Consider the following 272,178-nt stretch of genomic DNA (forward strand, 5'->3'; position numbering starts at 1 on the left):
TCCAGTCGGCCATCACGGCCCCTGCGCCAGGCGCCACCGTCCCACCCAGGGAGCTGACGGTCAAGGGCTACGCCTGGAGCGGGGGCGGGCGCGGCGTGGTCCGCGTGGACGTCTCGCTGGATGGCGGCCGGACGTGGCACGTGGCCGAGCTGATGGGCGAGGAGCAGCGGCCAGGCCGGGCCTGGGCATGGCGCCTGTGGCGGCTCACGGCCCCCGTCCCCCCCGACCGCACGGAGCTGGACATCGTCTGCAAGGCCGTGGACACCAGCTACAACGTGCAGCCCGACACGGTGGAGCCCATCTGGAACCTGCGGGGAGTGCTGAGCAACGCCTGGCACCACGTCCGCGTCACCGTGGCTGAGGATTAACGGGGGGGAGAAGCAGAGGGGAGACATGCAGCCCCCCCCTCCCCCCCGCAGCGCCCTCTCTCTCCGGATGGATAGAGATGGGTGGCCGAGTCAGGGAGGGAGTCCCTGAAACGGATCCACCCAGCCCCAGGGGGAGCTTGGAGAGGCCGATTCAGGGGCAGCTCTCCCCTGCCCCCCCCGCTTCTCCAGGGCTCCCTTCCCGTGGGGCCTGGCCTAGGAACGATCCTCTCTCTGGAGGGGTCTGATGGGCAGGCAGAGCTGAGCAGTGACCCTCAGGGAGGAGGCGGGGGGACAGAGTGGGCTAGTAAGCCAGGGGCTGCGGCCCTTTGTGAGATGAGTTTGGTGGGTCTCAGCCTACTTCCCACAAGGAAAGGGGAGTGGGTCCTTGGCACTGAAATACCATTCCAGCTGGCCCCACACGGCCCCTCTGCTGGCAGCCCTGACGGGGAGCCCCAGCCTGGACCGGGCTGCGGGGATGGTGGTTATCCCTGGAGGCAGGTGGCCCCCGGAGCGGGCTGGGGCAGGCTGGCAGGGGCACGGGGAGAAAGCTGTTCCAGGCCCGGGCCAGGACGGCAGCGCCCAGTTCTGCCGCTAGTGCTGTTATTCCTGCTCACGTCCCCCCATTAACCCAGCGTAAAATCCACCCCCCGCCCTTTCCCCGCTGGCTGCCGTCCCCTTCTCCTCACCTGCTCTTAGTGCTCTGGGCCCCCTCCGCGCCAGCCTGTGCCTTCTGGTTCAGAGCCTCTTCATCCTCTGCCCCCTGGCGCTGCCCCAGCATGGCCCAGCGCCCTCCTGCCACGTCGCTGGCCTGTTCGCCGACCTATCCACTGCGTCTCAGCCTGGGCCCTTCCTCGTTGCTGGGCTCCCCCCGCGGTGCGGGGCGAACACCTCGGCTCTTCCTGTCCCATCCCTGGCGCTGTTACAGGCCTTGCCAAAGTGTGATGACTCTACAGCCATGGGAAGTGTCAGATGCAGGTGGCCATAAAGATTGTGCTGGGTTATGGACTCGTCTTGTTAATTTACAGGCCAGCTGGCTGCCCACCAAGGCTTTCCAGGGTTAACCATTGCCTGGGGTCAGGCTGAGGTTAAAAGTCCGGGGGTGGAAGTCTGGGGCACCTGCTCTGTGTTCTCCTCGCAGCAGGAGCTGAGCATGAGTCTGATGAGCTCATGTCCTGGGCCAGGGAATGATCCAATTTCTAAACAGATCAAACCACCACAGCCAATCTGCCCAGCCTGGCTCTGCTGGTGCCATCTTCCTCAGGGGCTGGGATCGAGAGGCGGGTGAGGGGACTTTCCTCTGATCCCCCACTAGGAAGATGCTACATAAATGTCCCCCTGTGCTGTGGTCAGTGGCTCCCTTGGCTGGTCAGTCTGCAGGTACGTTAAAAGCCATAAGCTGTATGCTGGCCAGGAATTCTCCACCAGGATGTGTGGCTTCCCCCAAAGTGAAACTTTTCCCCAGGAAAATTTCAGGTTTTTTTTCTGTTGAGAAAATGTTTAAATAAAATCTTTACTCTGAGGCAGACCTGACTGTGACCTGTCTGGTTTGTCGAGCTCTACTGAAATGGTTCGTTGCAGGTTAGTTCCGCATTAATCCCACCCACGTGCCTCCTGGGGGTTGTGATTTTGGTGCCTCGTCCCCCATTCTCTGTGGCCCAGCTGCCTCAGAACTACTAACCAGGGTATGTGATCGATCGCTGAAGTCAGCCTCTGGACCAGACGCCTGGAGGGGAGCTAATGTGATGCGGATCTTTTTAAAAAGGCTCCAGCAGTGATCCTGGCAATTACAGGCCGGTAAGTCGAACATCAGTACCTGGCAAATTGGTTGAAACTATCGTAAAGAACAGAATGACCAGAGAGCAAGATGAACGTGGTTTGGTAAAGGGAAATCATGCCTCGCCAATCTACTAGAATTCTTTGAGCGGGTCAACAAATGTGTTGATCCAGCATACTTGAACTTTCAGAAGGCCTTTGCCAAAGTCCCTCACTACTGGGTCTTAAGCAAAGTAAGGAGTCACGGGATAAGAGGGAAGGTCCTCTCGCAGGTCAGAAACAGGTTAAACAATAGGAAACAAAGGGTAGGGATAAATGGTCAGTTTTGACAGCTATCATCATCGTGTTCCTATTACTCCTCTGGCATTTAGGGCAGCGACGAACCTCCTCCGCTCCTGTCTGCTTCTGGCAAGTCTCTCAGTGGTTCCCCAGCTCTGCCCCAGATTTTCAGCTCGGCTTCCACAGCTCTTCGCCAGGTTGTTTTCGGGCGGCCTTGTTTTCACTTGCCTTCAGGTGTCCGTCTCATTGCTGCTCTGGGGATGGAATCACGTGACGGATCCATCTGCAACGCCTCCTGGCAGTAATGGGGCTCAGATCCTCTTGGCTGCACAGTGTCAATAGATCTTGGTGTGAAATTGTTCTAGGCCAAAAGATACAGAGGATTTTTCTGTGGCCGGTTGTGTGGAATGAAGACAGTGTCCGACTTTCTCATTCCCAGCTTTCTGCACTATTGAGTAGCGTTGAGAGTACGCAGCTCTGATAAATCTTGAGTTTGGTTTTGCTGTTGTATTTTGATAATTTCCAGACTGTATTTAAGCTCCTGAAGGTGTTCCTGGCTTTATTGATTTTTGTTCCAGATGTCCTGGCTTGTTCCACCGTCCGGGCTGATGGTGCTGCCAAGTATGTGAATATTTCTACATTGGTGAGAACATGACCCTTGATCTGCACTGGGGATGGTGAGGCAATATTAAAGGTCATGATCTCTCTTATTGCGGTTGATTTTCAGTCCAATCTGCTGGCTGAATGCCTTGAGTCGAGTTGTTTTTTCTTGTGTATATGGTGTTGGGTATGTGATAGGAGAGCGAGATCATCTGCGAAGTCCAGGTCTTCAAGGGATGAGAACAGTGTCCATTTAATGCCTCTTGGCATGACTTCTTCTGTACACCGCATCAGTCGATGGCAATGCTGAAGAGGATTGCAGACATGACACGCCCGGACGTACTCCTGTTTCAACTTCAAAACTGAGCTCACCTGTGATCAACACTGCATGTAAAATTGGAATAGAAGCTTCTGATGACGTTGATTATAGGGAGAGGAATTCCATGCGCCCGCAGACTGCGCCAGAGGCTGGCCCTGTGAAGGCTGTCAAAAGCCTTCTCAAAGTCTGTGAAATGTATGTTGAGTTGCCGTTGCCATGCTAAGCACCATTCTGCTCTGTTTCGTAGAGTGAAGCTCTGGTCTGTGCAGCCACGCCCTTTCCGAAACCCAGCCTGCTCTTTTCTGAGAACGCCATCAACTGCCTCTGATACACGCTGGGCTATGATCTTACACAATACTTTGCTTGCCACAGAGAGAAGTGTGATACCACACCAGTTATCACAATCGCCGAGAGTTCCTTTCTTTGGTATCTTCACTATAACCCCATCGGTCCACTCATCTGGCACCTTTTCCCTTTCCCAGACTGATGGAAATAGAGGGGCCAGGATAGATCCTGCTAATTTAGGATTTACCTTGAACAATTCTGCATTCAAGTTATCCGTGCCAGGAGCTTTCCCATTTCTTAAGGATTTGATGGTGTGAATGATCTCTTCGTTAGTGGGGTGTCGTCTGTGTTGATATCCAGATCTTCTTCTGCCTCCTGGATGTTTGCTTCCTCTTTAGGTGGCTCCCTGTTCAGCAATTCTTTGAAATGCTCTGTCCAGCACATTTCTTGTTCTTTTTCAGCTGTCAGTATGTGTCCTTGTTTGTTCCTGATGAGTGTTTGTTGGTGTCTGCCGTTTACCACCGATAAGCTGCGTGATTTTGTAGACTGTTCCTTGTTCACCACGAGCAGCTGCATCCTCTGCTTGTGTTGCCAGATCATCAATATCATGCCGTTTGTCCGCTCTCACAAGGTGTTTTGACCTTCCAGTGGGCCTTGCTGTACGGCTCACGGTATTTGTCCTTTAGCTTCGAGGATTTTTTGTCTAAAACTTTTCTTCAGGGCTCGTCTGGTTTCTATGGCATTCCACATGCTGGGTGTAACCCACTCTTCTGCCTGTAGCCTAGACAGGCTTCACTGCTCTGTTTATAAATTGTTGTTACTTTGTCCCACTTGTTGATCTCCTCATCTGCATTCCCCTTCTCTTCATCAAGGTCTGCAAGTGCTTGAAACCTGTTCTTTAACTGCAGAGCGAAGGCTTTCTGTATTTCAGGGGACTTTAGCTTGTCAACATCATAACGTCTATGGCCCTTGTTTGGTGGCCCCACACATCTCGGTTTTAGCTTGATGGAGGCTGTCACAAGGTGACATTTCTACCCACCTTGCACTACAAGGTGGGTAGAAAGCTGGCTAGATTGTCGGGCTCAACGGGTAGTGATCAATGGCTCCATGTCTAGTTGGCAGCCGGTATCAAGTGGTGTGCCCCAAGGGTCGGTCCTGGGGCCGGTTTTGTTCAATATCTTCATAAATGATCTGGAGGATGGTGTGGATTGCACTCTCAGCAAATTTGCGGATGATACTAAACTGGGAGGAGTGGTAGATACGCTGGAGGGGAGGGATAGGATACAGAAGGACCTAGACAAATTGGAGGATTGGGCCAAAAGAAATCTGATGAGGTTCAATAAGGATAAGTGCAGGGTCCTGCACTTAGGACGGAAGAACCCAATGCACAGCTACAGACTAGGGACCGAATGTCTAGGCAGCAGTTCTGCGGAAAAGGACCTAGGGGTGACAGTGGACGAGAAGCTGGATATGAGTCAGCAGTGTGCCCTTGTTGCCAAGAAGGCCAATGGCATTTTGGGATGTATAAGTAGGGGCATAGCGAGCAGATCGAGGGACGTGATCGTTCCCCTCTATTCGACATTGGTGAGGCCTCATCTGGAGTACTGTGTCCAGTTTTGGGCCCCACACTTCAAGAAGGATGTGGATAAATTGGAGAGAGTCCAGCGAAGGGCAACAAAAATGATTAGGGGTCTGGAACATATGAGTTATGAGGAGAGGCTGAGGGAGCTGGGATTGTTTAGCCTGCAGAAGAGAAGAATGAGGGGGGATTTGATAGCTGTTTTCAACTACCTGAAAGGGGGTTCCAAAGAGGATGGCTCTAGACTGTTCTCAATGGTATCAGATGACAGAACGAGGAGTAATGGTCTCAAGTTACAGTGGGGGAGGTTTAGATTGGATATTAGGAAAAACTTTTTCACTAAGAGGGTAGTGAAACACTGGAATGCGTTACCTAGGGAGGTGGTAGAATCTCCTTCCTTAGAGGTTTTTAAGGTCAGGCTTGACAAAGCCCTGGCTGGGATGATTTAACTGGGAATTGGTCCTGCTTTGAGCAGGGGGTTGGACTAGATGACCTTCTGGGGTCCCTTCCAACCCTTATATTCTATGATTCTATGATAAGGTGGTGGCTGCTGCCAACAGCTGCCCCCCTTCCACATCTGTCAGTGAGTGTCGTCATTTGCCATTTATCATGATATGGTCAATCTGGTTCTTACCTCTGCCATTTGGAGAACACCATGTCCGCTTGTGAAGTTCACAATGTTGAAATAGGGTTCCGCCGCTGACTAGGTCATTCATATTCCAGAAATCAACAAGCCTCCCTCTGTTTTCATTCATAGTGCCACACCCATGTCTTCCCATTGCTCTGTCTTTGTTTGTGTTGTCCTTACCGACCTTGACATTCACGTCTCCCATGACGATAGTTAGGTCGCGGCGTGGTACTCTCTCTAACTCCGCCTGGAGTGTAAGGTAGAATTTGTCCTTTACTTCTTCATCACAGTCATTTGTTGGAGTCTAGCACCGAATCAGGGTGATATTATTATGATTCCCTTTGTCTGGCTCTCATAAGGCTGCTGCTGATGGATTTCCACTCAAGCAAGGAATGCTCCACTCCCTTCTTCAAAAGGATGGCCACACCCTCATGGTGTTGTCTATCATCCCATCCAGGAAAACGGCCAAGTTTCTCCCAAGGCTGTTCATCTTCCTGATCCCGTCCATCTGCTCTCACTGACCCCCAGGAGCTGTAAGCTGTAGTGTCTCATCTCTGCTGGGACCTGAGCTAGCTTCCCTGCTTCGTACATTGTCCGTACATTCCAAAAAACAAGTTGAGCACTTCAGTCTTCATGCCAGTGGCTTCCTTGCGGCTTTCACCAGGGGCAGTCCTATGGGTCACTGACTCCTGAAGGCCTCACACACAGTAATGACAGTGGAGAGAGGTAACTAGCGGGGTCCCCCAAGGATCTGTACTAGAATCAGAGCAGTTCAACGTAATCATAAAATGATCTGGAAAAGGGCGTAAACAGTGAGGTGGCAAAGTTTGCAGATGATACACAATGACTTGAGAGTTAAGTCCAAAGCAGACGGCGAAGAGCTACAAAGAGATCTCGCAGAACTGGGTGACATGACCTAGGCAAGAAAATGGCAGATGAAATTCAATGCTGAGAAATGCAAAGTCATGCACACTGGAAAACGTCATCCTAACAACACATGTACAGTGACGGGTCTAAATTAGCTGTTACTGCTCAAGAAGGAGATCTTGGCGCCATTGTGGAGACTTCTCTGAAAACATCCACTCCGTGCGCAGCGGCCGTCAGAAAAGCGAACAGAATATTGGGAAGGGGCACAGGTAATGACAGAAAATATAATGCCAATATATAAAACCAGGGTAGGTCCCCACCTGGAATACTGTGTGCAGTTCTGGGTGCCCCATCTCAAAAACAGATGTATTAGAAAAAGCGCAGAGAAGGGCACCACAAGTGATTAGCAGGAGGGAACAGCTTCCAGCGGAGGAGAGATTAAGAAGACGGGGACCGTTCTGTTTAGACCGTGGAGGGATATGACAGGGCTATAAAATCATGCCTGGTGTGGTGAAAGGGCCTCAGGAAGTGTTCTTTACCCCTTCCCCTGACACAGGAACCAGAGTCACTTAATGAAATGAACAGGCAGCAAAAACAAACGTGAGGAAGCATTTCTTCACACACCGCACAGTCACCTGTGGAACTCCTTGCCAGGGGATGGGGTGAAGGCCAAAGTATAACTGGGTTCAAAAAAGAACTAGAGAAGTTCATGGAGGACAGGTCCATCACTGGCTATTAGCCAAGATGCTCAGGGATGCAACCCTGGGCTCTGGGTGTCCCTAAGTCTCTGACTGCCAGAAGTTGGGACTGGATGACCGGGGAAGGATCCCACACTAAGTGCCCTGCTCTGTTCATTCCCTGAGGCACCTGGCATTGGCCACAGTGGGAAGACAGGAGCCTGGGCTAGACGGACCATTGATCTGACCTAGTATGGCTGTTCTTATGGACACCTCCCAAGATATGCACCATGGTCAGCCCCTGGTTGAACCACCACGGTGCATCATGGGAGGTGTAGTCCATCTGGGGAGCTTGTCCCATAGAAGAGAATAGGGCACAAGGCACCCAGACTACCCCTCCCTTGAGGCCTTGGGGTGGGACGTGACGCAGTAGTGAAAGACGATGGCTTAATGTTTCCAAGTTGAGATGTTTCGGAACTTTCCATTCCACGATTTCTAATTTTTTTTATATTTCAACTTTTTGGTCCGAGTTGGGAGGGAAACACCTGTCAAAATCTCGGAATTTCCATGGGCTCGGGTCTAATCAAAGCGGAAAGTGGGGATCCCCCACCCATCCCCAGAACTGGCTCATCAGCTCTTGGGGCCGCTTGTCTCTCCTGTGCCCTGGCACGAGGCTGCAATGTCTGGACGGCCTCCAGGGAAAGCAGCCATCTTTAAACTCGTCTCCCTGGGAGATCAGACCTGGACGCTAGGCCCCTCTGCTTTCGGCCCGTTGCCCTCTCCCGTAAGTCAGGAGCGCTTTCGCTTGATGCAGCACCAGTCTCCTTTATTTACAGTGGTTTTCCCACCACCGCTTTCCACCTACGGGGGGGGTTTCACAGCCAACTTTGCCAGGTGCAGGCCTGGCCAGCAACAGGCCAGAAGGCTCCCAGCTCCCTCTGGGCCTGGCCTTTCTCTTCCCCACTCCCTCTGGCTTCCTCCCAGCCTTTCTAGCCCTGGCTAGTGCAGGGCTATCCAGCCAGCCCCAATCCATTCCCCTTAATTGGGGCTGGAGTGGCAGGGGCCTGATCAAGTGCTTCTCACTCAGCCCCCGTCACAGTCCCACTGGCATCATTGTGGGCATGGCTCCACCTGGCATCTGGCACCTGCCCCTGCCACAGCTTGCTCCCTGCTAAGGTGTAAGGGCTTGTGAGTTTGGCGCTGAAAGCTGCAGGGGGTTGAGACCCAGGGCCTCTCTGCTGCGTGGTGCGGGGACGCTGCCTCGGGGATTACAGGATCCAAGGGGACGGGAGCTTTGAAGGCTGGTTGTTACGTAGCATGGGAACTGCAGGTGGTTTGGGGGAGTGGGGCTCCTCCCCCCGGAATACCTGAAGGAAGCTGCTGGTGCAGGAGAAGTTTATGCTCTTCCCACTCCGCCCTGGAACCCCGGGCCCCTGGGGAGCCTGTCCCCCAGTGTCTGTCTCTAACTCGCTGCTGGTCTCTGAGCCGTGCCCAGATACCGCTGTGCTGGGCGCGTTGCTCGGGGCGGGTGGGACTGGCTGCGTCCCGCCCTGCGGGCCTGACTGTTAAGTACTCAGCAGCAGGAGCCACGTGCATTGCCATCAACCTCCCTGGCTCGTGGGCTGAGGCCGCGTGGAGCGTTGGCTTGTGGTGACGTGTGGTAGGGTGAGAAGCAGGGGCAGAGAGAGCACGGGGGGGAGGGAAGGGCGCTGGCGTGTCTGTGTGCCCACGGCTGTGTGTCTTTCGAAGATTCAGGCAATCTCAGCTTCTGAGCCAACGTCCTGGGTTTCTCACTGCTAGGCCCATGAACTCCCCCAGCTCGGTTCCTTCTGCACCTTGTACGATCCCCATCAAGAGCGGACCCCGGGGCAGAACGGAGTTGGCGCCTGTGCAGGGAAGGGAGAACAGAGCCCTGCCCACTCTCCCCAATCCCTCCTGGTGCAGCCGCCGGGGTGGCTGTTCAGATTCTGGATTTCACGTGGCTGGGACGGTCCGACCAGCATGTCTAGTGGGCAGCTGATGCAGAGCAATTACAGGGCCCCGAGCCGCAGTGGAGGTGGGGTGGGAATACACCGCGCTGGCTCGGCCCCCACAGAGGGAATAAGGGCACCGTCGGGGAAGCTGTGTCTGGCCTGCGATGGGAAGAGATGGGCCCACGTTAGCGCGTAGCGGCCCTTGGGGAGGGTAGTGGACACAGGGCCACTCGCAGACCAGTTGTGTTGAAAGGCAGGAGCGGTTAGTAGGCACCCACCCCCCCCCAGCTCCCTTTGGCTAAGCCACCCAACCAGCCCTGAGTCAGGTGGGAAGGAGCCCGCCGGGGGTGTGCTGTGGACTCGCCAGGAGCCCGCAGACATGGGGTCGGGGTGGGCCAAAGGAGTGGATGTGGGTTGGTTCTGGAACCTCACCCCTCCAGGATATGCACGCCCACCCAGGGAGGGGAAGGATATGAGGGCTAAGCTTGGCGGGCCTGGTTTAGAAGGGACGAGGTGGCAAAAGCCCAGGAGCTGCTTCTGGGAACTGCTCCCCCACCCCCAAACTGGAAACAGCCCCTGAAAGAGGCTGTGATGGGAGAGAATGTGGGGTCGGGGGGGGGGAGATTCCCCCTCCTCAAATTGGGGTGAGGCTCTGGGAGCTTGAAAACCCCGCCCTATGGGGATGGGGGGTGACACACATAGTGATGACGTGTCCTCTCAGCAGCCCCCTCCCCACCTCTAACCTCAAAGGGGGAGTGGAAGCCCTGGGGAGGGTCAGTCCCATCGCAAGGAGGCTCCGGGCCTGACTCCTTGAACTTTGGGGGAAAACCTATTCTTCTAGCTGAACTTCCCTAATAAAAGCTCCAGTTTGATTCTGATTTAACGGCCAGGTTGTTTTTTTCCCGCCAGGGCTGCAGATTTGCCCTGGGGCGAAGGCTGGCCGTGCCCTGCAGCTGTCTCTGCATCGCCCTCTCTCCAGGCACTGAGCATACAGCCCTGGTGTCCCTGCACCGAGTGGCCCCCCAAGAAAACACCCCAGATCTGCCTGGTCCTCAGCCCTCTTACACCCCAACCCCCACCCTTGGGCGAGTGCGTGGAGGGGGAGGGAATGCGGCACTCCTGCAGCTGGGGGCTTGTCCTCTCCCAGGCAGAGCAGAGTGTGTTGGCTCGGGGCAGGAGTGGGGTGAGGGGCTGACTGCTCAGTGGGACCCAGGAATGCTGAGGAGGGTGGGGGTGTGTATGTGTCTGGCCGTGCCACCAGCTGGCATTGCCCAGGTTTGACTGACTGGGGGGGAATTCTCCCCTCCACAGAGAGCATGTGATAGAGACTCTGGGAGGCAGCAGGGCCTAGTGGAGAGAGCCTGCCCCCATGTTTATGCAGCACCTGGCACAGCGAGGGCCAGTTGCAGCCGAGGCATCTAGATTCCCCTATAACACAAGTGGCAGGCATAGCGGATCTGAGCTAACCTCCCTTGGAGTCAGTGGAACTCACTTCCACAGGCTTTAGATCAGGCCTGTAAACAACCACCCAAGAAATGGGCTACTCAGCCTGGCCCTGAGCCAGTGACAGTGATTTGTGGCTAATGGATTCATTGGTATGTGCTGTGTGAGTGGGGGGTTCACAAGGCATTTAAATCAAAGGGCAGGGAGCTAGACCTGAGGCCACTGCCTATTTGAATAGTCACGGGAGGCCGGGAGCCGTGGAAACCTGCTCTGCAGTAGGAAGATGTGCCATCCCTGCAGCCTTTCCATGACCCTGTTAATAACAAATGTTACCTTACTTCTCTAACACTTTCCAGCCTCTCTACCTGCCATGGAAATGCAGCCACCTCTGGGGTGGAACATGGCAGCTGTAGAACAGCACGTGACAAGGCAGCAGTGATTCCAGGTGGGGAAATGAAGAGGAACATTGTACCCAATTGAAATGACAAAAGGAAACAGACTATAATGATCAGGGCCAGGGCACTGAGGTGGATACAGACTGTGTCATGGGGTCTTTGTCATCCATCTCTGGTGCATTGATTTGGACCCAGATCCTCAAAGTGCCTAACTCCCATTGACATCAGCCAGCGCTGACCATCTGCCCCCATTGGATTTCAATGGGAATTAGGTGCCTAAATGCCTGAGGATCCAGCCCTCAGTGCTGGCTCCAAGGGAAGACTGCCACCTACCGAGTCACCAACGCACTTCAAGTGATGAAGGGCCCCAGGTTGCTTAGGGAGAAATGCAGATAAGCCCGGCTACCTAGGAATCAAACCTGACTCCTGGGGTAACTGACACAGCATCATTCACCAAGAAAGCAGCGATCACTGTGTAAATAGCAGGGGCCGTGAAATAACATGATGTAGCCAACAGAGAGGCCCCTCACTTTATGGCACATTTAGCAAAACATCAGATTTCATGCAGCGAGCCAGCAAAGGTTTGAAGTGGCTCATGTCTGGATCAAAGGGAAGTTCTGGGAGCAAAAGGTCATTTGACTCTGAGTCAGCTCTGAGGCTCTGCGCCATTTGCATATTGGATAAAACAATTGAATTAGCTAATTTGGTCAAAAATTCCCAACTCCAAAGAGATCAGAATTAGCGTATGCAGGGAATTGATTGCATCCTTCAGACAATGCCTCAGGCTTCAAAGGGAACTTCAGACTTGGACTGACCAGACAGAGCCTGAAGAGGGGGAGAAGCAGCGAGAGGAAGCGGCCCAGGGAGAGTCGCCGTTTGAGCTTTGGTAAGAGTTCTGATGATGATCATTACGTATAACTTGTAGTGCAGTCAGAGCCCCAGTCATGGCCCCGCCGTGTGAGGTGCTGTACAAACACACAACAAAAGCCCTGACGGTCTATGCAGCGTAAGCAGGTGTAGCTCCCAAATGAAGCCTGAAATTGCACCTGCTCGTGGCAGGAGCGAATCTGGCCCATCATCCATATTTCTTGTCTTTAATTTCTGTAATGAAATTAATTCTGCTAAGCGCAGGTCAGTAATAACCCTACCTTCAGGATGGGATTTTGCAGCCAAACGTTCAAAATGGCCAGTGATTTTGGGAACCCAACTTGAGACCTGATTTCAGAGGTGCCCAGTGTCGACAGCTCCCGTTGACGTCAGGCAGTTTTGCTCTTTAAAAGGGCCAGGACCACAATGAAACCGACTCTGGTCCCCATCCTGCAGTGAGCTGTGTGTAAAAGCAGAGCTGGTTGCTGGAGCGGCAAGTCCTGCAGCTGTTTTGGGTCCTGCACTGGAAAGGCAGGCAGCCAGCAACTACTCCCAGAAACAGGTGGGAAGGAGAGGAAGCGCATGGTGGCGCTGGGAGGCCATGAGAGGCTGGGGGTTGATAGGCAGGGACACACACACACCGCACGTTCATTCGTAAGGAATGAGCTTAATCATCAGTTAGTTTGCTGGTCATTGGTGGGTAATGCCTTTAGGCAAATGAATCAATTGGGAAACAGTTCTGCACTAATGAGTCACGAATGTTACGTCTTCAGCAGGTTCTGCTGATTTTATAACTGTTCGCACTGGACTCTAATGGACGAGCTAGGTTTCTGGTGATCGATTATTGGCCAGTTATTTATGTGGCTGAATTGTGTTTAACACGTTATTGATGAATTGTGACTTACTGCCAAGCCGTTGTCCTGTTATTTACCCGAGGGTTAGGGTGGAGTGATTATCAGCTGATTATCGATCATTAATCAGACGATTATCGATTATCGATGGATATGATCAGCCGTCGCTTTGGAAAATCATTTGCTAATCCAAATAAATAATGACACTCCGTTGAGGGGGAGTTAATTCAGGATCGATTATCGATCGTTGCCAATACCGCTGATCGATCATTATTAATCGATTATCTCCCATGCCCTCCACCCCGCCCTGCCGCCAGCTGTAGCCCGCGGGGCCAGCCCTGCCCATCGATGCTCTCGACGCCGGCCTGCTCCCCCAATCGATGCTCTCGGCTGCTCCTGCGGCAACCTGGCTATCGACGCGCTTCGCCGCTGCCCGGGGCTTCTCCCTGGCTCGATGCTCTCGGCACTCGCCTGCTTCCCTGGCTCCCGAGGGCTCGGTGCCCAGTGGCTCCCTGCTCGCTCGATTCATTCGGCGCTCGGCTGCTGCCAACGCCCCCCCCCCGAACGATGCTTTCGGTTGCTCCCTGCCAGCTCGATGCGCTCGGCGCGCGGTTGCCCCCGCCTGTCTCCTGGCAGTGGGACCGGAAGTGGCTCGGGGCGGGGAGGGGGGCCCGGTCCCTCCTCAGGTGAAGCCGCCGCCGATGGAGCCGCCGCTGCGGAGCCGCTGAGCCCCCCAGTCCCCACCCCGCAGCGGCCGGGCCGGGGGGCCCCTCCCCGCAGCCCCCCCTCAGGTGAGAAGGGGGCGGGGCAGCCTGGCTGGGGGGCCTGGAGGAGGGGCAGTGGGAAAGGGCGGGGGTGGCTGTGCAGCGGTGGGGGGGGGGTCAGCGGGGAGGGGGGTTGGCGGGTCTGAGGAGGGGAGGGGGAGGGGTAGAGGGGGGTGGGCTGTGGCTATGGAGAGGTGATGGGTGGGGAGGGCATAGAGGAGGAGGGGCTGGGCCGTGGGGAGGGTCATTGGGAAGGGGAGGGGGTGGGCCGTGGGGAGGGGATACAGTGGGAGGGGCTGGGCCGTGGGGAGGGGGGCTGGGCTGTGGGGCGGGGATAGAGGAGGAGGGGTAGGCCATGGAGAGGGTCATTGGGAAGGGGTGGGGGGTAGGCTGTGGGGAGGGGGGCTGGGCTGTGGGGCGGGGATAGAGGAGGGGTAGGCCATGGAGAGGGTCATTGGGAAGGGGTGGGGGGTAGGCTGTGGGGAGGGGATACAGTGGGGAGGGGGGCTGGGCTGTGGGGCGGGGATAGAGGAGGAGGGGTAGGCCATGGAGAGGGTCATTGGGAAGGGGTGGGGGGTGGGCCGTGGGGAGGGGATACAGTGGGAGGGGCTGGGCCGTGGGGAGGGGGGCTGGGCTGTGCGGCGGGGATAGAGGAGGGGTAGGCCATGGAGAGGGTCATTGGGAAGGGGTGGGGGGTAGGCTGTGGGGAGGGGATACAGTGGGGAGGGGGGCTGGGCTGTGGGGTGGGGATAGAGGAGGAGGGGTAGGCCATGGAGAGGGTCATTGGGAAGGGGTGGGGGGTAGGCTGTGGGGAGGGGATACAGTGGGAGGGGCTGGGCCGTGGGGAGGGGGGCTGGGCTGTGCGGCGGGGATAGAGGAGGGGTAGGCCATGGAGAGGGTCATTGGGAAGGGGTGGGGGGTAGGCTGTGGGGAGGGGGTTGGCAGAAGGGTTGGGGGCAGGGGCAGCTGTCCAGGAGTGGAGGGGAGCTAAGGGAGGCATCTGGGGTGGGTGGGGGGAGGTGAGGTGGGTACAGAGGCATCACTCTGGGTGGGAGGGGATGGCTGAGAGGAGGCAGGTAGGGTAATGGGGTGCAGCTGGCTGAGGGTGGAGGGCTGATAGGGGAACTATTGGGACTGGGGAGGGGGAAGAATTGGGGAGTGTTTCTCTGTTGCACAGGAGACCCAGACTTCCCTTTTGAAGCCCCTTTTCTTCATGTTTTAAAGGGGGGAGCACTGGTGTAAGAGGGGATAGACCGGGGACATACCTGGGTCCGTCTACTTTCCCTTCTCTGTTCCTCTCCATATACTGCCTTGCAAGCTTGGTAGCTTTAGGGAACTGGGGAGGGGCGGGGGTTACACCCTACCCTCTACAGGGATCAGACTAAAGAATCCACAATAAATCGTTGCCTCCTAGGGTTTTACTTGTAGTTACTTTTAGAAAAGAGGAAAGAAATGCTCTCCGTTTCCCCCACCCCCACTTCCAGCCTTGTTACCCTTCTCCCTTTACGCTGGCCACTCCCAGCTCTCAAATGGTCCTGCAGTTTGAAATGATATTCCTCTAGAAGAAAAAATAAACTTAACTTGACTGTTTCGTTGGCGCATGGTGATACCAGGCACCCTGTGGGTGTGTGGGAAGAGTGAAGGGTTTCACGTTTTTAGAAATGCAACGAAAGTTGCTTATTTCTAGTCCTTCAGGGACAGTGAATCTTGTTGGATTTCCATAAAATTTCTTTGCTTCCCTGCTTCAGTCCAGTGTCTTGTAGGTTGATTTGTCTGATCATCTTACGTTCTTGGAGGAATTATTTTTTTGGTTGGGCAAAGTAACTTACCCTTTTCCTAGCCCAGCAGATGCAGCTGTGTGCACATTGTATTACGTACAGCCGGTGTGATGGTGAAATGGAATACTGTCTTGTAATGCACACGCACAAGATGGCGGAGTTAAGGTTAAGGCTGCTGTTGGATAATACTTAGCACTTTTCGTCTGAGAAGCGTGAAACTGTCAGGTTGGTGTCTGGCTTAGATGATGATTTCCTTGCTCAGCTTTATCTCTGCACTAACAGTTCCATTTGTTGGGGTATTTGGAAGATTTACTCATAATCTTGAATGTCTTTACCCACCTCAAACCCCCCTGAGGGGGGGAAGGGCTGCTATCCTCATTTTACAGATGGGGAGCTGAGCCACAAAGAGCCTAAGTGACTTGACCAAGGTCATTCAAGGAGTCAATGGTGGAGCAGGGAACTGAACACAGGTGTCCCACGCTAGCACCTGTGATTACTTTATTTGTATTACCATCATGCATAGGAGTCCTAGTCATGGACCAGGCTCCGTTGTGCTAGGCGCTGTTCAGGCCTAGCCAGTGGACCATCCTTTCTTTATCACCTGATGTTCGGTACCTCCGGAGGAGGATTTGTGCAGAGTGTCACCTGCTGAATGGCACCCGACCAATGATGTATGTTGTTTGCCTCATGACTGAAGACGACTTAGATCCAAGCAAAATCTAAGCGTCCTCCCTACATGAGGAGTATTGCCTCACTACAGCACACACAAACCCTCCACAAAAGCGTTCCTCGCTGGGACAAGGCATTGTCCACAGGTGCCTTTCAGAAAGTTGCGGGCCCGGTATGACACATTCAGTAGGGCCCCACCCACTCCCATTTCACTTTATTTATGCAGAGGTGACAGATGTTTTGGGGGGCAGCCCTGAGCTCAGGGTCCCAGTACAATTGCCCCTTATCAGCCCTGGTTGTCCATGCAGTCCGTGTGCATTTCCACAGAGGCTAGGCTTGGGTTCTCCAGCAATCGCAGGGGAGGGATGTATTAATTCTTTTCTATCCACATGCAGTACCTCAGCATAGGTAGGGGCCATGGAGGCTTAAGGAAGAAGGATCCAAATTTCCTAGTGTGGCAGGGGTAAGGCGCATGAAGAGGCAGCAGCAGCAGCTTTGCAGCGAGACGTTCTTGGACCACAAGCTGTTGTTGGCAGCTTGAGGATAAACGTAGCTGCCTCTTCTGTGTACTCCTCTGTCTGGTTGTGGGGCTTTTGAACTCTCGAGTGAGCTGACCAGGCTTAGAAGTGGGCTGTCCTGGAACCTGTGTGCTAGAAGCAATGATATTTCTTATCTGTGGTTCAGCTGCCCCCAGAGGGAGGGCTGGTCCTGTGACCAAAGCACAGGGCAGGAGTCCCTTGCTATGTTTCTAGCTCTGCCACTGACTCAATGTGTGCTTTTTGGCAAGTCAGATAATGTCTCCATGCCTCAGTTTCCCTATTAGTAAGGTGGGGGAATATCTTGAGGAAGGTTAAGAAAATGTAACGCTTTAATCATAATATTTGTAAAGTGTCTCAAGGTCCTCAGATAAGTGGTGCTGTGTTACTGGAGGAAGCAGTCTATTCCTCATGCCCTACGTCTGCTCCTCTGAAACAGTACGTTTGGCGTACAGAAGTGCCAAGTGCAACATTATCTAGGCAAAGCTTTGGAGTGTTTTCAGACTAGGATTCAAGGTGTGTTCTTACCACTAAAGACAAGGCAGTCTGTAGTTGTCATGTGTGTTAGCAGGTTGAGGTACACGCTAGGAAACTAGAATGTGAAAATGAGCATGCCTTGTCTTCCCTAGGATTTCACCTCATGTTATTTAGCGCGTGGTATGATCGCTCCCCTTCTTGCTTGGTGAAGACCAGGGCACGGTTATTGCTGAGTTGTTGATCAAGGCTGCAGAGGTATCGGGAGGAGAAGGGTAAGTATTGTCCTCACTTAGAACTTGTCTTGTGCATGTAGTGAGAGACCCAGTGCAGATGGGATAATGATTTTGGGCTTCGTCTTAACTTTCACTTTCAGGGACTCCATGAAACCTCAGAGACCTCAGTGAGTCATGTCCCCCAGCTTGCAAAGGCTGAGCTTGGAGACCTAGTGAAAGGTCGCTGTTTAGAGTGGGAGGCAGCTTGGCCTAGTAGTTAACTTGATTCCCCAAAAGCCTTAATTCCTTTGGGAAATTTATACAGCAGCAGTTTGTACTCTGGTAACGGAATTATAGGACCACAGATATTCGGTTTTGGTCTCCCATCCTGTGAGATGGAGATGGGGTTATGTGAGGTCACCAGAGGGGGAAGAGGTAGAAAGTGCCAATGCAGGGGTGAGAGAGCGTGTGAGGATTATTTATTCTGTTTGCAGTGGATCAATTCAGTTGAAAGCTTGTGTGTGTCTGGCATTGGTACAGTTAATGTTAGTCAAGTACTTTGTGTTTCTGTACTGCCTCATGTTGGATCTCAAAATATTGGTGTTCAAAAGTGCAGTACGCCTTTATTTGTACAGATCGCTGTCACTCTAGGGTGGTGGGTGGGAGTGGGACTGACTTTCCATTTGTCTGTGAATCCGTCTAGGCAAATGCCGAGGAGGTCGTGTTTTCCTTCATTCCCTTAGAAATAAAAGAAGCTTCTTGCATTTCATGTACCTCTTATAGTTTTGAGCAGAGCAGCCCATGATTATGGTGGTTGTTGATTCAAATTGTGGTAGTGTCCCGAGAACTCAGCAAGGACCTAGATGCTGTTCAAAACCACGGTAAGAGGCGGTCCTCCTTGTTATGCTTTGAATTCAAACTTTGCTTTACAAGTTTTTTAATCTGTGTTTAGGAGCAGTAGTTGAACTTGCTATTTTGTTATGCCTCTATCAATAAATAAAAAGTATATTGCTACGTGGGAAACGTACACATAGGCCTCCTATTAGCATTATTAGAAAGTTACATCTCTGAGAGACTCTTTCCAATAATATTATCCTAAAAAAAATAAAGCACATTTGCTTCAGTCAAATAGAGTTCTTGTAACAGGTCATATTTTATATAAAGCCACTAGGTCGGACCTAATTTTGGGTGTTGTCCAAAGGAAATGGATTTAGGTCTCTAAAGTAGTTTATCGTATCACTTGCGCGCACACACACCCCCCCACTCTGATTTTTCAAGCATTATCTTCATAGAAGGGACAGAATTTTGCTCATATTTACGCAGCCTTTAGACTAGGGGACTCTAACATGGGAGATTTTTTAAGAGCTGCTTGGTGTTAAGTGTGCTTGTCCACTGATGTTCTTAGAGGGGAAAATATCCAACTTATCCTTATAGCTTAGGATGCTGCGAAGTGTAAGAAAAAGGTGGTGATGAGTTGACCAGCGCAGTAAAGGGGATCTGTTTATTAGGATAAGTCCCTACGACAAAGGGATCTCACTAAACTGGGTGACTGGCCGAGGAAATTCAATGCTGATAAATGCAAATGCACGTTGGGGGGAAAAAATAATTCCAACTATACGTACAAAATGATGTAGTCAGAACTAGCTGTTGCCTCTAAGATCTCTTTTGGGAGTGTATTGTTGGTAGTTCCCTAAAAACATCTGTTTAATGTGCAGCCGTAGTCAAAAGAGCTCCTGACGTTAGGAACCACTAGGAACGGGATAGATAATAAGACAGAAAATATCGTGATGTCACTATTATAAATCCATGGTATGGCCACACCTAGAATACTGTGTGCAGTTCTGGTCACTTCATCTGCAAGATACATTAGAATTGGAAAAGGTGCAGAGAAGGGCATTGAAAATGATTAAGGGTATAGGACAGCTTCCATCTGAGGAAAGATTAAAAAGACGGGGACTGTTTTTCTTAGAAAAGGGATGACTAAAGGGGGGGGGATATGATAGAGATCTATAAAATCATGAATGGCACAGAAAAAGTGAATAGGGAAGTGTTATTTACCCCTTCACATCACACAAGAATTAGGGGTCACCAGATTAAATTAATAGGCAGCAGGTTTAAAACAAACAAAATAAAGTTCCGCTTCACACAGCGCACAACCAAACTGTGGAACTCGTTGCCAGAGGGTGTTGTGAGGGCCAAAAGTATAAGTGGGTCCAAAAAAACAATTAGGTAAGTTCCTGGAGGAAGGTCCATCAATGGCTATAAGCCAAGATGGCCAGGGACACATCCGCATCCTCCAGATATCCTTAAACCACTGCTGCTAGAAACTGGGACTGGATAAAGGAGGGGGTGGATCACTTGAAATTGACCTGTTCTCTTCATTCCCTCTGAAGCTTCTGGCAGTGGCCACTGTTGGAAGACAAGAGACTGGGCTAGATGGACCATTGGTCTGACCCAGAATGGCCGTTCTGATGTAGTAATCTTCTGTCAAGTGGATGAGTTAGATTTATTTCTAGATCACATTTCTTTCTCCCATTCTTAAAGCAATAACTTAAAAAGGCTGCAGCTTAACACCTTATTATTGCATTAAATTTGCCCAGTAACACCTCATTAGACAGCACGCTTCATAATAAGCGCCCAAGAGCATCAGTGGTCCCTTCCCAATTCAGAAACAATGCACAGGTAGACGCTGCCTTTTGGTCTAGTATTACATTGAATTCATTTTTCCAGTTATACTGCAGGCTGTTTACTAAGCTATTACAAAGCATTAATTTTATCCATTGCAGTTGAGTTTTCATTATTTAAGGGACAAAGACAACATCCCGATGGGCTAGCGCTCTGTTTTGATTTTGTCTATTTACTTGCTAATTTGTCCAAACCACTCGGCTGCGAAGGGTGTTCTCCAGTTCTGCTCTAGCAGATAATTGCAGCTAGCCGCGGCAGCGTGTGAGTACATACTCGGAGCTGGGAAAGCCGCTTCCTTGGCATTTAAATCATTGGCAGTTTGATTAAAAACAAACAGTTTTTTTAAATCCTTTGCGCTGAGCTTGTTTTTTGAAATGCTTCCAGTGACCCAAAAATAAAAAAAAAAAAAATGGTTCATCCGATGAGCGTCTGCCTGTAGCAAAGGTGGAAAAAAGTCCTCATGCTGGAAAATAAACTGCTGGTGATGGAAACAATGGGTTGGAAAAAGAAAATACAGGGGCGTTTATGGCTCTTATTAATTCTTACCCTAGCAGAGAAGCTAATTATGGCTGCGTCTGCCCTAGATCTATTTCTTCACATGTCCCACAGTTGCAGTTCAACTGGTGGTGTGATGCTTGTATAAATTCTACTACTACCCGCGCTTGTGTAGGGGCTTCTCATCCATAAGTCTCGAAGTGCTTTACCAAGGAGGTCAGTATCATTATCTGTAGGATGGGGAAACTGAGGCACGGAGTTAAGGTGATTTGCCCAGTGGTGGAGCTGGGAATAGGGTTCAGTGCTCTGTCCTCCTAGGCCATGCTGCCTCAGCACATAGTCCTCTTCTGGACTCTGTATACATTAGCACTCCCACCATTAGTACTTTGGTTGGAGCTGCCAATGTGCACAAACCTCTTGGGTAAGTTTATCCTCTGTCAATGACTCCATGGCTGACCAAGTCATTAGAAGAATGAAGATGTTCTGAAGAGTTTGCTTTTAGACATTTGCTTTCCCTTGTTTGAATGATTCACTTGTTGAACTGACACTGCAGTCAGCTTGTGAGGCCTCCCTGTGTTCTTCCTGGACAGCCCTATGTGGGAAGGAGAAAGGTAGCCTACGTTGCAGTGTTTGCTCTTGGCATGTTTTCAGGATTGGGAATGTCTCTGTCTGTTCCTGATTAGCTTCGGGTCAGGACTGAAACTATTTCAATTATATCCCGTCACCCTAGTAAAATAAATTGTCTTCAGTTTTCAAAGCATTCTTCTAATTGGTAAAACCAACATAGAAAAGTCCAAGCAGAGAGAGGTTCTGCAAATCTTTGAAGTGATGTCGCTTATTAAGCACTTGCTTGTCTACTGATCATTGTTATCTCAATTCCTGGCCTTTGGCTTTAGATCTCAAAGGGCTGTACAAACATTAGCTAATACTCACAACTGATGTTACAAGGATCTTCACCTGTATTTTACAGATGGGGAAACTGAAACACAGGAGATGAAATTTACTTGCCTGTGTCAGTGGTGGTTGGGGGTGGAATTCTGAAGTTCTTGATTGCCAAACCTGATGCTCGGACTGCTAGACTATGCCATCTCTCTGATGTCTTATGTTGTAGGAAGGCAGCAAGGATGTATTTCAAAGTTCTGACAATGCTTCCTTATGAAACCAAGTTCCTGAAGAAAGTTTAATAATATAAAGCTGACCCGCAAAGGAATAAAAAGTTTGTCTTTTTTTTTGTATTTTATTTACTTATTGCTTCCTTGTGATGATAAAATGTAAGGTTTTTGTTTGGTTTTTTAACTGTCAGCAATATCAAGTCTTGTCTGTCTTGTTTTTGATGGAAGGTTCCTGCAGGACTAGAAAATTGTTGTGGGAACTTTCTCAGCACTCAGTTGAAGTACCAGTTTGAATCTTTCACACACAGTTTTTGTCCCAAGAGTGCATCAGATGTTGGAGTTAAATAGATGCTTAGAAAAACAATGTTTGGAATAAGTCTGGCTGAAAAATAAACCAACAAATCTTCCTCTTCTTAATTGCTTAGCTTTCCGTTTTTATGGCTGATTCTTAATATAAAACATTTTTGGTGATGGAGAAAATAAACCAAATTCCTATTACAAAAGGAAAGTAAAATTAGAACAGGAGCATAAACTCTGGCAAATCAAGTGTAAAAGTATAATTAGGGAGACCAAAAAGGAATTTGAAGAGCAGCTAGCAAAAGACACAAAAACTAATATTTATTTTTTTTAAGTATGTCGGAAGCAGGAAGCCTTCCAAACAATCAGTGGGGTCGCTGGACGATCGAGGTGCTAAAGGAGCACTCAAGGAAGACAAGGCCATTGTGGAGAAACTAAATGAATTCTTTGCATCAGTCTTCACTGTGGAGGTTGTGAGGGAGATCCTCACATCCGAGCCATTATTTTTAGAATGACAAATCTGAGGACCTGTCCCAGATTGAGGTGTCAGTAGAGGAGGTTTTGGAACAAACTGATAAACAGTAATAGGTCACCAGGAGCAAACGGGATTCACCCAAGAGTTCTGAAGGAACTCGGATATGAAATTACAGAACTACTAACTCTGGTATGTAATTTATAGCTTAAATTGGCCTTTGTACCAGAGGATTGGAAGACGGCTAATATAACACCAATCTTTAAAAAAGGCTCCAGAGGCAATCTTGACAATTACACACCAGTAAGCCCATTTGTTGAGGAAGAGTCAGCATGGCTTTTGTGAAGGGAAATGTTGCCTCACCAATCTATTAGAATTCTTGTAGGGGGTCAACAAACATGGTAACTGAGTGGATGTAGTATACTTGGACTTTCAGAAAGCCTTTGCCAAGGTTCCTCACCAAAGGCTCTTAAACAAAGTGAGCAGTCGTGGGATAAGAGGGAAGGTCCTCTCATGGATCAGTAACTGGTTAAAAGCTAGAAAACAAAGGATAGGAATAAATTATCGGTATTCACAGCATAGAGAGGTAAATAGTGGGGTTCCCCAAAGATCTGTACTAGAACCAGTGCTGGTCAACATATTCATAAATGATTTGGAACAGTGGGTGAACAGTGAGGTGGCAAAGTTTGCAGATGGTACAAAACTACTCAAGATAGTTAAGTCTAAAGCTGACTACAAAGAGTTACAAAGGGATCTCACAAAACTCTGTAATTAGGCAAGAAAATGGCAGATGAAATTCAACGTTGATAAATGGAAAATAATGCACATTGGAAAACATAATCTCAACTATACATAAAAAATAATGGTGTCTTAATTAGCTGTTACCACTCAAGAAAGAGAGGTTGGAGTCATGGATAGTGCTCTGAAAACATCTGATCAGTGTGCAGTGGCATTTCAAAAAGCTAACAATGTTAGGAACAGGTAGGGTGACCAGATGAAACGGAGAAAATATTGGGACACATGGGGGAAGCGCAAAAAAAAAAAACACGCCACGGCCCCACGGCCAAAGCCAAAATATCGGGACATCGCTTGGGACGCTGGACAAAGACCTAAAAATCGGGACAGTCCCAATTTTATCGGGACGTCTGGTCACCATAGGAACAGGATAGATAATGAGACAGAAAACATCATAATGCCACTATATAAATCCATGGGATGCCCACAGCTTGAATACTGCCTGCAGTGCTGGCCGCTCCATCTCAAAAGGCATATTAGAATTGGAAAAAGTACAGAGAAGGACAACAAAAGTGATTAAGGGTCTGGAACAGCTTTTGTCTGAGGAGATATTAATAAGACTGGGACTGTTCAGGTTGGAAAGAGACTAGTAAGGTGGGAAATGAGAGGTCTGTAAAAGCATGGTGTGGTAAAAGTGACTAAGGAAGTGTTATTTACCCCACACACCTAACATAAAAACCACAGGTCACCTGCTGAAATTAATAAGTAGCAAGTTTAAAACAAATATAAGGAAGCACTTCTTCACACAACGCAGAGTCAACCTGTGGAACTCCTTGCCAGGGGTTGTTGTGAAGGCCAGAAGTGTGACTGGGTTCAAAAAAGAATTAGATAAGTTCATGGAGGGTAGGTCCATCAGCGGCTATTTCCCAAGATAGTCGGGGATGCAACCCATGGTCTGGGTCTCCCTATACCTCTGACTGCCAGAAGCTGGGACTGAACAACAGGAGATGGATCACTCAATAAATTGGCCTGTTCTGTTCATTCCCTCTAACACATCTGGCAGTAGCCGCTGTCAGAAGACAGGACACTGGGCTAGATGGGCCATTGGTCTGAACCAGTCTGGCCATTCTTACGTTCTTAATTCAGAAACCGTATTGGACAGTTATTAGCTACACGGATTTAAAAGCAGCTTGAAATCTCACTTCTGCCATGCAGTTTGGATTAATGGTAACATAAAAATTAAATTTTAAAATGTCCTTATTTGAAGAGGGCTTTGTCTAGGGAATGTTTATAACAGGAGAGGAGAAATGTCTTCAACCACAAAAAATGCAGCTTTCTATTTGATGAACACAGTTTGGCTTGAAGGTGTTTTGATTTGTATGTTTCCTTTTTCATGAACAAAAAGTGTTAAGTGTTAATGTCTTCCCTCTTGCCTGTGAAGGAAAATACATAAGTTCTCAAACATATTCCATCAGGTACAGACCCTACATGGGCTTGACTGAAAAATCAGAGTATTTTATCCAGTGTATGTTACCGGCTATTCTGTTGCTTTTTTAAAACATGGCCCTCCTGCCTCTTTTTGCATTACAACTTTATTTGATATTGTATTTCTTATACCAGCTATGTCCCAAAACAAAGTTCAATAACAGCTGAAGAGGGGGCAGAGAAATTCAGAGGTTACAGGCAGGAGAGAAAAGATGGATTTTGGCTGCAATTTGGGATCTTTCAGCATTAATAGGGCCATTTTAAGGTCACGTCCAACTCTGTAAATGATTGGAAGCTAAGTATACATCTTGCAATATCTTCTTAGCTCTCCACCCCCTGTGCAGAATGGGGGCCCTAAACTCACGCAATTATAACGTATTTCCCCAGCTCTTTCAGCATAATAAGCGGAGGCATGCTAACCCTAAAGGTCACTGAAAGATTCTCAATCTAGACAAGATCCGTCTCCTTGAAGGAGAGGATGAAGCGAGTACGTTTTAGCACCATCGACCCTGTGAGTATCTTGTTTTCTTTGCACCCTTAGTGGAGGGAAAAATAAATGCATAACACTCTGAAGCTGGTGCTGGCAAGTTTGCTTCTGAGTTGAAAAGCCCAAGCTGTTGCTTTTGCCTTGATTAGTGGATTCACTGAAGCTGGAAGTTTTCATCACTCCTTGCGATCTGTTGCGTTGCTTTTGTCGGTTAATTGTTTTCATGCCATTAAAATGTGAGGGTGTTCATTTCATCCGTTCCCTAGGGAGGCTCCTGTTTATCCCAGCGCACAGCTTGAACGGCACAAAGAGTCCAATTTGTGCATCTTAAACAGTGAATCATGGCGAGCACAAAAATAAAATGTACGTTCTCTCCAGGGAGACGATTCACATGCAGATCAACTTGGAGTGTTGGGCTCTCATGAGGACCTGAAGAATTTTAATCGTTGTGGCCAGGCTTTCCATAACCCTGCTGTAGGATCCAGACGGAGGAGATGGGGGGTGGTTCCGATCCTGGGCGCCCTCACGAACGAACCCTCCCTTATCTTCCACCGTCACGCGCGTGTGCCACCCGCTCCTCCTTCTCTCTCTCCCTGACTTTCTGTCGCCCACCACACGCTTCTTCCTGGCGAGTCTCGGCCTCCCACGCCCTGACCGCGCCCCGGTCCCGGGCACCGCCGTGACCCGGGAAAGGGGAGGGGACCGGGACCCCGCGGGCGGCTGTGCCGCCACAGACAGCCATGCAGGGCAGGCCCGTCTCCCCTTGGGACCCGGGAGCCGGCACTCCCACAGCCGACTTGCTTCCCCGACCCCAACGCAACATCCCCCGAAAACTCCACCCCACTTCCCGCGTTTCCCTCACCCAGGAGCCAGGTACCTAGCGCTCTCCGTGAGCCTCACGGCCCGGGGAAGGCGGTGGTTCAAAGACTTGTGCGGCCTGAGAGGCTTCTTCTCGTTAGGGGTTAATGTTCATTGTGATCCTACTTGTAATAATGCAGATGCCTCGGTATAATTTGGTTGGAATTTAGTGTTCTCGTTCTTGCAATTATGGCATCAGGAATCTGAAAAGTGTTCCACGGCTGACGTTGGGATATTTAAAATGCAGAGCACTATTTCACAGTACTTAGGGTATTATCAGAGTAATGGGATGAAATTAAGAGAAGAAAAATTTAGGTTGTCTTCCAGTGAGAACAATAGGACTGTAGAATTGTGTCTCAAGGGACTGATGGAATCCTCGTGGTTTGAGATGCTTGGAAGTAGACAGAAGTCTGGGGACAGATGGACTAGGTGTGACGTAACAGGACTTTTCTATCTCTAGAATTCTTTCATAATCCAAATAACTACTAAATACATTGTGATGCAGCCCTTTTCCCCCCTCCATAAGGCATTCCACGCCTAGCTTTTCTCAAAAGCCTCTCTCAGTGCAAAGGACATTTACAAACTGCATCACAGTGAGATTTGAGATTTTGCTTTTAATTGGGCTATTTCTAAGGTTTTTTCCCCTGAGTCTTGTCACTAGGGAAAAAGTCCTTATTTCAGAGGGGATGAGAACTTCAAGCAGTTCTAAAGCCACTCTGCTCTCATTTTAGTGCATTTAAGTTCCTAATGTTCAACCTGACGATCAAGTCTGAAAGCTAGGAGGACAGGGTAGGTATTGGCCTGCTCTCTGCCACAGTAGCAGCGTGAGATGGGATGACTCAATGGTCAAAGTGTGAAGTTTGACATGTTTCATGTCCCTGTTGCTGCAGGGTCAAATCTCCAGAAGCATGGACTATCTCCTTGGAAAGGGTAGAAACTGTTTTGTGCATTTTGCTCTGGATCTTTCACACACGACCTTATAAACCAAGGAGGGTCATGACTTTTCTGTGTGGACATCAAAGATCCCATGGGACACTGTTCTTAAGAATAGGGGATCCTCCAGTGATCTAAATAGCCCCTTCCCTTTCAATTGTGCAGACCATTCTGGAGGCAGCTGTATTTCATAGGGGCTGATCATTCAGCATTTGTAAAAGGCTTTGGGACAAAGGTAGTGTTGTAAATACAAGCGCACTCCTATCAAGCAATTGCTAACTGGCAATTGAGCGCAAACCTGAGAACGTAACCATTTGATCTTCCTTTAAAATCAGATTCCTTCCAGACCCAGCGCGTGTCACCAAAATGTAAAATTCATCCTTTGAAGCAATCAGTTCCTTTAAACCCGGGATTGTTTTCGATCACCGGGCATTGCTGACTTTGAGATCTAGGGTCTGATCAGTGCAGATGGGGTGTGTGTGTGTGTGTGTGTGTGTGTAAAAATGTGTCTCAGAAAAAAAAATCAACAAAACTCTTTGTTTAGCTGAGGGTCCTGAAGGCCAGTCATTGCTAGTGGGTTTAGATGAGTAATGCCTTATTCACCAGATGTAGCCAGTCTTCAAAAGTAAAAATCCCTGCTGCTCTGCACCTGGCTTGGCCAACTGCTGTAAGGAGTTCCCGGTTCTCTTCTCCTCTTTTAAAATACAGAGACGGCGTCTGAGCCTCGCTTCCTCGATGCTGGGCCCAGACTCATTGACTCGACTGGGGCTGCTGGTGTGAATAAGGAGTCATGGCTGCAGACCTGGGCCTCCAGCTCGGCAGCGCTCGCGGCATTACTTTCCGATTACTTCGCTTGTGTGAAATGAGTCGATCTCGGTCCTGTTCCTTGCCAGCCCCTGCGCACAGTTGAAAACAGAAATTGAAATTGTTCTTCGCGTTGGCCAAGATGCCAAGGATTGAATGGGGCCCAGAGTTTCCTCTAGGACGGGGCTGAGACATATTGAGGGGCGTACAGGGAAGCTTGCACTGGTTGTGTGTTCAAGTGATGGTGCTCTGCTGAGCACCAAGTCGGTGGAAAAGCAACGAACATGCTGGCTGCAAGAGTAAGTCCGGTTTGGCTTGTCCTGCATGTAGCGTTACAGAGCCAAAGCAAACTCTGCTTTGTCATTAAGGGTCTTATGGCAATAGATGGGGCCGTGTTAGTTCAAGTTGGCGTCAACAGAACATGATTTGAAATGGGCACCTGCTTTATTAAACAATAAAATCAATTGGGGAAATCTGAGAAATGGACCCAGTTCATACCAAATAATCCACTTTTAAACATCAATAAACACTCATCTTTCGAAAGATTTTAGGATAATCCCTTCGCATTTTGTTTTGGTGCTTTGTGTTTTGTTTTTTAATTGAGTGTTTTCAATGGCTTCTTCAGAGTACAGGGAAAGGGGAGGGAGTGCACTAAATAACCATTATTTTTATTAGCGTGTCGTGTGCCCTTTGTATGGAGCCAGGCAAATCCCCAAGTGTGTGTGTATAACATTAAACAGCAAAATTATGGATTCAACAAAAATAAAAATGCAGGAGGCAGTTACTGTATAACCTGGGGTTGAAATATATATTTCAACCTACATTATTTTCATCTCGTAAAGTTAATCGCCACTGTGGGTAGGAAGCTTTTCCTGTGTAATTCAGCCCTTGGAACTGAATAACTGGCAAATCCAGCGTTTTGAGTAGCAGGTAGAGTAAGGACCCGTTGTCTCCAGTTTTTTTAAAACTGGGATGACAGTAAAAGAAGAGAGCCTCTCTGCTTGATTTTTTTTTTTTTTTTTTGGTCAGTTTATTTAGCATGATTAACTGTGAAAATGTGAGTGACGCATCGGGGACCGAGTCCTCTTGTTTATCTACGAAATAGGAGCAAGCAGCCACATAAACTCCCCCACACTCCCACCATCAAGGTTTGTCTTTGCTTTGGAGATTCCATACCACCTTTAGGACTGAAAGGGCAGTTTCTTACCAGCAGCAGAGCCCATTTTAGTATTTGTAGTGGGGATACTTGCGTTACTGGAACTGAGCGGAGATCCACCAGCTCACAGGAGAAAGACAGACTGACAAATAGCTCTCCAACGGAAACCACCACCACTGCTGACCTGGCCTGACTTTAAACTGGTGACCCAGGAGCGAAAGGCTCTGTGTCGTCAAAGCCAGCTTGTTTTTATGGATGCTTTTCGACGCAGTGGGGGTTGGCAAGACCTAAACTTCATTTAAAAATGAGTAATTAGAGCTGGTGGCTTAATAGAAAGCGATTAGTAAATTAATGAAATAAATAAATGTCCTACTTTTCATCCAGGAATCTGAACATGCTTTACAAAGGTGGTCAGTAAACTTGTCCCTGCTTTGCAGATGAGATACAGAGTGACCTGGCCCAAGCTGGGACTAGACCCAAGCTTTCATGAGTCCCAGTCCATTGCTCAAGCCACTAAGCCATCCTGTCTCCCTGGTTGCCCTGTCTATTTCTGTAGTGATCTCCTCTACGCTGGTAGCAGTTTGGTTATAAAATTGGTAACATTAACACCATTTATTGTGTGGGGAGGGATAGCTCAGGGGTTTGAGCATTGGCCTGCTAAACCAACGGTTGTGAGTTCAATCCTTGAGGGGGCCATTTTGGGATCTGGGGCAAAAATTGGGGACTGGTCCTGCTTTGAGTAGGGGTTTGGACTAGATGACCTCCTGAGGTCCCTTCCAACCCTGATATTCAATGATTTGAGTTCCTTTGGTTTAAAAAAAAAAAAATCCTCTCTAAAATGGGAATGATCAGAAGGGGGTAACTCAGATTTTCTCTGACCTTTTTGAAAAAAAGGAAAAAAAAAAGGGGGGAAAAAAGCAGTTTGCACTGTCTTTAACATTTGATCATTAAAAAAGGGAGGAAAAAAGTTAATTCTATTGGTCTTTTCCCCTTTGTGTTCACATTCTGCAAATGATCACTTTTAATTGTTCTCTGCAGCAAATTCTCTTAGTTTCTGAACATACCAACTGCCAATTACAGCGTGAATTCTAAACAGCCAAACTTGTGTTTTTTGAGGCTGTCCTCATTTTGTTTTTTAAACAACCAATGTAATTGACAAAAAGCCATTTGGATGTATAAAATGTTCATTATCTCTGCAGGGCATCAAGAGGCAAAATAGAAGGCAGATTTTGCTTTTATTTGAGCGTGATCTTTGGAATGGCTGTTGCCAGGCTGCTCAGTGGCACGTTGTGTGCTAGTTTTCAGTCTCATTGCCCAAAGAAGCATCTTCTTTCATTGACAAAATGAAGCTGAATGCTTCAGTTAAACACTTCTCCCACTCCAGACTTCATGTACCTGCTGCCACCCCATTTATACCAGCATCGGTTTTCAATAGAGAAGTCCCCTGTTGAAATGGGGCATGGCAGCAAAGACTCAGGTGGATTAAATGAATTGTATGTACAACTGCTATCATATCTCACCACTTGAGGTTTCAAATTAATTAGCAGCGGCCTGCGGGCACTTGTCCTTCTGGACCAGTGAAGTTTGAATCAGGTCTTGCCTTGTCAGATGCTCCAGGAGAATTGACAGCTGCTTTTCCCTCCCGTCTTACACCACTTCCAGTGTTACAAGTCTGACTTTTAAGAACTAATGCCATTTGAAAAACAGATTCCCATGTAACTGCTGCAGAACTGTGATGGCAGAGAGCTGAAGGCAGAGGCTCGGATGAAAACACACTGTATTCGTTTTGTTTGTTGGGAATCATTGCTTGTTAGTTGGATGCTATGTACTGCAAACTGCCAACCCTTCATTGCATTGACCACTGTATAATAGCTACAGCTTAAAACCAGTTTTTGCTTTCCAATAGAAAGTTGTTTCTCGGTGCCTAGAAAGTAGCTCTTTAGTGGGCAATAAAAATTTAGTTCCAAAGCGGGGATCAAATCAAAGTTTTAGCTTGTTCCACTGTGTCAAAGTCAGTGCTGCAAGCTGGCATTTATAAATCAAGGCTGGGTGGGCTAGCACCAGCAGGAGAATGAATTTGTGTGGGGGGGTGGAGGGTGAGAAAACCTGGATTTGTGCTGGAAATGGCCCACCTGATGATCACTTTAGATAAGCTATTACCAGCAGGACAGTGGGGTGGGAGGAGGTATTGTTTCATATTCTCTGTGTATATATAAAGTCTGCTGCAGTTTCCACGGTATGCATCTGATGAAGTGAGCTGTAGCTCACGAAAGCTCATGCTCAAATAAATTGGTTAGTCTCTAAGGTGCCACAAGTACTCCTTTTCTTTTTGCGAATACAGACTAACACGGCTGTTACTCTGAAAGGCTGGGTAAGTAATTCATCCACTATCAGAGGTTGATGGCCCCTTTTACTAAAGAGGTTGTGTCTGGGAAGAGATTCCAGCCCTGCATTTCCAGAGACTTGCTGATAGACCCCTGCTTTCTCTTTCAGCAAAGTACCTTAAAGATGGATATAGAAGACTGCAATGGACGCTCCTACATATCTGGTATGTCACTTGTTTTGCTGTTGTCCGATATTTTGGATGCCTATATTTCAAAAGGCCATTTTCTGATGCTCAGCAGTTACCTGTATGGGAGTCTAATGCCGGTGTGTTGCTTTGCTCCACAGCTCTACCGTAAGGCACATAATTTATGGTGGTGATATGGATTGTTTTCAGATTATCTAGCGTATTTTGTTAATACTAATATCTGAAAAGTATTAACACAAGTTGTTGGCCTTCCCCTTCTCAGCAACAAATACGTCCACTGTCAATAAGGACAGTTTTAGAAACTGAGTTAGAATTTAGTTTGCCAGGATCAATTATAAATTGATTATACCAGATTTTAAAAACTTGGTTACTCGTGTGTGATGGTCCAGTCTGTTCAGGGTGCAAATCCAGGCCAGTGAGAGGTTGTCTCACTACTTGCTATGCAAACCTGGGTGCCTTACAAGGCCTTGATACTGTAGTTCTCGGCCTGCTGGAGATTAACGTCCAGCTCACAGTCAGCAAGAAGCATGCAGATCACATCCTGAGTGTCTGTGCTTAGACAGCCATGGTTCAACAGCCTGAATATAGCCCCATTCTGGCTTCCACCAGCCTGGGTTACAACCATTGAGATGACCCCAATGCACCCTCCTTCCCGAGTTTCCCCAAAACCGTATGCCTTGACGTGTCCAGCCCTCTCCTGGCCAGCTCGGGGAAATAATAAGGTTGATTTGCTCTTGTGAAGAGTCCCATCCCACCAGCTCATCACTTTAACTGGAGTTGATACTCACTTCCAGTTCAACACAGCACTCGCTTGGTCTATAGTAAAACATAAACTCTTTTATTAACAAAAGAGCATGCATTAAGTGAGTTCAAGGGAATAAAGGTAGAAAGGACTCCAAGTAACACACAACAAATCACGCTTCCAATGGCTAAGACTTCATTTACCAAGCTACTGTCTGGGTTCAAGGTAAAATCCTTACCGTGTGCTCCCAGCAAGATAACTCAAAATGGCTGATCATACCAAGGCTAAGACCTTGTCATAGAAGAGCAACAGGCTAGCTTCCCTTTTCTCCCCAGGTGAAAGATCTTCGGGGCTCTCTTCCCCTCTCTCTAGTCCAGTTCCCACAGACCTTCAACCCAAGGGGGTGGGGGTTGCTGAGCCTAGAGACTAGTACACAGCTGCCTCCCCTACCTCCCCGTCTTGGCGGGAGCTGTTCCTTCTCTTCTTAAGCCACACGTTTTAAAAGATACTACTAGTGAGTCTTCATAATTCCTCCTAGAGCGTTAGTACAGACATTTCCCAAGGACATTAATCTCCAGCATGTTCCAGGCATTCATAAATGACCTGTTGTTGTATTCAGTCAGTTGATTCAGTTGCATATGATTTGATGTTTAGACCCCGTGTCTCTATACCTCAAATAAAATTTCTCTTCCCTGCTGTGGTGTAACCATACTGTCTCCCCCTCTCTCTTCATGATCATGGTGATCATTAGTACCTCGGGTCCTCCAGACCACAGGTCAGATCTCGGCCCTCGCTGCAAACAGAAGGAAAAGTGTCTTTCCAGTGACATCTTGCTTGATCTGCAATACTAGATAGTCAAAGGTGTTTAGTACCCCGCTTATGTTTATAGGATGGATATTTTAGTCTCTCCTGTTAGACTCCGTTCTTCTGCACACGAATACACAATGGTAAACTTGCAATCACATGTGATGTTTAAGACCCCCATGGCGTCTCTGAAATATCTGTCCTGCCAGACAGCGTGCTATTGTTTGTTAGAGAGTGTTAAGATTAAATCTGGAGCCATGAAATATTGCGAGGTGTGTGCATGGGGTGAGTTCACCTCTTTGTTGTTGATTGATTGTAACAATCTGTTGGCAACATGAAGGCCCTTTTGGGTGTGGGTGGAGAGAGTGGGTCAGAATGATAGTGTCAGGCCATCAGTGACTTGTGAACACCTCGAGATATGGGCTCAGGAGTGCCAGTGAGTTTCAGAGACTAGAGGGTTGCTGCTGGAAACCTGGTGCCTAGTCTTTGTAGGTGAGAAGTGAATGCTAGCTTGGTGGGGCCCTGCAGTTCTCTAGTGGGTATGCATCCATATCATCTTTCAGTTTGAAATTCAGTCTCTGCTCAAGGAAAGCCTTGGATAAGGATAAGGTTTGGGGTAGATTTATCAATTATAAAACCAGAATGGAGCACTGAAGGCATCTGTCTGACCTCTTGCATAGCACAGGCCATAGAGCTTCCCTGAATTCAGATTGTAGATGAAGGTGATAAGCGGATGGAGCTGCATGGGCAGTGACCAAAAGACCTGGACTTCCAGGGGTGAAGGTGGGAAGTGAAGTGCATTAATATAGAGCTTTGGGGCAGAGCCGGGGCTGTTAAACAGGGGTACTGCCACCGGCCAGGATTGGGGTGCACTGACGGAGCTGGGCAAGGAAACTTGAACAGCGTCTGTTTGCATCAGAGTCCTGCCCTCCCTGACTGACAGAACCCAACGAGCTTGAGTCGGTCGTTGGTTTTTTGTTTTGTTTTTAAGAAAAGAAGCTTCCTCTGATCCCTGGAGGATGAGCGCTGGTGGCTGGATTGTTGTTTTTTGTCAGTGCTGTGCTTTGACTGGGTCTGGGTCGCCGTAAAGCCCTCGGTTCTGGCCGCCAGGATGCCCCCTTGTTAAGTCACAAAACGCTTCCGTGAGGAGAGGCCAGCGGCTCGTATGGAACGAGGGTGGGCGCTGGCTGGAAGTGGCTGCTTTGCTAGGTTAGTTCAGTTTCCCACTTGGCAGAGCTGCGTCTCCCTGCTTTGCAGCAGCCGAGTTTGACCATGCCTGGGTGCACTCTGCTCCAAGGTTTGCATTGTCTTGCAAGCTGTTGCTTTCCTTTTCTTTGGGAATTTTCTGGTGAGCCTGGCCCCTCCCCGCCGCCTTTGCAGCAGGTTGCCGTTTGCCCCTGAACTCCATGGAGATGCTGAAGTTCCATAAGAATGCTTGAAATGAAAAGAGAGCAGCTCCGTCGATGTAATTTGAATCCTGCGTGAGCTTAGGGTGCGGGAACTCTGAATTGCAAGCAGCTGCTGGCAGCTTGTCAAGGAATAAAGTAGCGAAGGGACTGATCAAGGAGGGGAGAAGAATTGGAGTCACACAATCAAATTCTCCTCTTCCCTGTGGGGTAGCAAAGCTGTCCAGGTCGGTGTTCGCTTTTTGTCAAGGATGCCCTACACATACTTGCCCTGTAGCCACCTGGTGCAAGAGGGAAGCGTGACCAGAAGGAATTCAGAAGCTGCTTATCGTCCCAGGCTGCGAAGGGATGTGGGCAAGGGACTAAACACACTGGCATACCTAGCAGGAAACCTTTCGCCAGGAAAATGGGAACTAATGATCCAGAGGATCGGGCTCCACCTTCCATTCTTACTGATGCTTTGATACCACATTAGTAGGGGGCGAAAGTCAGGCCCAGTGGAAGCCAGTGGAGTTGCACCTGCTTACACCACATCTAAATTTGGCCCAGAGTGCAAGCCCGCAACGTGGTGAGTGGTGCGTGGAGCGGTGGCTTCATCAGAAAGTGAGTTTAGTGCCAATGAGAAGTGCCTGATGGATTGTGCTGGAGACTGAAGTCCTCTAACCCCAAAACGAGAATATTGTGCTCAGCTACAGCATAGACCAAGCCCTGCCCTGAAGGCCCCGCTTTGGGGAGTGGGGGAATTTACTCTCCATGGCCCATTCGATCTTTGACCTCACAGTTTAGACAGTCTGCAAGGGGGATCCGTGTGATGTTCTCAGCGTTTACCTCTCTGCTAGGAACCAGACCACGAGCCACCCAATCATTTGATTCGGGTCTTGACTAGCCAAGGGTCAGGAATGACTAGAGTTGGTTCAAAAAGAAAAAAACAAAACTAAAACTTGTGCCAAAACTCTCTTCCACAAAAACCGGCTCTGTAATTAAAGGGAAACTTTCACTTGGGAATTTCTGATTTTGTCAGATTTTCAGGCTTTCCTTGGACAACTGAAAAGCTGAAAATGTTTTTTAAGAAAATGGGAACTTTTTGTGGGAAAATTAAAATACAGTTTTTGATCAGCTCTGGTAATGACTCAGTTACTACCAGTCACGGAGGCAGTAAACAACACATATGGCATCTGAGTTCCCTGAGGCAACAAATCCTTGGGTTGTGTAGGGAGAGAACACTATCTCCATGGTTTTTAAAAAGAAAGTAAGAGCCATTCTCTGTGATTAGGACTTTGCTGTCATGTTACCATCAAACACATGTGCTCTCTGACACTGGGACAGTGGGGTCCTTGCTACCTACTGACACCATCTGTTTGTCTCGCCTTTTGCCTGAGGTGTTTGCTGGAAGCAGAGAAGTGTGTGTGTGTGTGTGTGAGGCTGGGGGCATGGGAGCAAGGACTCCTGGGTTCTGTTCCCAAGTTTGCCGCTGATTGTCATCTGGGTGAAAGTAGTTGCTTTCGGTCTCTCTTTGCCTCAGTTTCCCCATCTGTGAAATGGGGATAATAGCATACAGCAGCTAAGTGAGGTTTAATTACTTTGGACAACAGGTGCTATAGACGAGCAAATTGTTATTTTGTGTTGTGTGCAAGACTTATGCACACATTTAGTTAAGTGTTGCTTTACTCTGCCTGAAGTCTTAAAGCTGGAGGAATTATTTGAGTCAAAAACTCTGAAGAGACGATCAGAAGCCATACACTAGTCCCTCCAAAAAGTAGGTCAAAGGAGTGGGACAAAGCTGCAGTTCTTCTTTGTGTGTGTATTGAAAGGAAACCTGCTAATTCCATTGTGAGTTCCTGGGCCGCTTTGATAGGTGCAGGTGACTTAACAGAGCAGTTTGCAGGAAGAAGGAAAGGGTTAAAGTCCTCTTGGAGGAGGGGGCACTTGGCTGTCTTGGAGCTCCCCAGGACCCCGGTCGCTTGCCAGGGTCTGGATTGTGTTAAATATTTCCCCACCCATCTTCAATCCATGACTAAGATTTAAAGACACCCTCCCCTCAAAACCCATTACAACAACTGACAGGGCTACCCCAATGTTCTGTCCTTAACTGAATGCTTGGAGGGTGGCTTGTTAGAGGCCTAGTCATGGGTTACGTGTACTAGGAAAACACTCCCTCCCGCCCCCCACCCGTTGTATTTCATGGTACTTTGCCCAGTTGCGTGGCGTGTCCGTGGATTGCAAGGTCCATGATGGCAGATCTGTAGCTTTGCAGTGTGAGGTGTATTCCCCCCTCTGCAGCATTCAGTCCCTCTTGTGTGGGTTTGGACAATGCTCTGTGCATGCTGGGTGCCTTGCAGCCATTTCCCATGGAGACAGGGCTCCAGGGTTAGCACCTTTTTCCCTTAACTGGCTTGTTAAGGGGATGGCCCAGCCTTGCCCTCTGACTGGCTGTGCTATTTTCGGACACGTGCGCCCACCCGCCGAGCAGCCGGGGGGGGCGGCGAGCGTGCATCTCTGCAAAAGGGGATGCCGCAGCCCTGAATTCCTGCTAACTATGCCGCTTGACTGTAAAATGACGGCCGTTTCTCTCACTTCCAGGAATCTGCTCTTCCTGGAAGGTGAGTGGCTGAGTTCACCCTACCACTGCCATGCAGACATGCACACACAGCCTGTATTCCAGTGCTGTTTCCAAGGAGTTGGCTGTGAGAACACTCCAGGGTATCTTCAGCAAGGTAGAATAATGTAAGTGAAATGGGAGGGCTGAGGGGATAACTCCGTGCCATTTCTGTCTCTCTCCACGTTTGGTGTCATTGGAGGTGGGGAGGAAAAAGGGGGTGCGGGTTCTTTAACATGCTGTGCAGAAGAAATATCTTTAGATGGAGATCAAGCGATGTGGGGGGGGGAGAGGGAAACACTTGACCATTTGAAATGCTACCGCGGGCGTCTGACCAAGGAAGAATGACAAAAAGGCAAATGCTGGCAGGGCTGTGGGAACAGAGCATGGTTCATAATCAGAGGTGCTAAGTGTCTTTAACAGAGATCAGGGTACCCCTGTTCCCCCTCCCCAAAGTGCCTTTTCGGAGAGGCTTTCCGGCTGTAGAATGTACGCTCCGTGCATCTAGTCCAACCGTAACACCTAACTCATGCTGGCAGGGACTGAGCCGATGCTGGGTCCAGCTCTTCGGGTCTGTTAAATTGCTCTGACTGAACCCTGCTGCATCACTGGGTTTCTTAGTGTTGTGTGTGTTTGTCTGAAATTGTCTCGTTAACCTGTCCTAATTCAGAGCTAATATCCATTATCCGTGGTGTGTGGCTTCTGCTGGTGATGCGTGTTGTCTTAGCATGACTCAAACTTTCCAGCAACATCTTATTGAGCCAGTCAAAGCATGGGGGAGAGGATCTGGGGGACCTCAAGCACTCCAACCCAGGGGAACAGAAAATCTCTCTTAAAATATTGCTCCAGGGTGGGGCTAGAGGGGGCAGAAAGCTGCCTGGGGAGTCCCAGCTCAGCGCGGTGGCTGAGTGGTGGTTTGCAGCCCACCACATCACTTCAGAGCATTTATGGTAAATGACTCCCCTTGCCGGCTTGGCCTCCTGATGCAGCATTCCCTCTGCGCCGTCAGACAATGGGGTGAGCTCAACGCTGCATGTGTTGGGACACGGGTTTATCCAGATGCAGCCATTGAAAACAGTTTTACCATCTGCATTAAAAGTTCACACTGCTACAGCCTTCTTCATCCCAAAGCTTCTCGCCAACCCTGTTCATGCCACACCACTGAGACGCAGCCACTTCTGGGGTGCAGAGCAGCAGCCAGCATGCAACAGCGGTGGGGAGGGGACATTCACTCGTGCGCCGCACGTGTGAGCTGCCCCAAAGGTTCTTGCGTGTCTGTTTGCAGCAGGTAGGCTGTTGGCCCGTAAGGGTTTGTCCAAGCAAGAAGCCGTGCTGTGCATCATTAATCACAGGAGGGTGAAGAGCTGAATCTACCCTGCTGGATTGAATTAACCCTGGCCTCCCAGGGCTGATTTTTTGACAGCCACCTTGTTGTGGGAAATGTCCACTCCCAGTTGGTGGTTGCAAACCAGCGTGAATCATGTGCTCCCTCACAGTCCCCGTTGGGCTACAGAAAACAGACCTCCACCTGGGGAGAGCTTCAGCCCGTCTGACTGCTGCCCTGTTGTACTGGCAAAGGGGATCCCGTGGGAGCAGTCCCAAATGCTTGCGTAGCCAGGGGGCCAATACACCTGTGATCCACCTTTCCGCTGCGGCCCGGTGGTCATCCTTGCACATAGATATGTGGATCCTTTCAAGTTTGCTGGGGTTGTTTGTCCACTAACCACTTCACTGCAAAGTAGAACCCAGTTTGCATGGCACCTGGAATGTACCTAGGTCCGTGGCCATCGTATTCTCCCCACACGCACACACCTACCTCCCGGTAAGGAAGGGTTTGTCTTGCTGTGAGCAGCACGCTGGTGTTTGTCTTCTGACAACGAAACGAGAGGTGCCTGAGAGCCAGCCGGAGCCTCTTTCCCGGGCTCCGGGGCTTTGGTTATGAGGGAGATGATTTCACTGACTGAAAGCGATCTTAAAGCTGGCAGGAGCAGCCACATCTCATCTGTGTTCCCTGCTTCTTATTCCCAAAGGTAGTGGGGATTCCTCTCTGGAGAAGGAGTTCAGCTCGGCGATCGTGGGACCCACGGTGAGCACCCCAAACAGCCAGCACTCCTCCCCGAGCCGCTCCCTGAGTGGTGAGTACAGCGTCCCCCTCGCCAGATGCAGCCGGCTCCTCCGGATTAAGGCTGGGCTCTCTGATAGGCCAACCAGGAAGTTTGGTGCAATGAGTTTCCTTTAGAATTTGACTCTTCAAACTGAAGAGGATAAATTCTGACTTCAGTTCTTGTGTTCATAGCCGCAATGGGGTTACTTACCTGAGCTACGGGCCTCTCTGCCTTGAGGTTTAAAGTCACCTGTGTGTAACCCTGCCCTGCTAAATTCCATACTCCCCAAATAAGTGTCATTTGTTTGTTTGTCCCAGAACCAAAACAGCTGCGTGCTCCCGCCTCTGTTAACAGGAGAGGAGTTTGCGCGGGGTGGGGGGAGAATAAACCCCAGGGGCTGCATAGTAACGAAGTGCTCATTGCAACCACCAGGTCGATGCATGGGAAATGGAACAGGGCCACCTCTCTGTTACCCTCTCAAAGGGAGTTGGGGCCGGCGTGGAGTTGGTGGTGATGAGGCTCTCTGCGTTCGCATCCAGCAGAGAGCGGGCACTGTGTGTCTAGAGCCGTGTTGCAGCTGGGAGCGTGTGTTAGCAGGAGCGGGATTGTTCTGGGGCGACGGTAGGGTTCTGAAAGCTGCTGAGCATGTTGAAATGGACCTCTCCAGCTCGAGACCGACGCATGCGCCCCTCTCCAGACAAGTGGTTAAAAGAGCTTGCACTGTCTGAGACCAGACCTCGGCATGAGAACATGACTGTGGACACAACTCCTGTGCATCTGGAGCCGTGCGTAGGGCTCCCTCGTAGCCCAGCTGGCTGAGCAAGGTATCTGGAAGTCCAGCAACATGCAGGGCCGGGTTGGTGAAGGGATGGGCAAAGCAGTAAGGTTAGGAAGGGCAGCTCTCAAGTGGCACTGACACATGCTGGTAGGGCTGGTGAACATTAAATCTTAACCTCGAGCCTAGGAGACGGAACGAGCCGGAAAATCGAAGGCGTATGCCGTCTTAACGCCAGCCATGACCGATGATTTGCAACCTCTGATCGCCTGAGATTGCAGGCGTCGTCAAGTCGATCCAGTTCCAGCACACTCTGGAAACGTTCTCCCCCTCCTTCGTGGAACTTCAACGTCACAGCTTGGAGTCGCATTGGCGTGGCCCGATAAAGGCTTGTCTGTGTCAAGCTGCTGCTTTGGTGGACTATCCCATGATGTGAGAGTGGCTAGGATGAGTGATGAGCCAGGCTGGGGTGGGAAGGAGCAATGGAGTTTGGACGCCCTTCCAATTGAAAGTTTGTAAGGTGAAACATTTCAGCTCCGTCTCTGCATTGCAACTGAAATCTTTCTCCACGGTCCAAAGATGAATTAAGCTGCTTTTTAAAATACATTTCAGAGCCCACATCAGTAAAATAGGCAGGTCTGATTTCAGAATTGCCCCCGAAATCCTCCATCTACTCGCCCACCCTTCACTGCAGTGATTGCTGAGAAATGTAATGTGTCACTTGCATGTCAAAAATGGCATGACCCTAGGACAAGTGGAACTTAGCAAAGCTGATGTAGGCTTCAATTGTAAACATGCTATTTACATCACAGGCTTCCGGGGCAGGGGCCGAGTCTCCCTACAGCTCGTACAGCACTGTTATCCCTTTAATAAAATAGCATTAAAGCAAGAGAACCGAGAACTGATTCCTGGTCTGCTTGCAAGCCCTGAGTTCAGTCCTCCCCCAAACTGAAACTGAACAGGTAACATCGTTCGCTCTGATCTCTCCTCTCTCTCCTGTAAGCTCAGAATTTCCTTTCCATAAAAGAGAAATTGCTGCATAGTTCACCCACTTTCAGCACGTGCTTCCATTAGCTCCCAGATGCTCGGATCTGGAGGCTGCCCTAAGGGTTCTAGGACAAGTTAGACCCAAAGCAGTAAGGTTGCACGAGGGTGAATTAGCCCTAGTCTGTTCCCTTTTCTCCGCTATTATTTCGCATGTGGCTCTTGTTCTGTAATAATGGTTAGAAGGCCCCCTCAAAGAATCAGATTTTAGGTCTCAGGCAGGAAAACCCAGAGAGACGCTCAACTTTTCACTTGGGCATATGCAGAGAGAATCCAACCCATGGACCGATCTAAAGAAAAAGAGAGCTCTCTTCCCCTTTAACAGAGGGATGCTGGTGATGGTATTGCTCCTGATCTGACTTGACTTCACAGCTGGTTCATCCAGCGAGCATTGTGCCCCAGAGGAGTGGGAATATTATATAACCTGCCGTGCCAGCAGAGAATCGCGCTCCAGCGATAACGGACCCTGCATTGGTTCTGAAAGGAGAATGGCAGAACAATAGTCAGCCTCCCTCTGCCCAGAAAGAAAATAAGTCCTCAGGGGGGGGATAGAAAAAATCAAAGTGCAGCAAACATCCGCGTATCCGGGCAGCTCCTGCCAAGGGAGAGGAGCTTTTCACTTCGTGTTTGTGCACAGAGGCGTCCGGTCGTGCTGTGTCTCCAGGATGCACCCAGTGGAATGTGGTGTTTTTTGAACTTTATGCTTTTCCCTCAAGAAAGCGTTTCAGCCTTAGAGTCGATCCCAGCCAACTTCCAGCAGCAGGCTTGACCGGTGGCATGCCAGGCAATCTGCTATTGCCCAAGTCCGAGCAGAAGCTTTGTTCCTCTCTCCAAGAAATTTTTGGGAAACAGCGTTGTCCGTTAGCTACAGCGGGGACTGGAAAGCCAGAGTCCAGCTCAGCCACTGACCTAAAGCAACCTCAAATGAGCCCCTTCTACTCTTCATTCCTCCATTTCCCGCATCTGTGAAAGCGGGCCTTCTATATCACTTGGAGATCCTTAGGTGAAAGGCACCAGAGATGTGCAGAGGGAATGTAGCATTCACCATCCTTCTCCAGACAGTCCAAGCAGCTGCCTTGCTTGCACTTGGGCCACAGAGTGCAGGCGACCGAGTCCTACAACGTGTCCTGTTGTGAGCCACCCGCTCACTGGGAAGGCAGTAGGGACCAGTCACTTCCAGACAGCAGTTTGGATTCACTTATCTCCAGCATGTGGGAAGCGAGGTTGCTGAAGAATGTCAGTGCTGAGCCTGTGGTCCCAGGAGGTCACCTAACAGCCATCTCACCTGCCACACTGAAGGGCCGTGAAAACCTGCAACATCCCAGCCAATGCACCCTGAAGGAACGTGCGTGCCCTGCCCCAAATCCAAAAATTGGTTCATTATTAAGGCTCTAATCCCATTGACCGGTTGATAGTCAAATCACTGTCCTCTTTTGTTGAATCACAGCACTAAATCCATGCCGAGCTCTTCAAAGTATGTTGCACACGTTAACTGAACCCCCTAGGCAATAGGTAAGAATTGTCCCTGTTGCACAAGGACATGGCTTGCATTGCTCCTTGGGGTGGTGTCCGCATCAAACCTGGGATCAGCCCTCTGGAGTTCATGGTGACTAGTCCCACATCCAGCCCTCACACCCATCTCCAGAAGGCAACACGGGCTCTGTGAGGGAATCCAAACGTCAGTTACCCTCCAAGCGGGAGAAAAGCCCCTCTGTTTGTTTGTAATCTGAAGTTCAGACCTGTCAATTTCCTGGCATGCTGAGAGGTCAGGAACAGCCACATCTGGTACATTTAAATGGAAGAAATAGGACTCTGATATCTGAAAGAAGGCAGTTAAGATTCTATGTGGCTTAGTGGTGGTCTTCCCTCCCATGGGGGTGACCTGTTCAGTTCCCCGTCTCTCACTGGCCCACCCCAGCCCTTGCAGGAGCGCTAGGAAAATGGCTTGGGGGGAGCTCCATTACAAAGAAGCAGCTCTTGCTGTCTAAAGAGCAGCATCAGGAATCCCCAGAGGGAATTCCCTCTAGTTCTTGGCTGATGGGGATGGCTTAAAACTGCAGGAAACTTCTAAACTGAGTCATTCACAGACCTTCCTCTCCAGGTGAAACACACTTCACGTGAGGCTAACGACACCCAGATGGAGACGCTGTGTCTTGTTAAGGGTGTGACTAGCGTTAATGAACTGAGGTGCTCTCTTCCGTCTCCTCAGGCACTCTGAAAACTACCTGTCCCAGGATGGGCTGAAAGCACCAAAGATCTGGAGAGAAATGCTCAGAAACTGTTCAGGAAGGAGCAGGCTGGGGACAGGGAGACCCAGGCCTTCCTCTGCCCACCAGGCTCTAGCTTGCTCTCAACAAAATAAGCAGGGAGCTATCGCTGTCCAGTTGCCTTGTGTCTTCTGAAGGACTGTTTGATCTGTGGCATTCCACAGATCATTAGAATAGCTGGGAATGTAGGTCACGGCTGGCACCGCCGTTCCGATTTCCAGTCTCGGCCTGTGATGCTGGAGAAGCGAAGAAAGGTAGCAACCAGGAGACGCGTGCACAGACGCAGCTTGCAACCGGGGGGGCTGGGAAATGCGCTGGAGATCAGGCACACTGTGCGGTGTCAGTTAGAAACCCCCCAAACCGTGCTGTATAGATTACCTTGGCAGCAACAAAGAGCCAGGCAGATCAGTACGGCTAACTGTCCCCATAAACCTCTGTGGCCAGCACTCTCCTCCTCATTCCCTCAGGGTGAGGGGCAGGGGTGTACAGTGTAGCCCCACTTCCAGAAGTGCTCTCATGCAGCAGGATCCCTTTCCATGGCCCCAGCCCTTCTCCCTCTTGGTTCTGAAAGTGTATTTCACTAGCCCCTGGCCAGTCTGGCCAGCCACCATTTGTAGACCTCTCCTCCATAATGGCCCGCACCATTCATGTGTCTTTCCCCGGCTTACCACAACGCGCCTTTTTTCCAGAGGCTCTGGATTGTTCCAAGACCTTTTTAGTAACCCAGGGCCCTATTGCAGAGCATCTACCATTGTAGCTACCTAGTACCCCCACTGGGTATGTCTGCATCCATGTTCCCTTTCGTTGTTCATGTTAGTGTCGTGTGGCTGCTCACACTCTTGTCAACTTTCAGGGAATTGCCACTTGAATTGCGGAGTTCCCTTGCGAGTGTGACATTGACGCAAAGCACTACATGAATGTCCTATGCTGGACACGTGCATTTCAAGGCCTGCTCTGACAGCTTGGCCGTCCCTAGTGGGAAAGTGGAGCGTTTGGCTTCAGGCGCTCGGTGCATGGCCTTGCTCCCTTTTCCTACTTTTAACTATGTGATGGATCGCATGCCATACAAGTTTAAATGACACAAGCCATCCCTTCATTCTCATGCAAATGTTCTGGGGTGATGTGATTTTGCTGGCTCTGCCATGCGGCTGCCCAGCAAAGCTCTCATTCCGCTGCCAGCGCGCAGACGTGGTGTCTTGCCCGGTGACTGCTCTCGGAACCCATAGTCTTCCGCTTCTTCTCGAGTGACCCTTCTCAACCCGGCAATGGTCTCTCGGCACTACTTGCCAGCCCTGACTATCGAAAACAGAGAAGTTTCTTGTTCCATCTGGCCACTTTCCTGTTGTGTTTCTACTTGTTGTCTCGTGATTCTTGGCTCCCATGAGCCATCGTTTCTTTAATGTCCTGCGATGGGAGGTTGCTGAGTTTTCCTGTGGAAATTGGAGCAATCTAGGCAGTACCATGGGGAGCGGTGTCCTTATGCACCCGTAACCAGTTGTGTTGCTGCCAAGCAACTCTTAACTTTCTTCCCTGTTTTCTTTGCCATGACTCACAATGTCAGTGATATTAGTTGTTTTAAATGGCCTATTGAGTGTGTTCCATTCACTGTATATTTATGTATTGTCCCTCCCATCCCCCTGCAGCAAACTCTATCAAGGTGGAAATGTACAGTGATGAAGAAGCCAGCAGGCTGCTGTCACAGGACGACCGCCTCATCGAGAAAGAGGACAGCGTGATTGTGGAGGACTCCCTCTCTGAGCCCCTGGGGTACTGTGATGGCACAGGGCAGGAGCCTCACTCTCCTGGCGGCATCCGGCTACCCAATGGCAAGCTGAAATGTGACATCTGCGGAATGGTGTGTATCGGCCCCAACGTGCTGATGGTGCACAAACGGAGCCACACGGGTAGGTGGTCGGGGCAGAGATGCTCAGGACTGAATGGGCTGTGGGCACTTAACAGTGCTCCCACCTAGAGGGGCTGGGGGGGGCGGGATGTGTTCCCTGCCGGGCTGTCAGTCTGACCCCCCTCACCCAGCATGACATTTCAGGGCAAACATAAAGGTTTTCGTAACCCGCCCTGCAGGGGCAGGTGTCTCACGAGCTGCTTGCGTTTCAGGAGAGAGACCGTTCCACTGCAACCAGTGTGGAGCCTCCTTCACCCAGAAGGGGAACCTCCTGCGGCACATCAAACTGCACTCTGGCGAGAAGCCCTTCAAATGTCCCTTCTGCAACTACGCCTGCCGCCGGAGAGACGCGCTCACCGGCCACCTCCGCACACACTCAGGTGGGTAGCTCGGGGGGCCGGACTCCTGGGTTCCATCTAGCCTAGTCTGCTCCCCCATCACCAGAGTGTCCGAGCACCTCCCAGTGATCAGTGTTTCTCTCCACACCACCTCCCTGCTGCGAGGGAGGGAAGTGCTGTTGTTCACAGAGGGGAACTGAGATCCAGAGAGAGTAAGAGCCTCGCCCATGATCACACAGGGACTTGAACCCGTGTCCCAGGCTGGCGCTTGAACCGCTGGCCCAGCCTTCCTCTTGTGTCGGCCTGTCTTCCCAACTGGCTCCATGGCTTTGAGTGAGTCACTTTGTGTCTCTGCCTCAGTCCGCTGAGCCGGTGAGTTTGGTGCAGTGGGAGCCCCGCTGGTGTCTTGCCAAGAGTCTGGGAACTTCCCTGAACGGACTGAAAACAAAATGGTTTCTGTCTGGGGGCCGCACCTCTAGATTGCAGAGGAGAGCCCCCGGGATTGCCTTCATGTTGTTCATGCTGGCGTCCTCGCTCTGGCTCCTACCAGCTGCAGGTGCTGGGCTGGCCCTATCCAGTGGAAACAAGCCGCTGGGGTTTTCTGTTGGTGTTTTGACAGTGTCCTTTTCAATGTGGCATTTGAGATGGGGCTTTTCCCCTTTGGTTCCATGATGTAACAGCTGGCTGAGAGGGCGTGGGGTGGGAGTGAAAGATACCAGTTCCCTCAGAGCTCTGCTCATTTTCCTTTGACTTGTGTGCAGGAGTGTCTGTGGGGTTTTAAAGTTCACACAGGTGTTTGAAGCCATCTGTGACTCTCTCCCATTTAACCTTTTGAGTGCCAAAGGGAAACAGGAGTCTTGTGTGCCAGCTTCCTTCTCTTTTCTCTTCAAGGGGGCTGCAAAAAGCAACCTCTGCAGGAACTTTTCTGATCGGGGTCTTGCCCGGGGTCCTTTACTGAGCTGCCACAGAACTCTTTCCATTCCATGGCATTGACGGAGAGCCCTGATTATCTTAACATCCCCACGCCAGGGGCCTCATGTTGCAGCCCCCAAGCTTTCCTTTCACTGGGGCTGGGGGCTTTGTCTCCCCATCTTTTGGGAACCTGTCAGGTTCCATTGGTGACTTGCCTGAAGATGCCAAAGGGGCATCTGAGAAACGTGAGGCACCAGCAACCCCAGAGCAGGAACCCCCGCCCAGGGACTGATCTCTGATTGACCCACGACTGGCTGCATTTCAGTGCTCTGTCTGCGGTGGGTTTTACAGCAAGTTAGTGGGTTTGAGCCTGTTGCATCTCTGGATGTTTCTGCAGGACAGGGAACAGACTCTGGTGTCTCTGCGTAAACCATAACTGAGCAAAACGAAGTCAACTTGCTGGTGAAACGCTGGACTGAATGTGGCGGACGTTTCTATTGTAACGATTCTTTTCTGACCATCTTGACGCTGTACTTGGTCGGTTTCACCCACCAGCATGAAGTGAGATTAGTGTCTTACGGCTGCAGGGATAACAGGGAGCCAGTAACAAGAAGATCCTTTCCCCCAGACCGTCCCTGCCAAAAAAATTAAATAAAAATAAAATAAGTCAATGGCTGGGAGCAGAAACCTTAATGAGCCTCATTCCAGAGGGAGCAAAGAGCCTGTCTGGTTTATCCAGGCTCATTTGGAGGTTGAGAAAAGCCAGGCAACAGCAAGAGCTCTCTTCTCTGCACCCAGACCGCTGTACAGTGCCAGGGCTGGCTGAGCTGCGGCCTGTTTGCCTTGATGCCTTCATCATCCTGAAGAGGCCTTCAGTCTACAGCAATCAACACCAGCTGTTGCCTTCCCTTCCAGCCCCAGCTTCTCCTGGTTGTTCATGGCGACAGCTAGTAATAACGGCTCCGCTCGATCTGCTAGGGAGCAGGCTGGGAGGTACCTGCCAAGCTCAGCACCAGCTGAGTTCCATCTTACCTGGTGCTGTTTGTTTCCGAACAGGGGAAGAGTTACAAAAATGGGACTTAAAAATAGCAGAACAAACTGCTTTGACACTTGCTCTGTGTGTGTGTCGCAGCCCGAGCAGGTCTCTCTGTTGTCCCTGAGGGGGGGCTGCTAACAAGCAGCTTCAGAAAGGGTCAGTAAGTGCAGTATTTTGGTGAGAGAGTGGAGCACAGGAATTGCCATACAGGACCAGACCTGTGGTCCTTGTTTAAACTGATACCCTGTCTCCAGCAGTAGCCAGGGCCACTTGGTTCAGGGAATCCACTAGTGGACAATTACAGAATAATTTTGCCCTTGAGGGAGGTTACTGCCTGAGTGGCTGGCATATGCCCTGAAGCATGAGGGTTCCTGTTTGTCTTATTTTCTCTGTTGTACCTGGAAGGTCTCATTATCTATATGAATGTTTTTGTTTTAGTTCTCTAAGCTCTTGGCCTTAGTGATACATTGGGGCAGTGAGTTCCATAGGTTGGTTTTTGCATTGTCACTCAGCCCCATTTTGGGAGCTGGGTGTGCATAAAGGTGAAAGGACCAGCCTTAACCAGTTGCATCTTGTAGCGTGTGGCTGTGAATTAGGCCCCTGGCAAGGGATCCAGCAGTTGGCTTGGCTCCGTGGGTCATGTTGGCTCTGAGCTTTGCACTGCGAGCACCAAGGGTCTCATCTGTTCTTCTTAACGTGAACATGACGCGTGTGAAAAGGAGCCGGTTGCCCTGGCTGTTCCCTGGCAACATGCAGGTAGAAGCAGGGCAAAGGGTCCATCCCTCTTCTAGGCCATGCCTCCTCTTAAGCAAAGACTCGCCAAACATCCCCAGTTAGATGCTAGACAGATCAGCCATTCAAGTCGGAGAGGGTGGCTACTTCACGTCTCCCCTGAGACTATCCATTGATGGTAGGGTTTTGTCCTGCCACTCATGCACTTTCCACGTCAAACAGATTGGCAGTAGCAGAGTCCCTCGTGACGTTCTTGTCGTGAAGGCAGGATTCAAACCCATGTCTCCTTCCTGTGCTTCAGAGGCCAGCTGGTGCAGTTGCAGGGCTGCACTCGTGGCACAGGAAGGGTCCCGTAGAGCCTTAGTTCTTCTTGTATCAGGCATGGAAATAGGACAGGCCCTGGTCTGGTTTAGAATAGCAAACATGAATCTTTAGAACACCTAATTATTAAGAAAAAGTCTCGTCAGTGTGTGGATTTCTCAGCCACAGAAAGGGGGCTGTCCTGCCTTCTTGGAAAGGAACTGGGGGCTGGTTTTCCTCCCACCCCCTTGGCTAAAGGCATGTGCGTTTCATGCTGTCCCCCTTGGGCATGCCCAGGCTGTAGTCTCTGAAGATAAGCTGTCCAAAAGAGTGAGGTTTTAAAATCTAGATCAAACGTGCCGCGTCGTTCTGAAACAGATCAGAAGCCGCATCCCACGCATGGGACAGCTGTGATGAGACTCCCATCCCTGGAGACCGCCTTCTGTTTTAGCGTTTGCTGCTCCTCGCGGAGCCTGTGTTCACATGAGAGCTTTTCCCTGCTTACTGTAGAGCCTTTCCTGAAGAAACCCCCCTGCCCCCCTCAGGATTTTGAGAGATTGGACAGTCAAAATAACCCCCTTACTTCCTTGAAATCATTACACTGCGTTCGCTTGCCACCAGCCGTGCGTTAGGTGCTTTACAGATGATTGAACAAGAGCTGGTCCCCGGCCAAAAGAGCATTCAGTCCATGACCGATGAAAGCAAGGGTGGCGGGAGGGAGGCTCTATGCCCAGCAGTCCTGTAAAGTAGGTAAGTGGTACTGAACCTGTTTTTCAGCTGCATAAACTGAGGAAGAGAAATGAAGTGACTTGTCACAAAGCCAATGAGTGGAAGACCTGGGAATAGAACCCAGAAATCCAGTTCTCTAACCATTACATCATTCTGCCTCTTTGTCACAAATTCCCCCCATGTGACCATAGAGTGATACTTATTCTCTACTCGGGTGAAGGCTGGTCCCAGGAGAGTAAGCGGCTGATACTGGACAGAGCCGAGGTACGTTAGCAAGGGTGTGTGAGCAGGCTCAGCCCAGGAAATAACAGGTTTGTGCTCCGAGACCTGTACCAGTGTTGTGGCAAATGAATGCTGAAACCCAGACTCCTTTGCAAACAGGAGCTGGTCTGGGTCATGTGTGTTCTGCCATCACTTTGTGAAGAACTGGGAGCGGTCTGTCCAGAGCACCCTGCAATACAGGCCAGGTCAGCAGAGAGAGGAAAGAGTTGGATCTAAGGGCAGATTCCCCCAGAAGGGAAAATTAACTGTGGGGCTTTTCATCCTGGAGCTTCAAAACTCTGGCCTAGAAAACCCAACTCAAGACCCCAGCCTGATTTTCAAAAGATTTTTGTGAAGCCAAAAATAAATGCAGATTAAAAACAAACAAACCAAGCCAGTCAGGGATCTATTTTACATAAGAGCTTTGAGAGCACTAGACTAATGAGAGGCAATGCAACTTTTAGTCAAGTCACTAGCATCTAAATAGCTAAAGATTTGGGAAATAAATTCATGTTTCTAACACAAAGTTGTCTGTCTGTGGTTGCAGACTACATTAGCCGGTCTCCCTCGCGGCTGGGTTAAACAGATTTTTAGTTGCTGTATGAAAATAATGCTGTTTAGTTGGGGAGGAAGGAAGGGGTTTACAGCTGCAATCAACTCCTCCGAAGTGATTTGTAAGTAGGTGTTTTCAGGCTGAAAATAACACTGACGTCTTAGTTCCAGTAGCCTGGACTGAGGTTTGATCCAGCACTGAAGCTGGGGAAATCAGAGAGGAAGCCAAGTGTGGAGATGACACTTGCTTTCTCATTGTGTAGGGCATTAACAAGTGGCCATCTGCTCCTGACATGCAGTATTGGTGAAGATCTTGGACTTAGTTGCACCACTTTGTCTGGGATGGGGCCAGTCCCCTGGAGATCCAGGTCCAAACCTATCCATCCTCTCCCTGTATAACCACAGCAATGGTGTAAACCTCGTGGGCTTTGTGAAGATGCCTCACCCTTTACCCCAAGGCTGAATTTGGTCCCTGGACTACAAGCCAGTTCCATGTTGGTCAGTTCCTACTCGCAGCTGTCAAACAATGGCTTTGCAAACTTACTCATTGTGGCTTTGCTGGGACAGAGGCTTCCTTGGGGTCTGGGTGTTGAATTACCAGGTGTCCAAATGTTGTGATGCTCAGGTTGTATTTGGCATCTTCCCAAGAGCCCGACAGTTGCACATAACTTCCCTCTATTAGAATCCAAAGCCAAACATTTCCTGCAGTGTCCTGTGTGTGACTCATACCTTTCTCCATTTCAAGTGTAGAATCATAGAAATGCGGGGCTGGCAGGGACCTAGAGTGGTCAGCAAGTCCAGCCTCTGCACTGTGGCAGGACCAGGTAAACCTAGACCAGCCCCGCCAGGTGTTTGTCCAACTTGCTTTTAAAAGCTTCCAACAATGGAAACCTATTCCAGAGTTTAACTCCCCTTAGAGTTAGAAAGGTTTTCCTGATGTCTCCCTTGCTGAAGATTAAGCCCATTGCTTGTCCTGCCTTCAGTGGACTTGCAGAACAATCGCTCCCCGTCCTTTTCGTAACAGCCATTCATGTATTGGAAGCTGTTCTCAGGTCCCCTTTCAGTCGTCTGTTCTCCAGACTAAACCTGCCCGGGATTTGTAACCTTTCCTCAGGGCAGGTTTTTGGTAGAAGTTTTTGTTGCTCTCCTCTCGACTCTTTCTAGTTTGTCAACATCTTTCCTAAAGTGCAGTGCCCAGGACTGGAGGCAGTTCTCCAGCTGGGACCTCACGAGTACTGAGTAGAGCGGGACAATTAGGTCCTGTGGCTTACATACAGCACTCCTGTTAAAACACCCCAGAATCATATTAGCCTCTTTTGCAAGTCCATTGCCTTGTTGACTCCTATTCAGTTCCTGGTCCACTAGAGCCCCCAGATCCTTTTCAGCAGTCCGACCACCTAGCTAGTCATTCCCCCATTTGTAGTTTGTGCATTTGATTTTTCCTTCCAAATTGAAGTCCTTGACACTTGTCTCTATTGAATTGCATCTTGTTGAATTCAGACCAATTCTCCAATCTGTCAAGGCCATTTTGAATTTTAAACCTGTCCTCCAAAATGCGTGCAACCCTCCCAGTGTGGTGTCATCTGCAAATTTTATAATTTAGTTACAATTACATTACATTGTAAACTGCTTTGCAGTCTTCTACTCTGAGATTGTGAAGTGGAGGTGTGAGTGGGCGGAGCTTGGGGTCCTGTGTTTTTCGCCAACGAACAGAGTAATACTCTGATTCTGGCCCCAGTTACTAGAATCTGAAACACTTTGCCAGAGTTCTCTGAACCATTCATAGGAAGTGCATGGGTGGAATGAACGTGTCGCTCATCAGATACAGTGGCGTCTGCGTCACGAACGCAGTTCGAATGTAGTTGACCTCCACAGCAATAAACTCCCACAAGGGGATCGGCTTTTCTATTCTGTCTAAATTTTGGTTCTTGCCCACCTGGACACCTTGGAACTAACATGCAACTGAAGGTGAGAAAGATTTGACTAGTAACTCACGTCCTGGGGCACTGTCTGCAGTGTGGAGTATTTCATAAGGAGTGGGGAAGGGCCTGAGATGAGCTCAGGTCTCTGGCTAGAATTTTTAAATTTACCAAGTGCTGACCTAGGATGTGGTTACTGACTGACTCTCTGACCTCACTTCCTAGCTCTGTGCTTCAGTTTCCACCTTCTGTAAGGTGGGGGTAACCATACTGGCCCTGGTCCCAGAAGCTTGAGGCTTACCTAAGGTTTGCGAAGTACCCTTGAGGTCCTCCGGTGAAAGAAGCTTTATACATAGGAAGTGATTTTTATGAGAGAGCAAAACTTGACATAGTAAAGCTGCGTGAGCGGATAGGGGGCAATCATTTTTTTTCTTGAAAAATCAGAGTAGTTAAAGGTTAAACCACACGTTGCAAAACAAATAACCGTTTTTTGTAACGTGACTCAATAAGTCTGGTTCGGGCAGGTCTGAGCATGGCGGTTTCAGCGAGGGAAAAACTCCACCAGAGCCTCAGACCCCAAGATGGTGCATTCGTGACGCAGGTGCCACCATATCTGATGAGTGACAGTTTCGTTCCACGCAGGCACTTCCTCTGAATGGTTCAGAGAACTCTGGCAAGGCGTTTGAGTCTCGCAAATGGGGCCGGTATCCGACTATTACTCTGGTAGTTGGCTAAAAACCTAGGAATCCCCCCGCCGCCCCCGCGCGCACTTCACAATTTCAGAGAAGTCGACTGCAAAGCAGAATACTACTCTAGCTCCAGTCTAAAAGGGAACCCAGGAATCCTGACTTGCAGTCCCTCGCTGTACCCATCAGACCACACTCTTCCCTGTGGTGCATCTCTCCATCGGCGGTAATGGCACGTTCCAGTTCCTTAGCGGTGCCCTGTTTGCGCCCCCTCATCTCGGGAACGGGCTTCCCTTTCCTGCCGAGCGTTCGGCAAAGGTCAAAGCGTGGCTTAGTGGTTAGAGCAGGAGGCCTGGGAGTCAGGCCTCCCAAGAACTGTTCCTAGCTCCGCTGCTGACTTGCTGCATAACCTCGGGGCCTTTGGTTTTTTTTCAGCTATGACACGGGGAGGCAGCTTGTCACTAACATGCTTAGTGGGCGTCTGGTCCAAAGTACTGTTAGCTGCCGTGGTGGTACGCTCAGCCCCTCTGCTTCAGAGCACAGGGCTTGTCAGGCGGCGTGTCGAGCATTGTGATGGTTACGGCTTACCTAGAACTCGTGTAAAAGGCCTTTGAAGGGTTTCAGGGAAGCTCCACGCTCCCTAGAACGTCTTCGTAGGAAAAGGCCTGCTCTTTGCGGAACTGCTCCCTCCTGGGCAGTAGGGGGCCAAAATCATCCTCTGGCGGGACTTAATAAATAGCTTCTGTGGCCACTACACCAGCAGTGCAGGATCTGGGCAGCTTCCAGACTCCTCTGACATCAAACACTTGCGATCTCTCGGCTGAGAGGAACGAGCAGCTAGGGGCCCGTGCCCCACGCGTATGGGGATAAAAGATTGTGAGCATTGCTGCTAAGAGGGAATGAGTCGCAGAAGGCGTATTACATTCACCTGCAGGATTCACATCCACAAACTCCACCTCTGGCCCATCTTCCCTTCTCCTCCCATGAGCTGCCCCCTTCTCCCTTCCCTTTTCGTTCCATTGAGCGTATTCCTGCCTGCCGAACCCCCCTCCCCAAATGGAGCTCATGTGACGTTTGCCGCCATCCCATGGATTGCTCTGCTTGGGTTTGTATCCCCCTTTGTGCTGCCTGTGTCGATGAAGTTCTTCCGGGCAAGAACCGTCCCCTGCTCTGTTTGTACAATGCCTAGCAAAATGCAGCTCCATCCTTGCCTGCTCCCCGACACCAGGATTCATCATAATACAGCCAATTGTCTTAAAACAATGCAAAAGTGCTTCCCCGTCCTCAGCACAGACTGCAACAGCTGCTCAGGGGTTGGGGTATCTAGGATGGCTGTCACGATTATATCTGCAAATCTGTCTGCCTCTTGAAGTACTCAGCTAAAAGTTCCATACTAATTCATCAGTGCAACCTGCTGTATGCCCGGCTAGTGTGGCCCAAAACGTTTAATGGCTCTGCTGTGTCTGTCGACCCTCATGGAGCAGAACCGAGTGGCCGAACCTGAGATAACCATCAGCCATCAATGGGAAAATTAGCAGAGGTGAGCGTGTTGCCCTGGACCCATCCCTAAGCACTTCTCTTACCAGTGCTTTCGGAGCCCACAGGCTCTCGGCAGCAATCAGTCACCAGTCAAAAACAGCCGACCGTTCTGCAGTGAGCTGCAACAGGCCCGGCGCGGGTGTGCTGAGAGATGTAACGAAGCATTGGGGATTTCCAGCAGGGCTCCAGCAGCATTTTTAAATATTGCCCTGGCTTCCAGGTCCAATCCTGCAGACCAGCCACACTTATGCGAGAGGGGCAGGACAGTGTGGCTGGCCAGCTGTTAGAGAACAAAGCGCGCACCGGTAAAGGACGGGTCAGAGGAGGCTGGTGTCCTGAATCAGCACTCCACAAGCTCAAACCTTCCCCTCCCCTTTCAAAATCCAGGAGCGTCTGACGCCTTGTTGCTGGGTGAAGACTGCTTGGGAGGAGAGAAACCTTCAACAAAAGGAAGTGAGAGCCACTGGAACATACTCAGTAACATTGTGTTTGGGATGATGTGAAGGAGCCTGGTTAGATCAGGAGCTTGGGGGGCAGGACTCCTGGGTTCTGATCCTGGCTCTGGAAAGGCCATTCGCCCAATGATTAGAGCCAGGTGAGTGGCCTGGGTGAGGTCCTGACTCTTCTTGGATTGCTGCAGTCTTCAGTGAGACATCTTAGCTGTGTTGGACCTGATCTGTAAAGAAGGGATCGAGCTTGCCTGCCTCCTACGAGGACTAGGCCAGGCATACTGGCGTGTTCGTTTATTTTGGAGGAAACATCTCATCAGCTCTTGGTTCAAAACAGCATCATTTTAAATCTGACACGTACGTGAGACACTAACTGGTGCATTGGATAAACTTAGTAGTTATTTTATAAAAGCTGTTACGGACTAAAATGTAGAGGAGGAGAAATATGTGAAGGGTCCGTTTGGAGTCTGCAAGAAGGGCCTGACCGATTTGGTGCCCAGCTCAGACGTGCTGTGGCATCAAACGCCAAGAGGTGCTTCGATTACTCAGTGACCTTGCACATCAGTATCCACTCCTTAGCAAATCCGCCTGCTCTGTGTCTGTCTGCTTCGGTCCCAGCCATGGTATGCCCTTAACCCAGCACGTGGCTGGCCCGCACGTAGCTGTGACAGCTTCCGGGTAATATCTGGGTTTCTGTGTAATGTCTGTTTTGATGGCCAGGATCTGTTTTTTCATTTTTTCCAGTCTCCTCCCCCACAGTCGGCAAGCCCTACAAATGCAACTACTGCGGCCGGAGCTACAAGCAGCAGAGCACGCTGGAGGAGCACAAGGAGCGCTGTCACAGCTATCTGCAGAGTCTGAACACTGAACCGCGGCCGCTGGCCGGCCAGCCAGGTCAGTACTTTGTCCAGTAACCGGCGAGTGACTAGCTAGTCCCAGGCACCCTCTGGGACATCTAGTGCTTAGAGCAGGGGAGAGAGTCAGGACTTCTAGCTTCTCTTCCTGGCTGCAGAAGGGCATGTGGCCTAGCGGTTAGAGTAGAAAATGGGGAGTGTGGACTCCGGGGTTCTGTTCCCAGCTCCACCACTGACTCTAGATTAGGAACCATTGGGACACGTCACCTCCCATTTCTTTAATGGGATAATGGCTCTTGGAAGCGGGAGGGCGTAATTAATTGAGGTTTATTTAAATCAAAATGCTCTAGGGACCCTGGGATGGACAGTGCTACGCGTGCACAAATTCTTAATATTGCGGCCCAAGTAAGTGCAAAGTATTCCCTCGTTATGAACATCCCCTTGCCCAGAGCCTGTCATTTGGTGAAGTTGATCGTTTGGAGCATAACCTTACATCCTTTTATAAATAATTCTATAAGGAGAAAACACCTTAAAGCATTTCCCAGTAACAAACAGAACTTTACTGTGCAGAACCATGCTCTAGCCTCTCTTTGCATCAGGGGATGGATCACTTGATGATTACCCTGGTCTGCTCATTCCCTCTGAGGCACCTGGCATTGGCCACTGTTGGAAGACAGGACACTGGGCTAGACAGACCATTGCTCTGACCCAGTGTGGCCCTTCCTGGGCTCTGTTACAGCAGATGCTCAGTAAGCAAAGAATTGAACCTTACAAAGCAGGAGTCTTGCGAACGACTGGAAAATCTCCAAACTGATCCACGCCAAACTAACTGTGCTCTGAAATCTAACAGCCTCCAGCAGTGTGTAAAGCACCTCCAGCTCCCAAAATGGCCCCTCTGTGGTCAGGAGATCATTCTGCATCCAGACCACGTTGGGCCAAAACGGAATCTGTGCACGTCTTCCTTTGCACACCAGTTCCCCGTACGCCAACCTGCCCCACGGGACAGGCCTGGCGTTGTGGGTGTGTGTCTCACACGCTTTTCTGTGCGTCTCCATCAGCTCTGTGGAACTGAAACTTGTGCTCAGCTCGTACGAGCGGGCTAGTTTCAACATCTGCACCTTGGTTCAAAGGAAAAGTCAACCCTAAAGATCATAAAGACCCGCCCTGCTAGCGAAGTCTAACCTGGCTGACGGGCTGTCGAAGGGGGGCAGCCAGCTTATGGTAAAGCTTTCTTTTTGCAGACCTCCAGGACCTGCTCCGTGGCTCTCCCCAGCCAGGGCAGGGTAATCCCCTGGAGAGAGGGCAGATCTGATGCTGCACTGAATGTTAGCTACAAGGCCAGTTTGTCTGAGATTCTATCAGCCTCTTTGTAGTTCCAATTTTCTGTACCATCGTTATTGTTCCTAGGCTGCCAGAGACATAGGTGGTACTTCACAGCCACAGGAAGGGCAGGGCTCTGCTGAGGCCTTTACAATCCAAATTAAACACAACACCAAGTGTCAGTCGGATGCCACATTGGGACCCGGCACTCTGGGGAGGCCAGGCAGGGAAGGCAAGTTGAGGAGCAGCACATGCCCTTTCTTCCCCAACAGCCTGCAGCCACCCGTGCTGTCGGAGCACTGTCCACGTACACTCGGGGGGCAGTAGCAGGGCTCTGGCTCTTTGCCCAGAAAGCCCTGCTTGGGAGTGGGTCTCCCTGCGGGGCAAGGGGGGAGTTGTAGAACCAAGTGCCATGCCAGTCCGGTGAGGGCATAGTCAGTAAGTAACGCTTTAACTGGCTCATCTCAGCCCCCGAGTAGCAAAGGTGAGAGAGACAGATTGCCGGCAGGGGTGGAGACGCCTCTCCTGCCACAAAGCCCTTCTCTAGCGCCGTTGCTGGGCAGAGAGTCCCTTCCCCAGAGCGGTTACGGTGCCGCACAGCCATGGCCAAGCGGGGCAGGCTGCTCAGGCAAAGGAGCGTGTGGTGGGTGGCTGGTGGTGCCGTCGGAGGACTGAGCCGTGAAAGAAGTGGGTAAGCATTTGGCTTGCAGACTGAGCCAGAGGCAGTGGATAAAAGGAGAGGTGTGACCATGTGCCCCACTCTTCACCTGCCCTGCCTTCAGCTTGGGGAGTGGAAGCGACCTCCCCGGTCCTGTTCACCCCTCCCGCATCGGGTATTGGCTGAGTGGGTTTCCCTTGTCTTGGCAGGCGATGAGATGCGAGACCTGGAGATGGTGCCGGATTCTCTGCTTCACCCCTCGTCCGATCGGCCGACGTTTATCGACCGGCTGGCGAACAGCCTCACCAAACGGAAACGCTCCACACCTCAGAAATTTGTGGGTAAGGGGCTCCCCTTTGCTTCCCGGGAAGAGCAGAGGGAGAGGTGAGGGTGGGTTGGCAGCAGTTCCTTGGCCCTACGTGTAGGAACTGACCGCTTCTACGGGGCCCCCTCTGAATGAGCTTACGGCCCTGTACATACAAATGCCACTGACCTTACCCAGCGCCTTTCATCCTGCAGGCCCCCAAAGTCCTGTATAGACAGGGATCCTTCCACCCCCCCTCCCCCCGAAATGCAGCCCCCTCGGGGGTGGGGCAACATGGCACCTGTTCTGCACTGGGACCACAGCGGTGTTCAGAAGGGGGCAGCGTAGAACTGTTCCTCCATTCGAAACCGCCGGAGGCGTTTGGGAGGAGGGGGTGTAATTCCAAGGGCTGACCAGGGACCTTCACTGGGAAGCCTGTGCCCCCCAGCAGCACTGGACCACGCTGAGACACTGCAGTCAGCGTGTGTGCACAGCAGGGCCCTGATCGTACTGTAAAAGCGGAGAGCACCCCCTGCTGAGCCACCCTTCCCTCCACACACAGCTCCCCCTGGCCCCATCCTGGGGCAGTAGGGTTGGTACTGATCCAGAGGGAGGAGTACTAGTCACTGCCAAGGCCCAGGCCCGTGTGGGTTGCAGTGTGAAGGGATCACAGGTTGAGCCGTGCAGAGCGGAGCTCGTCTCTAGACGAAGACCCTCTGCGGAGTGTGTGGGGCTTGCCCTGGGTTCTGACCCCTTGCTCCTTGCCCCCAGGGGAGAAGCAGATGCGGTTCAACCTCTCCGACCTCCCCTTCGATGTGAACTCCAGCTTCGAGAAGGATGTGGAGCTGGTGGCCGCCCACCACCCCATCGACCCCAGTTACGGCAGCTCGCTGTCGTTTGTGGGGGCCGAGCACCTACGCCCCCTCCGCCTCCCCTCCACAAACTGCATCTCGGAGATCACACCTGTAATCAGCTCCGTCTACACCCAGATCCAGCCCATCCCGGGCCGGCTGGAAATCCCGGGGAGCCGAGAAGCTGCTGAAGGCCACGAGGACATTCCTGAGGGGGCGCAGATTGTGTACCGGGGGCGCGATCAGGGCGTGTCACCCAGCAACGGCTGCCAGGATTCCACAGACACTGAGAGCAACCACGAAGAGAGGACCTTGCAGCTGCCGGTGGGGAACTGCACCAGCAGTCGGCAGAGCCCAGCCTATGCCAAAGAGGACCCCAAGCTGCAGGAGGGCACCCCCGCTGCCCGAGCAACACCCAGCTCAGCCAAAGACATCCTGCGTGTGGTGAACGAGGAGGGGGAGCAGGTGAAAGCCTTCAAGTGCGAGCACTGCCGGATCCTCTTCCTGGACCACGTGATGTTCACCATCCACATGGGCTGCCATGGCTTCAGAGACCCTTTCGAGTGCAACATCTGTGGCTACCACAGCCAGGATCGGTACGAATTCTCCTCCCATATAGTGCGGGGGGAGCACAAAGTGTAGGCTAACTCAATCCTGCCCCTTCGCCCTGATCTCCCCATGACTCCTCCCCCTGGCTCTAGCTCCGCCCCCTCCCATTGGGCATGGACCTGTTTTTCTTTTATACTCCTTTGCACTGACTTTGGCTACAAAATATTTAAAAAAAAAAAATCACGAGGGGAGCTCTTAACGATTTGCCTTTTTATAAACGGAGTTATTTAAATATTGTTAACGGATTTTTTACATTCTTTGTGCTTTTCCTGGTCCTCCCTTAGTTATTTATTAAGCTTTTTATTTCTTTATAACTCTCTCCCTAAAGCTCTTTGAATTTTTGTCAGAGACTTGATCTACTTCTCTCTCTGCCGAGAGGAGCACATAAACCTCAAGCACACGTCGACGTAACACGCACTCGCGTGCACACGCGTCTTACGGTTTAAGCCTCTCGCCCCTGCCCCTTCCTTCTAACTCTTTTCAGTTTCAGTCCTGGCCACCGTCGGGCGACGAGAATCTCGGAGTCAGTGCTAAAGTCAAGAGAACTCCCCTGGCCAGGAAAGCCACGAGCGAGCCACAGGGGTCCGTAGGGTGACCGTGCCCCAAGCTTTAATGGGTGATCTCTCTGTGGCATGAAACTGCCTGGAACGCAGAATGGTGCCCTCTGTCCCCAAGGCGGCTGTTCGACAGCTTCGTGGTGCAGGCTCCTGTAGGCAGCCCTCACAGTGCCACCTGTTTGAAGGAAGGTGGAGCTGAGCAGGACGTTTGCCAGGGCTGCGACGCTCGTGGCTTTTAAGTACAAACTCGGCCTCAGATCAGAGGTAGGAGGGTAAAGACTTGGACGGTCTGGGTGGGATCCAGCTGTGCCTGTGATGAGATGAAAGTACGTTAGCCGGGAGGATAGCAAGCGTCTTTGAGTGGCGGCTTTGTTCTCCCCTGCTGGGATCTACTGGCGTGTTCAGCCCACTCCGCTCCCAGAGAGCTGAGGAGAACCTGGCTGAATTACTTCTTCCTTGTCACACCTGTGTCTTGAATAGCCTTGTAAGTGTGAGTACGAAACAGGTGTAGGCCTCCGTCCTGGATTGGGCACCTGTCACTGACCCCCGCTCCCCCAAAGCACTTTGCTTCCTTTAGCAAGCATAGCAATGACCCCTCCGTCTGCTGAGCACTGGAGACCTGGACCTGATCCCAGGAGGACTTTGGTGGTGTCACCTAGTGAACTGTTGTCAGGGTCAGGCTGGGGACAGTATCCAGGGAAGGAAGGTCGGTCGCTAAACAGGTCAGCCCCTAGGAACCCTAATCCCGTCGCTTCATTCTGTGCTGCATGGTTGAAGTTTCTTCCTTTTCAGCAGCTTTCCCCAGGGGTCGCTGTTGGGCACTTTGCCATCTGATTCCGTAGCTTCCCCGGGAGTGCGTATCTGGCTCTTATTTGCACAGAGGAATTGGGTCAGTTGCATAGGCCCTAAAGAGCTGCACTTTCAATGTGAAAGCTTGTTGTTGAGTTGGTTTGGGGTCGTTTGGTCCCACAAATAGTTGTGACGCTGCGTGGCACAGCAGAGGGATGTGGAAATTGCGTCTCTAGCACGTCTGCGTAAGCAGAGTGTGTCTTTAGAGTGATGTTAAGTGTGGGGGGGGAGGGAGGGGATTTGCTGCATCAGAGAAGTGGCTTCTGTTGAGAGTTGCATCTGCTCCAGCAGGCTGCTAACTACTGGTACGTGCTCAAGCCTCCTGAGCGAGGGAATTGTCCAGGATCTTGCTCAGTTACTGTAGGGAAACATCCAAGAAATGGGGAAAGGTGACTGCTAGCTTCTGGGACGTGCAAAACCAGCAGGAGCTGTGGGGCTGTGGGTTCTGCTGTCGCTTCCCAGAGTAAGAGGATGAGCAGGAAATCATGGCAGTGGAAGGCCCCAAAATAATGAGGGGGAGGTCCCCAGAATCCTAGAACTAGCTGTGATCCCCGTGAGAGGGATTTGAAAACAGTCCGTTCAGTCCGCGGACAAAGAGTGGGAGGGATGCAATGATGGGCAGTTGGTAGCCAATGGCCGGGCTTTCACCTGCTCCAGAGAGGAGGCAGAGAAACATGCAGCACCCACGATTATTTTATTTTTATAGAGAAAAAAACCTCCACCTCCCCTGCAACTGGGATCCTGATGGTACTTGCACTTTGAAGGGGCGTGAGAGTTACACCAGGCCACAGTGCACAAAAGGGGTAGGAGACTGTGCATTCCCCTTCCCTGCCATAAATTGGTCAGTAGGCCACAGTGTCGATTAACCCCACTGCTCTGTCTTGGATAACGCTGCCCATCGGAAACAGATGAGTCGCGGGGTGGGGGAGGACCCCAGAGCCTGACTGTGTTCCAGTGGCCATAACTTAGGGGCGTGAGAGGAGGGAACCCTGCTTTATACCAAGGCCCACGATGCATAAAAATAATCACTCAACAGCAGCCCAACAAACTGCTCCCTTGAGGTTTAAACCAAAGGCTTGTTCTTTTTCTACTAAAACAAACAGAACCACCTCACAAGTTGCAACACTCGTTGCTCTTTATTTTCTTCTTCTTGCTTTTCTGTTGACGGTGTTTGTGTATCCAGATGTGAAACGAAACCGCAGAGCCGTTTTTCTTTGCAGAAGCCCGTTGACGGCACAGACCGGCTTGGGCAGAAGGGCCTGTCATGTCTGATGCGATGTTTCGAATTCATTCGAGGAGGTTAGGAAAGTTCCCTAGAAGACATTCTCCACACACCCCCTTTCCAGTTTATAAATATAACCGTTGTGGTGCAAACTCACTTATTCCTTTCTGGTCTCTTCTCCAGAGCCAGTGGTGGTGGCTCAGAAAGCATTTTGTACTAGTTTCCACCAAAGCATATTGAGCCCTGGCAGACCACAAGAAAACAGACCATAAAATCCTAGCATTCTGATTACCATCTTCCAGCTGAAGTGCGAAATAAAGCCTGATTGTATCAGTCATTCTGGAGCGTGGCCAAAGTTAGATTGAGACTAAAATTTTGCCTAAAATTGAGCACTGACCTCCACATTTGGACTGGGATTTTTCAAAAGGCACCCAACTCTCATTGACTTTCATTGGGAATTGGGCACTTCATTTCCTCAAGCATCTGTGAAAACCCCAATCCTTAAGCTTCTAAAATAAGTGGTCTGATTATTTTTGTATTTCTTTTATTTGGAATTGGAGAGCACCCACAGCTGCTGTTGAAGACCAAGAGATCTGTAAGTGCTAGCACCTTTGAGCATAAAGCTACTTATTCAGGGGCTGACGTGTAGATTTAGGAGCCTGATGTCATCCTTGTTTGAACATGTTGACCTCATACTTTATACCTCTCAAGAGGTGGGATTCCTGAGCTGCCGATGGGGGTTTTAAACTCTAGTGGTTCTTGGGCTAGCATCTGCTTTGAACAGAACTGAAGTGAGAAGCAAGATGTTAATCAGAATGACGTGATTCCGTTACTTCAGAGCATTCAGTTCTAGGCCTAGTGATTTGAGAGAGCCAACCTTTTCAAAGTCACTGCCTTAGCAGTTCTTTTTCAGCACTGGTCCAATCCTCAAAATACCAGGATCTGGAGTTCAATCCCTTTTCATAAATATGCTCAGAAATAATTTCTCTTGCCATATGATCTGACTGCAGAAATCTCCATCTAGGTACGGCATGAATACGAAAACCAGGCAGGCCCCTTGCGGCAATTTACACAGGGCTGTGCTATGCCTTTAAGACTTTCTGGATGTTAGGGATAGCACTTGTTAAATTGGCAAGGAACTGCTGGTTTTCCACAAGGTAGCAATAAAAGGCAAAATGGATTGATTGTGTGCAATTTTTGAGAAGTGTTCTCCAACGGAGCCCCAAACTGTCGGTTCTCACGCAGAAACGATGCACTTTCCCTGCTGCTTGTCTGCAGCTGAGCTGGCAGAGAGAGAAGGAAACAAGCATCATGTAAAGTGGTCTTCTCTGAGCAAAACTGGAAACGAAGCGGAGAGCGAGACGTGGGTCTCCTTTTCTGACTGTCATTTGGTAAACTCCGTCATGGAAAGCCAGTGCCCGGGTTGGCTGCCGTTTGGGGGATTTTTAAAGCACGGTTGTGGTCTGAAAAGCAGACTTGTAAAGGTGACATTATTGCTACTGTGTGTGCTCTCTCCGATTCACTTTGAAAAATCCACCTTTTGACTTGCAAAGGCAACTTCTGTGCCACCAACCATCTCCCACTCAGTCTGAAAAACCGGCTGGCTTAGTTCTACCTCCAGCCTCTAAAGTCCACAGGTGGACCAGCGCTGCTGACCGTTGATGCACACGGCAGGACATAATCACCCTTCGGGTGCTCAGTTGGCTCCTGCAGGGCTCACAGAAGTAAAAACTCCTTTGCCCAGATCAGATCTGCTCAGCTTCCCTGACAGCCAAGGAGCTAAATGAAAATGTCCGTTTTATAGTCACTTTCGGACCACAACCGCTGCACTGTCCTATTGTTGATTTAGTACGAAATTCAGTTAAGCTCAACCTGACTGTTATCCCCAGTAGACTGTGAATAAGTATGAAGAGCCCCACAACCACGGCCCCCATGCCTCCCATTCCCCTCTTCAAAAGGTAAAACCAACACACTATTGGGGGGGGGTGTTTTTTAAACAAAGGGAAAGGGAAGTTCTGAACTTTATAAACACCTTTTTTCCGCATCTTTTTTCTTTTACCTGTAAAAAGAGTCTAAAACAAATGTAGGAATTTTGTAAAACTCCAGGTTGCTTTACTTGTGTAAATATATATATATATATATATATATATATATATATTTTTAATCAGATGTATGAACAACAAAAAATATGATGTGCAATACCCCAACCCTCTTCCAGCACCAACAACTCCTCCTTCCTTTCTAATGACTTTTCATTTGTATATCGTTAATGGATTTGCTGTTGTCTTCGGGTTTTTTTCCCTTTTTTGTGAGGTTAGACTCGCTTTTCAACAGAACTCTTACCGCAAAAGCTTTTTGTATCTGTAATATATTGTAAGTAAATATTTGTGTAATGGAGATATACTACTGTAAGTTTTGTACTGTACTGGCTGAAGGTCTGTTATAAATAAACATGAGTAATTTAATGCCCCAGGCCTCTTCCTGCTCAAACGTCATGACTTCTGTAGCCCAAAGATCTCCCCATCCTCAGGAACACCTCACAAACATGGCACAATCCTCCCAACCCACTGTGCCAGAGGGAAACGGTTTCCCCCGTCTGTAACAGGGATAATGAGGCACAGAGAAACTCTGGCTTGCCCAAGGCTAGCAGAGTCCCCAGCACAGTGTCTTAGTTACAAGACTAAAGCTGGCTGGAGAATGACTATTCCAGTTTGTGAGAAGTTCCAAGGGTTTAATTTTTTTTCATTTTGTGTTGGAGCGAAACCAAAACCTTTCAAAAGTCCCTCCCTCCCCCCTTCCCCTGCTAAATGGAATTGTCTCAAAATACCCTTCTTTGGATCGAGACATTCGGGTTTTCAGTTCAGGGGTCTCTCTTTGGAAGCGACTGATGAGTGGACCTCAGAAGCCTTCCGATCAAAATGATCCAGCTCTGCAAATGTTTCAGCTTCGAAACAGCGTTTTTCCATGAGAAACCATTCCATGGACACTGTTCCAACCGGCTCCGCTAAGGACTTGTCCGCAGGGAAACTGACTAGTGGGCGGAATTATTTGGGAATCATTGTTCTGCTCTGGTTCTGTTGGTCAGTTCCCTGTATGACAAGCCCTGTGAGAGCAGAGAGGGAGCACGTCTGCATGCGCATGTGTATGCACATTGGAACAGAACAGTTGCCAAGTTGAAAAGCAAAGAATCCTTTGTCACTTCTTTCTCATTGTGCCTTGGTTATTGTTACCCCAGCCTTGCTGCTTGCCTGCCTAAGAGCTGCACCATAATAGCTCACAGATAGGGAGACGTCATGACAAACAATTAATGTGTTTGCCTTGAATGGCACTCGAGTAACCTTGCTCACAGCTGTATTTTTATTTTGTTGTTGATTTGAGGCTGCCAGGGAAAGACGGGGGCTGTGTCTGTTACAGCTACAATTTAAAAGGGGGAAGGGGAGAGGACCCTCTTTGGGGAAGGAAGGAAGGAATTGAAACAGCTGAACCTGAGAAAGGCAACATGCTGGGGAAGGATGCCAGATTGATGGCCTTGGACGTGAGTCCTGATAACCGGTACAGCCTGATTCACAGCAGCTGATTCTGTTACTTCATTCCTGAAGAGGAAAGAGGTTTGTGGGAGAGAGCCCTATAACTCCCTTATGAGCTTCTGGTATTGTGGGGTCCTGCAGAGTCCTAACTGGCACACAGTGTAAGTTACAGCAGCCTTGGGGCTGCTCTAACTAGTGCTCTACATCCCACTGATCCTTGTGGCCTCTGGGTATTCAAGAATAGCTGTAACTGCATTCTCCAACCATGCCCCAATCCACCCCCTCCGCTAGGAGCAGGGGCAGCTCCAGAACTCTCTCCACAAGCTGGAGGTCCTTTAAGGCAGGAGCAATTATCGGGGTGGTGGGCATTTCTGCCTATTTTAAGACCTCTTGACACTGTCAGAGCATCTTAAAGGGGCTGGAGAGTAAATGAGAACAGGGCCTAATTGCTTTACCGCTCAGCCCAGCCCAGCCATGCAGGGCCATCTCTAGGGCGAAGAGGGAAATTTGGCCACCACGGCCTCATCAGTCTTCAGCCTCTCTTCTCAGGTTGCCAGCAGGGGTCCAACTGCAAGGGGTATATCTGTAATATGGACACCAGTTCACCGGGGCCTGGATATTCAGACTAGAACCCGCCAGTCCTCTCAGCCTGGAGGGTCGCTGAGCCAGACTAGTGTGGATTCCATCCTCTTCCTTCCCCGCTCCTTTCCACAGCCGTGAAACAGGTCTCCATTCCCGGAGCGGCTCTGAATAGAGGCCAGACCAGACCAGGGTGCATCTCTGACCTCTGCTGAAAGCAGGGAGCTAGAATCGGAACAGGAGCCCCAGAGGGGAGGGAGGCTCTGGGAGATGAACCTCTCTTCCCGATGGAGTCCCCTGGGATTCCAGCTGAGGTCCTAGGAATGTCGTTCTGCAGTGTAGCTGAGCCAGAGGCAGGTGGTACCTGGAAAGGCCTCACCTCGCCTCCCCAGAGCGCTCTCCTTCGAGACGAGTTTCCGTGCTGTTACCAGGACCAATTCCGCATTCTAGACTCCAAACTCATACAACCCCCTTGACGTGAATGGAACAGCAACTTCCTCCCCACTTCTGAATTCGGCTCCATCTCTGGAAGGTCACTCTGGGTCACACACCTTGTGGGTGTGTCTATATGGCGGCTGGCCCTGCTCAACTGCCCCGGGCTCAGGCTGTGGGGATAAAGTAGTGCAGTGTAGATATTCAGGCTTGGACTGTGAGTCCCCGCAACGGGGAAGGGTCTCGGCCCGGGCCCCAGCCCGAATGTCTACGCTGCCATATTTAGCCCTGGAGCCTGACCCCTGAGAGTCCCAGTCAATTGACCTGGTCTTTGAGACTCGGAGCCGTGGGTTTTTCGTTGCAGTGTAGACGTGGAACCTGGGCTCCGCTCCCTGCTGTGCGCGTGTGATGGGGGCAGGTTATTTCCCCTCTCGGTGCTCGTTTCTTCATTGCTACTTCCCAGGCCACTTGTGAGGCCAGTACCTAGGAAGTTAATTCTGTCCGATGGGGAGTGCTTATAGCCGCCATTGTTCTAGGTGCTGTACAAACACCAGGACCTCCAGAGCTCACGGTCGAAAGAGACCAGACGAATGGCAGCCCAGACAGCAGACGCGACCTGTAGAGTCAAACAGCAGGTCAGTCGCAGAGTGTCAGAGGCCAGGTTTTCTGATTTCTGCTCGAGTGCCCCATTCACTAGCCTGCAGTACAGTGAGGGTGTGTTGGAAACCCACAGAGAGGGGCTAACAGGGCTGTGCCAGAGGTCTTCCACTCAGTCTAATCACAGATGGTTCTTATCTAGCCATTAGCATCGGTATCGGTGTAGGTGCAGTGCCCGGCCATCTGTATTATTTATATTCCTGGAAGGCCTAGTCCCAAGCCAAGCCTCCATTGTGCTAGGCGCTGGACAAACAGAACGAGAGCCCGATCCCTGGGAGCTCTCTGGGCCAATCGAAGTCTAAGACAAGAGAGACCAGCTGCCAACAGACAGAGAGGTGGGAACACGAGGACACAATGAGACAGCACTGGGCAGTGGTCCTAGCACGCTGCTTTGTACACGTGCTGGAAAACGTATTAAAGCTGCCCCCCTCCTTCACCACAGCTTGGAGTAGTGTCGTTTAACTCTGAGTGGGAAATGCTACTTGGAGAGGGATTATTTTTTTAACGGTTGCCCTCTGGGTAACTTACAGGCTTTTGCGGACAGCCTGTGATGTAGGGTGAGAGCACAAGGGATTTCACTCACGTGAGGGTCTGGGGCCTTTGGGATCTTCTCGTAGCAGCAGGAGGAAGCTTTGAGCTGCTGGGAGGGGGAAAGGGGTGAGACATGTTTATCCCCTGTGTGCTACCCGAGGTAGAAAAGTCAGAGCAGCCTTCCTGGGCAGATTAGGATCTCTGACCTTTTCGCACAAGAGCCGCTGATGCGGGGCCAGACTTTGCACTGAGCTTTTTCACTGTGAAACCCAAGCCCATGAATAACCTGTGAGCGGTTCTGCCCGACGGAAGGATAGCAAAAAGCGTTAGGGGGTTTTCAACGCGGTGGGGGCGTCTGGCGGTGACGGAGGCCTCCGCCGCGGGAGCCGTTCCCCAGGGCAAGCGCAGGGAGGTTTCGCTCTGTGTGCAGCTGGCGCAGGCCATGCCGGGGTCCGTTATTCTGCATCCCCGCGCCCCAGGTTTCACCCCAGTGGAGGCCACTGAATGCAGGGGTGGGGGGATGTGTCTTTTTCCTCCTGCTTTTGCGGCTACAGTAAACTCGTAACTTGATGCTTCTGAGGCCTGAGCTTGTTTTTTGTTTCTTTATCGTCACTGTGCTCGGGAAGGGCCAGGGCCGAGCGGCCGGGGGAAAACGCTGGGCAGCCAGGACTCCTGGGTTCCATCCTCAGGAGCAGGGCTGGGGGGATGGAGAGGGGACAAGTAGATGAGGGTGGGGCCAGGGTGGAAGGAGAGTGGGAGCAGGATTCCTGGGTTCTCTCCCGGGGAAGGGAGGGGAGGGGGGCTGGGAGCCAGGACCCCTGGGTCCCCCCTTCCCGCCCACGGCTCAGAGCCAGGGCCATGTGGCCCGCGCGGGGACTACAGCTCCCAGCATGCAATGGGCCCTACTGGGCAAAGAGGACTACAGCTCCCAGCATGCATCGCTCCCACGGGCCTGCGGGCGGCCTGGGCCTAGGCTCCTCCGTGGTGCATGCCGGGAACGTAAATTTATAACGCGTGACGTGTGATCCCTCCGCTCAGCGAGAAAAAATAGTCCCCTCCCGAGTCCCAGAGAGCCAGGACCGGCTTCCTCCGCGCCCGCAGCCAGCCGGGGCCCTTGCTCCGCAGGGCGAAAGGGACGTGAGTCCCGAGGGGGGGGTCTCGTGGCCTCCCCGGGCTCCCGCTCCCCTGGCGGAGGCACTTCCGGGACGGGCGGAGGACTATATAAACGTGCGGCGCGGCGGCCGGATCCTCTTTCGCCTCGTCTGTTCCAAGATGGTGAGTGGCGGCGGCGCGAGGCGGGGAGCCGGGCCGGGGGGGGGCGCGGGGCGCGAGGCGGGGAGCCGGGCCGGGGGGGGCCTGTCCCGGCGACCCCTGCGCGGGGCCCTGGGAGCTGGGGGGGGGGGGGCTGGTGCGTAGTCCCGGTTCTGCCCCCCCCCCCCCGCACCGGGAGCGCCTCTGACCCCCCCCCTCCCCCCCCCCCGCACCGGGAGCGCCTCTGATCCCCCCCGTCCCCTCCTCGCCCCCCCCCCGCACCGGAGCGCCTCTGACCCCCCCCCGTCCCCTCTGACTCCTCCCCCCCCGCACCGGAGCGCCTCTGACCCCTCCTCCTCCGCCCCCCCCCGCACCGGGAGCGCCTCTGACCCTCCCCCCCTCCTCCTTCTCCCCCCCGCACCGGGAGCGCCTCCTCCTCCCCCCCGACCCTCCCCCCTCCTCCTTCTCCCCCCTGCACCGGGAGCGCCTCTGACCCTCTCCGTCGCCTCTGACCCCTCCTCCTCCTCCCCCCCCCCCCACCGGGAGCCCCTCTGACCCCCCCCCCCACCGGGAGCCCCTCTGACCCCCCCCCCACCGGGAGCGCCTCTGACCCCCCCTCCCCCCCCCGCACCGGGAGCGCCTCTGACCCCCCCCCGCACCGGGAGCGCCTCTGACCCCCCCCCGCACCGGGAGCGCCTCTGACCCCCCCCCGCACCGGGAGCGCCTCTGACCCCCCCTCCCCCCCCCGCACCGGGAGCGCCTCTGACCCCCCCTCCCCCCCCCCGCACCGGGAGCGCCTCTGACCCCCCCTTCTCCCCGCCCCGGCAGACCAAGAAGAGGCGGAACAACGGGCGCGCCAAGAAGGGCCGTGGGCACGTCCAGCCCATCCGCTGCACCAACTGTGCCCGCTGCGTGCCCAAGGACAAGGCCATCAAGAAGTTCGTCATCCGGAACATTGTGGAGGCCGCCGCGGTCCGGGACATCTCCGAAGCCAGCGTCTTCGATTGTGAGCCCCAGGGGGTGTTGGGGCCTGTCACCAGCCTCGTCTCGCACAAGCGAGAGGAGGGGACAGTCCAGTAGTTCGGGCACCAGCTTGAGACCTGGGTGCCACTTCCTCAGTTTGCTTATCTGTACAAGGGGGACAGTAGCCGCGCCCTGTCTCCCCGGGGTGGTTGGGATGAAGGTGGTGAGGTGCTCGCACACTGCAGGGATGGAGGCCGGATGAACGCCATAGGGCGTGGGTGGAGAAGCGTTGTACCTCTTAATTCAGCCAAGCATTAAGTGTCAGTGAAGATTTGCCCGAGGGGGCGTGATCTGCTCCCCACCAGATGCTGCCGTGTCTCCCGGCTGATTTCGGCCCATGGCTGGCGCTACGCGCTGAGCTGGCGGAGCAGTGAAGTGCTCTGCATAGGAATGACACTCTGCCTTTGGGCGCGGGTCCCAGAGCACTTGGTTGCCCGTCTGGGTGGGTTACGTGGTCTCCTCCTGTTATGCTGGGGAGGAGGCGGAGACGGAGCTGAACGTGTTCGCCAAAGGCGGCACGGTGGGCAGCCAAGCTGGGTGTAGAACCCTGGTGTCCTGGCTGCTTGCTCTAACCATTAGGCCCCACTGCAGCAAAATGGTGCCTGGAGTTTCAGGTGGGGCTTCTGGCCCCGACAGGCGCCCATTGGGGTGGAAGTCCCGGACCTGGAGCCATCGGGAGGTCCAGCATTCCCACCAAAACCCAATTGCGGGGAAGCAGCAGGAATGTGACCTGTTTGTGCACCTGGGAGCAGACTGGCAGCGTTACCTTGACGAAGGAGCTGAGCCCACCCTAGCCGCGTGTCCCATCATGCAGCGCTCCGGCCTTGCTCTGAGCGTGGCTGTCCTGTGTGTAAGCCCTGGCTCAGCAGTGGGCTCTCCGGCACCCTAGCTCGCAGTTAGCCTCTCCTGGGGCTGGGGCGACACTAACCGATCCCTCCGCGGCTGGAGCGGGACTGGGGAAGCTGCGGCTTCAGACTCCTGGTTGACGCCTCTCCCATCTCTCCCCAGCGTACGTGCTGCCCAAGCTGTACGTGAAGCTGCATTACTGCGTCAGCTGCGCCATCCACAGCAAGGTGGTGAGGAACCGTTCCCGGGAGGCCCGGAAGGACCGTACCCCTCCACCCAGGTTCAGGCCGGCGGTACGTATTGTGCACAAATCCCTCCAGCCTGGCAGGCCAAGGGCAGGCGCCTCGGAGCTCACTGCACACGCCGGGAGCTCTTTGCATCCCTCTGTTCCTCTCCCTGTGGCTCAGGGACTCCTGCCAACCCCCCGCAAACCCTTCTGTGCCCGAGATTGTGGCGCCTCCCACACCAGAATCCCCCCTTCCCCCTCCATGCCTGTGGCTTGGTGTCCACCCCCATTGCTCTGTACAGCAGATCCTGATGTCGGCATGGCAATGTTCCAGGACTGACCTGATCAGAGCTGCCCAGTGAGGCACCCCAGCACAGAGCTAGCATGCCGTGACGAGCTGGAATTGACTCGCACCTGGGGTCTGAGATTCTCTGTGGAATAGTCTCTTCAGAGGAGAAGCCCCCCTGTGCTTGGGACACTAGTGAATGTGTGGTGAGGGGAGGTAGGTGGGTGGGTGAGCTGGGACCAAAGGGATTGGTCCATGTGGGTAAAGGGGATAGGTCGTTATCACGAGTGACACGTCCTGGTGGGATATTAAACCACTTGCATGTTTGCCCACTGCTGGGTTCTTCCACCTTCCTCTGGAGCATTTGGTTTTGGCCACTGTCAGAGACAGGATGGTGAGGTAGATGGATCTCGGGTCCGATCCAGTCTGGCGGTTCCTCTGAGCTGATGGGCCTTTCCCTGCCTGGATGTGTCCTAACGTTCTCCTTGCTCTTCCCCTCTAGGGCGCTGCCCCGAGACCTCCCCCCAAGCCCATGTAAGGAGATGGTGCTGGAAATGTGCACCTTGAGCCAGTGCCTCAATAAATGACTTTACATCTGGTCTGTGCGTGCGATTCTGTGTGTGGGGAGGGGGGCTGCACCAGGCCCTTGCACTCGCTGGGAGCTCGTGGGCAGGACAGTGACTCTTACTCTGGAACAAGCGGGTGAGGATTAGATGCTCTCTGGGGTGGCCAGGCTCCCTATGTTGACTGAGGGGGGCAGGATTTTGGCTTTACGGACAGATCCCAGCTCACAGGCTGGGATGGGGGGCTGCCAGAAGATGCCATGGGAGGGGCCTCTTGGTTGCCAGCAAAGGATCCCAATAACTGGCCGTGGCTTTGCAAATGGAGCTCTGGGGTCTCTGTGCTGGGGTTATGGCAAGTGGTTGACAGGAGCCCACAGCGTAAAATGAAACCTTAGGCTGGAAGTTTTTGCATGGAAGGCTGAAGGCCCGTCAGTACTGCGGGGAGGGGAAGGGAATATTCTGGACTGTGGCCGTTACCTGCTATTGTGGTAGGACTTTGGGGGATGTCAGTGCTGCCAAGAGCTCCGTAAAATCAACATCGTCCAAAAATGCAGGAAACAGAAAACCAGTGAAGCTGAACATGTGCATGAAGAAGCCGATCCTGTCCCTTAGCTGCTTGCAGATCCAATGCAGGGAGCGTCTCCTACCCCATCTCATTCCTCCCCTGGGCTGTTTGTGGGCAGCCAGCAGGGGGCGGGAGAGGCAATTCCTCCAGCTCGGCACTTCCCGCCCTGCCTGGAGAGGGGGCTCACCGTCTAGCACGCATCATCCGGGAGTACTGTCGGCTTCTCTGGGCTTGGCAGGGCCCTGAGCTGATGCCAGGTTAGGGGGGGAGGCTGCACTGAGCGGGTTCAAGTGGCGCAAGGCAGCCTGGGCAGGCCCCTCTTCTGCAAGTCTCTGTCCCCCCATGCCCAAGGCTGAGAGGAGCTCCCTTACCTCTGCCTGAGGGCAGCTGGGTGTCCATGGCTGGTGCCCTACTGCTCCTTCCTGCCTGGCCCCTCAGCCGTACAAGAGCCAGGTCCAGGCTTCAGTGCGGGGTGAAACGCTGGGTGTGTGAAGAACTTGGTGGGGTGCGGGGGGGACAGGGGCATACGGACTCTTAAGCCCCAGTTCATCCTTGTTTTGGGGGCTCCTTTGCACCAGCCCTGGGGGTGAAGATGTTGCTTATGCCCCCTGCTAGCTGGGTCCCGGGAGGGAACCGCAGGTTTGGGTGAGAAGATAACGAAGAGAAATCCTCGCGAGCTGTGGCCTTAGCACCAGCCCCAAGAGGGGCATTCCCAGAAATGGCCATGGGGGGGCACCCCAGGGCAGGAACAGGTGTAGGCTTGGCCTGTGCCCCCACCCGTCCCCGTTGCGGCTCTGATACGGAGGCTGATTACTTCAGGAGCAGGTTTGGGGCTCTGATTCAGCCCAGTCCCATCTGCAAGAGGCTCTGGCAGACGTGGGGAAAGGTCCGGACAAGGGGAGCAGCCCTTGAGGCCTGAAAGGGAGGAATAGAAAAGACTTGGGCCTGTTCAGTGCAGCCCTAAGAGGAGACAGGAGCAGACAAACAAAGGGTGACTGTTGCCACACAGCGTGTGACTGGCCTGTGGAACTCTCTGCCACAAGAACTCACTGCGGCCGAGAGTTCAGCGGGCACCAAAGATCCTGACTAAAGGTGATTAAAGTAGGGTAAAAATAACCTGGCGAGAGCCCAGAAGAGGGCTGCCCAGTAGCTCACGTGAAATTAGCAGGTTGGTCTGAGCCCAGTTATTTATTTGTTAGGTGCATAATGGTAACACCTTGGTGCCCTAGTCAGGGATCCCCCCGTGTTCGGTGCTGTACGTTACTGATTAGTGTATTGCCCTAGCACAGAGCAGCCACAGACTAGCACCTTGCTGGGTTGGGTGGTGTGTATTAATTATTAGGTGTATTACGGTCACCCCAAGGCTCCCCCCAGCCACAGGCCGGGGCTCTGCTGTGCTGGGTGCTGTAGGTTATTTATTAGGTGCATTACGGTAGTGCCCAGCAGCCCAGTCATGGCCCAGGCCCCCCTCGGTGACACTGAACACAAAGACGGGCCCTGCCCCCCGCCCCCAAGAGCTCCCAGAGGGTGCTCCCAGCCGCCCCCTCCCCCCGGGTCACGGCTGAGGCATGCTGGCAGCGGGGCAGGAGGGGGGGTTGCCAGAATCGCTCTGCCTGGCTGGCTCCGTTCCCACCGGGGGGCCGACGGCTACTGACGGTTGCAGTGCGGCGGGCGCCCACCCGGCACATGTCAGCTCCCCTCCCGCCTCCGTCGCTGAGCTCGTTTCCTCCCGGCCCCCTGCCTGACTGCGCCCATTGTTCCCCCCACCCACTCCTGAACCCGTAGCGGCCCCCCCCCGCCTGCTTGGCCCTGCCTTGCCATCTGCGGTGCCCAGGCTCCAGGAGGCTGCGCCGGCTTTTCCCACACCAGCTTCGGCTGGGCCAAGTGAGCAGGGCCTGGCGCAGAGCAGAGCCTGGGGGCGGTGCGTGCCAACGGTGGAAACCAAGCGCAGGTGGGAAGCCAGGCCTGGGGAGGAGAGGAGACGCTGGCCGGGGGGGGCAGGGGCGAGAGGGGGGTGTGGGCTCGCAGCTGGGGTTCCTGAGTGTGAATCCTGAGGTTGCCTTGCGGTGCCCATGGCCGCCCTCTGTGTCTTCCTCCCCAGGCCAAAGGGGCAGATGGTTATTTCCCGGCTTGGATGTCAGGGTTAATTTCCTCCCTCTGCCAAGACGGGGCCAGGCCCTGGGAGGTGTTCAGGGGATTTCAGTGTGCGGCAGGCCCCAAACTCCCTGGAGGAGCCGAGAGAGACAAGGCGGGCGAGGGAGCCTCTGCTTGGACCAACGTCCCTTGGAGAGAGGGGCAAGCGTCGGTGCCAGGCGCTTCTGCAGGGCACAAGAGCCAGCACCCCCCCCCCCCAGCCTGTCTCCCTGCTCCCCTGGGACTGGCCCGGCCCCTCTGGGCCTGCCACTCGCTCTGCAGCTGGAGCCAGCTCTACCCACGATGCCAGGGCCCCAGTGCCCCAGCCAGAGCTCCGGGCTCTGTTCCAGGGGCCGGTGGGCGAGCTGCAGGGGGGCAGACTGGGGGTCCCGTGAGCTCCCGCCCGTGCCCGTCTGGGCTCGGGGCACTGCAAGCTCCCTGGGGCAGAGACCCGCTGGGCAGTGCCTGGCCCAGTGGGGCCCTGCCCGGGTGCTGGGACGACCAACCATCAGGGAATGGCCCAGTCCTGGGGGCAACAATGGGCTCGCCGGGGGGGGGGGGCTCAGACCCGCAGCCCCAGCTGTGCCCCAACCTCAGCTGGGCCGTCTCTGATTGGCTGCCAGCCCCAGCCAATGGGCGGCCGGCGGAGCTACTCCTGAATGAAGTGTGTTGTGGAGTGACTCCGGGAGCGGCGGGTGTCCCGGACGCGGATCAAAGCGGCTGCCCCGGCGGGCGACCCGGGAGCTGGGCGGCCGAAGCGGATCCACCAGCCGGGGGCCCTGCCCGGCCCCAGCGGGGAGCAGGTGGCCCGAGCCAGCATGTCCTAGCCCGCCCGGCGCAATGCGGAGCGGCCGCCCCCCGGGACGTTTCCTGGGGCTCCTTCTCCTGCTCTGCCGCCCGGAGCTCGCCGCCCCCCAGGCAGGTAAGTAAAGGCACGAGCGAGCCCCGGCGGACCCGAGCCGGAGTCTGCTGAGCGCCCGGGGGGGGGTTGTTTGCACCCTGGGGTGTCACTGGCTGTGTCGGGGGAGGGGGGATGGTTTCGGATTGAGGCGCCCCTGAACCTGCTCTGCCCCCCCCCGCCCCCCTGCCGGGTTGTTTGCCCGGGCTGGGGAGCGGAGGCAGGTGGGTCTTAAAGCCACAGGGCGGGGGAGCTCCCCAGCGGGTTGGATCCGCCTCAGAGGTTACGGGGGGAGGGGCGCTGGAGTTCTCCCCCTTGGTAAACTGAGGTTCCTGTCGGCAAGTGCTTTGCAGAGGTCAGGGGCTGGAGGTTGCAGCCTAGTGGGTCAGGGAGCCCCGGGAGGGGGAGACCTGCTGGGCCTTGCTCCCCCCCCCCGGGGCTGGTGATCAGCCGGCTCGGGGCCCCCCCAGAGTCACTAGCCGCCTTTGCACGTTTCTAGCCCCTGCCCCTGCCTTGGCCTCTGCCCATTGCAGGGTCAGGGCCCGGACTCTCCAAAGCATTCAGGTACCTCATCCCATGGGAGTTAGGCGCGTAAATCCCCGGGTGGGGCTGGGGCAGCCCCCTTCGCCTGTTTGCGGCTTTGGAAGAGGCTTGTTGCCCTTTGGCTTGGGACCCTCCACCCTCTGCTGGTCCAGGGGCTCTTGGTCCTTCTGCAAGGCGTTGGTTTGTCTGAAGCGTGGCAAGGCAGCGGACGCGTCTGGGGGCGAGCCGACAGTCACGCCCGTGCGGGCAGGGCCCCGTCTCAGGATCAGGGCCTAGAGGATCCCCCCCCCCCCCCCCCCGGCGACATAGGCTCCAGCGCCCATGGGTTTTACCAGGAGAAATAAACGAGAAATCGGGCCGGGCAGGAAAGCAAATGGTGCAGGGTTTCCTGTCTCAAAATGTCGCGGGGGAATGTGCCTGGGTGGCGGGAAGCGAGATGCCTGAGGATAAGGCCGGGCAGAGAGGGCCAAGAGCAGGACTCCGGTATCTTGCATTACAAGTTCTAGGCCTCTCTGCGGGGCCTCGTCTCCTGAGCACACTTGACTAACAGGCTTTGGCAAGTTCAGGAACTTGGAATTGAAGGTGTTAGTCCAACGGCCAGGGTTTCCTGGAGCCGGGCCAGCCCGTCCGCTCCCTGGGCACCTGTTGTGTTTGTTTGGTGGGTGTGGGGCGGGAAAGCCACTCGCTTTCTCGACTAGGCCCTTTGAAACCATTCCTTGGGCTGGGCCTGGGGAAAACAGGGACAAAACAAATGGAGCCATGAACGGGTCTTGGGCGCAAGAAAAGGGGGTTTATTCCCAGCTGCGCAGCTGGCTGCCCGGGGCGTAAGGCCGGAAGGGATGCCACGGGCTCCTTTCAGCCGTCGCTCTCGCAGCACTTTGAAATCTTGAACGTGGTGAGACGCACATCAGGGTCCCCATCTCATCAGACTCCTGACGAGCACCGGCCATGAGGCGTCACCCCCACACGCCTGCGCTCAACCCAGTGACTTTAAGCACCGACCGTCCTCATGAGGCTAAACTGTTGTACGCCTTGGCCAGAAAACAGGAGAAACCCAGGGGCCACCAGTGCCTGAAACCCTGCTATGGAGGGGGATTGATTGGGTGGGCAAATCACTCCCCCATTCTCCGTGCCTCAGTTTCCCCACATGATGGAGAAGGAGCACTGATTCCTCTCTTGCGGGGCTGATTACTTCGTAGTTAAGTGGATCCAGATCCTCGGCTGGAGACACCAGGACAAAATATTTTGGGGATTATTAGAATTGTTCTCATCCTCCCTGTCTGTTAATGACCCCCGTGGGAGTACCAGCTTGGGCTCTCTGCTGGCTGCTTGGAACCAGTTTGGGAGGACATTAGCAGCCCCTGCAGTTGGTTCCCTGTTTATCAAGGCTGGAGGGAAAAGAAGCAGATAACTAAGGAAGAGCCCCTGGGTGGGATTCCCTGCCCTGTGCCATGCAGCGCACTTGGTCCAAATGGTCCCTGTTTAAACTCTGCCGGCCTGGTTCTGATCTCGCCTGGCCCAGAGCCGCTCTACTGTGTGCCTCTCAATTTACACCGAGGCGTCAGGGTGAGGAAGACGCCTCCCTCGCTGCGCAGCGCCCCAGCCTTGCTCTGCGCCCACAGCAGATTTGCATGCCCAAGGTTGGCTGGATTGTTCTGAACTGAATCACTTCTGCAGAAGCTCCCGTGACTGGTTTTTAGTGCTTGCAGGTCTCAGCGCAATCCAGGGGAGGGGAGCGGTGCAAAGCAACCTGAAAACAACCGTGCACCCAAGGGGTTTTATCGCAGGGGCTGGGCCGCCCAGGCGGGGGAAGGGGAGCGTCTCCAAATTGGGGGTGGTGGTGAAAGCAGCACGTCACTTCATGATGTAACCCCCGGCTTGCTTTTCCTATGAGCCTGTGGCTGAGTCATCACACAGCCAAGGTGGTTGCAATCAGGGCTCCTGGTTTCCACGGCCAGCTCTGGATGGGGCATGGGGCCTAGTGATTAGAGCTGGAAGTCAGGACTCCTGGGTTCTGGTCCCAGGTCTGGCTGTTGCTTTAGGCAAGTCAGTGCCTCTCTCTGCCTCAGTTTACCCCATGCATAAGCAGGCGGTAGTGCTTCAGTGGAAGGACCTATGAGGAAGTGCTCTCCAGGAGGGGATCTGAAATTGTACTGGGGAACATTACCCGAGCGAACCGTCGGGGGCTGGGACCCAGGAGTCCTGGAGGAATTCAGGAAGATGAGGCCAGTGCATGGTGGCTGCTCTTTACAAGGGATTCTCCTGAGCACTCAGTGACAGTGTCAAGGTTATTTGTGTTTTCTGGATTCGCAGAGACCTTTGCTCTTGTTTTGTAACCAATCTGCTGTAGGCGCATTCCCGGGCTATCCTTTGGGCCGGATTTTTCCTAGCTCCTCGGGAAGTCTGGCCTTTCCTGTGGCTTGGTGCAACTTGCGCGTGCAAACGGGCCAGAGCGTGTCTGTCACCCCCAAGCGTGAGCGCCGCTTGTGAAAAGACAAGCGTGAGAATCTGATTCCGGGGCAATTGGCTCCTGCAATTTTGTGACAAACAGACGCTGCTGGTTCCCTTGCTTCTTCCTAGCCCTTGGGCTGGGCTGATTTGCCATGTCCCTCTAGTATTGGGTCTGCTCTCTACTCACTGGGGCGGGGCGGGGGGGAGGCCGGCCTGCCCGGGGGGGGATGGGACTGGACGCTGAAATAGACCGTTTCCATCTCTAACACCTAACACTCAACCCACTTGCGAGGACATTTTTTCCACTCAGCACTTCCCCCACGGCCGCTGTGCAAGGAAACCACCCCAAGGCCCTTGCTTTCCCTGTGATCCCAAGTTCCTCCCTCCGATGTTCCCCACCTGCCCCATTCTTGCCCAGATGCCTGGATCCTGACGCCAGGAGGGGCCGAGAGGCACCAGACCCTCGTCAGTGTCACTCTCCTCCCAGCTCAGAGGAGGGGGCTGCGTTTGGGGGTGGGGGATGTCCGGGCACGGAGGCACCTGTGCTCCCAGTCACAGCTGGCTGCTCTAATTTTAGGCCTCCCAGCCTTGACAGTGTCCCTTTAAAAATGCCTTTGGAGCTTGGCTCTTGCCGCATTCCTCAGGCTCTTGCAGCCCCTTGCTTTATTTTGGGACCGAGCCGGGGAGCTGCCGGAGCAGTGGCCATGGATGACGTGAGGACGGGCTGTTTCCTAGAGCTGCTCCAAGCACGTCGCGGATGGAATAAGTGGCATGACCGAGCTGGAAAAGGAGAGGAAAGATGGTCCATGGTTAAAGTGCCGGGCTGCGACTCCGGAGACTTGGAACATGAGAACGGCCAGACTGGGTCAGACCAAAGGTCCAACTAGCCCAGTGTCCTGTCTGCCAGCAGTGGCCAATGCCAGGGGCCCCAGAGGGAATGAACAGAACAGGGACTTATCAAGTGATCCATCCCCATTCCCAGCTTCTGGCAAACAGAGGCTATGGTCATGATCCCTGCCCGTCCTGGCTATTAGCCATTGAACTTATCTAGTTGTTTTTCGAATCCTGTTATGGTCTTGGACTTCACAACATCCTCTGGCAAGGAGTTCCACAGCGTGACTGTGCGCTGTGTGAAGAAATACTTCCTTGTGTTTGTTTTAAACCTGCTGCCTGTTAATCTCATTGGGTGACCCCTAGTTCTTGTGTTACGAGAAGGAGTAAATAACACTTCCTTATTGACTTTCTCCACACTCTCGTCGTGATTTTATAGCCCTCTATCCTATCTCTCCTTAGTCGTCTCTTTTCCAAGCTGAAAAGTCCCAGTCTTATTAATCTCTCCTCATACGGCAGCCGTTCCAGACCCCTTTTGTTGCCTTTTTCTGAACCTTTTCCAATTCCAATATATCTCTTTTGAGATGGGGCGACCACATCTGCATGCAGTATTCAGGGTGTGGGCATCCCATGGATTTAAAGAGAGGCAATAGGCTATTTCCTGTCTTATTATCTGTCCCTTTCCGAATGATTTCCAGCGTTCTGTTCGCTTTTCTGGCGGCCGCTGCGCACGGAGTGGAAGTTTTCAGAGAACTCGCCACACTGACGCCAAGATCTCCTTCTTGAGTGGTGACAGCTAATTTAGACCCCATCATTGTATGTGTAGAGCTGGGATGATGTTTTCCAATGTGCATTACTTTGCATTTATCAACATTGAATTTCATCTGCCATTTTGTGGCCCCATCACCCAGTTCTGAGAGATTCCTTTGTAGCTCTTCGCAGTCTGCCTGGGATGTAACTATCTTGAGTAGTTTTGTATCATCTGCAAATTTTGCCACCTCACTGTTTACCCCTTTTTCCAGATCGTTTATGAATATGTTGAATCGTCCTGGGCCCAGTGCAGACCCCTGGGGACACCACTATTTACCTCTCTCCATTCTGGAAACGACCATTTATTCCAACCCTTTGTTTCCTATCTTTTAACCAAGTGGTTCTCAAAGCCGGTCCACTGCTTGTTCAGGGAAAGCCCCTGGCGGGCCGGACCAGATTGTTTACCTGCCGCATCCGCAGTTTCGGCCGATCGCGGCTCCCACTGGCCGTGGTTCGCTGCTCCAGGCCAATGAGGGCTGCGGGAAGGGTAGCCAACTCGTCCCTTGGCCCACACCGCTTCCCGCAGCCCCCATTGGCCCGGAGCAGCGAACCGCGGCCAGTGGGAGCCGCGATCGGCCGAACCTGCGGACGCGGCAGGTAGACAAACCGGTCCAGCGCGCCAGGGGCTTTCCCTGAACAAGCAGCAGACTGACTTTGAGAACCACTGTTTTAACCAGTTACTGATCCACGAGAGAACCTTCCCTCTTATCCCACGACTGCTCACTCTTCTTAAGAGCCTTTGGTGAGGGCCCTGGTCAAAGGCTTTCTGAAAATCTAAGTACACTACATCCACTGGATCCCCCTTGTCCACATGCTTGTTGGCCCCCCACAAAGAATTCTAGTAGATGGGTGAGGCATGATTTCCCTTGACAAAAACCATGTTGACTCTTCCCCATTTCCAGCGGGCACAGTCTCCGTATGGACCCAGGGCCAGTCCCTCCAGCTCTCTGCCCAGTGTCTGTCCAGGGCCCAGCACCATGGGGCCCCTGGGGGCTCTGACTGTCCGGCCGGTGTCTGTACAGTTACAGAGCAGCGGCCGTGGCTGATTGCGTAGCGGGGTGGATCTGCTGCAGGGCAGGGTCGTTCTCTGTAGCGCCGTGGGGTTAATACTCTTCGGGCTCTGCCGTTAACCGTCCCAAGCAATTGGTCTCCTGGCACCTGGCAAGTTCCCTGGCTTTCCTTATGCCACCTTGAGTTCCTTCGTGGGTCCTTTATGACTCAACCCCTCCAATCTCGCCTTTCGGCTCAGAGGCAGAGTCCAAAAGCTCTCCTGAAAGGAAGTGAACGCCCAGCCGTTGTTTTGAAGCCCAGCAAGGAAAACAGCAAGACAGGTGGCCAGAGAAGTGACTAATTGCAGGGCAAACACCCGAGCTGCGTGTGGGTTCTCTCCCCGCGGATTCTCTCCAGGTGGATTTCAAAGATGGCTAAGACCCAGCCTGGCTCTGTTCTGTGAATGTCCCATTTGCACCAGGAAATGATTTCTAATTTATTATGGGTGTTAAAGTAGGGCCTAGGGGATCCGGCTGAGATTGGTGCCCCAACGTGCCGGGCACTGCCAGACCCACAGTGTGAGATGGTCCCTGCCCCAAGGAGCTTCCAGTTGGCATAGGCAAGGCAGGCAGGAAACAGTTTCACACATAGGGAAACTGAGGCAGGAGAGTGGCGGTAATGAGCCCAGGGCTCCTGCCCAGGGGAGGCAGGAGATGGAGTGGGGGCCCTGTTCTGTGGGACAGGAGCAGAACCCCGGTCAGGTGCCGCAGGGGATTTGTCTGATCTGGATCTCACGTGTGTTGAGTTTGTCGGGCAACCATCTGGCTGAGCGGTGGGTGTGTCGGGCTGTGTGGGTGTTTGGGCTCATCTGGGTCGCAGAGCCAGGCCTAGCTCCCGATCTCTCTCTCTGTCTCTTTTTTTCCTCGCCTTTATCTGGTTTTCGTTCAGCTTCTGCAGCTCCTGCATGCGACTCAGAGCCCAGGCCGGGAACTCCCCCCATCCCCTCCCGCCGAGCACCCGGGCTTTATCTGGGGCCAGGACATGGTGTTTCCCTCTGTAGCTCTTTTGTTCCTCGCTGGTAGCTGCTCTGACAAGCAAGATTTTTTTCAAAAGCCCCTAATGGGCCGGAGCCTGGGAATGAAAAGCCAGCCCCACGCCCAGGCGGGGTGAGCGGATAAAGGCGCCCCATTGTGTAGCCACGACAGCCGTGGAACTGAAGGGGGCACAGGGTCGGGACCCCCAGCCTGGCTGCCCAGGGCTGTCGGCAACTCAGCCCCAACCCCCTGTGACAGCACCACTCCTGGCTGGGGGACCAGGACTCCTGGGTTCTCTTCCTGGCTCGGGGAGGGGAGTGGGATCTAGTGGTTAGAGCAGGGAAGGGCTGGGAGCCAGGACTCCTGGGTTCTAACCCTGGCTCGGGGAGGGGAGTGGGATCTAGTGGTTAGAGCAGGGAAGGGCTGGGAGCCAGGACTCCTGGGTTCTAACCCTGGCTCGGGGAGGGGAGTGGGATCTAGTGGTTAGAGCAGGGAAGGGCTGGGAGCCAGGACTCCTGGGTTCTAACCCTGGCTTGGGGAGGGGAGTGGGATCTAGTGGTTAGAGCAGGGAAGTCCCTGGTCTGCACAATCCCTTGGCTACTGCCCGGTGGGTCATGGTGGTTCTTGTTCCACGGAGCCCACAGCCCCCATCAGACACAACTCCCCACACCGGCATATTTCACCTGCGCAGTCGTTTACTTCCTAGTATCCAGCCTCACTTCTTCCCCCCATGCTCACCCCGTGGCTCCCTGCGATCCCCCTGCACGCCCAGCTGCTCTGGGGCTCTCTGGGCATCGGCTGCAGGCTTCAGCTGCCGTGGGGCTGGGCTCGGTGCGTTCCCAGCGTGTGCAGCTCGCTGATAACACACGGCAGCTCGAGCTCTCACCCGCCACCCCGGGCACGTTGACACGGGTTCTCTGCTCTGCTGCTGGCTGGGTTCGAGGGACCGTTCGGAGACACAGCTCCGCCGGGGGGGTGGAGGGTCAGCCAGAGCCGCCGACCTCTGGGGGGGTCCACCCCCCACTTGGAGTTTGGAACAAAGTCCCCGCCCCAGAACTCCCACCAGCAGAGGACTTGCCAGGCTGGAACCCAGGTCCACCCAGCCCAGGGCCAGGCTCTGATGCTGGGCAGCGCCAGGCCAGAGCAATTCAGACAAAGATCGAACGTGTGACGACCCGAATGCTCCTGGTTTGGGGGGGAAAGGGGGGGAATGTGATCAAAGGGGAAGTTGCTAGAGCTCAGTGACACCCCCCCCCCACAACGAGACGTTAAGTCCCTGCCCCGTTGATTGTTACGTGTGTCCCGTCAGGCCTGGCGCTGCCCAGACAACAGGAGTCAGGCCCCAGCCCCAAGAGCGGAGAAGCCGAGGGCTCGGCTTCTCTCCCGTTAGCCCCTCCCCGGCTCCCCTGCACCTGCCAGGCTGGAGACGGAAAGAAACGAAGGACGTGCCCATGGCCTGAGCTCGCCCTGTGCTGGGGGGACCTTGGGGGACCCTGCCCTCGGCTGCAGGCCTGTTGGGTGCAAGGGGAGTCCTGGATCAGGCCCTAGCTGCAGGAATTTTGCTGCCAGCCCCACCCTGTGTGAACCCAGCTGCCTGTCAATCAAAGGCAGCAGCCCCCCCCTTCTCTGCCATCCTCCGCTTCCCACCAGGAACCCTCTCCGGACCATTCGCATGCCAGTGGCCTGAATCCCGACTCTGGATGTCCTGCCCCAGGTCTCCACGCCCGCTGTCTTCTCCACCCTGCCCGGTTTGATCCCCAGTGCTTGGCTGCCACCTCTGCTCCCGCCCGCGGGCCAGAAGGGAGGCGTCAATTTCACGGTGTGCAACGCACCATGGAAGTGACCTGGGTGCCCCCGCAGGCTTCCCACCCCGGAGTCCCCTGCGTGGAGTTGCACTGCCCGGCCCAGAAGCAGGGATGGGGGACAGTTTGCTTAGATTGACCCTCCCCCCACCCCAGCTCTAATCCCCCCTCAGCCAGTCGGGGCCCAGGACGCCCCCGGGACGTTGGACGGGAAGCTGCAGCTCACGCTTTGTAAAACGTTCAAGGGACACTGACGTGTTAAAAATAACTCCTCTCTGGGCTGCTCCCCGGCCTTTGCTTTTCCCGTCTTGCTAGTTTCTTGTTCTGCTGAGACCTGAGCAGGGAGGTTGGCGCTCTTCCTTGTGGGCCGTTGTCCAGTGGCCAGGGGAGAAAGGGGCTTGGGGACTCGGACTCCTGGATCCTTTCGCAACTCTGGGAGGGGATTGGGGTCTAGGGGGTTAGAGCAGAGGGGCTGGGAGTCAGGACGCCTGGGTTCTTTTCCTAGCGCTGCTGCTGACCCGACACACAAGCCCTTTGGCGAGTCCCTGCACCCCGCTGTGCCTCAGTTTCCCCCTCAGCATTGTGCGGGTGGCGACGGTCAGTAGGCTCAGGGCTGGAAGTTTCTGGGGTGTTCAGCCTCTGCGGGAAAAGCAGTGGGAGCTGCCGGGCACGCGGGGATGCCCAGACACGTGCGCCTACCGAGGGTTTGGGAGCTCTTGGGGGGACAGGGGGTTACTCTCCCCCTAGCGGGGCTGACGACTCTGCCTGGGGAGGCAGCTCAAGGAGCCCCTGCAGCCCAGGGCCGGGCCTGGCTGGGTACGTGAAGGAGACTCCGTCCCTTTATGTGTCCAGTTAATGATTTAGCAGCTTTGCTGGCTCTCGCTTTTATTTGGAGTGAAAGCACCTCTGTTCCCAGCCCCCAGGAGCAGCGTCTCTGGGGCTGAGCCAAGCTCCCCGGACCCTGATCTCTCCGCTGGATTGGGCCCGGAGCCGGGTTAGACTGAAAACAGCTGCCAGAGCCCCTGATCTGTGTGCACGGGGGCACCCGGCCTGGCTGGAGCACCTGAACCCGCGTGGCCAATGGACTTTGTGTGGGTGCCCTAGCGGGCTCCGGGCGGGCAGGTTTTCTCTACATCATCAGATCACAAACTTTCAGCTCGAGTCTCCATCTCTGCTCGCAGGAGGGCAAAGGCTGAAATAGGGTGGGGGAGGGCTGCGGGTCAGGAGTGAGGGGCATCGGCAGATCTGGGGGGAGCCCAGGGCTGGGGTCGCGGGGGGAGCTACTTTCCAGGGCCGAGTCAAACAACACTGCGGTTTCGTGGATTGTTGGGGCCCAACTGGCTGGGCTCAGGGGGGCCCAGATGGGTGATGGGGGCTCAGCCTCTGTTATCCTTGGGCCTTTCGGGGCTGGCGGGGAGACGGTGGTGGCTGCTTGGAGCAGTTTAAAGTGGCGATTGGGGGGTGGGGAGGTTTGTGGATTCCAGGGAATTGATAAAGTGAGGTCAAGCGGTGAATCTGCCGCAGAACTGGGGACAGAACCCAGGAGTCCTGGCGCTCAGCCTCCCTGATCTAACCATTCGACCCCACTGCCCTCCCAGAGCTGGGGACAGAACCCAGGAGTCCTGGCTCCCCGCCCCCACCAGGCTCTCTCTCTGGCTGGTGTCCTGCAGGCCACGTGTTCTGGAGCTGGCCCACCCCACCCCATTTCCATGCGATGGGGAGGGAACGTTTCTGGCATCCCCTGAACGGCCTCCCGCAGGGTCCAGATCCCTCCATTCACTCTGCATCATGGGGGGGAGGACACTGTGTGTGTGTCAGGCCCCCCCTTGCCTGCCCTCTTGGAGTGGTGTGGGGCTGGGAGTGAGGCGTGGCCCAGCCCAGGATTGAGGGGTGGCCGGGGGGCTGCACTCGAAGGAAAGCTGGGGAGGGAGGGGTCAGAGGTTTGATGGATCCTGAGGGGGGGAGCAGGTAACGGGGCCCTTTGTTACCCCACCGCCTGGCTGAGGAGCTGCAGCCTGTGCTAGACACAGGAGACCCCTTTAATGGGGGGCAGTGGGGTGCCCAGGCCCTGGGGGACTGAACCTGCAAGGCCTGTCTGTCTGTCTGTCCCTGGGGGGGTCTCTCTGTCTGGAGCTGGCCGCTCCCCACAGTGTCCCCCGGACTGGCTGGCTGGCCGGGCTCCCTCCCCCACCCAGGGGCCTGGCCCTGCGGGCCCCCCCCCCCCCCCCGGCATGCGGCTGGGAATCTTTTTTTAAACGCCCACCACCCAGCTGCCCGGGGTGGGGGGCGGCTGCCGCCTGTCAGTCACCACGGCCCATCCCCCGCTCCCATTGGGGGGTGGGCCCCCTGTCCGCCCCCCGGCTCCGAGCTGGGGTCATCAGAACCGAGTTAAAGGCGCTTTCTTCCCCTGGGCCCCGCCGCGGGGGAGAGGGGCTTGCATTTTTCTGGTGTCCCCCCTGCCCAGTGAGGCGGGGGGGCGGGGGGGCTATTGGGGGAGACAGAACAGCCTGGAAGGGAATCCAGCAAAGGGCTAAAAAATCCCTGGAGCCCCTCAGGGCAGCAGAGCACAAAGGGTTAAAACACCAGCCATGTCTGGGGGGTGGGGCAGCAACTGGGGCTCTCGCCTTCCTGCCCCATCCACACCCGACTCCCACCCCACAGCGACGAAAGGTCCCATTCCCTGCCCCCCCTGAGCAAGCCAGATCCCTGGGGCCAGATGGGAGCCGGCGCCCCCCAGAGGGGAAAGGCCCCATGCCCCATTCCCCGCCCCCGTGAGCCAGTCAGCCCCCCACCCTGGGGCCGGATGGGAGCCAGCCCCCCCAAGAGGGGAAAGGCCCAGGGCCCCATTCCCCAAGCTGCTCACGCCTGTGACAAGGGGGCAGGGGGCGTATGGGGGGGCCAAGAGGAGGAGTGGGGGGCTGTGCTTGGATGTTCCTCCTGAGCCGCAGGCATCACCGGGGCGTCCGCCCCACCCCTGTCTCCCCCAGCCCCCTGGGGGGGTCCCGCTCTATCCACCTCCTCTGGTGCCAGCCCTCTGTGCTGAAGCACGCCTCTCCTGGCGGCTGGGGGGGCCGGGAAGGGGGGCCCTTATCTCAGCCCGGAGACAAAGACCCTATTTAACACAGGCTGTCTGAGTCTCGTCTGGCCCCTTGGTACCGGCCTTGGACTGGGCCAGCAGGAAGGACTTGGGGGGCGGGGGGGGCTGGGCTGGCCAGGGAAGCCAGGAGCGTCCCCCGAACGACTCCCCCAGCCTTTATCGGGCAGGAAGGGCTGGGTGCTGTCTGGCTGATGGGCCTGTACCCTGGCCTGGAGCCTCCTGTCTGGACCCGGGCTGCGGGGGGGGTGATGGGGGGAGCGGCTCCTTGCCTGAGCCTGGCTCCGAATGCCACTGGACCTGGCGGGGGGGTGGGGGCTCTTGTAGCCCCCCCATTGCTGAGCTGGCGGGCACTGCCCCGGCCTGTGGGGATAGAGGGGGATGAGCAGGGGTGTGGAATAGTGGGGGGCTGTTGGAGGGGGGCTGCTGGGGGGGTTGGGGGTGGTGCTTGGGGTGTAGGGGGGCATTTGCCAGGAATGGGCCTGGGGGGGCTGTCTGGAGGGCTCTTGGGTGGGGTTTAGGGGGCTATTTGGGGTGCCGTGGAGCTTTGGTGGTGCTCTGTGGTGGGGTTGTGCTGGGGGGGCAGCAGAAGCACAAAGGGTTTGGCAGGATCTGCCCCCAGTGGCTGGCCACATGCCCGGGGGGGGTGGGGGGGCATTTCTCCTGACTCCTTCCCCCCCCCCAGGTGCAGGGGCAGGAATCTCTGGGGGGTGGGGAGGAGCAGGGATGCCCCCACACTGGAAACAGAAGGGGGGGCAGGGATCACCCCCCTGGGAGGGGCAAAGTGGGCAGGGATCACCCCCCCAGGGGGCTCGGGGGCTCTGGGAATCGGATGTAAGGGGGCAGCCCCCCCAGGAGCTGATGGCTGGAGCTGTTCCTGGTGGGCGGTGCTCCCCTCCCCACGGATAATCCCCCTATTGTAAAGGCAGAACATGCCTGGGGCCCTTCCCCCCCCCCCTTTCCCTTGGCCGCACAAAGGGCCCCTCGGAGCCTGGGGAGCAGATACGCCCCAAATCTGCAAGGCGGCTGCATCCTGCTGGGCCGGGCACAATGGAGCCCCTGTGCATCCCCCGCCCCCTCCCTGGAGCTGGCAGGGCTGCCCGGCCCCCAGCCCAAAGGGCCGATTCTTCTGCACTTGGGGGGGAGGCGGGGGGGAGGTGGCATCTGACCTTTGCAGGGACTGTCAGAGATGATGGAAAGTTCAGCTGGGCGGGGGGAGGCTGAGGGGGTTGGGGGGCAGTGATGGGGGTGGGGTGGAGAGAGAAAGGGGGGCAGGAGATGGGGTGGGGAGGAGGGGTGGTGGGGAGGGCAGGGCGTGGGGGGTGAGGGGCAGGGGCTTGGGGGTAGGGGAGGAGAGGAGAGAGGAAGGGGGGCAGGGAGTTGTGGGGGGGTTGTAATGAACCCACAATAAAACAGAGGGAACGGGGGTGCCTGGGCTTCCCTTCGATTCTGTCCCAGCCAAGAGCTGGACGCGGCTCCCAGCTCTGGCTCTAACCACTGGCCCCGCTGCCCTGCCCGTGCTGGGAGCAGAGCCCGGCACCCAGGCCCGGGCTCCGGGGTGTCTCTGACTCGGGCCGGGTGCCCCCAGCCAGGGCTGCTTGAGCTGCGTGACGCCGGCCGGCAGCGCCCAGCCCTGGGGGCGCGCGAGGCGGGTTGGTTGTTTGCTCCCTTGCACAAGAAGCGCCCGGGCCGGTTCGGCACCCCCCGGGGGGTGGGGAAAGCTCGCGGGATTTGGGAGGCACCGATCTCACCCCTCTGCAGCCGGGACCCAGGGGTGAGGGGCCTGCGTTCGAGCCCACCGCACAGCAGGGGAGGTCGGGCCCAGAGAGGCGCCCACGGACGCGCCCCCTGTCTGTGGCCGCCCTGGCAAGTGAACCCAGGTGTCCTGGGTGCCAAGGCTGGTGCCCTCCCCGTGCTCCGTCCGCCTGAGCAGTGCCCGGGAAGGACGGTGGGTGGCAGAGGCCGGGGGCAGATGGCCTGGCCCAGGGCCAGGAGCGCGGGAGCCGTCGCGGGAGGCAGCTCGTGGGCCTTGGCTCCACGGCGAGGCAGGATCAGGTCCATCACCCGCTTGGCTGAGGTGCCCCCTAGCCCCTGCCGCCTGCTGGCATCGGCTGCCCCCTGGCCACATCCCAAGCGCTGCCTCCCCCGGCTGGTGTCACAATGGAGCTTTTCTGGTGCTGCGAGGGGGAGGGGAATGGCTCCTCATTTGTTTACCTGCAGGAGGGTGGGGCTGGGTCCCTGGGTTGGTTGGCAAAGGCCCAGAAAGGGCCTGGCTGGGAGTATCCGCTGGAAGGCAGCCAGGGAAGGAGGGTTGGGGGCACCCAGCGAAATGGAGGGGGAAAGAGCAGCCCAGCCAGCCCCCCCCCCCCCGACTGCTTTTTGTCCTGGCGTGAGATTGAGCAGCCAGGCCTGGTGCTGAAGAGAATGGCCGTTGCAACAGTGTTTCCCCCTAGGGAGCTGCCCGGCAGCGTCCTGCCAGGAGGGGCTCAGCAGGCGGGTTGTGAGCGGGGTGGGGGGCAAGTGTGTGATTAACCCTTCCGTGGCTCTCACACCCGCGCGTTCCTCGTTGCAGTGTGTGCGGGGACCCTGAACGGGCTGAGCGTGACGGGCGATGCCCAGCACCAGTACCAGACGCTGCACAAGATGTACAACAACTGCGAGATCGTCATGGGCAACCTGGAGATTGTGCTGATCGACCACAGCCAGAACCTGTCCTTCCTGCAGGTGAGGGCGGGGGCTGTGCCGCCTGGCGAGGGGGGACGGGCACGGCCGGGTGGAGAAGGGGGTGCTGTGGATGAAAGGGTGCTTTGCTCTCTCCTCCCTCCCATCCCGTCTGCCTGCCAGGTGGGAATCTTTACTCACCCGGCCTGCTTTCCCGTGCCAGCTGGCGACCTGCTCTGACATGCCCAGCTGGCAGCACGGGACCGGGCGGGAGCAGGCGTGCCGCCCCCCGCCCCGTGCTGCGCCGTGCAGGGGGCCAGGAGGGAGGGCGGGGGATCTGGGAGCTCTGGGGCCGGGGAGCGTCAGCGTGGGGTGCAGTGGTACAAAAGGCAGAGCTGGGCTCCAGCCCGTTCTCTTGTGCTGCCCTGTGGCTTGGGGACGCAGACATGCTCCGGGGTCGCTGCCTTGGTGAATCTGGCTTAGCACAGCGGTGCCCCAGCCCCCTGGCAGCCCGGAGCTAGTCCCCGCTGGTGGGAGCGGGCGGTTCAGACTCCAAACTGCCCTGGGAGCAATCAGGCCGGGTTGGGGCCACCCGTGTGCCGTGGGATTGGAAGAGCACACGGGCAAGTGCAAACGTCCGGACACACGTGTGTGCAAGCAGGGATACATGTGCAAATCCTCTCAGGTGCAGGTTGTCGCCCGGGCACGGGGATCATGCAGGCGTGAACTTAGGGACTTTCCAGGCCCTGGCGGTTTGACCGCTGCTCCTGGGGGCACGGGGTGCGGGGCGGAGGGGGCAGCGCCAGGATCAGCCAGGTTCGGAGTGCGGAGACCCGGAGCTTCTGGGACACCCGCCAGCCCCAAAGCGCTTCGTCTCCATCCCCTTGTATTGAAACCCCCCCTCAACCCACAGAGCTGGGCCCCAGAACAGGAAAACAGGTGAATTCTTGGAGCCTCTGGGCCTTGTCTGCTCCGGGGGGATGGGAGTGAGCTGCATTGGTGTAAAAAACCCTTTTGAAATGGATCTTTCATGGCCCACAGCTGGGCAGATGCTACTGGTACCAGTGAGAATTCGGAGCCCAATATGCTTAATGCACCGTCACTTAGATGGGGAAGAATCACGCAAGCCGTTAAGGTTACACAGCACACATCTTTCCCCTACGCCTCGGCTTCTCAAGCATCAACTCTCAGTAACTATGTGGGCCTTACGCAGTATCCTGAGTGGCAAAGCAGGCCGAGCTACCAGTCCTAGAGGGAGACTTTACTTTTTTTCTCTTCTTCCTCCTCGCAGGTACTTGGTCTGTCAAGGGTCCCCTGAAGCAGGGTCTGGTCACCCTGAGCCCTTTTGTTGTAGAATCCCGCCAACATCCCTCGGAGTTGCCCTGAGCCCTCTGTCTTACAATGCCTTCGTATGCTAATTGGGGAACTAACTTCACTAATTTACTTTGCTTCGCATTTGTACCATTTTGTTCTCAAAGGAGCCACATGCTCCAGAACTTGTGGGCATGTATTACTAGTTTTTTCAATTAATATTTTGGAAAGGGCCGGGGGGGCTGTAGAACAGACACCAGCCAAAGCGCAATCCACCTTTACTCTCCCATCAATCATTCACTTCAGCTTTCAGCACGATGCCATCCAGAGTGGCCATTTTGACCCACGTTAGCTTGCGCCAAGCCCACTGATCGCATGATATTACGTTTTCTTTACTTTGTGAGCTGGTCCCCTGCTGATATATTCCAAAGTTCGATGTTGAAACCATACAGGCTGATGGAGCCGTTTTCAACCATTAATTCCAATGCAATTTCAGCATTTCCAGTCATTGTTCTCCTCATTGATCTAATACTAAGAGAACCCGGCTCCCAGAATCCTCTCGCAAGTTCAAACCTACCAAGCCGTACCAGACTCATGCTTGCCACATTCATTCAGATCAGTCACAGCAATTCATAATAATTTGGTGCCGGCCCCAACGCCCCCCCGGCGGGGACAAGGCCTTAAGCTGGCAGAGCCCAGAGAGTTTCTTTCCTAGCTGGTAGCTCAGGAGAACTGGAGAGGGAAGCTGACCAGGGCTGGCTGTGATGTGAAGGGGGGCATTGCAAGTTGCACAAATATGCCGGAGGCGTGTCCCCCCGTGTGTGTGCGTCCCCGTGTGCCCCCGTGTGCGTGCGGGGGGCTCTCTCCCTGCTCTGTGAATACACCTGCGCTCCGTCCATCCTGGCGTCCCGCGGCTGGGCAGGGGCATGCTGCGTTTGGAAGGCCCTGGCCGTGCTGACGCTGGGCGAGGGAGCTTGGAAGGTCTGGGCGCGGTGGGGACTGACAGCGCTTTCTTCCGCGGCTCTCCAGACCATCCGGGAAGTGACGGGCTACGTCCTCATCGCCATGAACGTCTTCACGTACCTGCCCCTGGGGAACCTGCGCGTCATCCGGGGGACCCAGCTCTACGAGGACAAATACGCCCTCTTCGTGCTGCTGAATTACCACACCAACGGCTCGCATGCCCTCCGCCAGGTGGGGTTCAACCATCTCACGGGTGAGTCAGCCGGCCCCGCAGGGCTGGCCTGGGGCTCTCCCGGTGGCCGCGCCTGACGCGAGTTGGGCAGTTCTCAGCCCACTGCCGAGTGAGCAGATAACGTTGCACAAGCCGCGTCTGACGCTAGCCAGCGCCCGGCTGGCGGAGATGCTCGTGGAGCTGCCCCAGCCTCTCTCGAGCTGGCACTCCAGGGCAGGGCGGGGACACGCTGGCAGGAGGCGGGGGCGTGTATGGTGCTGGCTGCACCTACTCTCCGCATAAACATGGTGAGCTCATCCTTGGCCACTGTTCAGATTCGCAGGGGGGAGGAGAGAATCCATTGCAGGCTCCAGGTGACGCATCCCGCCCTGCCAATGCCCCGCAGAGCTTTCCCCCCATGCTGGCAAAATGCAGCCACTTCTGGGGTGGCTGGCGGGAGCTGCTCACAACACCGCTGTGGGGGATCAGAGCAGTGGGCCGCCTTGTCCGGCATCCCCGTCTCCAGGCAGTGGCCAGGACCAATTGCTCTGGAGGAAGATGCAAGCAGCCCCAGAGGTTGCAGGGGGGATGTCGGGTAGGTGAATGCATCCCCCGTGTTGGACTTTGGCTGGGCTGATCCCCCTGCTCTTACCCAAAGCACCAGGGGATCCCAAACAACCTGAGCGCTCAGGGTTTCCCTCTGGGTCAGACCCGCTCTGGGGTGAGCTCAGTGCTGGGACGATGCCCCCCGAGGCTGAGGTCACGTGTTTATCTGCAGGACCAGCAGCTCACGCGCACCAGCCCCCACTTACCTATTCTAGGGTTAGGCTGCTGCCCATCACCAGGGTGTCTGGGCGCCCTCCACATGATAGCAACAGCCAAGTCCCTAGTGCCGTTCCTTGGGGTCTCTGATTTTGGGGGTCAAGGCTCTGCTTTGGGGGGGACATGGGTGTGGAGCATCATTCTTTTGGGGGGGCTTTCTCAGAGGGGTTCACCAGCGGGGCATTCGCTCTCCGTGCCCCGTTCATGGTGCTTGGCCTGGGTGCCAAGGCGGGGGCCGTGATGGTACCAGTCGTAAACTGCTGGGGAGGGGGGGTCCCCAGCATCGTGGAGCTGAGTGTGAGCCAGTGAGCTCCTGTTGCTGCACTCTGTGTCCTGCCCCCAGTCCCTGAGCCCTCCGAGAACACGCCTCTGACCTGTGCCCTCCCGGGGGCTGGTGGGGTGAAAGTCCAGGGGCCAACGGGCGCTTTATGGGCGCTCCTGGCCAATGGGACGGCGGGATGGGTAATCAATCCCCTTATCGGCTCCTAGGCAGGTTTACGAGCGCTTCCCGCCCCCTGATGGGACAGAAGCAGGTGAACAGTTTGGGGCAGAGGCTGCTCCAAGGTCAAATCCACCTTGGCTGTGGGAAGAAGCAGGGTCGGGCTGGGCTGGAGCTGGAAGGAAAACCCGGGGTGGGGGGGGGGTGGACGGTGAATCGGCTCTAGGGGGCGCTGTTTAGCAAGGAGCGGGATCAGTTGGGGGCGCTGCCCCCTTGGCGTCAGGGCTGACCCCCATGGCCCAGGATGGGGCTAGGCGGTGCTGTGGGGCGGGGGGCTCAGGAGGGGGCTAGCGGCTGCTGGGTTGCCTTTCAGGTGAGACAGGACAGAGGTGATGGTGGGAGATCCCCTAGCCAGTGGTCTGAGTGCCAGCCTGCTGCCCCCTCTCCCTGGCTCCACGCCGAACCCCCCTGCGCGTCCGGCTATTCGCTGGACTTCTCCTGGCTTTCTGTCCTGGGCTGTCGGGTAGCAGCGCGGTTAGATGTCATCCCACCCAGGGGTGGCTGCACTCCGGGGTGCGGGGGGAGGGAATGAGCCCTCCTCTGAGCTGCAAAGCTCAGCCGTGGGTCCGCACGCAGCCCTGACCCCTCTCGGACCCGTGGTCAGCCCCACGCCTTGTGTGTACTTTGCAAAGCCCCCTGGGATACTGGAGAGGAGTTCAAATCAGCAGCCAGGCGCCCTGGCAGCCCGCGGGGGGCTCACGGGTGCCTGGGAGGGGCGTGGATGTTCGACTCCCGGGGGAGCCTGCCGCGGCCCCGTGCGCAGGTGCCAGGAGGGGGAGCCGTGTGCAGGCTGGGGCAGTCCCGGCGGGGCATTCCCATCCCCTGGTGCCCCAGCCTGACCCTCTGGCTGGGCCAGCCTGTTTGCGCTCCAGCCCGAGACGGCATCCTCACCACCCCATGGCAAGCGCCCAGCCTGCCCCGCCCCAACGCTGGGGCTGCCGTCCCCACCCGCCCCGACTCCGGCTGTCAGAACAACCCGGGCTGGGCAGAGCCTCCTGGAGCCGGAAACCCACCCTTGGGTGGGGGACGCTGGCCTCTCCTGCGAGGGGCAGTGGAACGGCCAGCTGTAACCCTCTGCTCCCGGGGTGCCCGGACCCAGGGCTGTGAGGGGTGCCCGGCCCCAGACAACCCCCACTTCCGGCTCTGTCCCTCCCCTGCCATGGGGGCACGAGCCCCCTGCTCTGTGGTAGCCCCCTCCCTTTGCCTGCCCCCACCCCCCAAATCTACCACCTGGCTTCTGGGCGCTCCCCGAGTCCCAGGGTGGGGGAGGTCAGGGCCGCGGCTCCGCAGGGGGCACTGCCCCAGGGCAGAGCCCGGTCCCAGCGGGTCCTTGCCCTGCAGAGATCCTGGCGGGCGGGGTCGACATCGAGAGGAATGAGCAGTTGTGCCACGTGGACACTATCGAGTGGAGGGACATCATCCGGGACCAGCTGATCGACCCGGTGGTTCGGCAAAATGGCAGGAATTGTGAGTGTCCTGAGGGGGGTGGTCCCAGCCACGGCCCCCACTACCTCTGGCCTGCCGGTGGCGGCCCCCGGGCCCTGGCTCCCCTTGCTCCAGGAATCTTAAGCCCAAGGATCTGGTCCCGAATCGCCCTCCGCGTGCTCCGTCTCCTGCCAAGAGCCCCCCCCCGTGCCCGCTTGGCTCCCCATCTCCCCTCCTCTCTCTCTCACCCCCGCGGGCTCTGGGTGCCTTTCCGGGGCGCTGCCCTGGGGCAGGTTTGCCCTGGTTTCTGCAGGATGCAGGCAGGGGCCACTGGGGCCGGGGCCAGGCGGGTCCCTTCATGGGCACAGATGTGGGTCAATTAACAGGGGCTGGGCAGGGGCTCAGGAATGGTGGGTTCTATTTGCAACTCCGCTACTGACCTGCTGGGCGACCCTGGGGAAGTCATTTGACCCCCGTGTCACGGAGTCCCTGAGCGATGCTCTGGAACTGCTCCCCATGAAGCCAGTCAGGACTCTGGGGCAGTCGCCTTTCTGTGAGCAGCCTGTCTTCAGGACACGCAGCTCACACAGCTTCCACCTTCCTGGGTCTGACCTCGGAGCATTCAGCATCCTCTGCCCCTCCGTGCGCTTCCCACAGCGAGTCCGCTCAGGCGGGGCTCCTGGGGAAGCCAGAGGGTCCTGCACCCCAACTTCGCAGTCAGACGTGACTCTCAGCCAGCCAGTAACACAGAAGGTTTATTAGATGACAGGAACATGGTCTAAAACAGAGCTTGCAGGTGCAGAGAACGGGACCCCTCAGCTGGGTCCATTTTGGGGGGCAGTGAGCCAGACAACCACGTCTGCACTTCACTCCATGTCCCAGCCAGCCCCAAACTGAAACCCCCCTCCAGCCCCTCCTCCTCTGGGCTTTGTTCCTTTCCCGGGCCAGGTGGTCACCTGATTCCTTTGTTCTCCAACCCTTTAGCTCTCACCTTGCAGGGGGGAAGGGCCCAGGCCATCAGTTGCCAGGAAACAGGGTGTCGGCCATTCTCTGTGTCCAGACTCCTGCACACACCTGCCCTCTAGGGCTCTGCAATGATCATACACCCTTACCCCACCCCCTAGATACTTAAGAACTGCCTAGGGGAAACTGAGGCACCCCCACACTATTCAGAGGAAACATTAAGAACAGTCCCACTTCGTCACACCCCGTGCCTCAGTTTCCCTTTCCTCCCTGGAATCTTAGGGGAAAGGACTGTCCCCTGCTCCCTTTGTGCAGCACCTGGCACAATGGGGCCGCCTGGTCTGAGGTGGGGCCTGCCAGAATCACAAACCAACAGGGAGGCAGAGTCAGGATCCTGCTCCACCCCTGGATGCGTTCAGTTCCCCCCTGTGACGCCTCACCCAGCCCCGCCTTTGCAAATATTAGCCCTCACGGCCAGTGTCCAAAACTCCTTCCCAAGGCAAACAGGGCCTGGCAGGGCTCCCAGCTGTAGGGAAGAGCTGGTCCAGCCCAGCCTGCCAGAATGAAGAATCGAGGATGCTGCTCTAACCACGAGACCCCACTCCCCTCCCAGAGCCAGGGATAGAACCCAGGAGTCCTGGCTCCCAGTCCCACCTCCCTCTAGGGTTCCAGCCTGCCTCTGCGGGGAGCAGCCCCCCGATGAAGCAGGCGGTGACTGCGGGGCGACCTAGTGCTCATTAGCAGGCTGAGTCTGGGGGGGGTCCAAGCCCTGAGCCGACTTTCCTGTCCCGTGCTGCGGCCCTGCCCATGCGAGGGGCTGGCTTCGGCACCTGCCATCGCAGCCGGCGCCCTGCTCTGCCCACCTGGCCTGCCCCACATGAGGGCACTGGAGCAAGACCCCGTCCCCTCTGCCCCTCTCTGATGCTGGGCGTTTCTCTTCCCCCAGGTGCCCCCTGCCATGAGAGCTGTGACAGACACTGCTGGGGCCCGAACCCAGAGGACTGCCAGAAATGTGGGTACCGGCTTGGAGCCTGCCCAGCGTGGGGGGCGGGCAGCTGGCAGGGCTGGGAGCCAAAGAGGGGGTCTCTGCCTTGCAAAGAGAGACCAGAAAGTTGCAGTCTGGGGGCTGGCTCTGCAGATCTAGTCGGGGGGCTGGGCGGGGTAGCAGCGGGGCTGGGGAGGGGGCAGGGGACCAGCCAGGGGGCTGGGAGGGGGTAGCAGCAGGGCCGGGGAGGGGGCAGGGGACCAGCCAGGGGGCCGGTCAGGGGTAGCAGTGGGGCCAGGGAGGGGGCAGGGGACCAGCCAGGGGGCCGGTCAGGGGTAGCAGTGGGGCCAGGGAGGGGGCAGGTATCCCGGGCTTGGGGGAGGTGGGTTTGAATCCCCCTGGGTGGACCGAGGGCTGGGTGGGCTGTGGACACAGGGCTCCCTTTATCCACTCAAGGGGTCCTTCTGGGCCGGGGGGGGACAGGGAGGGGACCTGGATCCGGCACCGTTCATCAGGCTGCTGGGGCTCAGGAGCTGAGCTCATGGGGCCGGACCGGGGGGGGGGGCGGCTCAGAGAGGGCTCAGGCCACCGCCCCCCCCTCACCCATCTCCTCTGCTCCCCCCTCAGTGACCAAGACCATCTGCGCCCCCCAGTGCAACGGGCGCTGCTTCGGGCACAGCCCCAGCGAGTGCTGCCATGACGAGTGTGCGGGGGGCTGCACCGGCCCCCGCCAGACTGAATGCTTCGTACGTCCCCTGGGGGTGTGCGGGGGGGGCTGTGCTGGGGGGGGCTGTGCTGCGGGAGGGGGGCTGGGGGGGCTGTGCTGGGGGGGGTCTGTACTGGGGGGGGCTGTCTGTGCTGGGGGTCTGTGCTGGGGGGGTCTGCCCATGCTGGGGCAGGGGGGTCTGTCTGTGCTGGGGCAGGGGTTTGTCTGTCTGTCTATACCAGGCCGGTGGCAGCGGGGGGGGTCTCTGTGTCGGTCCCCGTGGGCTGGGCAGGGGTCCCTGACACTCTGCCCACCCCCCAGGCCTGCCGCCACTTCAACGACAGCGGGGCCTGCGTCCCGCTCTGCCCCCAGCCGCTGATCTACAACAAACTCACCTTCCAGCTGGAGCCCAACCCCGACACCAAGTACCAGTACGGGGGCGTCTGCGTCGCCGAATGCCCACGTGAGCCGGGGCCGGGGGCTCCCCGCGGACGCCCTGATCTCTCCTGGGGTGGGGGGGGTTCCCAGCCGTCCTACCCCCCATGAGACCCTTTGCTGGGGGGCGGGGTAACTAAGCCTGGCCCTGTTGTGAGATCCCCTCGCATGGCGGTCTTGTGCCCCTGCTCTGTGCCCCACACCCACCCTTCTGGGGAGGGGAAGTCACTGGGGAATTGTCCTTCCCGGCATGTGCCCCCCCCACCAGCCAGGGGTGGCAAAGGGCTTTGCAAAGAGCAGAGTTATTATGGCCCTGTGGGGAAACTGAGGCACCGAGCCAGCTGGGTGCGGCGTGCCTCGAGGGCACAACAACCGGCCTGGCAGAGCTGGGAACAGAATCCAGGAGTCCAGGTTCCCAGACCGCCCCCGCTCCAACCACTAGGCGCTCGGCCCCCACCCCCCTTCCCACTCATCAGGTCTCGCCTCACCCACTCCCCCTGCCGGCAGATAACTTCGTGGTGGACCAGAGCTCCTGTGTGCGGGCCTGTCCGAAGGACAAGATGGAGGTGGAGAAGAACGGCCTGAAGATGTGTGAGCCATGCCCTGGACTCTGCCCTAAAGGTATGGAGGGGTGCGGGGCGGCCGTCCAGCCTGGGGCTCATGCTGGTAGAACCCAGGAGTCCTGGCTCCCAGCCCCCCTGCTCATAACTCACTGGACCTGTGGCAGAGGCCAGACAAACTGTTTGCCCCCCGTGGGGGCTGGATGGTGCATTGGGCAGCCCTGGCATTTCCATGGTGCCCTGCCCCGGGCGTGGGGTGCGGGTGTGTCGGGTGGCTCATTCCCTCTCCCCTCCCGCCTTCCAGCCTGCGAGGGGACGGGCGTCGGGAACAAATACCAGACAGTCGATTCGAGCAACATCGACGGGTTCATCAACTGCACCAAGATCCGGGGCAACCTGGACTTCCTCATCACGGGGCTGAACGGGTGAGGCTGAGCCCCTCTGCCCGGCACTGCGATGCGCTCCCCTCTGGGGTGGGGCACAGCCGTGATTAACAGGTGCACGGCACCGCTGCCCCGGACCCGCTCTCCCGGCGCTGCGATGCTGCGGCCGGGCTACAGGGCGGGGGGAACTTGTACCCCTTGGAAGAGCAGAGATTCGGAAGGGGGCATCTGGCCGGGTCGGCAGGTCAAAGGGCAAGGGGGATTTTTAACGGCCCCAGGAGGGCGGGGCTTCGGTTTCATGTCTCATGGGAGAGATGGCGCCCCCTAACCCCACGCTGCGGCCCTGGGCCAGCACGTAGAGCCAGGGGAGAGCGCCCCCTGCTGAACCCCCATCCCGCTCCCTGCAGCACAGCGCCCCCAAGCGTCCAGCCAGGGGAGAGTGCCCACTGCTGGCCCCCCAGCTCCCTGCAGCACAGTGCCCCCTAGCGTCCAGCTAGGGGAGAGTGCCCCCTGCTGCCCCCCGGCTCTCTGCAGCACAGTGCCCCCTAGCGTCCAGCCAGGGGAGAGCGCCCCCTGCTGCCCCCCGGCTCTCTGCAGCACAGTGCCCCCTAGCGTCCAGCCAGGGGAGAGCGCCCCCTGCTGCCCCCCCCCGGCTCCCTGCAGCACAGCGCCCCCTAGCGCCCAGCCAGGGAAGAGTGCCCCCTGCTGCCCCCCGGCTCTCTGCAGCACAGCACCCCCTAGCGCCCAGCCCGGAGAGGCAGGGGAGAGTGCCCCCTGCTGCCCCCCCCCGGCTCCCTGCAGCACAGTGCCCCCTAGCATCCAGCCAGGGAAGAGCGCCCCCTGCTGCCCCCCGGCCCCCTGCAGCACAGCGCCCCCTAGCACCCAGCCCGGAGAGGCAGGGGAAAGCGCCCCCTGCTGGCCCCCCGGCCCCCTGCAGCACAGCGCCCCCTAGCGCCCAGCCCGGAGAGGCAGGGGAAAGCGCCCCCTGCTGGCCCCCCAGCTCCCTGCAACACAGTGCCCCCTAGCGCCCAGCCCGGAGAGGCAGGGGAGAGAGCCCCATGCTGGCCCCCCAGCTCCCTGCAACACAGCACCCCCTAGCGTGCAGCCAGGGAAGAGCACCCCCTGCTGGCCCCCCGGCCCCCTGCAGCACAGTGCCCCCTAGCGCCCAGCCCGGAGAGGCAGGGGAAAGCGCCCCCTGCTGGCCCCCCAGCTCCCTGCAACACAGCGCCCCCTAGCGCCCAGCCCGGAGAGGCAGGGGAGAGTGCCCCCTGCTGGCCCCCCGGCCCCCTGCAGCACAGCGCACCCTAGCGCCCAGCCCGGAGAGGCAGGGGAGAGTGCCCCCTGCTGGCCCCCCAGCTCCCTGCAGCACAGCACCCCCTAGCACCCAGCCCGGAGAGGCAGGGGAAAGCGCCCCCGGCCCCCTGCAGCACAGTGCCCCCTAGCGCCCAGCCCGGAGAGGCAGGGGAGAGTGCCCCCTGCTGGCCCCCCAGCTCCCTGCAGCACAGCACTCCCTAGCACCCAGCCCAGAGAGGCAGGGGAAAGCGCCCCCTGCTGGCCCCCCGGCCCCCTGCAGCACAGCGCCCCCTAGCGCCCAGCCCGGAGAGGCAGGGGAGAGAGCCCCATGCTGGCCCCCCAGCCCCCTGCAGCACAGTGCCCCCTAGCGCCCAGCCCGGAGAGGCAGGGGAAAGCGCCCCCTGCTGGCCCCCCCAGCTCCCTGCAACACAGCACCCCCTAGCGCCCAGCCCGGAGAGGCAGGGGAGAGTGCCCCCTGCTGGCCCCCCGGCCCCCTGCAGCACAGGCCCCCTAGCACCCAGCCCGGAGAGGCAGGGGAGAGTGCCCCCTGCTGGCCCCCCGGCCCCCTGCAGCACAGCGCCCCCTAGCACCCAGCCCGGAGAGGCAGGGGAGAACGCCCCCTGCTGGCCCCCCAGCTCCCTGCAGCACAGCGCCCCCTAGCGCCCAGCCCGGAGAGGCAGGGGAGAGCGGTATCCTCCAGCCGATCAGGCCAGCGGTTCTGACGGTGTCTGGGTCTCGTTCCCCCCCGCCCCCGCAGGGACCCCTGGTGCAACATCTCAGCCCTGGATCCGGAGAAGCTGAACGTCTTCCGGACGGTGCGGGAGATCACGGGTGAGGAACGGGCAGGGGTTTGGGGGGACTGAACGGGGGGGGAGCAGGGGCAGGGGGGACTGAACGGGGGCGGGAGCAGGGGTCCAGCCCGGTGGCCTGTGGGGAAGCCCTGGGTGTCTGTATACCGACTCCGTGACCCTGGCGGCCAAGAGGGGGCTTCATGGGGGGAGGGTGCCGGGGGAAGCGCCCGTCCCAAGCCCGGTGAGGGAGCAGCGTGGGGGGGGGGGGCGGCTGGAGACGCAGAGAGGGCGTCCCTGACACACTGGTTGCTCCCCCCCCAGGTTATCTGAACATCCAGTCGTGGCCCAAACACATGCATAACTTCAGCGTCTTCTCCAACCTCGTCACCATCGGGGGCCGGAGCCTGTACAAGTGAGAGACCCCCCATCCCAGCCCGGCCCAGGGGAGAGGCCCCTGACCCTGCCCCCCCCAGCCCTTCCCCTCCCTGGGGGAGAGGCCCCCCTGGCCCTGAGAGGATTGGGGGGCTTTCCCCCAGCCCCTTGCCCAGCGGTGCCGGAGTCCCTACATGCAGGGCTGTGGCTCAGGGCTCTGGGGAGAGCAGGAGCCTTTGGTCCAGGGGCATCTGTTCAAACCCAGCCCCACATGTTGGGGGCTGAGAGCCGGCCCCTGCCGGTGGCCCCGTGTGAAACGAGGCAGCGGGTCTCAGCCCAGTTCGCAGTGGGATGGGAGGCTCCATACCCCGAGAGCAGCCCCACGGGCCCCAGGCCCCCTGCTCTGCGCCCCTAGACCCCGAGCTGGGAACAGACCCCAGAAGTCCAGGCTCCCTCCAGGCCACGTGAAGCTGCCGGGGCTGAGTGGCCCCCCCCCGGCGGCGTGGGGCTGACACGGGCGTGTCCGTCCCCAGCCGCGGCTTCTCCCTGCTGATCATGAAGAACCTGAACGTGACGTCTCTGGGGCTGCGCTCACTGCGGGAGATCAGCGCGGGCAAGGTGTACATCACCGAGAACCGGCAGCTCTGCTTCCTCCACACCATCAACTGGGGGGCGCTGTCCCGCCGCCGGGGCGACCTGGAGATCAAGGACAACAAGCCGCGGGGCAAGTGCGGTGAGTGTGGGGGCGGGGCGAGATCCTGTGTCACAGGCAGTGAGCGGACTAGGGGGTGAGAGGCGGGGGCAGGGGGGCTGGGAGCCAGGACTCCTGGGTTCTATCCCCAGCTCTGGGAGGGGAGCGGAGTCTCGTGGTTAGGGAGAGCTGGGAGCCAGGACTCCTGGGTTCCGTCCCCGGATCTGGGAGGGGAGAGGAGGTCTGGTGGTTAGAGCATTGCGGGGGCTGGGAGCCAGGACTCCTGGGTTCCGTCCCCGGATCTGGGAGGGGAGAGGAGGTCTGGTGGTTAGAGCATTGCGGGGGCTGGGAGCCAGGACTCCTGGGTTCCGTCCCCGGATCTGGGAAAGGGAGAGTGGAAGAACATGGGGCAGGGGGAGCAGTGGAGGCTGGGGGGGGTCTGGGAGCTCACCCCACTGCTGACCCCTGGCTCCCCTGCAGTGCAAGAAGGGAAGGTGTGTGACCCGCTCTGCTCAAGCGACGGCTGCTGGGGGCCTGGCCCCGACCAGTGCATCTCCTGCCGCAACTACAGCCGGGAGGGGACCTGCGTGGCCACCTGCAGCTTCCACCAAGGGTGAGGGGCAGCTGAGAGCCTGGGGGGGCCTGTGTGGAAACATGGGGGGGGGGCAGGAGAATGCGAGACCCTCAGGGGGCAGCATTAGTGACCCTCCCCCCACTCTCTCGTGCAGGGCGACCCGGGAATATGCCCGTGGGGGCGAGTGTTACCAGTGCCACCCGGAGTGCAAGAGGATGGAGGGCAACCTGACCTGCCACGGCTCGGTGCGGTGACCCCCCTCCCCGGGCTTTTCTCCTCTCGGGCACCGGCTCGGGGGGGGTGGGGAATGGGGCCCGGGGCCTTTCTCCTCTAGGGGGCGCCGGCCCTGATCCGGCCCCAGGCTGGGGGACTGGCTGGCTCAGGGGGGCTGGGAATGGGGCCCGGGGCCTTTCCTCCCTAGGGGTCCCTGGCTCCCGGCCCCAGGACAGGGGACGGGACACGGGGCCTTTCCCCTGTAGGGGGCGCCAGAGGGGGTTCTGGGTGCTGGCGGGGGAGGGGGTCCGTCCCAGCCCTCTCCTGACTCTGTCTGGCCCCCCCAGGGCGCCGACGCTTGCGTGCGATGTGCCCGGTATAAGGACGGGCCCCACTGCGTGGACAGCTGCCCCGAGGGCATCCTGGGCGAGCAAGGGCCCATCTACAAGTACCCGGACGCCAACCACGAGTGCCACCCCTGCCACGAGAACTGCACGCGGGGGTGAGAGCAGCAGCCCCCCCCATCCGGGGCACAGCCGGGAGGCCCCGATCCTGCAGCCCGGCCCCCCGGGGACCTCGCTGCATGGCTGAGATCCGTGGAGTCTGCAAGGCCAGACGTGGGGGGCAGGAATGTGGGGAAAGGGGCAAAGGACCCCTCTCCCCCCCCCCAGCAGCAGCAGCCGGGGTCCCCCAGACCTGAGACTTGGAGTAGGCGAGGAGCTGTGGCCAAGCCCCACTTTCGGCTCCCGAGCCAATCGGGTGGGCTCTGAGAGGGGCCCCCAGGCTGTGGGACCTGACGCTTCCAGCCCCTGCCTGGGGAGGTGCAGCCCCAGGGTGAATGGCAGCGGGGTCTCTGCTGGACGTGTCTCCCAAGAGAGAACCCAGGAGCCCTGGCTCCAATCCACGAGATCCCACTGCCCTCCCAGAATCAGGGAGAGAACCCAGGAGTCCTGGCTCCCAGCCCCCCTGCTCTAATCACTCGACCCCACTCCAGCCGAGAGCTGGGATAGAACCCAGGACTCCTGGCTCTTAGCCCCCTGCTCTAACCACCAGATCCCACTCCCCTAGAACTGGGGAGAGAACCCAGGAGTCCTGGCTCCCACCCCCCGCCTGCTCTGACATCCTTCCCATAAGCCTGGTGCTCTCCGTGGCGCCCCTCTGTCTGTCTTTCTGTCCGTCCGTCCGTGGGGTGATCGGCGGGTTCTGTCTCCCGCAGGTGCCTCGGGCCGCAGATCCAGGACTGCGTCACAGAGCCCCTGCCCGTCGCCAGGTACCCGTCGCAGCCGGCTGCTGCTTGCTGGAGCTCTGACCCCGGCCTGGGGGCCCTTCAGCTGGGCTCGGGACGGGCAATGCCCTCCCCATCCCGACGCCCTGACCCAGGGCGGGGCAGGGCTGGGTCGGGGGTGGGGCTGGGCCCCTGCGTGGATTAAATTTGGCAGTTCTCAGCCTGGCCCCAGCGGGACATGTGCAGAGCCCCGCTCCCGCTCCCCAGCCGTGCCAGGCCCCCTCGCCCGGGCGATGACGTGAACCAACCGCTGAGGGTGGGGTTGGGGCACCCCCTGGGGTGGTGACCCCAGTTGCCCTGCAGCCTCTTCTCCCAGGCTGGGTCTCGCTGGCGCCCAGCCCCCTTGGCCTCCATGGGAACAGCCCCACGACTGCTCCAGAGACCCAGGATCCCCAGGGCCTACGCAGCAGAGGGGGCGCCCCTCAGCTGGTGTGTGGTCCCCGACGCCCCCTCTCCCCACCCCGTCCCTCCCTGCCTTCCCTTGGGTTCCTTTCCAAACCCGAGACTCTTCCCGTGCCTCCGCCAGGGAAGCAGGGTGGGGCTTGGGCACTGCAGGCCCCATGGATGGGATTGCACCAGCCCTTCGCTCCGGCTCCCCCAGGGCTCCGGCCAGGGCGGTGCCCGGGCAGGGACCCGGCGCTGACCCCCCCCCGTCCGTCCGTCCCCAGGAAAAGCCCCACGGTCATAGCGGTGATGGTCGTGGGCTGCCTCTTCATCTCCTGCTCCTGCTTCCTGCTCACCCTCCTGTACTGGCGCGGCAAGAAGATCCAGAAGAAGCGGGCGATGCGCCGCTACCTGGAGAGGGGCGAGGTGAGATGCCCCCCGGCCCCCGCAGCCCTTGTGAACAGGGCTCCCGGCTGCCCGGGGGAGGGATGTGGGACGGGGCTGAGGCAGTGGGCGGGAGCCGCGGGGGGAAGGTTCTTGTGCCGCAGGGCGCTCGGATGACGGGGCAGAAAGGAAGGTTTGTGCTAAGAGAGAAAAGACTGGCACCCCTCAGCCCCCTGTGCTCCCAGCCATGCCCCCCCCCAGCTCTGCTGGTGCCCCTCACTCCCGACCCGCGGCCCCCTGCTAGCCCAGCTTTGCCCCCCCAGCTCTGCCGGTGCCCCTCACTCCCGACCCGCGGCCCCCTGCTAGCCCAGCTCTGCTCCCCCCAGCTCTGCCCCTCACTCCGCACCCGCAGCCCCTGCTAGCCCAGCCCTGGGCTCCCCCCTTCCCAAGCTCTGCTGGTGCCCCTCACTCCCGACCCGCGGCCCCCTGCGCTCCCAGCTCTGCCCCCCCAGCTCTGCCGGTGCCCCTCACTCCCGACCCGCAGTCCCTGCTAGCCCAGCCCTGGGCTCCCCCCAGCTCTGCCCCTCACTCCCCACCCGCGGCCGCCTGCTGTCCCGGCTCTGTCCCCTACAGCTCTGCACGGGGCTCTTCAGTCTTGACCTGTGACCTAAGTCAAATGAGTAACCCAGGGAGAGAGGCACAAATCACTAGGGCCAGGGGCATCGAGGCAGCGGGGGGTCTGGGAGGGGTGGGGCCCCCCAGCACCGGTTCAACCCATCTTTCTCCCTTGGCAGAGCCTCGAGCCCCTGGACCCAAGCGAGAAAGCCAACAAGGTGCTGGCCCGGATCTTGAAGGAGACGGAGCTGAGGAAGCTGAAGGTGCTGGGCTCGGGTGTGTTCGGGACGGTGCACAAGGTGAGGGGGGGAAGCTGCAGCCCGGGGGCGCGAGGAGGCTCCGGGGCTGCTCGAGCACCGCAGCTGCTGCGGGGGCAGGTGGGATGGCGTCTCCGCGCGGCCGTGGGGGAGCCCTGAGTGGGGGCTGGGGCAGGGCAGCCCCTGGGATCCCAGCTCGGTTCATGCTGGGGGTTCCTCTCCCGCCAGGGCGTCTGGATCCCGGACGGAGACTCCATCAAGATCCCCGTCAGCATCAAGGTGATAGAGGACCGGAGCGGCCGCCAGACCTTCCACGCCATCACCGACGTGAGTGAGGGCCCCGCCACCCCCCTGCCAGCCTGGGGGCCAGACCATTGGCCCATCCAGCCCAGTGGCCCTGCCCCCCATTGGCCTATCCACTCTGATGTCCTATCAGCAACCAATGTCAGTGCTTCAGAGAGAGGCTTAAAACTCCCATGATGCACTTCAGTGTGCCACATGAAACCAGGGGGAGGGGGAGCCCCCACCCCCAGGCCGTCCTTGCGTACCCCAAACTCCCCCTGGCATCAGTGGGGGCTCTGAGGGTGCCAGCCCTGGCCGGCGTCACCCCTAGTCCATTTTCATTTGTCTGGGATCAGATCCCAGTGGCGGGGAGTTCCACAGGGGAGCTGGATACCGGGGGCGGAGCCAAGGCTGTAATAGGCTCCCGTCTCCCTCTGGCCCTGCAGCACATGCTGGCCATTGGCAGCCTGGAACACGCCTACATCGTGCGGCTGCTGGGCATCTGCCCCGGGCCGCAGCTGCAGCTGGTGACGCAGCTGCTGCCGCTGGGTTCGCTGCTCGACCACGTGCGCAAGAACAGGGACGCCATCGGGCCGCAGCTGCTGCTCAACTGGTGCGTGCAGGTTGCCAAGGTGAGCGGCCCCGCGGCACTCGACGGCGCGTTCCCGGGGTCCCCTTCCCACCGGCATCAAAGCGGGGCACGAGCCCGGCTCGGGGAGCTGGTCTCTGGGTGAGGCGTCCTTGGCCCCAGGCTCGTGGGTGGGGCTGGCCAGGCAGCACGAGGAGACAGAGCGGAGAAGGGGCAGGGGCTGGGGGTAGCAGCTCCTTTGGTTCCCACACCCGGCGGGGGACCCTTCCAAAGACCTGCTCCCGAAGTGCCACGGCCCTGAAGGGAGGGTGAATCTGGCCTGTTCATCCCCCCTGCGGCGTTTACCCTGAACCCTAATGAGGGATGTTCTGAACATGTCAGTGCTGTTAACTCTTCCTCTTCTAATCAGTGTTGTCACAGACACTTTTGGGATGGAGGGAGGAGCCTGTGGCTGTGGGTGGAGCTTTGCGGTGGTGGGAGGAGCCTGATGCTGGTGGGAGCTCTGAGGGTCATGGGTGGACTTTGAGGCTGGACCACTTTAGCAAGCACACCCAGCTGGCTCGGCAGGTGTGGGTGGAGCTTTGGGACAGTGGGTGAAACTAGTCCAGCCTGCTGCCCATCACTGGTACGAAACCCAAGCGACTCCCCCCCCACCCCCACGCGCACGCGCACAAATGGGTCGGCCCCACGCTCTCCACCTCTCGCCCCCAGGGCATGTACTATTTGGAAGAGCATCGCATGGTCCATCGGGACCTGGCCGCCCGCAACGTCCTGCTGAAGTCGCCCAGCCAGGTGCAGGTGGCGGATTTCGGGATCGCCGACCTGCTCTACCCCGATGACAAGAAATACTTCTACAATGAGATCAAGGTGGGGTGCGGCCCCGGGACCCCCATCGTCGTCCCCCGTGCCCGCTCCGGGGCCAGCTGAGCCTCAGGTCCACTCCAGCAGGATGTCCCCCGAGGCTGCTTCCCCTTCCTGCTGCACCGGGGCCGCCCCAGCCGGCATGGGCTGGTGTCAGAGGTCTGCACGCCCCCCCCAGCAGAGGGGGTAGATTGGGAGGGTAACTGGGGGGCCCTGCATTCAGGGTCCGCTCTTCTTCCCAGCGGAGCAGACCATGCATCAGAGCAGCCCCAGGGCCCCATGAAATTGGGCCCCAGGGGTATCTCTGGCCCAGGCAGAAGCAGCCCCCAGGCACCCCCCACCCAGGTAACGCTCCTTCCCCGCCTCTCGTCCCACAGACTCCGATTAAATGGATGGCGCTGGAGAGCATCCACTTCGGGAAGTACACACACCAGAGCGACGTCTGGAGCTACGGTCAGTGCCCACCGTGCCCCCACCTTGCACCCGCCCTGTACCCACCCCTGCCCGCAAAGCGTCGCAGGCCGGGGCTGGAGCAGCCGGGAGCCGCCCCCCCCAGCCAGCACCCTGCCCCGCCCCCCCCAGCGCCCCCTGCTGGGTCCCATGTGCACACCCCCCAGCGCAGAATTCCCCCCGACCACCTGCCCTTGCAGCCCCTCCTGGCCTGACTGTCCCCGCTCTGCCCCCCCCCGCCTCCCCGCAGGCGTGACGCTGTGGGAGATGATGACTTTCGGGGCAGAGCCCTACACGGGGATCCGGCTGGCTGAGGTGCCTGACCTGCTGGAGAAGGGCGAGCGGCTCATGCAGCCCCAGATCTGCACCATCGACGTCTACATGGTGATGGTGAAATGTGAGTCGCTGGGTCTGTCTGTCTCCCTGCCACCCCCTGCAGGTGGGGTGGGGCCCTGCCTGGGGCGTGGGTGTCTCCCTGCCCGGGGTGTTTACGTCCCAGCCCCTGGGGGCAGTTTGCAGGGGATATCGGCCCTGCCCAGGGGCCGGGTTGCACCCAAGTGGTCCTGCCTGGTGGAGCAGGGCCTGGGGCCGTGGGGTTGGGGGGAGAGGGGGGCGCAGGTCGAGCCTGCACTGTGGCCAGTGGGACTCATGGGAGGGGCGTAGGGCCATGCTCTGCCCCTCCCCCACCGGCAAGCCGCACGGATCCCGATATGCCCCGGGTGCAGGGTGGGACGTCACCCCGTGGTGCCAGGGGACAGCTGTGAGCTGGGGGGCAAGCGTGTGGAGGGGGAGCGCTGGGAGGGAGCCACACAGCTGGGACCAGAGCCCTGGGGAGGGGGCTGGAAGGTCGTTGTTCTGCCCCCCCCCCCCCCCCGCCCCAATGCACTTTTCCAGGCAGTCCTTCTCCCCTCCCGTCCACCTGTCTGAGCCCCTCTGGTGGGACCCGTGGTGCTGGGGCGGTTCGGGGGGCTGGGTCTCACCTCCGGCCGGATCTCACCCCTCCGTGCCCCCCGCCAGGCTGGATGATCGATGAAAACGTCCGTCCCACCTTCAAGGAACTGGCCAATGAGTTCACTCGCATGGCCCGCGACCCGCCCCGCTATCTGGTCATCAAGGTGAGTGCGTGGCCCCCGGCCGTTCTACAGCGGGGGGCTGCCCTGGGCCCTCAGCCAATCCAGCCCCTAGTGTGCCCGCCCCCCATGAGCCGGTCAATGGCGCATTAGCCCTTTAAATCCCCCCGCCCCAGCCTTAAGCATCCCAGCTCCTGCCCCATCTGCCCCCTCCCCACTCCATGCCCGGCTCTCTGGGCTCCCTGCCTGACATATGCACCCAGGGAACCCCCCCCGGCCCCCGCCCCTGGCGGGGATCCTGTTGCTGGGCATTCCCAGCCTGCCGGCTCCCCACTCCTCGGCTGCGGGTGTGTGGGGTGGATCCCTCCTGCGGGGGAGGGGCAAGACCTGCTCTAGACAAGAGTCTTATCTGTCCCCCTCCCTGCCTCACACCCCCCATCCTGCCCCGGGAGGCGGCTCCCTCCCGCTAAGCGTTAAGGTGGCCCTGGCCACTCAGCGTTGGGGGCTGGGCCCCGTTAACCCCTTGCCAGCCCCTGACGCGGTGTCCCTTCCCCTCCCCACCCTGTGCAGAGGGAGAGTGGGCCGCTGCCCCCCGCTGAGCCCCCCCTGAGTGACAAGGAGCTGGAGGACATGGAGACGCTGGAGCTGGAGCTGGAGGACGAGCTGAGCTCCTTCAACGCGGCCACCAGCCTCTTCGCCTCCAGACAGCGTGTGGACTACGCCCGGGTGAGAGATGGCCGCCTCCCCCTCGGCCTGTACCCCCCCCCCCAACAACCTGGCCCTTCTGCGGGGAGGCTAAAAATCCTTCCTGTAAAGGATGGGAGGGGGGACCCTGTGGGGGAGGGGTTTCCTTCCTGACCCTGGCAGCGCTCGGCCTTGAAGCATGAGACCCGGTTCCATGGGTCGTAGCTCAGGGCTGACCCCCCGGCCCAGCCTGCGCCTGGGGGTCCGGCAGACTGTTTGCACGCCGTCTCCCCAGGTCCCGGTGCCAAGGACCCCCTGCCCTGGGCCGAGCAATCACCACCTGCCTCTCTCTCTTTGCAGAGCCCGAACCTGAGCCCCCCAGCTGGCTACATCCCCATGAACCAGACCGGCCTCAGCAGCTGCCGCCAGGTACCCAGCACAGCGGACAGGGGGTGCGCCCCATGGACGTCCTCTGCCGGAGGGTCCCAGGGGGCTGCGGGTTGGGATTGAGGGGCACCGGCAGAGCTGTGGGTGGAGAGCCCAGGGCTGGGCTAGCAGGGGGCTGCGGGTTGGGATTGAGGGGCACCGGCAGAGCTGTGGGTGGGGAGCCCAGGGCTGGGCTAGCAGGGGGTTGCGGGTTAGGATTGAGGGGCACCGGCAGAGCTGTGGGTGGGGAGCCCAGGGCTGGGCTAGCAGGGGGTTGCAGGTTGGGATTGAGGGGCACCGGCAGAGCTGTGGGTGGGGAGCCCAGGGCTGGGCTAGCAGGGGGTTGCGGGTTGGGATTGAGGGGCACCGGCAGAGCTGTGGGTGGGGAGCCCAGGGCTGGGCTAGCAGGGGGTTGCGGGTTGGGATTGAGGGGCACCGGCAGAGCTGTGGGTGGGGAGCCCAGGGCTGGGCTAGCAGGGGGTTGCGGGTTGGGATTGAGGGGCACCGGCAGAGCTGTGGGTGGGGAGCCCAGGGCTGGGCTAGCAGGGGGTTGCGGGTTGGGATTGAGGGGCACCGGCAGAGCTGGCTGGGGCAAAGCTGGGCTAGCAGGGGGCTGGGGGTCAGCAGTGGACTAGCCGGGCTAAGGCTGCTCCCGTGGGTCTTGCCCGTCTCCGTCGCAGTGAGCAGGGGCAGGTCTGTCGTGCAGCCCCGTGTCCGGCGGCTCCTTCCCTGACCCCGTCTCTCTCCCCCTGTCTCCCAGGGCTCCGGGCTGGGCTGCCGGCAGACCCTGCGGGCCAGGCAGGAGTCGGTGGGGCGGACGGTGTCGGAGTCGTCGGAGGGCCGGGGCACGGCCTCGGAGTGCGAGCTGACAGAAGACCTCTCCCTGCCGGGCAGCCTGTGCCACGGTCTGCACTCCCGGGGTGACAGTGCCTACCTCTCCCAGCGCGAGAGCTTCCCCCTGTCCGCGGGCACCGCCGACGGCGAGGAGGACGTCAACGGCTACGTCATGCCGGATCTCCACGGCCGAGGTAATGGCAGCCCCTGGGTCCGACCTCAGGGCCCCATGCTGCCTCCCCCAGCTTCCCCGGGCGGGACCCTGCTCCGGGAGTCAGGGGGGGCGATCTGGGTCTTCCCTGCCACGAAGGGGCCTGTGGGGGTGGTAGTTACCAGGCCACCTGGGCTGAGACCCTGCAAACTCGCTGCAGCTGGGGACTGGATGCCGGCTTGGAAACCCGCCAGCCGGAGGTGGGAAATCTCGGTGCCCCTTCCCCTGAGCCACTCTGTCCCTCCCGCCTCACTGGGGACTCGGGCAGGAAGCCGCCGAGGGGGTGGAGAGCCAGCTGCCTCCTGTCTCCCATTGTGCCCGGGATGCTGTGCCCCGGCTGCCCCTGCACAGGAGGCAGGCGGGCGAGAGGCCAAGAGGCAGATCAGACCCCCCCATCTCCATCCCCGCCAGCTGCACCTAACGCTGGCTTGTCGTCGGCTTCCGCCTGCAGAGCGAGCGGCCAGCGTCGCCCGGGCTGTGGAGGACGGGCCCCTGGGCCGCGCCTCGGAGCCGGAGGAGGAGTACGAGTACATGAACAGACGCCCCTCGCAGCCCCAGCAGAGGCCCCCGCATCCCCGGCCGGCCTCCCTGGAGGAGCTGGGCTACGAGTACATGGACCTGGGCTCGGAGCGGAGCGCCTCCCTGGGCAGCATGCAGACCACCCCGCTGCCCGCGGCCGGCTGGGAGGCGGGCGGGGCCGAGGAGGACTACGAATACATGAACAAGCAGCCCAAGCTCAGCCAGTCCCTGAGCAGCGTGCTGAGCTCGCCGGGGTCCGGGCAGGACGACTACACCTGCATGAGCGCGGCCGTCCCACGGGGCTCCCCCGAGGAGCAGGGCTACGAGGTGATGGAGGCCATCCTGGCGCCGGGGAGCGGGCTGGGCCCGGGCTGCCCCAGCTCGCCCTGCCCCAAGAACGGCTTCATGAAACCCCTGCGGAGCCTGGAAGCCTCGGACTGCGCCTTCGACAACCCTGACTACTGGCACAGCCGGCTGTTCGCCAAGGCGGACGCCCTGCGGACCTAGGGGGCAATGGGGGCGTGCCCAACCCGCCTGTCCCTGGGGGGGCAGGGCCGTTGGACTCGGGCTCCTGCCTGCTCCTCGCCGAACGAGCCCCACTGGGGGGCTGGGAGCGAACATCCTGCCCCATCCCCAGCGGGTATTTACAGGCTGCTGCGACTCTGGGCGGAAACGGCGAACGCCCCCTTAACGGGGCAGCGGGGGCGGGGGCCTGCCCCTGTGACTGGACCCACTGCATGCTGGGATGCAGGCTAGTTCTGGCAGCTGGGGGGCAATGCGTTGCCCCACTGTGAAATCAAACCAGTCGGGGGGGGGGCAGCCCCCTCCCCCTTTCCGCCTCAGGATCACAGACGTACGGACGCAGGAGAGATGTCTACGTCTGGTGAGGTGGGCAGGGGAGTCAGGGACCACGTCCTCCCCTCCCCCCCGTGGGAAAAGCTTCCTGTCATGAGCTCCCAACATAGGTGCTTTGGGCGTTTGGGGTCCAGCTGTGGATCAAGCATGGAAGGGCCCCTGGTGGGGAGCAGCTGGAGGAGGGGGCTGCCTCATTCCTCACCCCCAATCAAGCAAACAGTGGGGTGGGGGTCTGTTTACACCTGGATATGAAGAATCCCGGAGCTGCTCCAGGCAGGGCCGTGGGGTGAAGTGAACAGAAGAGGGGGCTGCTGGTTTGGGGTCTAATGCTGGACTGGGAGCCAGAACTCCTGAGTTCTGTGTCACAGACTCACTGCTCTGGGCCTCAGTTTCCCCTTCAGGGCCACGTAGGGAGTAATAGCTATAGACCTTTATAAAACGCTGGGAGAGATCTGGGCAGACCTGCCCCAGCCTTCTCTCTCTCCTGGCCCCCTGCAAACCAGGGGGTCCCCAACAGCTGCTGCCCCCTCCCTTGCTGCCACCGAGCTAGGCACAGCGTAGGAGCGGAGGCTGTAGCCGGGTGGAGAGAGTTGGTGGGTTGGGCTCTGTTCCATTCCACCCGATTTCCACTGGTGTAAGAAGCCGGCGTCTGCTCTCGATCCCCCAGAGTTACTCCTGATTCACACCAGTATAAACTGGGGTGATCAGAGCCAGCGCACACGCCTTGGGGTGATCGCAGCCGAGGCCCAAGAAAAGGAAGGCCAGCAGGCTCCAACCTCTGCCCTCCCCTTCCGTCACCCAGCGGAAGCCGTGCCCGATGAGAGGCGTGGGGAGATAGTAACCAGCGGGGCAGGGGGCGGGGACGACACCCCAAGCCCATGGGAAAGCAATGAAGTTGATGTTTTTGCACTGAATCTCGTGGCGTGGTTCACTCCACGTGCAAAGCTGGAGCAGGGTGGCCTGGCTCGCGGGCTGCGTCCCTGCCCGGGGCTCTAACCTGCGTTCCCCTGTCTTTCCTCTCCTCCGACAAGGGCCTCTGTGTTTGTCACGGGCCCGCACTGTCTGTTGTGTCCAGTATCTGTTGTTCCCTGAGCTGCGTGTCTGGAATCGCCAAAGGGCTGCTGAATTGTTTCTGTCCTCTGCAGGGAGCAGAGCACTTGTGCCCTCCTTGCCACCCCCAATGAAGCAAGTTCGGGGTTCTGAATTCTTTCCGCTTGAGGCTGTGGGATGTCAGTGAAATTTACCTGGGGGAATCACAGCGGGTCTGAGCAGCCTTGGTTAAAGTGGCGGAAGGCGACGACGCCTTGGGAGGGGAGCATTGTCTAGGGGTTAGAACAGGGCGCGTGCGAGTCAGGATTCCTGGGTTCTGGTCCCACTCTTAGAGGGAATGGGGTCCTTCCTTGCGCTCCCAGCTGCACTTGGAGCCAGGAATCCTGGTTCTGCTCCCAGCTCCAGGAGGAAATGGGTGTCTAGCAGTTAGAACAGGCTGTCCCCCTCCGTTCTCTGAGTTCTGTAAGGGGCAGGTGCAGGTGCATTTCCCCCCAGCTCTCCCCCGCTCCCCCTCTGCTCAGCCAGAGGATGGGGCGGGATGGGGGACAGATGATGATACGAATGTCTGACTAGAGCGGGGACCTGCACGGGCCTTTGGAAGGGAGCGTGTGGCAGGTCTCCCCGGGCTCCTCCCTGGCACCTCCCCTCCCGGTTGCAGCTGGCCAAGCAGGGGGAGCCAGCCCCATTGCCCTGAACTGGTTGTGGAGATCAGAGACTGGAGATCAGATCTGGGGTGTCCAGTGAGACCGTCTCCCCTCTGCTAGAGCCGTGGGGAAGTACCGACTCGTGATTCCCCCTCCCCCAGCGTGGGGCAGGGTGCATGACACGTCTGTCCTAAAGCACAGCCCTGCACGCCCGGGCTAAGGAACCAGCGTGGGCACTGGGCCCCTGCTTGGCACACGTCTAAAAGCTGCCACTCTGCCCCCTGTTGGCAAGTGGCACTAACTCTGCAGAAAAACGTTCTCACGTGGGAAGGGTTTATTGTATTTCAGAATGAAAAGTAGAAACAAGCCTGAGGTCTCCCCACCCGTTCTGTGCTTTAACCAGGCTGCACTGCTCCATCCGTTTTTATTTGTTTTAAATGCAGGAGCCAATAGCCTGCTAGGCCCGGACTCCTGGGTTCTAATAACAATCAATAGCATGACAGGGTGCGGGGTTTGCTGTGTTTTCTTCCCAGCCTCTCCGAAGGAGAAAGAACTAAGGAATACACCAAAAGCCACCTGGCAGAGCTGAGCACGAGGGCAGCAGCTCTGGGCCTGCACCTTCCTACTAAACTCAAAGGGGCTGATCCCGGTTTTGCTTCCAACTGGACTAATTCTGATGAAATCACTGGGTCCAAATCCTCTTCAGGTTGTTTACACCTGTGCAAAGGCCATGTAAACTTGGCAGCTCGCAATAGCAGCATGCTGCAGGGGTGCCGGGGAAGATCAGGTGCAAACTGAGCCAATCCAATTTGCTAATTAATTCTTTTAAAGAAACACATGCAATGCCTCCAGTAGCCTTGCCTGGATCTTCCAGAAGAGCCCCCTCCTTGTACATTTTCAAAGTATAAAGATTACCGTTCTGGAAAGTGGGGAGTACTTTTTTTCCCCCCCTCCTGTCCTTGTTTCCATTGTCTTGCTGTGTGTCAGAACTGGTGGAATGAAGGTTAAAAGAAATCTCTGAGCTTTACAATTTTACCTGTGGGACTCTCAGCCGCAGGATGAAATAGCTTTAGTGTTTTGTTTTTTAAAAGCATGAGACACTTACAGGAATAGTAAAACCATTTGTAGTGACACAAGCTAGGATAAAAGTCCCAACATTCGAAGGGAATAGACTACTATTGCATATTTAGGCTCTGGTCGTGGAAGGAGATGCATAGAGTTGGACTCATTTGTAGCAACTGGGGATGTATTTATTAATAGAGAGGCCCTGTCAACAAATTTGCTCTGGCATGAGCTCAGCAAACCAACTACATACAAACTGCAGTGTACGATATACCGTGGCCATAATGAATACAACATTGGTGAAGTCAGGAAATTGTACGCTGTGTGCTGTGCTCTGCGACCGTGCAAACAAATATTCTAAAGTCAAGGAGGGCTTTATGAGCAGCGGTGCCAACTTCAAGTATTCAAAAATCACAAGCTCAGCTATAAAATCCTGGATGCTTTTTAAATGAGTTTGGTTTGGGTATTCTGTTTTAATTTGCCTTCTGGTGTCTGACCCTTTAGGTCTCACAAGGAGTCGTATTTTCAAGCTTTTCGGTGCAGCCATTAAGACTAGAACCATACTTTATTTAATATGAAGCTTTAAGAACACACAAAATGCAAAAACTTACACTGTGAGCGTTGGCAGTGCAAAGGAAGGGCCTCTCCAAACGCATCTCACTGCCAGATCGGGGCCATAGGTGCGTTGTTACAGGTGGGTGGGGGTTGGTGCCTTCCTCTCAAGCATTGGGCATCCGTCATGCTCAGGGCTGGGACGCCGGGTTTGGCTGGGCCCATGAACCCCCACGTGGGAAACCCTCGCTCGTGCCGTCTCTCTCAGTTTTCTGTGCTTCCCGTCACTGAAGGAGTTTTAATGTTGTTGTTTTTTTAAGACAAAATAAAAATGAAGCTGATGAACATGGTGCCTGCGTGTGTCCCTGCTGGCATGGCTTTGGGAGGGGAGATGGGCTGGTGTGAGGAGTGGGTGGGGCCAGGGCAGGCAGACCCTGGAGATGCCCCATGCCAAGGGGCGCTTGGAGGAGGCAGCTTCTTCCCCCTCCCTTGGGTGCCATTGCTGCAGCTCAAGGTCCTGCAGGGGGTATCTTGGGGTAGACCCCTCCCCACAGCATGCACCCTCGGTCCCTCCAGTTCCCCAGGTGCTCCTGTGCCTCCCCCACTTGGGGTGTCCCTCCCCCTTGAGGTGCCCTTTCTCCCCCTCCCCCTGTACTCCCCTCCCCCCCAAGGGTGCCCTTTTCTCCCCCTCCCCCTTGGGGTGCCCCTCCCCCCGTGTTCCCCTCCCTCCCCCTTGGGGTGCCCCCTCTCTGTCCCTCCCCCCGTGCTCCCCTCCCCCTTGGGTGCCCCTTTCTCCCCCTCGGGGTGCCCCTCCTCCATGCTCCCCTCCCCTTTGGGTGCCCGTGCCCCTCCCCCTCCCACCGTGCTCCCCTCCCTCTTCCCTGAGGGTGCCCCTCCCCCTTGGGGTGCCCCCTCTCTCCCCCGGGCCGCGCCCCTGCGTCCCCCCACCCTTAGGGCAGCCGCTCCAGTCCCAACCCTCTTTAACTAAGGGCCCCTCAGGCCGCTGGGACTTGTAGTTCAGCCCCCCCCGCGCTACAACTCCCAGCGTGCACTGCGACCCGCCATCTTGGAAAGCGCGACTCTGCCCCCTGCTCTCGCGAGAGCTCCCCCGGGCGCGCTGCACGCCGGGAGCCGTGGTCTTCGACGCGGCGCAGGGTGGGGCCGCTTCCCCTTCGCGCGGCGCCTGCCGGGAGTCGTAGTCCGGCGGCCCAGCAGGCGGGGACTCGCCTCCCCAGCGTGCCCCGCGCGGAGCCCGCGCTCTCTCCGGCTCGCTCGCTCCGGCCGGGTCTCTCCTCAGGCGGCGGCGGCGGCGGCGGCGGTTCCAGCGCGGGGCGAGGCCAGGCCGGGCCCGGGCGGCGCCCACCATGTCGGGCGAGGAGGAGGCGGCCGAGCTGACCATCGCCGAGGACCTGGTGGTGACCAAGTACAAGATGGGGGGGGACATCGCCAACCGTGAGTGCGGGGCCCGGGGGGCGCGAGGCCGGGGCGGGGGGGGGACGTGACGGCTCTGATCCGCTCTGGGCAGCGCCGGGGGGGGGCTGGGACCCCCGGGGTGCCCTGAGGGACCCCCCCGCTAATGGGGGAAAGGCAGCGCCCCCTCCCCCCCAGGGCCATGCCCTGACCCCCCCACGAGTGGCCGGGGGGGGGGCCGGTGGCAGAGCCCCCCCACCCCCAGTTTAGGCCGGGGAGGGCCCAGTTCCTTCCCCCGCACCTCGGAGCGCCCCTAGCACATGGCCCGGCCGCGCCCCCCCCCCCCCAGGCTGGAGTGGCGGGGGGGTTCCTAGCCCCCCCCCGCCTTGGACAGCCAGGGGGCCGGGGGGGGCAGCCGGGCTTTCCCGGGGCCGCGAGCGCCCTGCCCCGGCCGGGAAGTGCCGCCACATGGCCCGGCGGCGCCTCCGCCCCTTGCCATGTGCGGCTCCCGCAGCCCGCCCGCGTCCCGCCGCCCGGGCTTTGTTCCCGGGCCCCCGGCGGGGCTGGGGCGGGACCCCCGGGGCAGAGTCCCGCCGGCGTCTCCCAGGCCCGAGCCGAGCCTGGCTGCGGGGCGCAGCCGGGACCCGAGACCCAGCGCGCCGCTGGGTCCCTGGTTCGCGCTCGGCTTCGGCCCCCAGCTCGGCTTCCTCTTTATTATTATTATTATTATTTATTTTTTTGCTTTATCATTCATGGTGGCAACTGGTAACTCCGGAGAACAGTGACAGCCGCTGAACAGTCTGGCCGGACTGGTTTGGAGTCGGGATCCACCGGCCTTTCAGCGCTTCCTTGATGCCCTTAGCAATCGCTGCATTTAATAAACTCCCTTTTAAAGACGGATCCTGCTGAAGGCTGTGGCGGCATGGGGAGCGGGCTCATTATTAGTAGATTGGGTGGGGGGTTGCAAACATGAGTCTTACCAGCCATGTGTGAACGTGTATCCGCAAGCTGGATTTAACTCCAAGATCTAGACAGTTTGTAGTGCAAACTGACATACTTTGCTCATGGATTGTGTTTTCTAAATGGACAACCTACCTAATTCTCAATTACCGAGGGACAACCTCCACTCATTGATATATTTTGCTTTCCACAACCAAATCTCTGTGCAACTTTTCAAGAGTGATGTTACCTGAGTATTCGGATTCTGCTATCTAAACTATTGTTAAATCTATTCATCTAAATTTGGGTTATTGCTGATTGTGGACTCTATGGAGCATATGACTTTTAAAAAGAAACTTTGTATTTGTGGATAATCTAAGCACTATACACAGATGTACAGACACTCTTTTCCCAACCTGTGTATTATATAACTTTTTTAACATTAGATTTAATAAATTCTTTTAATCTGTTCAGATCAGTTTAATGGCATGTAGGGGACACTCCTTATGGGAAAGTAAAATGGTCACAGTACTTTTCTGTACATCATGGTTGTAAAACATTCAAAATCCAGAATAGTGACAAGGTTTTAAATTTTCCTGATTTTCTCTTAATTTCTTGACAACATAGTACATGTACTTAATGATGTAAAGTGCTTTTAATTCATGGAATGAGGCCCTGTATAAGTACAAAGTACAGTTAATAGATGTTCCTTGGCCAGTGCTATTAAACTGTTTTGTAACTTTCCCAGTCCCTAATGGATATTGATCGCCATTTGTTTTGCTTCTGTGTGAATTTTAACACTTCATATTTTCAGGCTGCCCATTCTTCACAACATGATGGCACACAGAAAATGCTGTTTTTGTGATGGTTTTTAGATATACTTAAAAAAACCACTTCCAAATTTACAGTTTTTATGTAGTACATGGAAAGGTGATTGTATGAGGAAACGATGAATTAAGTTAAAAAAAATTAAGTAGGCTCTTCCCCCACATAGGAGAAATTGGGGAAGATATTTCTGAGCAAATGCCTTTTATCCAGGGATCTAAAAGCACTTTACAAAATTGTAAGCTTCACGGCTCCCTTGTGAAATAGATAAGAATTATCCACTTTGTCAGAGGAGGGGGGAAATGAAGCCCAGAGGTGAAGTAATGGCATACAGCCAGTGGTAGATCTGGGAACAGAAGGAAAGCCCTGGCTCCCAGTGCCTGTACCTACTGACTATTGGCTAATGCGCAAACCTGTTTGCTGTTCACTCTCAAATAATCCCAGAGACTTCCCTGGGACTACTCTTGTGAGTAAGGCAATCAAGATTTGTTCACAGATGTGACGCTGGAGTACTTCAGCAACAGCCCCACGCTTTGAATATTTTCTAGCCATTTATAAAAGAGAGAAATTTACCTTGTATTCTGTGATGGGATCTGAGCATCCTGATAAAGCCCTTTGAAGCGATCGAAAAGCAAAACTATAATACCTCCAAAACAAAATCCATGCAGTGTTTTGTAACTTGGGAATATAGCGTTCTGTAACATCTGGTGCGGCACGTTGTCTATGAAGTTAGGAAGAATGAAAGGAAGCAAAGGGTTAGTTCGGAAACGTTTCCATGTGCAACTGCAGGAAAGGTGGCTGCACGGTGTTAAGACTAACATAGGTAGCAAAGCTGCACTTGTTCTGTGCTGTTGCCAACTCTGGTGCCAAGTGACCTGTCCCAATGAGAAACTATATATAATAGTCCTTGAAACCCACAATAGCAGCCCTTGTTCCTTTGATGTGTGACACACACTGTCTCCTGGGTCATTTTTGAAGCTGTTTCTAAAGCCCTGACTTCTGAAGGGAAGGAATGTGGGAATGCTTCCACTTGACTCCTTTATTAAACAGACCTTGCTGTGTGTGTAGGTGGGAGTGGACAGGTGTTTGACATTTCAAGGACATCTAGAGTTCAACACTTCAGGTGTGCAAGTCGCTGTGAAAGTTCACATGCTCTTGCAATCAGAGCATGGTAGTGCTTGCTGGACTTCCTGAGTCAGTGTCTATGGATGCCAGTTGTAAAAAATAATTTAAAAAAAAATCAAATTTGTGCATGTTTGGTGTACTCATTTGGGATGAAAAGTTGAGCCACCAATTTTAAACCTTCCTGCAGCACTGTCATCTATGAAGGGTCTCTTTTTTTTAAAGTTGTTGGCTGTTTTTTAGTTAACGCATCCATTTCAGATTCAACAACACTGTGTGTTTGAACCCAGGGGTCCTGCGCGCAGTGGTTGAAGCAGCTAAATCTGGAGGGTCTGTTCTCAGCCTGTGTGAGAAAGGGGATGCCATGATCATGGAAGAGACTGGCAAAATCTTCAAGAAGGAGAAAGAAATGAAAAAAGGTAAAGTACAGTTTCAAGGGTTCCTTTTTCAATGCAGGGCTCTTTCCTTTTCTGTTTGTTTACATCACACCATACAGTGAAACTACTGAAATCCATAATGAAGATTACTTTCTGAATACTGGATTCCAGGCTTCATGCTTATCACTGTCACCCAAAAAACCCTCACCCCACATTTTCTGCTAAGGAGCAATCTACAGCAGCTTCCACACAGCACTGGTTAGTTTGAGTTTCACACTTGAATTGGCCATGCCCACTGAGACAAACTAGTTTTGTTTTGGAGACAAATGCCTTGTCTCTAATAAGACCCACCATACTTGCTGGTCTGTAATTTTCACAAGATTTCCATGGCTACATAAAGAGCCATGGTGAGCGTCCTGGTTCCTGGCCCTGGATATTTGAGGTCTCTGTCTCTTGAGAGAAAGATGATTGCTTTAAACGCAGTTCTTCCATGTTTGTCTGTCTGGGCTGCAGTTGGTCTGACGCTGAGAGACGCAGCAAACGTTTGTTCTGTGTTTTGGCCAAAGGGCTGTGCCCAGAGCAATGCTTTAAAAAAATCCGTGCCAAACCCCAACTGATCTATGTCGGTACTTCAGTGCTTTGCATTTCAAAAGCACTGTACGCCATTCATCAGTCCTCCTCCACGGGCAGGTGCTCAGCTGAGGAGACAGACACCCTAGAGGCTTTGATTTTCCCCGAATAGGAGACAGCAAGTCATAGCCAGAGCTGAGATAAAAATTTTGAAATTCATGACTTCCTTACTTGTGCTCCGACCCTCAGACCATATTGCCTTGTGGTCTCAATTGATTAGCTGTCTCCTCACTTGTATGTCATAAGAGTTGCTGACCTGTTTAGCTTTGCTTCAGTCTCACACGCTCCAAACGAGCGGAGTTCTGTTCTTGATGAAAGCACTCTGTTTGTTTTAATGTATTACATCCGTATCTCCCATATCACATACAACGTAGACAATTAAAACAGCAATAGGGACAGTTAAAAACAAATGATCAAGAGACTGGTTCTCTTCTAGAGCTGACTTGTTTTACCCAAGTTCAAGGCAGATGCCTGAGTTTATAGTTATCAAATGTTGATTTTCCACATTGACATTCTTCCTGAAAGATCTCAGAGAGTTTAGCGTATATGCATACTAAACGAATCACACAAATGTCTGTCACCTCTGGGCTATTGGTGTGCGCTGTTGATGAGTTTAGGACAGGAGGTAAAACCAAATACTGTAGCCCATGGAAGCTGAAGGGGGAGTTCTAGTTACTCCAAATATAATTAGTTGAGTTGGATCTTTAATGACTACAGGTGATCAAGACAGTGCTTTTGCATCTAATCTGAAAGATGGCACCTCCAGGAGCACTGTGATCCCTAGAACTGACGCTCAAGTGTAATGTGTTGATGTCTGGGGGAATTCCTCGTTCCGTGGCGATCTCTCTTTGGGCACTGACAGGCCCGGCTTAGCTTGAGCGAGCTGCCGAGGTCGCAGCATGAGCTAGCGCAGTTCTGGTATTATACCGCTTTATTCTCCGGTGCATCGGAAGAGACTGACACTAGACTCCTGGTTGTATCCTGCATATGTGCACGGCAGGTCGAGGCTTTGAATCACGTGTGCATTTGGACCCAAGTGCGGATCGCTTGTTTGCTGCTCTGTGAGATGGACCATGGGGTGCTGGCTGCATGGAGTCCTGTATGTAGTGCATTGGCAGCAGGGTCAGTATCTCTGAAGTGCACGCAGGTGCGATCTCACCGCTATTCCTTTTGTTCATAGGTATTGCCTTCCCGACGAGTATATCGGTAAATAACTGTGTCTGTCACTTCTCCCCCTTGAAGAGTGACCAGGATTATATCCTCAAAGACGGAGATTTGGTCAAGATGTAAGTGTCTGAGCTATGTTATTGTGAGTTAAACGTTGGCTTCTGGCTTCTGCTGTTTACTGCTGCTTGATCTGTTAAGTGTGTTTACAAACTGGCTAACTCTAGGAAGTATTGGCCTGGCAAGTGATGCATTTGAAACATACCCTGCTCCTCTAATGTGTTTAGAGGTCATAAAGAAGTTTCCTGAGCCGTGAGGCCCTGCCTGCAACTAATCCTGTTTTTCCTCTTTGTGTTAGTGACCTGGGCGTCCATGTGGATGGCTTCATAGCGAATGTAGCACACAGTTTTATCATCGATGCAGCAAAGGTATGTTTCTTGCCTGTGGCTTGAGTGGAGATCTCTCCCATGCTACTTTCAGATCAGGCGAGGTTCAGCAAAAGCAGGATATAAAAGCCCACGCTTGAGTGCCCCTGGTTGCAGAGAGAGCACCTGACGTTGGCAGCAGAGCAGAAGTCTGTGCATCGATGAGTTTGGAGAACATTAACAGAAGCAGTGTGAAAACCAATCAATCAGTATTCACCTTCTAAAAGCCGGAACGCTGAACTGTTTGAATGTTAAAGTAGATCAAACACAGCACATGTGAAACAAATCAAATGTTCGCTGAGCTGCTGCAGGTGACCTGCACTTACCGGCTGATCTGGGGGGAAAGTCTGAGGGGACAGTGTCCTGGGTTCATGGAGCAGATCTGTCAAACTGGACTTGCTGCACCCAGCTGGCTAAGGTTGAGAATCCTGTTCCTTCTGCTGTGTTCACCTTTGCAGCCCTGAGCTCAGGTGATTTGGACAGCAAGTCAGATGGCCTCCAGACCCAGTCCCTACTACACACTTCTCCTGCCTGAACTTGCAGCTCACTGGCTTGCAGGTGGCTGTATTCACTCAGGGGCAGCGTGACATGTACAGGCCTGGTGTGTGCTGGTGGAGATGCTTGCGGGACGTGGGTGGTTGATGGCACAGCCCATCTGTTGCGGCGTAGGGAAGTCACGTACGCAAATAGCATTCAGGGGACTTGCCACCTAGGGGAAAATATATTTGTAAAATTTGAATAAACTTGTCATGTAAACAAACTTTAAACTCGCGTTTCTACCTGTAGCTCCCGGAGGAGGATGTTAGTGAATCATAGACAAGCTCCTGGGGGCAGCAGTTCTCTCATGAACATGTTGATTGATATTAGGGCTAGATAATAGAAAGAAAAGAAAGAGCCCTTAGATCCGCTTTTGGCTGCTAAAGGACGATCTCCAGGGCTTTGTCCTGTGTGGTTCTGGGGTCTCAAGCAATGGCAGACACGTTATACAGCGCTCCTGCCTGTACCTCTGGCATTTACATTTCAGTTTTTCAATGAATTTCAGCTGCAGCTGGCAGTAGCTAGCCCCTTTGACAGAGTGGAGATGGCTGAATAGGCTAGGAAGTTTGAACTCTCCTTTCCTCAGGGTCCCTTCCATGCTTAGCCTGAGATTGGTTAGCAAAGTGGGAGGGAGGGAAGGGCGTCCTGCCATACTACAGATGGAGGATTTCAGTGTGAGGTCAGGATAGGAGCTCCCACTAGCACAGAATTCATCCTAGAGAGGGGAGAAAAGACATGTTTCAAAAACAGACAACTTTTTCCAGGAAACCCCGGTGACGGGTCGTAAAGCTGATGTTGTCAAGGCGGCTCACCTCTGTGCTGAAGCTGCCCTACGCTTGGTAAAACCCGGAAACCAGGTGAGAATGGTTTGGCGCTGCCCAGCTGTATCTAGAGGGTCAGGAATGCACATGCACGCCCTCCCCTTGCTCTGTGGCCCTGTACATGTAGAAATAGAAAGCTGTGACCTTCTCTGGAAGGGGTGGATCAACTGTGTGGGGAACTACAGCCAGCTGGCCATAGACAGCTGAGCCACATTCTGGGGTGAGCACGAGCTATGTGGCGTGGAGTGTTGTGGCTTTAATGCTGTGTACAGCATTAACTGTCCAGCAGGATTTGAGCTCTCCTTGGGAAGAAGCCATCGTTACACAAGAGCTTGGTACTACTGCCTGTGGGTCCCTCCCTGAAGACTGCTGAGCACCCTTAGCCATTTTAAGGGTTACGAGTCACTGGCAGCAGACCACATGGTCAGATGAACCTTGTTTCACAGGGTTGGTGGCTTGCTTTTCAGTTTGAGGTGTGGTGAGCAAGAGAGCCAAAGGGAGTGAACCTGTCACGCTTGCTGGCTTGTGTCTGTGACCTGCATCTTGGAGGGTTTTGCAGATACCTTGGATAAGCCAAAGGGCTTATCATTTAAATGGATAAGATTTATGGGGTTTGCACCAATTTCCTTGGGAGACTGTCACATTCCAGTAGAGCTCACTGTTCGGGAATGTTTCCTGATAATTGGCTTAAATTTCTCTTTCTTGATTTCTTGCCATTCCTCATAACCATCCCCCTTGGGGCCCTAAACCACACTTCTGTCCTTGGTGTTCGCACTTCTCAAATACTGTTGACATTCTCCTTTCATCCATGTTACCAGCCCCCGACCATATCGACTTACTATGTGACCTGTGGCCTGTGAATTAATCTTACTGGGCTTTAGCTCCTTGTCTGTAAATCGGGATAATGCTCCAGTCCATTCTTCCACGCTTGGTTTATCCTAGTGGTATCCGCATTGCAGATTAGGACCTGTCTCCTACAATGTGTGTGTACAGTGCCTAGCACCATGGGGACTTTGGACCACTGCCATAGCACAAAACACACCTTTTTTTCTTCTGGATTTGTATTTTTGCTGTTACCTTGTCATTTTTGCGGGTATAAAACAACACAAAACCTGTGATTGTTTCAGCTCCCTAAATGTTAGGGGATGTTGCGGGAGCCATTAAGTTAGAAAATGCACTGGTTTCATTGCAGAACACAGATGAAATCCCTGGTGTGTCTGTGGCTTGAATTTTAAAATCTTGACTTGTTCTCCTGTCTTTTTACTCCCACAGAACACACAAGTGACAGATGCCTGGAACAAAATAGCGCACTCGTTTAACTGCACGCCGATCGAAGGTGAGGTCTTGCTGAGTTCAGAGCAAGTGACAGCCAGAGGAGAAGTAAAGGTGCACTAATCCTATCCAGGGAGCCCTGGCCTACTCAATTCAAAACCTTGGGAAGCTTTTGACGGTTATGAGTAGGGCTCCATGTCTGTCGCGGATTAGGGCTGGTGCACTCTCCCCCAAGCTTTCTGCAGGCTCCCCGTGAGACTGGGCGGAAATCATTTAACCTCTGTGCCTCCAGTTTGCCCGTTGGTACAATGTGGATGTTTAACTGTGTAGGTGAGGGAATGTGTTTAAGTTGCTTGGGGATCCTTTGCTGAATGATGCTGTAAGGCAGTGTGTGTGTGCGGCTCCTGTCGATCGTTAACTGGTTGGCGTTTTCTCAGTAATACCATTCTGAATCGGAGAGTAGGAAGTTGCCCTTGGCAGCATCTTAGACAAATCAGATCATAATGTTTGAACAGGTGTCTGGGAGCTGAGCTCACAGTTCTCAGTTAGGTTCAGCTTTGGAGGGGTTAGATTCCTATCAGTAAACATCAGTTTCACTGTATTCAGACAAACCAACGAAAAAACGGTCATTGGTGGGTCACTGAAATGTACAGATTAGCAAAGTAAGAAAGGAAAGGGCTGCTTGACAACTTAGAGCAATGGTCCCCAAACCTTTGAGGGTCCTCCATCCCCTTACCCCTGTCCGTGTCCCCCCTGGAGCATCTGGGGGGGTGGACAGGGATTAGGGGGCCACAGCTGCGGGGTGGGGGGTGGTCTGGAGCAGGACTGCAGCTAACGGATGGGGCTGGCATGGGGCCAGGGACGTGGGGGGGCGGTGATGGGAGCAGGGCTGGGGGGGCTCCCCTCCAACCCCCATGGGGGCTGGTCTGGGCCCTTCTGGGCCCTCCCCCCCATGTCCCACACTTCGGGGATCTCTGACTTAAAGTTTGATTTAAGAACAGTTACTTTGTGTGTTTCGACATGTGATGTTGACAAATTTGTGTTTTAGTGGTTAATAAGCTTTGATTTTTTTTACCATCATTAAATAATTGTTTGACCTCCCCATAAACTCCTGCAGCTGTGAACATTTAAATGGATACAAATTGAAAGTAAATGCTTAAATATAAACAAGGAAATTATCTATCAAAATTATAAACACAAATGTCTGGACAGGTTCTGTTATCCTGTTTGTTTGCTTGCGGAGTGATGTGACTGTCAGTTACTTCAGCAACAAATCACGTCGCCACTAATCAGTTAAATCCCAGGACATACTGTAGCAGGCTTGTTTTCTCAGCTCGCTGCAGAGAGCTGCAGTTCCAGGACTGGGCTGTTTGTTGCGTGGGATGTTGTGTAGGTCTCGCCAATGCTTTGCTCCGCGCTCTGGGAGAAAAACATCACCTCGGCTGCAGCGAGGAGGCGGCTGCTCACACTGTCAAGGGAGGTCAAGCAGCCACTGTTTTGGAAACAGTCGGGTGCCGTATTTATGCGGTCACTGGCAGTAGCAGCATTAGACCCAGTTTATGAAAACAAATGGAGCTGTTTTCTGCCTCGGCTCTGATCTCTTTGCCATTACTGGCCGCAGTCCTTCCAAAATGGAGACATGTTAGTTTCCGTGCTGTGGCTGATGATTTGGGAAGCAGATTAGGAACGGCCTTTTGGCTTTTCTTGATGAATCTGAATTCTAACATGTACTGCAAGGCAGACAGGGAGACTGAGTTGAGCCCAAAAGTATTTGCTGAATGCCCCATTAGCTAGACTGTGCAGGGGGGACATAAGTAATCTAAACATTGGCAAAAACATTTCTGCCTCCATGCAACCCTGGATACACTCAAGAATGTGTCGTTCAGAGACATTGGATGCTGGTAATTCCCATGCAACTGCTGATTCTCCCAGTAGCTGCTGTCCCAGGCTACAGAGACTGCAAAGAAGAATGTCAGCTTGTTTAAAACACATGATGCATGATTTTAGCGGGGGGCTTAGACCATGTCCTCCTGGAGTCACCGCTGAGCCGGTGTGATCTGATGGTTAGACTGTTGTGCTGGGAGTTGGAAGTGGTACAAAGGAATCTATCTGTGGCTGTGCCTAGGACATGGAATTACCCCTCTAAAGTGGGGACCTTTGCTTTGTCACAGAATAGTTGTGAAACTTAATGAATGAAGCCGTTTGAGATCCCTGGATGGAGGGGGTGGTAGAAGGGCAAACTGTCTCAAATTTTAGTTTTGCTATTCTCCCTCTAGCAGAAAGCTTAAGGGCATGTTCTTGGAGCGTTAACAATGCAAATCACTCTGTAGCTGGTTTGCAGCTCTGAGGTGCTGATGGATTCTCTTAACTTGGCAGGGATGCTGTCACACCAGCTGAAACAGCACGTGATTGATGGAGAGAAAACTATCATTCAAAACCCTACAGACCAGCAAAAGTAAGTCTCCTCTCTGGGATTGTCACTTCTATCAGTAGTATTGCGAGAGACCAGATCTGCAGTGAGAATCACCTCTCTTTTCTAGTTCCCGTCTTGTGGTACCTGGCTGGGTGGGATAATGGGTGTTCGTTAGCCCAGAGTCTTCCATTTTTTCTTACATTAAGGTAATTTATGATGCTCTGCCTTGGCAGCTTGGGATGGGAGGTAGTGACTGAAGGTTGTTACCCCCTAAACCTTTTGCTGGCATCTGTGCAGTCAGCTGGTCTCTCTAGAAAGTGTCCCCATCACTAAGTCAGTCCTTGGCCTCTGCGACTGCCAGCAAAATCGCCAACCATTCCCAGTTGTGACAGCGGATTGCTTTAATGGTGTGGACACAAGTTCACCAGGAACTAGATTGAGACCAATCAAATTAGTTCCCATAGGCTGCCATTTTCGGTCGCATCTTGGACCTAGATATCCCATTTCCTTCCACCAGCTCCCCCCTTTCCTTCAGGGATAGGTTCTGGTTGTTTAGACCCAACATTGAGGATTTTGGGCTTTTTAAAATCTAGAATCTACTACTTACCTTGGAAGGACCATCTTCGTGTTCTCGGTTTGTACAGCGCCTGGCACAGTGGGCCCTGGTTCATGCTTGGGGCTCCTAGGTGCTACCATACAAATAACAGAATAAATTTTACTAGAAAAGTTTCTGTGACATTTGTTTTAAATATCATCAATTAAAATCAATCTGTAAGCTGGAGTCCGGACTCTCCAGCATTGAGCTAATGCAAGACATACTAGAAGTGAAAGTGACCCATCTGTGATCTAGGCTGAGCCAAGTGCAGAGAGTAAACAACATAAGTGATTAAAAAAAACGAGTTTCTTAAAGTCCCTTCCATCTTAATGATTGAAGATGGTGCTGGTGGCCGGGGCAGCGAAAGATTCCCTGAACGATGGTTGTCTGTCAGGTCTCTAGAACCACAGCAGAGCACCTCCATGGAGCCTTACCTCTATCTCCTGTATGTCGGTTTGATTATGCTCCTCTAATTGGTGTGTAAAGCATCACGTGTGCTTGTGGCATTCTGTACGCGGCCCTCCCCCTGCCCCCAGCTCTGTACCGCAATATTATTAGAGCGAAGGAGGGTTTTCCCTTGTAGAGATGTCTCACTTTGCTCACTTGCCAAACCTCTCCCGCCTAGGAAGGACCATGAAAAAGCCGAGTTTGAGGTCCATGAAGTTTACGCCATCGACGTGCTTGTCAGCAGTGGGGAAGGGAAGGTGAGTGTCCTTCAGCACGCTGTCACTTTATGTCCGTGGGGACTTCAGAATGGCCCCTTGATCTGAACGTGGCATTGGGAGCCAGACTCTCAGCAAGAGTTCCACAGCTGATCCAATTACTTCACCTCCTTGGGTCTCCATTGCCCTGTGTGTAAAATGGAGACCCCTCGGGGAGAGCTGGGAGTGTGTGTGTGAAGCCCTGTGGAGTACCGAAGCCCCAGCATGCACTCGGTCCAACTGTCTGTTGGTTGTGTTTGTCTCGTTTGTGTTTTTAGGCGAAGGATGCTGGCCAGAGAACTACCATTTACAAAAGGGACCCCTCCAAGCAGTATGGCTTGAAAATGAAAACCTCCCGTGCCTTTTTCAGCGAGGTGGAGAGGCGCTTTGACACTATGCCATTTACTCTCAGGTATTCTCTCTTCTTCCTTTCATGGCCTCCCATCTGCCCAGAATAGGGGCCTTGCAAGAGCCCTCACCTGGTTATTGACAGCAAAATCGGTTTGACAGCTGCTCTGCCACAGAGGGTGCTGTTATGGCAGGGTTTGCTGCGGCTGGACAAGCCATAGGGAGGGGATGTGATTGACTTTGACGTTTTACCCCGACCAGGAGATTCAGACCCCTCTGGGGTCTGTGAGGATTTGAGACCCTCCTGTTCCTTGTGGGGGGTTGCAGCTGAAATACAGTCCTGTCGTATCCACAGAGTGGAGTCAAAGCTGTGTCAGGATGCAGGGGTATTTCCAAGCCCCCTTTTTTTGACTGATGTGTGCTTTAGGAAAAAGAAATTACTTCCCAGGTTAATGCTCCATTTGTGCCTCAGATCGGTGGGCTTTTTCTGGGATTCTGCGTTCACTTAGGTCCATTACCTTCCTGAGCTTTCATCCATGCACCTGCTACCAGCAACACACCGCAGCAGGGCTGGCCTCTAGGTGGGGAGGGGCCAAGTAACATCTCCAGCCAAACCCCAGCGGGAAGTTAGGCAGCGTGGTTGGGTCTGTAGCTTGGCTCACAGGGCTTCCCCCTTCTCTGGTGAAAACAGTAGTCCGTTGTGCAATCCTTAGAGCAGCGAGAGAGGCAGAAGCTCAGGTCTGTGTCTCTCTCCCTTTCTTGCAGGGCATTTGAGGATGAGAAGAAGGCCAGGATGGGGGTGGTGGAATGCGCCAAACACGAGCTGCTCCAGCCTTTCAATGTCCTCTATGAAAAGGAAGGTGAGTCCGTTAGTGTGGGGGACTTGCAGGAGAGCAAAATGGCTGGAAGAGCAACTTCTGGTCCCCTCAAGGGCTCTGATCAGACAGGTTCCCTCTGTAGCCATGTCCCCGCAGGGTGGTGCTGTGCAGACACGTGTTCCCAATAAAACAGGAGATTTCTTTGCTAAGTAGCTCTTAACCCCTTGGTTGCCAAGTCTTGCATAAGAATAATTCTGGTGGTGAGATCTTTTGGACAATGGGGGATAATCTCCCCGGTGTGGTGATGGAAGCACTGTCAGTTTGGTTTACTTAAAGGTTAGCCTGGAGGACCTACTTTAGGAATGATCCTGTCCTGAGCGGGGAGGGACGTAATTGAAACACTACAAATGCAGTAAGAAAAGGAGGACTTGTGGCACCTTAGAGACTAACAAATTTATTTGAACATAAGCTTTCGTGAGCTACAGCTCACTTCAGATGCAGTGTTAGTTTACCGATTGTCCCAGCAGATGCGCCGGTGGGAGAACATGGTGGACTTTGGGTTACGCGCTGTTCCCCCACTGTCAATGTGTAGTCCAGCGTGTTGGCTCTACCTGTGATTCCTGCTTTACAGGCGAGTTCGTCGCCCAGTTCAAATTCACAGTGCTTTTAATGCCCAACGGTCCCATGAGGATAACCTGCGGCCCCTTCGAGCCGGAGCTCTACAAATCCGAGTTTGAGGTTCAGGATGCAGAACTGAAGGTCAGTCCGAGGAAACGCGTTTGCTTCCCTGATGTGCATAGAATTGCATGAGTCCCCCCAGAGTAGTGGGTTGTTCTTTATTCTCTCTCTGCCGTTTGGATCTGTAGAACCCCCCGGTAAGGCAGGGCTGTGCTTTTATCCCCTGACGGGGACGGAGGCCCAGAGAGGCCAAGCTCCTGCAGAGGCAGAGTGAAGGTTTGATGAGAAAGCTGAGCACCTAGTTTTGAAGCTGAGCGGAGCCAGCTGGAGCTGTCTGGGGGCGTGGTTCTGACGCGCTGCTCTGCACATGTGAGAAGGTGGCAGAGGAATTCAGAGCAAAGAGGAGCTGCAGTCTGGTTTCACGGTGGTGGTGTCAGGAACATGATCTCCAGCAGGCTCGTCCACAAATGGCACCTGCTTGGTCACGGGTGTGTCGTCCTTTCCTGCACGGCCGTGGGGATTCAGAGGGGCTGTGCAGATCAAGTGTCATTGCCCAGCCCAAGCCGTCCAGGATGTGCTGCTGTTCCTTTATGGCTGGCAAAGGCTTGTTTTGCTATGTTGGAATCTCCCTTTTTCCCCAGTCAGAGCAAAGAAAACAGCTCTCTGTCCTGGCTGCTTACCTTCTCTTCCTCTTCCTAGGCACTGCTACAAAGCTCCGCCAGCCGGAAGACCCAGAAAAAGAAGAAGAAGAAGGTAATTTGGCTGTGTCACTTCATAATGGCTGGATCTCACACACATACAGGTTAACTGCATCTTGGGAGACCCCAAACTCTCCACTCAGGCCTTAGCAAAAAGATATTTTGACTCCTCGTAGCCTAGCAGAGCTCTTACAGCTGTGGAAGAGGGAGATGGATTCTGTTTCGGCTCATGTGTTGTTAATGGGATTATTCGCTCCATCCCAAATTCTGCTTTCTTCACTGGCCGGGGGGTGACTGACTAACGCCCCTTTTCTGGAGGGGAGTTGCCCAGGTGTAACTGAAAGCAGAATTTGGTTTGCAGAATCTTTACCACTGGCCAGGCCAAAGAGAACCCAGCACGCCTCACAGATCCCAGAGTGAGTTTGCAACACTGGAAGGTGGAGAGACTGTTTTCTTGCTTGTAAACTGATCAGCCTTGATGTGGAGTCATTGAGGAATAGTGACTTGTAGCCTGGTATCAAAGCAGAGCTGCACTCCAGGAGATGTCAGCAGGGAAAGGGACTAGATCAGCTGAGAGTTGACCGGCTGGTATTGCTGATAAGGTGGAGAGCTTCAAGAGACTTCTCTGGGTGGGGGAAGAGAACTCTTCTTGCACCAACACCAGTGAGATCCTGGGAAGGGAAGAAACGCCCAGTGCTCCCGACAGGAGATGAACCAAATTAGTGGGGTTGGGGAGGGGAGGCAGGCGGAGGCTGGCCTTCGAAAGGGAAGGGTGATGCTGAAGCAAATGGAGTATTGCAGACTCTAGGGTGCTGTGGGCCTGTGTCTCTCCAGGTTCTCTCCAGAATTAGTTAGTGGTTCTCCCCCCGAAGCAGAGTCACTTATCCCTGCTTGGGTTCGTTTCCACAGGCATCTAAGAACGCAGAGAACGCCACCACGGGGGAAACAGCAGAAGAGAACGAAGCCGGCGATTGAACGGCCCCAGCTCCCCTCATGTAGCACCCGAGTCTCTCGCACGTCCCCCCCCAAAAACGAGAAATAAAAATCTAGTGCTGTCTGTCTCTTTACACCCACAATGACAGACAGCCTGGACTTCCCACTGACAACAGCCAGCTCCGATTGACTCTGCTCTGAGGGAGGATTCACTCAGCAACTTCAGACTGCTTTCAAACAAACAAAAATAATAAAACCAGGAGTAAAAACTAGTCTATCCCCCACTCTTTCTAACCTTTGATACCACTCGTGCTTGTTAAAGAGGTGAGTGACTACACTGTTCTGAGAGAGGGGGAGTTAGACAGCTCTTCTTTTCTCTTCCTCCTCCCTTCCTTCATTTCTCCCTTTAAAGATTTTGTGAGCCCTCTTGGTGTGGGGGGGGGAAATCTTCAGTTACATCTGGCAACCAACCGATTTAAGCCTGAGAAGTGCCATGTGCTTAGGGAGCCGGTACGCAGGCATGGTGTAACACCTCTGCTTCCCAGCACTCCCCCTGCCCGCAAGGACATTTCTCTTCTACTTAAAACTGTTACCTTGGTGTGGAATTTTTCACTTTTTTTAGCCTGTATATTTAAAATTGGGAAAGTCGTATCTAATTTTATGTCGTCCCCCCCCCGAGACTGTAGACCATTCAGCCTGTTGAGTGTTGGCTTGCGTTGGTTTCTGTCTAAGCTCTGTTTTTAATACACAGGTATGATAAGCTTGTTTTTAATTGAGACTGTCATAACGTAAGGAAGGAAGCACTCAATTCGAGCCATTCTTTCCCACTAATCCCTTGCAAAACTCCTCCTAAGGGCAAGAGGCATCTGGAGCACCCACCAGCTTCAGTTCAGTACCTTGCCAGCGTTTTTTAACTTCCCAACGTCACGGGGCAGTTCAGCATTCTTTTTTTTTCCCCCATACACCAAAACAGCTGCCACTGCTTATGTTGTATACAGTCGGCTTTTTCAGAAGAATGCCCCTCTCCTTCCCACACGCCCTTCTGTGCCATGAAAGAATTTGGGAAACGCTGCAGAAGTGAGCAGACCTGGGCTAGACTTCACCGCTGGGAATCTCTTTTCTATAGTACGTCTTTTTTTAAAGCTGTCCGGTTGAATTGTACGGATCTGAGTGGGGGTTTTGTTATCCAGCCAGGTCTCTGTCTAAGCACTTACTGTAGCTGGCTTGGAAGGCCTCCTGCCTGTTAAACAATACCCTTTCTGATGAGCGCACCTGTGCTTTTCTGCAGGTCAACTGCTTCCTTGGCAGTATTTGAGTTTGAAAATTTAAACAAGAAAAAAAGAACCTTGCAAATGCTACCAAAGTTTACGTCAGTAAAAGGAAATAAACAAGATTTTTCCATCTGTCTACAAACTGCTCCCATTTCTAAACTGTGTTCAGCTCTTGTAGGGGATTGGGTAGTAATAGAGATACCGTGGGCTATATTCTGAATGGATGCAGGGTAGCTGCCATTACACACTGAAGTGGCAGCGAGACGTGCCTGTCCAAGACTTTGAAATCGCAGGTTGGCTTAGTTATAGGCTGCTCCCAAATGTTAACCATGAGCTTAAGGGAAAATAAAGATGCCTTGTTCCTGAAGAGGAACATTTTAGCATTTATAAGCAATACACTGTCTATTGCCTTTGGTAAAGGAAGGGCAGGGCTAATCTTTCTCATTCACAATACCGATTGATAAACCACTAAGACTTGCTGGAGGTTTATTTAATTTTCTATTTTTACTTTGAAATAACATTGGGAAAAGATGTACCTCTCGAGACAAGGAAAACAATTCTAGTTGTGAAAAGTTTGAAACAAAATTCCCAAGAAATATTCTGTAACGGATTTTTTTTCCAAATAAAATGGACTAGTGACACTGCTGTTTGGAGAGAAGAATGGTTCTGCTGTTTTGGGGTCTGTGGTGTTGCGGCGGGCGGGGAAGGAGTATGTGTAGGTGTATGAAAGAGAAGAAATGTGGGCTGTATTAGTTCTGTAATCCATTTCACCCGAAAAGGTTTTAAGGCATCTTGCACCGCATCCTGTGCAGCATCCTTGAAATGCAGCCACCTCTGGGGTGGAGGCAGCTGGACAGAGCATAGCATGCTCTGCAACAGTGGGGAGGAAAAAATTTGACCAAAGGCAGGGATCTTCAAATCCCTTCAAATCCAAAACCCCACTTTAGAGTTTTGGGTATTGTCCGACAGACTCAGGCGTGAAAACTCCCTTACCTCCTTTGGAATGTCAAAGGGCCTAGTTAACCCTGCTGGGGTTGGTCCGAGAGAGTTGGGGCATTTCAAATTCTGATGTTAAAGTCATCAGGTCATTTTAGCTTCATAGCTTCTGGTGAGGGTCATCCAGCCTGGCTGTACCACAGGCAGGAGGCAAAGGCATCCCTGAGGGTGTATTCAGTGCGTGGATGTTTAGCATGAGAAACTGACCCTCTGTTGCTGTCTGATCCTAGTGCCAGAACAGTTATTTAGTTGTCCTTTTAAATTCTGGTACGGTAAATGCTCAGCCCCTTGGTCTCATTCATTGTGCGAGGTTAACGCATCCAAAGAAGTGTGGGTGGAGAAAGCAAGCGTCCCTATGCTGGGGATTTTTGCACGGAATATCCCTGAGGTCAGTCTGAGTAGGGTCGCTAGGATTTTCACCTGCCTTGTAAGTCTGTTCCAAACCCCATCTGGCAGCAGCAGAGGGGTGAGTTGTGGCACAAATGCCTCGGCACAGCTGTGTAACTCAGCTGTAGGTTCTTCTCTTCCGCTACTGTCACCTTATTGCTGCGTGGCCCTCAGGGAGCAGATGTTGCCATGTCTCGTGTAGTAGATTAGCCAGCCTGAGTGTGACAGGGGACTTGTGGGTTTTATCCCTGGCTCTCCCTTGCTCTGATGTGGATCAGGGAAGTCTGTTTCTCCACTCCTAGAATAGGTCTAAAGCCGCATCTCCATGGGTGGCTGTGAGGTTCGAGGGCTGTTTGTAAAGGGCTTGGAGATTCACAAATGGAAGGTACTAGGGAAGGACATTGCTTGTTTTCAGTGCTGTCCTGTGACCGGCTGTGATTGGGGGCCGGGGGTGGGTGGGAAGGGGAGAATGGTGGAGACATTTATTTTTTTAAATAGGAGGAGATGTAACAAAGTCAGTGGTGCTGCTTTTTGCCAGGCAAAATGGTGAATTGGCAGGAGCTTGTTGACTGTTCCAGCTACGCTAGGTGTTGAAACTGAAAATCTACTAGAAACGTGAGGTCCAGCATTGGCCTGTTGTGTGTTCTCACCCACCTCTGGCTTTGTGGCAGTTACCTAGAAAGTCAGAGGAAGGCTGCTCCAAATGGCCTCTTGGTGCACTCCTGTAGGATGGGCTCAGAAAGTTTCTAGACTGACGGGGAAAAAAAATTGCATTCAGTGGTTTACTTTGCACTAGAATCTCCCTGGACATTAATGCCTTTGGACCAGTTTGGCTACACCCAGCTTGTCAGAGTCCTTGTTCAGAACCTCCTTGACTGCTACAGTCATCTTGTTATCACTGAAATGCTTCCCATCAAGGTCATCCTTCCACTTGGGGACCAGGCAGAAGTGTGGGGGAGCCAAATCTGCTGAACAGGCTGGGTGGGGGAGCAGCTGAAAGCCGCATTTGGTCACTGTGATCACAGCAACCTGGGATCTGAGAGAATTTCGGGGCCAGCTCCAACATGATCATTGGCCCCCTCCCATTTCATTCTATTGACACAGACAACGCAGCCATTTGGGGGGCCCTGCTACAGGCATCCCCCCTCCTCCCTCTTGTCAGCCTCTGGCTAGTTTCTGATTCTCTTGGACCAAGCTACTGGCTTGTGTTCCTCTGCATCTCCCCTTCTGGCTGAGCTGGAGCTGGGGTAACTGGTCTTTGCAGCACAGGAGTGGGTGCATTCGCATCTGCAGGCGTAACCCTCGGTATGCATGGGTGAGGGCTCTGTCGGGGCCCGATTTGCCGAGGATACGAGTCTGTTACAGCCTTAGCTGCTCTGCTTTAGCAGCTCCCCTCTTTCTGCAAGGGGCCCCAGGGGGGCAGCTAGCACCTCTGGCTGTGATAACACTGGGGATTGGCAGAGAAGGGGGCCCTATGGCTTGCACTTGCGTGTGGGCGCCCTTTCCTTGCGGCAGATGAAATTCAGTGTTGATAAATGCAAAGTAATGAACACTGGAAAACATCATCCCAACTCTACATATACAATGATGGGGTCTAAATTAGCTGTTACCACTCAAGAAGGAGATCTTTAAGTCATTGTGGAGAGTTCTCTGAAACATCCACTTAATGTGCAGCGGCCATCAAAAAAGTGAACAGAATGCTGGGAATCATTAGGAAAGGGATGGATAATAAGACAGGAAATATGTTGCCTTTATATAAATCCATGGGCTGCCCACATCTTGAATACTGTGTGCAAATGTTGCCCCATCTCAGAAAATATATAGTGGAAAAGGTACAGAAAAGGGCAACAAAAATGACTAGGGGTATGGAACAGCTTCCATCTAGGGAGAGATTAATAAGACTGGGACTTCTCAGCTTGCAAAAGAGATGACTAAGGTGGGATATAGTAGAGGGCTATAAAATCATGACTGGTGGGGAGAAAGTAAATGAAGTGTTATTTACTCATAAGACAAGAACTAGGGAGTCACCCAATGAAATTAACAGGCCGCAGAAAAAAGGAGGTATATTTTCACACAACGCACAATCAACCTGTGGAACTCCTTGCCAGAGGATGTTGTGAAAGCAAAGACTGTAACAGCGTTCGTCAAAGAACTAGAGCAGTTCAATGGGTGACAGGGGATGGATCACTTGAGGATTCCCTGTTCTGTTCTTTCCCTCTGGGGCCGCCGGCACTGGTCGCTGTCAGGACACTGGGCTAGATGGACCCTTGGGCTGCGCCAGTATGAGCCGCACGGCCCTTCTTGTGTTAACACGCGCGGGTGCTCTTGCACGTGTTGGGCCCTTGGTGTTGCACACCAAACACTTTGGCCTGTGCACTGCGTGTCGGGAGGGAGTGAGGCTCGGGCCCCTGGGGTGTAGCTGGGGCGGGGGGGCGGAATTGGGCCTTGCACCTTCCCCCCCGGTCCCCTTGGAAGTTGCGGTCTTTACCCCTCCCCGCCTCTGGACTCAGCTGGGAGGATTTGTATTCAAAATGGAGGCGGGTGGGCGGGAGAAAACTACACCTCCCGTGCTGCCGCGGGGGCGGGAGAAACTACATCTCCCGTCATGCTCGGCGAAGAGGGCGCGCGCGCGCAGCCCCTCCGTGACGCTACCGCCCCGCGCACCCGCTTCCGGAACTGGCCTATAAAAGGGGGCGGGCGGCGCGGGCCACTCTCTCTCGGCTGTTGTCGCAGCCATTTTGTCGGAGCGCGGAGGCTCTCGGCGCCATCCGCCGCCATCCGCGGGCACTGAGCCTGGGCCGCCATGAGAGCTAAGGTGGGTGGGGCCGGGGCCTGCAGGGGGCGGCGGGAGCGGGCCGGGGCCTGCTGGGGGAGCGAGGGGGCTGGGCCTGGCCCGGCGGGAGGAAGCGAGGTTATGGGGGGGGGCCCTTCCCTTCCCTTCCAGTGCTGGGGGCGGGGCCGTGCAGGGGTCGGGGGGTAGCTGCCCCCCATGCTCGTGCTGCAGGGGGAGCCCCCCCCCACAAGCCCTGGGCACTGGCCGCTCCAGGCACGTGGGGCTGGGCTGGGGGCTGATTCCCTTCCCCCCCCACCGGGCACCTGCCCCCTTGGGGTAAGGGGGGGCCGGCGGGTTCCCCTCTGCCGGGCCCTATTGCTCCGCGGACCCTAGCCCGTGTCCTACCCCCCCAGCAGTAAATCCCCAGGGAAACCCGGGGCGATGTGCCGTTCGCTGCCTTCGCTTCCCATCGGGCACCGTTTCTTTGCTCCGCGGTAACGGGGGGGGGGCTGGAGACACGTGGGGGAGGTTGCGCTCGCTGTTAATAAGCTGCTGACTCTTGTGTGTTTCCCTCTTTCCTCTAGTGGCGAAAGAAGCGTATGCGCAGGTATGTGAGTGAGCTCTGGTTCTGACTTGTTTGGCCCGGTGCCTTACCGGCCTTGCCCCACAGGCTGGTCCGCTGACTGACTCTTTTATAAAACCTAAATCTTGTGAGCTGGCCCTCTTGGAAGGTATTAACATGCCTGGCTCAGATGGTTGATCACGCTTGGTAAATAGGGAGTGGGGGGAATAGGGAGTTAGTTGCCTGTCTTGATGTCAGCACTGCATCCCACATCCCTCAGGCGGATTGATGAAGGTTAAAGTACATTTATTTCTGTTGTGTCTAGAGGCCTCAGCTGAAATTGGGAGCCCACGGTGCTAGACCCCATAAAAACTCAGTCAGACACGGGCCTTGCCCCAAAGAGTTTGCAGGCTAAATTGATGAGACAAGCCGGAGGGTGTAGGCGGTATAAAGTTCTGTAGTAGGATTTGGGTTAAATTCCTGTTTCTACTGCACACATGGTTGTATGACTTTGAGTAAGTGTCTCGTACCTCTATTCCTCTTCTGTAAAATGGTGATAAGGCTACTTCAGGGTGGGGAGTGAAGAGAGAAACATTGATACATGTGAAGTGCTTTGTGGTGTATGACATCCTAAACCTTTAAATAGGCTGCATCCATTGTAAACACTGCTTTTCTTGGGTCGGGGGGTTGTGCAGAACTAAACCTATTTTATTTCCAGTTAATATTTCTTCGCTCATCTGGCAGTGCTGTGTAAGTATAAGAGCAGCCAGGCCAGCTCAGAGCTAAAACTGCCTGTCTCCTCTGGCATTTTCTAGCTTTGGTGTAACTAGCTGTTCTGTGTTAAGCATGGCAGGTAAGGGTGACCTGTTTTAACTGAGGGATCAAATTTATTGTAGGAATTAGTACATCAGGGGTTTACACAAGTCTCTCCTTATTGTATATGTTTAAAATAAGCCATTAAAACACTGTAGCAAAGATGCAAAGTTCCTTTTCCAGACTCCAGACAGAGTAAACATGCATTTGTTACTGTTTTTAGCTGTTCCAGTTTCTGCTCTGCTTTTACATAAGATCTGAAACTTCCGTTTAAAACTCTGGAAAGGCAAGCAGGAGTAGGCTTAAGTCTAGACCCTCTCCTTTCCCCGTTTCAAACTGTCCTTAGCGGTAGAGCTAGCCTCACTACTGAAGGTGCTGTCCTTGTTGGTATTCTGTCCCCAGAAATGTGGACAATGAAATAGGTTACTCAGTTTCTCGTAATTTTACTCTTGTGCACTAGGGTTAGGTGACAGACATTGCGGGGTTCTAGTTCTCTTTAAAAACTGCACATCATAACTTTTTTCCAAAACTCTTGACAGGCTTGTCCTTACACAAAAGGGGTTTGGCCTGATAACGACTTGTTCAAAGTCCGTTTAACCAGATAGCTTTGTTACTGTGCTGATATTCTTTCTCTGATGGGCTAAAATTGTCTTTCTCAGGCTGAAGCGCAAAAGGAGAAAGATGAGGCAGAGGTCTAAGTAGATGTCTTCTCTGCCACTACTGAGGCTGCAAAGCAGAGCAAAGAAACGTGGGAGCTTGGGTCGCTGACCTCCAGACACAACTACTTCCTGGTGTTGGTGATAGGAGTGCTTTCCTAGCTGTCTCCAAGAGTTTTCCATCTTAAGAATGAAGGTCTCATCTGTATGGGTGGTAGCCCTGAGCTTTGACGTTCTGGACTGGTTCTGGTCTTTGTAGTTGAATGTGGCAGGTATACAATAAAAACCTGGTTTGGCTGGGAATTCAGCATGTTTTTTCTTAATGTTGTGTTTAAATAGCCCCAAGTTGATTTTAATACAATCTCAATGTGATCTCTAGGCATGTATGTAACTTGACTTTTAAAGACGCTTGACCTGCATCATTCAGCCCTCTTCTGGTTGGCTTTCTGGGCCCTTTCCCAATACACACTGTTGCATGGCCTGTCTGAGAATAAGAATCCACTGAATATAGAAATCACTTTTGCTGAAGATGTGACTGGGGAAAGGGTTCAAATGTCCAGGCCACAATGCAACACTGCTGTGAGTTGTATGAATGTGGTGCACGGTGCACATATACCCTGCTGCACTTTTATGCAGGTGTAGCCTTCAGAATTAACCGTGCTGGGTTCACACCGGTCTCTGAACAGTGACTTCCCAGTATAAGTGTTGGTTTTTGTGCTGAGAGCATGGACAGAATGTAATGCTCTGCCACTTGTCAGACATTTCTGCATCGCATCAGGCTTTATCCACAAGTTACATTCCCCTGATGAAGTGGGTATATAGTGTAGTGAGACACTTCCTGGTGAGAAGTGGATGGTGTAACCGCTTGCATGAAGGGTAACCCCTTTCCCAAAAGGCTACCTGCCCTTTAATTGAAACTTCAAGGAAATGAACTCCAATTTATAGCACCCTTCACTGAAGACTTCAAAGCGTTTAACAGCAACAGCATTAACCCTTGGAAGAGAGGATAATCCTGCATATGCTGAAAATATAAACATTGAAAACTGGATGGTGGATAATTCTCTGCCAACCCCTCCTAGCGTAACTAGTCATGATGGCTGGTACAGTACAGTGACCTAACGTAATGAGGACAGGTTTCAGAGTAGCAGCCGTGTTAGTCTGTATTCGCAAAAAGAAAAGGAGGACTTGGGGCACCTTAGAGACAGACTAATTTATCGGAGCATAAGCTTTCGTGAGCTACAGCCCACTTCATCGGATTGGTTAGTCTCTTAAGGTGCCCCAAGTCCTCCTTTTCGTCGAGCTTTGTAAGAGGCCCTCTAGCTCTGGGTGGACCGGCTAACTTTTCTTGTCATGTCCCTAAGCGTTTGGCCTATGCAAAAGGACCACCGGTGTGATCCGAGTCCTGGGCAAGCTGCTTAGCTGTGGGGACTCTCCCAATACGCTGCCCCCATCAAGGGCAACTACAGGTGACCTCAACCTGCTCCGTGTAACCCGCAGCGTGAGCAGGGGGGCGTGGGTGAGCCAGCACGGGGGTTAAGGGGGGGGGCGAAGGGGCAAAGGAAGCTTCGGGGTTGAGCCGGTTGCCGGGGGCGGGGCCTGTGTTTCACTCGCACCCTGTTGCGCAGGGGGCTGCCATGGGGCTGCTGTTGGCTGGAGACCACGTGGTCTTCCCCTGTGAGGGCATATGATCTCAGGCCCCGCCCACCGCCATCTACTAGGAAGCGGGGCCTTGTCGCTATGGTGACCCTGACGGACCGCGCGCGCGCTGCATGCTGGGAGGCCTCCGCTTCCGGCCGGGGGCCGGAAGGACCATAGAGTAGTTCCGCTGGAGGGCGGAAGGGGCCGCTCTTTGTCGCTGCTGGAGCAGGACGCGGCCGGAGAGCGGGTGAGCGAGGCGGGCCCGAGCAGGGGCTTGGGGGGGGGGCCGGATCCCCCAAGCCCCCCCGTCCGGCCCCTTCAGGCTCCTCCCCCCAGGGCCCATGGGTCCCCCAGGGCCTCTGGCCCAGACCGTGGGGGAGGGGGGCTATCCCTGAGTCCTCCCCCCCCCTTGTTCTCTGGCCCAGTCCATGGGGGGCGGTATCCCAAAGTCCTCCCCCCACCAATGGCCTCTGGCCCAGTCCATGGGGGAAGGGGGTTACCCCTGAGTCCTCCCCCCCCTTGTTCTCTGGCCCAGTCCATGGGGGGCGGTATCCCAAAGTCCTCCCCCCACCAATGGCCTCTGGCCCAGTCCATGGGGGGGGGGTTACCCCTGAGTTCCCCCCGCGTCCTCTGGCCTGGCCTGGGTCGCCCCCCCCCCTTAGCTTTCTCCCTCACCCCATGGGGTGGACCTGGCTGCTCATCTGTGTCTGTGGCTCAGTGGGGATGAGGCCCCAGAAACACCTGCTCTGAGGCAGCCCAGGTGGGCGGGTCTGGGGGGGCCAAACCAGCAGAGTTATGGCAGCTCGGCTCAGCCATCAGCACCGGTCGGACTCCTGGGTTCCCGGCCCGGCACTCTCATGGACTCGCCACTGACAGAGCTCGCGGTCAGGAAACCCTTGGCTTACGTTTCACAAGCTGTCTTGTGTGTGTAGGAGCTATTCCTGGTATTTTGGTGGGTCACACCAAAATGGTGGCTATCCACCAAAGTAACTCTAGGTGGCGGATTTACTCTACCTAGGAAGATTTAAGATGTAGAGGGCTTTCTCCACCAGCTTCTAATAAAGTGAGCTCAGGTTCCCAAACAAACACAGTTAGTAACAATCTTTTGCACTTCCTTCAATTTTTCATTAAGTAAGTTTATGAATATGATCATATGATACAATAGCAGGGGACTGGACTCTGACCCAGGAGGTCCCTTCCAGTCCTATGTTCCCATCCTTACTCAAAAAGGCTGAGGGTTTATTAGCTTTCTCTTGCATGCCTTTGGATGCATGTATAAGCAGCTTTTGCTCTACTGCCTTGATTTACAAAGTCAGCCAGGTGGAATGTTATTCATTATTTGTAGTGTAGTAGCTCCTAGGGCCCTGATCCCAGCCCCGTTGCGCTAGCTGCTGTAGATGCAACAATGGCCCTGCCGTAGAAAATTTACTCTCTGCCTCTGGATGTAACCATATGTGATGGCAGACTCCCCCTACCCTGAGATATATACAATTCAGGATATAGAATTCAGACAAGAGCTCTCGCCTGCTGCTACACCTCACATGCTGTAAAGATACACACCTGGATATCTGACACTAAGCTGTGTGGCAGCAAGGGGATTGCACATACCCTGCTGGGCGTGTGTGATTTAAAATAAAAGTCGCTGCCATCTTCATTTAAGAACACAAGAACAGCCGTACTGGGTCAGACCAAAGGTCCATCGAGCCCAGTATCCAGTCTACTGACAGTGGCCAATGCCAGGTGCCCCAGAACAGGTACAGAACAGAACAGAACAGGTAATCATCAAGTGATCTATCCCCTGTCGCTCATTCCCAGCTGCTGGCAAACAGAGGCTAGGGACATCATCCCTGCCCATCCTGGCTAATAGCCATTGTTGGACCTATCCTCCAGGAAGTTCTCTAGTTCTTCTTTGAACCCTGTTATAGTTATGGCCTTCACAACATCCTTTGGCAAGGAGTTCCACAGGTTGACTGTGCTTTGTGTGAAAAAAATACTTCCTTTTGTTTGTTTTAAACTTGCTGCCTATTAATTTCATTTGGTGACCCCTAGTTCTTGTGTTATGAGAAGGAGTAAATAACACTTCCTTATTTACTTTCTCCACACCAGTCATGATTTTATAGATCTCTATCATATCCCCACTTAGTCGTCTCTTTTCCCAGCTGAAAAGTCCCAGTCTTATTAATCTCTCCTCATACGGCAGCCGTTCCATACCCCAAAGCATTTTTGTTGCCCTTTTCTGAACCTTTTCCAGTCCAATATATCTTTTTTGAGATGAGAATACTGCACACAGTTTTCAAGATGTGGGCGTCCCATGGATTTATATAGAGGTAATATGATATTTTCTGTCTTCTTATCTATCCCTTTCTTCATGATCCCCAACATTCTGTTCACTTTTTTGACTGCCGCTGCACACTGAGTGGATGTTTTCAGAGAACTATCCACACTGACTCCAAGATCTCTTTCTTGAGTAGTAACAACTAATTTAGACTCCATTGTTTTATATGTAGAGTTGGGATTATGATTTGGGCCCTAATCCTCTTTTAACGTCAGATAGAGAGCTGTGAAATCGGCCCCATCTGCTTTGGACTTGACTAATATTAAATGGGTGACTACTAGCTTGTTTTGATTATTTTTTAATTTCATTAGGACTTTGATCGCAAATCAAGTCAGCTCCTCTAGCTGTGATTCAGCCTGGGGTGACTGAAGATTTTGGATCTTACAGGTAAAGCTGAGCCTTTTTGAACAGGCGGTCTCAGTTAAAGGGTCTGGTGAGGTCAAAAGACAGGCAGATGTTAAATGCATTTGGACACCTAGAGTTGTGGATATTGGTTTGTAGCGGAAGGAGTCTGAGCCTCACTTGCTTAGAGACCCAGGCTGTGGAGGTTTCGAACTGGCAGCCGAAGCCACGATTAAAACTCGGCAGCCTTGCAAATTCTACTCACTGTATCTGGCTTAGAGCGGTGCTATTGACTTTGAGCAGAACAGTGTATTTGGATGAATGTCTGAAAGCTCCTTGGTTTTTATGCAATGAGCTGGCAAAGTTCGGGGCGTGGAGCTGGATCATGTGCTGTAAGCAGTACAACCAGGTCTATGCAGAAAAAGTTGATAGCTTCTCTCAAAGTTGAGGGGTTCTGATTTTTTGGGAGGCTGGGGCCTGTATCTCAGGAACCCCTTGGTCAAATGGCTCCAAATTTGTATCACTAACCCTACCCAGTATCCCCATGAGGCACACCATGTTGCCTGAGTAGCCATGCGGATTTTGCAGCACTAAGAGTCAAACTTTATCCCGAAAGCTGGTCATAACCTTAACAACAGCAGAGGCCGGCGGCTTGCTGTAATTCCTCAGGGCCGATATTTCCCTGCCAGCTACACCAGAACAGTTCCTGCCTTTAAGTTAGGATCCCCCACTTCCCCCTCCCCGCCTTGCTTTCTCACACCCTACCCCCTCTCCTCTTTTGCAGTTGCCTGAGCTCATACCAACAGGAGGGGAGGGCGTGGGTGGGAAAATGCCCGACCGCGACAACTACAACAATGGCAGTAGCAGCGATGAGGCGGGCGCCAACTCCGACGACATCTGCCGCGACTTCCTGCGCAACGTCTGCAAGCGAGGCAAGCGATGCCGCTTCCGGCACCCCGACATCAGCGAGGTCACCAACCTGGGCGTGCGCAAGAACGAGTTCATCTTCTGCCACGACTTCCAGAACAAGGAGTGCGTGCGCCTCAACTGCCGCTTCATCCACGGCACCAAGGAGGACGAGGACTGTTACAAGAAGACGGGGGAGCTGCCCCCGCGCCTGCGCCAGAAGGTGGCGGCTGGGCTGGGCCTCTCCCCAGCGGACCTGCCAAACAGCAAGGAGGAGGTGCCGATATGCAGGGACTTCCTGAAGGGCGACTGCCAGCGGGGAGCCAAATGCAAGTTCCAGCACTTGCAGCGGGAGTACGAGTATGAGGCCCGGGTCATCGCGGCCCGGGAGCCGGGCATTGCCACCACCGTGCGCCGCTATGACCCCTACGACGTCATGTACGACCCCGACCGCTACGACGACCACGACCCGGTGCTGAAGCGGAGGCGGGTGGACGGGCTGCACTTCGAGACCTACGAGTACAGCTTCACCAGCCCGCGCACGGTGGAGTACCGGCTCCTGGAGGAGGAGAACGTCCTGCTGCGCAAGCGCGTGGAGGACCTCAAGAAGCAGGTCAACAACCTGCTGGCGACCAACGAGGTGCTGCTGGAGCAGAACGCCCAGTTCCGGAACCAGGCCAAAGTCATGACTCTCAGCTCCACCGCCACGGCCACCGAGCAGACCCTGGCCCCAACCGTGGGCACTGTCACCAGTTATAACCACAGCATTGCCCAGACCCACACCACGCTCAGCAGCCAGGCCCTTCAGCCACGGCCTGTCACCCAGCAGGATTTGGTGGCTCCGGCCGGAGCCCAGGCAGCACCCCCCACCAACGCGGCACCCCCCATGAACCCGGAAATCACCCCGCTCTCGGCTGCTCTGGCTCAGACCATTGCGCAGGGCATGGCTCCTCCAGTCTCCATGGCGCCCGTGGCGGTGTCGGTGGCACCCGTGGCGGTTTCGATGGCGCAGCCGCTGGGAGGGATAACCATGAGCCATGCCACCACGCCCATGGTGACGTACCCCATCGCGTCGCAGAGCGTGAGGATAACGGCCATGCCGCACTAACGCCCCCAGAGGGCCCCGCGCACTGCCGGGGGCCGGTGCCGTTCCGAGCCGCCCCCGGCAGGCAGAGGGGCTGCTTCGCTGGCAGGACTTGCTCCTTCCTTTGGGGAGACAGAAACCGAGGAGGGAGAGAATTGAACTGAAACCCTTGGAAACCTCTCTCTCCTTCGGGAGAGGCCTTTTAGGGGGTGGGCTTTCCACCCTGGAGGCGAATGACTTGGATTTCCCTTAACCCCTAGCCGCCATGCGTGGTCTTCCACAAGGCAGGAGAATTCAGGGACGAAGGGCTTTAATGCCACACGATTCGAAGGGTACAGTAACCTTAGAGCTTTTGCCCGTCACGTATCTTTGCCCGAATACCTGCCCCTCTGTACCCACTGCGCTAGTCCCTCGATAGCCCTGCGAGTTCAGGAACTCAGTATATCGCCTGGCTATGACAGTATCATTTCACTGACAGGACACACCAGAACGGAGGCTGTAGGGAAATCACCCCCAAGGGCGGGATCCCCTGGCTTGCTGCTCTCTAATAGAGACACTCCTGGGCTTCCCTGGGCTCAGGCAGAATCAGGGAAGCGAGACCCGGGGGACAGCACCTCCCCCAGAGATGGCAGAAAGGCTGGCTCCGTCTGGCAGCCCTCTCCTAGGGGGAATGGCCCTGGGGCAGCTTTGCCTGGTGATGAAATGGTTAAATCCCCAATAGGATTTGGGCTCATATGTAAACTCAGCCCTGTTGCTTTAAAACAGGGCAACACAACTTAGACTCTAGGAAACTGTCTCTACAGTGGCCTTGAGAGCATCCCTGTTCCAGTCACCCCTCCAGGGAGAGGGTGGTGCATTCCTAGGACCATCCGAATCCCAAAGAGGGGTGGGGGGACTTGCCAATTCCAGCAGATGTTGTTGCTGAATTGCTCACAAACCCCAGGGTTGGAAATAAACCCAGCCGCACCCTGCAGCCTGGTGGGGGTGGGGCGCTAGTTAAATGTGATAGCATCTGACCCCGCTTCGCCTAGCAGCTTGTGGGGCGGGGATTGCATTCTACTTGAGGTCATGGGTTGAAATAAAATCATCTCTGTTGCTGTTTGAATTGTCAGGGCTTCTCCAGTCACCTCCCGAGGCATGGCATAGCTCGCTGAAAGGAGACCAGGCTTGGACAGCGATCCTGCCAGGCCCCTGAGCACCCTCCATTCCCCTGATGCCTGCTGAGGTGCTCGGCAGACCTGTTCATCAGTTCCCTCTGGAGCTGTTGGGATTGGCAAATGTGAGCAAATCCACCCGTGCCCTGAGCAAGCCCTCACACCCTTCGCCATCCACCAGCCACTTCTGTGCCTGAGCCTCCCCACCCAAGACTACCATCTGCCTCTTACGGCCATTTACTCTGTTCACCCCGTTCACACGTCCTCAAAGGAACCTGGTTCAAAGAGACCCCTCCCTCCTCGTATGCAGTATTTTTGTTTCTAAAACCGAAGCTCACCCACGGGTCTAGAATAGCTTTTGCGTAGTTATGTCTGGATTTGATGTTTTTTTTTTTTAAGGAGAACTTAAAGAGTAGGAGAATGCTTTACAGCAGGAGCTCTTTCTAAGGGTGCTGAACTTCGTAAGTCTAGCGTTTTAGTTCTGTGACTACAGTGTAAAGTTTTCAGCTATTAAAAGAAAACGTACAGCCCCTGACCGATACATTCTGGTGTTGACACTCGCTCTTTAAAGCACTGATCAGCCACCAGATGGGACGTTTGCCTTTCATCTGAGCACATCCGAGCACTTTACAGAGGGATGGGAAGTCTATAAACCCCACTGAGATGTCGGTAAGGCCTACGTGGGCACCACTGAAATGCAGCCACCTCTGGGGTGAAATGCAGTAGCTGACAGCATTGCTACAAGAGGGATGTGCCCTGGCATCTTCAGTAGCTGAAAGAAAGCAGGAGCTCTGCTTTACATGGCAGCACCACGTTGGTGCATGGGTTCCTTGCGGAGTCAGGAGACCGCCACCTACTGGATTGCTCCAGGCCCTTCTCGCAGCTTGCTTGGGGGTCTCCCATCCCAGGGCTGAGCTGACCATGGCTCCTCTTAGCATGTAATGGGCCCTGACCAGTCGCAGCGCAGAATGGTATCCTGGCTGGCCTGTCTCCCCTGCACTTGGGAGAGCCTCCTGCAAACCAGCGTGCTCAGATCGAGGCGCCGAGAAACCAAAACTCTCAACCGCTAGGACGATCCCGTTGTGTCCATTGTCTCTCTCTCTCTCGATGAGCACTTCTGCCCACAGTATAGCTCTGGTGCTCGGCAGCGTTTTCCAGTTTTGTCCGTATAATGTGCTACATCTTCATTAGTTTAAGACCCTTTTCCCCCGGTCTCTAGGAAGAAGATTGGGTTAAGTGACTGAGCCGGCAGGGAACCCTGATAGTTGTTCTACCATGCGCGGGGCACTGAGATCGGCATTTAGCAGCTGCCTCCCTGCCCAGGTAGACAGAGCAGGGCCCGGGGGGTCACTGCTGCTCCTGTCCTCAACCTCAGTCCCCTTCGGTGCTGGCTGTTACCTCCCAGTGACTTGGTGAAAGCTTACAAGGGCCACTCCCCCTTCTCCGCAGGAACAGCCCTAGCACCCTTGGGGGCTCCTCCAGAGAGGTGCAGTGTGGTAGAGTTGGTGCATTGTTGGGGGGCTGGGGGGATTGTTTGTGCATGGAAGTGATGGCACTTGGCGCTCTGTTCCAGCAGCTCTGACCTCATACATGGGACAGCAATGGGAATGAAAAGGGGCTCTCCAGGGGACAGACGTGACAAGTGTGAGACTGTACAGGCCTCTTATTGGTGATGGCCCGTCCCCCAGGCTGCTGCAAAGGGCCCACGGTTACAATTTCCTTTTGCCCCAGCTCTGCATTGTTACCCCCTGGGATAAAGATCTTCAGATGCCGTAGCAGGGAGACTCCATCTGGTCTCTCATTGTGCTGCAGCCAGGGGGTGAGGGATTAAAGCCCTTGCTCATTTCTGCTTCCCCGTTTTGTTTACACGCAGGCAGCTCCTTGGAGCTTCAGTGCCCTACACTCCTGCTGTCTGCAGTCATCGCCCGCCAGGGCCCCTTTCGGCCCAGCCCCTCACAGAGAAGTCATACAGCCATGCCCTAGGTGAATAAAGTCCAAGACCCAAACAGATTATCTAGTCTGACCCCCCATATAACAGAGGCCAGAGAACTCCCCCAAACTAATTCCTCCAGCAGAGCTTTTAGAAAACCATCTAATCTTGATTTAGACATTGCCAGTGCTGGAGGATCTCTCGGGACCCTGCGTAAATTGTTCCAAAGGTTAATTACCCTCACTGTGTCAAATGTACACTTTATTTCCAGTCTGAATGTGTCTGGCTTCAACTCCCAGCTGTTGGATCATGTTATTCTTTTGTCTGCTAGACCAAAGAGCCTGTTACCAAATATAGGGACTTACAGACTAGTCTCTTCTTAACCCACTCTATGTTCAGTGAAATGACACACGGAGCTCAATCTGTCTGTCTGGGTAACTGACAGCACTGGAGCAATGCTCCCCCCTTGGAAATAGTCTCCCTTAAGGCGAGCTTGATGCAGGTGGGAGCTCAGAGACTGGTGAGTTGTTCACGTCTGTGGTGTTTGCAAGCTGCTTGTGTGACTTTACCCCAGTGGTGGGGTTTCCAGCTGGTAGCCTGGTTCCCTGTACGCTTTGTATCTTGCCCCACCTGCCTGGAGCACATGGTAAGAAGACCCCCCTCACAGTCAGTGCAGCTCTGTGCTAGAATCAGCCGGGCGCCACAGAGGTGTGCAGAGTACATCTTGGCTGGACACTGCTCTTTGCAGATCAGTGGTTATGAGAGTAACGTGTACTTGGAGAGAGCCCAGTTCTGCCCCAAAGCTTCCAGTAAACTACACACCCTTTGCTGCTGAAAGGCAGCCAACACAAGGCACCAGCTCAGCCCTGAGAGGCTGTACCTGGGGGCCTGGAAGATCTGTGTAATTGACTAACCTTCCCCCCTATCAATTTATCTAACCTGACAGAGTCATTGGATCTACCTGAGATTCCCATTTGTGGTTCCAGGGAGTCTAAGCATTGGAGTCTTTGTGTTTAGGCCTTTAAATCATTGCTCCTGGCAATGGATCCCTGCCCTTCCTGCCTTTACACTGGAAGAGCGCGTGCTTACTTCACACTCAGGTTCTGGGTTGCTCTGGAAATAAGTGAGAATGTGGGAGGGTCTTATCTGTAATAAACTGGGAGCAAAAGCCCCTGTCTTCCCCCACTGCCATCTGCTCTGATGCGCCAGCCCCAGCCTTTGTTTCTAATACACTGCTGCAGGCAGATGGCACCAGGCCTACCTTAGCGTGGGGGTTATTTATGTTCCAGCAACTGGATTGGAAGCCTGGTAAGATATCGCCAAGGCCCAAGGGATGAACTTTCAGCTGCAATGGTGTATTCAGTCAATCAGACCTGGCTTTAAATCCACAGGGTTTTGTTTAACTGGGGAGGCTGTAGGCCAGCAATGCAAACAGGTAACTGGAGCAGCAATTATCCTGTTTTCAGATGAGACACTTAGCGCTCACTTTTACAGGCGTAATATTCAGAGTGAGCCTTTTTCAACTGCTGGAGGCTGCAGGCGTTAAGTGGCCAGACAGCAGAGGACGTGTCTAGCTCTTTATGAAACACCTTGGAAAGTGCGGCCATTCAGATTGAGGGCGCAAGATGGCGTAATTCTGTCCTATCACTGTAGGGTGGCTTAGATGGAAGCATGATTTCTTTTGCTTTGTAAAGAAAGTCTGCTCTGTCTTGGACTGTAGCTGTTAAAACGGGGGATTGGAAAGCCAGACGTGGGTTTTTGTTTCCCAACTTTAGGGAGTGCTGCCAAGTGGTTAGAGCAAGGGATGGGGAGCTAGCATTCCTGCCTTCTACTCCTAGGGTAGCGTTTGGCACACTGTTGTGTGACTTTAGGAAAGCAGGGGGTAGGAAAGCCCAAATCACCAGATTGGGGTATTCATCCCTTCCTTGGAACAGGTGTTTTATAGCCCCACCTCATGAGCCCTCATCTCATTTCAGCACAAAGTAGCCGTACTCCCCTTCCCTGTGAATTTTTTTTGCCTGTTTAAAAGAAACATTCTCAAGCCGTTTGGGACACAATCTGTATGGTAGTCACCCTGCTAAAGGATCCAGTCCTGCTCTGACTGAAATCAGACTCCCAGCTGACTGCAGGAACAGTGCTCTGGGAAATCTAGTATACACAGAGAAGGTTGGTGAGTAAAAACAGGGATTAGGTAACCTGTAAAAGTGGAAGGCCAGAACGGCTGCTACAGTCAACTGTGGACAAGAAAAGCATCATCCCACAGGATCTGTTCTGCAAGGGAAGGACAAATAGTCTGGCCACAGCCGTGCTGTTGCCAGGAAAGCTTTTAACAAGATAAGCATGTAACAAGCAGTCACAAAGACGCAGTTTGCGGAATCAGGGATTTTGCCCTGAGAGCAACATGGAAAGGAGACAATGCACAAGGCACTTGGCTAAGAGTCAGAACTGCCCTGACTGGCCTGCGTGACCTTGGGCCCACTCTCTGTGGCCCAGTTTCGGCATCTCCAAAGCGGCATCTCATGACGCTTTCACACGGTTGCAAAGCATTGTGAGATTGATGGATAAGAGCGAAAGGAGCCGTGTCCTGTAGCAACCTCCCTCGGGCCTCAGCATTGCAGCTGTACCACAGAAGCCGCACAGGAAGTTCGGGGGTTGGGGAAGGGTCTGTCACATCCCTCTCCCCAGCGCTTGTAGTCAAATCTTCGCAGGCCGCCCGAGTCAAACCCCGCTCTGGGTCGCAGGCCGAAAAGGGAGGGATTTTTCACATCAGAATGGTGGGAAATGGGTCCAAGCTGCAGCCTGCCTTGGTTCAGGACCCTAGGAGATGCTCAGAGCTTCGCAGACACACACGTGGTGCCAACCCCACTGCGTCTCAGGAGCCACCGCCTGGGAGCGGAGCCCGGCCCCGTGCAGCCCTTTCCGCCCGGTTTCCGGTGAGCTCCCGAGCCGGAAGCGTGGCACCCTGGCGCCCAAGGCCCTGAGCCCCGGCCTCTGGGGCAAACGAGACCCAGGCTGGGGCCCCAGCGGACGCCCCTCCCAGCCAGGGCCCCTGGAGCCCAGCAAGTTCATCCCTCCAGCCGCGTGGCCTGGCCGCGGCCCGCCCAGGACAGGCTGAGTTTAGAGACCCCGCAGCTTGCCAAGAAGGCCCCAACTGGCTACTATCTATATGTATCCGTTTGCCACTAGCTCCGCCTGCCCAGGCTCTCTGGCCAATCAGCAGGGCTAGCCCCACCCTCTTTCGCGCCTCTGGCCAATGAAGCGGGAAGGGGGCGCGGTGGAATGCTCGCCCCGCCCCGCCCCGCGCCACCGACCAATCAGAGCACGAGGGGCGTGACTTCTCCCGAGCCCCTCGGAGAGGCAACGGGCGCGGCTCCCGCCTCCTGCCCAATCAGAGCCAGAGGGGCGCGGCTTCGGCGGCGCCCGGCCCCGCCCCGTCGCCGGGCTGTCCAATCGGCCGGCGCGCGGGGCGTGGCCGGCGCGGGCCCCGCCCCCCCGGCGGCCCGGCCCGGGCCCCGCCAGCCGCGGGCGCGGCCAGTGCGGCGGCGGCGGCCCCATGGAGCGGCGGGAGGGCCCCGGGCCCGGCTCGGCCGAGGCGCTGGCCGCCCTGGCCGCCTTCGGGAAGCTGCTGCTGAGCCTGGCGCCGGTCTACGTGGCCGGGCGGCTGGGCCTGAGCCTGGGCTTCGTGCTGCTCGGCCTGGGGCTCTACGCGGGCTGGCGGGCGGCGCGGCGGGGCAAGGAGCGGAGCCTGCGGGCCGCCCGCCGCCTGCTGGAGGACGAGGAGCGCCACGTGAGCGCCGCCGCCGCCGGCCTCTACCTGAGCCCGCGGGAGCTGCCCGCCTGGGTGAGGAGAGCGGCCCCCGCGGGGCCCCCCCGTCCCCTGCCGTCTCTTCGCCCCCGCCCCCCCGGGGCCCCCCCGGGGTTCCCCCCCGTCCCCCCGCCGTCTTTTCCCCCCGGGGCCCCCCCGTCCCCTGCCGTCTCTTCGCCCCGGGGCCCCCCCGGCCCCCCCGGGGTTCCCCCCCCGTCCCCCCGCCGTCTCTTCGCCCCGGCCCCCCCGGCCCCCCCGGGGTTCCCCCCGTCCCCCCGCCGTCTCTTCGCCCCCGCCCCCCCGGGGTTCCCCCCGTCCCCCCGCCGTCTCTTCGCCCCCGGGGCCCCCCGCCGTCTCTTCGCCCCCTCCCCCCCGGGGCCCCCTGGCCCCCCCGGGGTTCCCCCCCGTCCCCCCGCCGTCTTTTCCCCCCCCGGGGCCCCCCTGGCCCCCCGCCGTCTCTTCGCCCCCTCCCCCCGGGGCCCCCCTGGCCCCCCGCCTCCTCTTCGCCCCCTCCCCCTGGCCCCCCGCCTCCTCTTTGCCCCCCGGGGACCCCCATCCTACCAGGGTTCCCCCTGTCCCCCCTGCCTCCTCTTTGCCCTCCCCCCTTCCCTGGGTGAAGAGAGTGCCTGCCCCCCCAGTTCTCTCTGCCTCACCCTGGGGAACTCCCCATCCTCTTCACCCCCCTCCCTGCCATCAGCTGCCCAGCTGGATGAGCAGACCAGACCCCCCCCCCCCCAAGCCGGGACTCCCTCATTCCCCCCCATCTCCTCTTCACACATTCACCAGGAGCTGACTCAGCCCTGTCTAAAGATCCTGCTCCTTGGTCCCTGCCATCCTCTGCCTGTCCCCACCCAGCCCCCTTGGTCATCGCGTGATCCGTCCTTGGCTGGGTCTGTCTACAGCACCCTTCTCCCAGGACATCATATGCCCGTGTCCCGCCCAGAGACTGCGCCATTCCTTCTCCAGGAGCCCTTCGCTCTGGGCATCCAGTTCCCTGCCTCTTCCTGGGCCAGGCCCCCACCCTGGCTTGGCCCCATCACATGCCAGCCCTGCCCCGCCCTGCCATCCTGCCGCATCCCTTCACCCCTTTCCTCACTGCTTCTCCTCCTACCCTTCCCAGTCGGCCGGGTTTTTCCATCTCTCTCTGTGTGTGGGGAGCAGGTGGGGATTGGATCAGTGACGATGCAGGGGGAGCCCCTCCTGGTTTTAGGGTCTTGGCCTGTTTCCCCCGCAGCCCCCTTTCCAGCAGTGGGAGCGGCCTGCCCTGGGTTTTGCTGGGGCTCCCCAGCAGCCGGCTGCTGGTTCTTTTCGCACCGACCGGTCCGTGCTGAGCTGTGACGCCAGCACGGAGCACCTGGCCCTCAGCCGCCGGCGCAGGGAGAGGAGAAGGGACCAGCTGAAGGAGGCTGCAGTGGAAGCAAAATCCCAAGCAGCCAGGAACAGAGGTCCGCGTCTTCAGTCTTAAGTGCTGAAAGTTAGACGCCGACATCCAGACAGGGCCCTGATCCAGCAAAGCCCCCAGGACGTGTCACCGAGTCCATCCCTGTTGAAGGCCCCTGGGCTCTGAGCACATGCTTAGGTGGTTTGCTGAATCCAGGCCTCGGTTATTTCAGTGGGAGCGTCTGCAGGCTAAACCGTTTCTTCGGGTGCTTCCGCTCAGACCTGGTGGGAATGTTCTGGCTCGGGGCTGGGTTGGCTTGTGTTAAACCTGCGCTGGATTCCAAGTTAATTGGAGTTATTAACCATCGGCCCAGAGCCCATTTCACGAGGTATTTTCTGCTGGGGCTTAAAGGAACTAAAATCTAGCGGCGGGAGTATTTGTGGCCGGGTGCTTGTTCGGTTTTTAGTTCTTCCTTCCTTCCTCTTTGCCCACCAGAGCATTTCAGGTACTCCTTGGACAAGGGGGGCTGGAGCAATCTTTAGAGCTCCATTTTTTTAGGAAATAGAAGTGACGTCATTATGATATTTTAACACCTTTAAGTGGGAAGCGGTGTTATATGTGGATTGAAGCTAGGAACCGGCACGGTAGGTCAGAGCAGGGGTCCATCTGAGTCCAGTATCCTGTCTCTAGCAGTGGCTGGACCCCAGCTGGTTCCGAGGGACAATTATGGAATGACCCCCCACAGAGGGGAAGTTTCCTCCTGACCCCTATCAGTTGGAGGTTGACATGTGCCCTGAAGCATGAGGGTTCAGATCTTTTCCAAACTCTTCAGTAGGCTTTTTAAACCCTACCCCTGCAGTGTCTGCAACCAAAACCTCACAGCAAGGTACTGCCGCATGAGAACCTTAGCATGACGTGGGACAGACTCAGTGAAATTGCTTAGCTCATCAGCTCCTTCGGGCAGGGTCCAGAACAACATCTGATCTGGTTTACCGACCCAAAATGGATGAAGATCTAGATGCGTTACACAGTGTCAACAATGACAAACCAAAATCCATGTTGAAAAGAGGGTTGTTGCTTTTTTTGGCCACGGTGGTTAGGAACTGGGGCGGGGTGAAAGGAAGTGAGAATACAGATCTTCGCCTCAGGACTAGATGTCTTTCTGCCAGAGATGCACTTGCTCACCCAGCAGCCCTGGGTGATTAGACTGGTGCCTTCTGCCCTGGAAATCCAAGATTTTAATCCTGAGGGATAAGGAAGAGCCGAAGCATCATCTTCTTGGTTTAAAAAAGTCTTGGGCCCTGTTTGTCCGGCAGCTGGGGTGGGGGAAGCGGGATGTGTGTGTGCTCGTCCCCTTACACACCATACATGGAGAGATTTCCCTGCACTGGCCGCTGCCCCAAAGGCCTTGGGTTGCTCTGGGATGCCGGCAACGCAGCCCGGCTATGCGTGGTCAAACCCTGAGTGCTTTGGCCCCGTTTCCCCCATCCTTTGGCAAAGGAGGCGGGGGATCATACAGGGGCAGTGGGGAAGGGTCAGATCCCTTTTGCAAGAGGGGTGAGATGGGGGCTGGGAGCTGCTCACTGGAGAGTTTTCCTGTGTTTTCCAGCTGCCCACCCCAAGCCGCGTCTCCCCTGGTGGGACCAGCCGGGTGGGGCGGCCCCCTCCCCCTGGCCAGGCTGGTGTGGAACCACATGGGAGCGATCTGCTGCCAGGCTTCACGGCACTGGGGTCTAAAGGTTGGGCTGTGAAACAAGCACGGCCCCAGGGCAAATGTCCTCTGGTTGTGGGCAAACCTGTCTGTGGGGGGCATGAGAACAGAGCTCAGTCTCCAGGGCTTGTCCCCTCCTGGGCCATCCCACTGAGGCTGCCAGCGCCGGGGCTGGCTAGTGCCAGTTGGCTGGGTGGCTCAGGGGCTGGTGGTCTGGGCCTTGGGGGAGCTGGCTTTGCTGAGTGACCTTGAGCGAGTTGCTTTGGCTCTCTCTGCCTCAGTTTCCCCACCCAGCCTTCATCTGTCTACCCAGCTCGCGAGCTGTTTGGGGCAGCGACCGCCTCTTGCGGCTCCGGGCACGGCAGGCCCCTGAGCCCGGCTGGCCCCTCTAGGCGCTACGGCGATCCAACGCTTTGTGCTGCAGCCCCCTGAGGCCTGGCAGACTCGTTTCACAGGCCAGGAATCGCTCCCGTCTCGGCTCCACCCCGCCGGCCTCCAGCATCCCCGCTCCTGGCACGCATGGAATGTGGCTGAGTCACCGCCAGCCGCCCCCTCTGTTTTCTGCCGTAACGGAAACCCTGCTGCTGCGTCTTTCGCAGCCCCGGGCGGCCTTGGCAGCTGCCAGCGGCTCTGTGGGTGTCGCCTGTTCCCCATCCACCCACCCGGCTCTGCTCCGTGAACCTGCTCGGGGGGGGGGGGGGGTGGAGCGGCTGTGATGGACGCAGGCCCCTGTGGCTTGCTCATCCACTGTCTCTAGACAGCCGGTTCCTGCCTCTCTTCCCTCCCTCCCCCCCCCCCCCCCCCAAGACGTGCGGCCTATAGGCCACGTGGGGAGCTGGCCCCACGGCCCAGGCCAAAGCCTGGGAAAGGGGGCAGAAAGGCTCCTGCTGGCTTTGGGTCAGGGCCGCCTCTGGAGGGGGCGCTAGGGAGCCCCTTGCTGACCCCAGCCGGGGGAACTGGTTCCCCCACAAGGCCCAGGTGGAGCCCAAAGCCGGGGGAGGCTGAGCTGCCCCCTCCTCCGCCCCCATAGAGACCCCCCGGGCCAGGCGCGTGTGCAGGGTTTGGCTCCCTGCGTGACGGTAGCCGTGCGGGGCCTGTTGTGCTAAAGTCGCCCTCGACGGGCACGGCGGGGAGATGCCCCCCTGTGGTGCCCATGGGGACAGGCCGCCCAGACCGGAGCTGGGCTCTGCCTCCCCGGAACAGGCCCGGCAGGTTTGGAAGCGTCTCCTGGGCGGTGTTTGCTCTGCGGGGCGCAGCTCCTGCCTCCTCCCCCATGAGGGCTAGTGGTGGGGGGATCGCGCTGCCTGACCCAGGCCTGGCATCTTGGTGCCGGCCCGGGACACTCTATCTTACACTAGCCCTGCCAAGTTCTCCCTTGCGCTGAGTGTGGGTGCTGAGCTGCCCTCACCAGCAGGCCCTCTCCCAGGTCAGGCCTACTGTACATATGGGGAAACTGAGGCACAGCAGGTCGGTGAGCTGGGACTAGAACCCAGGAGTCCTGACTCCCAGCTTGTGCCCAGGACCTCTCGGCGGAGGGGCAGGCTCTTGGCTTTAACCCTGGCTCCTTCGAGCCGGACTCGCCACCTTAGCAGATCTCCAAGCCAAGAGAGCTCCCCCTACCTGCCCTGCTCGCCCCCTGCCGGTCGGCTCAAGTGTCCAGATGGTGGAGCCCTGAGCCAGGCCCCAATGCGGGCAAGGCTGCCCATCTGAATCTTTGCTGGGCAGATCAGGTCTCTGCAGGACCCGCTGGGGCGACCCAGGGACTTGGCCTCACAGCATCTGGCCAGCGGGGAGGCCTGGTTGGGTAGCAGGAGATCTGGGCTGTGTTCAACCGGTGCGGCTGCCTCCTCTCTGTGCCTCAGTTTCCCCATCTGGCCCAGTGCTTTCCAGCAGCCCGGGACTATGGGAACTGTGGCTACGCCAGAATGGGACTTGGCAGTCGCTCCCTGCTCCCAGTTGCAGCACCCCAAATCCGTCCCCTCCAATGGACACAGGGTTTGTTATCGTAGGGTCTCTCACGGGGGCGGGGCTGGGGGTGCCCGTGTGTTATCGTAGGGTCTCTCACGGGGGCGGGGCTGGGGGTGCCCATGTGTTATCGTAGGGTCTCTCACGGGGGTGGGGGAGTGCTTGGCATACTGGTTTGTTTTTGTAGGGTCTCTCACGGGGGCTGTTGGTGTTTTGGTTTTGCACTGACCCCAGGTCCCTCTCTGGGCTCCCAACCCACCCCTTGATCCGATCCCCTGCAGGCGTCATCTCCTCCCCTCTGGGTCACACAGCCAGCCTGTCCCCAGAGCTCAGCAGGGTTGGTCCCCATCCCCCCCTGCCAGATCAGCCCCCCCTTCCCAAAGACCTCCCTGGCCACCCCCTTCTCCAGCATCATTTTGGGGAGGCTAGGTCCCCCCTTTCCCCGAGCTCTTGGCTTGTGCCTCTGACCACCGGCAGGCCGTTAATCGGATGCTCTGGGAGCCCCCCCTTGACCCCCAGGCTGTGGGATCTCTGCCCACTGGGTCCTGTGGTTACCGCCCTGCACATGATCCATGGCGGGGCCAGCTCAGTGCCGTATCTAGGGCAGAAGTGCCCTTGGGCCTGACGCCTCCCTTGTGATGGGCAAGGGAGGGGTCTGGTGGGGGTAGGAGCCAGGACTCCTGGGTTCTGTCACTGCTCTGGGAGGGGAGTAGGATCTAGTGGGGTTTGGGAGCCAGGACTCCTGGGTTCCATTCCAGCTTGGGAGGGGAGTGGGATCTACTGGTTAAAGTGGGAGGAGGTGGCCCCCTGAGTCCACTGCTCATGCCCCGTATGGGAGGGTGCAGCCCATGCCCCGCTGGTCCCCTCCTCTCCATGTGCTGCTCTCTGCCTTCGCCTGCGAGGGGAGGAAGTGAAACAGCTTGCGGAAAGCTCTGGGCTCCCGGCCGCAAGGCAGCTACCAGCCCCTCGGCCTCTCCAGCTGCCACCCTGCACGTCCCTCGGGCTCAGAGCTGACAAAGGGTGGCAGGGTTTGGCTGGGGGCCAGGACAGCTCTGTCCCCCGGCATCAAGCCGTCGCTTCCTGGGGCCGGGAACACACCCAGCCAGAGAGCCCGAGACATCGACCCCGCGGGCTGCTTGGATCTGGCCCGGAGCCTGCTCCCCGCCTGGACGCCGGCTGCAGCCGCTCTGGGGGCAGCTGTTTTGTGTCCCTCATCTGTGTCTGTTCCAGAGCCCTTCGCACGCTCTGTGCCAACAGGGAAATGCAGCCACCTCTGGGGTGGGACACGGGGGGTCTGTGTGTCCAGGGATCCCTCACCTGGCACTGAGATGCAGCCACCTCTGGGGTGGGACACGGCGGCTCTGTGTGTCCAGGGATCCCTCACCCGGCACTGAGATGCAGCCACCTCTGGGGTGAGGCACAGTGACCAGGGCACGCTGTGCAAGGGAGAAGAGATCCTGGCCAGGGAGCAGGGCCACTCCCCTGCTCTTAGTGAAGTGGCTAGCAGGATTTCAAAGGGCCGACAGGATGAGGCCTGAGCAGACCACCCCGGCCAGGCCTTTCCTGCTCGCTGCATTGATGTCTGTGACCAGCACGCTGGCATGGGAGTTGGGGCTGGACTCCGCGGGGTCCCTCCCAGGGCTCACTCCCTGAGCCGAGGGGCTCTGTCGGGGGGGGGGGGCAAGGGAAGGCCCCCCCCCTTGATTCTCACCGGGCATGTGGGGATCTTCCCTGCGAGTCATGGCCCAGAGGTTCTCCCCCCGCGCTCCCGACTTTACACCTTCACTTTACACCTTTACACCTGGCCCCCAAAACTAGCTCCCCGGCCCTCGAGGGAGCCAGGCCCAGCTTGGCCCAGTTCATGGGATCACGATTGGCACTGGGGCCAGAGGCAGCTGGTGACTTGGCGGGTTTGGTTCACGCTGCCCGCCCCCCCCCCCCCCCCCGCAGCCCTGTCCTTAAACCGGATTGAGGGGGGAAGGGCGGGGCTGCAGGGGGTGGATTTTGAGATGGGTGCACAGCGTTTCGCTTTGATTCACCTCGCGAGGAAGCCGGCGCCCCCACTTCCCGCCCTGCCAACGGCATCGCACGGGCGCCGCCCCACCCCCACCCCCGCCAGCGGGCCGGCCGCGCGTCTCTGTAACGCTGGGGGGTGACTTGCAGGGTGAGGGGCCAGGCCCGGAGCCTCTTGCACGGTCACGTTGCCCTATTTCCCCAGCCGGCAGGCCAGACCGAGCCGCAGGGGAGAGATCCGCACACAGCACCCTGGGGGGAGCCCCATGGCCCAGCCTGGGCCCGGGTCCCCCCCACCTGTCCGCAGCTCCCTGTCCTGCACCCCGCAGCTCTCCCCGCTGGGGTGGACGCGGCGGGGAGCAAAAGGGCTTTGCCCCTGGCGGGGTTGGTGCCGCACAAGGACGGAGGGGGCCAAACCACCCTCTGAGGCCCCTAGTTCAGTGCCGGGGGGGCAGAGGCAGGCAGGGCCGCCTTCCTCCCGCGCTGGCAGCTGTCCAGCAGCCTGGCACGGTGCCCCACTTGGCTGCTCGGCTGCTGGTTCAGGCATCTCCTGTGGTTTTTGTCCGCGGTCCCCCCTCAGCTCTGAGAAGAGAGAGATGAAGAAACCTGCCCTCGCCGGCTGTCAAAATTGCTTCATGCCCAGGGTCTTGGCAATAAGCAGCCGTGGGGGCTGCGCCGTGGGGCCCTTGACCCCGAGGTTGCTCCCGCCGCGTTGTCACCCCGGGCCCAGCCACTCGCTACCCTGGGTCAGGGCTCCTGGCCCGGCCTGTCCACGCCCGCTGACCCAGTGTTCACAGAGCAGATTAAATTGAAACGGGGCCCTTGGCACGTCCTGGGCTTTTCACTCCCCGTGATAAGGAGCCTGTGACAAGAATCTGTTTGCAGGAGGCTGGAGCTCCTGGTGCCCCTGCAGTGTGGGGCCGTCATGCACTTCCCAGACATCTCACAGCCCCCTCCTGGGGCCGGTGGGGGGTGCGAACCCCGGTTTGCAAATGGGGAAAGTGAGGGAGAGGAAGTGACTTATCTGTGGTCACATAACGGACAAGAACCCAGGAGTCCTGGCTCACAGCCCCCTGTGCTCTAACCCACCAGACTCACTCCCCTCCTAGATCCAGGGGTAGAACCCAGGAGTCCTGGCTCCCAACCCCCCCTGCTCTAACCACCAGACCCCCACTCCTGTCCCAGAGCTAGGGAGAGAGCCCAGGAGTCCTGGCTCCCCAGCCCCCTGTGCTCTAACCCACCAGACCCACTCCTCTCCCAGATCCAGGGGTAGAACCCAGGAGTCCTGGCTCCCAACCTGCCCTGTTCTAGCCACAAGACCCCCCTCCCTGAGCCCTGGGAGCTTGGCATCCCCCTGACGGGCTCTGTTTGCCTCCGTCTGCAGGTCAGTTTCCCGGACGTGGAGAAGGCCGAATGGCTCAACAAGGTGAGAGCGAAGGGTGGGCATGTGTCCGTCAGCCATGGGGGGCAGGAAGGGTTTGCTCTGCCCCCCAGCTAACGCCCCTCTCCCCCACCCCCCCACTTGCCCCCTGCAGATCCTGGCCCAGGCCTGGCCTTTCTTCGGGCAGTACATGGAGAAGTTGCTGGTGGAGAACATCGCCCCCATGATCCGCGCCTCCAACACCCACCTGCAGACCTTCGCCTTCACCAAGGTCGACATGGGCGAGAAGGTAGGGCCCCCACCTTGGGCCACACCCCCCCCCCCCTCGAGCCCACGTCTCCCCAGCTGCTGTGTTAAACTAGGCTTGGAGCAGCCAAGCACGAGGCTCCTTTGGCTGAGGCCCGAGCCACTCGCTGTACGAGTGAACTCCAGCGGGGAGCGAGGGAATCTCTGCCTTGCTCCCTCCTTGCTGCTGGAGGAGACAGATGGAGCTGGGGGGGGGATCCCAGGGATATACAGGGTCAGTGGGACCCCAGGCCTGTTACAGCAGCCCCTCCCTGAGCTTGGGGGAGACCCCCCCATCACATGGGCTGAGTGCACGTCCGTTCCCTCAATTCGCCCGCAGCACGTGGCCTTGTTAAGCAGCTGCCTCGTCCCACCCCAGGGGCAGCCGCATTTCAGGGTCAGAGCCATTCCGAGCCCTCTGGGGAGCCAGCACCCCGATGTGGGGAGCCAGGATCTCCCTGGCAGGGGGCAGGGTGTGCTCCGGTAACCGTCTGCCTCCTGCTTCCATCCAGCCCCTCAGGGTAATGGGCGTGAAGGTTCACACTGGCCAGAACAAGAAGCAAATCCTACTGGACCTGACTGTCAGGTAAGGAGCCGGCTGCCTCCGCGCTGCCCCCTAGCAGCCAGCCCCGATAGCGCAGCTCGGAGACTCACACGGGGGTGCCGAATGTGCTGGTTCTCAGAGATTGGCCTGGTCGCCCGGGCCAGGATCTCACCGTGAAGAGCCGCAGGGCCTGTCTGTGGCCAGCAGCCTCGGCCCTTAGGCCTGGCTGCCCTGTGCAGCGTTGGGTCCCCTCCCCAAGGCATGGTGGGGCAGCCGGCCCACAAGAAGGGCGATGAAGTGGGCGGGGAGACGGGTCTTGGCTCTCTGCTAAGGAGAGGATGGGGGTCCCTGGTCTCTGGGGAGCTGGGGTACGGTGAGGGGCGTGCGAAGGGTTAAGTGGGGGGGGGGAGGCGCCGCGCCCCTCATGCTCCCGTCTCCGCAGCTACGTGGGGGACGTGCACATCGACGTGGAGGTGAAGAAATTCTTCTGCAAGGCCGGGGTGAAGGGGATGCAGGTGAGATGCTCCCGCTGGGGGCACTGCAGTCTCTGGGGGCAGCCGCTTCCCCCCCTTTCCACCCTCCGTTCTGCGTGGGGGTTTTGCTGGGATGGAAGAATTTGGGGGGTGGGTTTTCAGGAGGGGGGGCTGCTGGGGAGCTGGGGGAGGTGTGCAGGGTGGGGGCTGGGGAAGTCTGGGGGGGGATTGGGCCTGGCGCTCACTCTCCGTCTTGCCCCCAGCTGCACGGGGTGCTTCGCGTCATCCTGGAGCCCCTCATCGGGGACATGCCCATCGTGGGGGCCCTGACCATGTTCTTCATCCGCCGCCCCGTGAGTACAGCCCCCTCCAAAGCCTGGGGGCTGCAGGGAGACCTGGCTCCAAGCCCCCTGCCCCGGCTGAGGAATGTGTGGGGCGCTGGGGACAAGGGTGGGAGATGGGAGATCTGTCTGGGGCCGGACCTGCTCTCCTGTTTGGGGGTGCAGATGGCTCCCGGGGGCGGGGACAGGACTTGGGTTTCCCCTGGGCTCTGAGCACCGGGCTTCCCCGCTGCGCAGCCTGGGGGCTAGGGGGGCGTCAGTCCCTGGACATGTCATGGCCCCACGGCCCCAGGCTCTGGCTCACTAGATGCAGCCACGGGAGGGGTTGACTGCGGGGGCCCCGGGAGATGCCAAGATGCCTTTTGGGGAGGGAGGAGGCGCTGATAAGAAGTGCACCCACCTTGTCTGTCCATCTATCCGGGATTCCCAGCATGCCCTCCAGCTCGGGGGGAGCAGCTGGCGAGTCTAAACCCCCCCCCGCTTCTCCCTCCCCCAGACTCTGGACATTAACTGGACGGGGATGACGAACCTCCTGGACATCCCAGGGCTCAGGTGAGTCCCTGCCCAGCCCCCCCAGCCTGGGGGTCCCCATGCCCAGTGAATGCCCCACGCAGCAGGTGGTAGGGTTGGAGGTCAGGGAGGCAACTGGAGGAGGGGGGCGCAGCAGGATCCATTCCCTGTCCAGTGTGGGTCCGCGCCCCCATACCCTGTAGCCCAGCCATTCCTTGGTCACCCTCCCCTCCACGTTTATGGGATGGGGGGGAGCTGTGGCCAGTTCCCCCCCCCACCCCAGCCAGCTGAGCTCTGCCCTTGCCCCGCCCCCTGCAGCTCCCTGTCGGACTCCATGATCATGGACTCCATCGCAGCTTTCCTGGTGCTGCCCAATCGCCTGCTGGTGCCCCTGGTGCCCGACCTGCATGACGCGGCCCAGCTCCGCTCCCCGCTGCCCAGGGTAAGGCCGGCACCGCGCCCGGGGGGAGGGGCCGGGGCTCCAGGGCCCGGCTGAGTCTCTCCCCCCGGCTCCGCAGGGGATTGTGCGCGTCCACCTGCGGGAGGCCAAGGACCTGCAGTCCAAGGACAAGTACGTGAAGGGGCTGATCGAGGGCAAGTCGGACCCCTACGCCCTCGTCCGCGTGGGCACCCAGCTCTGCACCAGCCAGGTCATCGACGAGAGCCTGAACCCCGTCTGGAACGAGACGTACGAGGTGAGCGTGCCCCACGGCCGGCCGGCGGGACTCGAACTCAGGGCACTGCAGCCCGACTAGCCGGGGAGCCTCTCAGGTGGCTGCCCGTGGCCCGGGCGCTAGAGGGGGACGGAGCCCCGGGTGGGGTGCACGTGGGTCTGGGCTTGGTGCGCTCCCCCCTCCCGATGCACTGACCCCTCCCCCTTCTTCCGCACCCCCCAGTTCGTGGTGCACGAGGTGCCGGGGCAGGAGCTGGAGGTAGAGCTGTTTGACAAGGACCCCGACCAGGACGACTTCCTGGGCAGGTGAGGGACGCGGGTGGGGGGGCACCAGGCTGGGATCCGCACAGGGGGGAGCCCCGCCCTGGGGATGGGCAGAACCACGGTGGCTGAAGCCACGGGGGCACCAGGCTGGGATCCGCACAGGGGGGAGCCCCGCCCTGGGGATGGGCAGAACCACGGTGGCTGAAGCCACGGGGGCACCAGGCTGGGATCCGCACAGGGGGGAGTAACCACGGTGGCTGAAGCCACGGGGGCACCAGGCTGGGATCCGCACAGGGGGGAGCCCCGCCCTGGGGATGGGCAGAACCACGGTGGCTGAAGCCACGGGGGAGGCCAGGGCCAGATTCAACCCCCCCCCTCGGAGCGGCGAGTTCCAGCCGGGCGCTCACGGCGTCTCCTTCCGCCCCTTCCAGGATGAAGCTGGATTTCGGGGAGGTGCTGCAGGCCCGCGTGCTGGAGGAGGTCGGTGGGGCAGCAGGAGGGAGTTGGGGCAGATTTGGGGACTGAAGGGCTGGGGGGAGCACTGGGGGGGGTGTGCGTGGATTTGGGGGGGTGCCCCCCCAGGTGTGGAGGTGGGGGAGCTGCCTGGGAATTTCTTGACTCCGCATTTCCCCTCGGAGAGGCTGGCCGGCTGAGAGTCTCTCTCCGGGGGCTGGGGGGGGCGTCTGGAAAGGGTTGGGAAGGGAGACGGTTCCAAGCCGTGAGAGGCGCGGAGCCGAGGAGCCGCGGGGTCTGGAACATCGGGTCAGTCCCAGTGTTGGGCTTCGGAAAAGGCCAACAACACTGAGCCGAGCCGGGATGGTTTTTTCCCCCTGTTGATGGAAAAAATTTCAAGATTTTGACTTTTTGTCCCAATTTGGGGTGGGAACATTTTCCCCCGGGCCGAGAAACCTGTTTGATGCCCAGCTCTGAGAGACGCTCGGCCCAGGGGGGGCGGATCTGGGCGGGTCAGAGATGATCCCTTTGGGGGGGTGGGGAGGTGAGTGGGTGGAGCAAGGTGTGGGGGCGCAGGGGGGCTGTGGCGGAAATGGGGGCTGTGGATGGGGAAGGGCAAACAGGGCTCAGGAGGGAGGTGAGGGGGCAGAGGTGGAAGTGGGGGGCTGGGGGAAATGGGATTCAGGGACTGACCCAAGTTCTGTCCCATCCCCCAGTGGTTCCCGTTGCAGGACGGTGGCCGGGGCCAGCTCCACCTGCGCCTGGAGTGGCTCACACCCATGTCCGATGCCTCCAAGCTGGAGCAGGTGAGAGCCCCCCCACAAAATGCAGGAATGGGACCGGGCGGGCCCAGGAGCCTGATCCTGTCCCCCTGTCGCGGCCAGCACCAGCCTGGGCTCCCCTCGACTCTGAGGGGCTCCCTCCACGGGGGGCGTCCTGCCGGAGCCGGGGCTGTGGATAGAGGACATCACCACAGTGCAGCCCCCGCCGCTCACTGGGAGGAGAGTGGGGTCTAGTGGTTAGAGCAGGAGGGCTGGGAGCCAGGACTCCTGGGTTCTCTCCCTGGCTCTGGGAGGCGAGTGGGGTCTGGTGGTTAGAGTGGGAGAGGAGGGAGCTGCGAGCCAGGACTCCTGGGTTCTCTCCACAGCTCTGGGAGGCGAGTGGGGTCTGGTGGTTAGAGTGGGAGAGGAGGGAGCTGCGAGCCAGGACTCCTGGGTTCTCTCCACAGCTCTGGGAGTCGAGTGGGGTCTGATGGTTAGAGTGGGGAAGGAGGGAGCTGCGAGCCAGGACTCCTGGGTTCTCTCCACAGCTCTGGGACTCCATCATCAGTTGATCGCAGCCTCCGTTTCTGCAGAGACCAGGGCGGTTGCGAGGACGGATAAGTTCAGCTTAAGTTCCATGGGGGGATTGGGGAGGACCATCTCCTGGGCAGACAAGAATGGGGGGGGCCCCATAGGGGGGTCTTGTTGGGCCAGAGCTTTCAGGGGTGACTCCCCCTCCCCCCCAGGTCCTCCAGAGGAACCGAGGAATCTCCTCCAAACCAGAGGCACCGTCGGCCGCCATCCTGGTCGTCTACCTGGACCGGGCCCAGGAGCTTCCTGTGAGTATCGGCGCCATGGGGGGGTGTCTGGGGAAGTGGGAGGAAGGGATCTGTACTGAGTGGGGCTGGGGGGGCTTGTCCTTGGGGGGATGGGGAGGAGGGCTGGGCTGGGCTGGGCTGAGCTGGGTCTTGGCCCCCGGTTACCGTCAGTGACCCCCCCGTGTCTCCCCACAGCAGAAGAAGCCCGGCAAGGAGCCCAACCCCATGGTGCAGCTCTCGGTGCAGGACGTCACGCGGGAGAGCAGGGTGAGCCACCGTCGCTGGGGCAGCCTCGGAGCCGTGGTGACCCCCCCCCCCCCCCCGGCCACCGTGTGATGGGGGGCTCGCAAAAAGAGTGGAGCCAAAATGAAGCCCCCAGCTCCTCCCATTCCAGCCTCCCCCAGCAGGGACCGCTGTGGGAGTGGGGCAGGAGCTGGGTGGGGCTCCCAAGAGGGGGTGCTGTGGGGGGCTCCCAGCAGGGGCCGCTGTGGGGAGCAGGGCAGGAGCTGGGGGCGCTCCCAAGAGGGGTGCTGTGGGGGGCTCCCAGCAGGGGCCGCTGTGGGGAGCAGGGCAGGAGCTGGGGGCGCTCCCAAGAGGGGCCACTGTGGGGGGCTCCCAGCAGGGGCCACTGTGGGGAGCAGGGCAGGAGCTGGGGGCGCTCCCAAGAGGGGGTGCTGTGAGGAGCTGGAGCGTGCTGGCTGTTGGGGAGCCCCTGTCTCCTCCTGCCCTGGCCTGCTCCAGCAGGGGGCGCAGTAACCCAGCTCCATCTCCTCCCCCCAGGTCGTCTATAACACCAGCTCCCCTGTCTGGGACCAGGCCTTCCGCTTCTTCCTCCAGGACCCAGCCAATCAGGACATCGACATCCAGGTGGGCTCCGCCCCCTTTCTGCCAGGCTCCACCCTCTTGCCATAGCCCCGCCCCTTCCCCCCTGCCGGGGCAGTAACGGGAGCCCTTCCGCCCCCTGCAGGTGAAGGACGACACGCGCCAAACCAGCCTGGGCTCACTCAGCGTCCGCCTGTCCCGCCTGCTGACTGCCGAGGACATGACGCTGGACCAGTGGTTCCAGCTGGAGAACTCGGGGCCAGGCAGCCGCATCTACATGAAGCTCGTCCTGCGGGTGAAGCCAGGGCAGAGAGATTGGCCCCCGGGGCGGGAGGTGGATCTCGGGTGGGGGGTGTCCCCCAGCAGCTGAGAGCTCTGCAGCCACCATCAGCTGTCCCCCGTGATCCCCGGTGCCACTCTCCCCACAGATCCTGTTCCTGGACGCCCCCGAGGTCTGCGCCTCTCCCCGGCCGTGCGCCCCGGGACAGTCGGACGTGGAGACCAGCACCTTCGCCGGCAGCAGTGTGGACCCACCGCCCCGGCCCAGCCGAGCCAGCCCCGACGCCCAGTTCGGCACCGAGGTACAGCCGCGGGAGGGGGCGGGGGATGCTCACCGTATGGGCCCCGCAGCCAGCCCCTCCCATGGGGCGCTGGGACAAGCCCCGCACCCTGAGGCGGCCGGTTCGAATCTGGCCCAGGGCGCTGGGTGCTCGCCGGGCTCCTAGCAGGGCCATGGAGACAGAGCCCCCATGGGGGCAGCGAGCCTAGGGCTGACTCCGGAGGGGGGCTCTCCTGTGCAGCGTCGGGGGTTGCTGTGGGGAGAAGCAAGTCACGCGAAGGCTCCCACCCCCACCCCTCCCCCAGAGCGTGATCCGCATTCACCTGCTGGAAGCTGAGAACCTCATCGCCAAGGACAACTTTATGGGCGGCATGATCCGGGGCAAGTCGGACCCGTACGCCAAGGTGCGGCTGGGCGGGCAGAGCTTCCGCAGCCATGTCATCAAGGAGGAGCTGAGCCCCCGCTGGAACGAGGTCTACGAGGTGAGGGGGGCGCAGGCTGGGAAGAGCCCTGGGGAGCAGAGTGGAGGGGTGCCCCTCACCCCACCCGCCACAGCCCCTCCCCTTCCCGGGGGGCTATGCGGGACCAGCCGAGCTGAGCCTGCCAGGAGGAGGCAGAGAGACATTTCCCCTCCTCTCCTGCCCCTGAGTACCCCCGAAGGGCGGGGTGGGGGTCTCATCCATCATTCTACAGATGGGGGAACAGCACAAAGGGCGGGACCGCCCAAGGTCATGCAGCGGTCAGATCTGGGAGTAGAACCCAGGAGTCCTGGCTCCCAGCCCCTGCCCACTCTAAGTCACTAGACCCCCCCACCCCTCTCAGAGCCGGGGAGAACCCAGGAGTCCTGGCTCCCGGCCCCGCACTGTCCCAACCTGGTCTGTGCTGGGTGGTGGTGGGCTTCTGGTGACCTCCCCCACACCCTTGTTCCCCCCCACCCACCCCCCGCAGGTCATCGTGAATGAGATCCCCGGCCAGGAGGTGGAGTTTGAGATCTACGACAAAGACATCGACAAGGACGACTTCCTGGGCAGGTGGGTTGGGACCGGAACCGGGCAGGGGAGGGGAATGAACCAAACGGGGGCTTCCAGCCCCCACCTGCTCCACTCGCCTCCTCTTGCGGTTCCCTGGTTCGGGGAGCAGCTGGGGGCCCCCCGAGGGCTTCTCTGCACCCTCTGCCCAGTCTGCAGGGCCCTCCAGCACGATTCAGCTTTAGAGGAAGCCGTGTGGGGGGCCCTCCCCCCAATCTGACCCATGTTCTTCCCTCAGGTGTAAGATCACCCTGAAGCGAGCCCTGAGCAGCCGGTTCATCGACGAGGTGGGAGCTCGTGGGCCCTCTGGGGGCAGCAGTGGGGGGAGGGGGCGGGGGGGCTGGGGCGGGCAAGGGGATCTGACCCCTGCTGCCTTTCTCCTTCCAGTGGCTCCCCCTGGAGGACGTGAAATCCGGCCGCCTCCACGTGAGGCTGGAGTGTCTGCCCCCCACCCCCAACGGCGCCGAGCTGGAGCAGGTACGGGAGGGGGGGCCCAGCCAGCCCCCTGCATCCTGGGCAGGCTGCACTGGGCACTGTGGGCTGGAGCACAGAGTACCCAGGGAGCAGGGTAGGGCCAGGGTCAGCTCTCAGCCCGGGGGGGCGGGGGGCTACAGCGATACTGTGGGGCTCAGCAGACAGTGGGTTCAAAACGCAGCAGATGTCACAAGCAATGCAAGCCCCCCCAGGCCCGTTCGGTATTGGCTCCCGGAGAATCCCCAGCCCTGGCTCTGCGGGGGGGCGGGTGCTTGGCCCAGGGTCAGGCCTGGGCTTTGCTGTACAGCCGGGACCCCCGGGGGGCACAGCCGCACCGCTCAGGCTGCAGGAGCCCTGCCAAGCCGGTGAGGGAGGTAACGCAGAGCGTCCGTCCGCCCCCTCCGGGGCAGAACAACCTGGGATGTCGGCCGACATCTTCCTCATCGCCAGCGCCCGGGGGGCTGCCTGGGGAGGGTCACCATTCAGCCGTTTCTCCGGGCCACCATCATGGGCCTCAAGCCTTGTGCCAACGGCCGAAGCTCATGTCCTGTGGGGCGCAGGCCCCTTGTGTTACCGCTGAATAAAATGAAGGTGAGCTAGCCCCATGGGCTATGCAACCCGTCCAAGACAGGGCCAGCGCTGGGCTGCGGATCGGGACCCCAGAGGTGGGCCAGCGGGGGGCTGCAGGTCAGGAGTGAGGGGCACCGGCAGAGCTGGAGGTGGGGGGAGCCCAGGCTGGGCCAGCGGGGGGCTGGGGATTGAGGGGCACTGGCTAGCGGGGGGCTGCGGATGGGGAGTGAGGGAGCGAGGCCGCGTGCTGGGCACTCGCTCTGTAGCCAGCCCTCGCGGTGGGGCGCCATGCTCCCCTCCCCTGCCCGCGGTTGTGGGCAGCCCCCTGGCGCTGACCCGCGGGGCCAGGCCGGGCCTCATGCTGGCTCCGTTCCAGGTGCTGATGGTGAACAGCCTGACCCAAAGCCAGCGGAGTGCGGAGCTCTCGTCCGCCCTGCTCTCTGTCTTCCTGGACCGGGCAGCCGACCTACCGGTGAGCGCGCCCCGAACCCCCCGGACTCTTGGGTCCCGTCCTCGCCCAGGCCTCCTGCTCCACCTCTGTGCGCGCTCTGCCCCCGTCCTTGTGAGACCCCCAGTTTGCGGCCGTGGCTGGCTCCTGGCGGGTGGCTCCAGCTTGTGCCAGCCGGCCCCGAGCAGGGCATATTCCCAGGCTGCCCCGGCACCAGCTGGGGGCCTCTGGCACAGCCTGTCGTGCACCCCACTGCCTGGTCCTGAGGGTGGGGGCTGGGCCAGCTCCATGGGGCTTGTGCCCCCTAGGTTTCCTCCACTCACCGCCCCCCTTCTCCCCAGCTCCGGAAGGGCTCCAAGCCCCCCAGCCCCTACGTCAGCCTCTCCCTCCGGAATGTCTCGTACAAGAGCAAGGTAGCGGGACGCAGGGGTCGGTTTGCGGGGCTTGCCCGGTGATGGGGGCTGCCGGAGAGGGAGAGGCATTGGGACAAATGTGGGGAGAAACTGGGGGGGTCCCTGTGGGTCGGGGGGGATGGTCTGGGGGGTTTGCCCAGTGGTGGGGCTGCTGGAGAGGGAGAGGCATTGGGACAGGGGGCGGAGCGGGTGTTGGGGGAGTACTTGTGCCCAGGGGTGTGCCGTGCGGAGGGGCACCCCTGTGTGTTGGAGGGGGTGTGTGGCAGCTGGTTGGTGGTGCTGGGGGGGGGGGGGTCCTGGCCTCTCTACTTTCACAGGCTCCCCACCGCCCCACCCCCCAGATCTCCACCGCCACCTCGGAGCCCATCTGGGACGAAGGCTTCTCCTTCCTCGTCAAGCGTCCCCACGTGGAGTCCTTGGAGCTGCAGGTAAATTCCCCTCCCCCCCATCCCTCCCTCCACTGTCTGACCCAGGCCTGAGCTCTGTCTGTCCGTCCGTCTCGCCCGCAGGTGAAGGACGAGGGGGGGCAGAGCCTGGGGGCGCTGAGCCTGCCCCTCACCCAGCTGCTGGCGGCAGAGACGCTGATGCTCGACCGCTGGTTCCCGCTCAGCCACTCTGGCCCTGGCAGCCAGGTCCTGCTGCGGGTGCAGCTGGGGGTGAGTCGCCCAGCGGGGGCGGGGGGGGGGGGCCGGGTGCACTGGAGACTGAACCCCTCTGATCCCCTTGTCTCTTCCCGCCCCCCAGATCTTGGTCTCCCAGCACTCGGGGGTGGAGACCCTCAGCGCCCCGTCAGCTGGCGAGGAGGCCGAGAAGCACCCGGGGGGGTCAGAGCCGGAGCTCTACGTCAGGGAGGACGGGGACCCCGGGGGTGCCGGCCCTGCACAGGAGCTGCGTCACCGCCTCACCCACGTGGACAGGTGGGGGGTGCCTGAGTGGGGGGGTGCAGCCGGAGCATCCGGCCCCCTGGGTTCCCAGCCCTTTCCTGGGGGACCCTGGGGCCCTGCCCACCTCCCTGGTGCCAGGAGCTGCCACTTCGGGGGGCTGCCGTAATGCTACTAATAACGAGCATGATATAATGGGGCTGGGATCTCAGCTGGGGGCTCCAGGGGCTACCGTAACACTGCTAATAAAGGGCATACTACAATGGTGCTACCGTAATGCTGCTAATAAAGGGCCCATTACCCGGGTGCTACCATAATGCCCCTAATAATGGGCACACTACAGGGGTGCTGCTGTAATACCACTAATAAAGCTCATGTCATAAAGAGACTCAGCTGGGGCCTCTAGCTGCTACCATAATACTGCTAATAATGCACCCAGCTGAACGGGCAGGATTCTGGTGCCCCCCCCTAACGCTGCCCCCTCTCTCCGGCACAGTAACTTGGAGCTGGTTGAGGGCCCCCTGGGCCAGCTGCAACTCACAGCCTGGTACCACACGGACGAGCGCAAGCTAGTTGTCGTTGTACATTCCTGCAGGTAATGGGGGAAGGGGGGGGGCGAGCATAGCAATGCGGAGATGTTGGGACCCCTTTCAGGGCGGGGGAGGTTTCCCAGGACGCCTGGGTTCTCCAGCTGCCCTGTGTGAGCTTTAAGTTCCTCTTGGCCGGCGGGGTCTCGGTTCAGCCCCTGGTTACAGAACCAGCTGCTCTGAATCGCTGAATGGAGCTCACTGGAGGGGGACTGCGTCCCCCTCTCCCCCCCGCCCTCCCCCAGGTGACCCACTCAGGCCTGACCTCAGGGCTGCGAGGGGCTCCCACGTACCCGGTGCCCATCGTCCCCCTCCTGGAGCTCCCCTACCAGCAGCTGTAAGATCTGGGCCTTTGGGGTTCAGCTTCTAGGTTACCCCACATCCCTACACAGGCTGGGCACCCAAAGGGGCCCCCCAGAAGCTTGGCACCAGCCCCCGTCGGGGCTGCTCTGGCTTTCCGGGCACGTCTCTGCAGTGGCAGTAGAGCTTTGCCCCGTTCTGATTCCCCTCGCGCTGTGTGTGTCCCCCCCGCCCTCCCCTGCCTCCCCAGGAAGCTGAGGGCGAGTTCGAAGGACATTCCCGACCCCTACGTCTCCCTGATCCTCCTGCCCGACAAAAACCGCGTGACCAAGAGGAAAACCACCGTGCGGAAAAGGACCCTGAACCCCGAGTTCAATGAGAGGTGATGTGGGGCAGTGATGGGCTTGGGGGGGGAGACCTCTTCCCACTGGTGCAGGTCCCGTCCCCAGGCTCCCCTCACAGCTCTGTCTCCCCACCACACCCCGCCCGGCAGGTTCGAGTGGGAGCTGTCCCTGGAGGAGGCCACGCGGAGGAAGCTGGAGGCCTGCGTCAAAAACAGCGTATCCTTCATGTCCCGGGAGAAGGAGCCCCTGGGGAAGGTAAGGGGGGGCATCGCCATGGTTACCGCTGGGCTCTCCGATCGAGGGGGGGGAACAATCACTTGACTCTTACTTCTTTCTCCTCAGGTGCATCTTGACCTGTCGCAGGTGGACCTGACCCAGGGCAGGGCCCAGTGGTGAGTGGGGGGGAAGGGGCTGGGAACACCCCTTGCCCCAGCTAAGCAACGGGGGGGGGAGTCTGGGAATGCCCCTTGCCCCTCCCCCCAGCTGGAGCAATGGGTGGGGGGTCTGGGAATGCCCCCTGCCCCTCCCCGCAGCTGGAGCAATGGGTGGGGGGTCTGGGAATGCCCTCTGCCCCTCCCCGCAGCTGGAGCAATGGGGGGAAGTCTGGGAATGCCCCTTGCCCCTCCCCCCAGCTGGAGCAATGGGTGGGGGGTCTGGGAATGCCCTCTGTCCCTCCCCGCAGCTGGAGCAATGGGGGGAAGTCTGGGAATGCCCCTTGCCCCTCCCCCCAGCTGGAGCAATGGGTGGGGGGTCTGGGAATGCCCCCTGCCACTCCCCGCAGCTGGAGCAATGGGGGGGGGGTCTGGGAACGCTCCCCCTCTCTGGGGAGAGCAGGCAGGCCCAGGTGGGTTCCCCTGGCGAAGTCCAGGGCCAGTGCGGCTCCCTGATCTCTGTGGCCTCAGACCCCAAGGTGGGAAGGTGGCTGCGGTGTGGCTTCCCACAGACAGAGCCGTGCAGGGCCCCAGCCGTCTCCAGAATGGGGCCCCGTGTCCTGCATCCCTGTGGGTCTGAAGAATCTCAAGCTCCCCAGGAAGGATGGGGGGGTCTCTTGGCTGCATCGGAGACCCTGAGCACTGTAGGTCTGGGGGCCAGGGCTGCTCCTGGGTCACCATCCCCAGCCCCACCGTCCCCAACCCCACAGGTGCCCAGCTCGGCTCAGCAAAGGCTCCTGCTCCGTGGGGGTGGGATCTGGGCTGGGGGGGCGCTTCTGGAGGCAGCTGCCCACCCGTTCACACTCTTCCCCCCCAACCCCCCTTGATCTTCCAGGCACAACTTGAAAGACGACAAGAGCAGCTCTTAGTCCCCCTGGCAGCCCCCCGCTTCCCAGCAGGGTCCAGCCCACGCCCGCCCCTGGCGGCACCAGCCTTCGCTTGTGTGGCTCTGAGCACGCGCCTCTCTTCCGTCCTCTTCGGTGTGAAGCCATGGGGGTGAACGCTGGGGGGGGCTGTGGTTGGGGGGGTCACCCCCACCATTCCCCACCCTGCGTGTCTGATCAGGGATGCCAAACGCAATCTGCCTTTTAACTGACCAAAGAAAATGGACCCACGGCGGAGCCAAGCAGGGGGCTGGGGCCTCGTCCTGGCTCTTGGGCACGACCCCAGATGGAGCAGGGGTCAGGCAGCAGGGTGGGACGTGTGTCCCCCCCCCCCCCCCAAGAACCCCACCTGCCTGGTCCGAAAGGCAGGCCGTGCCCGACGGCACCGCGGGGCAGGAGTTGCTCAGCAGGTCCCAGATGGCACGAGCTGCCCCAGTGTGGTAGAGAAAGCAGCCCAGATCCCAGGGTGACGGGCGCGGGTGAGACCCCCGCCAAGCCGCGGAGGGCAGGGATCCTGTCCTGGGCGGCGAGAGCCCCAATGGGTTTATGGCCCAAGAAGGAAAGTTTCCCCCTCACCCCCTGATATAGCTTCTCCCAACCCTAGACCCTGTTGGAAGAAACTCCCAGCTGCACCCTCCCCTGTACCCAGCAGCGGGGCTCCCAGCCCCATCACAGAACCCACCGGCCCCCTCCGCCCCACTGCAAAATGCAGCCGCTCATGCTCTTCGCTAAGGGTCTAGACACCCCCCCCAACCCCCCACAGTGTTTTGCTCTCTCCAAGGCCCTCATCTTGTTTTTCTTTTTCCCTTCTCTGGGATTTTTTTATTTCCTTGTGCCAACGTCTCGGCTTTTTTACATTATTTATCTCACGTGCCTTTTCATTCTTGTTTTAAAAAGCAGCCGGATCAGGGTGGGAGAAGTGGGCTCCAGGCTGGCTGGAGGGGGCAGGAGGGCTCTGCCCCGTACCCCCGGGCGTGGGGTGAAAGTAGATTTCCTCCGGACGGTGCCCTGGTCCCTCCCCATGGGAGCCGCCCTCTGCTCAAGCCAAAAACTCTCGCACCGTATTTATCCGTATTGTGAAGATGCCGCTTTTCGAGTGTTTGCACCAGGAGCGTCCCCCGCAGCCAGCGCCAGCCGGGCCCCCCGCAGCCGGACTCAATCGCGCCCGCTGCCTGTGGGGCAGGGCCCACGTCTGCCAGGCTGGCACCCTTGTAACCCGCCTCTGCCAATAAAAGCGAGCAGCCGACTGGCCCAGCAACGTCCGTTTCACCTCGCGGGCTGGTCACAGGGGAACCTCCCACGTTCGATGGGGCCTGTCCAACGTCCCAGCCCCCGGGGCGCCCCCCATGGGGTTCGGGTCTGGTTCTCAGCTACCCCAGCCCTGGTAGGGACCTGCCCTGGGGCTGGGCGGAGGCTAGATGCCACCACCCTATCTCCTGGCGAGTTGCCTGCTGTACCCGCGCTATCTGCCCTCCTGCGCCAGGGCCGGTGGATCCGAGCTGTGGGAACTGGGTCTGATGGAGGGGGAGGGGGCGCCCCCCCCCCGGCTCTCCCCCTTCCCCCTGGGAACAAGCCGGGCCCATGTTAATAGTGTTGCCGATTTGAAGGTTAAATCTGTAGATCTGGGCCAGGCCTGGCCTCGCTCCCCTTCTCCCCCCGCCCCGGCCAACCTTGGCCCCGGTACCAGGGCCGGGCAGAACTGGCTTTCACCTGACAACAGCACTGCCGAAAGGGATTGCGGCTCACGCTTCAGGGCTCGGGCCTGGCTGGAATGCAGGGGGCCGGCTCATCCCCCCGCGGCGGCCTGGTTTTGGCCCCTGGCGGAGACAGGCTCAGTGGGGCCTGGCCAGCTGTGCCCGGGCCAGGCCCTGCCCTAGAGTAACAGCCCCTCTGCCCAGCAGCTGCCCCCGGCGCGCCCGTGGGGTGGGCTGAGCCGCCGGAGGGCTGCAGTGAAGCAGCCTAAGCCGGGTTAACAGGCCGTAGGCGGCCTGCGGCTGTCCCCGAACAATCCTTGGGCTCTCTGCACCCCGTACGTGCCCACGGGCGCTGAGCCCGACCCCCTGCCGAGCCGCAGCCGGCTGGCGCGTGCCCAGGGATTACAGCCCCTAATCCCCTCCCCTGCCCCCCTGCTCCTGCCAATCGCGGCTCCTCCGGTGCCTTTCAGCTGCCCCCTGGGAGGAGCTGAGGCGGTGGGGCAGCGATTCCCTCTCTGCCCCTGTTTCCTTGCCAGGGATCCCCTCCCTCCAGCTCTTTGCTAACTCAGCCCCTTCCCCGTGCTGGGGGGTTGAAGGGGAGCCCCCAGCACAAACCATTGCCAAGGTGCTGGGCCCGCCGCAGCGGGAGGAAGGGGAGACACGGGTGAGAACGGCAGGCGGGGCCCAGAGCCCAACAGGGGATGCTGCCCCCAGTCCATGCCCGCTCCACCGTGGGATGGACCCTGGGGGGCTTGTCTTGGGCCCCACCCCTCTAAGGCAGGCTGGAGCAGGGGAAGGAGGTCTCACCATGCCCAGAGCCGCTCCTGTGTGGGCCCCGATCCACGGCGGGTTGGGGGCTAGCCCACGAGTGTCAAGTTGTGTCTGCATGGCCTCACCCCTGTGGGTTCCACCTGTGACTGGCCCATGGGTCCCAACCCTCAGCCCCAGGGGGGAGGAAGCTGCCCTGTTTCACAGGGGAAACTGAGGCACAGGGTGGGCACAGCCCCACTGAGGGTGTGGAAGTGGCGGGGGAGCTGGTTTGGGTGGCACCCAGCCCCCAGCAAGGATTTATGCTCCAGGCCAGTGGAGCCAGACTCACTCCCTCGGGGAGGCTGTGAAGGGGGCATTGCATCCCCCCCCATCTCCCCACCAAGTCCTAAACACCCCTCTTCTCTGTGCCCTCCAGAGCTGCTGGGCTTGGCCCCTCCCTTCTGCCCCCCCACCCCCCGGCTTGGCCTGGTTCATGGAGCTGCGCCATGAGCCCCGACCCCTGCTCAGCGCTGCTGGGCACCCAGCCAGGCCAGCTCGTTAATAATAATATACGGAGAAACCCGCTTCATGGGACTGCGGGGGGGGGGGGGGCATAGCTCGGCGATGACCGCGGGCCTCAATCCAACCCTTAATCAAGCCGTGACGGAGGACCAGCCAGCTGGACTTTTCCATCAACCCCTGCTTAGCTGGCAGGGCTCGGCCCAGGGCCAGGGCCGGGCAGCCCCAGCCTGGCCCTGGCACTTTCATTTACACTCAGGGTAATTTCCAGGTGCTAATTAACCCACGCAGCTCCTCGGGGGGCTGAGGGATCTCACTGCAATGCAGCCACCTCTGGGGTAGCCCACAGCAGCTGCTTAGACAGAGATTGCAGCACTGGGAGGCAGCCACCTCTGGGGTGGGCCACAGCAGCTGCTTAGGCAGAGATTGCAGCACCCAGCACTGGGAGGCAGCCACCTCTGGGGTGGGCCACAGCAGCTGCTTAGGCAGAGATTGCAGCACCCAGCACTGGGATGCAACCACCTCTGGGGTGGGCCACAGCAGCTGCTTAGGCAGAGATTGCGGCACCCAGCACTGGGATGCAGCCACCTCTGGGGTGGGCCACAGCAGCTGCTTAGGCAGAGATTGCGGTACCCAGCACTGGGATGCAGCCACCTCTGGGGTGGGCCACAGCAGCTGCTTAGGCAGAGATTGCAGCACCCAACGCTGGCTCACTGAAGCTGGCAACACTTCACAGCAGCATAGGAGCTGCAACAAATCGTCGGCTGAATTTAAACCGGGGGGGGGGGCACCTCCCAAAAGTCCCGTCCCCCCCACAAACATTACTGGCCACAAGGAGCCAGCACACCAGGGTTTATCTGAATGCTGGCACCGCTGCCTAGGCCTGGGGGGGGAGGGGTCAGAGGTGAGAGTGCCCCCCACTCCCTGCCGCACAGCCCCCCCCTCCTAGCTCTACATTGGGGTCACAGCCACCCCAGCACCGTAGCCTGCATCACCCAGCTGCGTACTGTGCCCTCTGCCCATGGCCAGCGGAGCAGCCCCCCGGCCACTGCCCCCCCACACACACACTTTGGGGGGGGGTTAGGGAAGCAGTGTGGCCTAGTGCTGAGGGGGGGGAGCTCGGACACCTGGGTTCTATTCCCACGCCAGGAGGGGGTGGGTGCTGGAGGAGGCGACATCAGGGCACCTGGGGTCCATTAGTCCTGGGGCCTAGTTGGGGGGCTGGGAGTCAGGACTCCTGGGTCCCAGGCCCAGCGCTGCGGCTGAGATCCCGGTGCCATCTGAGCAGAGGAAAGGGCCCTGCCTGGTGCCCATGGGCCCATCTCTCTCAGCCCTCACCTTCATCAACCCCTGCGTTCACACAGCTCCAGGCCCCCTGTGCTTTGGGGGGGGTTCCTCTGGCGGGGGGCACCGTGCTGTGGGCCTGGCCTGGCTCCCTGGTGCATGCCTGGCATCGCTGGCCCCTCGAGCTTGCCTCTAAGAAAAGCCCTGGAGCAGGGGCGGGGGGGGGGAAGCTGTCACTTCTGACAATGAATGATGCTCCCATTTTTAGCCCCCCCCCTTGTCCCCCCCCCCAACTGCCCTTATCTAGCATTGCTACAGCCTGACGTCACTCCGGGTTATTTAAGCCAGGCCAGGCAGGGCCAGCCCCACGCTGGGACTTCACCAGGGCCCTGCAGCCTCGTCTGCCAGCCCCGCTCACCCGGGCACGCGCCGCTGGGCCCAGCCGCCATGCCCCCCAAGAAGGAGCTGCCCGTGAAGAAGCCGGTGGCCCCGCCGGCCAAACCGGCCGCCAAACCGGCCATAGCCAAGCCAGCGGCTGCTGCAGCTAAGCCCAAAGCCCCCGAGCCGGCGGCAACCCCAGCCCCGGCACCAGCCCCGGAGACGCCCAAGGAGCCACCGATTGACCTCTCTAAAGTGGTGGTATGTGGGGGCTGCAAAAGGGGGAGGCAGAGAGAGCAGGGGGGTGCATGGGGCCAGGACTGGGCCTGGGGGGGGGGGTGTCCCTCGCCCCATGAGGTAGCAACGCCAGGAGGTGTAAACCTGCCGCGTGAGTGGGACGGGGAGCTGCGTGGCCGGATGGCACAGAGCCACGGGCAGACACGCTGCCCCAGAGCCCCCGGCCTGGCCTGCTCTACTGCACCCAGTTTGCCACAGGCAGGCCAGATAAGAAAATGCCCCCCGCCAGATCACCCCCCACACACCTGCTTCCTCGTGGCCCAAATACTGACCACCCCTCCAGCGCCTGCATTTGCTGTGAGTGGGATGGTGCCCCCTACACCTAGTGTGCCCCCCCCGAAAGGGAAGTGAGCTGCCCTCCAGAGGCTTAATGGGGGGCAGGGGGATCCCCCAGGCTCCATCAGGGACACAGCGGCTCCCCCCCCACCAGTGGGGAAGGGCCAGTATTAGCCTATTTACAGATGGGGAAACTGAGGCAAGGGCAGGGGCTGTGACTTGCCCAATGTGAGTTAATGGCAGAGCTGGGAAGAGAACCCAGGAGTCCAGATGCCCTGCCCCCGCGACTCCAGTTCTCTCCTGGAGCTGGGAACAGAACCCAAGAGTCCTAGCTGCCATCCCACCCCCGGGTCTAACTACTCCCGCCCCCACAGTGCTGTCCCTCCGCTGGGTGCTCAGCAGTGGGGCTGAGGTGGGGGGGGGGTCAGTGGAGTGGCTGTAGCAGGGGGACTCACTTCATCTAACTGGGGCTCAGCTAAGCAGCCAGAGACCAGCTCCTGTCTTCTAGCCATGGTGCCCGGACCGGGGGCGAGGGGGGGGTCTGGTGGGTTGGATCAGAGAGGGCTGGGAGCCAGGACTCCTGGGTTCTAGCTCTAGCTTGTTACTGGCTGTGTCCAACAATGGCCAGAGCCTCCACGCAGGAAGGAGCGAGACTGGGGGCCCGGGGGGCTGTTAGACAGTCACAGCTGGGAGGGGGGGCGAGCTCAGGTCATTGGGGCAGGATAAATTTAGGCAGTGAGCTGGCCCTGTTATTTTAATGACAGTCTAGAATGGGGGGGGGGGGGGGGGCGAGAGCCTGGCGTGGGCCTGCATTCCCAGGCTGGGGACAGGTGGCTGCGGCCAGGGGGATTAGCACCCCCTTTTCCAGGCAGATTTATTTCAGCCCCAGTACTGGGCACCGCTTTGCCACGCCGAGCTAAAGGGTCAAGTTGTGGCTGGGGGGGGGGGGGGGGCTCAACCGGCCGCGCCTCTGTGTGGGGGGCACAGAATGCAGGAAAATTCCTAAGGCAGTGAGGTAGGGCCCCCTATAAAGAGTGTGACCAGGGAGGGGGCAGATCAGGCCCTTATATGAACTCAGCCGCATGCGTGGCCCCCCTGCTGACAGAGGCTGGGGCCGGCGAAACTGGGCACCCCCCCAGCCAGGGCCCCACCCGGCTCCCCACAGTGCCCCCTGCTGGCAGAGCCTGGGGCGGGCAAAACTGGGCACCGGCTCCCCACAGCGCCTCCTGCTGGCAGAGCCTGGGGCGGGCGAAACTGGGCACCCGCCCCCCCGCCCCCCTACAGCCAGGACCCCTGCCCTCCTCCTGGCAGCACCCCCTGCTGGCAGAGCCTGATGTCAGCCAGGTGAGGACCAAGGCTCCCCACATCCCCTGGCAAGACATTTAGTGGGGGTCAGGCTGGAGGGGCCCTGGGGGGACCAAGCTTGGCCCCTGCAGCAGAGAGCTGGTGGGTAATACCAGGAGCGTTCCCCCCATGGCACCCCCTGGTCTCATGCAGCTCCCCCCAAATCTTTTGTTAATGTCCCTGTTTCTGTCCCTTCCTCTTTGCAGATTGAGTTTAGCAAGGACCAGCTGGAGGGTAAGTCAACCGGCCTCATGTCTGTGTAGCTGCGGGGGGGATCGCTCTTCAACCAGCCTTCACCCACCTCTGGCCCTGCTAAATCCAGCCCCTTCCCCCACTTACGCGGTTCTGCCTTGAGCCTTTGTCCCCAACAAGCTCTTGTCAGTTGCTAACCCATCCCCGGGGAGCGGAAACCCTAGTCATGTGGCATTTTCCATTACCTAGCCTGCCATGGGGCAGGACCTGGGTGTGGGGTGCATGGCTGGGCCCCCAACCTCAGTGCTGGGCTCTGCCCAGGGAGCTCTCTCAGTGTGGAGGTGTCGGATTAAGAGGCAAGCATCTGGCTGGCAGCTCCTGGTCTCTGAACCAGCCGGGCGCCTCTTGAAACTGTCCCAGTCTTGTAGGTAAAATACAATTCCTGAGGGAGGCGGAGGAGCTGGGATTTGAACTCCTGGCCTCCTCCCTCCAGTCTGGGCCCGATCCTGGCCTGAAGCAGGCAGGTTAGACGGGCAGAGGATGTCCGGTTCCAGCCCCTCTGACCTGCTCTGCCCCCCCACCCCCAGATTACAAGGAGGCTTTCCAGCTCTTCGATCGAGTTGGGGACGGCAAGATTATGCTGAGCCAGTGTGGGGATGTGCTGCGGGCCCTGGGCCAGAACCCCACCAACGCCGAGGTCATGAAGGTGCTGGGCCACCCCAAGCCCGATGGTGAGCGAGCGGCCTCAGCAGCTGTGGGGCTGGGGTGGAGGGTGGGATGTGGTTCGGGCGCTATCAGCCTATGCCCAAAGCCCCAGCTTCTGGAGTCACGTGGCATTGCAGCCCCAGCTTGCACTGTGAAAAGGGAAGCAAGGGTGGCTGCGGGGGAAAAGCCTGGAATCCAGTGTAACGGCGTCTGTCTGAGTCTGCAGAGAGCCTGAAACCGTTGCTGCAAAGGGAGAACGGAATTGCCCCACGCATCTCGGAGGGGTGTTACTTCCAGACCCCCACTGTGCTCTGGGGGGCTCTCACCAGCCCCACCCGAGCTGCGGATTGTGTGTGTGGTGGGAGTGGGTCTGGACCCCTAAGCTTTCAGAGACCCCCGACTACTGGGGTTAGCAATGGGGGTCCTCCTTTGGGTTTGGTTGGGCTATGTGATGTGGGGGGGGCATCAGGGGCCCCATGCGGTGCCATGGGGGGCCAGACTGCCTTCCTCCAGCCACATGGTAGGGTGGCTGCATGGCAGGGTCCTCGGGGGCTCAGCCTGGCCTCAGTTTCTCCCTCCCACGGCAGAGCTGAACTCCAGGCGGGTGGAGTTCGAGCAGTTCCTGCCCATGCTGCAGACCATCTCCAAGAACAAGGACCAGGGCACCTACGAGGACTACGTGGAGGGGCTGCGGGTCTTCGACAAGGAGGGGAACGGCACCGTCATGGGGGCTGAGCTGCGCCATGTGCTCTCCACACTGGGTGAGCGCTGCCTGCCGGGGCAGAGGGGCCCCAGCCACAGGGCAGCCCCCAAGACAGGTGCCCCCTAGGCTGGCGAGGCTCAGCAAGTCAGGGGCAGGGTCACACGGGTACAGCGCCAGGTCAGGGGCACCCCACCCGGGACAGGGCCTCCCCCAGGGCTGTCGGTGTGATACCTGGCAGGGACAGGGCCCCCTGGGCACTGGGTGACGGGGGGGAACGAGGCCCTCCCAGGGCTCTCAGTCTGGCACCAGGTGGGTGAGCAGGGCCCCCCAGAGTGGGCAGGAGCAGGGGGGACGCCCACCCCCAGGGCTGTCGGTCTGGTACCTGGCAGGGACAGGGCCCCCCGGGCTGATGGGTGGGCACCGGATGTAGGGGAACATCTCCCCAGCACTAACATGCTGCCCCCTCTGGCCGCAGGTGAGAAGCTGACGGAGGAGGAGGTGGACGCCCTCCTGTCTGGGCACGAGGACGCCAACGGCTGCATCAACTACGAAGGTGAGAGCCCGGAGTCGGGGACCCTTCAGCTGCGGGGGCCAGGAAAGGAGGGGGTGAGGCTCCCAAGGGTGCCTCAGGGGGCCCAGTTCCTCTGCCTAATGCCACTCTCCTCCCCCCACAGCCTTCGTCAAGCACATCCTGTCTGGCTGAGCGGGTGCCGTGGGGTAGGTGCCCCCCATGGGGAGGAGGGGCTTTTACTTTTCTGACTCTGTTTTGGGGGGTGGCTGCTCCTTTCTCCCCTCTTTGCCATGAGAGTCCCAGGGGCCTCAGTGGCCTTTGCCCCTTGGCCGGGACCCGGGTGAACCATCTCCATGCCCGGCGGATCAGCTCTAACGTGTGTGTCAAATCCCACTGCCCTGGAAGAGGCTTGTGTTTTTGGGGCTGCTGCTACCACCCCCAGCACCTCCCAGCAGCAGACTTCCGAGTGCAGGAGCCTTAGCCCTGTTCTGCAGATGGGGAAACTGAGGCACAGGGACTTACTCTGCTGCCAGCTGAGGTCCAATGCCATCAGACAGGCACGAGTCATTCAACTTCTCCTCTAGCTCCTCCCTGCAGTGCCATATCCCTCACGGGGAACCGAGCCTGCCCCCAGGGGGACAGCCTAGCCCAGACCAACGCCTCTTGGGGGGCCCTGGGAGCTCTGTCCAGGGCACTGGAGTGGAAGGGCCCCATGCAAAGTGGGGCAGCGTGGCTTTGCTTTAATTACTCAGGATAGGGCATCCCGACATCCTGCGGGCCCAGCCCATGCCCTGAGTCAAATCTGCTGGCCCAGCCGTGCTGGGAGCACGATTCCCTCCAGCCTCTGCTCCAGGGGATGGAGATTCAGAACAAACCTGAGCTCTGGGCCTGGATCCTTCCTGCCCCCCGCCCCCCCCATGGGATCCCCGCTCCCCCACCCTGAACCCTGACTCCAAAGGCCACGCCCGCGACTCACTGTCTCCTCTTCTCTCCCCAGACCGGGCAGGATGGGGCTAAGCAACTGATGCCACCTCAGACATTACTCTGCAGGGTGGGGGCATGTTCCCTGCCCCCTTTGTCTCTCTCTTTAACCCGCCCCCCTGCCCCCCCAATGGCTGCTGCAAGGGACTTCTACCACTGCCCAAGGGAGCGCCCAAGACCTCAGGACGCCAGCGGCTGAAGATCGAGCGAGGAGGGGGGGGTGCAGGCTCCCCCCGAGAGCAGCAGCCCAGCCTGGGGGTGCCCACCGAGCTGAGCCAGGGTCCCGATCCTGGGCGGGAAGGGACCCAATCCTCCTTGTGCCCGTCCTGCATTTGGACAATAAAAACCATTTGTTTGCAGAAGCTTCTGGCCCCTTGGGTCTTGGCCACAGGGGCCATCTCAGCATCCCTGACTCTTTCTTGAGACCCTGAGCCCTGGGGGCGGGGGGCTGTACTTGGGTTGCAGAGTTCTGCATACACGGTCAATGCGGGGGCGAGGTGGAAGGGCCAAGCGCAGGAGCACAGGCTGGAAAAGGCCCAGGGGCTGGCCCCGCAGGGCCCTCAGGGTGTCCTTGCGCCCGGCCCAGTGATTTCATTCCCACGCAGAAAGCAAGAGTTGGGAAATCAGCGCCAGGTCCCCCCTGAAAGGCTCCGCGGCAGGGCAGGGCGGAGGCAGGAGCCACCCGCCCCAGCTAAGGCCTGAATTGCAAAGCGCGACAATTTATAGCAGGAGACGAGCCCCCCGGGAGGCGTTATGCCGGCGGAGCCATGGCACGGTCCGGTCGCACCGGGTGCTGGCGGAATGCCCTGTGGAGACAAGCTGGTCTCCGGTGCCCAGAGCCAGGGCATGGCCTCCGGTGCCCAGAGCCAGGGCATGGCAGGGGCCCCGGAGGATTGCAGGGAATGCAGCCGCCATGTCCTGTTTGTTAGGGGGTGAAAGGTTGGGCCTGGAGTAGCGGGGATCTGCCCCGCGCCCCATAGCGCCCCCTGCTGGGGGTGAGAATTCCTACCCGTCTCGGGCTGTTTCCCCGCACTCAGACTTCACACGCGGCTCTCGTCTTATTTATTTCTTCTTTTGCTGGGGCCTCAGGTCGCCAGCTCAGGGGAGCGAGTCCCAGAAACTGTCGTCAGCCCAGGTGGGGTGTCACTCAGCGAGAGCCTGCGGGGTTCACAATCGCCAGCTGGGAGAATGAACCCCATTAAAAGGGACAGGCAGGCACTGCCCCTGTTCCCAGCCCCTGCAGAGGGGTTCCTGGTCTGTCGAATGAAACTCTCCTTGCTCCCTGTGCGCCCCCAAACCCCCGCTGGGACCCTCCCTGCTCCCCCCCGCTGGGACCCTCCCTGCTCCCCTGCGCCCCCAACCCCCTCCCCCCGCTGGGACCCTCCCTGCTCCCCTGCGCCCCCAACCCCCTCCCCTCGCTGGGACCCTCCCTGCTCCCCGTGCGCCCCCAACCCCCTCCCCCCGCTGGGACCCTCCCTGCTCCCCTGCGCCCCCCCCACTGGGACCCTCCCTGCTCCCCTGCGCCCCCAACCCCCTCCCCCCGCTGGGACCCTCCCTGCTCCCCGTGCGCCCCCCCCGCTGGGACCCTCCCTGCTCCCCTGCGCCCCCAGCCCCCTCCCCCCGCTGGGACCCTCCCTGCTCCCCCAGCCCCCTCCCCCCGCTGGGACCCTCCCTGCTCCCCTGCGCCCCCAGCCCCCTCCCCCCGCTGGGACCCTCCCTGCTCCCCTGCGCCCCCAACCCCCTCCCCTCGCTGGGACCCTCCCTGCTCCCCTGCGCCCCCAGCCCCCGCTGGGACCCTCCCTGCTCCCCCTGCGCCCCCAGCCCCCTCCCCTCGCTGGGACCCTCCCTGCTCCCCTGCGCCCCCAGCCCCCTCCCCTCGCTGGGACCCTCCCTGCTCCCCCTGCGCCCCCAACCCCCTCCCCCCGCTGGGACCCTCCCTGCTCCCCCTGCGCCCCCAGCCCCCTCCCCCCGCTGGGACCCTCCCTGCTCCCCCTGCGCCCCCAGCCCCCTCCCCCCGCTGGGACCCTCCCTGCTCCCCTGCGCCCCCAACCCCCTCCCCCCGCTGGGACCCTCCCTGCTCCCCCTGCGCCCCCAGCCCCCTCCCCCCGCTGGGACCCTCCCTGCTCCCCCTGCGCCCCCAGCCCCCTCCCCCCGCTGGGACCCTCCCTGCTCCCCTGCGCCCCCAGCCCCCTCGGCAAGGCCCCCCCTCGGTGTCTACAGGCAAAGCGGGGGCGACTCAGCCCAGCCCCGCCCACCGCTGGGCCCGGTCATGAATAATGCAGCAACTAATTAGCATAAGAAGTGACGCGCGGCCCGCCCTCGGGCCGCTCCCGGCGCGCGGATGTCTGGGGCGTGACGTCAGAGCCAGTAGAAAGGGGCCGGCGGAGGCGAGTCCGCGCAGGGGCCATTGCGGGGAGCGGAGCCGGCGCAGCAGCAGCCATGGTGGGGCGAGCTGCGGGCTGGCGGGGGGGTGCGCTCCGGGGGCAGGGTGCAGAGGGCTGGCGGGGGGGTGCGCTCAGGGTGCAGAGGGCTGGCGGGGGGGTGCAGCGGCCGGGGGGGGTGCGCTCCGGGGGCAGGGTGCAGAGGGCTGGCGGGGGGGTGCAGCGGCCGGGGGGGGTGCGCTCCGGGGGCAGGGTGCAGAGGGCTGGCGGGGGTGCACAGCGGCCGGGGGGGGGTGCAGCGGCCGGGGGGGGTGCGCTCCGGGGGCAGGGTGCAGAGGGCTGGCGGGGGGGGTGAAGCGGCCGGGGGAGGGGCACGGTTAGGTTCCAGCCTCCCGAAGCCAGGGACATCCCCGGGATCTGACTCCCAGCCCCCCCCCCGGGAAGGAGCCCCTGGCAGGGGCTGGGGGCGCAGCGCTTGTGGGGTGCGGGGCTCGCGCTCTGGGGAAAGGGGGGCCCGGGCAGCCCCGCTGACGGCGGTCCCCCTGTGCTTGCCTTGCAGTGCGATTTCACCGAGGATCAGACGGCCGGTAAGTGCCCCGTCCGCCCCGCTTCTTTGCGCGACCTCCGCCCTTGCGCGCTATTTTCACTTCCGGGGGGGTTGCGAATCTCTTGCGCGTCCCGCCGCCGCGGAAGGACTCACCGCTCTCTCTCCCTCCCTTGTAGACCTTCCTCCTCCTCCTCTGTCACTAGCCTTCACCCTCCTCCTGTAGCCTTTCTAGCCGCCGGCCGGTAAGTGGGGCAGGGCCTGTGTGACTGCCCCCCCCTTAACACCGGGCCCCTCGCTTCTGGGGCGGGGGTGGGGGGGAATCTCTGCGGGCTGCCTTAGGCTGTTGCTGCTGTGGGGTCCCGAGCTCCCTCCCCCGGCTAGGGCCCCCCAACTCTGGGTCTGGGGGTGACTCACCGCTCCCTGACCCCCCCCCCCTCCCCCGTGCGCGCATGGCTCACCCGTGAGCAGGTTCCTGGCCAAGCCCGGCAGGCGGGACAAGCCCGGCAGGCGGGACCCGCCCAGCCTGCGAGCCTCCCCGCCGCATTCCCCTAGCCGGGCCGGATTGGGTTGGGGGGGTAGCGCTGGCTTTAGGGGCGCTGTGTGGCCCCCCCCGCTTGTGGGTTGCAGGGGGGTGGGGTGCGGCAGGCTGCGGGCGGGTTGGGATTGCGCAGGGGGAAATGGCTGCAGGGCTCCGCTCTCTGCTCCAGGTTGTGGCAAACTCCCAGCTGAGCCGCCGCCCCCCCCCCGTGTCTGGGGGAGGGGGACACACCCGGAGCTGGGGGGGGGGCGCCCCACGGGTCGCGGGTGGAATGTTGGATGCGCAGCGCAATCCCTGCGCGGTGCCTTGCGCCGACTTCCTTATATGGGCACAAAACCCCGGCCGAGCGCAGGCTGCGCCCCGCCCCGGCGGGAAGTGTGGGGGGGGGGGGCCAGCCGTTCGCGGCAGGGCTCGGCCAGCCCGGGGGTGGGGGGCTGTGGGTCTCTGCGACCCCACCGGCCAGACCCTCCCTGGGTCCCTTTGCTGGTGTTTGCTTTAGCTAAAGCAGGAAGTGTGCTAAGGACAGAGGGAGTGAGCCCGGACTCCTGGGTTCTTTCCCTAGCTCTGGGAGGGGAGTGGGGTTTAGTGTAGCGGCTCTGTCCCCCTTTCAGGTGTCAGATTTGTCTCTTGTACCCCAAGTTTCACCTCCCTTGCAAAATCTGTCACAGCCACACCGTTTCCGAACAGTGGCCGACTTTCTCATTATGACCATATGATTACAGATCCATCAGCTGGAATATAAACACTGTACTGACCTCTCAGTGTGTGGGGTACGGAGCTGTATCAACAAGGCATTGTCTGTATGAAATCGTAGTTGGTCCTGGCTTCGCTAGAGCGTTTTCTATTGCCTGTTGTAAAACTAGGCAAATAACTAGATGAGCTGATGTACTCCCTGGAAGATCTCTGGGTACCCCCAGGTTATGGGTACCCCCAGGGTACGGGCACCCTTGGTTGAGCGCCACTGGGCTAGTGGGTTAGAGCGGCTGGGGGTGAGGGGGGGGGCGGGCTGGGAGCCAGGACTCCTGGGTTCTCTCCCGAGCTCCGGGAGGGGAATGGGCATTATGCCTCTGTTCCATTCCCATCTCTGCAGCTGGCTGCGGGCCGGGGCTCTCTGGTCCCCACTCTGTGCTTCGCTTTCCCCCTCTGGAAATCTCGGTTCGCTCCCCTGAGGCTGTAACGCCTGTGGAGGGGCTGGGCAGGGCCTGTCTCCGTGGAGGTGTCCCGTGGTCGAGTCCCTGATACGAAACCCACCAGGGCTGGCCCTCGCAGTGAGCGGGTGAACTCAAAGGCTGAACTTAGAGTTAATTACGGGGCCAGGGTGAGGGCGGCCCTGGGACCGAGAGGCGCTAACCTGCTAGCCAGGGTGGATGCAGCGTCAAAGGCAAGCGGATCTGTCCCCCTGGGTACAGCGAATGGGCAGCTCCCCACAGGCGACCTGGTTTCTCTCAGAGTCTGTGTCCAGGAAACCGGATCCTACGAGGAAAGGAAATGTTACCCTGGGCCCGCTGCTCTGTTTTTCTCCACCAGCCGGCTGAATTTCTAGGAGGGGAACTTGGAAGGAAAGGGGGGGAGGGGAGGCCCATAAACTCTTAGGCCAGGAGCAGATATAGCTAGGTTTGCCCCTGAGGTGGGGCTGGTGCAGCAAGACAAAGTGACTTGTCCCTGGGAGTCTGGGGCAGAGCCGGGAACTGGAGCCAGGGCTCCGGTCCAGTGCCTTATCCCTGAGGCCAGGCGTCCTGTCTAGTGCGGGTTGCTGCGGAAGGCGGGATACGAGACCTCTGGGGCTGGGAGTCCAGGCTGAAGCTCTCGGGAACCCTGATGGGTGAATTATCGAGGGCTCTTGTCTCTTATTGAGCTGAAGCTCCTGTTTCCCTATGGGCCCCCAGCTGCCTGGCAGGGGGGCTGGGGCTGAGTCTGCTGCCCCTGCCGCGTGCTCGTGGGGCTGGAGCTGGCTGGGTACCAGGCAGATCAGGGCTGGCCAAGGCGGGTTTGTCGGCACGTGTTTGAACCGAGGGGCACTGGCCCCCCCCCACAGGTGGGATTGGCACCTGGGGCCACGCTGACACCCTCCCTGCTCTTCCCCCCCCCTCTAGAGTTCAAGGAGGCTTTCCAGCTCTTTGACCGAATCGGGGATGGCAAGATCCTATACAGCCAGTGCGGGGACGTGATAAGGGCCCTAGGCCAGAACCCCACCAACGCTGAGGTCATGAAGGTGCTGGGGAACCCCAAGAGCGATGGTGAGTGGTGGGCAGGTGCTGCAGTAACCCCAGCGCCAGGGGGCAAATGGGCTGTGGGCCTCACCCGCATCTCGGAGCTAGTGGCGGGTGAGAATGGGGCTGTCTTTCCCCCCCACCCCACCCCCATTGGCTGGAGTGAGACCATGGCACAATGGGACTCAGACTGGCTTACAACTTGGGGGCTGGGGGGAGCTGCAGGGAGACACGCCCCCTGCGCCTGTCCCAGCTCTGGGGGCCTGGAGCTTGGGAGGCCCCGTCCCATCCCTCGCTGGGTCCTGGCACAGGAGGGGTTCGATGCTGCCGCAGCCAGCGAGCCCGTCCCCTGGGTGTTGTGCCTGGCCTGGCGGGCACCCACCCAAAGAGCTGGTCTCAGCCGCGCCCCTTCTCTTGCCAGAGATGAACATCAAGACGCTGAGCTTTGAGCAGTTCCTGCCCATGATGCAGACCATCGCCAAGAACAAGGACCAGGGCTGCTTCGAGGACTACGTGGAGGGGCTGCGGGTCTTCGACAAGGAGGGGAACGGCACCGTCATGGGGGCAGAGATCCGCCACGTCCTCGTGACCCTGGGTGAGGCTCTGACCCCACCTGCCGGCCTGGCCACAGCAGCCCCCTCTGCCAGGGGAGGAGGGTAGCCGAAGACTTCTGGCCGGGTCTCTCATGAGGATGGCTGGGTCAGGGTCCACAGTGTGTCTGAAGAAGTGTCCTGGTGGGTAGCCAGTTGGCACCATTGCCTTAGGGGGCTTGAGCCCCATGCCTGAGACAGAACAGCCCTGCCCCCCCACCTCGGGTCTCTCGAGGTGGCTGGCGAAGGGGCTCTGTTTCCCCTCCGTGCAAAGCAGGGAAGTGACTTGCATCCAGGTTGCATGGTGCCAAAGTCTGAGAACAGAACCCAGGAGTCCTGGCTGACAGCCCCCTGCTCCAGTAATCGCTGGACAGATGCAGAGCAGCAACTAGGAGGAAGGCCCGTGTGTCTGATCAGGGACCAGATTTGCTGGGGGAGGTGCAAATGGGGCTGGGGGGGGCCTGTAGTAAAATCCCATCTGTCCCATGCAGGGGAGAAGATGACGGAGGAAGAGGTGGAGATCCTGGTGGCCGGGCATGAAGACAGCAACGGCTGCATTAACTACGAAGGTGAGGGCTCGTGGGGGTATCAGTGTCTTGGGCTCAGCAGCCCCGGGTTTATCTCCAGAGGTTGCTTGACCCCTGTAGCACCTGGTGGCTTCAGCTCTCCTGCCTTGCTGGGGGGAGGTGGGGAGGAGAGTCCCTCCTCTGCTGGGTGGGGAGGGCGACTTGTCTGTCCCATGGCCAGGGTTCATTTTGGGACTAGCCCGGCGCCTCTGGCTCGTTTCCCCCACTGAGGACACTGCAGCCCCTGGGGGCGTCTCCCACCCAGGGAACGAAGAGCTGGATCGTTGCGGGCCGTGCTCGGAAACACCAGCCCCCGACAGTTCCCCTGGGGGCGATGTGGCTGGCTCCCCTCCCCGGGGCACGGATGCTGGGCCCGGCGGGTTGGGAGCTGGAGGCAGCTGGGCGCTGGCGTGTCCCCGGGGATCCCCTCACGCTTGGTCACGCCGTGTGTCCGGTGCGTTTGCTTGACGATGTCTGTTCCTTCCAACAGCGTTTGTGAGGCACATCTTGTCAGGGTGAAGCCGAGTGGGGTACGCCTCTTCCCGAACCCCTTCACTTACCTCCTCCCCCCTCTTTTGGTTTTGTTTCTAAAGGAAGTCTGGTTTGCGCTTCCCCCCCCCCCCCCGGCATGTCTGCATGTAGCTGACTCTCTTTAGCGGGGGTCGGGGCAGGGAAAGCTCTGTCCGGAGCTGTGCACCGATTTTAAAGCAAGACTGTGTCGCCTGCCTGGGTTGGGTGCGGGGGGGCCGGGGGGGTTCAGATGCAGCCGGGGGAGCTTGTGTCCTGGCCAGGGGGAGCTGCGTGGGCCTCGATCCCAGCAGGGCAGCCACTCCCGCCTGTACTGCTGGATGGGGCCGCTGGGCACCCGCTGTGGATGGGGAGTCCCAGGCTGGCGTCCCACCACCTAGAAATGCCCCAGCTGGGGCAGGACACTGGGGTCTTCCCTTCCAGCAGCAAGAGGCTTGCGTTGGCCTGAGCGGGCAAGTGCCGGCTGGTGCCGTGGGCCAACCAACAGTCTTTCTTTAGGGAGCGGTGTAGTGGCTGCCTGCCTGGCCCCTTCTCTCTGTCGGATCCTCCCCCTCAAACGGCCCGGCCCCCGCTGGCCCTTGTCTGCTGTAGATAAAGCCAAGCTCTCTCCTCGCGCGGGGCAGGAAGCCACATGGCTTGTAGGCCCCCCGGTGCCTGGTAGTAGCTGTAGAAACTCTGCTGCCCCCTTCCTCCCCCCTCTCCTTTCCGCTGTCGCGGGTTCAAGTACTGCAGAGGGAAGAAAGTGTCCTGGGGCCAGGAACTGTGGGGTGAAGGGTGGGGCCCGGGGCAGCAGCTCTTGCCTGAGTGCAGCTGGGGGGGGCTCCCAACTTCCCAACCAGGAGTGGGAGAGCGGAGCCCATGCTGCGGGCAGGCCTAGTTATTAGCAGCTTTAGAGTAACAGGCTGGTGCATGGCCCCTAGGCTGGGAGCAGGGGCCTGGAGGGCTGGGAGCCAGGGCTCCTAGGGCTCTCCATGGGGGGAGCTGTTAAATAGGGGAACTAGAGCACAGCTGCTGCAGGCTCCTTAGTAAACTTTGCAAACCCCAGCAGAACCTGCCCGGAAGCCCCATGCCCTGGTCGGTTTAGCCCTGAGGACCCTTTCTCCCCCAGCTGCCGAGGGGCCTCTCCCGCTGCGGGGCAGCCGCCCGGTCTCACGCCTGGCCTTCTCTCCACAGAGCTGGTCCGGATGGTGCTGAGCGGATGAAGTGTCCAGCCGATCTCCCCCTGTCTCTCCCCCCGAGGCCTCAGCTCGCTGCCGGGTGCTCGGGTTTATTCTCTTCGGTGCCTTTTCTACGCCCCATGTAAACTTTTCCTCCCTGGGTGGACCAGAAGGAGACTTCCCCTGCTGGGGGGGGGGCTGTGGTGAGGGTGTTCCCCGGGGGTGGGTGGGAGGAAGAGTGATCCCTGTTTCCTTTCTGGAGTCCCCCCCCCACCCTGTTTTAACTCCTCCAGCACTGCTAAGTTGTTTCTCCTTCCAGCTGCTTTCACTTAATAAACGGTTTGAAAAGTGGGGGCTCTTGGGCCTGTTTTGAAAGTGAGGGGGAGGGGAGACAGCACCTGGAAAGGGGGGTGGGGGGGGTGAGAAAGGAAAAATGCAGCTTGCTGTGACAGTCAGAAGCTGCATAGCGCCCAGGCACCCATGAATGGCAGAGCAGTGTGGGCCAGGCACCCCAGCATCTGACCCACCTGGCCCCGGGAAGGGGGTTCCTCACTTGGAAGGAAGAGCCCCCCAGCCAACTTCTGAACAAGAGTAACAGGGACAAATGGGGGGTGCTCAAGGGGAGGAGCCCAGGGTGGTGCTTGGTGGGGGTGGCAAGGACACCCCTGCACCCTGCCTATAGTAATTCCAGCTCTTAGACCCCTTTACAGTTGTGTGGGGAAACTGAGGCACAGATGGGGACTGGGGGGTTTTCCTAGCAGAGCGGGGCCTAGCCTGGGGGCTGCTGAGTGGCTGGAGCATGTTCTGCCCCACAGCCCTGCTAGGCTGAGCCATGGTGCACAAAGCAGCCACTCCCGAGGGAGCCTTGCACACTGAACGGGAGCTGGGGTGGCTCAGCGCCCCCCCCCACCCGCCCGGTTAAAGAGCCGTTGCCCCTACCCTGCACAAAGTACCTTGCCCAGCCTGCTGGTGCTGCCACCCCCCGCTGCCAGGCTGCAGCACCTTTGACAAGCCTGGCACAAGTGTTTCCTGCCGCTCTGCTCCAGCCGGTTTGACTCTTCCAAGCAGGCCCCAGCAGGGTCTATGTTTAGCCTGGCTGCCCTTGGGAGCCTCCCTGCAACCAGCACCGTACATGGAAGGAAAGGCACCTTCCCAGCACCCTGTGTCCTCCCCCACAGCAGGGTGGGTGCTGCAGCCCCTAATAAAGCCAACAGTGCCCCATGCCCCCATCCCACCCCGGCGCTGCCCAGGGTTAACGCAACGGCTGGAGGAGGAAATGCTCAAGCAGGAACTCAGAAGCAGGGCCCTCCCCCATGGCATTAGGTGCTGTGGGGTGGGGGCCCTGCATGGGCTGCCCCCCACCCCGGGGCTCTGGAGTCCACACAATTTGTCCAAGGGCATGCAGCGTATGAAGGGGTGGGCACTTCCTTGGCTTCCAGGAGGATGAGCATCCCCCCCGCACACCTACCATGCCAGCCTGGCTGGGCTGTAACACCTGGCTGGGCTGTAACACCCAGCTGGGACTTACTGAACCCTCAGTACCCCTCAGCCAGGACAAGTTGCCTTCCCCCACCCCACCAGGCACGTGAGGCCGGGCGGTTGGAGATGCGAGGGGCCCGCTGGGGCTCATGGGTAGTGCTAGGGCCCCCTGTCCTCTGGTGCACCTGGCCCCTCCTTCAGCGCTCCAACCCCCATCCCAGGAGCACTGTGCAATTCCTCCTACCCCCCCCACCCCAGGGCCAGGCAGAGGGGGGTGAGAAATGCACTGGCAGGCTCCTCCCCTCAAACCCAGCACGTGGCCCGGTAGGCGATTGGCACCTGCTCCCCACTGTCTGGGGCCTCCCCCGCCCTCTTGCTTCCCAGCCCAAGGTGAGAAGTGCCCAGCTGGCTCCCACCCTCCCACATCTGCCAAGCCCAAGAATGACTCTCAGCCCCCAACTCCGGGGGAGCTTTTTGAGGACCGCCCCTGGCCTCCATGGAAAGCTGCCAAGCACCACAGAGACCAGCCCTCAGCAAGCTCATCCCATGGGCAATGCCCCTCCCTGTTTACCATGGCATCTTCTCGCTAGCTGCAATTGGCCAGGACTTCTGCTCACTACCTGTGGGCCCTGCTCTGCTGGCTGGAGCACCAAGGCCCCTGCTGTCCAGCCCTGTGCCCCACGGCTCCTTGCCCTTCGCTTAGACAAACCAGATCGAGCTGCTTCCACCTCGCCCTAGATGCTGGTTTCCCAGCTCATGGCTCCATTCCACCTCCGGTTCTACACTCCAGCAGCATCATTCTCCTCGGGCGAGGAGCTGGCCAAACATGCCCAGCGAGGCCTGGCCCAGCTCTGTGGCCAGTCTCTAACCCAGCCAGCTGCCCCTGCCATCCAGCACCTGTTGCCCCCTGCACCAACAGTGTCAAAGCGAGATTCTGCCCCCTGCAGAGGGGACATGGCCCTAGGAACCCCCACACTGCCGCCCCATGAGCCTCAGGCCACCCCGCTGTGCCCAGGGGAGAGCCTGCCCAGCACTGGGGGGTGCAGTGACAGCCAGCCAACAGCAGGGGGCGCACTGAATTTCTTTTTCAGTGGGTCCCACCTAACAGAACAACTGTCTGCTCAGAATCAGCTGGGTAACTGTGTTAGTCTGTATCCACCAAAACAATGCAGAGTCCGGTGGCACCTTAAAGGCTAGCAGATTTATTTGGGCGTAAGCTTTCGTGGGTAAAAAACCCAGGGTTGAGCTTTGTGACTTTGTCCTCACCCACAACCATTTCAGCTTTGGGAACAGTTTATACCTTCAAGTCAGCGGCCCTGCTCTGGGTACCCGCATGGCCCCACAGGATGCCAACATTTTATGGCTGACTTAGAACAACGCTTCCTCAGCTCACGTCCCCTAGCGCTTCATTGATGACATCTTCATTATCATCATATGGACCCATGGAAAAGAAGGCCTTGAAGAATTCCACCTGGATTTCAACAATTTCCGCCCCACCATCAACCTCAGCCTGGACCAGTCCACACGAGATCCACTTCCTGGACGCTACAGTACAAATAAGCGATGGTCACATCACCACACCCTGTACTGGAAACCTACTGACCGCTATACTTAGCTACATGCCTCCAGCTTTCATCCAGACCACATCACATGATCCATTATCCACATCCAAGCCCTAAGATACAACCGCATTTGCTCCAATCCTTCAGACAGAGACAAACACCTACAAGATCTCTATCAGGCATTCTTAAAACTACAATACGCACCTAGGGAAGTGAGAAAACAGAATGACAGAGCGAGACGGGTACCCAGAAGTCACTTACTACAGGACAGGCCCAACAAAGAAAGTAACAGAACGCCACTGGCCATCACCTACAGCCCCTACCTAATGTCTCTCCAGCGCATCATTGAGGATCTACAACTTATCCTGGAAAACGAGCCCTCATTCTCACAGACCTTGGGAGACAGGCCAGTCCTCGCTTATAAACAGCCCCCAACCTGAAGCGAATACTCACCAGCAACTACACACCACAGAAACACTAACCCAGGAACCAATCCCTGTAGCAAACCTCGTTGCCAACTCTGTCCCCCTATCTACTCTAGTGACACCAACACAGGACCCAACCACATCAGCCACATCCTCAGGGGCTCATTCACCTGCACGTGCCAGCAATGCCCCTCTGCCATGTACAACGGCCAAACCAGACCGTCTCTATGTACAAGAACAAACCAGACATCAGGAACAGTAACATACAAAAGCCAGTAGAACACTTCAATCTCCCTGGACACTCAGTAACAGATTTAAAAGTAACCATCCTTCAACAAAAAAAACCTCAAAAACAGACTTCAAAGAGAAACTGCAGACCTACAATTCATTTGTAAACTTAACACCATTAATTTGGGCTTGAATAGGGACTGGGAGTGGCCAGCTCACTACAAAAGCAACTTTCCCTCTCATGGTGTTGACATCCCGTCAATTATTGGGAGTGGACCACATCCACCCTGAACGAATTGGCCTTGTCAACACTCGTTCTCCATTTGTAAGGTCACTCCCTTCGCTTCATGTGTCAGTATTTTTACGCCTGTATCTCTAATTTTCACTCCATGCATCCGAAGAAGGGGTTTTTTTATCCACAAAAGCTTATGCCCAAATAAATCTGTTAGTCTTTAAGATGCCACCGGACTCCTCGTTGTTTCTGTCAGCTCAGTGGTAGAGGGCAGAACAGGGGATATTTAGGTTCTCTCCCAGCCCTCCCGATGGTTACGCTGTTTTAGGCTCACCAAGACACCCCAAGTCCAAAGAACTAGGATCCAATGGGATAAAAGGCTCAGGAAGAATTAACAACCAAGAAGTCACCACAGTAGAAAGGTCACTGAGCACAAGTGGGTCCCTCCCATGACCTCCAACTCCAGGGGAATCGTCCCCTGCAGTCACGTTTGCTTTGGGAAAGGGGGGTAGGAGCCTGGAGGGTGAATCCTGCTTTCCGCACACCCAGCAAACAGGGACACCATGAGCCACATGCCCCAAAGGGACATTGCACGGATGGGACAGGGAACTCCATCCATCCCTCCCTGTTCTGGGCAGACAGATCCCCCACACGATGCTGCTTCTTCCCACCCCGGGAAACTTGAAATTTTTATTTTATTTTTATTATTAAAAAAAAAAAAGGAGAGAGGAGACAGGAGAGCATTCAATGCCCAGGAACCAGGTAAATTCAGAGCCTTCCATAAATAGCCATCACCTCCACCCCAGCAGGCCCCTCGGCACTTTCAGAGGTGGTTCTCAGCGCCTTTAAATAAAAGTCTTGGGACGATCAGATACAAAAAAGCCCAGGGGTGGTGGCGAGGGGCAGGACAGACAGACACAGCAGGACTGGGGGCTGAACATGGGCGATTCCTTTTTAACCCCGTGATCAATGTGTTTTTTTAAACCAATGAAATCCCCACCCTCCTCCCCCCTCCCCAACAATCCCAGGCAGGTTTTACAGGTTGCGAAGGGTTCTGTCCTGTCGGGTGGCACCTCCAGGCGGTGGGCGGAGCAGCCTCACTGCATGGGCGGGACCGGGGTGGCCGTGCTGGGTGCGATGGGATCCGTCTGCAGAGGGGGGCCCTGGTCTGCAGGAGAGAATTGACAGGTTGCAGTGCCCCAACTTTGGATAGCGGGGAGGGGGGCACCACAGCCCTCCAGCCTGCACCTGGCCCACGTCACAAGGAGGGGATGGAGGTGAATAGCCAGGGGTCCTCATCTCCCTCGGCGGGCAGCAGCGCCTGCAGCTCCCCCTCAATTCCAACGGGTGCTGCAGGTATTCACGGGCACAGAGCTGGGAAGAGGCCAGGCAGGCTTCCCCGCCCACAGCGCCCCCCGACCCTGCGGAGGGAGCCACCGAACAGCCAAGGCCTGAGCCCAGGCGGGGGCAGACAGTGGCATCGCTCGGCGCCTTAGCCCCCCCCCTGCCCTGCTGCGGAGTCTCACCTGGTGCCAGGGCGGCGTTTGGAAGGAGACTGCCCTGCATGGCTGCCACAATGGCTGGGCTTTGGGCAGCTGCCGAGGCCAGTCCCGAGACATGAGGCAAGGTGGGCACGGTGAGCGGCGGTCCGTTGGTCGTCAGCATGCTAGGGTGGATCGCGCTAGACACGGTGACGGGCAGGTTAGGCGGGGCCAGGGCGCCCCCGGCCAGCATGCCGCACGGGAGGTTGCCATGCAGTGGATGAGCGGGCGTGTTAGCGGGGAGGTTAATACTGATGGAGTCTGCTACGTTACTAGCCATGCTAAATGGGATGGATGGAGGCATTCCGAAAGGCAGAGCTGCCGGGAGATTACCGGGCACGCCAGGATGAGTGCTCACTCCAACCGTCCCGGGGAGCATCTGAGAGGAGGGCTGCTGGCCGGGGAACGGAGGCTGGGCTGGAGAAAGTGACAGAAACCAGCGACACCGTGTTACACATGGCAAAGGGTTATGGGGGGGCCTAGTGCAGTCCTGGCCCTTTACAATCCTCTTCCATGGCTGGCACCACCCCCCCAAGGCAGATTCATCGTCCGATCCCTTACGGGGCTGGGCATAAGTCAGGGATCACTCCTGGCTCTCTTGCTGGAAGGTGGGGTGGGCGGGAGGCTTAGGGTCAGTAGGAAGTGCCCGCCATCTCCTAGCACCGACCCTTTGGGGCTGGCACCCCCAAGCCTCAGGGGTAACATCCTGTACCTCAAAATAGCACCTGTACCCCCGTATTCACCACTGCTCTATGGTTGTGGTATAGGGGTTCTCATACTTCACTGCAACCCCCTTCTGACAACAAACATTACTGCACGCCCCCAGGAGGGGGACCGACGCCTGAGCCTGCCCGAGTTCTGGCACGCGTCCATGTGTGGGTGTGGAAAGCCCAAGCCTCACCCCCTGAGCTTCAGCCCCAGGCAGGAGGCCTGTAACCTGAGTCCCGATACCAGGGCTTCAGCCCTGGGCCCCACCAAGTCTAAATCAGCCCCGGTGCCCCCATTACAACAGGGTCCCAACCCACAGTTTGAGAACCACTGTGATATTTCATACACAGGATGCCTTGTAAGGTATCCCTTGAAAAGTCAGGGCTTGCTGAATCTCCTTGTTCTCACGGTAGGTACATCCCCATTGTACAGGGAGTTACGAGATTTCGCTCCCTAGTTGTTACTGAAATACACTGTGGGTCTGGGAGATGCCCACAGCTGGTTCCCCAGTGGCAACAAGGCAGGTGGCCCACACCCAGTCGGGTGTTAAGTGACCATCAGCAGCCACTGACGAGCAAGGGATTGGAAACAAGAGATTTACAATTTAACAAGAGACAACTGCTCAGATGCCACACCCCAGGGACCACGGAGGAGGAAGTGATGAAACAGGGATGCTTGAGGCCATCTCTGAGCCAGCATCTTCCCAGCATGTGAACTGAGTGTATAAAATAAGGGACCGTGGCATCGTGAGTCCACCTCTCTCCTCCCTCCCTGCGCTGAAGGCGAGAATGTTTGGAAGAAGAGGTTTCGAACTGGGGGGGCTGGTCCCAGGCAGAGCCGGGAATTCAGCCTGTGTGTTAAGAACTGTGACCTGCTCCCAGCACCCAGTGGGGCGAGAAAAGCAGCTTGATTCAGATCTTGCCTGGTCGGATAAAGTTCAGGATTTAGATTGCGATTTTACCCATTATTTCTTATGTAACCAACTCCCACCTCCGGGCCTAGCGCTGACAAATCACTTCAAGTCGACCTTTCTGTAGTTAATCGACTTATTGTAACGTTTTGTCTTCGTCTAAAGCGCTTGGGGAATCTGCTAAGGTTACAAGGCAGGCGCGTGGCCGCTGTCCTTTGACTAAGCAGTGAGCGGATACTGACCCGGTGGACGATACATTTCTGGGCTGGGGGGATTTGCTGTGAGAGCTGTAACGCCGCGTGTGCCTTCACAAGCTACTGGCTGGGTGAGTGCGAAGTCTGAAGGGGCTGCTTGGCACTAGCAGAGCAGGGTGAGAAGGACCCTGAGTCAGACGGTCAAAGGGGACCCGGTGGTCCCACAGGCCCCGGTTTCTGGCTGGCTGCCAGCCTGGGAGGCCACTTACCGTGAGAGCCGGCAGGGGTCTGTCCCTGCTGAGCCGGTCCGGTGTGCTGAGCCCCCGGCACGGCCGGCACCGCCTGGCCGATCTGTTCCGTTTGAGCCAGGCTGGGCTGGGCCACCAGGCTGGCCGCGGTCGGCGCCCCCGGGGCCTGGGCCACGGGCATGGAGTGGGCGGCTGGTGCTAAGGGAGCCCCGGAGGACGGGATGGGCTGGGAGCCGGGCGGGAGGGGCGGCGCCGGCGGCTGCTGCTGCTGCTGCTGCATCTGCTGGAAATGCTGCTGCCGGGCGCGCATCTCGGCGTACTTCAGCTGCTCCATGTGGAAGGCCTGTCGGTCCGCCAGGAGCTGCTGCCTCTGGTACTCCAGCTGCAGAGAGGGCACCAGCCGGTCACTGAGCGTGGCACTGCCCCGGGCAGCCACCCTGGCCACCCCCCTTGGCTGCATGCCCTGCATGGATCCTTCTGTCATCTGGATCTCCCCCTTGACTCTGCCCAATCCAGGCTCTCCCCCCCACCCCAGCCCCACTCTCTTGCCCCCCACTTCCATGATCACCAGGCCCCAGGTTGGATCAGGCTGGCCGGGGGCTCCACCCCAGACTCTGGAGTCGCTTTGGCCATCACCAGGGCATAGGCAGAGGCTTGTACTGCAGTTGACAGAGTCAGATCCCTCCCTCAAGCCCCATCTGCTAGGACCTCCACTAAAAGTCCCTTCGACACGGATTCTTTCTTCACTTCCTAACCTAAAGTGTCATGCCACGCAGATGTGTGACTGGTTAAACAGCTGCCACATCCCACCCCAGATGCGGCTGCATTTCAGCGGTGGGTGAGTGATCCTGTATAAACAGCTGTGATGCCCCACCCCAGAGGTGGCTACATCTTAGCGCTAGGTGAAGCTCGTTCTGTGTGGGGTGGAGGGAGCTAGAGCGATCCGTGCACTCCAGGGCCGCACTCACTGCCTCGCGCTCCCGGTCCATGATGGTCTCCAGCTCCTCAAAGTGTCGCAGCTTGATCTCCAGCTTCTTCATCTGGGTCTCCACCAGCAGGGCCACCAGGGACTTGATCTTACGCTCCTCCACTGCGGCCAGGTGCTGCGCAGGGCAGAGGAGGGGACGGACGGGGCGGGTTAGGGCTGTGGTACGACACAGCTCAGAACCTCCACTAGGGCAGCAGAGGAACGACTATGGGGCATTTCCGAGCCATGGACCGGGGGGAGCCTGGGTGCTTTCCTGGTGCTCATCCACCCCCCGGGATTCAGAGGGGGAGCTACTGGTTAGAGCAGCAGGGGCTGGGAGCCAAGACTCCTGGGTTCTATCCCGCCGAGGGGAGGGGAAGGGAAGGGGTCTTGCGGGTTAGAGCAGTGGGGGCTAGGAACCAAGACTCCTGGGTTCTCGCCTGGCTCTGGAAGGGGAGTGGGGTCTAGTGGTTATAGAAATGGGGTCCAGCTCAGCCCTGTCCAGGGGGCGCTGAGATCAGAGCAGGGGCGTGGCTGGTCCTGGCCCCTCACCTTGGCCTTCACAGCAGCAGCAGCCAGGGCGGCAGCAGCCGCGGTGGACAGGTTCCCTTCGCCGATGTCTCGCTCCACCTTGGTCTTCCTGTCACTCTCTGCCTCCGCCAGGTCCTTGGATCCCTCCTCCTGGCCCTCCTTGGACTCCTTCTCCTTCTCGGCTGGGGACAAGGGGAGAGAGATGGCTGGGGAACGAGGGCCGGCAAGTGGGGATAGGCCCGCTTGGGGGAGGGGAAGGGAAATGTAGGTTTGGCCCTGGGGAAAACGGGGGAAGGGGCTGGCACCACTGAGATGGGGGGAGGAAAGGGGGAAAACCCACCTCACTGCCACAGCGGCCACATGCAAACTCCGCTCCCCCGGCTCTCCTCCACCCCGACTCGCAGCCCCTGCTACCCCAGTCCTGGGCTCCCCCCACCCCAGAGCTCTGCCGGTGCCCCTCCATCCCAACTCGCAGCCCCCTGCCCCGCTGGTACTCCTGCTACCTGGGCAGGACCCATCCCCCCGCGAGACTGGACTCGGCCCCCAGCTGGTGCCTTCGCCTCCTGCTCTTCCCGGCCGTGCGGCACTCACCCGTGCTGTCCCCGTCACCCTTCTCCGCCTCCTTCTCGCTGTCGCCCTCTTTGCCTTTCTCCTCCTCTTTCTTGGGTGCTTCGCCCAGTTTCTCCTTCACTTCCTCCTCTGCGGCTCCTTCCCGGGGCTCCTGGACGGACAAGGGGAGGGACGGGACTGATGCAAAAAGCGCCCTCCGATCTGCCCTGACGGAACAAGAGCTCCCCCCTGCCCCAGCCCTCCTGGGCACAGCCACCCCGCTGCAGGCAGAGCCCCCCCAAGGCCAGACAGGACCAGCCCTGTATGGAGAGGCCACTGGGCATGAAGGGTGTGTGTGTGGGGGGGAAAATCTGTGACCCCAGTGATTCACTCTGCCCCATCCACTCTCCCCCCGCAGCTCCGCTCCCCCGCAAAGGTGCAGGGTGGGGTCACACTTCTCCTCCCCTCCCTCTGTACCTTCAGCTCCTTCTTCTCTTCCGCCGGCTGAGTTTCGGCCCGCGTCTCGTCAGCGCCGCTCTCCTCTAGGGTGTGGGGGGCGGACAGAGATGGCCAGGTCAGAGCGTGAACGCAGGGCTCCCCCCGCCCCCCAGCAATGACAGGCACAACAATGGAGGGGGAGGGGATGCGCGGAAGGGCATGGGGCCGCCTGGGGTGATGGCGCACAGCTCCGGCGTGCCTTCAGGCCGGGGCGGATTTGGTGGTGCTGTTGGACTGAGACCCGCACTACACGGCAGCAAGTCTCAGCTGGGCTCACGCCGGGGCTAAAACCAGCAGCGCGGGCTCGTCTCGGGCTCCCAAACCCAGCAAGGGGATGGGGCTCACAGACCAAGCTCCGGCCCGCGGGGGAAAGTCTCCATGGCTGCTTGGAGCCCCAGCACGCAAGCCGGAGTCAGTCGACTTGCTGACACAGGCCTTCCTTGCAGTGGAGACGTACCCAGAACGGTGCACAGACGGAGATGCTTCCAGCCACTCCCCATCCTGGGCCAGGTTTGCCAAGAGGGAAAAGGCCCCGTAGCCCACTCCCTGACTGCCTGGAGCCAGCTTGTCCCCATGCCCGGTAGCCAGATCGGAGCCGGCACCCCCTAGAAGGGAAAGGCCCCATGTTCCCATCCCCGGTGCCAGCCAGTCCCTCATCCCGGGGGCAGATTGGAGCTGGCGCCCCCCTAGAGGGGAAAGGCCCCACGGCCGGGTCCTGACCCCGCCATTGGGTCCCGCTGGGGTTCTCGCGTGCACATGGGGGGGGAGGGGTGGTGACGACGGGGTCCCTTACCCTGAGCCAGCCGATTGAGGGTGAGCTCCAGACCGGAGGCCAGGCCAGCTCTGGTCTCCTGTGGCTCCTCCCCTCTTCGCTCACTACCCTTCCTACTCGCCGCGCCCGGAGCAGCGTCCGACGGGGGCGAGATGGCGGGCGCCTCACGGGCCAAGGCGCGGAAGGAGCCTCGCTCGCCCCCCTCACCTATTCTCTCCGGCTCATCAGACGTGGTCCCCGCGATCCCGCTGCTCTCCAGCCCGAAGGCCGGGTCGGCCTTGCCCGTAACCTTGGCCGCCTCCTCCACCTTGCGGACGTGAGCTTCCACCAGCGCCGTGGGCACCTCTTCCTTCATCTTGGAGAACTCCTCTGCCGACCACAGCCCCAGGTCAGCTCACTGGAGCGCACCCCTGCCATTGTCCCACTGGATGGGCACTGCCCTCCTTCCATTCCCCCTGTGCCCTGGGGTCTCCAGGGACGGGAGCATCTGGAAAGGCTAGGAGGGTATGGGCCGGGTAAGGGAGACATGCCCTGCCTGGTGGGTTGGGTGCTAGGTTAATGGACTGGACGCTATTCTAAGCCCGTGGATGTTCCCCCTGCCCCACCAGCGTCTCCTTGGGACTGGGGCAGCTGCTGCAGCACCCCCAGGAGCAAGAGACTGGGCCCTCGGGGGCAGAGGACAGCTCTGCTGGGCGCAAGCTGGTGAACCCGCCGGGCATGGGTCCGAGAGGGTGGCTCCAAGGCTCCCGTGTGATCAGACTGCCCGGGACTCGGTCACGTCGCCTGGCTAAGCCAGCGTGGTTGGGACTGACCCGCAGGCCGGGCCAGTTGCTTTACCCGCAGAGCGGGGACGGGACGTTACCGAGAGCTGACTTGGCTGCCGCGGAGGCCACGCGGGGGTCCACAACGGAAGCCAGGAAGGCCACAGTGCTCATGACGGGGTTGCCCGACTGGCTGAAGGGGATGGGCTGGTAGGCCAGGGGCCCGAGCGATGCCTCCGAGTCCTCCAGGTAGGGGTCCTCGATGGGCAGGCGCAGGAAGTGGAGGATACACTCGTCCTGGGTGCGGCTGCCCACGTGCTCCGACACCTTGTTCCAGTCGTCCTTGTACATCTCCAGGGCCTGCAGGGGGAGACAGGGAGCCAGAGGGGTGGCTTGGCCAACGCCAGCCCAGCACCAGGGGGACCCGCCAAGCGCCCTCCCCTCTCACCTCCAGCAGCAGCAGCGTCTCCTGCTCCGTCCACTCCCGGGTGGCGCTGGCGGCGGCTTTGCTCTGCGGGGAGAGGAGACGGCGGGGTCAGAGCGGGCGACGCCAGGCCCCGGGGGGCGTGGGGGGGGCCGGGAGCCGCCCGCTGCCCGCGCCTACCTTGGACGGGACGTTCTTTTTGGTGTACATGTCCGTGCGCAGGCCGAAGTTCTGCAGGTCTGTCGGCTTCTCCTTGCCCTTGTCGGGGAAGCTGAGCATCTGCTGGGAGGCCGAGGTCTGCTGCGGGGAGGAGAGGGGGCGGTGAGCCACTGCTAGCCCTCCTATGCCGGCCTCTTGGCCCCACTCTCGCCTGGCAGCTGACTCCCGAGGCTCAGCCCATGGGCCAAGGCTCCCTGACTCTGCCCCGTACTGCTGCCGTTCCCAGGGTCAGGGGCAGTGGCTTAGGGTTTGCTCTAAGCCGGGCGCTGTGGGCCCTGATCGGGGTTCCAGCTCCAGGCATTGGAAGGTCCCGTCACCCAAGCCTCACCCACTCCAGTTTACAATCCTGCCCCAGCAGCAGCCCAATGCTTTGGAGAAAGAGGCTAATATCCCTCTCCGCTTTCCCCTGCTGGGCTGTCCAGGGGCAGAAATTCAGCTCAGCCCCTGAAGCCTGATGATTCCCACCCTCCCCGCCACACTCAGCCGCAGTCGAACTCCGCAGCCTCCTGCGGTGGGGAGTTCCGCAGCTCTCCAGGACATGGTGAGGAATCCACGTGCCCCCTGCTGCTGTGCTCCTGCCAGCACCCGCACGGGGCCACTCGCCATCTCCCCCCAGAACCGGCTGCGGGGACGTTTGCCAGGGGCCCACCTACCAGCTCGGGCTTCGCTTTCACCGCCTCCGGGACCAGGTCCTCGATTTCCTTGCTCTTGCGCCCAGCCTTTGTGTCACTGTCACTCTGGCGACCCTGGGGGGACAGACAAGATTGCAGCGCGCGTGCCCGCTCCCCAGCTCAGACAGGGACGGAGGGGCGAAGCATATCCCACGGATCAGTGCTCTCCTGCCCCAGTGGGAGGCGCTCCCACCCATGCGCAGAGGGGCCAGCCGGCTGCAGGCCCTTAGCAGAGCACAGCAAAGCCGCAGAACCAGACCTGACGGGGTCAGCACACGGGGCTCCCTGACACCGAAGTGGGGGGGAAAGGCAGGAAGGGATAAGCCACCCCCTCCAACAGGGGGAGAGATTCCAGGGGCAGGGTGCCCAGACCCCCAGCCAGGCTGATTTCACCCCGTTCGCTCTCTTGCCCTACCTGCGGTGTCTTGGGCTGCAGCGGCACCAGCCCCGAGGGGGTGTCGGCCAGGACGTGGAAGTGCGATGTAGGGGGGGGTCCCATAGGGGTTGGCCGGCTCTCCGCATCCACCTGGTAGTTGATCAGCCCCCACTGCTCCAGGAAGGCGTGGACCCTGCAGAGAGCAGCAGGTTAGACCCGGCCCCAGCACCATGGATCAGCCCCCGGCTGCATGGCCCTGGTGGGAGAGATGGATGTCTTGCAAGCAGAACTTTGTCTAGGCCTCTCTCCTCTGTGTGAAGGGGGCTGGGCCGGGCAGACAGGCCCGGAGACCAGAGCTCGATCCAGGGCCAGCTCGCTCCCCCCACCAACATGCCTCAGCCCTGGTGTGTGCTAGTCCCCACCCTGGCCTGGGGGGTCACTCTGCTGCCCAACCCACCGCATGATGGCGCAGACGTCCCCAGCCAGGTTCCGGCGGCAGGCAGTCGAGGTCAGGTACTCCTGGGGGTTCAGCCGGTAGGTGTCGATCATGAAGTTGCGATAAGCCAGGTATCTAGGGAGAGGGGAGGGTTAGCACAAGCCGGGGCGGGTTGGAGCCCCAGCATTATTCTTCATTCAGAACCCATAGGGCTCAGTAACAGATTTCACGCTGGCGGGGGGGGGGGTACCTCGTCTCAAACTCACGCGATTGGTCAGTAGCACTATTCCCCCCCCCCACTCAACAGAGGGGGAAACTGAGGCACAAAGGCAACGTGATTCAACCAAGGTCACACAGCGAGTTAGTGACACAGAATAGAACCCAGGAGTCCTGGGTCCTTAGCCCCGCCCCCCGCAGCTCTAACCACTCGGCCATGCTCTGCTCCAAGAGCCAGGAACAGAAGCAAGTCCTGACTCCCAGTTCTCTCCCCACCCACCAGTTTCTACAGCAGGCTCGTAAGTTTCACACCAGCTGCCTGGAAAGCACCAATGCCTGCAGCTTTCACAGGGCTCCGGGGCCTATGGGGATTGCAGATCCCAGCATGCAATGCTCCATCCGGTGCCGGCTCGCCCAGCACGCTCAGCCCCTAGCTTCCACAGCCCCAGAAATCAAACCCACCCCTGGCCTCGAGCTACTCCCCTCTCCCTGCAACAGACCACCCCTCGGCATTGTGCCACGCACCAAGCACCGACGCAGGGGGGCTAACGGATGGGGCGGGGGGAGCAGCCTTACATTTCGGGGGTCTTGGATTTGTTCTTGCCGTTGAAGAACTCGGGCAGGGCTCTGCGCTCGATGGCGTGGACGCTGCGGGAGAAGCACAGGGCAGGGGAGTTAGAGCCACAGCTCTCAGAACAGGGGGTGGCGGGGAGAGGCCCCCCCCGGTACCTGTTGTAGTCGAACCAGGCGGCGTAGCTGGGGATGATAATGTGGTGCGTCTGCTCCGTCACATTGTCCTCGTGCAGGTCGGGGTTCTTGGCCTGCTCCGCTTTGTTCCCTGCACTGTTTTCCTCCTCATCCTGGAACCAGACAGCTGCAGGTGGGCGGGAGGGGCGCCCCACACGCTCACCCCTGCCCGGCCGCCCCCGCAGCAACTCCACCAGGGCTAGCCCAGCGCGGTCCTCGGGCTCCGGGAGCAGAGCTCTCACCCAGCAGGGCACCGGCAAAGGGACTTCGGAGACTCAGCCAAACCGGGGCTCTCACTTGGAGAGCCCCAGAGCCCTGCGGGGTGCCTTGCGACCCAGGTGCCCCAGCAGGGACCTGGAGAGCTCCAGGTGCCACCGCTGGGGAGCAGGCGAGTCCAGCAACGTCCCCTGGGAGGTGGCTGGGGGTGAGGAGTGTTTCGAAGGGGAAGCAGGGGTGTTTGAAAGTGGAGGAGGGGACAGGTGCTGCGGCGTATGCCAGGGCCAACCTTGGCCGGGATGGAGGAGGGCAGAGGCTGTGGTGAGAACAGGGCAGCGGACAGGGAGAAGCTGCTGCCCCTTCCAGTCAGTCTCACCTTTCCGGCGGTCTCCATGCTCTCATCCTCCTGCTCATCTGGAAGGGAAGGGAGACAAAACAGCAATCTGAGGAGCCCGGGCCAAGCGGAGGAAAGAAACGCACCCACCCTGGACCACTGGCCTCCCTTCTACGGCGCCCAGCCGGGGACAGAGACAGCCAGGCTGCAGCATGGAGCTCATTCTGCCTGCCACCGTAACCCCTCGGGGTAGGGAACGAGACTTTGCCCCGGATTGGCAGGAGCAAGACCGCCAGTGCCTGGCAGCGTCCCTCTGTGCTCACTGCAGGGCATCCGCCAGGGGCTTCAGACGGAAGTGGCCGGGGCCATGTCTCCTTGCTAATAGAGGTGAGGATGCTCAGGAGGTCCTTACCCAGGTCAGTCATGGTGCCCCCCTTCACGGGCGCAGACTCCGAGTCCTTCTTGGTGTTCACTGTACCAGGGAGAAGGGGAAAGGCTTTACTGGGAGCCCCCCTGATCTCGAGGAGACTCTGCCCACCCTCCCCAGCACAGCACCTTGCCCTGGGCCCAGCCAGAAAACGCTCCTGGCTATTCCAGTCCCAGCCTCTCCCAGCAGGGGGCGCTACACATCATGACACAGGAGCCCTGGCTGTGGGTCCTGGCTATTCCAGCCTCAGCTTATGCCAGCAGGGGGCGCTGTGGGGTGCAGGGTGGGAATGGGGGCTATGCGGGGCGCTCTCATTTACCCCAGTCCCATCCTCCACCCAGATGGGGCACTGTAAGGGGCGAGGCAGGAGCACGAGCCTTATGGGGAAGCTCCCAGCCTCTCCCCCCGGGAGCGCTCTCGGGCTCCGTGCGGGGCCGCTGCCCAGACCTGTTTTGGGCAGCGTGACCTCCTCCACGTTGGGGACAGGGGAGGGCTCGTCCATGTCCTTCGTCAGGTCCTCCTGCTCTTCCTCGCGGTGCCCGCGCTTGGACTTGGTGTACGGGGTCGACGGGCTGCAGGGGAGGAGAAACCCAACACGCCCCGTTGCCGACAGCTGCAGCGGGCACCGGACAGCGTGCTGCAGTGCAGGCCGCCCCACGCTCACCAGCTCTGGGGTGGGCGCTGCCTGCCGAACCAACAACCATGGGGAGAGGCTCTGCCCCCCTCCGCCCCTTCCCCAGCAGAATCCCCGAGGATTCTCACCCTTTCTTGGCGTTCTTCTTCTTGGCCTCTGGGGTCGGGGATGGTGAGGGCGAGCGCTTTCTCTTTTTGTAGTTCCCGCCCTTCTTGTCGCGCCGGTCCGAGTCGGGGCTGTTCACCTGGCGGGAGACAGACAAGCTCATCCGCACGCCGCTCAGGCCAGAGAACGGCCTGGTTCCATCTACCCTTTCCCCGCCCATGTATTTCCCCTCGCTTGGCTTTGCAAAGGGGTACCACACCCTAGGGCCCCCAATGGCTTGCAAAGCCTAGCACGTGCCCCGGGATACAGGCAGCGGCTGCCTCTCTCCCACAGGGGGAGAAACTGAGGCACAGACTGGAGCAATTCATAGATTCCAAGGCCAGAAGGGATCACTGTGATCACCTAGTGCCTTATTTCCAGGCAGAACTGGCTAGCTCCACCTTCCAGTCATCGGATCGCGTGAGACCTCTCTCGGCTCGACCGACAAGCCCGTTATCTGATAGTTCTTCCCCATGCAGGTACGTACAGACCGGGATCAAGTCATCTCTTTGTTCAGCTAAATAGATCGAGCTCCTTGGGTCCCTCACTACAAGGCAGGTTTTCTAACCCTTTAAACCATTCCGGTGGCTTTTCTCGGAACCCTCCGCAATTTTGGTTCATCGGTTCATCGCCAGCCCTTTTCCTCCAGGTCTCTAGGTCGTTTCCCTCCCAAGAGCAAATCCCCATAGGGCCCCTTCTTGAATGGTGGACCCCAGAACTGGACATGGGATTCCAGCAGCGGCCGCACCACTGCCAGATACAGAGGGAAAAGAACCTCTCTGTTCCTACTCGAGATCCCATTCACGCATCCCGGGATCGCATTACCCGGCACTCTTTGTTCCTAGACATGTACACTGACATTCAGGCCTATTAGAACGTATATTGGGGAGATGTCCTAGTCCACATACTGACTCAGTGACAGGAATAGAACCCAGGAGTCCTGACATCCACTTGTCTACTCTTGCCATTAGGGCAGTGGTTCTCAGCCCGGGGTCCATGTGCCCCCAGGGATACACAGAGGTCTTCCGGGGGCACGTCAACTCATCTAGATATTTGCCTAGTTTTACAACAGGTGACATAAAAAGCCCCAGCGAAGTCCATTTCATACAATGACCTGTTGATACTGCTCCGGGTACCGTACACTGAAATGCCAGTACAGTGTTTAGATCCCAGTCGATGTATTTTAGAATTAAATGGCAAAACTGAGTCAGCCATTGTTCAGTAACAGTGCAGCTGTGACACTTTCATAGTTCTTTTGCCTGATTTTGTAAGCAAGTCATCTTTAAGGAAGGCAAAACTTGGGGTCCGCAAGACAAATCAGACTCTGAAAGGGGGAGAGTCCTCCAAAAAGGTTGAGAGCCTCTGCACTAGCCATCTCTCCCCTCCCAGAGCTGGGAACAGAACCCAGCTAAGATCTTACTTCATCAGTGAGCGTCTTGGCGGAGATTTTCTTCCTGCGGGAGACGGGGCTCTTCTCGTCGGTCACCTCGTAGTCTTCCTCGTTCATCCACTCGTTGAAGGTGTCCGTATCGAGGATCCACTTGGCGTGGACCTGCAGGGGCGGGAAGGGCCCGGCTCCCGAGGGTGAGTGACATGGGGGAGGGGGAAGGGAAGGATCGTTCCCCTCAGCACCGAATGGTGCCATGGGGAACAGAACGAACCCCCCCAAAAGCGTGGTGGAGATCCCATGCATTTGGGGGAGGGGGCGATTAAGACCCCCAGCTTGAACACACTAAGAGCACAGGTGCGTACAGGGATCCGCTGATGTCAACAAAGTGAGAAGCCAGGGTCAAGGCCCAGAGCCCACTGGCCCCCCGAGCCCAGCCACGAGCCAGCCCCAGTTTGGTTTACACAAGTCCCAGCAAAGGGAGCCCCATTACCTTCCGGGGCTTCTCCGGGGTTGGCGCGTCCTCGACAGAAGCTTCGATTTCACTCGCAGGGATCCAGGTGTCGTAGCTGTGGGGGAAGGAACATAGAGAGTGGGCGTGGAGGAGGCTGAGTCTCCCCACCCCATCCCATGCAGATCCCCTTGGCAGGCCTGCCCCAAGCGCTGGAGGGGTTCACATGCAGCTCCCCACGGTGGCCCTGGCATTATGGCGCAGGGCAGCTGATCAGCCCTTTGCCCTGTGGGAGACGCGGTGCAGGACGCACCTATGGGGGCTCCTCTGCCCAACCGCAGAGGGGAGGAAGGGGGCCACACAAAGATTGAAGCACTTGAAATGAACGAGAACGTGTGAACCCAGTTCTGCATCCCGGGGCTGCAGCCAGGCTGACAGGGTCTCTTGAAGGTGCACCCAGCACTGCAAGGCCTGGGGCCCACTCCCCTTCGTCTCCCACTCACCTGTCCGGGAAGTAGCCCCAGTGCAGAAGGACCTGCTTGTCTCTCTTCATGACAGGTCGAACCCACTCTTCTATGAGAGACACAGAGGGGAGTGAGTGGCGGGGTGAGAGACAGGGGGACCTCTGGGGTCCCAGAGGCAGCCCAGGGGCGCAGCTCCAGCACCAAATCAACGCCTCCTGGATGCTACCAACTCCTGTATAATCATTCTAAGACTTCGGCCTTCTCTCTTTCGTCTAGAGACGCCTGTCCGCCAGCCCGCGGGGGCAAGGGTTATAGACGCGGCAACCACCTTCCCCACCACCACCAGCTCCGGGCAGCAGCACCAGGCACTCTTTAGGACAGGAAGTGAAAAGCAGGGTCCTGTAGCCAATGGAAAGTGCCGGGGCAATTCACGGAGGCAAAACTGAATTGCCCAGCCAGACCCTACACCTCGGCTCCTCAGTGACCAGGCAAGGTCAGCCCGCGTCTGTCGTCTCCTCCGGGAGATGGCGTCTCCAGCAGCACAGACCCCCTGGCACCCCGCTAGGGCACGTAGTTCAGTGCCAACACTGAGGGGAGAGAGCTGCCATTAAAGAACCATCTGCTCCCGCTCATCGTATCAGCCCAGCTGCTCTCCCCTTGCTAGCGCAAGCTCCTGGCTTCGCGGTTCATCGCCAGCCCTCTTCCTCCAGGTCTCTAGGTCGTTTCCCTCCCAAGAGCAAATCCCCGTAGGGCCCCGTTCCCTGCATGCAGCCTGGCAGTGGGTCTGACCCTGCTTTGTGCCCCAGAGTCAGGCAGCTGCCCCCCTGCAGACGGAGCCCCTCTGACATCCACACGGCCCGAGCCAGGCCCCAAAGAAGCCAATGGGAGCCTTTGGGAGCTAAATTAGACCCAGACTCCCCCAGCCTGGTCGCACAAGCTGCCGCCTCACCCTCCTCCAGGTTGCCGGGGACCGGGAAGACGACATGGGAGGCATTGTTCCGATCCTCGGTGACCGTCCCCTGCAAGAAGATCAAAGGAGCACGTCAGAGGCACGGAGCTGGGCCTGGCTTGGCGCTTCCAGCACCCCGGCGACGGGAGACGCCCATCCCTGGGCAGATGACGCAGGAGCGCCCACGACGTGCCAGCCTCCGCCTGGCACGGAACTAGCCCCGTGGGCTCCCACCTACCTGGTGCCGCTTGATAATGTCCTTCAGCTTGCCCAGCAGTTTGGGTTCGATCTCCTGGTGCAGGAAGATGTTAGGCCGGGCCAGGCAGTTGTTCTGCAGGAGGAAGAGGGAAGAAGAGCAGTGAGTGCCAGGCGGGGCTGGGGGACAAGGAGCGACTCAAATGGAGGGGAAGGGGGTGACCAGGCCGGTTACCTGCACCAAGGATTTCTCGATGGTCATGAACATCTCCACGTTGCGATCCATCCGCGAAGGATTCTGGAAATCGAAACGCCGCCTTATTGGAAGAAAAGAGCGACTCTCATGAAAGCCACAGCTCACGCCTCCTGGATCAGCCACCCTTCCAACCCTGCCTTGGCCCGGGGCGGGGAGAGGGCACCCTGCCTAGATCCAACACCTGAGCCCAAGCCACATGGCGGTGCCATAAAAGGGCTCTTCGCTCCCTGGGAGGGGGCAGGGCACTGCTCACTGGCGCTGGATCCTCAGGATCCTTCCTCTGACTTGAGGTGGGAGCCCTTGCCTGCGTGCACGGCCTGGCACCTGCTTAGTGTGGCGACGGGTGCTTGGAAGTGAGCACTGGACTGGGTACTTGCCCACCTCACTGCAGCATGTTGGGTCCCCACCCCACTGCTAGGGGCCGTCCAGCCAAACCGCCCCCTCCGTGGAGACTCATTCCTTCAGTCTGCCCCGGGGGGGGGAACCATGCACCACAGCTCGTTACTGAATCCCCTCCCCAAATCCATGCCCCCCCGCCAGGATCGGGGCTGGGAGCCAAGAGCTGCACCCCCTCCCATAGACACCGCCCAGACTGGTTTGACCCCCAGGTTTACAGGAACGAAGTCTGGCCCCTCTACGGTCCTTGAAGGTCCGTAATGCAGATTCGAGAGCCATGGGCACCACTGGCCCAGCAAGGTGCATCTACTTGCGCGCAGGGAGCCTGGGGGGACCTGCCCGCCCCCTGCCCCGGGCGAGCCGTGAGACGATCGGGAGGGGAAGAGGGCATCTCACCATCCTTGGTCGCTCTTGAATTTATAGGCTGCGGCGAGGATGTGGCACAGGGAGCCTCCCGCTTTGAAATCCAAGAAGCATTTTATCTGCAACAGAAGGGGGGCGGGGAGGACGGGAGAGAGGCTGAGCTGATGGGGAAGACGACGGCCGGCGGGCAGCCGGCAAGGGGTTAAAGGGCACAAGCTGTCTGTCTCAGAGCCACGGGTGGCACTTCCAAGGCACCCTGACAATCCAGCCCCCATCCCAGCACCTCCCACTGGGTAACAGGACAGGCAGCATCTCCCTGGGACCTGCGTCGGGTGGAGCACGGTCTCGGCTGGCGTGGATTTCACCCGCAGAAATGCCCCATCACCAACCCGCGTGCCAGGCTGTCTCTTGCCCAGGCAGCTCCCCTCTGGGCGTGCGAGCGGACGGGTTGCTCCGTTAAGGGCCGTCCCCCTCCGTCCCGCATGGGTCACGACACTCACCGGCAGCTTGGTGAGCGGCGCATTGCTGACATGTTTGCCGAAAACCTCCTCCTGGAACTGCAGCAGCTGCACCACCAGGCTGGAGAGGGACTTGTTGGTAGGAGGCTCCGCCTGGATGTACTGTGGGAAGAGCGAGAGAGGACGGAGCGGGGCTGTAACACGCAGAACAGGCCCCAGGAGTCCTGACTCCCCGACTCCTGGCTGGCCTGGACACACAGGCTGTTCCCTTAGAAGAAGGAGGCAGGTCAGTGACATTGAGCCAGGCAAAGCTGTGCCCGGTGCTCAGGTTGTCTGTCTCCTTTCTCGCAGCTGGCAGCCTGCATTTGTATTTTATTTGCCATTCCCTAGTGCCTAGAGACCCCAACCAGGCCCTGTTCTGCTGGGTGCTGTACAGACATATCGTAACCAACACCCCCTACTCCAAAGAAAGCCCAATCGAAATAGACAAAGGCAAGGAAGGGAAACCGAGGCCCTGAGAGGGAAAGTGACTTGCCCAAGGTCCCACAGCTAGGCAGTGGAAGAGCTAGGGCCAGCGTGCAGGTCTCCCGAGTCACAGTCCAGTGCCCCTTCCACCAGGCCACCCGGCACAACCCTTCTGCAATGGAGACCAGTCTGCCGGGCACATAAGAACCGATCTCCCTCAGCCCATTAACGTGATTGGCAACGAACAGGGGCAGCTCTTGGGAACACTGGCAGAGCAGGCCAGTCCCTCCAGTATCCCCTCTCCAGCTGCGGCAATACAAAGTGCTCCAGAAAACAGATGAGAGAAACTTTTTGTGGCCAGTCATGGAATACGGCTGTGGGGGATGTTTTCTCCCAGCCCCTGCCAGTCCAAGACTGGTTATCCTTGCAGTAGGAAGGTTTGTGGCCCCTTTTGTCCTACTAATAGAACTGTGGATGTGCTCAATAGCCAGAGGAACAGGAAAAGAAAACCTGCTAAGCTCTTGGCCTCCATGAGACCTTGTGGCATGGAGTTCCCCAGGCTAATCATGCCTTGTGAGTAAAAATATTTCCGTCCACCACTTTCCAATGTGATGCTTTGGTTTCACTGGATGACTCCCCCATCCTCCCCCTCTTGTCCAAACACGAGAGGGAGGAGAGAGGCATCCACTTGATCTTAGTCTAGCCCATTCATCACGTCATTCGTCTATCACGTCCCCGCACGAGGAAGAACCGCTCCGTTCTTTCTGCTCTCTCGGTGGCTTGTGCTCTGCCTAGTTTTACAGGAACCAGATGCGTTGGGTTTTGCAGGGCTGCTAACATCTCAGTTCGGCACCTAAATACCCTTGAGGACCTGGGCCCTAATCTCTATATTGGACTGGTCTACCATCCTTCTAGACCTGTATCCCATCTCAAGCCCTGACCAGCAGCAGCTTCCTTTGACTACGTTGGGGCAAATACAAGGGGCCTTAACCCTAGAGAGAAGAGGGGTGTCCTATGAAACCCTCACCCACGCTGCTCCCAGGGACCGGCAGCACAGCCCCAACAGATGGGGAGAACCTGAGGGGGTCGCTCACTGTGATCTGTCCTCTCCTCGGAGGTGACTTTTGTTAGCCTGTGCACATTTCTGTTTCTAACAGAGGCAGCAGCGGGTGCATGGTCCCCGTGTCCGTACGGGAACGCAGACTCACATGAAATAAACAAGCTGATCATATCGGCCCCTCCATCTCCAAAGCACTCTGCAAAGGTTTGTTCCCTGAGGACGAGTGGCTCCGGTGGACAGGAATTGGCTTCTGCCCCTGGCCTGCGGAATGGCCTTTACTTCACCTTTCTCTGGGCCTCTTTCTCCTCCCGCTCTTTGTCCTGCCTCTGACGACTGTAAGCTCTTCGGGACAGCGACTGTCTCGCCACGCGTCTGTCCCGCACCCAGCCCGACAGTGCCCTGCTGTCGTTTGGGTTACCACAATAATCCATACCAATACACTGCGTTTGTCTCAAACTCTGGGGTGACCCAAAGCAAATGCCCCATGGGGGCGGTAGCTAGTGAGACAAGCCCGAGGAGACGGGCATTTCACCCAGTTGGCACCTTCCACAAGCCAGGAGAGGAGAGACGCTATTCAGGGGGTGGCCCGGCATACAGCCACATTCATCGCAGCTCAGAGAACGGAGCTTTTAGCTGAAGGTAGCTAGGGAGGGGAGCGAAGGACATAGGAACGGCCACACTGGGGCAGACGAAAGGTCCATTCAGCCCAGTATCCACTTTTTGACAGCGGCCGGTGCCAGGTGCTTGAGGGAGTGAACAGAACAGGGCAATTAGCCCGTGATCCTGTCGGCCAGTCCCAGCTTCTGGCAGTAATTCAACCCTGTGGGGGTGGGAGAAGGCAAATTCCCAGGGAGCGATGCGGTCAGGTCACAGCCTGTCACTCCAGACCCAGGAGCTGTCTGGTGACTCAGCCACTCGCTACACTCAGAAGGTCAAAGGTAACAGCCTGGGAACCGCAGCCCCATGCTGTTTGCATGACAGCGTGGGACACAGGGGGCTGGAAGAGGCAGGTGGGGCCAGCAGGACCCAGCCCACGGGCCCTATGCTGCAGCAGGAGAGCAGGTGGCTGATTTATCATAACACGAAAGCTGCCCCTACAAGGAGAAGGCTCCTCGCTGCCTGGATCCCCTGCAGCTCCCGGGCAGAGTTACTGGGGGCTTCACCAGGGACGAAGTGATCCCAAGCCATAGGGGGCCTGTTCTCTCGGTAACTTTCGCTCCGTTTTCAGCTTCTCGGGAGACAGGCCGGCCTTTGTCCGGGCAGAGGCACTCGGGCGAAAGATGGGGACGGATCCGAGGGGAGACGGGACGTCGACAGCTGCTGGGCAGGGTCCCCCCTCGGCAGGGACGGGAAACGGAGCATTTCATTGTGGGAAGCCTGGCGGGAACCTCAGCACACGGGGGAGGGACCAGGGGGGCGTTGAATGAAAGAGCATCTGTTGTGCCCCTAAGAGCAGGGGACAGGGCAGGAGGTTAAGGGGGACCCGGAGCCCCTTCCCAGGGCAGATGCGGTTGGGTGGGGAACAAACCCCCTTCACGAAGAGGATGGTCTCTGTGCGAATCAGAGCAGCCCCCAAACGCTTGCAAGGCCCCTGCGGCGCTGGGGCGGGGGGGGGGGGATTAAATGGAGGGGCTGGGATGGGGGTAGGAGGTGAGGGAGGGGTCAGTGGGGCTGAAGGGGGTGGACGAGGGGGAGGTAGGGCCAGGACGGGGGACCCGAGCAGCGAGAGAGAGGGGGCTGCGATGGGTGAGGGGGGGAAGGGACCGAATGGGGGAACGGCGGGGGGGGGGACTAGACCCTTGGAGGTTAACAGGGTGCAGGGGGGGATTCAATGGGATCTGGGGGGCTGACGGCGGCCAGTGGGGCTCAGGGGTCCGTGGGGAGGACAGGCCTCGGTGGGGCCCGGGGGAGGGGGGGCCAGCGAGAGGTGGGCCCTGAGCAGGGCGCAATGGGGGGGCTGCCCCTGGGATTTGGGGGGGTCAGTGGGGCATGGGGGGGCACCGCGGGGGTGCAGGGGCCGGCAGTGGGGGGGGAGGGCTATGGGGGGAAGGGCTGTCCGGGGGGGCCGATGGGCGGGGCCCCAGGGGATGGGGGGGCGAGGCACGGGGGGGCCGAGGGGGGCGGCGGCGGGGGTCACGGGCGGGGGCGGCGGGGCGGGGGCCGAGCCGAAGGGCCGGGGGGCCGGGGGAGGGGCGGCGGCCGGGGCCGGGGGGGGCCCGGGGGGGGCCGGTACCTTCTTGTAGTTCTTGCCCAGCCAGAGCCGCGCGCTGTCGAACTGGCTCACGGTGTCCGCGGCCTCGTAGTACTTGACGTTGGGGCCGCCGTCCTTCTTCCGCACCGCCATCTTCCCGCCGCGCGCAGCGCCCCCTGCCGGCCGCCGCCCGCCCGCCCGCCCGCCGGGCCGGGCCCCGCCGGGGGGGCGATGTGGGTCCCGGGGGGCGCCCGGGGAGCTACGGGGCAGAGGCGGCTGAGTGGGTCCCAGGGGACGGGGGAGGTTCTGTGGGGCACGGGGGAGGGGCGATGTGGGTCCCAGGGGAGGGGGGTGTGGGGCAGAGGGGGGTATGGGGATCGCTGGTGCTATGGGGCTCGGGGGAGGGGCGATGTGGGTCCCAGGGCAGGGGGGTGTGGGGCAGAGGGGGGTATGGGGATCGCTGGTGCTATGGGGCTCGGGGGAGGGGCGATGTGGGTCCCAGGGCAGGGGGGTGTGGGGCAGAGGGGGGTATGGGGATCGCTGGTGCTATGGGGCTCGGGGGAGGGGCGATGTGGGTCCCAGGGCAGGGGGGTGTGGGGCAGAGGGGGGTATGGGGATCGCTGGTGCTATGGGGCTCGGGGGAGGGGCGATGTGGGTCCCAGGGCAGGGGGCTTTGGGGCAGAGGGGCGTCTGGGGAGCTATGGGGCAGAGGCGGCTGTGTGGGTCCCAGGGGACGGGGCTGTGAGGGGAACAGGGGACGGGGGAGGTTCTGTGGGGCAGGGGGGAGGGGCGATGTGGGTCCCAGGGGAGGGGGGTATGGGGCAGAGGGGGGTATGGGGAGTTATGGGGCAGAGGCGGCTGTCTGGGTCCCAGGGGACGGGCTGTGGGGGGCACAAGGGACGGGGGAGGTTCTGTGGGGCTCTGGGGGGGGGCGATGTGGGTCCCAGGGAAGGGGGGTATGGGGCAGAGGGGGGCATGGGGATCGCTGGTGCTATGGGGTATGGGGAGCTATGGGGCAGAGGCGGCTATGTGGGTCTCAGGGGACGGGAGGTTCTGTGGGGGGGACGGGGGAGGTTCTGTGGGGGACGGGGGGGCTTTGGGGAGCTGGGGGGCAGAGGGGACAAGGGAGGTCCCGGGGGGTGAGGGACGGGGGCAGAAGGGCCGTGGGGGGGGCTCACTGGGCAAGGTCGCGGCCGGGAGGGGCGGGGCAGGCGCTGCGGGGTGGGGGAGGGGTCCCCTGGGGTGCTGGGGTGGGGGAGGGGCTGCAGCGGCCCGGGGGGGGCCGGGCTCAGTCGCTCCCCCCGCCGCGCGGCCTCTCTAGTCGGCGCTCGGCGCAGGCCCGGCCGGGTGTCACGGTGGCCGAGTGGTTAAGGCGTTGGACTCGAAATCCAATGGGGTTTCCCCGCACAGGTTCGAATCCTGTTCGTGACGGCGCCGCGTTTTTGTGGGTGGGGGGGCCTGAACGTTCACCTCCCTTTTAATAAACCCCTTTGGCAGCGGGGAGGGGCCCGGGAGCGACAGCTTTACCCGTACACACAGGGAGGGCTGCAAAGGGGGGGGGCTGTCTGCATTTACTGGAAGATGGGGGGCTGCAGAGCTGGGGGGGCACATCTGGTCTGGGTAGGAGGCTGCCGAGCTGATTGTGGGGGTACATCTGGATGCGGGCGTTGCAGAGTTGGGGGGCACGTCTGGATGGGGGGGTCCCAGAGGAGGGCAGGGATACATCTGGCTGTGTGGGGGTGAGGTGATCTGGGGCTGCAGAGCTCGTCCTGAGGGGTGCACAGCTGTACTATTTGCTGGGGTGGGGGGCATGGCTGGCGGGGGGGGACGTGCAATTTTTTGAGGGGGGCAGTTGCAGAACTGGGTCCGGAGGGAGCACATCTTGATTTGCTGAGTGTAGCGCAGGGCGGGTGGGGAGATCTCTGAATTTGTAGGGGGTTTGCTAGAATGCTGAATATGCTTTGCAGGGAGAGGGGGCTGGCGGAGGGTGGGGCTCCCCAGAAGTGGGGAAGCAATCCCCTCTTTGTGGGGCAGGGGGGTGCAGCTTATTTATGGGCTCTTTTCTCTGGGAACCTTCACCCCCACCCAGTTTGGAGTTGCCAGGCTGCGGGGCTATTTCAGGGCAGGGAAGGGGACCGGTCACTAGCCAAAACCCAGCCAGCCCCGCTCCCCACCCCCCACTCCCCCAGTTCTTCTCCTGATCCTTTGACTAGAACCCCAGCCCTGCCCCACATCCCTGGGGCTCTGGGTGCCAGTGCCCAGCCAGGGGATATTTGCGCCCCTTGTTCTGAGCTGTGACTTTTCGGCTCAGCAGACCAACAGATACAGGCCGCGGCGGGCAGAGAGCTGGACTGAATCTACAGATTAAAAGCCCTGGGAAAATTTGGGGGATGGGGGGCAGAGAATTAGGGTTTGTCTTTGCTGGAGTCGGTTTGCCACGACACAGCTACGCCGGTACGACCAGATCCGTGCAAACCACGGGGCTCGAAATGTCGCACCAGTGTAAACAGTGACTCCCACCCGTACCGTGCACATAGCTAGGAGGCTGGGGAACCTCCCCCAGAGCAGCTCAGCTCTCTAGCCTGTTATTAAAGGGGGGCTCTGTTCTCCGGCCTCCTCAGCATGGGGCAGAGCCTGGGCTGCCCCCCACCAAACGGGAGCGGGACCCACTGCATCTTGTGCCGAGCCCACCCTGTCCACTCAGTGCAAACCCAGAACAGATTCAATCCACTTTCTGTGAAGTGACAATCTCGCTTTGCTCCTGGCTCTAGCCCCTGCTTGCAGGCAGCACCCTTGGCAGGAGATAAAAGAGGCCGGCGGGTTTCATTAGCAAGTGCAAAAATCAAATCCCACCCAAAATAATATTGTGAAAATTACCGTGAAAAACACAAACTCAGGCAGAGGGCAGCCAGAAGGGTCTGCAAAGGGAGGCCAGGCCACCCTGCCTGCTGACCATGTCCGCGTAAGGACTTGGCTGGCTCAGTGGCTAATCTCTATAAACTTCATACTCAATACTGGGGCCACCGATTGTTCATTTTGGCTGCCTCTTATCAGCCTCACCCGAAACAAGACGTTACTGGCCCCAGGACAAGTCCAAGCAGCGTGGCGAATGCGTTCAAAATAAAAGCCCCCCTCGGCTTGCTGGCAGGAGGAGGAAGCATTTGAGGTCTGCTGGGGCCTATGTTTTAGGTCCGGCCTGGGCCCGAGTGGGTCAAGTCATTTTCTGACCCAACCCCAAAGCCGAGTTGCCTGCAGGAGGGGGCACGTGGCCGCCGCTGCGCTGACCCCATGGCCAGGAGCGGGAGAGCCCAGCCGACCTGAGCCGATGGTTTCTCCACCCGACGTGACCCAGACCTGACACTGGTCGGCGGGTCCCAGGACTCTGGGGAAGGAGCCGAAGGGGGCAATGCTACGTAATGGGTTTGTGGATTGCGGCCCGGGGCCCATCCCCGATCTGGGGGCTGGTTTCTATCTAGCACAGAGCCATCTCCCTCCCCCTTCCAGGGTCTGTGCCATCTTCGGCAGCAAGGCTGGCCTGGAAGTGCAGGGGGACAGCAAAACTCAGCTCATGGCAAGAAATCGTGTCTCGTTCCTTGGTTCCCCCCCAGTTGGTTCCAGCGGTTATCTTTCGTCCAGTGCTTAGCTGGGCAGCACGCTGGGGCCTGGGCCGTCGTTCTGGTGTGTTTGTCCAGCGCCTAGCGCGGGGGGTCCTGGGCCGTGACGGCACTCCCAGGTGCCACTGAAACACAAATCATTCGGGGTCTTACAACAGTGGGCAGGAGCCACCGGCATGGCCAACCACGGCCCAGCGCCGTGCGGACACAGAACACAAAGACAACCATTCTAGCCTCCTGGGCAGAGAGGAGGGCACTGGCAGCCAGGCTGCGGCAGGGTCAGGCACGTGAACCCGGATCTCCCGCGGTCCCATCCTGGCCTTGAGCTCAGCCACCAGACCGTCCTCCCAGAGCTTGCGGAACGGAACGGAAGTCGCGTCTGCACGAGCTGGGGACGGGAGGAGCCCCCCACGCACACCCACAAAGCTGCCTCCTTCCAGTCCCGTTTAAAACCAGCTTTGCCAGGACGCCTAGGGACCCTTGACAGCGGGCAGGCAGCTGCCGTGCTGGGCCCTCGCCCAGTCTGCTGACCGGGGCTGGCCCAGTGGTCCCCTGGGCTGCCCCGACCATCCGTCTGCATCCGGCTGAGGGCTCGTGCCTGACGCTTAGATCGTCGTGCAGCGTCGAGCGCGGTCGGGTCCAGGTCCGTAGCTGGGGCTCAGTGGTGCTGCAGTCACGCCCAGAACAGGTTGAACTTTCCCCTCACGGAGGCGGCCTCAGCCCTTACGCTCATGCTGAATTTCAAGCGAAGGCGTCGTCCCGTTCTCAGGTGCAGACGTGGGGTGACGCTGGTCTCCTCTGACCCCCTAGCTGAGATTGGCTGAAATCCTGACGCATGAATCGGGAAACCTCCCTCCACCCCCAGAGATCCTGAGGTTAATGGGCCTTTTCCCTGCAGGCCAGATCTTGTGTCTGCTGCGGGGGCCTTGCGGGTAGAGCCCTGGCTGGCTTCACGTCCAAGCTTGGGCAAAGACGCCTGTGGGACCAGCTGCTTTGAGCCGGTTTCCCAAGTGCTCGGCACCCGCAGCTGGGGGCCGCTTTTCAGCCCTGGCCCCCAGCACCTGGACTCGTGGGAAGGGCTGGTCCTTCGTCTCTCCAGGCATCAGCTTCCCCATCAGTAAAAAGTGAGCAATCCCCCCTCCCTATCCCCCACTGTCTGTGCCGGCTGTCAGGCCAGGCAGGGCCCCTTCCCACGTGTACGTGGCTCCTGGGCATGGAGCCACCTCAGTCACAGCTGCCCAACCCGGGCTGTCACTGGGACCCACGGCAAACTGGGGGCGGTAGCCTGGCAGCGCCATCCTGCCAGCAGAGGGCCCCCTAAGGCAGCCCAATGGGGCGAGGCTCCAGTTGCACTTGGCTGGGGGGTGGGACGTTGGGTGGGGCAGCTGCTCCGCCTCACTCATTGACTGGGGCTTCTAGACGCTACCGGGAGACACCCAGGAGCCTGATGTGCTAGGCGCTGTACAGGCCCAGAGCACAGACACCGCCCCTGCCCCCCAAGAGCCAACCAGCTCCCGCTTTGGATTCTCCGCCCAATCAGCGTTCAAACAGGGCGATGGCAGGGTGCGGGGTGGGGATCCCGCCGGCCACAGGGGTTTGAATCTCCCCCCGGCTGCCGCACCGCTCCCCGCTCCCGGGGGCGACCTGCCGTCAGCTCTGACCCAGTTCAGCGTCACGGGCTGCAGGGCCACACCGTGGCTCACCCCACCGTGCCCCTCGCAGGCGCAGCACCTGGCCCCTGAGCTCAGGGAGAATCTCCCCGGAGAAGCAGAGGTTCGCATGGTTTATGCCCCCAGTAGGGGGCAGCGGAAGACGTCAGCCAATGCATTCGAATATAAGGACTCTGGGGTCACTCCCATCACCCCCAATGTATTTTATTTGTGGGTGGCTCATAGAGCCCCCCGGACAGGGCCTGTTGGAAAGCAGGGTCTGGGTCACGGTGTGGGCTGGGGTGGTGTCTCCCCACCCTGCCCAGTTCAAAGAGCTCTCAGCAGCCCATGGAGTCGGGCGCCCAACCTGCCCCCATAGCTCCGAGCACAAGCTTCACAGGCTGGTGTCCTGGCCCCCCGCCACCCTTTCCGCTAGGCCATTTTCAGCAGCTCGGGGCCGCTTTGGACAAATTAAAACCAAGGAAAATAAAGCTGAGTCCAAGCTAGGAGCTTGTTAGTGCCAGCGTCCAGGGCGATTCTCATTCATTTGTAGCCCAGCGTTGGAGCCATCTAGTGTCTGGTCCAGTCCAGCCTCACACCATTGAGCCGCCGAGGATTTCCCTGCTTGGGCTGAGAGATCCGGCTCCTCCCAGAGGGTTGGCGGCCTGCTGGAGGAGCATGGCTGGTGGCAGGATGGCAGCTGGCTGAGGCCGGGTGAGCTGACGGTCGTGCGGGTACCGCAGCATCACAGAAAAGCTCCAAGAAGGGATCGGCAGCCCCCCAGTGCTGAATTCGTAATGAAAGAGCAGCCAGGGCTCGAGGATTTTTTTTACGTCCACAACTGCTGCAGCACGTCCAGAGGTGCCGGGGCTCTGAACTGCCGGGCCTGGAGGTGCCAGGGCTCAGCCCTGGCACAAATTAAGCACTACCCCCGCCCCCCATAACAAAGCCAGGCCCCACCCACGGGAGTCAACAGCCTGTGATGAGACACGAGAGGTGGAGTCAGCCATGTGGTGCGTGGCAATTAGCACTCCCTGCCCCCCAGCCACATGAGCAGACAGCAAAGGGGCGGGGGAAATGAGATGGGGGTACAAGCTGCTACATGCCCACCCCCCACCCAGCAGCATCACAACAGTGGCTAGAAGCCCCAACAGCCATCAGAGGTGCAGGGTGCTGTACGTAGTGTGGAGGGCGTCCCTGCCCTGGGTTGCTTACCATCTACAGCAACCAGACCCCAGGGTGGGAAGAGAAACAGAGGCACAGAAAGCAGCAGCAAGGTGCCCAGGGTCACAGGGTAGCAGCAGAGCCAGGTCTCTTGACGCTGGATTAGGCCTCGCCTTTCTTCTTCTGGAGCTAGAAGATGGGAAGTAAATGCACCTGCTCCCCCCGGCCGCCGGGGCACCCTGCCAGGCCCAGGCTGATCATTAGCAGAGCAGAGATCGAAACGGGGAGAAGAAATTGGACACCCACGAGCCATGCAAGACGAGGGAGCCATGGGGGACGTTGGTGACCCTTGTAACCATGAAACGCCAGCAGCTCTCCCCTGAAGGCACATGGGGACCCGCGGGCCTGGCCGGCGGTCAATTTCCCCAAGCCCTTAGTGCTAAGGATTGTCTGTCTACTCCAGCCACAGAACCAGCTCCCCGGGCCTTAGGCAGAGCCCATGGTTGCACCTTCCCCGCACTCCTAGCCTTTGGCAGGACACGTAGAGCCCAGGCTACGCGCGTCACGGTGACTGGGGTTAGATTTGGATGGGTAAGAGCGGGCCCGTCTGTTTCAGAGCACTCACAACCTGCCCCCAAACCAGTTCACACAGCAGCAAAGTGAGAGAAATGCTGCTCGAGAAGGTAGCAGGGTGACTTCCGGTGTGTTTCGAGACGTGACAGTGACAAAACGCTCCGGAAGCTTTTTGAACCTCATTCCATCATTAGGTCCTGACCTCTCCCTGCCATAAGTTCCCAGCAAATTTAAATCAATGTAAAAAAATGCTAAAGACCCAGAATTTTGTGCAACTGAAAATTTAAAAAAATCGATAAAAAATCAAAGAGCTAAAATCAGCAATATTCTCCCTCAAAACGATCAAATAAAGTGAATTCTGCCCGTCTAGCGTCAGTGGATGGGGCATGTTTGGGACCCCGGGACAATAGGCTCTCGCCCACCCTGCAGGCGTTTGCCGGGTGCCTCCTAGGCCCGGCTGGAGGAGGGGAAAGACAGAACAAGCTGCTGGTCACAAGGCTTAGAAGCCGGTGGGCATTTCCTGGGAGGGGCAGGAGCGTCCCATCCTGTAAGCAAAGGCTGGTTTGTTGCTTTCCTGCGTGGTGGCGTTGCGCAGAAGGGACCCTCCAGGCCAAGGCAAAGAAAAACGGGACTACGCGGAGATGCCGCCTGACCCCTCGCCACTCCTGGTCGTTTGCTGGCCCATGACGCTTCCCCAGGAACCCCTGCTAAGATTCCACCCCCGTCCCAATGCTGCTGAACCCGCACGCGGCCTGATGGTCACTGCTCCAGCTCCTCGGAGCCCCATCCTGGGCCTGGCCTCCTGTGGCCCACGCTCTGTACAAACCCATCCTGCCCCTGGATGGTGCTGGGCATGGCTTAACCAGCTGCCATGCTCCCCCCCCAAGCACGGGGGCAGTTGGAACAGTGCAGGGGAAGGACGGTTAAGGGACGGGGGCTTGGGAGATTCAAGACAGAACCCGCCGTCCCGCAGGGAGCATTTAATGAGGCTTCCCCCTCTCGCAAAACACTCAGAGGCCCAAGCTGGAGAAGGAGATGACGGCGGTACTTCTGGTGTCGCAAAGCGCCGGAGGGAAAGCGGATGCCGGCTGCAGCTAGCAGAACCCAGCCCGATCGCAGGAGGAAGGGGCCTGAAGAGCGTCTGGCCTGGCCGCCCAGCTGCACGGGTGTTGGAGGAAACGGAGGAACTAGACGCTGTCAGCCCAGTGCCCGGAAGAGCCGGAGGCCGTTTGAACAAGCGCAGAACCCGTCGCATCATCCTTCCAGCCCGCAGCCTCGGGAACCAGTGTGCACCAGAACTGGTCCTCATGGGGGGGACCCCACCCGGCCGCTGGAATAAAGCCAGGACCACAGAGGGGGAAGGGCGCAGAGCAGACAGTGGAGTGGGGCCAGCCCCTGCTCTCCTCCCCCGCCCCCAGAGCACGCAGGGCCCCAAGGGAGCATATGGAAGACTAAGGGGCTGGTACCCGGGTTCTTTCACGAGGCTGCTGCGTGCCCCCGTTACGGCCTGCTGCCGTGGCTGCTTTTAGCAATAAGCAATAGTGGTTTCAGGCACTTTATTGGTTTGCTGAAATCTCCCTGTCCAGCGCTAGTGCGGGGGATCTCTCGCCGCGCAGAGGGTAACGGCAGCTCGGGACGAAGGTGCCGATGGCAGCAGGCCTGTGGGCCTCTGCTTCCAGAATAAAGTCACCTAGAGCCCATCACGGGGCGGAAGGAGCAATTCCAACATCTTGGGGACAGATTCCATCACAGAACGGCCCTGGGACGGAACTAGGCTCCCAGAGGCTGAGTTACTCATGAAAGGGGACAGACATGAAAGGGAGGGAGGGGGAGGGAGTTTGTATTTGAACCCCCCCACACCCGTCTTTTTGCGGTGGGAAGCCTGTTAGGGCTCCTGAGTGGCAGAGAGGTTGTGTTAAACATTTCGGCTGTTTGCCCCTGAACCAGGTGGGGAGCCGACCCGACCGCAAGGGCCAGGGAACAAGCTTTATTCAGACTATTTCAAAATGATGCTTTTGCCAACACCTGTTGCACTCAGAGACCCGTCGAATGCTTGGAGAAGGGGGGGGTTGGTCAAAGATTCACCACCACCCCCTCCCACCTCTCGGGAAAGGACTCCCACATCCAGCAAACCATCCATCAGAGCCAGGCAGACTCGGCCTTCCTGATACTTGAGGTTTAAGAATAAGCAGGAGAATTCACACACACGCTTCCCTAAAGTATAAGCAAAAGGTCCAGTCCCAGCCCGCCATGCCCCCATCCCCCTCCTCCCCACGGTAGGACACTCCTGCTGCTAACTTTGCAATGGCTTGAGCAGCGTAGCCTCCAATCCGGGCTGGGTCCTGGATAAGTGCTGGCAGCCAGGGGCTCCTGCCAGAACAGAGCCTTGCAAAGCAGATCTTTCCTCCCCGCTGAGAACTCTTTCACTGCCTGCAAGAATGGGGACATTTACAGTATCCCTACTGGCATCTGAATTAGCACCGTTGGGCTGACTGGGGGTAATTCCACCTCAGAGCCGTTGTTTCAGGCTCTCTGCAAACCCAGGCAGCGAGTGGCGGCACCTCCGGGCTGCTGGTGGGGGTGCACGCCACTCTTGGGGAAACGCTAGGAGAGGGTGAAGGCAGCAGAGCCACTTCTCTCCAAAATGAAAGATTGGCAGCTAACCCGTCAAGCCAGAGCTAAGAGAAGAGAGAGCCCAGCTGTGGATATGAACGCCCGGGAGGGAAGGGGTGCAGCTGCCACGTCCAAACACGCTACTGCTGAACACCCCGGGGGACGGAGCCCAAACCCGGGGCAGGAGCGCGGAGGGGACCGTTCAGTGGCGAAGCAGACGGAGCTTACAGAGAAGCCAGTTTCGTGACGAACACGAGCTCAGGTCTGGCAGGACCGGGGGCCATGTGAACACAACAGTCAAATGCTCTCTTCCCAAATACACTCGTCCCTACCCCCCTGAAATGCTGTGGGCTGGCCCTAGCTGAGGGGGAGGGGGAAGACTTCCTGAGGAGTCCGTCATAATTTCGGGCCATCAGCAAGCTTGCCCCAGCCCCTTGCATACGGGGTTAACCTCCCGTCTAGAGGCTCATCCAACAGAAAACCCCCCAGGGCTTTGTGAGCTACCGAATTGGCCCTGCAGCAAGTCACCTGGCTGGATCAGCTGAAGGATTTTTGTTAGCAGAGCAGAGCCCAGCTGTCCCTGCATCAGATTCTTGCAAAACCCCAATGAAACGCCAGGCTCGTCAAGCGCTCAGGATGGTGTCGGCTGGAACACAGCCCCCCCCCCCCCCCCCAGGGTATTTTCTGGGATTCCTTTGTGCAGCAGAGTAATTACCCTTCCAGGAGTGCTCATGCTGGGGGACTCCAGCCGCGGTGCACGGCCGATACTGGTTTCTAGCTGGCACCAGAACAAGGGACTTGCATAGAGAACTAGCTATTAGGCAGAGGCTCAGTTGTAGGGTCATTTCCAGTGGTAGAAGTCTGTAGAGAGTTTACAGCAAGGTGTGAACTGCAGGCAGCTGGCAAGGAAAGGTCACGGAAAAGCAGAAGCAGGTTTTGCAGGGTTTCCATGCAGGAGAGAGCCCCCGGAGATCGGAATGAAGGATTGGAGAGTCAAGAAAAGGCAGTTTATTAGTGCAGTCAACACAATTAAACAGCACACACAAGACACAACCAGCGAAGACACCATTGCAAGTCTAGTCTGATTTCCGAGCGCCCAGTTCCTCCAATGGAAAGGAGACAGAGGCCATCTCTGGAAGCGAAGGGTCTAGTGGAGGCGGGGAATCCGTTTTTTTTTTGTTTTGTTTTGTTTTTTAAAAGAGAACAGCCAGATACAGTTACCAGGTTGGATTTAGCAGCTTTTTCTAATTCCTGAGCATAAGGGTCTGGGTTGGGCAGAGCTCCCACCCAATAATTCCCCTTCTACACACGTCATCATCGAGACGTGAGTTCAAACACAACCTGCTCCATACCTCAAACTGATCCAACTTCTGAAGAACACGCCAGATGCTTGTAACGTAGGATACGAGACACACGGAAAACTATGAAGTTACCCAACAAAGAGCTTCTACAACTGCAGGGGGAAAGCCAAGCCATGTCCTGAAACAGAGAACTAGCTGGATTTCGTCAAGAAATATGCTGCATTAAAACAAAAACAAACCAACCCACATGAGCAAATTTGCCAGTTGAAAGAGAAACAAAAATGCATTAAAAGAAGGACCCTAAAAACTCCACCCAGGCAGGCCGGGTGGTAAAGGTGAATGCCAAACTGAACTCCTGCTGCAGTTTACAGAGCCTCTAAAGCAGGACGCAAAGGCTTCCCCGATGTCCACCAAACAGTGGAGGGAAACTGGAAACAGTATCTGGACAGCGTGAAACAAAACCCGCTGCTGCGGCTCGAGAGCAATAGTTCTCATGCAGTGTCTCCCTGCCCATGGTCTGCGTTGCAGCTCCAGGACCAGAAGAAAAGGGGACACACCTTTGTAACAGGCAGCTGGGCGAGGGGAGGCCTCCTCTGCTCAGAGCACCGGGAGGCACTTCTAGCTCCCTCCAAGACCCTCAGCCACCCTCTACCTTTCTCTAGCGTCATACAGCTGGGCTGACCGAGGCCAATCAGAGTGAGGCATGATGGGAAACATAGTTCTTATGGAGCCTACATCTGGGCAGGCTCCCATTTCAGCAATGGAGATGGTCTGCGGGGTAATCACCCACTGGACAGCTGCTGCCCCTGAAGATGGTCTCCAAGAACTCTCACTTTTGCAGGGCTGCTCTGCCAGCTGGGGCAGGGTATGGCAGACAGCTGGGGCAGAGGGATGGGGGGGTCTGATCTCAGTACAAGTCATTGCCAGCGGCGGAGGGAGCTCCGCTGTTGACCGACTGAACGGGAACCCAGGAGAGGTGCTTGTTTGTGGAGCAGTTAACTGGGAATTCAAACTCTTACCCGGCCAATTTATGTTGCCCTATTCCCAGCTTCTGGCTCGCAGCTGGGGAGGCTCAAGCTATTCAGAGGACCAAAGAGATGCAAGCAGTCTCCAAAGGGATGGTAGTGTCAAGGTCTGGATTAAAGCAATCAGAACCTCTTATTTATTGACAATTCACTCCCTGTCCCACACGCAGCCACCTTGGGCACAAAACAATGAACTAAAGAGGAAACAAAGTCTCCAGGCAAGACAAACACTGAAAGAAAGGAACAAAAACCAACCCCCCCCCCCCGCAAAAAAGTCCCACAAATGCAAATAAATTAAATTCCCGACAAATAAACTTAATTGAACCTGGCAGCATTTCTGGCCACTGTATTTAAAAAATAAAATAAAAAGGGAAAAAATACAAACAAGGCAAAAAAAGGTACAAAAAAACCGAATCACAATCACAAAGTGTCTGAAAAAATACATAAAGCTCTTTGTCGACTGTTCAACGCACACACAAACAGGACAGCTGAATCTAGGTTCTGGGCAAGAAGTGGAGGCTCTCTACCTTCACTGGCAGGTAGAGAGGCTGTCCACATAACAGGCTTCTGGAGTCCGTCTCCTCGCTCAGAGCGTCCGGTAGGCTCAGAGTGGGAGGGCTGTCCAAGGAAAGAGTTTAGTTCCACTTCGAATTCCCCCGTGAAGCCGGGTTTCTCCCCAACGCAGCATAAGGCCACATGGCCAAGCTCCAGAGCGCATTTGCTCGGTGGCTCAGCTGTTTGGCTGCAAAACGCCGTTATGTTGAACTCACTACTCACTTGTGGGGAGAAGGGGGCGGTTATTTGGCATCACTCGTGTCTGCAGCTTAGCCCCCCGGCTGAACCATCAGCGATCTGAGCAGGATCCCCCTTCCCACCTCCCACCAAAGGCTGCAAAGCGAGACCTGCCTTTGCAGTCCCGCACACCACGCGGGCGTACGTGAGCCCGGCTGGAGAGCTGTGGCTTTCACACAGGTGCCTCAGAGTGAGGAAAGAAACCGGGATGGCGGTGGTGGGGAAAAATAAAGCTTCGGCGCAGATGTGAACACTGTGCGGTTGGGTCACCCCAGGGCGGCACCATGCCGAGATCCGCTGGCCCGTTTGGTCTGGACTACGCCAGGAGGCCAGGACGATGGCAGAGGTGTCAGCTTTCAGGCCCCAGCAGGCCTGCTCTAAAGCCCGCAGTGGGTTTCGAGGGGCTGTGTGCTTTTCAAAGCCAGTTAGAAGCCACACGGACACTGGACTGGGAGGCGGATCTGCTGCAAGAGGCAAACCGCATTTTGCATTTGATGCTGGGTGACTGCCCAGCGTGACGAGGGAGCGTTTGCCAGAGGCCTTTAATCGCTTTTTAAATTACGAGCCACACGCTTGGAGGAATAATGCCCTGATATAATGCTGTGACTGACGGGGGCGGGGAGAAGAGTCAGCGGCTTAGACAAGTTATTTTTTTTCAAGCACAAAATGTTTCTCTCTCTTTAAAAGTCTTTAGATCTCCTCCACTCCGTGTGCAAATATCATCACCAGCCCCGGCTCGAGCACCATGTCCTCCCCCATGTGCTGGTTCTCGCAGGCCATCACCACCACGGCCTGCTTGCCGGGGATGCGCTTGGCCACGTAGTTCTCGTAATAGCGCCGGTTCATCTGGCGGGTTTCCAGGGTGGCCAGGCCCTGCGGCCAGTTCCGCTCGTGGGCGTTCTCGATCAGCTCGTTGATGATGGAGGTGGGGCACCCGCTTTCCACCAGCGAGCGCTTGATGACCGCCTGGAGCACAGCATCCGGCGTGGAGATCATCCCGCCCCATCGCGTCACCCGGGCAGGCTGCAAGGAGTTCACCCACCTGTAAGACACCAAGACACCATGGGTAAAATACAGGGGCACCCAGGAGACAGTAAGTGCTAACAGGCAGGCAGGGACTGCTCTGCCAGAGAACGAGACATGCAAGATGGCTACTTCAGCATGATCCTCAGAGGCAGGCTGGCCACATCAAAGATTGTCAGAGTTTCTGGGGTGTCTACAAAATATAGAGCCAGCTTATAAAGGTCTCAGAAAGGGCAGTGCCAGAGAACTCAGGTGCCCCCTCTGGGTGAAATTGGGATGGATCCAGAAAACCCACCAGCTTTCTTTCATAAAACCTAGTGGAGAATGGATGTTAGAGCCAGCCGCTCCCTCGGCACCGCTGGGGTTGCACCCTCTTCTGGTGGAGAGAAGGGATGAGGCTGGAAGGAGAACATGGCACAGAAACCGATGCAGTTAGAGATCATGCCCATGACAGAAAACAATCTGCCAGACTCAAGTAGCTAAAAGCAATGTTGGAGGGACATCTGGCTACCCCACAACTTCCTAGTACTAACTGCTTCAGGGACGGACATCTGTCAATACAGAGCCCTTTGCCCCATGTCCCTGCTCTCCTCCTTTCTCCTTAACTCACAGTAAGTTGCTCCTGAAGTCAGAGGCCTCGGAGTTCTTCTGGACCTTAAATCACGGCCCCTCCCTCGCCCCCTTCACAGAACCTCCTTCCCATCAAACTCCTTTTCCAGGCCGTAACTGCAACTTGGCGATGAATGAAAGTCCTCTCTCTGGTCCACCCTACGTGAGCCAGCCAAGCATGTTCCCAAGGTCTTGCTCCAGAAAGTGGGGCCACATCTCTGGCTTCCCAGCTACCCAAGATGGCCTTCAAAGTTCTTCATGGGCTTGCTTCCCTCCAGCCTCTCAGACCCACCATGACCATTTAGCATCCACCCCTGCCCAGGACAGTGTTAACCTCTGATGGCAGCAGATGTGGCGGGGAGAGAAGCTGCAATTTTCCAGCTTTCCAGGCACCTGAGGAGGCTTCCATGTCCAAGCAGCAGATGCACCAGAATTCCAGTGACCACCCACGTCCATGTCCGAGAACCCCTGGAGTAAAGCTTCTCCCTGTTCTTTTGATGCCGTTTTATTAACTCTGGTTAATTCAGTTTTCCTGAGCTGTGCTGAGTTGACCCTTCCACCAGTTCCCATCTGTCTGGTGCAAGGTACAGTGCAAGGATCAGCTCCAGAGCCATTTCTTCCAGCCCCATTTTCATGGGCAGGACATGGGCCGGCAGCTCACTGGTTTCGAACTGGCTGCAGGTACAGAATTTTACAGCTGGTGGGACCTGTAACATGAACAGGGCTGATTCGCCAGACTTCGGTCTCTAGCACAACGTCCTTAGCGACATCCTGCTTGCTTTAAGATTATGGGTTTTCTTGTGGCTCGCTTAGCTTGGTCCTGAATCTGCTGGGGGGATTTAATGACTGTTCCCAAGTCTTGCCAGCTGAGCTGATGCATCAGTCCCCCTGCGTCTGCCTCCCGAACACCTACTCACCGAGGCATGCCCCCATTGTAACTGGGATTGTGCGTTACCAGCGGCACTTACTCTAGGATTTCATTGTATTCAATGGTCTCTTCCAGGTTCTGCAGGTTGGGGTTGACGCTGCGGATGGCTCGCATGTAGGCCTTCAGCAGCTGGATGTCCCGTTTCTGCAAGAGGGAGGGCAAATGGAGAGATGTCTGCAACAGGCAGGAGTCCCTCACACACACAGACCTGCCCTCCCCACTTCCCGCAGGTAAGTAGGGCTGGGAATGGGTTGCAATCCAGGCACTGAACAGAAGGTTTGTTATGTACAGCCCCACACGGGACAGCAGCAGGGGACCTGGCTGTCTCATTAACACTCAGGTGGTGGAAGCAGAGTTTTTAAAAAATTAACCCTTCACTATTTTTCCTGCTCATTCTCCGTGTCCCAGTGGGCCCGCCGGGGGAGCCTCAAAGCTCATGGAACAGACCGAGGTCAGAGTACCTGGAGTGCTGCCATCCTCCCCTGCGTCCGAATCCTGTGAGCTCGGAGCACAACGCTCCCGCTGGGAGGGGACCCCACGGGACAAGGATTTCGACGTGGGACAAACAGCCTGGAGCTGGGAGAGGAAGCTCCCATTCAAACAGACACTGCATGCGCTAGAAACTAGTGGTCTACCAAGTTGCCTTTGTTTTTTAACCATCGGATTCATTTGTCCAATATTTGTGCCAGGTAAGAGTCCACCCGGCAAGAGAAGCTGTTAGCCTAGAAGGCCGGAGCAGACTAGAACCCCACCCATGGACACCCACATGAAAGCGGCTACCTGCTCAGCTAGCTGATGCTTGTGCTCCGCTGAAGTCTTCTCCAGCTCGGCAATTCTCGTCTGCTGCTGCTGCACCACCGACCTTAAGTGCTTGATGCAGTTGTGATTCGGCAGCTCATCTTTGGGCATTTCCAAGCTGCAGGGAGAGAGAGAGAATGGATGGCAGGGGAAGACAGAGCAGGCCAGGGCTCGGGATTAGCAAGGAGCATCAGAACCCACCCAGCTCCCACGACAAACTCAGAAATGTGGGGGACTTGCAGCGAGACATCAAACTAGCCTGAATTATAATTAACCACAGGCATTTTGGACGGGATCTTAAGCTCTCATGAGTCAGGGTTCAAACTGATCTAACCATTAGGGATCAGGATGAGGTCAGGGGAGGGGTGGGGTGGGTGATTCTACATCTGCTTACTGCAGGGTTCTTTCACTCTTCTCTGATTGTCTGGTGCTGGCCACCACTGGAGACAAGGCCCTGGAGTAGCTAGGCCTACTATACAGAGCCACTCACCTCCAGATCAGCTGGGATCACTAGCCCCCTCCCCACTGGACAGCCAGTGGTCTCTGCACAGCTCATGCATCATAATACCCAGCCAACAACTCACAGAGAAACTGAGGCCGGAGACCAACTGCCCTGCTCCAGCCGACCTGGGGGAAGCGGACGTGGGTAGGAGGTGCTGCTCATGCTACACCTTGTTCCGTGGATACGAGGTTAGATGTCTCACTGACTTAGGTTCCTAATGCCACCTGGACCTTAGGAAAGTCGCCCCCAGTCTCCAGGGCTGGAAATCCAGGGCAGGTAAAATGAAGTTTAAAGACAAGCAACACACCAGCTGCCAGCAGGCTCAGAGACTGAGCTGTGATGGCCAAGCCTGGATAGCCCTCCCCTGCGGAGCACCGCTGGCATCTACCGAGCCCTGTGCACTCCCAGCCTGGGGGGGAGAACAGCTTTCTCCCCAGCTCTGTCGCTGCCTCACGGGTGGCTACAAGTCTGGCCTCACCCCCAGGAGCAGGCTGTCTGAGAGTATAACCCTCAGGCCAAGTTACTCGAGGCCTCAGTGCCTTTAAAACTTGAGCCAGGCCCTCCCCTCTCTCCGGTCCCCTTCAGCCCCAGGAAACAATCCAGCAAGAATAATCCTCACCCACATCCTTGCTCGCAAGTCACCGGCCGCTTTGGGTTATGTTCGCAGTCACTGAGGTGAGACATCAGGTTGTCGAGTCGCACGACCGCCGTGCAGCCGAAAACAGCGTTGTCGCACGTGATCTGCAGCTTGGAGAGCATGTTCCGCATAATCCGGGGGACGGGGCGGAGGTGGGCCACAGTGACAACGCTGCGGTCCACGGGGCAGGTCTGCTGCTGGGAGAACCACTGGGTGATGCAGGCGTTGCAGAAGGCGTGCTCACAATGCGGAGCCTGCATGGGGAAGGAACCGCGGGATGCAGTGACTTACCCCGACCCCCAGCCTTGTTCTCCGCCCGCAAAAGCCCAGGGCAGATGGGCAAAACCGGCAACTTTCACCAGGCCTGCAAATATCGTCCATCCCGCCTCTCAACCATGCCTGGGAGGTGAGGAAACACTCCCCCCATCCATCCCCCAGCTCGCAAAGCCCTGAGCATAGCGCAAGAGCTGTCACATGCTGCCCCGCTCCACCCACTAGATGCTACTGTCTCTTTAAATGCAGGCTTGACGGCCGCGAAGGGTTGGGATGCTAAATGGATGCATTTTTCAGGAGCGGTTTAGAATGGTACTTCACTGTATTTACCCAGCTGGGTGTTACAAGGACTGCAGCAGGCAGGCGAAAGCTGTCACTGGGCTTAAGTTACAGTTGTACAAGTGTTACGTTTAGGGGCAAGAAACACATCAGCTCCTCCTCCGGAAAGCAGAAATCCAGAGCTGCAAGTCCACACAGGGGTGGGTCAGACGGTCAAGGGTTAAATCTGTCCAAAAGCTGCAGGACACTGGGCCGAGAGAAGAACTCCGCTGCCTGGAGGCCAGCAAGCCCCGAAGTACCCAGCGGGCAGAACGCTTGGGGGCAGTTCTTGCATTAGCCTTCCTCGGCCCATTCAATAGCATCATTCGTAACGTTTCCAGAAGCACCCTTCAGTGACACTGATCTAGACCCATTAGACACCCCGACTCACTGGCCTCACCACCTTAGAAAATGAAGGCAGCTGCGGTTACTAGAAGACAACAGAGCGAGTGCAGGGCGTGGCACAATGGAAAGCTCCCCGCTGCTGAGGGTGGAACTGACTGCTTCCCATCATGGTCTCATTGGACTCTGCAGGGCGGCCCAGGGCAGGAGGAAGGGTCCAAACCCTTGCCCCAAACCCTCCATTTGAGAAGGCCCCCGAATTGAGTGGGTTTGTGACCTGGCACGTGGGCTCGCAGCCCCAGGCAGGTTTGGCTTGGACACCCCAGGGAGGGGGAGCAACCCCTCTCCCGTCGATAGGAATATTTTTGGAAGTAGGGGGAAGAAGACCCTCAGTTCCAGATTTTACTCTGGTTGGCCTGGTGGCTCTGGCTCCCCTTCATGATCTATTTGCTCTGCTGGCCTTCACACCCGCCTAGGTCACTGCCCCCGACCCGAGGCCCTGCTCTCGCCCTTGGTTAACAGCGTGTCTCACTGCAGCGAGACTGAGAACCAGCTCTCTGCAGCCCGGGCTGTCCCCCCCGGGCTGAAATCTTTCCCATCAACTCTGCTAACTCCTCCTGCCCCGGGGAAATAGACAGACACAAGCCAGAGCAGAACCCAAACCGCACTGGAGAGTCGGCTCCCGGCACTCAGCACCGGGAGTCTCTGTGACACTGGAACGTTTGGTTGCCAGGGTTGTAGCCGTTACCAGGGAGCCCCTGTTCCGGGCGTCAGTTTAACAGGCCGTGGCAACACCAGGCTGGCCAGGATCCTGTTTACATACTCGTGTCGCTAGGAGCTTTCTAGGAGGGCTTCTCCAACCACAACAAACCGATTTCTTTTCCCCCTGGAAATGGTGCTAGCCCAGCTGTGCCGTACCACGCCCCTCCTTCAGGCATACGAATGGCCCCTTCCCAGCCAGGGCAAGGATGCGAACGCAGAGGTGCCAGGTAACTAGACTGGGACGCTCCCTGAGAGGCAGGACATGGCGAGTCCAGATTCCTGAATTTACTCCGTGCAGTGCAATGTGGACTTGCTGGGTGGCCTTGGATACGACGGTTAATTTCGGTGCCATAGAGCCAGTCGAGTGCTGTACTTGGCCATCACACGAGGGGTGTCCGAAAGATCAGAAGTCTCATCTTCAGGACGGACTGAGAAATCCCAAAGCCCCCTGACTTCCCTGGGAGAGGCGGGCGGCTCAGCTCTCTTGGAAAGGAAATCAGGGGCCAAGCTGGATAAAGTTCTGATTTTTTAAAAAAGTGCTTTTATTTAGAACATTTACAAAATTCCAATCCATTTTTAACATGTTGCTCGTTCTTTACTTTCTCCCCACTGGACAGTCTGAAATTGCTAAAGCGGAGGTTTTAATTAGGGTCAGAATTGTTACCTGAATTTCAGATTTTACCTTGATTTATTTTCTGCCAAGAATTTCACATTTTTAGGCCCCTCTCTGCAGCAAGAGACCATTCTGGAGCTTCATAAACACCCTGACTTCCAGGCCACCACAAACTCAAATGTGGATATGCAAACAGCTTGTGCTGTATCTGCAACTAACAGCACCTTCCACTAGATCAAACTTCCACATGCCAAGAAAGGTGAATGCTTCTGCTAGACTACGCTCCTCCATCAGGGAACGCAGCTTGAAGTCAATGGGACTTGAACACCCATGTCCCTTAGGCACCTAAATACCTTTAAACATCTGGCCTTTATGCTTTGAAAATCTCACCCTTCGGATGTTAACTTCAGGCTATTTTTGAACATTTTGCCACTTATGAACATTCATAACAACATCAATAATATATTGAACGGTTATATAACTTTTCACTGTTAACACTGAAAATCATTTTGAAGGGACAGACGTCATGCCATTAAGAGAACAGTTAACATAGTTTTTGCATCTGTTGCTACGAACACCGAGGCACACAATGTTTGCAGGGTCAGAGACTCACATTTCCAGCATTTTGTTCTTTTGCTTGTAGAAGTTTTGCAAAATTCAGTAATCTCCTGCTTCTGACATTTAAAATCCAGCATTTATAATTTAGTTCATTATGAAGTGTTACGCTAAACGTACAATGGGTGCATGTGTTTAAGTTAGCATCAACCTGATTTAAATCAGCATGTTTTACTTTAAATCAATAATTTAAGTCAGTGGTTTAAACTTGCCTGGATTTACATCATTCTAGCCCACTGAGAAACCAACCAACTCGCGTTCAGAGCGAATGGAAGTTGTTAGACATGCAATGTGTTACTGCCCTACCATGTGGTCATCCCCTGCATCCCCTTGTCCTTCCTGTCAGTTGCACAACACCAGTTCAGAGAAAAATGCAGTGAACGTGTCTGTCACAGATGCAAGATCTGTAGAGAACGAACTACACCACCCTCCCCAGTCACAGTAAATTGTTTACTGGTGATGCGACTTCAGATTTAATTTTTGCCAAAACACAGACAGCTTAGCAAGCAGCAAAACACTTCAGCCAGCAAAGAGTCGTGACTTGCACTTTGCCCACAACTTACTGGCATTGCAGTCACTGCTGATCAAGAGTCCCAGCTGAACGTCCCTGTGCAGCTCAACTTTCCATTAGCCGCACTGCAGTGCATTTGTTCATGGCAAAGTTTTGTGTTACTGTCACTCACGCTCTAACGGGCCTTTTAAAAAAAAAATAGTTACATCACTCGAGTTGCTCAGAGCAGGCCCCAGGCTTTGCCGGAGTTCCTGCTATCCCTCAGATCCTAGGCTGGTTATCTGGCAATTTCAGGATTTTTTCCACCAGTTGCGAAAATGCCCAAGGGGGTAACAGAGCAAACCCTAAATCCTCTCGTGTCCCTGCACGGGTGACAATGCAAATCAGGGGCAGGGAAAGAATCCACTTCCTAAAGGGAACAACACCTCTGCCGCAGTCAGGCATAAGGTCACAGGGACCTCAGGAAGGATCTGGAGTCTGAAAATCTTTGTGCACAGGTGCTGTGTGATAACACACCGTCAGCACTGCCGTGATCCTGCTGACGCACGGCCTGACTCTGAACCCGCTCCAATAAGTTGGTAAATGGGTAGCGCCCCCCCGCCCCGCCCCGGGTGCAAGGAGGACTCCTCACCCTCCCACCACCTGTAAGAGACAGCTGCTACGATCTCTATCCAAGCCCCAGGGACAAGTCTCAGCCCTCGTGCCCAGCATTAGACCACCCACGCGAACGCTTTTCCCAGTCAGGATTGCTCACTGCGCATGTTATGTATGGAGCAGAGCAGTTAGGGTCACAGTATTCCCAGCCTCCCTCCTGCAACGATTCCTCCCTTCCTGGGCCCAGCAATCGTCTCCAAACACAGAGCGACAGCTCACAGCAAGAGCTGTGATGTAACTATCTACAGGCCCACCTCTGCTAGGCCTCGGGCTCCACACTGTAACAGCAGCCACCTGCTGTACAGAACCCAGAGCAACCCACCCGCTGTACCGCTCTGCGGCTTCACAGGCATTTCAGACGAACGCTCCCAAGACGGGGAGCCAAAAATCACCGCTCCCCACAGCGAAAGGCTGGAACAGGCACGCCGGCTACTGCTGCTGGCCTGGCTCTGCGCAAGCGACTCCCGCGTTTGGATTGTGCACGTGCTGGGGGAGAAGACAGCGCTGAACATACTGAGCTATTAATGACGTGCCAAAGGATCGCAATGTTCACAATCTGGACCCCCTCCGCTTTCCCGGGCCGAACGTTTGCTCCTAACAGGTGGCAGAGAGGAGGGCAGGGGGAGAGGAGACTCGGCAAGCCCGGAATCTTGCTGCTGCTAGAAAAGAATGGTCACCAGATACCGTCCAGAAACGGGGATTCCCCAGATGTGCTCGGCGTGGGTCCCACTGGGGACGCACGAGCACCTCCCGCGTGCACGATCAGAGGTGTTTTTTAACAGGAGCACTCATCGGGGCAGCTCATGCACCCGGACCACCTTGTGCGCCCAGACCCAGGCGCAAAGGAGCAAAGCCCCTCACAATTCAAAGCCCGTGCTGCTGAGGGCTTTGAAGAGCCAGGATGGAGGGCAGGTCATGGGATCCATACTAACTCCAGCATCTCCAAGAGCCGCAGTTCCTGCTGGGAACATAACTGTTGTCTCCCCCTTCAAGCATGGGTCAGCCTGGGCTCCACTCTAGGTGCCTGGTAGGCGGTATCCTCCTGGGACAGTGGCAGGGGGGATGAAGGGGGGGGGGGTGTTTCAGCTGCATCCGTCCAACAGGGATTGGAGCCCTGCTCTCCCCCAATGGATTATCACGCCTGGCAGGCGGGTCAAGTCAGAATGTTTAATGAACATTGGCGGCTGCTGCACACGGCTGCCTGGCAGACCTCAGGCTGACACGTTCCTAAAGCAGGCGGAAGATGTGTGCCCAGGGGAGCACGCTTCCAAATGTGAAGGGAGAGACCTGCCAGCCTGCTGGTAGCAAGTGGAAATACACCAAGATCCACTTCGCGAGTCTCTGCAACAAAACAATTTGGCCTTTCAATGCGCTGGATACGGCCACAAAGAGATGGGGGAGAGGCTGTCAGCTCAGGCCCCTGGAGTACACAGCTTCTCTTCTGCTGATGTGGAGCAAGACTTCGGGAAGGCGGCTGGTTTGGTGATCAGCTGGTTCAGGTGGAGTTCTGAGAAGCCGGGGTGAATGCTAACCCTAACACCACGCCGCATGCAAAAATGCCGGGAGAAGTTTTTTTATATAGACCCATCAAATGCCAATGCACACGCCAGCTCCAAAGCCTCTGATAGGTCTCAGACACCCGTGGAGGTTGGGGCAGTCGCATTTTAGAAGTGATGAATTGAAATAGCTAGGATGTTCATATACGAGCAGCTTTCAGCAGATTTCCACCAGTATTTGTTAGATTACAGCAATTTAACCCTGGTTAGGCTGATTTTGGCAAGCCGCTACTTTCAAGCAACGATCGGAAGGGTCGGAGCTGCACTTGTACATTAAGCTTCTCTTTTCACACATGCATGGCTGTGCATTTAACATCCACCCGCACTTGCTAGAACGGGGATAAAACCGTAGTACGGAATCACCCCTGTAAATCTCGCCAATCACGACAGCGGAAAGGAACTAGTTATTGCTCTTTCTGGCACCTACCTGCACTGGCTCCTCCAGGACCCCACTGCAGATGGGGCATATAAGGTCTTCATCAACATCCCCCTGAAAGCGGGCTACATCATACCCCATTGCTCATCACCGTCGCCAGAACCCTGGAAAGAGAGAGAAGGAAGGAGATCAGGGGCAGGCAGAGAACTGCGGGGATCACACCTGGAGGAAAGCAAGGACAGACTCATGTTCTGCTCCTCTGAAGGCAGAGCCTGATCTGGGAGTTTAAAGTCCCTCTTTGCAATGCGGAGAGTTGGAAACAGACCTGAGCCTGCTGCATGCTAAGCCAGGGGCTCGCAGGCCAGCTCCAAGCCCTTACACAATAGGGTGTGGTGCCCTGTTGTCAGCCCCACTTCCATGCATTGAATCGCTCCTCAGCGGGAGAGCAAAACTAGCATCAATTGCACACTTCCCTCCCCCACAAGGCATTACTCATCCCTCTGCACTTGCAGCTTTTCCCATCTTGCTTCTTTTGTCCTCGCTACCGAAGGGTCTGTGCGTGAGAAGGCAGAGGAGGCACCGAGCGCCCAGGACCCTACGGACAAGCACCAGATGTGCTCAGACCACCAGGATTCTAGCTCCGCTCTCTGCCACTGACACAGGGTGATCTTGGGCAAGTCACTTTGCCTCTCTCTGCCGCCGTTTCCCCTCCCACCCCGTCTCAGCTACGTAGGCTCTGTCAGTCCCTGAGTAGATATCTGAGCCGTGCCTGGCACAATGAGCTGGCAAACTCAGACAGGGTCTCAAGGCGCTAGGGTAATTTGAATAGCACAGTGCCCCTGCAGCGGATGCCCCTGGGCCATTGCCCGCTACAGGAACACCGTCTGGAAATCCTCACGGCACAAAACAACAGCGAGACCCCAGCTGGATACGTTTACGAATGGGATGTCTGCGGTCGCAGGGTACTGGACCTGATGACCGAGGAGGGTCCCTTCCAGCCCTGACCCTAGCCCTAATTTCTCAAGTTTCTTCCCCCACAGAACTGCATCCCGATCATCCTCTCCATTGCACGGATTCCCTTTGGCAGCTTCCATTCCCTTTCTCCAACAGCAGGTTCCCATGCACTACAGTCAACCCGAGCTGGTTACACAGCGCCACCTGAACTCCGGCATCCTGCCCAGTACTCAGGGATCCTAGTGTCCGTTCTTTGGTTAAAGTGGGGCTTCTCCTCTCGCAAGCCTGCTCGAGCGGTGAGCATGCCACACCCTGTCTGCGGTTAGCTGCTCCCTGTGCCCAGAAGAGCCAGATGGAGACAGGGATCTAGTTCACACAGGAGCCCTGTAACGTCTGGAGTACAGGAATAGCATAGCCCAAGTTATTCCCACATCCCTACAGCTCTTCTGCTCCTAAGTCAGGATTCGAGAACCGGATCCATTGATTCCGGTACTGTAAAACTTCAGGTGCTGGTTTAATTCCAGGTGTCTTAATGAGTCACTTACGCATCCTCAAGACACAGGACTTTTAGAGCCCCACAGAATTCACCGGGCTACCGTGGGCTTCCAGTCTTTCCTACACACGCCAGGTGTGCGGGAACATTAGAGGATGGCTGTGGAGATTATGTAACATGATCACAACCAACATCAAAATGTTTCAGAGGTGCGAATGGTCTGAGTCATGTGACACCATCCACCCCTCAGGGGAACATGCTCTATTTAGCCTCTAAGCTCTCCACATCAGGGCCCGGGGTGTCAGCATAGTGCCCAGTGAGGGGGGGGCCCTGACCTTGTTTGGGTCTGTAGTTGCTATCACAGTACACAGAGGTAAAAAGACAGGAGTACCTGTGCACCTCATGAAGTTCCTGCATTTACCCGCAACCTTTTACAAGGCCCTGCACTGGGACAAAGGTCCTTTCACGGTCCCTCACCAAACAGATCCCGCAGGAAGATGGTAACCCCACTCACATCTCCAGGGTATCAGAGCAGCTGGCAATGATGGTCTAAAAGGTCCCCCCCATTTCTTACAGAGGATCTTCCTAGACCAAAAAGTTGCTATGGGGAGACATAAGGCTCCTAACCCTTGAACTAAGAAGTCAGCACATGGCCTGTGACTGGAGCTGCTCCTCTCCGCTCCATAAGCCAACCAGTAAGGGGGTTGATTATGACATCAAAAGGTAAGCCAGCCAGTCGCCACCTACCCTGTCACTCATTTGAAAGCTATCATCCTATTGGTCCAAGTACCCCAAAAACTCTTAACAGCGTTAAACGCATTTGAGTTTTGTCCCAGTTCCTGAACTAACCCATCACAATCCAGTCGCCTGGCATCAGTTCACTCGGCAACTAGAGATGGCCCAGGAATGCCAGAGACAGTCTGGGATAGCAAAGGAGGTTGCAGCTCTTCTTCCCCAAAACCCAACAGCCCTGGAAAGCAAGTCTGCCCATATTTACGTCAGCAGTAACACCAAGAGTTCAAAGAAGATCTCCGTGGTAACGATGGTGCGTTTTCCAAGCAAGATAGCTCTCCCCCGCCCCAGGAAGAGTCAAGTGCTGAGAGTGCGGTTTCCATTAGCAAAAGGGAGATTAACAGCTTTTTAAGAGTTTTAACCAAAAAACCATTTGGCACTCTTGCATGGAGGTCCAAGGTTCATTTCCACACTACACAAGGCATACGTTCACGTGGCTTTGCCACAGCGTGTTTGTGTCACAAATCTGACATCAGGAATGATAACATTCATAACCAGTAGGAGAACACTTCAATCTCCCTGGTCACTCAATAACAGACCTAAAAAAGTGGCAATTCTTCAACAAAAAAACTTCAAAAACAGACTCCAACATGAAACTGCAGAACTGGAATGAATTTGTGAACTGGACACCATCAGATTTGGCCTGAATAAAGACTGGGAGTGGTTGGGTCACTACAAAACCTAACCCTAATTTCCCCCATACTAATTTCCCCCTACTGTTACCTTCTTGTCAACTGTTTGAAATGGGCCACCCTCATTACCACTACAAAAGTGATTTTTCCTCCCTTGGTATCCTGCTGTTAATTGAGTTGTCTCATTAGACTGACCTCACACTTAGTAAGGCAACTCCCATCTTTTCATGTATTTATACCTCCTCCTGTATTTTCCACTCCATGCATCCGATGAAGTGGATTCTAGCCCATGAAAGCTTATGCCCAAATAAATTTGTTAGTCTCTAAAGGTGCCACAAGGCCACAAAAACCTCGCTGTTTTTGCTGATACTAACACGGCTACCCCTCTGAAATGTGTGTCCTCTGGATCCCAGAGGTTCCCAGTGAACTAAGCCTTCTGCCGAGTTAAAATGGCTTTGGCACTATCTACGGAACAGATTTTCTGTGTGTCTGCTCGATATCCACTGGCTCTAGGGCACACTCATCTCTACCGACGCAGACCGCTGAGTCATTTGAAGGCCGGAGGATAAAGACCTCCGCCCGTATTCTGTCCCACCCAATTCATCTTCCTCGCTTCCATAACAGCCGCTCTAGGTTTCACATCAGCCTTGTGCTGCTGCCCATCAAGAAAGGCCAAGTGAGATTTACGCACTGGATCTATGCACCATTAAATGTTCACGCTGAATGCTCACAAGAGAAATATTTGCTAAGATGGATGCGTCATCTCTCTGTTGGGTTTGCTGGCTCAGCGCTTCAGAGTGCACTTCCTATCCTTTACTTGTGATCTGTATGGTGCCAACATGGGGCTGTAAAGGCCGTTACTTGCCCTGAAGACATTATACTCATTATGGACAACACACAAAACAAGGAACAGGGCATTAGAAAGAACAGAAAGCAGCAGGACTGAGCAGCGAAGTGTATTGTGAGTCTGATTGGAACAAAATCATTCTGGCTGGGGGGGGGGGGGGGGGGAATCCATCTAGTCTCCAGATGGCTGGGGTCCAAAATAACCAGCTGTTCTATATGGCTGGGGTATAGAACCTATGGCTTGAGCAACATGGCAACAGGGAACATTCAGAATGGTCCGCCATTAGTTGGCGGATTGAGTATCAGAACCAGACCCCAGGCATTGAATATGTAAAACTCTACCCTAAAAAACCCTGCGGATGCTGTAGGAGAGCCTTGCTCTGGAGTGACTGTTTAAATATTGAGCATCAATTTCTACATGTTACCACTCTGGGTTTTTATAAAGGGTCTTCATTTGATAGATCCTTGCACAGCAGAGACAGCAATAGCACACAACATCCAGTAACTGTAGAGTAAATATACCGACAGTCAAAGCAATATCAAGTCCAATCGAAGATCATAAAGGTAGAAGAGAACCACTGAGGTCCATTCCCTGCAAGCCCAAGAGAGACACCCTGCCTTTGGAAATCCCCAGTCTAATTCCCCTTTAGCTGCTTTGAAAATCCCAGCTGTGAAGCTCGAGTATAGAGCCTTAAGCAGAAAGAAGAGACACTCTAGACAGGCAGTGCCGATGAAGGCCTTTGATGGGCTTGTTTTACAGCCAGAGGGGAGAGACGATGGATATGGGATGAAACAGACAATATAAAAAAGGCCTAACTCAAGTCCTGGTCTGCTATGAGCAGCCCAGGCCAAAATGCTGGAAGTGAAGCAATTTAGTTCACTAACAACTGCAGGCTACAAACACACTTTGCACTAAACGCAGAACATGCAAAGTCACGGCAGCTACTTATTTAGAAGCCACCTGAGGTCGGAGCTCAGCATCATCATCATGTGGGAAATAACCCTCCCAAATGTAAAATGCAAAGCAGCGACCTTTGAAACTGTTCCTGGGAAAACCAAAGACCCAGTGAGGAGTTAAACCCCTCATGTAGCGGCTCCAGCAGGCCAAGGATGATAGAACTTCACTAACAGCGCGCAAGACCACACACTTCGACTTCGGGATCTGTCAAGTCGAATCTGGTGAATAAGTTATTCCACCCGTCCCCTCTGACAGCAGATACACCCAGCTGGTGGATTTACTGAGTAAGTATCAGATGCAAAAGACTAGTCCATAATGAGAGCCAGACCTTGTTGGACAGATCTGCTAAATCAAACTTAATTACGGCCTGTGCTGGAAGTCTCAGATTTCCAGCTTTGCCTAGTTTCTCAGAAAACAGACACCCTGTTTTCATTACGGCCAATACGAGGTCTGCCAACAGCACTGCACCTGGGTGAGCTTGGAGGAAACCTGTTCTGTAAGCAATGTTATTTGTATAATCTTCCCAATTTCATAAACCCTGGGGGCCAGAAAAGTACATTAAAACCAAAGGGAAAACAAGAAGGCCACAAGAGGGAGTGTCTCTTGTAGTTAAAGCACAGGACTGGGGGCCAGAACTCCAGGGTTCTATTCCCAGCTCTGCCACTGACTCACCCTGTGATCTTGGGCATGACCCTTGTGCCTCAGTTTTCCCATCTTTAAAGTATGTCCGATAGGAATTCCCCCAGAGATATTCATGTAAGTGTTCAAAGCTCTTTGAGAGCTTCCAATGAAAGGCGAAAGCAAGGGACGTGGCAGTACTGGACTTTCGCTTCTGCACGTGTTTTGTGTAGCTTCAACCAGAGGGAGGAAGCAGAATCTAGTGGTCAGATAGGGAATGGTCAGAAAAGGGGAGCCCAGAGTTCTGGTCTTAAGAGGCAAAGGAAAGTAACAGGCATTCGACACGTGGAGGAGAAGCACTGGGGCAGCTGTGAGTATCTGTCACAGCTGCTTAAGCTAGTACAGGACCAAGACAGATGAATTCTGAGGGAATCACACAGTTGGTGCTTAGAGGGGGTCATTTACAGGCGTTGCAAAGTCTCTGAAACATTTGGCTAGAAACACTCCCTCCCCCCCATGAGCCTCTGCTGCAGTCTTTTTGCTTTCTCAGCGAGGGTGAGAGCCGGTTTTGGGAGGGGGCAGCCCAAGCCCACACAGACACAGCTCTGGACTGATAAGCAGATTGTTTAGGGGAAGATGGGAGAGACAGAGAGTGAATGAATCGAAGGCCTTGTGTACACTTAAGGTTTGCAGCTTTGACTCTGCCAGTGGGAATCCAGGCCAGCAGAGAAAAGGCAGAACCGCTAGTGCAGACAGAGTTATACCAGCAGAGCTGTGCCTGTGAGGCCAGGTCGGCCAAACTCGAGGAGCTATCCTGCCCCAGGATAACGACACCGACCCTGCGAGTTCCACTGGCAAAGCTAGGTCCGGAAAAAACAAAACAATTCCCGACTGGCATCGTTACACTGGTAAAACACCAAGCACAGACCAAGCTTGAGAGAAGAAATGAGCTGCTCGGCCATGGAGAGAGCCGAAGCACTCCCGCCTGCCACGGGTTTCTGATGTGCAACATTTCTGCGCATCTAGCCCCACTATCTTCTGCCCCAGCCTTCATGTAGCCCTGCTGCTCCCGGCACAGTCTCATCCGCTGCAGCTTCCTCTCTGCCACCTAGCTTCACTTCGTCCCAGATTGGAGTGGAAACCACACGGTGGAATCGGTATAGCAGAGAGAGATGTGACCCAACGGCTCTGGGACAGGGGGCTCCAACACTGACCTTTCACTATCCCAGTGCGCCTCTACAGCACAAAGCAGATGCTGCTGGTCACTGACAGCAACGTGACCCGTTCTGAAGCCGACTATTAACTGCAGCGACATTGAACCTGCACACGCAGCAGCACGTAAAGCCAGCTGGAACGCCATCTGCATGACCTAGCTGGCCAGCAACCTAGTTCTAACAGTGCAATGCAAGTGTGACAGAATGACGCGTGGCACAGAAACCTAATGTGAGCTAAGGTCGTTCCGACAGACAGCACAGCGAGGTGGTAGGAGGACACATTCAGACAGCATGTCAATTAAGCAGTGGGATCCAAAGTTTCCCTTGAGCTGGAAACCACAGGCACGTGCCACCTCTCTGCTCAGATGAAAATGTGAAACCCTTCCACTGTGAAGGGAAGAGAGGAATTTATTTATAGCAAAATGCACCTTGGAGCCCATGTGAGAGAGACAAACATCAAGGGGTAAATGATCAAAGCAAGACTGAGTTTTGGACCCACATCTCCCACAGAGTTTAGAACAGAGGTTGTGTAGCTGAACTGCCCTGCAGAGATGAGACAGTTACTCCGGCCCCACGTGGAAGTTAGACAACAGCACATTATAACCATCTATAAAAGTCACACTTTCATTTGTTAGTCCCTCGATAAAGCGTGCACGCATTCTGGGGACACGGGGCTCCCACCCACAGCTTCCTCCTGAGTGAGGCTCATTTAGATTCTTTTGCGGGATTTTATTAAGTCTCCTACCTGGGCAGCTTCTGCCAACTGATACGGCCTGTTTTATTGGTAGCTGGAGCCTTTATTCATGTGCCAGGTTTTCCAGATCAATCGGTTACTGTTTCCAGCGTAGAATTACCCTTAGTGGTTGTAGGTGCTGAAAGTGGCTTCAACCACACGGAGAACATGGGCTTGAATGGTCAGACCTGGAAATGCAGAGTTCTGTTTTTAAGAGGCCAAAGCTCGTACTTAGTTTTGTTGAGGAGTTTTGTCTGATCTACGCTTAGCCAGGGTGGATGTGGGGGACGAAGCACTGACAGACTCAATTACTTAGCAGAGATGGGGACGGAGGCCTTGACTTCACTGCTAAAAAGGTGTATTTTTACCAGTGGGTAACTAATGTTTGAGAGCTACACTAAGGGGGAAAAACCCAGCAAAGAGAAGGCACTTTAGTTTTACGGAGGTGAACAACGCGAGGTCAGCAGCAGGCAGGGGCATAGTGCTGACCTCACCTAGCTTACCTGGGGTGAACCTGAAGTGTCTTCTCTTCATTGTTTTTACCTCAGAATAGCTCTCACACATTTATTACTCTGAGGATAAAAACCCACCTGTTCTTTTTTGTTTGTTTTTTAAAAGCAGTGAAGACAAAGCCTAATTGCTCTTAACTCCACTCCACGAGGTAAAGAAAGATCAGAGACAGGAACAGCAACTTAGACAAAATCTGGGATATGCAGTGTTGTTATAGCCCTGTTCTTTCAGTCCCCATCTCTGCTAAGTAACTGAGTTTTCAAAAAAAAAAAAAAAAGAAGACCTAGATAAGTTCATGGAGGATAAGTCCATCAATGGCTATTAGCCACGATGGGCAGGGATGGTGTCCCTAGCGTCTGTGTGCCAGAGCTGAGAATGGGCAACAGGGGATGGATCACTTGATGATTCCCTGTTCTGGGGCACCTGGCATTGGCCACTGTTGGAAGACAGGATACTGGGCTAGATGGACCTTTGGTCTGACCCAGGACGGCCATTCTTATGTTCCTCCTAGGATCTTTGAGAGACAAGGTGGGCAAGGTAATAGCTTTGATTGGACCAACTTCTGTTCGCATGAGACACAAGCTTTTGAGCTTACACAGAACTCTTCTGCAGGTCTGGCTGCTCCAATAAGAGACATGACCTCACCCACCTTGTCTCTCTAAAACCTGGGATGAAATTTGTGCACAACCAAGAATACTTATGGGTACTTTTTTCCTTGCTTCTTATGACCTGGATGGCCAAACAAAACTAAAGTATGGGCCTGAAAGCAGCCAACAGTGAATAATGCCACCTGGTTGGTAGAGCTGGTAAGGACACTTATTTCCATGCCAGTAATGGACTTTTTGACTGAAATTCAGAGGGTTTAAGAAATTATATCCTTGAAATTTTGCAAGAGTCTTTTTTTTTTTTTTAAGTAAGATTTTTCCACTAACTTGCCACAGTGATTTAGAGAGAAAAAGACAGCAACAGCACATGGCTCTTCACCTATTAACCTCTCTGTGGCACAAGACAACTGTACCACTGACTGCTCAAACACTAGTGACTAGGAACAGAGCTGTTTAACCATAAGCTTCAACTCTGAGGCATCAGTTATCTTTTCAGAGCAAGAAATTGAACAGAAACTCAAATGTGCACCGAGTCGAATGGTGATCAAAGAACTCACCCACGCAGCATTAGTACAAAATGCCTTTGATGGCACTCGTATGCATCCAGGAAGTCAGCTTAGCAATTTTAAAGAATGTGCGCTCCACTCAGAGGGAAAATCAGGGAATGAAAAGGTTTAACTCAGTAATAGCATTTGTAGTTTTATACACGTTTAACATGCAATTATGTTGTGAAATTGATATATCCATAGAGCCCAACACTGTGGTATTTAGGCGCTGATGCATTCATGCCAACATGTGAGCCACACACGAGACAGGTAACATGGATCGTGGCGATAATTGTTTGGAAAGGTATTCAAATCATAACCCACCAGATCAAATTCATTTGATATCAGTTACAGGAGAATTACGGGAACTGTAGTTTAAATTATTTAATAAGATTCTAACATTTTCTTTGCTCTTCTCACTAATCTCTAGAAAGCCACCACCATTGCCAGCAGTTGTTGCCCTAATGTACATACTTTGAAACAATGGTGAGGAATTAATCCCATCTCTGAATTTGTTCGTTTACATCATACTAGGAAACCATTTGATCAGGTTTCTGTTATCAGTGCAGTCCCTCCCACCCGTATGAGAAAACCCTGTATTTTGAAGCACCAACTCCACTATTAAAACCCTCGTTCTAAGTCAGTTTACCCCCATCAGACAAAGACTTCCTAAACTAATGACCCCCAGCAGCAGTCTGCAGAGATTTTAGTGCATAGTATTTGCTGCACAAGACCCCAAGACACGTCCTGCAGCAAATAGTGACAAGAAATTATCTGCTCAGGGAATTATTTTGGGGAAGTCCCATGACCTGTGTCACGCAGGAAGTCAGCCTAGATGACCACAATGATCTCTTCTGGCCTTGAAATCTATGAATCTAAGTGCTCGACAGCCCGTGGTGAGAACCTCCCGTCTAGCCAAGTGACCACAAGGCTGAGAGCCAGGAAAGCACCAGTTCCAATTCTGGATCTGCTACCGACTCACTGCAGAGTCCTGGGCAAGCCACTTCACCACCCGATAGCTCAGCTTTCCGATCTGTAATGTGACTTCTCACAGGTGTGACATAAGGATGAGAGGATGTGTCTTCACTGCAGAGTTACCTCGGGTGATCTGCACCCATGTTAGCCTAGCCCAGACGTGAGCAGCCACACTGGGAAGCCACAGTAGAATACTGCATCCTCGCTGGTTCTCTGGATCATAGTAACTTGAGTCACTGATCCTTTCCCAGGGAACTGTGAAAGAACTTGTCTGTCCTTCTGGGAGTGTGTGGGGAATTGTGGGAAGGCACTGCAGGACTGTCAGCACTCAAGGGATTTAGACTGCAAAGTGGGCAGGTTACCAGTCTGAGCGAAAGCAGAATCCAGGCTTTAGCCCACACCCACAGCCAGCCCACTAGCCAGGGACGAAGGCACCATTAAACTCGGGAGAGAAGTTTGTGTGTGGATGGAAGGGCGTTAAGGACTGTCATAAATATTAAGGGAAGGGTAAACACCTTTAAAATCCCTCCTGGCCAGAGGAAAAACCCTTTCACCTGTAAAGGGTTAAGAAGCTAGGATAACCTCGCTGGCATCTGACCACAATGACCAATGAGGAGACAAGATACTTTCAAAAGCTGGGGAGAGGAAGAAACAAAGCCTGTCCCCCTCCCTCCCTCCCTCCCTCCCCGTCTGTCTGTCTGATGCTTTTGCCAGGGACAGAACAGGAATGGAGTCTTAGAACTTAGTAAGTAATCTAGCTAGATATGCTTCCTCTCTCCAGCTTTTGAAATTATCTTGTCTCCTCATTGGTCATCGTGGTCAGGTGCCAGCGAGGTTATCCTAGCTTCTTAACCCTTTACAGGTGAAAGGGTTTTTCCTCTGGCCAGGAAGGATTTTAAAGGTGTTTACTCTTCCCTTTATATTTATGACAAGGACAATGCCTTGGTAAGAGCCCAGGGTAACACTCCAGTGAAGACATAACCTGAGTGTTTACACAGCACTTTAGGGACCTAAAATATGAGGCACGCTAGCATCACATGATCAATGTATTATTCATCTCTGTTCGCAGCACAGTACAAGGGTACATGAAGATAGCCCCTGCCCAGAAGAGCTTGCAATCTAAAGGCCTTAGCAATGGCTTTAACAGGAGTTGGATAGGATCCTAAAGAACAGGGGAGACCTGGACTTTACGCAATAGAGTTCGCCACCAAAATAAGTTACTTAAAGGTTAAAGCAAAAACACTCTGACAAGCCTCCTCCAGGCTGTTATTGGAAACAACCTGGCTCACCATTCACTGAGTTACGCAAAGCCAAGTTAACCCTTCACACCATGAAGCAGAGACATGAATGCACAATCCATGCAGCTTCCCAGAAAAAACTAACTTAGAGATGTGTCGACTGCTTTGGACGCAAGCCAAAGGCATTGCTCCCTCGGCCTGGCAAGCCTCCTTCAGCAATCAGAGCACTCCGCTTGCTTTGCCTGTCTTCCTGATGAGACACTTAGGCCAGTGTCCTTCACATGTGCAGCACACCTTGTCCCCTGGCCTTCCCTTGGCCTGGAGAGCTGCTACAGAATTAACACTGTATGGCTTGTGCCCGCCTGCTTCCCCAGAACTCAACAGTTATCACAGTGAGCTCTGCTTCCAGTCCTACGATCAGGGAGAGACGGCAGCTCTGTTCCACCACAGCTATGGGATCAATTATGAAACTAAATGAAAACAGATCTGTAAAACATTCAAGTGCCAGATTCAAGCCCTGTTGAGCCCAGTAGTTTGGACTGTGGCGATCCATCGGCCTGGTTAAAATCATGGCTCAGACTCACAATGAACGAGTTTCTCTTGAGCTGTAGCAAGCTAGGAAGCTCTGGAAAGCAAACTGGCATTAGAGCCCAGGGTTCTCTGGAAACATCACGTCAGTTGTACTCAGTCTGGTGGTTCCATGTATCAATCTCTCTCCCCCCATCCCTGACTCATATTCCACTGCCCTCAACATATGATTCTGCAGCAAAACAAGCCCCTTGTGGCTTTGCTGTGACATACAAGGTCACTGGCTGTTTTTTGTGGCGTCAGCCAATATGCAACATTCTCTTTTCACAGCATGACTTTAAAACATCGCCTTAACTGTTGTACCTTCATCCACGATCAGCTCAGAGCCAATATAAACGAGGACAGTAAACAGGTTTCACATCGGTTTGACAGCCTCCTGAGTCGCTGACAGACTATTTTAATTCCAAGCCACTCCTACCCAAGAGCCGTACACAGGCCATCCTTGCAGCTCATGTCGTTTAAGGGATGTTGTGGATTTGAGTTTACAAATATTCAGATTTCTGACCGTACATCCTGACCTCTTAAGTTGTCAAGGGATTGTCTGCTTCCTGCCAGCGTTTAAGGGTCTTTTGGATGAGCCCGAGTGTAATGCCAATGAGCCCATCTCTCCTCCCCTTCCTTGTCTCAGCCCACTGCCTCTTCAGATTCAGCTTTGCGGCTGCCATTACTGGCCAAACAACCTTTGCAGGGCCAGGGCAAGAGTGCGCATGTGACCTCCACCCAAGCAGTCCCTGAGCGATGTAACTGACTAGCAACACCAGAGTGAAAGTAATGCACAAGGTAAGATCACAGATAGAAATCTCAATTCTGATCATTATAGCGATTGTAGTAAACAAAAGTCCGGTAGAAGTGTGCTTTTATCGTTGATTAATAACTTGCTACATGTTAGAAATACCTTTGCCCTATGACAAGATTTGCTGTAGAACTGAAAGGCTGCAATCCCACCCATGATTCAGGTTCATGCATTTGAAAGTCAGTCTTCAGGACTTCTGGTGATTTATACACTGTGCCCTTCCTTCATGTGGTTCAAGCAAGCAACAAATGTGGAATGTCAGACATACACATACTCCCTAATTAAGAGGAAGCTTAATACCGAAAGAGACAACTGCACAACTCCCATAGATATAACTTGACTTGTACATAAATTGCCTATATTGTTATTATTCCCTTCCCCGACCTCTGCCTACTTGTCTGTGAGTGGACTGTAAGCTCCACAGAGCAAAGACCATCCTTCCTAAGCACCTAGTAGGCACGATCACAAATCATTACTGGAAAGGACTCAAATCCCTTAAGGGAAGAAGTGCCCCGCCCACCTGCTAGGGGAAAAATTTTCTGACTTCTCTAGATAGGCAGTCTCACTAAAATGAACAATTGAATGAGGATCTTATATAAACCCATTCTTGAAAGCGGACAATGCCCTTCATTGTTTAAAAAAACACTTCCATTATACCCACTTTTAGATCAATTGAAACCAAAGAGCCACAGTACACAATGATGTATGTATCAACAGCATTGTTAAATGCAAAAATGCATTTGTAAATACCAGTGGTTTCTCTTATCTAGGGCTTTTCATCCTTAGATCTCAAAGTGCTTTCCGAAGGTGGTCAGTATTGTTAGAAAATGAGAGTTAAAAATCAGGTATGTGACTATTCAGGATGGTATAGGAAAGATTTAAGGCACCCAAAGGTACTTACCCATAAAGCATTTCTGCTTGAGTGGGAAAATATACTTAATCAGGATGTTTGGGCACTGCACACACAGACCAGAAGTGCTGTCTCCTGTGAACGACAGTGATCGTGATCTGTGTATTTCTGCAGCCCGAGCACATTACTGGTTACTCCCTGAGAAAAAGTACCGCTTAATTATTTTCCAAAACATCATGCTCCCGAAACTGGCCTTCATCACACCCAAGTGAATGAACGTTTCCGACACGAACCCGGACTCCAGCCTGGGTGGCTTATCCAGTGGCTTTTGTTAAAACACAGATTTAGTGCTGGTGATTGAATGACAGTCCTGTGGACTCCGGCTTTCCCTGCGGAGACAGCACAGGTACGGTGGCCAGGAATGTGCTTCTAGCATGCCCCAGAGCCCCACCTAAGGAGGCGAGAGAAAAGTTTGGTCTCGTGTCCCATTTAACTCTTTGGCCTCTGATGCCGCTTCCAGTTATGGGCCAATCAGAGGCAAGTGTGTTTGCGAGGCGCACAGGTGTCTACAGAGAGCTGTCCCAAGAAACAAACTCGTTCCACATGGGGGCACAGGAGGTAACAACCTTGGCCAATAAAGATCTGTGCTGAAACTGAAGTGAGGCCTTTAACCTCTGGGTCACTAGCTCCGATTATACGTTTCCCAAGCCCCCCCAGTCCCCCTTGCATGTATGGCTTTCCAGCCTATGAAGTGCTTATATAACAAACAGTAACCCCTGTGGCTGGCAGAGAAATGCAGCGTGGCACAGAATGCAGCCCACAGCATGTCTACCAGCAGAGGCGAAGAGGGAGAAGTCAGGTTGCAGGATCATTGGGGCAGGAACCTTGCTTAGTAGATCTGTGAAAGCCCCAGGCATTCACTTCTACTGGCAGTAGCGCACACACACCCTGATCAGAATCAAGGCCCCTTTGTGCTGGGTGCTATACAAACATACAGTAAAGAACAGCTCCTGCCACAAAGAGCTGACACACAATGTGCCTGTGGATAACAATGGGGAAAGGATAACTGGTAGCAATCAGAGCCAGGAATTAAGTCAATGAATGTTTTGACATGAACTTCAGTGGGAAATCAGGTCTCATACCATTAGATAATCAGAAGGCACCATTTTCCCAGCACGCTGAGCAATGCTAAAAATGCTCCTTACATTACTGCAGAGCCATTCAGCTTTCACAATGTGTGTGAGACATTGTGCCACTTTTTAAAAGAGAGTCACATTAGAAACACTTATGTAATAGCACAGTTGCCCCTGTGCTGATAGAAAGCAGATTTTCCCCCCCCAAATAAAGTTAAACAAGTTCAAGATTCTTCCCTGCCTTATCACTCCAAGACAGCAAAATTATTAGGAGATACCAAATCAGAGCCAGCAAAGTGGAATTTAAATACACACAGTTACAAAAATCCCCTCAAATTACTCATTGCTTCTTATTCAACACTGGACATAATAGCTTTTTCAAAAAGACAGTCTCCTTGACAATAGTTCAGTTGACACCCTAGCTAGAAAGGAAACAGTCAATAGCAGGGGCTAGACACAGCATTGGTGCTGGATGGTGGTGGGATATCAGGGGGTGACTTCACTTGAGGGATGAGGCATGTAACCTGAGCCCAGGAGGGGGTTGGGGGCCCAGGTGACACCTTCTGCCCTGGAAACTGGACAAAGGCTGGAGGAGGAGCCAGGAGTGTGGCTGGGGGGGAGACAGCTGGAGGGGGTTTCAGTTTTGGAGCTGGCTGGGGAAACGGAGGGAGGCCCAGAACCGGGGTCTGGCTTCCTACCCCCCCAAGATGGACCTGACTGAGGGGTCCTGTTTTCTGTACCTACAAGCTCTGTTTTGGACTGGGTTCCTGTCATCTAATAAACCTTCTGTTACTGGCTGGCTGAGAGTCACAGTGAATCGCAGGAAGTGGGGGGTGCAGGGCCCTGACTCCCCCGCACTTTGTGACAGCGACCACCTGGCAATTTCCTGGTTCCAACTCCTCTGCTGTCCCAGGCATTGGAGCTGCATCTTGATGTAAAGGGACCCAGTTACTTTCCAAAAACGTACCAGAAATAGCATCCTGATAAACTGGGCCCTGGACTGGGGTGTCCTCCGCCACCCCTTTCTCTGTCCCTGAGAAGTCAGCTGTGTGATGGCTCCCCTCCAGGACGTCGGTTACACAGTTCCCTCTTAAAACCTGGGGCACAGGCTGAGTGCCTGGGTGCACGGATGTTGACCCAGCCATTCAGTCCTGGGCATCCTCTCCCAAGTGATCACTGTGAACACAACCTGTACCCCCACTATTCCTTCCCCAGTTCCCACCTCTGGGACCCCTTCTAAGACACATCTCTCTGTGCTCCTTAGGAAGGGATCTATCCCTTGCTCATCTGCAAAACTCTGCCAGCTAACAACTGGGGCAGTTTCCTTGGTCACTGACAACCCCTCTCCTGCCCCCGATCCTGGGGCATGTTGCCTTCTGTTGGAAAGGAGCTAGTCTCAGCCCCTCCCATACTTGGAAGCACCCTGCTTCCTTGTGTTACAGGGTCACAGGAATCCTCACCCACTTCAGTGGTTTCTGAGATCCCCTGCACCTTCTCTGGGCTCTCCTCTGGGCCACATTGCTCTCTGCTCCCTGGAGAGGGGTCTGCCTCTGGTTCATCTGCAACCTGCTGGCAGCTAACAACCTGGACAGTTCTCTCCCTGGCAGGCATTACACCCCCCTCCCTTCCTGAGGTGGTGCTGCCTCTAACTGCAGTGTAGGACTTGGTCTCAACCACCCTCCCACCTGGAAGCATGTGGCTTCCCCCTGCTGCAGAGGAATCAAGATTCTCTCCCATTCTCTCAGTGGTTCCTGAGACCTTACCCTTTCCCTCGGGGGTCCCAGCATAAAACTCCTCCTTGCTGCGGGCAAATACTTTAACCTGAGCAACATAGAAAGAATCCTTACCAAGCAGCAGGTCGACAAGGAGATTTTCCATTACCCCCATGGTCAAAACACTTTCCAAACCTTCCCACACCACATGGATTTTAGCTAGTGGTACGAGGAATCTGCTTTCGCCCACCCCCACAATCTCTGCCGTTTGGCCAGGTAATACACCAGCCTTTGGGACCACGCTCTGCTTAACCAGAGGGATCTGAGCCCCTGCATCCCTCTGCCCCAAGTACTCCCTGCTGTTAATGCTGACAACCTTTACATGCTCCGTATCTGGTTCTGCAGAGGCTAAGCTCAAAAAACCAATACGTTAGGTTTCCATCCCCTGGGGGTTTTCTGTGTTGAGGACAGCAGAACCATAGGCACCAACTCTGAGGGTGCTCCGGGGCTGGAGCACCCACGGAGAAAAACTGGGAATAAGAACCCAGGCAGACGGGAACACTGGAGGGAGGGAAAGAAAAGCCAGTGACTGATTACATGGGTGGGAGGCAAAGGACACCATGAGTAATAAACAAACCAACCTCAAACCAGATCTGTCTTTACAGCATAAAATTGCTCAAGGATCTATTCAATGAGAAATATTTATTGTTTTCTGCTGTGAAGAAGCCTAGCCAAGCTGATTGATTTATTGCAAACGCTCACATGCACTATGCAGCCCAACTAAACTTTAAATTTTTTATTTTTTTTAAATAATGGCCTCCAGTCATCATTCCTACCAGCTAGGAGGCCTTTCCAGATTCCAACATGAATTACACATTTTACTGCAAGTTATGGCGAATCTGCCTCCTTAGAAAGACATTAGGTAATTTTACAGGGATGTTTTAACTCTCAAATTCTAGACTGTCACAGAAAAGAAAAGTGCCCTGGAAATCAAGCAGAAACAGCGGGGGTGGGTGGGTGAGGTATTTTTTTAAAATCCAATCAGAACTTTAAGGTCAACCATTCTGATGAGTGCTTAAAGGAACACAACTTGAATTTTTCAAATAATTTACCACCCTCCCCCCAAATCCAGTTTCTGACAGAGCCACCTTGAAATAGTTATGACCTGGAATTGAATAATGTGTTTGCTGTCCCCTGCAGATGTTTATATGGAGGGGTCTTGTAAGGCCTTTGTTCTATGTTTGTACAGTGCCCAGCACAATGGGGCCCTGACCCCTAAGCAGTAAACTAACCTGAACAATAACCATTTCACCATGGGCGAAACGGACTATACAGAAGAAGCACTGAAAGTGACCAGACAAGACACTGTCAATTGCACAAAGTAAGGGCCAGGTTCTGCATCAGGGTCTGGGCAGGCAGATCCTCATGCTGAGCTCCAGTGAAATCAGAGGGGCTTATCATGGCCACAGGGGGTCTGCCCATAAGATTCCCAATGCAGGATTGGAGCTTGTACCTGCATCTCTTGTAACTGGAGCAGATACGAAGTTTTTTTTGACAAGTGTGATCTCAATTCAATTATAGCCCCTTAGCTTGTACAGAAGAGGGGGACTATCCTCCCCACCATCCCCACACAGTGTTCTTTACAAATGAAGCTGCTGATTTGGTTCTGAACACTCCCGTGTCTGAATTTCTTTTAATTAAACGCTTCGGCTGATCGAGATCTGGAAGAGGATTTGAACTGAAGTATTTACCTTCTGTGGCAGAATTCCTCCCAATCTGGCAAAGACAGAGGGCTGGGTTTTGATTGCTCTTTTTAAGCAGCTGCTCCCAGTGGCCCATCTTTTCCCTTCCTCCTCGTTCGGATTAAAACGTCATTCTTCCCTGTGACCAAGACCTGTTGCCACAGGAATAGTCAGGAGGTCACAAACGGGCTTGACCTGTGAATAGGAACAAGGAGAAGACTAGGAGGAATGTAAACAGAAATATGGCAAGGTATGCGGCTCCCCGCGCTGCACTCCCAGCATCACGTGGAAGACGGCCTAAGCCTTTCTATCCAGGAACTCCTGTTCCACTGACCACATGCCTTTAGCCACGTGCATCCCTCCTGCCCCACCAGATACACCCGCATTTCTTAAAAGCCACTTGCTCCAAACCATTTGTAACATTTTTATAACCTGCCTAACGAGGCTGCACACCCTGTGCTGCGTATACAACCAGGCCCGGTACAGTCTGAGCCTTTCCAGCCAACATATTCCTCTTCTGAACAAGAACCGATACAAATCCTCTTTAAGGACAAGGAACTGAAGCATGTGAGCCACATGGAAAAATACCACTTTGTGCCCAAGGCCTTTTATTACACCTTGTTCTCCATGCCGCTAAAAGTTTGCCCGCTGCATCATTTCAGTAGCAAAATGTTTGCTTCAGGTCTGGATGCTCCCATGTGTTTTAGGGAACAGACATTCAGTCAGGTGTTCTGCCATATGCCTGGTACAGGGAAGTTTTCAATTTAAAGGGCTCTCCCAACGGTGTAATAAAACCACCTCTGCGAGGGGAACAGCTCCCAGCCCTGGAGCACTGTCTACACTGCCACTTTAGGTGGGCTGAAACTTGCACCGCTCGGGGTGTGTTTTTTCACACCCCTGAGCGAGGAAACTGTCCGCGCTGTAAGTGGCAGTGAAGACAAGGCCTAAGAGAAGTTTTCAGTGTGATTGATGCTCGGTAGGGACATAACCCAATTTCAGGTAAAGAATTTTCAGATCAGGAATGTTCCGTCCTGGAATGATTTCACACAACAGAAAGGGAAGCATTGGGAGAAAGCATATATTCCCCTATAGGTAAATACAGAACTTCTGAAGCTACACAATCCGGTCAAATATAGTTCTTCCAACCACCACCGACTAGGACACCCTAGCGATCTCCCTGTGACATTTATGCAGGAATGAACTGGGAACCATCACACCTTGTACTTTTTGTAAGTCTAGCACCCAAAATTCACTATCACAATAAAAAGCACGTTTGTCACTACTGAACCTGCTATGGAAAATACAGTAAAGTAATTTCACATTTATCATAGAATCATAGACTTTAAGGTCAGAAGGGACCATTATGATAGTCTAGTCTGACCTCCTGCACAACGCAGGTCACAGAATCTCACCCACCCACTCCTGTAAAACCCCTGACCCATGTCTGATCTACTGAAGTCCTCAAATCATGGTTTAAAGACTTCAAGGTGCAGAGAATCCTCCAGCAAGTGACCTGTGCCCTACGCTGCAGAGGAAAGTGAAAAACCCCCAGGGCCTCTGCCAATCTGCCCTGGAGGAAAATTCCTTCCCGACCCCAAATATGGCAATCAGCTAAACCCTGAGCATTTGGGCAAGACTCACCAGCCAGACACCCAGGAAAAAATTCTCTGTAGTAACTCAGATCCCACCACATCTAGTGTCCCATCACAGTGCATTGGGCATATTTACCACTAATAGTCAAAGATCAATTAATTGCCAAAATTAGGCTATGCCATCATACCATCCCCTCCATAAACTCTATTCTACTTCAGTCCCCACTTCCCCACACCCCAGACCAACATTCCCTCTAATTTTTGACAGGCCGTGTGCGCAAAAAAATTCTTCTGTGCACATTTTTGTGTGCGCGGTGTTTTGCTGTGTGCGCGGGGTTTAGGATCTGTGTGTGCACGCACAACTTAGAGGGAACAGCACCCCAGACCCTTCCTCAAAGGCCTGAGCAAACAACTGAGCTCTGAAGGACAACAGATTCATACAGCACTTAGAAAACCACAACGTGCTAAATCCGTGGTAGGCCACCTGTGGCACACGAGCTGATTTTCAGCAGCACTCACACTGCCCAGGTCCTGGCCACTGGTCCGGGGGGGGAGAAGCACCTCTGCACTTTCATTTAATTTTAAATGAAGCTTCTTAAACATTTTTAAAACCTTATTTACTTTACATACAATAACAGTGTAGTTATATATTATAGACTTATAGAAAGAGAGCTTCTGAAAACGTTAAAACGTATGACTGGCACGCAAAACCTTAAATTAGAGTGAATAAATGAAGACTCGGCACACCACTTCTGAAAGGCTGCCAACCCCTGTGCTAAATGTTCTCCACATTCCATTTTATCAGTGCAGAGTGTCTATATAATTCATATACAGACACTGTATATATTTGATCAGTTCCCTCACCTCTTGTCTCTGCATGCCACTGTGTTCTAGGCTGTGCTTTCCTACGGGGGTATAGGAAAAGAAAGGGCCACAATCCTGCCTGAATTAAAGTAGCACCCAGAGGCTACACATTTCAGTAATTCACCATAACAGCGACAATTCCCTGCCCAATTAAAAAGTAACCGTGGGAACCTATCGGGAGAGCATTTCTTGTGAGCGGCACCAAGCATCTATGATGCAACACGAGGAGGCGAAACCTCCCTATTCCCCAAACCACAGTGATTTCGCCCCATTTTCTCAGCAACAGTTTAGCAGCAGCCCAAGCAGCTCGGACTCCACCAGCCTGGGCCAGGTTGATGCGGAGGATATGAAATATTCCCAGACATTAAAGTCAGAGGGCACCGGTCAGGACGTCTTAGAGCTCGTTTCCCGGGGCCGACGCACAGGGCAGGGGAAGGATCTTGGGGTTTTTACATCGGGTTATTTGCTTAATCACTAAACTTGCAAAGAAAAAAAAAAAACAGTTTGGGCAGCAAGTGTCCCAGTCACTGCCCTGAACGAGCCAGGTCCCTGTGGCCACCCCACACGCCGGGGGGGGCCCTGTAACACCGGACAGCGCCCTAAGGGCCCCCCCTCCACAGCCCCCCACCAGATCATTCGTCCTGGGCCACCTCCACCCACGGCCCCCCCACCCCTTCCCCCTCCCGACCTCCCTCCCAGACCCCGACCGACCCCCCTCCCCAGACCCTTCCCCCCGACCGCCCCCCCTCCCAGACCCCGACCGACCCCCCTCCCCAGACCCTTCCCCCCGACCGCCCCCCCCCAGACCCCGACCGACCCCCCCTCCCCAGACCCTTGACCCCGACCGACCCCCCTCCCCAGACCCTTCCCCCCTCCCGACCCCCCTCCCCAGACCCTTCCCCCTCCCGACCCCCCCCCAGACCCCGACCGACCCCCCTCCCCAGACCCTTCCCCCTCCCGACCCCCCTCCCAGACCCCGACCGACCCCCCTCCCCAGACCCTTCCCCCTCCCAGACCCCGACCGACCCCCCTCCCCAGACCCTTCCCCCCGACCGCCCCCCCTCCCAGACCCCGACCGACCCCCCTCCCCAGACCCTTCCCCCTCCCGACCCCCCTCCCAGACCCCGACCGACCCCCCTCCCCAGACCCTTCCCCCCGACCGACCCCCCTCCCACCAACGTACCGCGCCGAGCCCCGGCTCCTCGGGCTGCTCCGGGACCCTGCAGGGCTCAGAGGCGGCCGCAGCCTCCCCGGCCCCCCGCCCGGCCCCGGCGCTGCTACGCAACCCCCCGCCCCGCCGGAAACACGGGGGCGCCCCGCCCGGATGCGACGCTCCAGCCACCCGCGGGGAGGGGAGGATGAGGACTCTATGGTCGCCGGCCGCTCTACCCCGCCAGAGGGCAGAGGGGGGACTCTATAGTCGGCGGGCCGCCGCTCCGGGCTCAAGAGCGGGAGGGGCGGGGCTTGCGGGAGGGGGCGGGGCTTCTCTCCACGCTGGCTGGGAGTGGTTGGTTGTGGGGGGTGGTTTGCCCCTGGGTCTGTCTGTCCCTGCTGCCCCTTCCTCCCTGTGTCTGTCTGTCCCTGCCCCCCCAGTCCTCCCTGTGTCTGTCTGTCTCTGCCCCGTGTCTGTCTGTCCCTACCAATGTGTCTGTCTGTCCCTGCCCCCCCTTCCTCCCTGTAACTGTCTGTCCCTGCCCCCCCAGTCCTCCCTGTGTCTGTCTGTCCCTGCCCCCCCATCCTCCCTGTGTCTGTCTGTCCCTGCCCCCCCATCCTCCCTGTGACTGTCTGTCCCTGCCCCCCCCAGTCCTTCCTATGTCTGTCTGTCCCTGTCCCCCCAGTCCTCCCTGTCTCTGTCTGTCCCTGTGTCTGCCCCTGTGTGATCCTGTTCCTGACCCTGTGTCAGTCTCTCTCTCCCTGTGTTGGTCTGTCCCTGCACCTCTGTCTGTCTGGCCCTGATCGTGCCCCTCCCCTCTGCCAAGTGAACAGCAAAGACAGTGTGGCCTCATAGAATCAGAGAATATCAGGGCTGGAAGGGACCTCAGGAGGCCATTCTAGTCCAAGCCCCTGCTCAAAGCAGGACCAAGCCCCAATTTTTGCCTGCCCCTCCTTTACCTGATGAAAATGCTTCCTCAGCCTGGAGCTTATTCCTGGCCAGTGAAATCCCTGGAGAAGGGGCTTTTCCTTCCCTCTATCAACCAGCTTGGGCCTCTACTGGTGGCAAATGTTAAAAACCATCATTCTTTACAATGAACCCCACCTACATGTGCCTCTCCCAGGCCCAGCTGTCCGGCGCGGGGACGCATGAGCCCCCTGTGCCCCTGTGGCATGCGTGACCTGTGCCATCACAGCACGCATGACTCACACGTGACAGCACGTGTCTCTCGCCCACAGAGGCTGGTCCAAAAAAATATATTACCTCAACCCCCCTGCCCCCTTTTCTCTCCCATGGGCCGTGGCAGCATGGATGGATCCCCACTTGGGGACTCTTTTTGTTCTGCAGTTCTACCCCACCTGGTACAACGGGCCCCGGGCCATGACTAGGTGCTCCGCAAGACCCATCCCAGGCAGGAATAACACTGCATGGCTCGTCACGCTGCCAAGGGGGGGGGGGTGTGATCCACACATGTCTAGCCAGCAGGTCACGGCGTGAGCCACGCAGGCCCACGCGTAGTAACAGAACTTGTGTGACCCATGGACCTCGGTGTGTATGGTCCAGGGGGTTAGATCTAGGCTCCAGCGCTCCGAGCCCAACGCACATAGGAAAGGCTGGTATCTCCCCCCACTGGCAAATGTCACACGCGTGCAGGGGATGTTGCTGTCCCTTTAAATGCTCAACGCCAGGCCTCCCCCTGCACTGCAATTGGCTGGAGGTGTGGCACGTTCGTCCCTGTCGAAGAGCGTCCTGCTGCTGCGATTGGCTACTCAGAACGCTGCTGGATACTTCCTGGAATGTCTGCAACCCAACGTTCCATCAGGTCAGTTTTACAGGGGAAGGCGGGGGGGACCCCCCGATTTCTACCCCCATCAGCCCCCGTCTGCAGCAGCCTCAGGAGCTTTGGTAGGGGGGCCTGGAGCCCCCTTGCATGTGGTGCATTGCAGGGCAGGGGGCGCGCATGTGGCAGGGGATCCCTGCACCTCCCCAGCAATTTTCAGTCCCCAAATCCCTGTCTCCTTTTTTCCCCTCCACGGCAAGAATTTCCACCAACACGTGAGCGAACTGATCCTCCGAGGTGAACGAGCCTCCACTTCTCCGCTCCCGGAGAAAAGCACTTTTCTTGCCGCAGGGTGCGTGGGGATGGGCTTGCAGTTTATCCAAAAAGAGAAGCAGGCGTTTTCCCCAGCGGTGGTGTGAAATCAGGGCTGTGATTTGTGCAAAAGATAAAATGCACTTTCCCGGGGGAGGGATAGCTCAGTGGTTTGAGCATTGGCCTGCTAAACCCAGGGTTGTTAGTTCAATCCTTGAGAGGGCCATTTAGGGATCTGGTGCAAAAATTGGGAATTGATCCTGCTTTGAGCAGGGGGTTGGACTAGATGACCTCCTGAGGTCCCTTCCAACCATGATATTCTATGATTCTATGATTCTATGAAGGCCGTGTGTCAGTACCCAGCGTCTGAATTTCTGGTGCAATTTGTGGGTTAAAGAAAAAGATGCAGAGGTGGATTTTCAGTGTGTGTGTGTTTTATTTTAATTAGCCTGTCTCCGTTTTGCAAGGTGGACACAGATTTGCAAGCGGGTGACTTTTGCAAAACAGCAAGATGAAATGTTGTTGGTCTGAATCAGGGTTGCAATCCTTGCATACAGAAATAGGTTTTTCTTGCCACGGTCTGACTCATGGCTACAATTTGTGCAGATAGAAAGTAATGCAACTGTATTGTCGGGGTCTCGACTCAGTGAGAGAAATTTGTGCAGAAATGAAAAACAGATGCACTTTTCTTGCAAGAATCTTCAATTGTGGTTGCCATTTTGTACTTTCTTTCCTTTGGGGCTAAATTAACAGCAGGATGTTTCATTCTTCCGACAGGGCATTCCCCTGTTGGCTAACCTTGTGAGGTACCTGTGCCAATTCAATAATAAAAACTTAACTCAGTATTCTGCACATTTCTCCATGTTGGTGCATTCTCTCCACCTTGGCTGCAGTAGCCAGCACCTGCCTTTCCCTTCTGTGCGCTGACTGTCGCTTTCTTTTCAAATGTGGTTATATTATTTTATTATTTGCACAGATAACGTAGCAGAAGCCAGAAGCTGCTCAATATGACGACTGAAACCTTTGTGAAGGACATTAAACCCGGCTTGAAAAACTTGAACCTTATTTTTATTGTACTGGAAACAGGTGGGTATTAATAATGTGCAAGAGATATATCAAATATCTTACTGTAGTGGTTCTCAACCAGGGGTCCATGTGCCCCTGGGGGTACGCAGAGCTCTTCCGGGGTACATCAGCTCATCTAGAGATTTGCCTAGTTTTACAACAGGCGACATAGAAAGCGCTAGCAAAGTCAGGACAAACTAAAATATCACACAGACAATGGCTTGTTTATACTGTTCTACACACCAGACGCTGAAGTGTAAGTACAAGATTTATATTCCGATTGATTGATTTTATAATTCTATGGTATAAATGCGAAAGTCCGCCACTTTTCAATAATAGTGGGGCTGGGACACTGCTGTATTTTTATGTCTGATTTTGTAAACAAGTAGTTTTTTAAGTGAGGTGAAACTGGGGGGTAGGCAAGACTGATCCGACTCCTGAAAGTGGGACAGTCGTCTGGAAAGGTTAAGAGCCGCTGTCGTACTGAAATTCCATTTAACTGTTGAAATCAGTTCTCAAACAATATTTGTGGCTGGCTTTCACCCCCTGCCCCAGCTGCTTAGTGATGTCAGTGTCCGTTTTTGAGACACCATAATTGACGTAGGGTGAGGGCAGATGCTTACGTTGGCGGCCGTGACTCGGCTCAGCGTTCATAGGCTTGGGACCTTAGGCCGGGACCACCTTTGTGGTCTGTGTTTGTACAAGGCCTTGTCTAGCCCAAAGGGGCTCGTCTGTGTTACCATGGAGATGTCCCGCTCCCCCCTGCAGGTCGGGTGACCAAGACAAAGGACGGCCACGAGGTGCGGACGTGCAAAGTAGCCGACAAAACCGGCAGCATCAACATCTCAGTGTGGGACGATGTAGGGAACCTCATTCAGCCGGGAGACATCATCCGATTGACCAAAGGGTAGGCGAGACCCTGCTGGGAGGGAGGGCGGCCACGGGACCCGATCATGTTGGCGCCTGCCACATGCCCAGCCCGTCAGCCTCAGGCCCCCCAGGGCTCCTGAGACAAGCTCATTCGGGGTTTGATAGACCAGGCTGGGGGCTCCCCTGAGCTCCCCACATCTGAGACTGCGATGCCAGCCCTTCCAGGGGGAGGAGAATGGGCAAGGCTGCTCTTCTCCCTGGCCTTCATTCTCAGCAGAAGGAAAGCATCCGGTCCCCTTCATTTGTCGAGGGAGATACAAGCCTGAGCAAACAGGCCTGCATCCGCCTGCTCAGAGCTGGCTCCTTGCGGGATCCGGTCGTCTCTATGCTCTGAAATAGCCCGAATTTCCTAACTTTCCAGGCAGGTTGCAAAGCATAGGGGGGTTCGGGAGAAGGCCGAGGGCGGTGGCTGAATTCCTGCTGACGACTTTAACACTGAGTGTGCATTGTAGTGGATGTATGCTGGTGTCTGGGCAACTTGGGTAGGAGACTTTATTATTTTAAATATATAGATACAATTTAAAAAAAAAAATCCAGTTAGGTCCCTGGAAAAGACCCTTCCTGGACACGCATAGGCACACAGAGTTAATGTCAGTGTAGTAATATGACACCAGCTCTCTATCCCTGGACATTGGAGGCGCGGGGAGTTACAGTAAGCAGGTAGGACTGATCTCAATGGATTCATCATGTCGGCTTAGCTTAGACACGACTTCAGGGCAGGATTTTACTGTCCCTGTATCCCCAGGAGAAATCCTTGTCATTCTGAGTGGATGGAGCTCATCTCTTCCCCCTGCCACCCCCAGACAGGCTAGCGCTGCACCCGGAAACTGCCACTGCATTTGTGGGAGCCCCTTGAAAGAATAATTAGAGCGCCCCCTGGGGGCATTGCTGAAGCAGCACACAGTGTTGCTGGGCTGGCGGGGTGGTTCTTCTCTCCTTTCATAAGGGGTTGTGGGAAACAGTGTGTAAGTCAGAGCGGCCTCAGGGCTACTCTAACTTACATCAGGGGGGGTTTCCCTGGCTAGCCCCAGAGCACTGGGAGCACAAAGATGCCTCCCTCAAGTGCAGATTCAGGGGAAGTGAGAATTGAGGCCCCTAGTTCTGCACCCAGTCCAGGGTGCGTGTCCTGTGTGAGATTTCTGGCCTGCAGCCGCTGGGCCAACCCCACGCAGTTAACCCCAGATCTTGGCATTCCTCTTGCTTTCAGCTACGCATCAGTTTTCAAAGGCTGCCTGACCCTCTACACGGGCCGCGGAGGAGACCTGCAGAAAATCGGAGAGTAAGAAAGGCCTGTCGGCTTCACTGGAGGAGCCCCGGGGGTGTCGCTCCCTGGAGCCTGGCTCCTTAGAGGCTGGGGAGGGGAGAAGTGTGGGGGAGCCCCAGAGCTGGAGCGATTTGCCACCGGGGCTGACCAGGCAGCCAGCCCAGCTGGACCTGTGGGTGTCTACTCAGGAGTGACTGGTGTTCAGAGCAGGGTGGGGGTGGGGAGCCAGGACTCCTGGGTCCTGTTCCCAGCCCTGGGAGGATGGCCTGGCCTGGTGGTTAGAGCAGGGGAGACTGGATACCTGGGTATTGTATTCCCAGCACAGTTGGAATCAAGATCCTGGCCTGAGACAGTCCAGGTCTCTCGCTGCTGGAGAGTCAGGGCATCCCCTCCCCCAGGATAAGGCTGAGTGCGAGGGGAGGAAGGGGTTGGCCAGTCTCCTGGTGGCCTTGCTGACCTGCCATTTCCCTCCCTAGGTTCTGCATGATTTACTCCGAGGTCCCAAACTTCAGCGAACCCAACCCAGAGTATGTGACCCAGCAGTCCCAGAGCAAAGCCGTGAGTACCAGCCGGTTCCCAGCTGGGGTCAAAGGGCTGGGGGGGCCCATCTGGCAGGGTAATGGGATTTGCTTATCTGCGGATGCCCACGGGGCCTCCTGTGGCCCAGGGAACAAGTCTGTGAAAAAGCCCTCGGGGCTTCCTGCTGCTGCCGACCCCAGGAGCCAGGATGTGCATGTGCGGCAGGACTTTCCCCCAGGCTCTGCTCCTGGTGGGACGGGGTTGGGTGGGGGTGGATTTGTGGACGTCGGAGACGCGCGGCTGTGCTGGCTGCGGCCCAGAAGTGGCCGCATCTCTGTCCTGCGGGTGGCTGGGGAAGTGCGCCAGCATCCTGCGAGATCCGGGACCATGAGTTCTCCCTCCCGTTTCCTTCAGGCCCCGAACGATAACGTGACCCCTGCTGCTTCCCAGACCACCCCGGGCCCCGCCGCATCGTCCCCAGGTAAGGGAGCCCCCCTAGCTCTGCAGGCTGGATGTCCCCCCACCCCTGAGCAAGGCAGGTGGGACATGACCCTGCTTCGGAGCCATTCAGCACTCACCACTCGGGGGCAGTCACAGCTCGAGCCGATTCTCTAGTCCAGTAATCGGGGCGGGGAGTCTAGAAGGTTAGAGCAGAGCGGTCTGGGAGCCAGGACTCCTGGGTTCTATCCCCAGCTCTGGGTGGGGACTGGGGTGTAGTGGGTAGAACAGCGGGGGCTGGGAACCAGGACTCCTGGGTTCTCTGCCCAGCCCTGCCTTGGTTTCGCTGTTCATTTCCCTGTGTAATCTGTCGCTTTTGTTTTCAGCTGCCGACAACCAGAACGGCAACGGGCTGAGCGCCCCAAGCCCCAGCGGCCCCACACACCCGCCAAACGTCCCGTCCCACCCCACCAGCGGCCGGATCACCAGGAGCCAGCCGAACCACCAGGGCGTGGGCTCGGCCGGGTCTGGATCATCCTCCAACCCCGTCAGCAATGGCAAAGAGACCCGGCGAAGCAGCAAGAGATAACACCGCAGGGTCGGGACCCCCCGCCCCAGCTCTGTGCTGGCTCGCCCCGGGTCCCACCGCCGAGGCTGGGAGGAGGCTGGGCCAGGGGGTGGGAGAGACCATGGCCAGGCATCGCTACGGGCTAGATCAGAGACAGCGAACCAAGAGCGTTTTAGTCGCCGCGGTCGTGTCCATTTTCACCGGGACTGTGGCGTTCTCCTGAACAGTGACGGGGAGGGGGGCGCCCCCCATTGGAAACCGTCCCTTTATCTTCACAGCTCTGCTCTGAGACTAAACTGAGCCACAGCCAAGTGCCCCCGCTGGGATCCCCACATGCCCCTCTGCGGGGGGGCTGCCAGCTCCCCCTCCCTTCTTCCCTCCCTCCCCAGCTCACTGGATTTCGTTCCTTTGGTGGGTTTTTTTGTGTTTTGTTGGGTTTTTTTGGTTTTTTTTTTTACAAATATCCTGAAACTTTTTAGAAAACTTTAAAAAAGCTGCTTTTGCCAGGTGTGGTCAGTGGCCAGGGGGCAGCCGGGGACTGCTGAGGCCTCCTCCAGGTGTAGGATGGGGGGCAGCGGCCCCCCTCTCCTTGCCCCCAGGAGGGGCCCGTTTGGGTCTTGCTGTCTCAGCAGAGGCTGCCTAAGACTGAGCGTGGAGCCAAATCTCCCCTCCCCTCCCCCCGGGCCAGCAGCAGCTCAGGGAACCTTGGGGCACACACGGCGGAAGGGGGGAGAGATGGGGTGGGGCGCTGGTTCCAACTCAGGTTGGCCGTGAGCCCTGCCTGGGCGCTCTGGGCCCCACCCTGCGTGGAATGAGTTTGCTGGGTCTCAGGCCAGTTCCTAGGAGGTCACCACGATCAACCCCCCGCCCCGCAGATGGCAGCCCCCTCGCAGCCTGGAGCTGGTGGGGGCAGCTCCCGGGACAGGGGCTAGGTGGAGGATTTGAGCTCCAGGCCCCCAGGACAGACTCACCCGAATCACTGTCACGTCTGCCCACACGGGGAGTGATCCCCCAGCAGGATTGGGCCTGGTGCTGACCTTGGAGCTGTTCTCCCTCGCCCGCTGGTTTGGAGAATGCTCTCCCCCCCCCCCCCCCCAGCCTGATGCTCCCAGCCACCCCCCCCCTCTTTTATTCTGTTTTAACTCCCCCCCGAAACTCCCTTCTCTTGTCTCACCCAAGCTGAGTCGCTGACCTGCCCGGGGCTGCGTTGGAATAAAGGCCATGCCGCCATCCCCCTCCGCCTGCCGTGTGGTCGCTTGCGCCCGGGCCCCAGGGGAACTTTTGCACCAGCCACACCGGGCCTGGTCTGCTGGCGTCAGCCCCCCGTGTCCGGCACCAGAGCAGCTTGTAGTGGCTGAGATCAAACTCCCCCTCCGTTCCCAAGCCCCATAACAAAGCCCAGCCCCGTATGCTGGCGGCAGCATGGCTCCGCTGGGCGTTATACTGGCCAGCCGGCCCAGTCCATAGTCATAGATTGAAAGGCCAGAAGGGGCTGCTCCTGTCCAAGTCACACTGGACATTAGACGGAAAAATCTCTCCCCTGGGCAGGACAAGGCCCGTCCCCAGGGCACGATTCCTCCTGCTGCGCAGCGAGCTCCAAGTGGGCACGAACTGCGAAGGGAGGCAGCGGGGCCCAGTGGGGGGAGGGCTGTACTGGGCCACAGGAGACCTGGCTTGTAGCTCCCCAGCTCTGTCCCTGACCGGTGGGGTGACCGCGGGGGCTGGATTTGAACCCAGGAGCCAGGTCCCTGTTCCTGCCATGAGATGACAGCGCCCAGGGTCTGTGCAGGGCTGCAGCTTGGGACCAGCCCCCTCCCTCTGCACCTCGGCCAGCGCCCTGCAGGCTGATGGGGCAGGAAACCCACATGGGACTCACCCTTTTAGTCTCCTCCCTTCAGGCCCTCTTGGGGGGGGAAGGGGCCGGGCTTCGGGGAGACATGCCTGACCCTTGCCCCTCAGGTACTGGAGCAGCCAGATTTTGTGCAGCGAAGGGCAGGGACCAAGACGCCGCACCAGGTAAGTGCATTTCCTTTCCCCGCTTCTGGGGGGGCCAGATCACCCGTGGGCGGGGGGGGTAAAGCCCCAGTGCTGGCAAAGACTGCAATGAAGCAGCCCTGAGTGCTGCCAGAAAAGAATCAGCCCCCAGTAAACCAAAGGTGGGGCTGGAGCTGGCTCTGGGGCAGAGTTGGAAGCGGGGCAGGGGAGGTGGCCAGATGCAGCCCTCTGGGTGGGTGTGCAGACAGCATCAGGGCGGTTTCCCAGAGGCTGTTCCTGGCGTGTTCGCCCGGTGTCCCGTCTGGGGAGGCGGAAACCTCATGGCGCGAAGTCAGCGCTGAGGGTGGCGGCAGGGCGCCCCCATGGGAAGACAGCATTGTTTGTACAGCACCTGGCGTGCTCGGGCCTGGTTCTGGGTGGGGCTCTACCCTGCTGCGGCTGATAACTACACCCACGACACTGGCCCAACTCGGCGCGTCCCAGATGTGTCCTCAGGCTCTCGGGCAGATCTAGCAGGTTGGTAACACCACGGGGTGGATGGGAAGCGGCTGGGGTAGGATTCCCTCCCTCGGGAATGTCATAGGCCAGGACCCATTCCTGGGGCTGGTAGCGGGGAGAATTCCAGGCGGCCTGTTGAGCACCTGAGGTGACAGAGCCATGCAGCTCTCCCACTAATCGGGGCAATTCCCAAAGCCCCAGCGCCCAGAGTCACGTGAAAAAGAGATGGGCATTTCTAGGATTTTAACCCTGTGACACCCAGCTGTCCATCATCTGCCAGGCCGGGGTCATGCCCTGTCCATGCTGCATTGGAGCTGCCAGAGAGTTTTCCAGGCCAGCAGGGATCGGGGGGCAGCCATGGGACCTGCCCTAGATATTGTGCAAACAGCCAAGTAGATTTACCTTTGGCCCGAACTCTCCAGGGGTGCGGGGTAGGACAGATGGGAGAAGGATTTGAGATTC

At 57.0% G+C, this 272,178-nt stretch overlaps 12 protein-coding genes, 1 long non-coding RNA gene and 1 other non-coding gene across 46 annotated transcripts in view; 12 read left to right on the forward strand and 2 right to left on the reverse strand.

Annotated features, from left to right (window-relative positions):
• Nucleotides 1-1,891, forward strand: part of SUOX (sulfite oxidase) — a 7,067-nt gene extending 5,176 nt beyond the window's left edge. For all 5 annotated transcript variants that reach the window (XM_048831650.2, XM_048831651.2, XM_048831648.2 and 2 more), the window contains one exon: nt 1-1,891. This exon is cut by the window's left edge and continues 1,078 nt beyond it. In XM_048831650.2, the coding sequence (XP_048687607.1) occupies nt 1-368 (368 nt within the window). In that variant the 3' untranslated portion in view covers nt 369-1,891.
• Nucleotides 1,892-13,436: 11,545 nt separating this feature from the next.
• On the forward strand, nt 13,437-64,173 carry IKZF4 (IKAROS family zinc finger 4). Of its 13 annotated transcripts, XM_048831730.2 has the most exons (11): nt 13,624-13,695; nt 15,517-15,671; nt 17,281-17,400; nt 18,124-18,221; nt 31,353-31,407; nt 38,968-39,072; nt 44,772-45,032; nt 45,244-45,411; nt 55,229-55,378; nt 57,526-57,657; nt 58,392-64,173. In XM_048831730.2, exons 4-11 carry the CDS (start codon nt 18,204-18,206, stop codon nt 59,111-59,113), a joined length of 1,611 nt encoding a protein of 536 aa, XP_048687687.2. In that variant the 5' UTR covers nt 13,624-13,695; nt 15,517-15,671; nt 17,281-17,400; nt 18,124-18,203; the 3' UTR covers nt 59,114-64,173. The 13 variants fall into 13 exon arrangements, with proteins under 13 accessions (XP_074977933.1, XP_074977932.1, XP_048687692.2 ...); XM_075121837.1 differs by lacking the exon at nt 38,968-39,072; XM_075121835.1 differs by lacking the exon at nt 18,124-18,221.
• Nucleotides 64,174-68,572: 4,399 nt separating this feature from the next.
• Nucleotides 68,573-71,665, forward strand: RPS26 (ribosomal protein S26). Its single transcript, XM_048832021.2, has 4 exons — nt 68,573-68,709; nt 69,514-69,691; nt 70,717-70,847; nt 71,569-71,665. The coding sequence occupies exons 1-4, from the start codon at nt 68,707-68,709 to the stop codon at nt 71,602-71,604; spliced, it is 348 nt and encodes a 115-aa protein (XP_048687978.1). The 5' UTR covers nt 68,573-68,706; the 3' UTR covers nt 71,605-71,665.
• Nucleotides 71,666-74,990: 3,325 nt separating this feature from the next.
• On the forward strand, nt 74,991-115,997 carry ERBB3 (erb-b2 receptor tyrosine kinase 3). Its single transcript, XM_048831987.2, has 28 exons — nt 74,991-75,249; nt 89,353-89,504; nt 91,782-91,968; nt 94,589-94,714; nt 96,582-96,647; nt 97,248-97,366; nt 97,648-97,789; nt 98,269-98,382; nt 98,626-98,746; nt 100,755-100,828; nt 101,110-101,200; nt 101,694-101,893; nt 102,332-102,464; nt 102,580-102,670; nt 102,986-103,140; nt 103,855-103,908; nt 104,592-104,733; nt 105,486-105,605; nt 105,792-105,890; nt 106,292-106,477; nt 107,146-107,301; nt 107,673-107,748; nt 107,996-108,142; nt 108,763-108,860; nt 109,386-109,541; nt 109,860-109,928; nt 110,686-110,953; nt 111,422-115,997. The coding sequence occupies exons 1-28, from the start codon at nt 75,168-75,170 to the stop codon at nt 111,994-111,996; spliced, it is 3,999 nt and encodes a 1,332-aa protein (XP_048687944.2). The 5' UTR covers nt 74,991-75,167; the 3' UTR covers nt 111,997-115,997.
• Nucleotides 115,998-116,912: 915 nt separating this feature from the next.
• PA2G4 (proliferation-associated 2G4) lies at nt 116,913-134,275 on the forward strand. Its single transcript, XM_048831756.2, has 13 exons — nt 116,913-117,104; nt 120,239-120,367; nt 122,136-122,241; nt 122,478-122,547; nt 123,846-123,938; nt 125,175-125,238; nt 127,551-127,629; nt 128,808-128,886; nt 129,162-129,295; nt 129,997-130,091; nt 130,681-130,808; nt 131,427-131,480; nt 132,335-134,275. The coding sequence occupies exons 1-13, from the start codon at nt 117,017-117,019 to the stop codon at nt 132,398-132,400; spliced, it is 1,185 nt and encodes a 394-aa protein (XP_048687713.1). The 5' UTR covers nt 116,913-117,016; the 3' UTR covers nt 132,401-134,275.
• A 3,395-nt stretch (nt 134,276-137,670) lies between these two features.
• Nucleotides 137,671-140,119, forward strand: LOC125627658 (uncharacterized). Its single transcript, XR_007354068.2, has 3 exons — nt 137,671-137,827; nt 138,370-138,392; nt 139,820-140,119. It is a non-coding gene; the product is annotated as an uncharacterized LOC125627658 (long non-coding RNA).
• Nucleotides 140,120-141,625: 1,506 nt separating this feature from the next.
• ZC3H10 (zinc finger CCCH-type containing 10) lies at nt 141,626-147,816 on the forward strand. Of its 5 annotated transcripts, none has more exons than XR_012665647.1 (3): nt 141,626-141,701; nt 144,916-146,453; nt 147,234-147,816. XR_012665647.1 is itself a non-coding variant. In XM_048832023.2 (3 exons), exon 3 carries the CDS (start codon nt 144,961-144,963, stop codon nt 146,143-146,145), a length of 1,185 nt encoding a protein of 394 aa, XP_048687980.1. In that variant the 5' UTR covers nt 141,646-141,701; nt 144,101-144,176; nt 144,916-144,960; the 3' UTR covers nt 146,146-147,816. The 5 variants fall into 5 exon arrangements, 4 of the variants coding, with proteins under 4 accessions (XP_048687982.1, XP_048687980.1, XP_048687983.1 ...); XM_048832023.2 differs by adding an exon at nt 144,101-144,176 and having other exon boundaries at nt 141,646-141,701; nt 144,916-147,816; XM_048832026.2 differs by lacking the exon at nt 141,626-141,701 and adding exons at nt 141,750-143,781; nt 144,101-144,176 and having other exon boundaries at nt 144,916-147,816.
• Nucleotides 147,817-152,744: 4,928 nt separating this feature from the next.
• Nucleotides 152,745-175,582, forward strand: ESYT1 (extended synaptotagmin 1). Of its 2 annotated transcripts, none has more exons than XM_048832035.2 (31): nt 152,745-153,046; nt 161,465-161,506; nt 161,616-161,750; nt 162,259-162,332; nt 162,733-162,805; nt 163,027-163,116; nt 163,601-163,656; nt 163,933-164,056; nt 164,133-164,309; nt 164,511-164,593; nt 164,983-165,031; nt 165,721-165,810; nt 166,512-166,604; nt 166,779-166,850; nt 167,364-167,450; nt 167,551-167,700; nt 167,834-167,986; nt 168,270-168,446; nt 168,913-168,995; nt 169,231-169,279; nt 169,380-169,469; nt 170,413-170,508; nt 170,826-170,897; nt 171,239-171,325; nt 171,407-171,553; nt 171,642-171,814; nt 172,275-172,373; nt 172,916-173,047; nt 173,159-173,264; nt 173,352-173,401; nt 174,276-175,582. In XM_048832035.2, the coding sequence occupies exons 1-31, from the start codon at nt 152,759-152,761 to the stop codon at nt 174,307-174,309; spliced, it is 3,231 nt and encodes a 1,076-aa protein (XP_048687992.2). In that variant the 5' UTR covers nt 152,745-152,758; the 3' UTR covers nt 174,310-175,582. The 2 variants fall into 2 exon arrangements, with proteins under 2 accessions (XP_048687992.2, XP_048687993.2); XM_048832036.2 differs by having other exon boundaries at nt 166,782-166,850.
• A 3,324-nt stretch (nt 175,583-178,906) lies between these two features.
• On the forward strand, nt 178,907-184,320 carry LOC125627674 (myosin light polypeptide 6). 2 transcript variants are annotated; one of them, XM_048832041.2, is made up of 7 exons: nt 178,910-179,210; nt 181,073-181,100; nt 181,646-181,789; nt 182,351-182,524; nt 182,942-183,019; nt 183,141-183,183; nt 183,975-184,320. In XM_048832041.2, exons 1-6 carry the CDS (start codon nt 179,019-179,021, stop codon nt 183,167-183,169), a joined length of 645 nt encoding a protein of 214 aa, XP_048687998.2. In that variant the 5' UTR covers nt 178,910-179,018; the 3' UTR covers nt 183,170-183,183; nt 183,975-184,320. The 2 variants fall into 2 exon arrangements, with proteins under 2 accessions (XP_048687999.2, XP_048687998.2); XM_048832042.2 differs by lacking the exon at nt 183,141-183,183 and having other exon boundaries at nt 178,907-179,210.
• A 1,951-nt stretch (nt 184,321-186,271) lies between these two features.
• Nucleotides 186,272-192,826, forward strand: LOC125627675 (myosin light polypeptide 6). 2 transcript variants are annotated; one of them, XM_048832044.2, is made up of 7 exons: nt 186,272-186,400; nt 186,899-186,926; nt 189,518-189,661; nt 190,056-190,229; nt 190,716-190,793; nt 191,281-191,320; nt 192,492-192,826. In XM_048832044.2, exons 1-6 carry the CDS (start codon nt 186,398-186,400, stop codon nt 191,307-191,309), a joined length of 456 nt encoding a protein of 151 aa, XP_048688001.1. In that variant the 5' UTR covers nt 186,272-186,397; the 3' UTR covers nt 191,310-191,320; nt 192,492-192,826. The 2 variants fall into 2 exon arrangements, with proteins under 2 accessions (XP_048688001.1, XP_048688000.1); XM_048832043.2 differs by lacking the exon at nt 191,281-191,320 and having other exon boundaries at nt 186,273-186,400.
• Nucleotides 192,827-197,079: 4,253 nt separating this feature from the next.
• SMARCC2 (SWI/SNF related BAF chromatin remodeling complex subunit C2) lies at nt 197,080-217,746 on the reverse strand. 7 transcript variants are annotated; one of them, XM_048832031.2, is made up of 29 exons: nt 217,602-217,746; nt 213,886-214,005; nt 213,419-213,504; nt 212,606-212,687; nt 212,414-212,506; nt 212,176-212,245; nt 211,266-211,335; nt 210,805-210,880; nt 210,345-210,476; nt 208,909-209,024; nt 208,594-208,718; nt 208,132-208,191; nt 207,762-207,799; nt 207,152-207,282; nt 206,999-207,070; nt 206,228-206,341; nt 205,810-205,963; nt 205,377-205,469; nt 204,685-204,801; nt 204,529-204,591; nt 204,182-204,440; nt 203,527-203,688; nt 202,527-202,591; nt 202,092-202,221; nt 201,522-201,682; nt 200,971-201,105; nt 200,024-200,384; nt 197,928-198,359; nt 197,080-197,569 (listed from the first exon to the last, which is right to left on the reverse strand). In XM_048832031.2, the coding sequence occupies exons 1-29, from the start codon at nt 217,710-217,712 to the stop codon at nt 197,499-197,501; spliced, it is 3,699 nt and encodes a 1,232-aa protein (XP_048687988.2). In that variant the 5' UTR covers nt 217,713-217,746; the 3' UTR covers nt 197,080-197,498. The 7 variants fall into 7 exon arrangements, with proteins under 7 accessions (XP_048687988.2, XP_048687986.2, XP_048687987.2 ...); XM_048832029.2 differs by having other exon boundaries at nt 203,341-203,688; XM_048832030.2 differs by having other exon boundaries at nt 204,685-204,804.
• A 1,162-nt stretch (nt 217,747-218,908) lies between these two features.
• TRNAS-CGA (transfer RNA serine (anticodon CGA)) lies at nt 218,909-218,990 on the forward strand. Its single transcript has one exon. It is a non-coding gene; the product is annotated as a tRNA-Ser (tRNA).
• Nucleotides 218,991-228,165: 9,175 nt separating this feature from the next.
• Nucleotides 228,166-262,488, reverse strand: RNF41 (ring finger protein 41). 2 transcript variants are annotated; one of them, XM_048832039.2, is made up of 8 exons: nt 262,378-262,488; nt 258,748-258,933; nt 248,060-248,235; nt 240,859-240,971; nt 234,770-235,041; nt 233,631-233,766; nt 232,891-232,994; nt 228,166-231,332 (listed from the first exon to the last, which is right to left on the reverse strand). In XM_048832039.2, the coding sequence occupies exons 4-8, from the start codon at nt 240,946-240,948 to the stop codon at nt 230,981-230,983; spliced, it is 954 nt and encodes a 317-aa protein (XP_048687996.1). In that variant the 5' UTR covers nt 240,949-240,971; nt 248,060-248,235; nt 258,748-258,933; nt 262,378-262,488; the 3' UTR covers nt 228,166-230,980. The 2 variants fall into 2 exon arrangements, with proteins under 2 accessions (XP_048687996.1, XP_048687994.1); XM_048832037.2 differs by lacking the exon at nt 248,060-248,235.
• A 1,582-nt stretch (nt 262,489-264,070) lies between these two features.
• On the forward strand, nt 264,071-270,458 carry NABP2 (nucleic acid binding protein 2). Of its 3 annotated transcripts, none has more exons than XM_048832050.2 (7): nt 264,071-264,169; nt 265,416-265,525; nt 266,273-266,411; nt 267,642-267,713; nt 268,175-268,256; nt 268,632-268,698; nt 269,042-270,458. In XM_048832050.2, exons 2-7 carry the CDS (start codon nt 265,447-265,449, stop codon nt 269,242-269,244), a joined length of 642 nt encoding a protein of 213 aa, XP_048688007.1. In that variant the 5' UTR covers nt 264,071-264,169; nt 265,416-265,446; the 3' UTR covers nt 269,245-270,458. The 3 variants fall into 3 exon arrangements, with proteins under 3 accessions (XP_048688007.1, XP_048688008.1, XP_074977709.1); XM_048832051.2 differs by lacking the exon at nt 264,071-264,169 and adding an exon at nt 264,195-264,479; XM_075121608.1 differs by lacking the exon at nt 264,071-264,169 and adding an exon at nt 264,829-264,850.
• Nucleotides 270,459-272,178: the final 1,720 nt, after the last annotated feature.

The sequence above is a fragment of the Caretta caretta genome, chromosome 20 (genome assembly GCF_965140235.1).
Source record: "Caretta caretta isolate rCarCar2 chromosome 20, rCarCar1.hap1, whole genome shotgun sequence".
Taxonomy (NCBI): domain Eukaryota; kingdom Metazoa; phylum Chordata; order Testudines; family Cheloniidae; genus Caretta; species Caretta caretta.

Excerpts from the sequence above, each read along its gene's own strand:
- IKZF4 (XM_075121831.1), top strand. The coding sequence starts at position 13,500 with ATGCGCTCGGCGCGCGGTTGCCCCCGCCTGTCTCCTGGCAGTGGGACC. Across the intron at positions 55,379-57,525 it reads GCCGCTGGCCGGCCAGCCAG|GCGATGAGATGCGAGACCTG; the intron begins GTCAGTACTTTG and ends TTGTCTTGGCAG. Across the intron at positions 57,658-58,391 it reads CACACCTCAGAAATTTGTGG|GGGAGAAGCAGATGCGGTTC; the intron begins GTAAGGGGCTCC and ends CCTTGCCCCCAG.
- RPS26 (XM_048832021.2), top strand. Across the intron at positions 69,692-70,716 it reads CGAAGCCAGCGTCTTCGATT|CGTACGTGCTGCCCAAGCTG; the intron begins GTGAGCCCCAGG and ends ATCTCTCCCCAG. Across the intron at positions 70,848-71,568 it reads CACCCAGGTTCAGGCCGGCG|GGCGCTGCCCCGAGACCTCC; the intron begins GTACGTATTGTG and ends CTTCCCCTCTAG.
- ERBB3 (XM_048831987.2), top strand. The coding sequence starts at position 75,168 with ATGCGGAGCGGCCGCCCCCCGGGACGTTTCCTGGGGCTCCTTCTCCTG. Across the intron at positions 103,141-103,854 it reads CACGAGAACTGCACGCGGGG|GTGCCTCGGGCCGCAGATCC; the intron begins GTGAGAGCAGCA and ends TGTCTCCCGCAG. Across the intron at positions 106,478-107,145 it reads GGTGCGTGCAGGTTGCCAAG|GGCATGTACTATTTGGAAGA; the intron begins GTGAGCGGCCCC and ends TCTCGCCCCCAG.
- PA2G4 (XM_048831756.2), top strand. The coding sequence starts at position 117,017 with ATGTCGGGCGAGGAGGAGGCGGCCGAGCTGACCATCGCCGAGGACCTG. Across the intron at positions 125,239-127,550 it reads TAACTGCACGCCGATCGAAG|GGATGCTGTCACACCAGCTG; the intron begins GTGAGGTCTTGC and ends TTAACTTGGCAG. Across the intron at positions 127,630-128,807 it reads AACCCTACAGACCAGCAAAA|GAAGGACCATGAAAAAGCCG; the intron begins GTAAGTCTCCTC and ends TCTCCCGCCTAG.
- ZC3H10 (XM_048832025.2), top strand. The coding sequence starts at position 144,961 with ATGCCCGACCGCGACAACTACAACAATGGCAGTAGCAGCGATGAGGCG.
- ESYT1 (XM_048832035.2), top strand. The coding sequence starts at position 152,759 with ATGGAGCGGCGGGAGGGCCCCGGGCCCGGCTCGGCCGAGGCGCTGGCC. Across the intron at positions 164,594-164,982 it reads CAGGACGACTTCCTGGGCAG|GATGAAGCTGGATTTCGGGG; the intron begins GTGAGGGACGCG and ends CGCCCCTTCCAG. Across the intron at positions 171,815-172,274 it reads CGCCTCACCCACGTGGACAG|TAACTTGGAGCTGGTTGAGG; the intron begins GTGGGGGGTGCC and ends TCTCCGGCACAG.
- LOC125627674 (XM_048832041.2), top strand. The coding sequence starts at position 179,019 with ATGCCCCCCAAGAAGGAGCTGCCCGTGAAGAAGCCGGTGGCCCCGCCG. Across the intron at positions 179,211-181,072 it reads TTGACCTCTCTAAAGTGGTG|ATTGAGTTTAGCAAGGACCA; the intron begins GTATGTGGGGGC and ends TCCTCTTTGCAG. Across the intron at positions 181,790-182,350 it reads GGGCCACCCCAAGCCCGATG|AGCTGAACTCCAGGCGGGTG; the intron begins GTGAGCGAGCGG and ends CTCCCACGGCAG.
- LOC125627675 (XM_048832044.2), top strand. Across the intron at positions 189,662-190,055 it reads GGGGAACCCCAAGAGCGATG|AGATGAACATCAAGACGCTG; the intron begins GTGAGTGGTGGG and ends TTCTCTTGCCAG. Across the intron at positions 190,230-190,715 it reads CCACGTCCTCGTGACCCTGG|GGGAGAAGATGACGGAGGAA; the intron begins GTGAGGCTCTGA and ends TGTCCCATGCAG.
- SMARCC2 (XM_048832028.2), bottom strand. The coding sequence starts at position 217,712 with ATGGCGGTGCGGAAGAAGGACGGCGGCCCCAACGTCAAGTACTACGAG. Across the intron at positions 204,441-204,528 it reads AGACGCTGCTGCTGCTGGAG|GCCCTGGAGATGTACAAGGA; the intron begins GTGAGAGGGGAG and ends CTCCCCCTGCAG. Across the intron at positions 201,683-202,091 it reads GGGTGACGGGGACAGCACGG|CCGAGAAGGAGAAGGAGTCC; the intron begins GTGAGTGCCGCA and ends CCTTGTCCCCAG.
- RNF41 (XM_048832037.2), bottom strand. The coding sequence starts at position 240,948 with ATGGGGTATGATGTAGCCCGCTTTCAGGGGGATGTTGATGAAGACCTT. Across the intron at positions 233,767-234,769 it reads ACTTGCGAGCAAGGATGTGG|CTTGGAAATGCCCAAAGATG; the intron begins GTGAGGATTATT and ends CTCTCCCTGCAG. Across the intron at positions 231,333-232,890 it reads GAATACAATGAAATCCTAGA|GTGGGTGAACTCCTTGCAGC; the intron begins GTAAGTGCCGCT and ends GGTGTCTTACAG.
- NABP2 (XM_048832050.2), top strand. The coding sequence starts at position 265,447 with ATGACGACTGAAACCTTTGTGAAGGACATTAAACCCGGCTTGAAAAAC. Across the intron at positions 265,526-266,272 it reads TTTTATTGTACTGGAAACAG|GTCGGGTGACCAAGACAAAG; the intron begins GTGGGTATTAAT and ends TCCCCCCTGCAG. Across the intron at positions 268,699-269,041 it reads CCCCGCCGCATCGTCCCCAG|CTGCCGACAACCAGAACGGC; the intron begins GTAAGGGAGCCC and ends TTTTGTTTTCAG.